Below are 261,523 nucleotides of genomic sequence, written 5' to 3'. Positions count from 1 at the left end.
AACGCAAATTATCCGTACCGTTTTCCGCGTTACCTACGCGTAATCCTCGCAGTACCGCATGGCCTTTGTTCAGCAAACATTCAACGCGATTCAATAGGGACGAATAAGAAAACAGTGTGCACGTTTTATATAATCGTTAGATCCGTTGCATCGATCTGCTTTCGAAATTTTATCATAGCTATTCGACGATCGCGCGTGTATCGTTTCGAAGCTTTTAATAAATAACCGCGAACAAGTTAACGTTAAACACGACCGTGCGATCGATCCGCGATTAATATTAAACAGGTGTGGACAATGAAACGAGCTGAAAAAAAGCAATCACGAGAGAACCCCTAATCAGCCTGCTTACCGCTTAGCCCCCTGTCACATAAAGCACGACACATAAACGCGCTGGGTAATGAGAGTCGATCGAAAGTCAACGAAGGGACCAGAACGGGCCATGGGTAAACAATTGTGCGCGCGGAATGGGCATCGGCCGATTATATACGGGAAGGAAGGGTCGAGTGTATGAGGCGACGTATATTACGCTGCACGTGCACACCATCCCATTGGAGCCACTACCCTCCAAATGACCTTTGTCCACCTTCTTTCTGTTCCTCGTCCTCGTGACCCACGGAGCTCGATGAGGGATCGCTCGCGAGTATCGACGCTACTGCACGAGTCACGAACATACCGTTTTTGCCAACGAGATATCTGTCTATAGCTTCAAACGCGTCGTGTCATCGCGAAATATATCGTAAAAACACGTTCTCCCATTAAATTCGAGTATAATATATTCTTGCGAAGGGTCACGTAACACCTGCACATGTTCCCTCGTAATTCGCACGAGCTCGATATCGACGCAACCGACGCGTGCTGAATCGCCACAACGATCGCGTAATCAATTAGATAACGAGCCTTATACCCGGCGGCTTAGGGGAGAAAAAATGTTTCTAGAGTTGGAAAAAAAAATATTACCTTCCGTTGGCCGTAATATGAACGAAGCGAGCGTGTACATCGCGACGGGGCACGACACAGCTGTGGGGCTGAAGGAGGCAGAGAGCGTACCGGAGACGTGTGGCGGCGGTGGGTCGCGGTGGGATGTGTGCGGCTAGGCTACCCTGTTATTTGTCCCACGCGCTGGCAGATTAAGATAATGGGCTAATGCGGACCCTCCGCGCGGTGTGCTGTTCCCGGCGACCGATGGTGGCAGCTGGACATCAGTATGTCGGCGGGGGAGGAAGGGTAGAGATACGATGACCGGCGACCACGCGATCCTCCCGGACAAGCCCGGTTATACGCGCCTCGTTGCGAATTATCGTGCGAAGTAATCGCGGGGCATGCGCCCTTCACGTCGGCCTCCACCGCAACCAACTCGCTCGAATCGAAAGCAACTCGACAGACGACTGTTACATGACACGGCTGGCCTATTACGACTCGTATCCACAAGGGCACCGAGTCTCAATTGTCGTGCTAAATTTAGATTCTAACTACTTGTTCCGCGTTTTTCATCGGCGATGAGACATCGTCACGGAAATACGCTGGATAGATGGAAAGATCCTCGAACGATTGTTCCGACGACTGTTTTGAATATTTGCATGGAGATACATCGATGGGACGTAATTGGTAAAATAAATGCTTGGTCCAGTTTTCTCTTCTCTTTCCTTTTTTTTCTTTTTTATTTATTAGAGAATTCAACGAAACTAAGAGCTAGTGGATATGACGAAGTTTAAAGGACACGCAGGTTCTGTTGGCTACAAGTGCACGGATTCACGCGAGATGAAACCGCCCTCGAGAGTTTCACGCCTCTTACGCTGGCTTAAAAACTGTTAGAGGTACAAAAAGCTTTTTCCGGAAGCTCGTGGATTTAGATTAAAAAACTTAACGAAGGAAAAAACACTTTTGTCTCTTTGGTTATTAAAATGGTAGAGGTTCTATGGAAACCACCAGCGTGTCGGCGGTTGGAATCCACCGGTGAACTTTAAAACAGAGGCAACATTTTCGATCTTGTTGCCGCGGCGGTCAAGCACGACAGTTTAATCGCGGAAAAAAACTGTGACTAAATGGATCTACCACGGTGTGTACTACGATCGTGCCATAAAAAAGAAACACGCGTTTCCACTTAAAGGAACAAGGGTCGCCTGCGATTGTTCGAAACGTCGCTACTTAGAAACGTTTCGTACGATTCGTATCCGTTTCTCAAATCGCTTTTCGCGACTTTTACGCCACACGGCTTTCATCCCACAACGGCGATAATATCTAAATAATTCGAGCAATTTCGAGCATTTGAACGCATAGATGAGGTAACACTGACGTCGTTAAGGACGAGTCGTTAGCAATCGGTAACGCGGTTTCCCAATTATTTGCAGCCACGTTGGAAATCGAATGCCATTTGATTTCGCTGCAAGGAAATTAATTCTGATGCGACCGCGCCGGATCGCATGCGCTGGAACGTAAACTGGGTTGCGCTCCAGGCTGAAATGGATGATCGACGAAGGAGGGGAGAATAATAGTGGAAAAAGATGGAAAAAGAGTGACCCGATGGATTTGACGGTTTCGATGCCGATAACTGTACGACTATAGTAATCCTACCTGTTACTTCGTTCCGTCACCTTTTACATAGCGAATTACTAGGCGAAATTTCGCAGCGAAACGATCTCGAAAAGGAAATTGGTATATCGGGTAGGATTATGTTGGCTCACGGTACCCTTCGGCACGCAGCACCGCGTTTACGATTTACGCTTGAAATAGAAATTGAATGGTAGCGAATAGAAATAACTTTTAGTAAACGCGAAATTAACGAACCACGGGTGCAAACGTGAGTTAACGAAACGCGTATCCGAAATACGTCGTCCGATTAGAAACAATTTTCGGTGATCAACGAGTTGGTCGTTTGGTCGAAAAAGGTATGACACGTAACCGTTGCGTCGGTGAAGTTACATGGACAGCCGGACACAGCATGTTGGGGGAAAAAAAAGTCAAGCAGAAACAGAGAAATACGTGGTGGGAATTCGAGTACGTCAAAATACAATTTGACGCGCGAATTCCACGGAACAATAGAGAAAATACTGTGATTTCTAAATAAAATTCTATAAAGGTTGACGAGCTCGTAAATACTATTTCGGGCGTGAAATTCGGCCGAAATACTCATCTTGGAGCAAACGATCGGATTCTCATGGCGCGATTCGCCCGAGCCCCCTGAAATCGTACAAGCTCCCATAGTCGACGCTATTATATAGGCGTCCGCGGACAGCGTTTTAATCGGCGAATTGGTACGGGCGGGGAAAAGAATTGCTCGGTAACCGGTATCAACGATAGTGATTATCGATCGACACGCGCATTTTCGACGTTGGGACGAGAGAATAGAACGCGCCCGTGGCTCGTCCTCGTTCCCTATCGAAACTGCCGCGTTACCGCGTTGCCGAGATTTTTCCGATATCCGTGCCGCGGGCTGTGCGAACGCGGAAAATTCAACGCCATTATTCGAGCACGCTGTTGCCGGAACGAGCAGAACCGCTCGTTCGTTCATTCGTTCGTTCGTTCGTCCGCTTGGTCCCCGTGTGTACGCGTACGCTCGGACGCCGTTGTAACTACAACGTTCAATGTTGTTAACAACTGGTATCAAGAGTAGGTTCAACACGACGCTGTGAAATCTATGAGGCCTTGTCGCTGACACGGCAGCGCGCGTTTTCCCGTCCACCGCAAGAGCGTCGTTTTCCCTTGAATCGAGACGATCTAACCGACCCGAAGAGGCCACATACCAGCCAAACGCGTCCAAATCGACAACGAAATTCGATTTATCATTTCCCCGGCGAACCCGACAGGTGTTTCAAAAATACGCGCTATTGCCATCGCGTGGATGCCTGCACGTCGAACGAGGATTTGTACGATGCCGGATTCGACGTTTTCTAAATCGCATCAACCGTTCCGCGAGTCGACACCAACGCGTTATGCTCTTTGGTATTTACTTTGTCCTGTTTCTCTTAGACTACCAGTGGGAGAGAACTAAGACGGATGCGTCGAGCAGTAAAATATCGGTGACACCGTTTCTCGATCCGCCGACTGTACCCGCGAAGATATTCAAAAGCTGTGAATCGACAACGAATATAATCGAAGCAAGAGCCGTTTAAACCCTCTTTTCACGCTTTCTTCGTCGTTGGTGTCATATTCGGACACTCGAGGACCCTCCTTCCCCTGTTGCCGCGCGAGCCGATATTTCATCGCAATTTTCCGCACACTCATCGCCGCTCGTTCACGGGGTCGTTGGCTCCACCGTGTTCGACGAACAAACGGCTTCGAGCTATTCTTCGCGCTTGCGAAAAAGGGGACGTTGATCGTGACTCGACGTCCTCGGTTCACCGACGACGATCACGGAAAACCGAACAAACGACCGACTCTGATTCCTGGCGCTGGAAATCACACAGCAAAACGGGCCAGCTATCGAGCCGCCGGCACGACTTCTCGCTGTTCTCAGTTCGCGTTTCCACTGTGCGCTCGCACCTTTCGTGCCAAACGCACGAACGCGCGCAAATGAATGGCGCGGGGAACCTCCGTTACGATTTGCTTTGTTCGTTACATGACATCCGCGCGAGATACCTGGAACGACCAATCCGAACTTCTTGCAAATCTGCACCCTGTAGCACGCGCGGCGCGCACCCTACATTCCACCGCGGTCGTCCGTGACAGCCAACAACAGGTATCCACTGTTCTTCCGCTTGATCCGTGTTACGCTGCCGGACCATTGACTTTTTGCCGAAAGTTCCTCTGTATTACGAATCCCATTCGTGTTATAATTTTGTCGATGAAAATTCGGTGCCGAGCCCACGATGGCCGAATAATGCATTTGTTTAGGAACGACCTGGATTAACGTCGATAATATCCGCAGTTAATTAAACGATAATTGGTAATGATTTACTGGCACAGCGCCAAGCAAATCTGATCGAGGTGTGTAATACGGGACAGTAAAATCTGGACGCTGACAGCGATCGTTTGTCGGATTACAGCTATCGCTGCATTATGAACACTTTCGGGATCGTTTGTAATTAATTCGCGTAAATCATTGAAAAGATGAGAGCCCGCTCGCGGTTCATCAGATCCTTCGTTGTCGCGTGTAACTGAATAGCGTAGAATATAGAAAGCCGCAAGAACAATGGTAAGAAGTGGGACGCGGACAATAAAGTACGAATCAAAGAGGTTATTTACGGAGACCTATTTTCGCCTATGACTGCATCTTTTTTTCGAATTCCACGCGATATAGAAGCTTCGCGGCACTTATCGATTTCCGAGCACCTTTGTGCCGTCAACGAACATGACGGTGAATTAAATATTTCCACTACAAGCTGGAATTGGTCCACCCGTTCAATCCTGTTCCATTAAGAAACACCGAGGGGCCAGAAATCGATGAGCCCGTAAAACGCTGCCAGACCCTTTAATTCGAAGGATCGAATTTACCGGAGGCGAACGCAAGGAAGCCGAGAAAAAGGTGTCTCGTTATATGTTTGAAATGAACGTGTCTTTTAACGTTCCCTTTTTCCTCTCGGCGAACCTTTCCATCCACTGTGAAATTCTGCGAAATTTGTCGCTCGCGGTTAAGCTCTGCATGTTTACTGACGCTGGAGAATATTTCTTCGAACACTGCCCTATCAGAGAGCTTGATAATTCCTGCTCTTGCGGGTAAGAAAACACAGCGGCTACGTGGGAAACCAACAAGCAGGTCAGAAGTGGTAAACCTGTTCCATCGAAGAATAGAAAGACCACGTTGTAAAAAGATAATCCATACACAATGGCACGGAAAATTAATTTGGTTATCAAAGTGCGTATATCCCGTTTCCAGCAATATCGACTTCATTACCAGCGAAGAGGTTAATTAATTTCCTGACGAAATTTAATTAATTGAACGAGCGAAAATTTATTCCCCGCGCGCAACTACCACGGATATCCGCCGCGTGCACTATCCCAACGATATTGCGTTCAACCGATACTGTATATACAGAATTGGCGTCCGATCGCGTGTAATCTCGTTTCGTAATCGGTTATCCGACGTGAATCGAAGAACAGAAAGAAGAGGGAAAGGGTGAACGAAGGGAAAATTGCGAAAAGCCACAGCGAATCGCATTTGTTGGAAAAGTTTCCCGGTTACAACGACGGCTCAATAGCAAGGCGCTATTCCCACAGGAGAGACAACCCTTCTCTAACGAGTAGTGTAAAATGCTCTAAAGCGATTCCGGTAATCGCCAGTCGAAAATTCTATAAGGCAACACGAGTCCTCTTTCCACTCGTTCTCCGTTCGTGGCTTTACAACAGCTGGTCCGTCGAAAACTCCACCGGGAAAGTGGTGCTCCAAAGGGGAAACTGTGGGCTTTGCGTTCGTACACATCGACCGCCTTCGAACGTGTTCTCGTGCATTCCAATGTATATACGCCTGCGCGCGCGCATGTGTGTGTGTGTGGGTATGGAGAAACAGTAGAGAAAAGGAGAAACGGGAGAAAGTAGGGAATTCGAGCCGAAACGAAGGAGAAACGGAAAGGAAAAGGGAGAGAGACGAGAGATGGCTCAGTTTCCATCGAGCTAGAGAGCAAGGCATTGTTCGTCAGCCAACGGATAACCGGAGCAAAGGGTGATATGTAGGGCTGAATGAAGCGAAGCGGGACAGGGGGAACACTGGAGAAACGAGAGGTAGTAGAGAAGGAGGCCGATTAAACCATTCCTCCAAAGCAACCACTCGCTCTACTCGTGTCCCTTCTTCCTCAGGCATTGTCCTACCGGCAAAGTTTCGGCCATCTGCGACTGCTTGTCTTCGTGTATGTCTTTGTCGTTCGACCAAGTGTAACAAAGTTGGATGCAAATGCGTCCTCCAAAGGAAAAGCATCTCCCAACGGGGAGAGGGACGCGGCTTCGTGGCTTTCTTCTTGCCGGTACACCAGATCATTCTTCTCGGTGTACAAGCCAAAGCGACGACTAATGCCGGACAGAAGTTCGAACCGCGTGCTGCCCGCCGGGAGAGAGAAGCTTTGGAATGAAAAAGCAGTCGCCGCTCAAAGACGATTTGCCTGGCGTGGCACGCGGCAAATAAAGCCAGGGTGTTCGTTTAATTAAATTTCTAAGACAACCGTGTGTAAATTAGCAGGCGGTCGGGACGCCTCTCCTTAAAGGGAGCTTAATGAATAATGCTGTACATTAAAAAAATTACTCTCTCGTTCGCGGAGCGAAACGTTCGTTCCACGCTACAGAGAAAAAACGGCAGGCGCACGGAGAATTAAACAATTTATCCGAAAGGCTAAAAATTGCGTGATAAATGCAACAAATCCCAGTGGGTATACGCGCGACGTTATTACGTATCTCGAATGGAAATGCGTGACAAAGAAAAGCGAAGACATTTACGATGGCCTTTAAGGCTGAGCGAACGGAGACGGAGAATCGAGTTGCGAATACAATGAACAGAGAGTGAGAAAGAGAGACGGTAGCCGGGACGATAGAGCACTGGCCCGACTTGTTGAGCACCATCTGTCGTTGTGTCTCCACCTTTCCATCGCTGTTGCAACCGTAAAAAGTCATATCTTCTGCTCTAACGTACTTGCAGCCCGTCTCCCCTTGAAACGGTCAGAGAGGCTGATGTAGATAAAATACGAGCGCACTCGTTTTGCGCTAAAAAATGTAAACAAGCGCCAGCTGACGCCACTTGTAGAAAATCCAATAAGACGATCCGTGGTTTTCGAACTGACAACCAGCTCCCTTTCTCGTTTAAGAGGACTTATCTCGGCTTTTTGGTCACCTGGCGAGCTCAGTAGACGACGGTGGAAATAAAGACGCGTACACAAGCGAAGCGGAAAATAGAAAAAGGGGTAGCCTTGCGAGAAATAACAGAATGCAGGAGAGAAACGAAACGGAAATAGACGATTTCTTCCATAATAGGATTCCATAGTTTCTGGTTTACCCTATAAAACTTCGGCAGGAGGACGCGTACGCACAGACTCACTTTCTCTGATTACGTGAACTTGTCGCGACTCGTTCGCCACTACGCTCGACCTTCTCTTCGTCTCGTTTCCATTGATTCTCCGCTTCTGTCGTGACGGCACAATTAACACGGGTAATCCAGATGTAACGTTCTCGGAGCTGGTTTCAGTTTCGAAACAGCTTCCGCGGTAACGAGAGCGACTCCACCTAGCCTGGAAAATTGAAGTTGTTCGACCAATGTCGAAGTACGAACCGCTTCCACCGTCGCCTAACGATAATTTCCCTAGCGAAATTCCCGATATACCGACGATTAGCTCCGCTCCGCTCCGTAGTAAAATGTACATGGAAAATGGGAGCGACCTTCGGCTTTCGCTGAAATTCTATCAGCCGCGAGTGTCATTCGTCATAACGTGAATCACGACGTCGCGTCGGATGAACAGTGATATCCTGTTTCTAGCTGGTGGCGCGCTATGGAGCGACGATTCCATGCACCATAGAAAATTCGATATGGTTGCCCGCCAGAGCCATTTCTTAGCTGCAACATGCACCGATAATGGTCAACGTGTAACGTCTATCGCGTTCTATACGCTCTAGATAGTATGCCGAGCCACTCAGCCCGAAGGTACACGGAGTCTCGTCGAGTTACTCGTAAGTGGCGGATGTCATTTCAATCCACTATTCGATTACGCCGACTCGCCTTACCTTACCGCTAGCTTGCTCGTTAACCGGTCTCTCCTTTTGTTACAACATACTCTCTACGTACGCTGGGTGTTAATCCGGCTATCGCGAGGCAAACAGCTGTTTCGTCGGAACGAAGAGTATACAATTTATTTAGTATTGCAATATATTTGTTAAAATTTAACAAATTGCGTTCTACGGCCGCGGAATCGTATCAACAGTCGCTTAGATATTTTTCTAGAAAGTTCGCGGTATCCTCGGATGCAACGGAGTTGCAGAAATCATATTTACGGGAAATCGTCTAAACGAAGGATGCTTCTCCTTAATCGTACGCGAATCGTCAACCGATTTTCATGGTAAACCGAAACTTTGCTAAACCCGTGGAAAACGTATTCGTCGGTTGAACGGGAAGCGACATTTAACTCTCGCCAAGTGTACCGGTATGCAAACTATGGATCGATCGTGGACCAATCTACGCGTATCGATCCGACGTTCGTTCCCAATGAACTCGTTGCGCTGAGAAATATTTGGCGGAGATGACGAAAATGTTTCAAGACCGTTCGTGGCGTTTTTTATCGAATTAAACGAGTATCCGTCGGTCTCTGATTTTATCGGAAAATTCGGCGACGAAGCCAACGAGAATTATCTGAATTCTTCCGTGATCGTCGTTTGACGGACAGTTGTAAACGTCGCGTGATTAAATTACAGGGGAAAAAATGAATTTCCCGGTGAAATCCGTATCGAAACCGTGTCCCCAAAATTTCAAGCGTAATTAACAATTATGTAAATGTTTCCCTTTCCGTCGCATTTACCATGTGTCCATCCGTATAACTGACATCGGGAACGCTGCAATTGCGTCTATTTACCCCTTTAACGTCGTTGTCTCTTTCCCACGTCCGTTCGTCCATCTTCCTCTAGTCCGTCGCCTATCTGTCTCTACCTATCCCTGCCAATGAGTATGTGTCAGGGACCATGAGATCCTTCGGCCCATTAGTGTCCATGCATACCGATCCCAAGATCGAGTGGTGCAATACGGAGCCACTCGGCACAAATGAGCCTGTCGTGTCTGGATAATACCAAGTGCAATATTCGGCCTGTCGCGATAGATCATTCGTTGCACGCATACGTCCTCCACTCGACACACGCACGCGTTCCTCTCAAGCTCGGTGAAACGCAAAATATCGCGGACACCGATCGCGCGTATGAAGGACGATTCGATTGACGAGCGACGAGTTTCGAAACGATGCGACACGGCGGGCATCGAGTTCGTCTGATCGACACAGGACGATACTACTTCAAAACTCGACACGATCGTATCCCGCCGTTACTCGTCCGCTTCGTGTACTTCCGTGTCTGTCCTCGCGTATCTGTTCACCACACGAGAAACCAAATAGGATCGTATAATTATACGTCTACTCGTAAAGATGTTCGCGGACCAACTCCACAGAGATCGCATCAATGGGATTTAATCCGACCTATAGTTTGGAACGTTCATGCACCGTACGAACGATGCATCGGCTGCTTCGAACGAAGCGCGCTTTAAGTAACATTCCGTTCGTGCTGGTTCGTTCTCGTGGGAAGATCGAATCGCGAGCCGCTATGTCGTGCTCCCGGGTCGAATGCGATTCTTCGGCCGTTTACGACTAACGTATCCGACACACGTAGCGTGTACGTGTCGCGTTCGACTCTCCGCTCTCTGTCGCTCTTTCTCGCTCTCTCTCCCTCTGTTCCTCGATTTTTCCGTTGTCCCTTTGCTCCTCTGTATCCGGGAGGTTTCAACGTGCACGAGTCATTTGCCATGTTCGACGGAATACGAGCGACTAGGCGAAGACCGGGCACGATGACATCCCGACCAGCCGGTGCGTGAAAAATCACGTTCCCTTTATACCACTACGCAGATTTCTTCTGCCATTTCGTCATTCCCCCCACGACGCTATCGCGGCGACATATGGCAAAGCGTCGCGAGGTCGATGAGCGCGCGCGCGCATCATGAATACGTCGAATACCTCGAACTCGGATAACTCGAGTTCACGAGATCACCGACAAGGCAGCAAACACGAATATCGTTTCCCTATTAGCGTTTCTCCATTGTTAATACCTCGTGTGTGATACGTTTCAACGATTATTTCGGTAACAAAGCGCGAGCTTAACAGGCAAAATCATGGAAGCTTCGCGTAATCGCGTGCGTCAGGCTCAGGATCTCGTCCAGGTGAAATTCTTTGGGCTGTAGACTGTGCACTCTGTAAAGGGTAATTTCCAAAAACTCGCTGAGCGGATACGTCCGAACAACAACGGAAACAGAGCGTAGTTCGTACCACGAATTTCGCGTTGCGGTTCTCCAGGCAAACATCGTTCTAATATCACGTGCTGTCTCAACTAATTACTTGCAATATTCCTTTGCGTGTAATTACGATTTTAACTTGAAACGGAAGAAACGGAACAGCAAGCTCGGAGGGAGACAAAGGTAGAGAAAAAGAAACGTGAAACGGTCGCGAAATATAACGAGAAACGGAATGGCGACGTCAATGGCAGTGTAGAATTTATATTCCGGTCATTTATAATATTAATCGCGTTATCGAGATGACAAGGCAACTGCGTAATAGCGCCATTATGGGCGAAGCGTCGAGGTAATTGGCCCGAAGAACGATATCGGATACATGGACTTTTGGCATGCGGTGAAGCATGACCAGCTTGGTAATCCGTTAGGCCTACGGTCGCTGCTTGTGCGGTTTGCTCACGAGTTTCCTCGGTATCCGAAGCAGCAGATACCAAAGACGTCTATACGTCGTTTCGCAGCCACCACGAAACCCCAGAAGCATCGAGCTGCGTCGTAACGCTGTCTGTTTCGCGTAGGTATTAACGACACCCAGCCCGGCGAGGAGCGATAGGACGTAAGCTGTGAAATATTGAAATGGGATTTTTGCGATCCCCTGGGACTCGGTCCGGCAACCGCCGCCTACACGCCCACACGCTACATGGAAAATGGGAATATAATGCGATTGGACGAAGCTGGAGTTCTCCCTTCGAACCGGTCCACCAGAATCAAGAAAATTCGTTGTTCCACCCTTATCGCGGTCCGCAGCGAACGTATTAGGAAAGATCGCAAAAGGGAATGGTGGCACGAACGGTGTCGAATAATTTGTTCCCGCGCTATGGTCGTTTGGCGAGTCGGCAGTGATTCGTAACTTTGATGCTGAGCAAATGTGACGGATGTTGAATTTACGGGGGAAGAGGGATGATACGTATTTACCATTCCGAGGGTAATATTCGAGGATCAATCGGCAAAAGGAGCTCGGTAAAGCTGAAACGCATATTCAAATTCATCTGGAATTTGCCGATCGTTTTCACGAACCGATAGACCTTATTTAATCGTACGAGGACAAACTTCTTGGTATTACCCGAAAAAATACACACGGATGGGGTATCCGACATCTTCAGCGGATAGAAAAATAATCGTTTCGTTTATTTATCGTGAATCCCCAGAGCCATCGAGCTTTCGTTATTTTCCATTACGCAATCGCAACTTATTTCAACCCTATTTCAAAGTCGGCTTATCAACGTGAATCGGCATCTTCGCTCTACGAGTTTGCAGAAAGAAAGGACGCTATTTTCTATCTCGATCGAGACTAGTCTATCCACGTGAAACAGTCTCGGCTAGGATGAATATCATTTCGACCATCGAAACAGCAGCGCACGTGTAATTCGTAATTGCGGTCGGTGGCCGCGGGTCGCGGCTTCCAGCCTGGGGAATAATTCACGCGCGAGCGGGTCAAGTTTTATCGCGCAGGCTTGGTCAAGCCAGCATGTGCTATCGTCGGTATCCTCTTCCATCATGGAAGATCGAGGGAAAACTGGTGGCAAGCATCGTTCCGTACCCGCCCCCCGGTTCGCCCGTAACTCGCCGCTGTTGGCGCGGGTATTCGCGCTTGATTCGTGCCGCTAGCGGAGTAAAACGCAAAGTTATTCGGCCGCCTTGCCAAATAGGCGATCTAAATGCGTTCAACCGAGCAGAAGTGGTAATACGTTACCGGTTATTGCCAGCGGCAGCATCTTGCCGCGGGCCAGCCTCTCCAGAAGTCGTCCAAGAAAGGCGGCGATGGGGTGGGTTGGTTGGAACACTATATGATACAGTGGAGGCCAAATATGCCGTGGCTCCGCGAATCGCCACCAATTTCGAAGCGGGCAGAACGCGCGCGTCAAATTAACCGAGAGCGAGATCCTCTTCCACGGTCGGTTTCGGAGAGAGAACGAGGAAGGGAGAGCAGGAAGGGGCGGATGAGATCGGGCGAGCAGCCACGCGGAGCTGGTGAATTTTTCCGCGTCAAACGATTTTCCAGCGGTCGAAGTTTCAGCGAGTTGGCAATCGCCTCGAATCTCTCCTAGCGGCGCGTTTAACCGGGCGCGTCGGGAATAATCGGGAGGATATTACGTTGAGGCTTTTTTGAAAAATGGTAGGTCAAACATAATGGAGCTTCCATGAAATTTACCTTGCTCCCACGCCACGAGGGGATTTTTTTATTAGATTTAATGGCCGCACGCGAAAGTAGGACGATCCATATTATCGGAAATAGCCAGCCCTTTTACCCCGGCGCCGATATACGCTCGAACCGTTCCCGGATCGACGCACCGCCGTTCGATCCACACCCCGTAAAATTACATTCAATGAACGAAAAAAACCAATGGAACGTGCATCATTGGAATTTTCTCGAGAGGAAGCGGTTTACACGAAATCAGTGCTCGTTGGCATCGAGAAACTCAACAACGACGCATGGGAAGAAGAGATACGCGTGACAAGCGCGAGAAACGGTCGATAACCGAAAAACTAATATCCAATACGAACCACCGATCGCAACAAACGTTTCAATATCCAATGCCGAAAATGCAGCGGAAACTTGGGAATCCTGCTCGTCGTATCGAGGGTGTGAGATAGCCGAGTTTCTCGTCGCGGAGCGGACTTATCGCTTTCAACAAAAACGCATAAATCAGGTCGAGTCGTGTTTCGCGGCGATCGTAACGTGTGTTCTGGGCAAAATAGAGAGCGGGAGAAAGAGACAAGGAGAGAAAAAGAAAGGGATCATAGAGGATGGTTGGTAACATAGTTGGCGAGCAGAAGAGAAAGGGAAGTCATCGATCGGCAGCCCCCTGTCTTGGTTGGCGCGATTCGACGAGGCGTGCACTCGCGCTCGTATTCATATTCATATTTCAAAACTCGCATCCACGGCCCATTGTACCGTTGAATACGCTATGCAGAATGCGTCGCCTAGCGTATAACGTTGCGGCGCTGCAACCGCCTTCTGAATTAGTAATAGCGCGCTGACAACGGGCCCGTTCCTCTCAGTGTTCGCCACGACCCTCGTGTTGCCCGAATGCCTACCGCGACAAACGCAATTTGCCTCAGATATTAATTCGGCTAATGGATTACGCGTTAAGCGTCGCGGAACGATGCCGCACAGTCGCAAACGCGGATCTCGCAGCTGTTGAAAATGTTCTTGCGTCGTAAGCTTTACACCCTCTTTCCACTGAAATCTCATCACTGAAGCTGCTGAAGGTGATTCAAACAAGGACGGTCTAATCTCTGATTAAACTTAAGCGGGAAAAATTAGTGCGATGACCTGGATACATTCCACCGGTAGGCCGATCGGTTCTTTTTCTCCTTCCAACTCTAGTGGTATTTCGGAAACAGTGGTATAAGTCGAGTGACGCTGGAAATGGTCGGGTGTACGATGGATGGAAATTTAGAACGCGACGAGCTGCTGCTGGCGCGCCGTGAGCGAATTATTCGCGAATATGGAACGCGCCGCCTGTACGGACACAATTGTCTTAATATTCAAAAAGACAGGGATGCATTTTTAAACGCGACTACCGTCGACGTTGCGTCCGTTCCTCTTCCATATTCTCCTGCCCCTATCTCCTCTCGGCCGCGGCTCCCATCTGCGCTAGAAGCTCGCAATTACGACACATTCGAGGATCTCTCGAGATAAAAAGAATTCTGGCTACTTCTGAGAGCAGCTGGATCGTTGGCGCTCTCACGTAGCGCAATTAAATGACATAGAACGGAACCGCAACGGACCGAGTGGGTACACGCACGTACACTTTCTCGCGAGCACATATATATATATATATATATATATATATATATATATATATCTTATATATATATATATATATATATAAGTTGGTACAAAGTAGAAGGTGAAGCCAAAGAGGGAGCGAGAGAAGAAAGGAGGGAGAAAGGGAAGGCAGGAATATACGGCGGTGCTAACGAGGCTCCGAGGATCGAATCAAGACCGAATCTCCGCCGCTGATTGACCAGGGCGAATCCTGGAAAGGCGGAAGGCTAATTAGCTAGCCGGATTTCTGTACGTGACCCGACAACGAGATCCCGAGACGTGGCGATTATGGTTGCTCTGAGCGTCTTAATTTCAAGCTCTATAGGGAAACCGAGAAGGATAGAGGCGAGCATAATGCCCGCAATGGCGCCGGTCAAATTTCTCTTTGAGCTCGACCAGCTTCGCCTCTGTCTCCCCCTTTAAATAGTCCTCTAACCATCCTGAAATTCATCTTCTCCGATATTCCCTTTGAGTACTATAACTAGGTGCTACTTAAGCAGAACAATTCCTGCCACAACATAGAAGGCATTCGACCGATATCACTGCGAAACACTTTGGTACATTTCTTGTCGCGAAAGTCACTCGCTACTCTTCGGTTTAATTGAAACATTTCTAACAGAGAAACGCGATAGTTTTAAAAAAATGTCCGCTGTCGTGTTATTTTCTTTACAGGTGGTACAAACGAACTCGAAACAAACCGCTCTACAGTTACGAGCGTTCGTAGCATTAATTAATTTAAAGAGAATTTGTCTAGTTGCATAGAAACATCCCGACAGAAGATGAGCGACGACAACGTGTTCGTCCGTTCTTTCCCTTTGATCTCGCAGCGTAACTTGCCCCTTATAAAACTTTTGTAATGTCTCTGCACGGTATTTTCTGCTGTATTATTAGTAAACTCGTGACAAAAGAGCAAGCTTATTATAACATTCGCCGGCCTTTTTTCAGCGGCTCGTTACCAGCTTGTAATCTAGAACCGCGTTTCGCTTTAATACGGTAACGCGTCGTTCCCTTGGTAATTTTCGTTTCAAGATGCCTTCGCACACTTATTTTCGTTTGTTATCGACACTGCCGAGTACGCTCTTCGCGATAATTGTAGCTTAATTCGTCGTATCGGTGAAAATTTCATTGCGGGATGGATATACAAATTTCTGCTCGGCAGTCGGCGCGTTAAAATATCCTCCAATTAGAAGGCTCTCGACGAAGCGCGAGGGGAGCGAATATGGGAGCCGAGAGGATGAAAACACTTTTCGTGTCATCAACGCTGATTCGATTTCCTGCCGTTGAAGGCGATACAATTAGATGCGTCGTTTACAGCGCTGTTAACATCAACAGCAGTCCGAAGGAAGAGGACAGAGAGTGAGAGAGAGGTAGAGGGAATTTAACGAACTCTTGGAGTCGCATCTACCGGTGACCAGCGAACGCGAAACGCTTAATTAACCCATTCATCATCGTCCGCGCGGGACTAGGACGACCACGAAATAAGCCTAGCCAACTGAAGCCGAGCTGTGAACGCAATGAACGTTCACATACGAGCTGCTAACGCGTCTCTGCGTGCATGTTGGCGCCACGTATACGTGTGAACGAACGAACAGCCGTGGGTAAGATCGCGCGAATCCACGGATGTGGTATAATTACGCGAGGTAGCACGAGACAGGTCGACTGGTGCAAGAGAGAGGGAGCAAGGGTGAACGATGGAAGGAGACAGCGCGAGGATCGAAGGGAAAGGGAGAGAGTGTAGCTTGCAAATTTGGTGCGATGCGTGCGACTCGTTGAATCCAATTCAACCGACTGAAATATAACGCCCGTCGATTATTGCAGAGGATACACGTGTACGTATACACGTGACTAACGTATACGCGAGCAGCAACACGCGTGCATGCCGAGTATTAAAGCTGTCGCGCACGCACACCAGAACACCAGACGGTTGGCAGAGCCGTCGTGTCGCGTCGTGCTCTCGGTGTATGGCTACTGTCGGCCAAGCAATCTCTTTCCCCGTGGAGAGTACGCAGGTAATTAGCCAAGCTCCACTCTATCGTCGATTCAAACTACCGAACCGGTATATACACGAAGCAGGTCATTAATTCTGCTGCAGTCAAACAGTGTCCACGTTGCGATCCATTCCCCGTGGCCAGGTACACGGCGCGACGCTACGGCGCACGGTCTCTGCCGATTTGTACGCGCGTCCCCTTCATTATCTTTATTATTTCCCTATCGGTTCGTTATCTTTATTATTTCTGCATCACGAAACGTGCGCGCGCGCAACGTTTGCCAGCGAAGGCTGCGAATTGATTGGCAGTCAGCGCGCTGGAAAACAATGCCAGGCCCGTGGAAAAAGGAAGGTTGATTTAATCCCATTAATCCCGACCAAGTTCTCCGGTGACGCGTCAGGTTGTTATTTTTAATGCACGCGCCTCGCTCCCGGGCCTGAAATCAGATCGTCGACGCGGCCGCGCCGTCGCTGGTTGTATTCGATGCAGCGACGGTATTATTTCGCGTGTGATAAACAACTTTCGCATGTGGAAAAGGACGCGCGAATGCACGCTACGGAGACAAAGTTCTTCCGGGCAAACAACAGTTTCGAGAAACTTTAGGTGGAAAGGGGACGAAAATCTGTGTCGAAGATCCGACGAAACCTAGTCTCGGCTGTATCTTGCGAGTGTTTCAAAGAAAGACAACCGGTGCCAACTGATATGAGAATCGAGGTGGTCCGGTGAATAGAGACTCGACGTTCTATTGGCCCGATAATTTGATCGGCGATAGATTGACAAAATAGCTAGGTTGCTAGCCAGACGAAAAGACGATGCCACGCGACGATACCAAGCACGAGATAAAACGAAGTTTCTCTTCGGTCCTAGTCGGTCTCGATTAACCGCGATTCTTCCTCACTCTTCTCTCTTTTCGTCGATTTTCGTTTGCTCTATCTGAAACTTGTACCGCGGCATTCCAGTTAGAGTATTTTGAATGCGAGCCGCAATGCATTTCGCGTGTACGAGGAAACGTAACCAATGGAACACGGACATCCTATATTATTACGATCCGACGAGTTTGCACCCTATACGGTCGTGGCAACCAATTCCAATTCCCTGCTCAGGCCAACGTGACGGCCGGCAAATAATTTACGAATAATGAGGACGCTACGTGGAACCCGGCCAGATCTCTCTGCACCTACGTGTAGGTGGACGCGCGATACGTAGTTAACTGACAGATTGTGAACGTACCAGGCCCGAACGTGATCAACCATGAAATGCGCTTATAAATTATTCCGTGCCTAGCTTCCAGCTGATATAGAATACATCGATACGTCCGGTGTTGCGTTTTACAAATAATCTACGATACGAGAGCACTGGGATTTCTTGCATAGCAGATCGGTAACGTGTGAACCACGGATCTATCGTAGGATAACATCGTGTATGATACCGCGTCGACGAACCACGAGTATGGAATTATTGCAAACTGTCGAAGGGCATCGCTACACCTACCGTTTCCGCATCGCATTTTCAGAAACTTCACGCGACGTCTGTCAATTTTCAAGCGTGTTTTCGCGCCCGACAAGATATCCTTTTCTTTCGCCTCGGAGTTTTTAAAATGTCCATCACCGTCCTTCTGACCGATTTACTTTGAAAAACCGAAATTCTGCTTGACACCTGTGCGCGCGGTGTAACGGCTGGATGGAAAAACGCAACGGCGAAGGGAAAGCTGCCACCGTTTGCATACGCGAGTTTTATAGCTTCCTTCCTTTTCCTCTACGCTGACAATAAAATCTAACGTCACGGAAGAATAAAAGCTTATTATCCGGAAAAGTGTGTTCTCTCATTGTTTTTACGGGCCGCCCTAAGGGCTAAATGGGTCGCAGAGTGTTGAGCGTAGATAACGTCGTCTACAGAGTAACAGCAGTCTACCGAGTGCTTTCACGTATAAACGTGCATGTTCGCGAGCTAGTGCCTCGCAACGCGTGCATTTCTAGCTTGCTACGAAATACCGGCGACATTCGTCAGACGGAGGAACAACGTCCTTCTCTTCTTCCACGTGAGCAAAGGAGTTGCCACGCAATACCGCATCGTAGCAAGCGAGAGAATCTTATTAGAAACTCCTACCAGCTTAGTATCGATTCCGCATCAATTTGCATTGTTCAAGACGATCCGAGGGAAACTATTCGCCGCTTGGTCGCTGTTACCTGCTTTCTGGCTAGCGGTCTGGATAGAGAGCAAACGAGTCAAGAGAGAGGGAACGAGCAAACTGGAGAACAGGAGAGAGACGAAGATTCCGTGAGCTGGAACTCCTCCTTTGGAGGAGAAGGAGATGGAGAAAGGGGCAAGCGGAGGGGTTGTCAATACCATCCATTACTGTCATGACGCCTTTATTACTATCGTCGTTCCGTTGCTTTCCATACGGTCGAAGGGTTTCCCAAGCACCGTCCCGACGCAGCTTACTCTTGGCAAGACAACTAGCGCTTCGAGAGAGCAAGAGAGAGCACCCGACCACTTTGTCTCGACGGATACGCGTACGTATAATCGGATATGAAAGATTTCGTTCGTAACAGAAGTTCGATGTCGACAGAATTTCTGGCGGTTTCTCGACGGTGTGTGGGAGAGCCAGCAATGAGCGAAGATATCGTCGACGAGCGGCAATCTCGGAAATCTAGGTCAAGTTGCGAAACGAACCAACTTCTCCAGTTTTGCCGACGACGAAAGATCGGACGAATCGAGCGAAAATCTTTCGCGATCCCGTGTATGCCAGTATCGACGATGCGTTTATCCGAAGATCGTGTCGTCGCGCGATGCTACATATTTGGAAACGTAGTCAACGGCTTTTATCGTTAGTCAAACACAGAAAAATATAATAAAAACGCGAACGAATTCGGGTATACCACGTCGAGTACCAAGTTGCGAACAAATTTCAACGACGATCCAACGTCGAGTGGACAAAATGGTCGCGACACTTGGCTGGCTGAAAAATAACCATCGTGCCCGGACAAAAGTAAAAGAGAACAGCTCTTTAAATATTATGGTACGTTCGCGGCAGCACGAGTGTGGACATTATCGCATGGTTAAAACGCGGAAGACACATCCGAATCATTCGATTTCACACTCGTTGTGCGTGGAAAAATAGAACCGCGCTATAGAGAGTAGAGAGCGAGAGAGAGAGAGAGAGAGAGAGAAAGAGAGGCGGTAGGGCGCATGGTTGGAAGGGAAGCATCCTTGCATACAGATTTCCTGGATGATCCGTAGCAGACAGAGGCCAAAGTGGCCGAGTCACTTTTGGTCGGCAGGCAATAACCAGGCGAGAGCAATATAAGAGCACGTGAGCGACTTGTACAAAGTGAAGAGCATATTTATTGCAGGTCATAGTGGGCCGGATTGTGACGGTACCCTCAGAGACGACAGGTCTCACGGGGGCATGATATATATTTTCGGCGGCGCACACGACCACGGCCTATCTCGCGGAAATGCCATTTTCGGGACTCGACGTTCCCGGAAAGCAATAATACCGAAAGCAGTTTTAATAAAGGCTCAGCCACGATATATCGTGGCTATACCCCACACCCTACCTGTCCGACCCCTCTGTACATTGCCATCGCGTCCTATCGTCCATTCTTCCACCCTCACGTCCCTTCCACGTGTCTCGCTCTTTCATGGCGAACAACCATACCCGTACACAAGCACACCGTTCACCATCCTATTCGTCGATGCCCGAATTTTTTTCCGTGATTCCTCTCGTGCCTGGGCTCCAGATTGCTCGACGTTACGCTCTCTCCCCTACGTCCACAGCGATATTTTATCCGCGCCTCGTTTCATTATTTTTAACGATGGTCATTTTATTACGTAATTCGTTTCAATTTATACGTACCACTTGAACGTCTCCGTAATAACGGAAAAATCAGCAAGAGAAAAACGAGGATGAAGGATCAGCGTTTCCGTCCTGTCAGTCTGTCGGGTCTTGTCTCGTGGTTCTCGTCGCACTCTCGGGCGTCAGCATCGTCTGCATGAAGCGACCCGACAAAAAAACGAAAAATTAATCCTGGGAAAGTCAGGTCGGCAGGAAGGATACGCAAGAAAGCCGGGAGATTAAACCGGAAGATATATTGCGTATCCCACGCCATAAACAGACTGATGAGACGTACGCGCGATAGGATTGGCCGAGTGAAATGCTTTCTCTCAAATTACCTCCGGCCTCTGACTTGCTCGATAATAATTCTGCGCGCATTTTTCCACGAAGCAACGAATACGTTCTACGATGTAACGTGTTTCTCGAAATTTTTCATCTCCCCTGATGGAATAATCTAGCGACAAACGTGACAAAAACACGACGTTCAGATCCGAAGAGGTTGCACGAAGTAAAGAAAGAAAAATGTCTCAGGATCTAGTTTATCTAACATCGGGACGATCGTGTTTCCACGCTGTACCTTCCCTTATGCGATCCTTAATTTCCGGCACGCCACCTTATTTGTATACACGATCGACTTGGCCGCACTCCATTCGAAGGAAAGGCAGTCGCTATTCCAGCAAAATGCCGATGACACTTGGTCATGCCTGGACGCCATCGTGCCACATCTTAGCCGACACCGGCAACGACGAATCTAAATTGGAATCTGCCCGAGGTTGTGCTTCGAGGGGAAAGTGGATAGAAAACGTGGACAGCCGACCAACGTCTACGCAGCGTAGGTCAACGTTTAAAGCGACGATGACACTGGAAGATAGCGAAATCGTCGACGAATCGTCCCGTTGACGGGTTCGATCGGCCGTTTGACACGCCACGAAATTCAATCGAATCGACGTGACGAATGTTTTACGAGAGGCAAGACGAAGACGTGTAGAGGTTAGATATTTTAGCGAGCGCGTTATTCGTGCGTGCGTTGACCGCGTGATTTATAGAGGCAAAAACGCACCGATACGATAGCCCGGCAAATATCGATTTTTCGATATTCTCGATGCTCATCCAGCACGAAATATCGGATGGGTGCGTGTCGCTCGGCCAAGCCGAGCCCGTCCAAATTATCATACGTCGAACAATTTCTAATTTAATTCTGTTTCGCTGCGAACGCCCATCGACGTACGAATCGTCGTGGAATTCGCACGGTCGAGCTTTCGGTGAATTTCGAATCCCCGCGACGGCCTCAATTTTTCGAAAACCAATCGGGATTGAAACAATAAAGAACGCTGGAACGATAAGACCGTTCTGCCGTTTCGGCAAACCACGGAATAGAAAACTTTTGCGCTAATACAATGCGAGAAAAATATCGAGCGCAACCAGCTCAGCGTACGAAGTAACGTTTGCCACAGTTCCGTAATGAAAGCGGTTGTCTCTTCTGGTTTCGTGCAACGATTCGTATTTCAAGAACTACGGAAGATGCGCGCTACGCGCTCTAACGCTACACTGTATTTACGTTTCAGACGCAGCTGCAGTAACCGCGGGGTACGACCAACAAGTGTTTTATGATGCAGATTAGCCAGGTTAACTTGTAGCAACGTCTTCGTTCCTATCGTAATAAGCCTTTGAGCGACTATTTTTTACCCTCTGAAGATGCCATCTGACGTTGAAATTAACCGTTCGTAGTCTTAATTTTTAAAGTTATTTTATCGACAAAGTAAAATGCCCGGCCTCTGCGAACCCCGCAACTCTTAGACCGCCTTCTTCGTTACTTTCTTTCAACCCTCCTCCCGTTACCTGCTCCTCCCGTACTCCTGTACTTTCTTAGCGGCAGGACGAGCAAATCTTTTTCAATCTCTTTTGAATCCTTTACGAGCACAGTGAGATTGGAGAATAAGAGATCAGGGCGAGTGAGAGGGGGGGAAGGTCGAAGAGAAAGATGAGAATAAGGTAAATCTCGCAAAGAGGAGGCAAGGGGCCGCGCTATGGAGTGTAAGAAGAGAGAGACGGAGGGGCAGATAGAGAGAGAGACAGACAGACAGACAAACAGAAAAAAGAGGAAACGGCAGGAAGCGATGGTAGTATGGGATTCGAAACGTTCGTCCTTTTTTCCAGAGCATCGATAATCCCTCCGCGTAAATCCTTAAACGCGTCATAATGGACTTTGCTCGGTTATTATCGACTCTGCGTCTATTCTCGCCGGAGTTCACCTCATTTCCCTAACGATACCACGGTCCGTTAGATGGTCCTCGGGCAGCGAAGCTAGAGGAATGGAAAATCGGCAAAGCAGGTGTCGTGTGAAGGAAAAGGGTGAAACACTGGTAGAAAGCAAAGAAGGACGAAAGAGGCTAAAAAGAGAGAGAGGTCACATCTAAAAATTGAACTTGAACAGGACAATTTAGTTGTGACTGGAGGAGAATGTAGGAGGATGATAAGTGCTGTTCAGTGTTAAATTCACAGGGGAAAGCTGCTATATATGAGACAGAGGATGATGCGGGGATGAAATCCGCTCGCAGGTGTTAAAATATTCGTTGTACCGGGAAGCACGGTCTCGCTTGCCATTGGATGCTGGAGCAACACACTCGAAAATACTTTTACGCTTGATCGCTTTTCCTGGCGCTCTGGCAGGATGGAGGTTACGCCACCAACTATGGCAACCAGCTCGCGCCATGGATCAAAAGAGATGAAAGAATATTTCGAAATAAATCCGGCAAATTTATGAAATCAACTCGTAGATTCTCTCTTTTTTGCCAGTAATACAATTTTATCCGGCGAATTCTCGGTCTATCCGATTATAATTTAGCGGAAGCACTACTGCTACGTGAAAACAACAATAAGCGAAACAATTTGACGTTATAATATGATTTAGCAAGTTAAACGGAAAAATTCTGTTTGGATAAAATCAACGATCAAACTGAAATATCCATTTAACATTTTTGCAAGATTAAAAAAGGGAAAATTGTTATGCCGTACGATGTTGTTGTAAAGCGAAAAAGCGCCCTGGGATACGCCAGGCTATTCCGGAATAGCTTACGATATTGCGGTAACGAACGAAAATGCTTTCAAACGATTTGCAACATCGTAAAACTTTGTTACAAAAAATCCTACTGCTACCGAGGGAGGTTCAGGAATACTAGGAAGTTCTCCACATTGTTCCAAGACTCACGTTGTTGCTAAACGGAAAGATATTATTTACGCTTGAAAGCATCGGCTCATTCTCATCTGCTTTCTTTTCACATTCGTAAGTGTTCTCTCTTAGTCTCGTAACATTGTTGCAACAACAAGATTTCTTTAACTCAACGAAGATCGCGTCTCTAAAGATTCCAATCGCGCCCTTTGCACATTTCCAGCAGTTGACAGTAAAATATATTTCTCTCCCTTTCGTAGACGTTGAAAAACAAATTCACGCGCATGTCTGCCACAGATCAGCCTCGACCTCACCAAGGTTAGACGTTCTGATCTCTCGTTTGGAAAAGTAGATTCGTATCGCGCTTGTTGGCAACAATTTCGCAAACGAGAGACCGTTGTCTGTTAAAAATATACAAGCGTCGCAGGGCAAAGTAGTGAAAGTACAACAGCGATTCCCCTGCCTCGTTTCCCCAATATTGTCGCAACTCCCTGTACCGCAGAAACTCCTGCAAGAGAAAGCACGCTTTCGGTCGCAAACGACACGGTCGCATTGCTTATGTAGTATGCATACAGAATGCAGGCGCATCACGACACATACGGGACTGTCGCGGGAAAACACTTTAATGGTACATCGTCTGACGGCTAAGACCGGAAACGAGTGGAAGCTGAAATCGGAAGGAAAAAAAAATCCCGGATACTTTTCCATCGCATCGACAATGCGCCAAGCAGTCAAGTTGACTAGAATCTCGACGTGAACCGCGCATGTTCGCGAGTGTACGTGTACGTACACACGGCGAAGAGACGCTGAACCGTGAGAAAGAAAGAGAGAGAGAGAGAGAGAGAGAGTGAGAGGAGAGGAGTGCAAAGGCATACGCGTACATACGTGCATGTACGTACATAGTCGTGTACAAGAGGGAAGAGCCAGCCTAGGTACGAGTTACCCAAACTCCCATTCGATTCGAGCGACAAACTTTGCAAGCAGTTTGATCGTCGGAGTTACAGATTCACCGTAGAACTCTGAACTCCAAATGGGGAATCTATTATCGAAGCAGCGTTTACACGTACATGTTCGTTTACGCGGCTTGCCGATCTAGCTGCTGTCATAGCTGTAGCGATCAACGTTTTGATCGTGGTGTCAATTTGTGCCCGACAAGTTGTAAATGCGAGATCGAGTTGTCAAAGCAACTGATCGATCTTTTTGAAGCTTCGTCGGGCAACTTAATAATCGAGTAACGTCTATCCCCCAAGTTCGTGTTGCAGACCGAAGAAGACGACCAAAAATTAGCTACAGCTAATGCCATACACGATGCAATCTATTCCTATCTTTCTCCCTTGTTCGTCTTTTCTTTCTTCCTTTTTTTTTTCACGGTCGAAATACCAGTCACAAAAGCTTCCCGTAATTTTGAGAGAATCCCTGGATAAACGGGGTAAGCTTGAAAGGTGGATGCGGGTTTCCTGGCAGATTCACGACGTAAATACATTTGTCTCTCCTTCTAAGTGGGCTGCTGTCTCTTCGTTGCCGAATAAATGCCAGCCGAATAAAACTTCCTGGCTACACACAAACGCAATTACCGGACGTATCCCGGGCGAAGAGAAGAGGCAGCGAGGCCCGACCGGACGAAAGACGCATTGCCTCTCCACGGCCCGTCCCGTTTGCACCATTTCCCGAACCTACGATTCAACACTGCACGAAATTAACTACCCTCTTTTCTTTCCATCGAATCACCGGCAACCAACCGGCTCGATTCTCAACGGCGGCTCTTCCGACGAACAACCAACCCTCCAACAATGAAATTAAATCTCGCGAAGTTGGATTCCCTGTGTTACACAGTGTAGGTAAGTTTACGTATATTGTGACACATTTTTACATCAGCGAGTAATCTTAAATGTCGCAGATATCGTATGATATCCAGGAATGTATATTTTAGTTCTGGAATATCTTGAACGTTTCTCGTATTTTCTCTGGTGTGTTTCTCTGCTTGGTTTCTATGTAGCTGATATTCTTTATTCCTCGCTCTTCCCTGTAATGTTCTTGCGGCGTTATACATATCTTTTTTATTGTTGACACTTTTTTCTTTTATGAATATTGCGCTGGTTTTTATCGCCGAAATTCTGTAATTCTCGGGGGAAGGTTTGCGCAGGGTGAAAATTTTACAAAGTCTCTATTTCGTCACGTTAGAGAATGTAGGTATCTCCGGCAACATGCTGATGGATTATTTCCCACCCCTGAACCGGATGGGTCATTGCCCAAGGAAGTAGTTGAAACAAGAAGGAATTCCCTAGAAATGTTCACAACAGTCTCGGCAGTCATCAAGACAGATTTTGGAGAAAATGACCATAGTCGCCACAGTGGTTGGCCACTGGATGAACGCCAAATAGCCAACGACTTGATATTGTTCATGGACTAGTCAGCCAAGATGTAGTTGTTAGCATAGAATACTTTGACATTCGTAGAAATCGAAGACACGGAAAATGGATCAGGACAACTGGCGAAAAACGTGACAAGTATACATCCGCGATACTTTCGCATTCGATAGTCCTAAACGTAATTTCACCGTAGGAAGTAATCAACTAGTTAACGAGTAACACGTAACAATATATAAATCGATCAAAAGTACGATATTTATTTGTTCGAACGTCTCGCTAAAAGAAACTGAAAGCATCTACGAAGGTTCGAAACTTCAGTTATAATCGTACAAGATTGGCGTTAGTTCCTATCGCAAAAGGTAACATTTGTATGATAACAAAACCTCGTGGTTCGAGTGCACCTTTAATTTAAGATCCCGCTAAACCATGAAAACTACTGTATCGATGTAGACGTTTTCGTGTACGAAAAACATGACTCGTTCGAACGGAAGATCGCCGAAGGGCATATACGATAGAAATTTTCATTTGACTAGAGATACAGGCAAACTTTATGAATCGAGCTCGCCTTTACACATTTTTGCGATACGCATTGACCGTGCATAAAAAGTCGCGGCGGGCGGGCATACCTCCGTGTTCGATCGCCGTAAAATTCCTCGCAGGCACGTCAGTTTCCGTACAGTTGGAAAACGGAGAACCGGGCGAAACAGAAATACTGCGAAGTTGCCGGAGGCCAAGTATGTCTAGATCAGCCACCGATAACGCAAGGAATTGCATGGCCGGTAATTGAAAAGCAGACAAGCAAGGATGCCTGCGCGAAAACCAAGTAAAATGTACGTGCGAACGTACTTTTCCATAAACGTTGCGCTATTACTGCTAAATTACTACGTCAGAAAAATTCAACCGTTCCTCGGTAGCGAGCTTTAGCTTTTCCTCCGTGGCAGCTCGAATCTTTCACGCTCTTCAAACTAACTTTAATTACGTTCAAATGAATGTCAGATGTATTAGGAATTCAAAGGGATCGATGTCGTCAGAATATTAAGAAGCGATTATGATAGAAACATGCTCGGGATGCGTCGCGGCAGACGAGGAGGAAGGAAAGACAAAACCAGAGGCGGTGTGAACGGTTGGCATGTTTGATAATGCGAGCTAGTATTTCCAGATTACGTGGACAGGATGACGCAGTAAAAGCCTAACAGAGGCAATGGCCAATATCGTACAGTGCAACGTGTCTACTGGCGGATACATAGGATATATGTAGTCAATATCACTGATATTCCCGATGGCGCGATACACCGGGCAAACGCGTAATTAAAACTGACGCTTTCGTTTGGATGTGCGCCCTGTACAGAACCGTTGTAGCTCGCGCGTTCCGTTATGCGGCTATCTCGGCCTTCACTTCCGCCGCGATTGCCATCGAACGGGAGAGGGGAAAAAAAAAAGTTTTCAAAATCACCGGTTGTCCGTCAAATATGGGTTGCATGAAAAACGGGAAATTATTTGGCAGCATTTCCGCGCGCGCGAGCCCGTCGCACTATCGTGTACCCTGAATTTACATTCGACGCGCGCCTGCTCTCCACGCGCGGTGACGCGAATTAAATTTCACGGCTATCGGGTTGGAGCCGTGTCGCGGCAAATATTTATTTGATTCCGACCGATACCATTATGATGTAACGTCGATTTATTTAATGCTTTCCACTGTTACTCCTCCCCTTTCACCAGTACGAAATAACATAACTGTCTCGTTTGAACGATGAATGGATCGGAACGACAAAAGCATCTATATGAAACCCGTTCTCGTCGATCGTCCTCGCCGAAATTCTCGATGCGTTCGGTAATTGTAATTAATGTGTACGCAAGTTCGATAATCCAGTCGAACCGAGACGTTGCACGAAATCACTCGTTACCTGTGGTAGAAAGGGGTTGCGTGAAGGGGTCGAAAACAGTGGCTGTTAACGCAATATGTAGGTAATGGCGGCACGTAGGCGAGAGTCGGTATGATAACCGCGAAGCGATAACGATTTTCAACTGGGCCCGTGTACCGTGTCGAATCGACGATAAATCGAGTTACCTCTCGTCAGAAAGCGATAAACATTGCCGTTGCCCGATGGTGGTGCGGTTCGATATAGGGTGTGCGTGTTTCCCATTTTTTCCCCCCCGTTTTAACTCCACCAGCCCGATTAAATCATCGCGATGCGCAACGATTCTAGTGACAAGTTGAAAAATCCTTTCCACCGAAAGCAGCACGCGATTTCTTTCGTAATCTTGAATTTTACGAGACTATCTGTAACGTCGTTTCATAGCCGTACTAATTATAATCTGGCGATTAAAATGCTTTATTCCCGGAGAGCTAAAACCGACTAAAAGGGAAGGAGGATCGCGCGCCAGTAGGGCCGGAAATATCTATAAAAGAGCTTTGTCGCGACATTATGAAGAAGCTTTGGAAACGTTTCAAGCGAAAAATGCACGGGAAATCGAGTTACGCGCAATTTTAGGGAAGAACAGGCCGGAAAGAAGAAACAGAATCATAGAATCTATATGCCAGCGGAAAGTAAATTAATTTGGTCCCTTTGGTTTTCGTAGATTTCCGTAGCGAACGAACAGCGTGTCTCTCGTCGCGTAAAGCGGAGCTGCGTGCCACGGATTATGGCATGGTAAATGTAGGTGTAATGCGTGCATGTAAAACCCGTGGATGCGTGACTCCGGTTCGTATCGAACACAATAGCACTGTCGAGGCTGTATTTTTCGTGTACACGTAAAATCCATTTGGTCGTTCGACATACTGGGTTGTCACTCGGTACAATCGCATCCTCCTCTTGTCGCGCGCGCGACTACGGGTCAGCTTTATTGTCAGCGCCGCCAGAATTCCGGCTTTCGCATCGAAACGAAGAGCAATTATTCTCACCCACCGCTGCGAGCTTTTAATTGTTCGCGTGCACCGCCCTTCCGTCGTGTTCAAAATATTGTATTACTTTTCTATTACGAAGCAACTGGCGCGGCCACCGTTAAAAGCGCATTCTGACCTTTTAAATTTTTCCATTAACCGACATCTATCGAGGCACACTCAAACTTGCGTCATCCTTGTTGCCCTACGTGTCGTCCTTCTGTTCCATTCTTCCTACGTAGCACACACATCTTCTCTCTGTTTCTCCCGCCTTCTATCGGTACTCGATGCTGCCGAAAACTTTATCCAACACCGTTAACCCTACACACTACACACCGCGTTTACGCTGAGAAGATACATGTTAAATGCTGCCCCGAAAACACTGTTCACACATTCAGAAAATAAAACGAATCGATGGTAAAAGCGTTGAATACGAGAGTAAGTTAGTAATTTACGGGAAGGTTAAAGAATCGCGTTTTAAAATATGCAAGTACATTACTTGATTGAAATCACTAAAAAGGAGCTCGGTGAATGAAACGTGTTATCCTATTTCGCTATAGATTGATAGAAACGGATGAAACACGAACGATGCGCAAAGATAAATCGAGAAAATGCACGTGTTCTAAATCAATTATCAACAAGGTTGGCGAAAGATTCAAAGAAAAATTCTATCGTGCAGGTGATGAAACATAAAAAAAAGGTTGGCGTATTACGGACCCTTTAAGCTAAAAGAGAAAGCCAATTAAGGATAAAATTAAGTATTGCCATTAAGGAAGAACAGTGTGCATCGCGATAACGCTAGTCCACACGCGGCAATAATGGGTGGTAAAAATTACATGACAAAACGGGTGTAATTAATCATTCCTCGTATCCTCTTCGCTTGACACCATTGGGTTATCATCGTTGCTAATCATCGCAGTATTTTCTCCGTAAAAAAAAAAAACATCATCAGTTAATAGTGATTCATGCAGACGGAACAAACAAACTGACAAACAGACAGCAAAAAAATATAACAAAGTACCCTGGAAAATGCCTATCGCCTCTCGATCACGATCTACGTCGACGAACAAGAAACGCGACAAAACTTCGCGGTGAACTTACAATCTAACAGGTCGTGGCTGTATTCCGCTGGTATCGAAGTCTCGGCAGCAATACTTTCGGCATTAAAGTCGACGCGTCATTTTCCACGGCTCACATCCACGTGGTTCGTTAGCGAGAAAAGCCTCCCCGTGCGAGATACCGGCAGGGCCGCGACCTGTACACCACCACCGTTCCTCCTTTTATCAGGATTCCCCTCTCGTTTGTTTTCACGACGTGCGAACCTGGTCCGGCTTATTTCGCCGTTCGCCTGTGCTAAACTCTGTATTCACGGCGTATCGCGTAATGCCGTAGCATTACTGCGAATGTCTAAGCTCGCTAACCGGTAAATATGAGTTTTCACTTGCCGCCCTGGCTACAAACCCATTTCTACTCTCGGCCTCTATTTTTACCTCGTTAATTACGATTACCCGGCGTCCCAAGGCACGCCAGGTAACACGCTCGGACTTCCGACGAGTTTCTTTCTCTAACGTGCACCGACGAAACTCTGCCAGGTGGCCACGACTACACACCCAAGTCCGATATACAGGAAAGATACCCGCGAGCCGGAGAATATATCGGAGAGTCGTGACTAAACAGGAATACATATATTCCAGCTTTGTATGCTCGTTATCGAAGTGCTAATATTCTATCGATGCGAACGGGTAAAGGAAATGGCTTCCTTTTTCGCATCGGTATAACGTTTCGTCGATCTCGCCTACGGGGTCTGTTAATATCTAATTAAACAACCGAATTCAATACATCAGCATGATGGTTCCAGGCCACTGGAACTAGAGCACAGACTAGAAGTCCTGCGGCAGCATGGAAGACGAAACCGGTAGAACGAAGAGAAACAGCGTAGCGTCGAGTGGAAAAGGGAGAGAATGGTGGAAACTCGAGGAGGATCTACGACCTCAATTCTCTGCCCTGAAATAGGCCCGAGTGTTCCTGAGGTCGGTCTTCGGTACTTCGACCTGCGGAAGCAATATTTCCACGGGACTTCCGAGAAACGGCGAACCCGCCGGCAATTAGTCAGGAAGTGGCTGACAAGCCTCCTCCACGTCTTTCGCTCGTGCTTTCCACGAATTGACCGCCTTTGTGCGCTCGATCGCCGATTCGATATTGCCGATTCGCGAACGCCCGCATACCGGGATTGAAGATCCTCCCTTTCTTCTTAATTAATCGTCTAACGAGAGGAAAAAAGAAAGAGAGGGAGAAAACGAGCGAATCTTCCATGGGGAATCGATCAACCTTCGGATAGAAACAAAGAAGATTCAAATCGTTTCTTGGCCTTCGAGTTATGGCGTCTTTATAAGAGCCACTATCCTACGACTAAATCATCGTAAGTTCGCGCTATTTCGGACGACAAGACAATTCGCGCCATTTTCCTCCGATATAATTCTTCTTTAATGGCTCGTAAACAAACTCCCATAAATCGTGACTTTCGTCGTTTCGCCGAGCCTGCCAAGGCGTGCACAGCGTAACCCGCTTGAATTTATAATGCCAACGATCAAACACGTAGCAATACCGTGAATCGTAATAGCGATATCCGCGAGTTAACGCTTCTATCGCGATACGACGCTCCACTTCGTTCCTTCCAACCTCATGATCGGGAGAAAGTCGGATTTTCGGTTTCGTCATTGGCCAACAGCGATCCAGGGACTACGTATCGTAGGTAACTACTCCTACGGGACCTGTAAAACAATACTGCTTTTCTCCGGTGAGCTCCACGAGTCATCGTTCCTTATGGACCACGGTAGAACGAAATCAGACGCGAGTCCGTGCGGTACGACTTACCTGGAGGCGAATAACGGATGCCGCAATATCTACGGGCACGCGGTGCGATTCATATAAATTATCTGGTCTGACGTGATTTCAGTCGGGTCGTTGCGCGTTTCGTTACACGTCCATTTAACGCGAAGATTTGTCTCTCACGATGAAACCGAGCCTGCAAGTCGCGCCACTTTTTTCTCTTCTCATCTCAAAATAAACCCGAAACGTGCACGTTCTCTCCCAGGCTACTTCTTTATGCATACGTTTCCAGGCTCTCGTAATAGGATCAGTCGCGAAAACAACAAGGGGGAAAAAAGCTGACGAACGATAATTACAGTTCGACGTTATTGCCTGATCGAGTATACAATTATCGGGCGGATAATCGGCAGTTGGCCGATTGAAAAAACTCAAAATTCTACGCTCTTAAGGAGCCTAGGAATTGTCCCTTATTATACAGTTCTTGTTATTACCGTCGCATCGTTTTAGCAATTGAGCTCGGATAAAAGACCACTTTATATCGTGTGCTGTCGTATAACGAGCACCATTACGGAATCATCTCCAGTCGGATCGTAGGCTTCCCGACTTTCTCTCTCTTTCTCTCTCTCTCTCGCTTGCTCTTTCTCTTCGTTCCACTCCAGAAAAGTGCATTGTCTTTGTCATTAAATTACGCTACGCTAATGACCGCCCGTCCAGCACTGTAATTTATGTAACTGCAGCCGGTTACGTCACGCGGTGATTTGCGAACGGTGATGATAGGATCGGCGCGGAATCGAAGCGGAGGGGAACGTTGGAAGTAGTATTACCCCGAGCTGGTTCAGACGCGATCGAAATACTCCGGATGATCCCCTTTCTCCGTGTAGATACGCTTCTTATTGGCGTATCGCGATACGATGTGATACGCGAACACCGCGTATCGTATATTATTATCCGCGTATTCCATTTCTATGTATATTTGCTGCACATGCACGTACCGAGCCGTACATCTGCGGGAGAAGACGTTTCGAACGCACGAAAATTGTACATGGAAGAATACGTATTCGCGGTAGCATCGCGTTCCGTAAATGATATTCTTCGTGTTGACCAACATGAACAAACTATTATTCACGTAAGATTTTCTATTCTTCTCGGCTCGTCGAGTTTCATTAATTAACGCTGGACTCGGTATCGTACGCTTGGCTGGCTAAGACGCGGCCTTAGCTACTGCTGTTTACTCTGTTTAATATCTTCGAAGAGAACGGCTGATTGGATCAAAATGGAACAGGCGGATGATTAATTTCAGCCGACTCTCTTTTCAACGGCGAAGCAATTAACGCCGACGCTAATTAATCGTGCAATGGTCCGGCTGTGTGACGTGGCTTTCGAAAATATCGACGGTATCGAAATCAGGTCGTAACTCGATTACGGGGAAAGATTCGTTATCGCGCGACCTGCTGTAAAACGGAACGATCATGGCACGCTTCGATTTTCTGTTTTATAGGATCAGCCCCTATGGCCCTGTTCCTGTTTTTCCTCTCTATGTATCTACATGCACGCGATAATACGTATGTATGACTATGCTAAACACGACTTTCCCTTTTTGCACTTTTATCCCGTGATAAAGTGGCGTAGACTGTGGCGCGCGCTTTCGATCGATCTACTCCGAGAAACGGAGAATGAACGAGGAATGATGGAAGAAGAGGAAGAACAAGACGAACTCGGCTAGAAGAGCGATAGAGAAGAACGAGAGATATTACTTTTGCTCGTTATCGGTTAATTGGAATCACAAGATTCCCGATCGTTTCTGAGAAGCCAGACTTCGCTAGTTGCCTCTCCGTCGCTCTTCCGCTCTCTCTTTGTACGCGGCTTATCCCCGCGACTTACATTCGTGCGGAAACAGTCAAACGCGGAAGATGCAATTACCGTGCCAGTAACAAACTCGTTTGGCACGGTAACTGCAGCGCCGTGTTTAAATTGCAATCGTGTATCAGCGCGATAAAGACATTCGCGAACGGATTTCCCTCGGTTTTTAACCGTCGCATCGATACCGCAAGAGAGGAACAAGTCTGTATTTAATTCGAATCCCGAACCGTGTCGTTGATTTATAAGGTCGCGTCGATCTCGCGGCCAGATTGGGCACTAATATACGAGAAGCAGAAACCATTCGATAACGAAGCCGAACCAACTATTATCGTTTTTGTTCTGCTTCTCCTTCCTCCTATTCCCTTCGACCCTATTCTCTCCTCTTCTTTTTTTTTCTCATCGTCCACGAGAAATCCGCAAAGACAATGGGATCTCTGGTCCACAAAAACCGATATTTCCGTCGTCGGAACGATTGTACGCGGCTTAACGATCGACCCGGAAAAGGAAATTTCATCTTCTCACGAAGTGCACCCTTTTTATTTCTCTTCTCCTTCGTTTTTCGTTACCCAGCCACTCTTTTCCGTGGCTTCGTCCCTTCCCCTAGCTCTTTTATTCCTCGCCTTCTTATTTACAGCGGCAAATAACTCCTTTTGCGACGTAATATCGTTACGGTTATGTAGTTTCGCCGATACGCCGGTTCTTTATTCTATTCCAGGGGATTCCCTCCCTTCGTTGTATGCTCGCCACGTTTCCCTTCTCCTCGCAATCTTTTCCTCTGCCGCGTCTGGCTGTCTCTCTGCCTCTCTTCGTCTGCCTATATTTTCAGCTATCATCCGAGACAGCCTATTCCTTTCCTTGGCACGAAGACAGAAAACAGTCTCCGTCGCGAGATTCAACCGATATTCAGCTGTACCGGCCGAAATTGAACGATTTGTCGTATAAACGTCTTTGAGCCGATTCACAGCGCGCAACGCCATTGATAAATCCGGACGTCTATCCGCGGAATCGCCGCGCCGTCACCGGACGCGCTCGTGCGGAGTTAATCTTCCAAAGAGTCTGCGGGAATAGGAAAGAAAGCCGCGGAAAGCTCGAAACATCCTGGAAAAACCTACCAACTAGAAAATCTCTCGCGCCCAGCCAACACGATCCCATCACACGGAGAAACTTTCCCCGTTCTTCCCCTCGGTCTGATCATCGTAGTTAAGCTGCGTTGGCCGCGATTCTCGCTCCTATCTACCAACTACATGCACGTGAAAGACCATCGGTACTTTCAGAGTCTACCTAAACCTCCACATATCCCAGACTATATGATAGTATATGTACTGTACCCGATGCGGATTTAACTCGAAGAACTGGAAGAAAAAAAAAGGAAGAAAGGTATGTACGTATATCTGGTGGTGCCAAGTCAGCTCACCTAAAGACCAACGTCGGTAAGAGCGACCTTTAAAGAAAATCCTCATTAGAGAAGCTTCTGCAACGAAGGTAGCAAGCCTGGACGCTGCAAAAAGCGTCTAATTAATTATTTGCGTTTTCCGTCGAAACGACAACGATAAGGAGCAACATTGCCGCGTAATTGCCTACCGACGAAAGTAGCGATAAAGACAATGGGTCCGCGCGTCTCCGTCTTGTAATTGAACCCTTCCAACTTCGCCGAGAAAGTGTACGACAGCTGGATGCGCGCTTTAATCGCGACTAACGTAACCCTACCGGGTGTCTCAGTCGCAGCCCGTAACGACGATTTACGGGTTAACGAGTTCACACTTCTCGAATTTCCTGGATGTTCGCATGATTCTTCCCCACCTATCCTACCAAGTATTCGATTCAGCAGCCTCCTTTCTCGGTAGGGTATTCGCGGTACCCTTCGCGTACCATCGCTCTTCGCCGTGCCTTCAGCTAACCAACGAAAGTTCGCCCCTTACATTATCGTCGCGGCAGCCGCGAGTCGCTTCTTGCGCTTGCGGGTGCCGCTAACTTTTTAACTAGTTGCAAATTAAAATTTAACTCGAGGGTACCCAGCACCTTCACCTCTGTCGGCGTTTCTCGGTACTTTCTCGTTCCCCGGGTCTGGAGAGCGACAGCCTGTGCGACGAGACGCGTCCGCAGAAGAAGAGAGAGCGAAGAAAGTTTGCGGGAGTAGATTTAAAAAAAGAACCGGAGGTTGCTGAAAGTTATAGGGACCGAGGATCGAAGACGTTAGAGACTTCGATCATTTTTACGAGCGCTCCTGGTCACTGGCGCATCGTGCAACCGAGGATGAGAAGATACTGCGCGCTATCTCGATCCTGCTTTTTCTCCAAGCTGGCCCCTAACTCGACGCGATGTCTGTTTTTCGCGATCTACGAAGCGGCACAAATTTTTCAACTCCGGATATTTGCTAGCCTGTTATTCGTTGGCCGACCGAAACCAACGAGAGAGTACGAAATACAAGAACCACCAGTTGTTTCCATCCCGAATACTTCTGTTACGTTAAAACAACAATGGCATTCCCACGAACAATCGCGGCGGATTTAGTTAGTCGGGCATAATAGGTCTAGGGCGTACGTCGTTCTTTTTTTTTTCTGAATGCATCACGGGGTAACGAGGCAGCTCCGTTACCGCGCGCGCAATATTTCAATTACCGCTCAACGTATCCTATTGTTTGCAGACGCAGCAGTCGACAACTTGGGATCTCCGTGAGCCGGCTCGCGAAGCCACGAAGAAATAATTTCGAAATTGCCGCCAGCGATTTTTCACGAAACGACTGTGATTGAAACGCGGTCGCCGGCACGCGGATACGTGCGAACAGAGAGCGTCGCACACAGGCAAGACGACGCGACGGGTTCCGCGAGAAAAGCGCGGAAAAGAGTATTGCAAAGAGAGAAGAAAGAGCAGGTAACCCCTTTTGCGACGGGCCGAGGGCAGGAAGAACAAATTGCACTTCCCAGTCTCGTTAAAACAATGTCGTCGGGGGAACAGAGAAGAAGGGCAAACCGTGGCAGTGAGGGGCGGGCCGAAGGGAATGAGAGGTAGGAGGTGAGGGGCAGAGGAAAGCTAGGTGGCTGCTGCAGCTTCCAACGAAGGAGTATTCAGGTGGAAAGAGCTCTTCGCTCGTTAGCATTTAATTGAGAACCTCGCGAAGAGAGGACTTCAGTCCCCGGTAACGACGGTCGACGGGCTCGTTTAAATATTTTAATAATCTCTTGTATCGCGAACGGCGATTCGAATATTTAGCGGTACCGCGATATCCAGGACTCGGCCTCTTCCTTTACCGCGCTCATTGGAAATACATGGCAAAAGGATCCGCGGTAGGAATTTCCCACCGATCGAATCCTACCTACCTACCTACCCACTTACCTACCTACCAACCTACCAACCTACCCACCTACCAACCCTTTGCAAGAACGCTCTCGCTTTCTTTCACGATCGAATATGGATTGTACGCTTTGTGGAAGCAATTAGAGCGAAATTTATCGATCATCCGACCACTGAATATAACTGTCCACAATGGAAAACAGTCGATGCAGCGTGCGACCAAACGATAGTGATTATCTTTCAACGTCGAACGACGAGACATTATAATTTGAAACGTCATTCGGATTTACATAGCTCGTTGGCGAATCCGCGATTTCGCAAACACGATGGTTTCCCGTTGACAATGAGCCTTTCCATTCTTTATAAATCGCGATCGATTTGGTCAACCTTTGCCATCGTTAACTCCAGTTTTGCCAAACCAAACGAAAAGGAGAAAATAAGGAAACACGATTAATCGCATCGTCGATTCGATCGACCTGACCTCTATTCAGTCACGAAGTGAACCGTTGTAACGAGTGGCTTATATCGACCCTCGCGCACGGCCTTCGAATTTTCCGGTCTAATGGAACGTGCCATTTAGGCGACCACTTTGAGGCGACTCGATTTTCTCTATATTTTTTTTCTATTTTCTTCGCATCGTTACATCGACACACCTGGCAACACCTTACCCTACAGGTAAGCGTCGTACAATAGGCGCCACGTATCGTTGCACATACAAGCTTTCATATTGTGCGCCAGCCGAAGGCTCATTTATCATCCATAGAGGGATAATCAATTAATCGCGTGAATACGGTCGCAGCGAAGACTCGTATTTAATATTTAAACTTCTTGCGCGGGAGATTAATTCTTCACGCTCCGACAGGGCTTCTATGATCGACCTATTTATCAGCACAGCCTTTCGCCACTTTTCTCCGATGCTCGCGTTACTACGGAACTTATCAAGCGTTGTAAAATGTATTACTGCTGGTTCGTTAATTTTTCAGAAATATTTATGCAACCCCTCCCAGCTCGTTCACGGATACCCGGCAGCGTATCGTCGATCTTGCTCCTCTACGGCGCGATCCTTTACGACATCGCGCCGCGCCGTTTAGTCGTATAATAGGCGACGATTCTATCCACCGCCTCTTTATTAAACGTTCGATAATGCATTTCATGCCGTGGATGATCGTCACGGATCTTGCCTTCTGATTTATTCCCCTTTCTCTAGACACCCTAAGAAGATTCAAAAGGTATCCCGTACACGAACCTTTCTAACGTCCCGCAAAAATGTCATTAGCTTCCGCTAGGGGAATACCCTTTGACCTTTGCACGATGAGAGGAAACTTGACCTGCGGCCAGCGTTAACCAGCCGACTTTGTAACCTGTTGTCGCCATAAGTAAGTCGTCCCTCTTTCTCTCTCTTTCTTTCTCTCTCTCATTTCCGCCCTTCCTCTCTTTCTCTCCCTGGCTCTCTGGCCGCGGTCGATCGCATGACCCTACAATCCTGAACCCACCGCTCAACCTCCGTATCCCTATCTTTCAACGAACGCTATGCGCGTCCTTCCGTTCTCTCCTGCCGCTGTGCTCGTGCTTTTCGGTAGATCAAGGTGACCTAGGTTCATTAGCTCATGACCGACGATGTACAAAGTTTCTCGGAACCTTAAAGTAAAGGGCGAGCTCGACAAGGCTGCAACCCCGATTAGCTTACACTCGCAAGATATCTATACATCGTCTCCCGGAACGATCGACAAATATAGCCAGAGTATCGTGTACTTCGACAGCATTAACCGGGTTTCTCTACACGGATTTCACGGCCGTCGGCTTCGTGTTTATACACACCGTTCGTGGAATGCGCGCCGGTACCTGGTGGTATTTGTTGTTTGCAGTTACTCAGCCCTCTATGTTTTCCTCCTACCCATCCTCCCAAACCATCTCGATCCCGCCTCGCTCCCTCTATCTAGTCAACCCCTTCTCCCTCTCTCGTACTCTTAGCACACCAAGAATGCACCACGCGTTGCCCCGTGCAAGCACGATGCAGCAACATACTGTGTACCGAGGGATGCTCGGAGTACAGGAAAGGAGAAGACAGTCTGCTGAGAGGGATTTTATTATACGGTAGAACGGAGACCCGCAGGAATATAACCGTGGAAATGCACAAATAATACGAAAGCCGCAAAACAGGCGGCAGTGATAACATCGCGAACACGGTGACAAGAGAGAGGGACGAGAGGAAAACGTGCCCTCCGTTGAAGGATCCGCGACTCCTACACTAACCAACCGGCTAACAAAACCAACAAATATTTTTCATTGGCCGAGCACGTATCTCGAGAAAAACACGTTGCCCGGAAGATTTCTTTTGTCGAATCTCGCTTACGTCATGTCGGTTCTTCCAGCAATTTGCAACGGTTACGCGCTGACGCTCGTCGAAAGAGACACGTGCGACGAGCTATCCTCGAATTTCGAAGATTTCTGAGGATGACCGATTTAGAGGTAAACGAGAAGCCGCTTTTACGGCGCTGTAACGAGGTATCTTAATCGAAATCATACGGTAATACTACCGGGGAAAAAAGGTCAGCGGTTTTACGCGGAATCTAAAAGTTTCACGAGTACTTTACGGAAGATAATCCGAACATGGGAGGGGAATTGATCGATCGTGCGCTTTGATCAACTCGTGGTTCGTGGACGTTATGGACCAAGTGTTCTTCTTCTTATAGAGATTACCTGATCCGAGGAATACACAGAGGAAAAATGTGGTATCGGAAGGTTTCAGATGTCCGAGCAATTTTTGATCGCGAGAGGTCGGAGGAACAGTAATCGACGTCTCTCGTTGGCCATCGCGTCCTCTCTTTCCCTCTTTCTCACACTTGCGTGAGAGTACAGGAACGGATAGCAAGGTACACGGTTTCCCCATTATCGGGTGTTTACGACGACGACGAGGGGCATAGGAGGACGCACACACGAGGACGAGGGTGGCATCGCCGTCGGTGGAGATCGCATCGGCCGCTCCGCATAATAACTAGCTACCATGCATTTACATTTTAATACGGCCACTCTGCATAGCGGATAAAAGGTATATAGCCGACGAAGTTGAAATCATCGACCTCTGTGTGTCGTCATCGACACCCTCCGCGTCGCTCGTTGCTCGCGGAAATAACCGGTAAATTAGCCAGAACCGAACCTACAATTCAAGCTTCTTGGAACTCCTACTTTCGCCTTGCGCCTCGTTTTTCCCGGCCGCGGATTCTTGTTTTCGTAGCCGCGGTGAAAAATAACCGAAACGATCTCGCGTCAGAGTCGATGGGGCGCGAGTTTTTACAGCGGATGCTCTTGCAGAATGTCAAAGGAGCAAGCAGACTTGTTATTAATGCAGTTTGCGCGACTCGTCGAGGGCTGCAGTAAATTAAACAGCACACGCTGAAAGAGGAACCTATTGCGCTACTTCCAAGAAACGACCACCAGTACGGGGACACATCTTTACTCGATGAAAAATGTACGGTTGTCTACCACGAAATGGCTGATTGTTGTTTTACATCTGCCTGTACGACATTTAATCCACGTCAGAGCGTAAACCCACGATATAATTAAGCAGTAAATCGTACGGTGAAATTTCTTAAAAGATATATACAATCGTCTGGGTTTTAATTAATATGTTATAAACAAATCTCTTCATTAACCGCTCCATTAGATGACATTAGATGATTTGAATGGTGTATTGACCTACACACTTGTCGCGCAAATAAATTGTAGCGGCACAGGTGCGTAAAAAAGTTCAAGTGGAAAAATTCGAATCTGGGAGAGACCCATATTATTCTGCCTCTGAATACTAACGATTGTTTTGGTTAACAAGGTCTAGAGGCAAATGAACTCTGGACAGATTGTTATTGCCGTTTCTTGTAATGTAAGAAGATTAACCCTTTTGTGGTGGCATTCGTCGGTATAAACATATGAACGTGCTTCCTAGGACAGGGTATATTGTCCTTTCTTCGATCGACATAATAGCATTGAGCAAGACGATTACGACTGGCATACACTATCTCTGTATCTGCACTTGTACTTATGCTGATCTTAATACAATTGACTATTACGAATTCATCCACTCGTTCTTTTATCAAACAAACCTACACGTTTAATTCAGCTCAAAATAATTGGAAAAATATTTGCTACCGAGAACTCACCATTCGATGGTCCCATCCAAATACCCGTCGTCGGTTGTTGAGTATCCAAAACAAAAAAATCGATGCAAGGTTCCTCGTCGACTCACATCCCAAGATCCAAGAAACCAACTAGATATCCATTAAGATAAGCCGAGACCATGTTTAATGGTGAATCCAAATGTCGGCAAGAAGGTTGGTCGGTGGTGGCGACGGTAGAGCAGCTGGGGTTGGCGGTGACAAAGAAGCGAGAAACAGGGGCGATCGTTTCGTTCCGTAGTTTATAGCGTTTTCGCGACGTATCCGAAATGCGATACTGTGGCTGGATAGGCCTTGAAAAATGTTCTGTAACAGGAAGAAGATAACCGGTTAGCTGTTTTGCAGGAACAACATCCGATAGAACGAAATCCATTCCGTTAGATAAAAAAAAAGAGAGAGCGAGAGAGAAAGAAAAAGAAAAAATGAGACAGAAGTGGAAGAACTGATGCAGAAGTAAAAAATTATTAAACACGATGATATCGGTACCATCCGGAGCGATGCAAATGGCCCATAAATTTGTGAAATTACATTGAAAATCAATGCGCTAGAGAAAGACAGGGAGCACGAGAGAGAGAGGACGCGCGTTTTAATAAAAACTCCCTACCCTTTTTGTCAACGTGCGCTGCTCTCAGCGATATTAAAACCCGAACTCGAACACAGCTCCCGTACATGTAGTAGTTTCACCGAAATAAACGAGGCTAGATATTCTTAACGTTTTACTGGATGTACCACAACAATAGAAAAAAAAGGAGAAAGAGAAAGGACAAAAACGGGCAAAGTGTGGACGAAACAAAAAAAGAACAGATTGACCTTATTCCCATAATAGCTCGACTCTGCCATTCGATCGACTCTTGTTTATCAATGAGAATCTAAGCCGCGAGTAAACGGTGGAACGTCGATAACCATCACGCTCGTACACCCTCGCGATTCTAGCAGCGTCGAAAACCTATCGATCCACAAAATCGATCCGACCTGCTTTTAGATCCCAGCTGTTTCGTCGTGCCGCGTATGTTTCGTTATCTAGACGATCGTTCCGCTGTAATCGATTCTACGGTCACACACGAAACAATGTTCGCTTTCCTGGAGAGACTGTGCCAGCGAACGATGAAACTGACGCTATAGGTTGCACGGGCGCAGAGAGAACGCCGGTTTAACATCGGTGCCTGCGTCCCAGTGCACGCAGATATACAACGGTGATTTATTAGGTGGAGAATTCCAATTCACGGGCTGGTTCATCGTGGACCGCAGATCAATCCAGTAAACATCTTCGGCCCTCTCTTCCTGATAATTCCTCTTGCTGCTTGCGTTCACGTATGTCGTTATAGAATTGCCGTTAGCTACTTTCTGTTTCTCCAAGTCTTATTGTCACGTCGCGTAATATAAACGCCATCCCTCGTTGTCTGGTCGTCAGATATCCACCCTCCCTTACTTAAACCCTCAATAAACCTAAGGAGCCACCATAAATCTTAGTCTTTCTAAAAATCAGAATTCTCAAGTCTCGTAAATGTCTTTGGTTTATGGATTGTTCTTAAAACATTTCTTGGCGATCGCGTCTCTCCGCGAACTGTCGAACACTTATGGAAATTCCATACATAAGGACGTTTGACCGGATTAGTTGCTAAGCAATTAGCGTGACGAGAACGCGTCGACTGATCATGTCAGATTATAAAGGGAGGAAAAAGAGGAGCATTGTTTCGTTCGGATGAGATCCCAGAGAGCCACAGCGAAACAATGAAAGCAGATTTTCAAAGGGTATCGAGAACTGGCTTAATTGCCGTCGCAATCGTCGATAATTGTACATCCGTCGGTTTTCCTAACGAGAAAATGAACTAATAGGGGTAGAAACGAGTAATGGTTTCGTTCTCTTCCCACCACTCCCACCGACCTTTCGTAGTCGTTATCGCACGAAGTTAGATTGGATTCGCGAAAAAGCAACAACTTCGAACGAACCCCTCTTTTTATGTAGAACGAGTCTTCGCCTTTGATGCCATATCAAACGAGCGTGATTGAATGAACTATTTTTTTACGTAACTGATAAATGTTCCGATCCAGGTCGTCGAAGGGGAAAAAATATGAATGCGGTAGCATGGTCATCAGGGTGGCGCAGCGGTATCGTGTCGTCCACGCCCTTACCGCGCCGCTTTTAGCGTTCCAAGTTAAGTTCTATCGACTGATTGGCAGTCCCCGAACGCTTTATTACGCTCCGGTCGACAATTTCGAGAATAAGCCATCACGGACAGTGGCGTAGGTACGGTGGGCGTCTCGAGACCTGCATCGAGACACACAGAGAATACGAACAGAGTCGGGTTTCGTGCGTACCTTCCGGTAAAGGTATCGGTCTGGAAACGGTGAATTATATCCCCGTAAGGTATCATTCTGCGGTAAGAGATGGTACGGTAGCTATCTGATTCCGTTATCTCGGCGCCATATACCCAGTCCGTGGATTCCGCGGCGAAATAACAGTCCTCAGAAATAACGTATTCTGTAGGTCGGCCCTTTCAGCGTCCCTCTCGGATACGTTCGCACATGTCTGTCTTCATTCGCCTTTCATCGACTAAGCTTTTCTTCTTTTCTGCTCTGACCGCGAAAGACGAAGATCGGACGTGGTGAACAATGCCGCGTGACGTTGGGTGCGGCCAGAAAACTGAACCAACTCCGCGACTGCAACTCGCATATGTACCGCCCTGATTGTCCTACGTATACGCGTCCTTAAGAATTAAAGCGACGTTCATTGTCCCGTTACTTGCAGAGTCGTACGGCGATGAAGGAATTAATAATTACGCGCAGCCTGCACGGCCACGCCAGAAACTCACAGGTTTGTCACAAAAAAGAAAAGGGGAGATTGAAATCGCTACCGCGATCCTACGGAGATAAGCTAGTGTGTACGTCAGAATGCAGAATGATTTGACGCGATGGAAATGTGTATGTGTACGCGTGTACGGCAAAATAGAACCGCGACCGAACTGAAACTTGAACTACTGGCCACGAACGAGAAGGAAATTTATCGACGATAGGCGAGATCGATGAGACTGAAAAGGCTCCCGTACAATATATATCCCGGTAGGTATACACGTGTGAGTCAGCTATTAATACTCACAAATTATAAATAATGTCGCTGCCGCGACCACAAATCAGCGTTTGCTGTAATACCAGCAGAGGGGCTTTCGACTGGTCGGAGGATTAAGCGCTTTTCGAGAGACGCCTACCTGCCGGTGTGGAGAGAAGATGAAGGGCGGAGAGAGAGAGAGAGAGAGAGGAAGAGAGGTAGCAGTCGGTTCTACGTCCAGCTGCGATCGAAAACTAAAACTCTGGGGAGTGGATCCTCTACATTAAACCCCATCCATAGAAACGTATTGCTTTGTGTAAAATGTTCCCTGATAATATCGAAGCTATTCCGGGTGATATTGATATTGCTATTGCTAGGGCGGATGATACCAAAAAAAAGGAAATCATGCCTAATTTGAAAAAACGTTCGAGACAAAAAGACGAAACCACTTAGGCTCTCTTTTCTTTCCAATTTCATCCTTAAATCTTATCTCTGGATATAGACCTTTTAAGCCAGGATATCGTTTTAGGAACGACACACATAATGATTTTCGCTGGTGAAATCAGCTTCGCACAATGCCATCAAACGTTCATACTCTTCATTGGAATGAATGCTCCATACTTGTTCTGTTTACGCGCATCTTGCATACAGTCCGAGGATAAACATCATTATCGAATTGATTCTATTTCGTCTAATTACTCGACGCGAATACGCTTCTATATGGCGGATAATCTGGGAATTTAACGAATATATTTGTGTATCATTGCTCTCCAATTAAGACGAGCCTCTTCTTCGCGTGATAATAAAAGATTTTTCAAACAATGAAGTTCCCTATTGTCCCATCTAGCCGATTTACATAGCTATAAAAGAGAACGAGCCATTCGCAGGGGACGAGTAAGAAGCCGGACGACGCGACGTTTTCGAGTTTACACGACCGTGTCGACGGGACTTTCACGTAATTGCGCATCAATGTCCTTCAGGGAAATGTCTTCTCGAGACCAATAAGTCCTGAAGAGGAAGCAGAGCGGAACGGAAGGAAAGAAACGAGAGCATGAAATAGCTGAGGAGATGCCGTGGCATGATAACAGATGTCTCGCGTCGCGGATCTTGTCTCGTTGTCTTCGGGCAGTGACGCGGTACGCCAGCATCCCCGGCATCGCGGCCCTTCGAGAAGCGAGAAGAAGCGAGGAGAGTACCGTCAAACAGATTGAAATCAACGGGAAGCGACTTCTATTTTCTCCTCTGCACTGTACCAGAGCCAGATCTGAAATGAAAATCTGTGGCCCCGCGAGCGAGGAACCGCAAGATAATTCAAAAAGAAGAGAATGACTGTAAGAAAGAGGGGAAGGCACAGCCCGGCAACGGCATAGCAAACGTCCTATGTACCTTCGCTCTGTTTCACGAAATCGCGAACGATTCAGTCAGACTGATTAAAATGTCCGTTTATAACGTGACCATATTACGAATTTCATTTTCGAACTGAATATATTCTCGAACGCTTCAGTTCGCAAGTTTCAGTTTCAATTTGCAAGCTGCAAACGTTCTGATATTCAATTAACGATTTTATATTACAACGGGCTTCGTTATTTTCAAAACAGATATTACATTTAATAATCGTAACTAGAGCGAAACCCAACCGGTATTTATTGTCTCAGGCTACGCGGCCGCGCTCGGACAAAAGTCCGTGTATCATCTTTCATGAACAAAATAAAATGCAAAAAAAGGGAAGCGGGAGAGAGAGAGAGAGAGAGAAAGTAGAAAAATATAAAAAGAGCGGAGAGTAGAAAAAAACTTTCTGGTTATCAGATAGAATTTTAGCTTGGTAAAAAATACGAGAGAAAAGAGGGCTTTAGCTCGCGCGAATCTGCTCGGTAAGCGTTTTTTCCCTAACTCCGACACAGAGAGACTCGAGCTAGAGAGGGGAAGAGAGCGGGACAGGAAGCTGTGGCAGAGTTTCCAGTTATGGAGAAAAATTTTATATTATCCGGAGTCGTTCGGAGACAGAAATTTCAAAAAACCTCGGCGCAACCTGGGAAGTCTCGCGCACTTATGACCGGTAAATCGTTTTCCGGCCTTCGAGATCGGCGAACTTACAAGTTTCGTTTCTTTCCCGACGAAACACGTTGCCGCCCGTCCTTTTTCCAACCTACCCCCCTCCGGTTCCTCTCACCCCATCTATGTTCAACTTTCATTTCCCAACCCGTAGAAACTTTCGATTAAATTTTCACAGAGGAACGCGCGAGGCCAAAGCTCCCACCTAGGTGGCTCGAGTAATTTCAACCGAACATCTCCTTTGACACGACCCGTCCCGGCTAATATAACGGTGCATATTCAAATTCGCAATTCGTGACATATTCCGTTCAGATGATCCGAGTGCGACTAGTGACTAGTACTAGCATAATCGGGAACATAATACACCCGCCTTGCCTTAGCCACGATGCAAGACGCGCGCTTAATCCGCGTTTGACGCTCACTAGCCTGTTGGCTGGGTATAGACGAACGTACCATATTGTGCCAAACCGAGCAATTACTGTCGGTAATCTCGCTAATAGAATTCCAATATGCGTGCCAATTGAACCGAGTCACCGTATGGCCGTACGGGCGTGAATCTGCAGATTGTGCGCGCACGACGAAAGCCATGACACGATTTGCCCATTAACTATACTCTCAGTTTACTTGATACACGTTCTTCGTGCATGGGCTCCTAGAGAGCGCTAACTGTAACACGATCGCGCGCAAACCTCGCTATTTCGTCTAAATACAAAGAATTACGAAAGCCAGGCAGGAAACATAAACTCGCTGTTACTGTATCTTTCCCTGGTTTCCATATTGTATCGCATCATATACGGTTCAATCACAAAAGTTCCTACAATAGATACCCTATGTACAATACGATATGTAACGCGAATCTTCGTCCTATTTGGTTTAGCCAGACGAAAAAGATATTTGCTGGATATTACACAATATAAAAATTCTTTCCAGAAAACACGAAATAACAGCAGAAAAATAAAAGCAATATGAAGTTCACGGCAAATACACGGTGACAGCCGTATCAAGAAACCAAGGTAATATACGAGGGACTTGAATGGGAGCTCACCTCGTTAATTGGACTTGGTACGATGATGTTGCCGTGCGAATTGTTCCCCACGAAATTACCTCGATATCTTCTCGTTGTCGTCGTTTTGTACCAATGTCATACCGTTATCTGGGATATACACGAATTTTCTTCAGCATCGTTACGATCCACCGGTGCAATTAAACCGTTGATGCAACACACTACGCTCGACAAATCAACAACTAGATGACACACGTACATGATTGGCGAAACGGCGCGCGCAGATTTTAAATTCGAAAAAATTGGTGTCACTTCCGGAATGGAACCAAATTAAAGTGTACGGTCGAACGTTGCGTGTCCATACGTATTATTGATCTTATCGAACTGTAAAATAAATTTCATGCCAATTCAGTGGACGATTACATTTAATTGCATCCAATTATATCGACGTGAACACGGAATACTCATTACGATTTATTGGACCAATGATAACGATCCTTCTCGTTTTTCATGGTCGATGTGAAACACATCGGTTCAGTGAAGTTCTATAAAGTATTTTTATTCAACCTGGCAAGATCTGATTAAAATTTTTTCAGATATAAATTACTGGAGGTATCGTATATCTTAATGATGATGAACTTAATCTCTATAGATTTATACATTATAATACACATAACATACATATATATTCTATATTCTATATCTGTATATATATATATATATATATATATATATATATATATATTAACTATATATATTCTATATATATATATATATATTAACTATATATATTCTATATATATATATAAAGAATTAACCTTGTTATTCACCAGAAAATTGTCATTAAAATTAAGCACAAAGATAAGCACCAAAGAGGAAACTCGTTACATTTTCTTTGCTATTTAACCACCAAAAAACTTGCCATACGATAGAAAGCTAATACATTTTTATTTAATTTGATACACAAATACGCCTTGTCCAACTTGAATATATTCCTAAGAAATGTCAATAAGTGTTCATAAACAATTCTTCAATTTTCACCACATACTTAAACATGCATACGCAGTTCATTGACTAGTAGGTGGAGATTCGCCATTGTCATATTGACTTTTATTCCTCAACAAGTATCCAGCCAGAAAGCTAATGGGGTCAGCAGGTCGTTCCTTGGCTAAACTAGATAAAGCTTGTAACAAAATTGGGACTACAGTCTGATCCAAATATTGCCTCGTTGGCAGGGATTGTAATTCAACACGTGATTTCTTTGGTGGCGCACCAGACAGATCTGAATCCTTATTCATTGCTAGTATCCTCTGTAACAATGAAAAACAATACAGCGGATGAAGATCAGTGTTAATTTTATTCTTACAAACATAACTAGAACTATGTGCTATTATTTTCTTTACACCTTTTATAAACTTCACACAAAGGCAGTCATAAGAAGCACAAGATATTGGTAAAACTAATGAAACTGTACAAAAATATCCAAACCTAACTGCTCAAATAACCTAATCCAAAGTCGTTGGTACAAAACCATACTTAAATTTCGATACAACAACTGTCATTAGTTTGGCGGGAAATATCAAAACTGTTTCGTTCGAATAATCCATTGTAAATACATTGGATACACATTGGATACATAAAATCGGCGTAACACTAAAAAAATATTCGATTAATAATCATATTTTAGAAACTATCAACGATAAAAGTCAACGTAAAAAGATAATAGCACAACAGGTTACGCCTACATTTATAGGTTATCTAACTTACGTGCGCTGTTTCGCTCACAACATTGGTGAGGGGTTGTGCCGGCGTTGCTGGCTCAGTCCTTTCCTCCGTTGTGTTTTCTGCTATTACAATAACAACACGTTGTTCGACATTATTATTAACACAAATTCTCGTCCGAAACGTATCCTCTAACACTACCTATTAAATAATAAAAAGCAAAATAAACGGTACGTACCACCGCCAGACGCCATCGTGCGAACAAATAATGTTACCAACTATTAAGAGTTATCACTGCATAAACACCATTCAAATGTTACCATATCGTAAACATTCGAAATGCGGCGCGGTTTTTGATAACCCAGTAAAATATTAAATATTGCAAATCAATAGCGCATTGCTTTTGTAGTATAATCAAACGTGTTCTAATGGATCTTTAAAATATTTAGAACATGATATAGCGATTATTTTACAATTATGTTTAACGAAAATTCCAGTCCTTCGTGAACATACACATAAGTTGAATAAAAGATTTGATGTTTAGGAATCTAAAATCAAACAATTGTTTCCTTTTTTTTTGGTTTTATTTATTTAACGTAAAGTTAGACGCTACGACTTTGGTACAAAAACATAAAATATTGGTACTGAGGAAACGGTGTACTACGAGCGGATCCTCGAGTCCCTACGAACGCGGAGAAATACGAGTATCGTTGTACGAGAATGCGAACTTACAGCCAATTTAAAGGCGAGCACTGAGCGCAACACAGGGTACTAATTACGAAATGTCCCGAGTCTGCTTGCAACGGAAAAAGAAAACGATACGCGCTCCGCCGAAGGAGAAGCTCGAAGAACCGCCTCGTTACTGCACGAAAACGAATATCCAAAATTACCAATGAACAAAGCATAATATATAGGTATAACGCGGACGGCGGCACCGACCGTTTCACAGCATCATCAAAAGTAACGTTAAACTTTGCGAAAAAAAAACGATACCAGATCGATCACACAAACGATAACGGTTAAACGAGTAGTATTTCCAATCGATTAATAGAAGAAAGCTATGCGACAATCCGCGAACATCACGTTTTTTTTTCTTTTATTTTTTTCAGCTTTTGTTACTTAATATCGACGGTCACGTCTTCAATCGTACGGCTAATATCGAATATGTTAAATGTCTTTCGATTTCTCTTTCATCGCGTTAAGTTCCAAAGCATCAAAGCGAAAAGTTCCGCGAGCGTTATGTGAGTAAAACGTGATATACATCGTAAAAGGTGACTTGCACATGGCTACATTAATGTGGTAGAGCGCGATCGTAACACATACACGAGACACGAGACTTTGCGCAACCTTTAAAATCACATCGATGAGTAAAAGTGCGTCGGCGAGCAGAGTTGCAGCCACACATTCAAAGTCACAGATTCACGGACAAAGTATCCCGGCAACAGCTCGTCGTCAACGACGAGACATCCTTCGACCGTGATCCAAGTTCAACTGGTGTACCACTCGTGCATCGCCTCGGCAAATAAATGCAATATCTAGACATACCTACTTACAACGTATATATATGAACGTCAATGTATACATATATATTTATATTTATATATTTATATATTTTTATATATCTAAATAGTGTTGTGATAAAAACGAACTATGAGATACGCGTCGTAATTGTATCCTGGCGCCACATCGATATACAGGATTGAATATTCGAACGAACGGTGTTTCGATTTTTCTTATCTATTTACTTTTTTCGATTTCCAATAGCGCTCTATCTAATCGCATTTCTATGGCCTGATTTTTCTATTTACTCATCTATTACTCGACGTGTCACCATTGAACGAAAGAGAACGGCGCACCTCGCGACCATCCGTCCGACTTATGTCCTACTTACGTTTAAATCGGTACTTGTTGCTCGAATTGCTTACACGTATAATATCATCGTCGCTTTTATAATTAAATTCACGTAGGTTCATAATTGATCGAGATTAGCTTGCGAATATATGTGTGTGTATAGCGGACTAAATATTATATAGGACGATTAAAAATCGACAACGAACGTGGTGTGTGCTTACGCGTTATCTTCTCTCCTTTTAAAGTATGGCATGTGATGTTTTATAATGTGGTCAGCTGACGATTTCGTGTTTCGAATCGTGATCTACGATTTAGCGTGCCGCGTTCTTCCTACGGATAAGTCGATCGGTGAAAAAGGAATTTTATGAAAATTTGTTGGTTCGACACACGCGGCGGAAGAAGTATCGATTAGACGCCACCACGGCATCGATGCGACCTGTTGCTTGACTACTTGCTACAACGACGACAACGACGACGCACTCTCTGCGACACTGTCGCAATACAGTGCTTTCTAGACTTGCTCTCCGCGACGTCGAGACTCAAGATCGTCAATCACCAAAAAGGGGGACACAACCTTCGTTACGAAATTATAAATTGTATATATATGTATAATATCATCATCATATATATATATATATATATATATGTATGTATAATATCATATGCCTGTAGGGAGCGGCAGTGTGGCACAACCATGACTTAAAAAGCGAGTAACTAATGTATCTCGTGTGTACTTCCCGTGACTCGTGGCGCTTGGAAGCGACAATTGTAACCTAGGATATACCGTCAAAACCCCCGTGAAACGCACCGTCGCCGAGAGCACGCGTCGCGGGCCGGATTCTAGTCGCATTTTTTCAACGTCCACGAACATGCCGGGTGTGTTCGTTTTCTAACAAGACACTCGTTTAGGACGAATCGACGAGTTCGATGGTTCGTTAAGTTACACAAAACGACGCGGTATGTTGCCCCTCGAATAAAAATTACCTCTTCGCCTGAATCGGCAGTTAATCAATTTGGCAGTTTTGTAATATGGCCTTGTCGACAATTGAGCAAGAATGAGTGCGCTTATACGAAAAAACGCGAGATCGAAATAGAGAAAGGCCAAAAAGGGGATAAAATGATATGGTCGAAGACGAAGAAAACGGTCCCTTCAGGAGACAAACATCGTCGTCGCTGGTAAATCAACCTCAGGGTTGATTGTTTAAACGAAACGTCTCAACGAGTGTACCGCCTAATGCGATGGACCGAATCTATTTACTCGCGACGATGGTAATTTTTCTGATATATCGTTGCAATTTGGACCGACGACAGCACCGGGGGAAGAGTTAGCGTACGCGCTCTTTCCGTTTCTCTCGAATCTTCGGTCGCTGGTGATGAGAGAGACGGAAGACCACGGAAGATGATTTACAGGTTACACTGCCACAGTATCGTAGGGTGTGAGGAGTCCCCCGTGACCGCCGTGGCCGGCGCCGGTTTGCCGGCTGGGGGCTTCGTTTCTGTAACAGGCAGTTTATGCTTTCAATTCTCCTCCTTGTACTCGTGCGTTCCCTTTTACATCAGCGTTATTCTAAGTATCCGTATACAGATACTAGCTATATATCGCATTTTTCCGGTAGCTTCTATGCATCCAAAGGATAGAAATAAAAACTATCTGCACGTGATTCAGCGAAACATGCACTAGTTGCAATCGCCAGTACATTAATAATAAGAATCGTTTCATTAGTACGATAATAAAGATATTTTATAGCGGTTGTTAAGTTAGTAGCACCAGCGGCAATGGCAGCAGGATCTGTAGCAATGACAAAAGTAAGAGCCGTTAGCGAAAATAAATATGGCATCGATCGCAATCGCGATCGTGATCGGTCGACGTGATCTAGTGAACAAAAATTAGTATTATCTACGAATATCACACTTGGCAAAATGTCATGAAAATCGCATGCAAATACATATAAACTTAGTAAGCATTATTCGACCCAGGTAGAGATCTGATTGTCGTTGGTATGGAAGCGACGCTGTCGAAGCATTGACTGACCTATATTCTCGTGGCCACAAAAAACTAGCTAAGAACAAAGTTAACGCAACTTCTAAAGCTTTCCAAAACTCATCTATAACGCGATTGTCGTTACAAGAATGCATCCTGCGGTTTAATTATTATTATTATTGTCTAACGAACTTACGGCTTCCTGCGTAAAGAGTCATGAAACAAGAAAAAGTCAGAGATACGTTAAGCAGATTGTCAAAAGGATTGTTCAGAATTCTTAGCGAAACCACCGTGCACTCGATCGCCACTATCATTTTGGAACACCCAGCGAATCAATTGGTCCAAATCGAATCCGAAGATACCAATGGTTTAGAAAAAAAAAAGAAACAACAATTTACGAGAAGAAGAAGCAGGTCTGGCAAAATTACAATATTATATTATGGAGAATCGAGAAACGTATGACGTTTGTTCGAATAGTAAAAGTCGAAGCGACTAACGGAGTGGTTGGCCAATTTACTTTCGAGAAAGTCAATGACAGTTCTCGAGGCAAGAAATCGCTCGAGACACAGCGGCATGAACGGTGACGTTTCTTAATCGTACACCGTTAACCAAACTCACTCGATCTCTACTGACCTCTCTATGAGTTTACGCATCTCCTCGGTGGTCATGCCGTCCTTGCCGCGAGCATTCACTGAAATAGAAAAACACACGGCACGATTGACACAACGGTAAACTACTACGACGACACGTAGCATGCAAATCGTGGAAGCTAAACGATTAGATACACAGACTCCGCAGCGAGTCCCGGTTCATTCTTGTACGCCGTGACTCACTCGGCATGCCTATATTTTCTACTATTTAAAGACGAGCAGCGATAAGGAAACACAGAGCGAATAGTCGAAACGAGATCACCTTGACTCGGCTCAAGAAGATACAACGTTAGAAAATTGTTCTTCCCGGTAACGAGTCATTCTATTGTAAATTAATTCGCTTCGTAATTCGATCCTCTGATTCCCTACTCGATCACTGTTCTTTGTACTGACCGCCGTAGTTGCGGTTCACAAGTTGGTCGCGATCACACTCTGCTTCGCTGATCTCGTTGCTCTCTTTGCTGTCGTTGAAGCTAGAGTTGTTCTGGTCGTGGTTCCTTGGTGGTGGTGGGGGTGGTTCGGGTGATCCAGAAACGGGAATATTGCGGGCCGATCCTACACTGCGACGTCCAACAGAGCCACGAGATCCATAATGATCATAGGGAGCGCCGTATTGTCCGTATTGAGAGCCATATTGATCTTCTTCAGGAGCGCAGTTTGCCGGGTCATCGTATTCAGGAGAGAAGACGTTATGGGTTCCGCTGCCACCTCCTTGGGATGGAACTCGAGAGTAACGACCATTTTGACGTGGCTATGAAAAAAAATGAAGAAATTTAATTCAATAAATTGAATTAATTAAACTAGGAAATATTAGGTGAAGTAAAAAGTTCTGAGCGCTTTTTCGCTTTATTTCGACGATGAAATTAACATAGTCAAGATTATTCGATTTAGATTAAATATGCGCCGTTTTGTTCGATTACTTTTGTCCATTTTGAAGGCAATTTCATAATTCCGCGGTTGAAGAAGTCCTCGTCCCTATTGGTAAAAAACTTGACCAGCTCATTTTCACAAGCCTCTCTTGAGGCCAGTTTTGTACCATCAAGAAAATTTTGCAAAAACTTAAAAAGGTGATAATCGCTTGGTGCCAGGTCTGGACTGTACGGCGGATGCGATAGAACCTCCCAGCCAAGCTCTCGGAGCTTCTGACGCGTCGTTAAAGATGTGTGCGGCCTGGCGTTGTCTTGATGGAACACAACACCTTTCCTATTGGCCAATTCTGGCCGCTTCTGGTCGATCGCCTGCTTCAGTCTGGTCAGTTGTTGACAATAGAGGTCCGAATTAAGTGTTTGCCCCGATGGGAGCAGCTCATAATGGATGATTCCCTTCCAATCCCACCAAACACACAATAAAACCTTCTTGGCCGTTAATCCACGCTTGGCGATCGTTTGGGCCGGCCCACCGCGATTGGACCACGATCTTTTTCGGCTGTTGTTCTCGTATGTGACCCATTTTTCATCGCCAGTCACCATCCGCTTCAAAAATGGGTCGATTTCGTTACGTCTCAACAAAGAATCGCAGGCATCAATTCGGTCCAAAAGGTTCTTTTGCGTCAATTCATGTGGCACCCATACGTCGAGCTTCTTCTTGAGACCAGCCTTATGCAAATGGTTCCAAACGGTTTTCTGGCTAATCTTCAGTTCCTGGGCAATGGAATAAGTGCTCACATGCCGGTCCGACTCGACGATTTCCATGATTTTATCCACATTTTCGACGATTGGCCTACCAGAGCGTGCCTCATCTTCGACGTCCATATTACCAGAACGGAATCGTTGGAACCACCGCTTTGCTGTTGCATTCGATACTGTACTGGGTCCATAAACAGCACAAATTTTTTTGGCCGCCTGCTCCGCCTTTTCACCTTGGTCGTAGTGGTACTGAAGAATGTATCGAATTTTCTCTTTTTTTATCTCCATTTTCGAACGCTGTAACACACAACTGGCTTCACCGAACACAAAACTGACAAAGAACCTTTTTGATGCGTAATATCACCTTGAAATCGGTGTATACTATGACTCGATGCGATGTGCACATCGTGAGATATGGCTCACTAAAGACATCTAGCGAAAAACGCTCAGAACTTTTTACTTAACCTAATATCTGTAGAAAGAGTTATGATACCATAGACTGAGATCCAGAGCGGCTGTGAGCAGAAGCGTTAGTAGGATGTCCAACAGGTGGTCCCATGGTACCAGAGTGTCCATTGCCAGGGTGAGGGAAGGTCTGGAATTGCATAGCCTTGCTGGGGTCCATTTCTTCGCGGAATCCAAGAAGGTGGAAGGTAGCGTACGGGCAGATCTCATCCTCCATGCCTGAAAGAAACAATCACTCAGGGTAGACACTGCAGTTATAGACCTGCTTGAACTAATCTATTCATTGTATAGGATTATCTCCATCAATCGGATAATCTTTCGCAAGGTGTTGGTCTCGTGCAGTCATCGCTATCGCTAAAATTGTCAGGTACCTACGTATTACATTCCTATGTTTTTCCTCTTGTCTCGTACTTGCTTGTCAACGAGAAATATTTAAGGAAAGATTTCATGCATGTTAGTCGTATAGGTACAGGTCCATTTACATTTGCTCGATTTTCGTATCTTATGATAAATATCCTAGATATCGTCAACTAAAAACTGACGAAGATCAAGTGAGAAATTGGTCCTGTTCCGCTTAGAAAAGTGGGACAAATCGAAAGAGGTGTTTCCTATGAGTACATCGTGTTTATCTGTTTGCGAAACCAAAGGGTACCAGAGCGCAAGCATGCGAGGACGTGCAAACATTAAGAGGGTTACATCAACACGGTGTAAGAACCGTGGAACTCAAAGGACTTACGAAGACCGACTGCAACCAGCCAATAGCTGCACCGGCCGTAGGTTAGTAATCGTAGTCTCGCGATAGACGAAGGCTCGTCATGGCGACACAAGAAGGAGAAAGAGCACTTCGTTCGGGTCTTTAACTATTTTTACCAACCTCTGTGGGAGAGAGCTTCGGCACTGCCCATACGGGGTGGCGGTGGACATCTTCGATTCGGTGCGCAATGATTCAATTCTTCGTACATATGTCGTCTGGGATCCCACGTCGAGTGGCTTCTTATCGAGCCTGTTCCACCTATCGAACATATACTACAAAGGTCGTACGACTGACTGACGCTTACCAATGTTCGGTTTTGGCTCGCTGCCATATCGGGGTGATTGATTTCATTGACGATTCACGGAGTCATCCGAGTGAACAAGGTAATCGTTCATGGTACACGCTTGGTACGCGCAGCAAATGTGATAAGCGCAAAATAAGGGAGGAAAGATAACCGTTCCCGTGGGACATACATATCGATTAGGTGTAGAGAAAAAACATTTTGAAGCGAGGCAAACAATAAAACAACTGGCATTGACTATGATCAACGCGTATATAAATAATGTGTCTGGACGTGTATGTGTGTGTGTGTGTGAGTGAGTGAGGTTTATCAACGACGTATCGACACGCCGATTTGTCTGACGATGGTGAGGTCTAAAATCGTGTCACCTGTGCGATTCGATCGTGTATCACGTAAAATAAAAATAACGGTAACACTATCGTGCCGATGCGACAACATCTAGACAATAATTGGAATTTAGCTAGAAATCATATTGTAGGCAGTTGTGGCTTACTTATCACTGTACCTCGCTTGATGCGATCGCAGGTGTTATAATTTGAGCCAGGAACAGGGGGCAGTTTGCGATTCGGTGGGGCGATGTATCCAAGTTCGTCGCGAAGATCGGGCCTGCGTTTGTCAAGGGTAGCTCCGCCAACTCCAGTTTGCTGATATACCACATCGTCTAAAAGAACGAACGATACAAATGCCACTCGAGAGTTCGACAATATCGAGCATTCGGTATTCGATTTGGATCGATTATCAGAAAAATAATTTCTCCGAACATCTCGGATTAATTTCATCGTTAATGTCATTTCCATTCAATCGATAAAAATTTTCTTTTACTTACAAATTATCCTTCTGATAAACTTCCATCTATATTCTCATAGCAAGATAAAATAATAAAAAAAAATTGGTATACATTGTCCTTCGTAATATTTCTCGTCGGCTGATGAGATACCTCGCAGCCGTGTTTGTTCCGGACCTCGAGTTCTCCTAGACAGCGCGACGCAAATCACAACTATGCCTACAATAATCACAACAATCGTAGCTGCCACCGGCACCACAACGTTCACGTCGAACCAGCTAGGTAACCAGGGGAAATAACGCCTGACATCCGTGTTGTCGTTACCATTATTGCGTACGGGGGGTGCGATCGTACCTGTTCGTTAAAACAATGAAAAAAGAAGGAATATTACCTTTATCACCACCATGGCCCTTTCCTCTGAGAACGCAGATCACGATGACGGCAACGATTATAACAAAAATAGCTGCTACCACGGGTATGACCAGATTTAAGTTAGCTATGAAAATTTTCATCGGATCTTCGTCGTTGCCACCACCGTTCACATCAGGTAGCTCTCGGGCCGGTGCAATGGTGCCTGGAACAAAAAATATGGCGACCATTCAATCCAGCCACCATTAGCACCGGCGACGAGTGTGCCGCTGCCGTTTGAATCCTCTTACCTCCGGTTACGGTCAGTGTCGCGAATTCATACTCGGCTACAGCGAAACCAGCATTATTGTGAGCAGTAACGCGCAAGTGATACCAGCTAGCAGGGTCCAAATCCAAAACGACAAAGTTTCCACCGGGTTTCACATTGTTCGAGACTTGATTCCATTCCTGTTGGTGCCTGAATCGCGTCAAAGGGCGTTTAAATTTTCATCAAACTCAAAGAGTCTCTTCTATACAATTTTCCTTACTTCTTCTTGTGTTCGACGACGAAGTAGAGCATTGGGCAGCCACCGTCGGACCAGGCGCTCAGATGCAGGGTGATGCTATTCGTGGAAACTTCGATGAATCTGGCCGCTTCGGGAATGATCGGTTTCGAGCCCTTGGTACGTGTGTTGAGCATGTCAGAAGGATCGCCGGTTCCAATTCTAAGGGAATGACAAGTGAGCCTCGCTCCACGACAGTTTTATTCATGCAGGCCTAGATTATTACCCGTTATATGCAGTAACGTAAATCTGGTATCTTGAGCCACACCACAGATTTTCAAGAGTATATTTCTGAGCAGTAGAGCTAATTTGTGCAGTTTCCCAGTCGCCGAATTCCGGTTTGTAGTGAATCGTGTATCCATGGATCGGAGCATTATCGGCAGGGTGAGGTCTCAGTTTCATCGTCAACGAGTTGGTGGTCGTAGCAGTAAGAGTAACTTGCGGTGAGTGTGGGGGAGCTACGAAACGTCGTCTCATATCAATCATTCGTTCTCGAATCCCATCGAATCCCATCTGAAGTCCTAAGATATCACTCACCGTGAACGATCAGTTGGTGAGTAACGGTATCATGGCCAAACGAGTTCTCAACATAGCAAGAGTATTCTCCAGCATCGGTACGATCGACTTCCTTGATGAACAGAGATCCCTCGGGCAGTTGTCGCAGTCTGTCGCTAGATTGAAGAACGGCGCCACGTACTTTCCATGTAACTTCCGGTGCAGGTACTCCGACAGCCAGGCAGGGTAATTTAACATCTTCCTTGTAGGTAGCAGTGAATTTGTCGTCAAACGATGCGATCTTTGCCGGTACTGGAAAGTTAGTTTATCACGATCAAATTAGTTTACCACAAATGACTAAAATGTAAACAACAGAAAATTGAAGAGTACCTCGAACGCTTGGTGCCAATGCCACGATCTTTGAAGCCTCTCCTTCGCCAATGTTGGTACTAGCAGTTACCCAGAAGTCATATCTGCGTTGTTTGTCCAATCCAGATGCCTCGTGAGTCAGTTGATTCGGTGGTACTTTCTGGCTAGTTGGTTCCTCTGCGTTGTCTGCCTTGGTGTAAACGATATACTGGGTGATAACTCCATTCGGTTGGCTTGGTGGGCGCCACGAGACAAGAATCGATTCAGCTGACATAACCAGGGCCTTGACCGCGATAGGTGCTTCAGGGGCTATAAGAAAGAGAATAGAGCACGTTTCAGATACCAGTTACAATTTGTTGTAAATTTACTTCTACCAGGCATCACTTACCGTCTTGTTCCGTTTGGCAGTGAATAGGTGCAGATTTAACTCCATCGCCGCCAGAAGTAAAAGCCAGAACCTGCATAGTGTAATTGGTGTATTTCTTCAGTCCGTGTAAGATGGTCTCGCTGGAGGAGGTGATCTTGGTGTCCTTGGTGTTCTCATCGTACCAGGTGTCAGATGGTCCGTAAATAACCTGCGAAAGAGAATCGTAAATATCGCCACAACACACACACAAAGACACTTATTCAGAGTGTAATCCTTTATCTACCTTGTATCCGGTGATAACTCCATTGGCGGCGCTAAGAGGCGGTGACATCCAGGAAACTCTGATAGTCTGGGAAGTCAAGGTGGTGCAAGTAGTGTCATGAGGGGGTTGTTCAGGTACTCCTTCGGCGGTGTGTTGTCTTCGTTCCTCGCTCATTGGTCCCGATCCAACTTTGTTAAACGCTTGAACAACAACGCTGTATTGAGTGTAGGTCTTCAGATTCATGATTTGCAAGTGGTGTTCCTTTCCATCTTCCTTCGAGAAGTCAACGGTTTCGTAAATGTAGTCAGAGGAGGAAGAGAGTTTGTAGCCAACGTAGTATCCAAGAATCTCACCGTTCCAGTCTTCGCGTGGGGGTGGTTTCCATGTTACCTAATCGAATGAAATCGACAGTCTCGATCAAAATATACTTTGTTATTTAAATATTTATCAGCTGTAAGATACTTAAGTTACCTTAAGAGTGTGCTGGTCAAGAGCGTCAACGCGAACAGAGGTTGGTGGGCCGCTCGGAGCTTCTTCGGCAGTGATAATTGTAACGGTATCAGACGGGTCGGACGCACCAATTTCATTCTCAGCAACAATTCTCAGATGATATGTGGTGGCAGGTCTCAGGTTGAAAACGCCAGCTACGTTCTGTTGCGATCCGGGTACCAGTACTCTGTCAATGTCAGTTTCCCAAGAGCCTTTGCTGATTTTGTATTCAATGACGTAGCGTTTAATGGGGCTGTTTCCGTCGTATGGTGCTGCCCAGGATAATTGAACCGATCGTCCGGATTTGTCTAATACCTTCAGGCCGTATGGTACTTCAGGAACCTCTGGAATTCAAAAATCAAGGAAATTTCATCAAGTTTTGTTACTTACTTCGATCGATATGCGAAAAGTTAGGCAAACGTTGAATTTGTGCAAATCAATTCGAACCTTGTACAATCATGTTGATGCTGGTGTCATCGCTTCCAAAGGCATTGGTGGCAACGCAGGTGAAAAGGGCAGAGTCGCTTCTCTCAGTTCTCTTGATGCTCAGGTCAGACAGTACGCCGTTAGCCAAAATCTCTTCGCGGATGGTGTAACGAGAATCGCTCTTCGGGTCCAGTCTCTTGTTGTTCATGTTCCATAAAATACCAATTGGTTTTTCGCCTTGAGCCTCGCATTGCAGTACAGCAGGTTCTCCACGTCGTGCGGTCTGGTTCTTTAGTTTGATCTCAAAGTGGGGTGGAGCTGCGATTCAAGCGATATAAAAATTATTAACAGAATTAAAAAAAGTAAGAAAGAAATAATCGCGAATAGTGTGTTACCCTGAACCGAGATGAAGATAACAGCCGAAAGTCCTGCGCCAATTCCATTTACAGCCTCGCACAGATAGTAGCCCTCGTTCGTCTTCTGAATATTATTGATTGACAGAGTTCCATCCTCAACGCTGATATCTGGGTTGCTCAGTTTCAAATCGGTATAATCGCCCGGTGTATCTCCTATAAAATAGAAAATACAATTTGTCATAAAGGTATCGATAGAGGAAAAGTAATGATAGTAATCGTCGAGGCGAATATATTTACCAGCAGCTTTCTTCCATGTGACCTGGGGCTTGGGGAAACCATCAGCTTTACATTCAACACGTGCATCAGAGCCTTGAGCAAATGCCTTATCGGTGGGTTCCAGAATCCAGCGAGGAGGTACTGTTATAGAACAACAAAGTTATTCAAATGTCCTCCCGGCGCATCCACCATATCGGCAGTTAATCCGGAAGTCAGTCGCATCGTGATCTTGGGTTTCCATAATTTCTATCGGACATTCCGATACTTTGCAACCGATAGTCGGCAACTGTTTCGAATCTCGAATCACGTGTGTTTCTATTTATCGATTTAATAAAAATAAAACCGAAGATCACGACAGTCAGTTTCGTGGCATGCTGAACGAAACGCGACTCGCCCCCGCAACTGCGACAACATTGCAAAAGTTCGACATGCGGGAATTCAAAATGATTATGCGGGTGACTACAGCACGAACAGAAAGATAGGTGAAACAGGCAGATAGGAAAGAATATGGTTGCGGCTCTGAAGGAGCTCACAGCGCTCGTGCAAGGAACACTACGTATAATTACTGTGACTATGATACTCGAGCACGGTTCATCATGCTGCACCGCTTGAAAAATAATCTACGTGTTATAGTCTAAGGAAAACTCGCATGCGTATTAAAAGATATATTAGCTACCACTACGAATGCATGTAAAAAATGAACGAGGCGAGACGTGTGGTGAGAGGCAGGGCGGAGGTGAAAAGGTGGAAAAGGTACTTTTCCATAGGTTGACGAGGCACAGGTTGAAAGGGTGATTTTCATGGGTGATTGGATGGTCGGTCGGTCATCTTGGAACAAGGACACGTTGTAGCGCGACGGGGGTACGGTGAGGTATAATAAATCGACACTCGAATGTGATCACGAAAAATACACAGCTCGATCGCTGGGACCTAGATGATCGCTGAAAGATCGCGACGATCCACCGATTATCATTCGGTATTGATAAATGAGAATGATTAAATGAAGTATGTAACGCGATTAGAGTCGCGTATGAGAACGAATATTGATGTGTATCCTAATCACGTGCCTGGATTTGTAATCGCGCGGCGAGAAAACAATTCGAAAGCCAACGAAAAGTGTCGTCGAAGAAATTAGCGACGATGAGCATGACAACGAGACAGGGTAATCAAACGAGGCGAGATACTTAGCCACAAATACGATGCGGGTCAAGCTCAACCAATTTGCTGGGGGGGAACACGTAAGAATTTGGGCGTAACTTTGCGTTTGCTACTCGGCTGAAAAACATAGGCGGGTCCAGAAACAATGAACAAAAACGTAGAATAAATGGTAGAAGATAATGGTAAAAGTAAAGAAACATTTAGAAAGAGCGAGAGTGTCGTCCCCGGTGACGAAAGCAACACGCTGTGGTGTCAAACTCTTCCGCTGAGAACTGAAATCCAGAAAGCTTTTCGCCAAGGAAACACGACAGCTTCGGCAACGACGAAGATGCATCAATCAAGCCTGCAATCATATACTCTCACGGGCTTCCGACGCGGTTGCTTTTCATTCCGAGTTATTTAATCATCGTTCAATCATTAGTATATCATTCAATGATCCCACATTACTCTGGCCCTAACCATGAACTCGCAATGTCGCCTCGTGCATCGCTTTCCCAGACGGATTGCTGGCGATACACGTGTAACGTCCAGCGTGCTCCGGTGTTACCGGCTCGATCAGCAAGATACTCGTCCGTGGGCCGAGTTTCCCGACGTTGTATCCCATGAATTGTGACAGTGGCTGGTCCTTGTGGGTCCAGGAAATATCGATCGGAGTGTCACCCACCAGCACCATGCACGCCAATTGAGCGGCCTGCCCCGCATAAATCGGTTGATCCCCAAAATCGAACGGATTGATCCGTGGCAAGACTGGAATGATAGTCTCTAGCTAGATCCACGGTACACGCTTCCTGTGGTCCAAAGCTCCGTGCGATCCCGATTCGTTGGACTGGACCGCGGTCCATCTCGTGGTCATATTCATCGTCGACTTTCATCGGTTCGTCGATTATTCCCTATGATCCGCGACAGACTCTCACGACTCTCGTCTTTCATCCGATCTCTCGGTAGTCCTTCTCCCTTTCTGCATCGAAACCTAATTTACCGCGTTTCTGTTACATCGTTACGGAGAACGATCGAGTCGAAACTTTAGCTTCGTGCGCCAGCGAAACTTTTCGTTTCTCTCTCTGTGCGAATGATGGTCGTTAACCGATGATGAATCACGGAGGATGAGAAGAGAAGGATCGAGAATGAGCCAGCCAGAGAAAAAGAAAGAGAGTAACAGCGAGACGGAAAGAGAAAGTGACACAACGTGTGTGTTTGTGAGTATGTGTGTATGTATGTGTGTGTGTCTGTATGGGTGTGCGTGTAAGTGTTCAGAAGGAGAAAACGAGAAAGAGAACTGGACCTGGGAATGAAGGGGAAACTTTAGCTCGTCCTGAACTATGGACAAATTACCTTTGATCATGGTAGCCCAAGGATAACGAGAGTGGGACTGTGGTGTCCAAAAGCTACACTCGGCTGAGCGACCTACCTAAACGATGATGCTTCGAAACAAACGATGCGGGAAGATAATTATAATGTAAGAAAGAAAGAGAATGGACAGTGGAGCAAATGTAGACTTTCCAAAAAACATATTCAATATATGTACGCTATTACAACAATCAACAGCAGACAGTGGTAGAAACTTTGCTTAGTTCTCTTTCAAATATATAATATATACACGACTACTACTCGAACTACGAATCACGCAAGAGCGGATAATTAATTCAATTAATAAAAAAACATCGTTCCGTTTTTCGGCCCGAATAACAGCGTAACGTAACGTAACACGAAAAAACGTATAGCAACGGCGTTCCAACGGGCTACGCGTCATATACGGCTGGATCACAACATCATGCCGGTTTCCAATTGTTTCGGATATACCACACGTTCGCTCTGATTTCTGCTGAATACCATGAATTACGTGCATGATGTCTCGTTTTTTTGTACCATTCACTTTGAGATGGGCGCTGTGCCTAGCACGACCGGCTGGATTATCGGCGACGCAAGCATACTCCCCGGCGTGCTCTCCCCTGACTGCGGGGATCGTCAGAGCGGACACTCTATCCCCCAACGCGGTGATACCCACTCCGTCGCCTACTTCTAAATGGCGTCCCTCGAACAACCACTTGAGCGAAATCGGCGTGTCCCCCTTTACGACCGCGCAATGGACGACAATCAGATCGCCGGAGTTGGCCTCGTCGAACGAGAACGGCTGCACATGCGGAGCGACTGCCGAGAGATAGAGACAGATTGACTCTAGAGTCAGGCACAGATACAAACGAAGGAACGGGAGAAAATAGACGTTTCGTTTTAGCGGGAATTATTTAACCGCGGCGAGAATTCTGCCACGGGTTCCGCGACGCAAGGCTTGTTTCAAGTCGATCGCGATTTTTAACGAAACGATTTCGAACGCGATTATCCTTGGATTTCGAATTGGCCGTGGCTGATGCAAAAACTTGTCTTCGTGTTATTCGTGAGTCCGGAAGAAAAATAGAAATGAACGTATGTAAAGATAAATTTGATCCCGGAAAAGAAGAAGAAAGCAAAAAAGTACAAAAAAGTGGACAGGTCTTTTTAACGTTACACAAGCAAGGAAAAATGTACTGCTACTGGAAAAGTGGTCGAAGGAAGCTGGATATTCTTCAGAGGAACAAGACAAGAATATAGGTGTGCGACTTTCGAACAAGATCTATCTTATTGGTATAGATCTTTGATTTTTAAGCACCGTTGACAATCAGATCGGCCGAGAGCTCGTGCCTTCCGGCAAGGTTTTCCGCGATACACGTGTACGTTCCAGCGTGTGTCGCCTGGACGGATCCTATGCTGAGTATGGCACCCCGTCCGCCGAGATCCACGATTGAGATTCCAGAGTGCGGCGAAATCGCATGACCGTTTAAGGTCCAGCGAAGCTTCAAGGGTTGATCGCCCTCGACCACGGCGCACGGTACCGTTACTACTTGACCCGAGTTAAGCGGTTTTTCGCCGAACGTGAACGGCAATAATTTCGGAATGACTGGAAAGAGAAAAAAACTGAAAGGAACAAAAGTCTGCGTTGGCCGCCGCGTCACGGTCAGCCTGTGCCAGCAGTGCCACGGTCACGCAACCGTGCACGTAGCTGCCCGATCAAAGAAGAATATTCTCTCTCTTCCTCTTTCTCACTCTCTCGCGATTCGCATTCGCATCGCTCGAATTACTTTATTCGCGAATTACGTGTCTCGCTTCCTTGCATCGCCTAATTCACACGGCAGACAGACGATGTTCGACAGAAGAAGAAAATCAACTAAAACAAAACACCAGAAATACGGTAAAACCGAGAAAACGAGAAAAACAAGCGAAACGAAAAATAGAAAAACGCCGAGTAATCGTGATATCGATAGGAGGATGCCAGGAATGGACGGAAAGAGTTTAGTCGGCACTAGGGAAATAGAGACGGGGAATATCAGGGTGTGGAAGTTTCGTCGACAAACGTGTACCGTTGACGTCCAATTTGGCCGAATGTGAGGTCGATCCAGCCGCATTCGAAGCAACGCAGGTGTATTCTCCGGCATGTCTCGCAGCTACGGACTCGATTGTCAGTTGCTTGACGCGTTTCCCGGAGTTAGACACGATCACGTCCATTCGATCGGATCTGATTTGCTGGTTATCGAAAGTCCAAGTGATCTCCAGAGGAGAGTCGCCTTTGGTCACCACGCACTGTACGGAAACCAAGTCTCCGGCGTTCACGGGCTCGTCGCCGAAGGAGATCGGCGCGATCTGCGGAGAAACTATGAGACGAACAACCACATAGAAACTATCGATGGAAGAATTTGAAAGCGTGACGATCTCTTGCGAGCCGATATGAGAATATATATCCACGAGAAAAATAAAAACAAAGGGACCGAAGACAATGCGGTCTCACGCGTGTAATAGCAAGGGTTGAGGATCAAACTTTGGGAAAGTTTCGATGGGAGATCGTGCGAGATGCCTTAATGGTATAATTGCGTAGTACCGTTCACCGATAATACTGCCGAACGGCTGACGGATCCCACCAAGTTGCTCGCAACGCAAGTATATTCGCCTGCGTGGTGCGCGGTGACGGACTCGATGATTAGAAGCGAAGTCTTTTTCCCGCTTTTCGTGACGGTTATATCCGGATGGCTAGCGCGTGTAATCGGTTCCCCGTTCAAACTCCACCGTATCTCGATAGGTGGGTCACCTTTCAAGATGCTACATACTGTTGAAATTTGTTCACCCCAATTGGCCGGTTCTTCGTTGACAGAGAATGGCGCGATCTGTGGAGCGACTAGAAACAATATCCGATAGCCATTTCAGTTCTTTTCGATTCACGGATACTCGTCTCGGTCAGTCTCGTAAGTCCACGTTACACAAATATAGGAAAACCAGGAAAGAAATGGTAGAAGGAAGTTTAAGAAAAGATACGGAAAGAAACAGGACGGGAGTGGCTTTCACGTTAAGTCAGGAGAAAGGAGATAGTCTCAAAGTTTTCACGGACGCGTGCTAGTGAATGGGAATGATAGCAGTTTCGTTCGTATCTATTGCATGACACAGCTCGTGGAACGGTTTCGTGCATTTCTGTACCATTGACGGCCAAGGTAGCCGAATAGCTCGTCGCTCCAGCTGCGTTCGAGGCTGTGCAAGTATATTCCCCAGCATGTCTGCCACTCACGGCTTCGATGGTCATCAGACTGACTCGCTTTCCAGTGCTTTGTATCGTGATATCACCGTGATTCTTGTTAGTGATAGGCTCTCCGTTCAAAGCCCACGCTACTTCGATAGGTAGGTCACCCTTTACAACGGTGCAAACCGCCGAAACTGCTTCTCCCCAATTCGCGGGTTCGTCGCTGATCGTAAATGGCGCGATCTGTGGCGCGACTGAAACGTTTACGCAAGATCGATGAGCATGCGACACCGTCCGAGAATCTCATAATCGTCCGCGTTAACCTAATTAACGACCACAGGAATTGATACGATTCTGTCGGCGAATCGATCGATCGTCCAATCTCCTAGCTGTTTAATCGTTCGTGGCGAGATCGCGAGTTTTAGTGGCGAAACTGCCCCAACGTCCCCCGTGTACACACGACGATACATAGGACGGATCTGAATAAGCTGCTGAATACAGGTAGATGAGTGGAGGGATGAAAAAGGAAGGTCCCAGCTTTCCCGTCGTCTAAACGAAAGAAAGTCTGAACAGACGTGCGCCGGTCTACACATATGCGTGCGTATTACCGTTCACAGCTAACATCGCCGTATGGCTCGAGGCTCCAGCTTTGTTCGACGCGGTGCAAGTGTACTCTCCCGCGTGTCTTGCGGCCACGGCATCGATCGCCAACACGCTCAGCCGCTTGCTCTTCGTGATCGTGTACTGATCGGTTCTCTCGGGATCGATCGACACGCCGTTGAACGCCCAGGATATGTCCATCGGGAAGTCTCCCTTCAGGATCGAGCAGGTCGCCGAGATCGCTTCACCCGAGTTCACCGGCTCGTCGCCAAATGTAAATGGAAAGATCTGCGGTGCAACTGAGAAACGAGCGCCGCAAAGGTGTTAACCGATCGCGAAATTCGACGTGGGAATACGCATCTTTCGTCGAGTCGCCGGTTTCTTCGTTCTCTCGTTCTTACTCGTACGGGAAAACACAGGTAAACACAGGGTTTCAAGGAAACGGATGAAAGGCAGAGGATTACCGATAGATACGACAGGTGCAACGATATAGCAATTGTTTCGATATCTTATAGGCGAGGCTTATGTGCAAAACGAGTTTTGACGTGCAAGCGTGCTTCTTTAGATAGGTACCGTTCACGGCCAGAGTCGTCGAGTGGCTGACGTTTCCAGCTCTGTTCGTCGCGACGCACGTATACTCGCCCGCGTGTCTCGCTGCCACGGACTCGATGCTCAGTGCGCTCATATGTTTATTGATCCTCGTGATAGTAATGTCCGGATCGTTGAAACCTATCACCCTATCGTTAAACTTCCAAACGATCTCTACCGGAAAGTCGCCTTTCATAATCGAACAGGTAGCCGAGACCATGTCGCCCGAGTTAGCTGGTCCGTCACTGATCGAGAATGGCCCTATATGCGGCGTAACTACAAGGACATGGAAACTTTGTTTAGCATTCATGGACCACGGCATGCTGATTAATGGCTATCGATTCAATCAGCTGTGTCACGATCCCGTGAATGTTTGCTAGAGGCTTAGAGACGCTTCACCTCGCGAGAACGGTTATACGGCCGAGCCATCGCGTCGAGGCGAAACAGATCGATAATTCCTGTTGCGGTCTCGTTGGAACACCGATGAAGAATTCATTCGATAAACGAAAGCAACGCGCGCGTGATATCAACGATACGTGTGATAGACGATGCGACGAATCTCCTCTTCTCTTCGACAGGTTGGATCGAGGAGAACGTGTAAGGGCGATAGAAGGTTGCGTGCATGCATGAAACGAAAAGAAAACAGTGAGACTAGAGAGGAATGGAAGAAGAGAAAATACGGGATGTCGTTGTACCGTTCACAGCGAGAGATGCGGAATAACTCGTTCCACCGGCTGCATTGCTGACAGAACACGTGTATTCTCCCGCGTGTCTGGCTGTCACAGCGTCGATCGTCAATACGCTGACACGCTTGCTGGTATTTACTATCGATATATCGTAATGGTTACGCGAAATCGGCTCGCCGTTCAGGGCCCACTCGATCTGGATCGGGTGATCCCCTTTCAGTACCGTGCACGTTGCGGTGACGGTGTCCCCCCAATTCGCTGGTCCCTCTCCGATCACGAATGGCACGAGTTCCGGTGCAACTGCGGTCAGCATAATATGCCAGAGATGTTTAATTCTTCGTATAAAGCGAGTGACAAATGGAACGACCCTTCCTAAGAATGACGAATTTATCAGCAGGATATCTGATCAATGACAACGATGTAATCCTTTTTTGAAATAAAAAAAAAGCAACCAGAGGAATTAGGAAGGGTACGATGACTGAAACAGTCGACGATGGAAACGGAAATCGGGTACAGAGGGAAGCTATTTGACCGAGTATCGTGCATGCATCGAGAAAATAAAGCAAACTGAATGGGGAATAAGGAACACGTATTGTACCATTCACGGCCAAAGTCGCGGTGAAACTCGTTCCACCGGCGGCATTGCTGGCCATGCAGGTATATTCCCCGGCGTGACTCGCCGTCACGGCGTCTATCGTCAGCAAACTGACACGCCGGCTGGTCGCGATCGATATATCGGAATAATCGTGGGAGATCGGTTCACCATTGAGAGCCCATTCGATCTGAATCGGAGAATCACCCTTCAACATGGTGCAGGTTGCGGTGACCGTGTCTCCCCAGTTTGCTGGTTTCTCACTGATCACGAACGGAGCTATCTCGGGAGCAACTAAGAGGAATAAAGAATCCTTAATTGTCTAATTGTTTCGTTCTCTATTATCCTCGAGTACCACGACTCGATTACCAATTTATAACCACGTGTAACAGTACCGGTCGGAGATCTGAATTATGGATATCATTCGTTAGAGGATCGATACGTTTCGCTCGAGAGAAATTCCAAGCCTCAACCACCGACACCGACTGGGAGGCAGCGAGGAAACAGTGATGACAGTCAAGGAGTGCAGAAGAGGGAAATGTATCGGAGAACATCTCTGTTGAGGAAAAGTACCATTGACAGCCAGGGTAGCCGAATGACTGGTCGCTCCAGCTTTGTTGGACGCCGAACACGTGTACTCTCCCGCGTGTCTCGCGGCCACGGACTCGATGCTGAGGATGCTATTCTTTCGCGTGGTTGCCAGAATGTTAATATCCGAACGATCACGGCCGATTGGTTCGCCGTTCAGAGCCCACGTGATCTCGATTGGTAAATCACCCTTGAGGATGGCGCACACCACGGAAATCGAGTCGCCCCAATTCGCCGGCTCCTCGGTGATTACGAACGGAGCTATCTGCGGTGCGACTGTAACCGAGTACTTTGCCAGTTTCCGTGGTTCGTGAGAAAACGAACGTTGCTGCAATGAGTTCACGCGACCCCTTCGATCGCTCGCCACGATACGAGATAGCGGAAGCGGTACGTGGGATTGCGATGAACGAGAGGATTAAAAGGGAATGAAGATCAAGGTTTCTCTATATCTGTTTCGGGTGTGTCTACTGTAGGTACCATTCACTGTCAATTCCGCCGAATAGCTGGTGGCACCGGCTGCGTTCGAGGCAACGCAGGTATACATTCCCGCGTGACTCGGACTGGCTGAATCTATGGACAGCAGGCTGTTCCTTTTCGTGGTAGTGACTGATATCCGATGACTCTCGTCGATGGGCATACCGTTCAACGCCCAGCTGATCTCGAGCGGGGAATCCCCGTTGACTACGGTGCAGACACCCGATACGGAATCGCCCCAATTCACAGCCTTGTCGGCCATTTCGAACGGGGCAATGCGTGGCGGTACTGTCGACGTGATAACAACGCTAGATGGATAGGTCGAACGTATCGATGTACACGTATCGTTCGATGGAAAAAAAAATACGCGACCGTCGTTAACATGGATATACGACGAGATAATTATCGAACTCCTTAAAGAACTTTTCACGACACGAGGAAAGAACCGTAAGATGTTGACACGAAGAATTTGTCTCTCGACGTTCACCTCCATCCTCAGTGGCACCTACGAGATCGATGACGCATACCCCCGGTGTAGTACACGGCCGACCAATCACCCAATCGGTTCACCCAATCGTCCTAAATTCATCAAAGCGTACCGTTCACTGACAGAACCGACGTGTGCGTAGCGGATCCGGCTGCGTTGATCGCGGTGCACGAGTAGTCGCCCGCATGTCTTGCGGCTACCGAGTCTATCGTCAGGGTGCTGATCCGTTTACTACTTCTGGTCACGACGATGTCAGGAATGTCGTAACTGTGGTCACCGGACACGCGTCCGACATCGATAGACCTACCGTTCAGTGACCACACGATCTTCACCGGCAAATCGCCTTTGATCACGGCGCACTGAACGGTGGCCATATCTCCCGCGTTGGCAGCCTCGTCACCGAACGTGAACGGCGCTAACTGCGGTCCTACTGCAAGTTACAAACAACCTTTGAATCACGCGTAGGAGCTTCCGGAGCAGGACACAGGTTCGGAGTTTTTACATCCCGGTTGATCGAAGCGCGAAAACAATCGCGTACCACGAACGACGCGTTGGGGCTGTCGTTTCGATCGAGGACGACGGTGCGTAGACTAGAACGGCTACTAGGTGTTCGAGGAGATTCAAAGGAGGTGGATAGAAAACGGTAGACAAAACTGTAAAAAAGCAATACGAAAACAAGTAAAAGAAACATGGACCATCGTCTCGCTGTATCTGCGGGATGGGCCGTGTCCTTACCTGCCGTCGTCTCTGACGATAATCTTACCTTGCCTTCGTACGCGAGGATCGAGACATTCGTTCGCACATCGTTCGATCATCGGCACGACGACGGCAGTGATCTTCTGATAAACATTATTACACTATGAAGATTACTGCGGAAAACAAGAAGTTACGAGAGAAGATACTGAGAGTGTACAAAGCTATTGAAAAACGCGCCGACCGATTATTCGAGGCAAACGTTGCAGTAAAAATATAATTAAAACGAGAGAAGAAATTAGCGGCAAAGTTCGTAGAACGATCAACGTTTTAAACGTAAAAGTTCGTCCGGAGAAAGTGGAGCGTACTTTAAAAAAGAACGACCCACATTGGTCGAAACTTTCCTCGCTATATATCCGCGGTACCGATCGATCTCCCCTTGAATGGTCGGCGCGCCCTTTAATAGGCCGTTTATAGTCGCAAAGTTAATAAATTCGTATAGTCGAGGGGGATACCGTTGACCGAGAGCACGGCGGTGTGACTGTCGGATCCGGCGGCATTAGACGCGATGCACTTGTATCTTCCAGCATGCCTCGCCGCCACACTGTCGATGCTCAAGAAGCTGACCCTCTTATTAAATATGATATTAATGTCCGGCCTGCTCGAGTCTATCGGGCTGTCGTCGAACGTCCACGTCAAATTCACCGGGAAGTCGCCTTTGACGATCGTGCAAGAGATCGACAGCATCTCGCCGGAGTTGAGCGGATCGTCGCCGAAAGAGAACTGGAGGATCTGTGGCGCGACTGCGTGAGCGACACGGCAGCATGGACGAAAGGTAGAGGCGTGAGAAACAAACAGAGTCAGAATGGGTTCGAAGAGGGACGCGTTCTCTGGATGCCGCCTACGAGACGAACATTGCATCCCCCTAACGGGAAGCTCCGCTCGCAGCCGCGTATTTACAGATCCGAGCGTCGATCGTACGAAAGGATGTGAGAAAGGACGGTTAACGGTTATAAGCGGAGAAGGATAGACGGAAGCAGAAGAACGAATGCCTTAGTAGGAAGAAAAGAAGACGATGACAACGAAGGAACGCAAAGATGTGTTCGGTTACGTGCGAAGGGGTCGTACACATGTACCGTTTACAGTTAGCTGAGACGAGTGTGTGGTAGCGCCAGCGCGATTCGACGCGGAACAAGTATATTCTCCAGCGTGTCTTGCCGCGACCGACTCGATAGTTAGGACGCTGTTTTTCTTGTTCGTACTCCCTATGACGACGTCGGATCCGTGGTGGCTGTCGATCGGAGTCCCGTTAAACGCCCAAGATATCTCGAGAGGCTGATCGCCCTTCGCCACGGAGCATGTCACGGAGACTAATTCGCCCCAGCTGGCGGGCTCGTCGCCGAATGCAAAGGGTAGTATCAGCGGGGCAACTGGAAAACATGACTAGAAGAGTCGAAGCGAGGAGGAACGAGTGTCGATTCGCGCGTAACGCTTCTACCATCGATCCTAGTTGTTTAAACGACGCAACGCGACGTTAGGGTTGGTATGGCGGTGGAGTTAACGCTGACACGCAATGGGAGAAAGGTTTCTCATGACGGAAACTGGGTGTAAGATGGAAAAATGCGAGGAGTAGTCTGTCACAGTGAAAGCATAGCTCGCAAGAATACAGAGAAAGGGAAAAGGGTGGCAAGGGTTGAAGTGGAAATCGTACCGTTCACCGTTAAGGTTGCCGATCGACTGACGGAACCGGCGAGATTCGATGCCGAGCAGGCGTACTCTCCGGCGTGTCTTGCAGAGACGCCGTCGATGATAAGGGTGCTCAGGTGTTTGCTGATTCTTGTGATAGTGATACTAGCGTCTTTCGACGTGTCGATCGGCACGCCGTTGAACGCCCACGATATATCCATGGGCATATCGCCCTTCAAGATCGAGCAAGGTACGGACACGGAGTCTCCCGAGTTGGCGACCTCGGCATTGAAAGCGATCGGTAGAAGCTGCGGGCCAACTGAAGTCATCGTACAATTAGAATCGCGTCTCATCGCATGCACACAGTCCTATGGATCTGATTGCGGCGCAATGATCGTCGTCCGTATCGTGAAACAACGATAGCGTTCTAGGTCTCTCGAAAGCGAACGTTTCAGTCAGAGGAGATCGTTGGAATTCTCAATGCAGGAGATCACAGGCCAGGATACAAAGAGGGACTTCGCTACGGTGCGTTTTGCCAGGATTGTGCAGAAAACGAACGAAACGAAAGAAGAAGAAAAAATAAACACGAGAAAGTGTATCATATTTCTCTAGGAACGGATGATAGTCCCGAACCATTGACGGTGAGTGTGGTCGAATGGGACACAGTTCCAGCCGCGTTTTCAGCGGTGCAAACGTACTCCCCCGCGTGTCTCGCGGTGATGACTGAGATCATGAGCATGCTAACGCGATCCGCGACCTTCTTCGCAAGTACGCCGGAGGAACCGCCCATCTCTTCTCCGGGATAGCTCCAACGTATGTTCAAAGGCAGGTCACCGGTCGGTACGATACACTGCAGGTTTGCGAATTCTCCAGCGTTCATGGGTAGCTTCGTGAACGAGAACTGCTGTATCGTGGGCGGCACTGAGGGTGGAGGATCGATGTATGGACGTGTAATGACAGGTCGCGAGCGTATGTACGTGATTGTGTACGTGTCGTACGTCACGTGTACTGACGTGTATACGTCGATGAATTGGCTTCGCTTCATGGTTCTTTTAATGTACAAAACGGCAAACAACAAAAATTCGTTTACATGGAAAGCGTAGATCGATCGATAACAAAAGATGGAAAACGATTAGCGTCGACGAAGCCAACCCATTGGCTGTTAATATACGTTCAGAGACACGGTACTCTGTGGAGCAGCGGTTGCTATGCGTGGTGGACGCGCGAAGAGAGAACAATTCTGACAAGAATGCACTAGATTTCTTACGGTCGATCGTTGGCCACCGCCATACCAACTTCCCACATTCCAACGAAAGCGCTCGTGCCTCTTTTCGAGACGTTCCCATTTTACGTGCGATTAAAGTGTTCGTGAAATCTGCAACGAGGTCGTCGTCCGTGTGCGTGTCCGCGTCCGTGTCCGTATGCGACAATTCTCGAATCGCGATCCACCGGCTTTTTTTCACGGTTCTATGTTACACAGTTCTCACGATTCTCGATTTTCGGCCGAGATACTCGATTGCACCTAATTTAGCCTTTATCGACATCGTCGACAAATGCCAGGATTCGCTGAAAGAGTCGTCATTAGAGTTGTGAGACAACGTCGAACGCTATCGTATCGCTATAGCGTTCGTCGAATCGTCTCTCATCACCTGAAAAGAACGTTTTACGCAGGATCCCGATACGCTTTACCGATTGCTCGCGATTATACAATCTGTTTCTTTACATTAAAAAAAATTTTAAAAAATCTTAATTCGTAATAAACAAAATATTTTATATCGTATATCTTGAAAACGTGTGATCGAAACATTTACTCGTCGTAATATCGCGTCTCTGTTCAAATTTCGAGATTACTCGTATTTCAACTACACGCGATAATCGAAGTTCGCGAAATCGATCCTAAAGACATAAAGAAACTTGGAACTTACCCATAACTTGAACTTCCAATGTTCCCCTTGCGCTGTAGCCTTGAGCGTTGCGTGCAACACAGGTGTAAGTAGCCTGATCGCTCATTCTCTCGACGTTCTCAATGATAAGCGTGCCATTAGGGAAGACCTTCTGTTTCCTGTTGATCGGCAAAACTCTGGTGTCTCTCTCCCATACGATGCTTTCGATCGGATATCCGGCTACTGGACAGGTCACGCGAAGAGTTTCACCAGCAACGATAGCCTTTTTGTCCATGTGACGAATGAAGGGCAGACCATAGACATTGAGACGCGCAGAATGTTCAGCGGATCCAACCTGCAATCACCAAATTATCCCATCATTACCATCCTTCGTTCTCCTTTATTTCTTCAAAAGGAAGAAAGTGACTCTTCTTACCTTTGAAGCGGCAATGCATTTGTAGAGTCCACCGTCGTTTGTATGAATGCTGGAGATGTTCAAATGAGAAACCACGTCGCCGTTCACCGTAACGTATTGCCCTACTTGAAGCCTTTCAGTGTTGGATAGTCGTTTGCCATCGAGTTCCCAGGTGATCTCAGGAGTTGGGTTTCCGCTGGCGACACACTTGAGGAACATGCTGGGTCCAGGTTGAAGAGTCTCCTCGGCGAAGGCCTGGCGAATCTGCGGGGGTTCGACTGTGGATGTAAAAACATTTGCAATCAAAACGGCCTCTTAAAAATGTGAACTACGAGCCATAGACTCGAATTCCTTAGAACCAAAACTCACATCGTCCACCAAGTTTCAGTTCAGCGGTTGCCTGGGCGCTTTCTTGATCGTTTCTAACAAAACACTGGTACATTCCCTTATCTTCCTTCTTGACGCTGTCGATTCTGAGCACGGGTTCTTCCAGTCCAAGGGGTTTGCCATCCTTCAGCCAGGAGATGGTCTTGATCGGATTTCCTCTGACGTTGCACGTGAAAGTAGCTGGTCTTCCAAAGTCGATAGTCTGTGTGTTAGGTTCGATTTCCGCTGCCAGTGGTGCTGTTACAGTCAACACGGTCTCCACGCTTTCACCGCCGACGGAGTTGTTCACGATGCACAGATATTTGCCAGAATCTTCGACGCGAGCCTCACGAATGATCAGTGTTCCGCTAACTTGACGAACGCGCTCATTGAGTTGGACAGGTTGACGACGAGAGGAGCCTTCGATGAACTTGTACCATCTGAAACGACAGGATGAAAGGGGATTGTTTTCGCAAGTCGGCTGCTGGAACGAGGCGCTTTCGTGGCGGATCGATTCTCATACAAAATGAAAGAGATGAAACGAAGCCAATGGAAACATTTTGCCGGTTCAAAGGTCGAAACGTTCGATCCGTGTGAATGGGAAGAAACGCGATCGCGTGATATTGGCGGAGAGAATGCATACCAGCGAAGATCGACACGAGGTACGACCAGGTCGATACGCGACGTTTCTGTTCGCTTCGTTCCATGCTGCTTTTATTTTCCATTTTCCATATAGGCAGGGCTTTGGGCGTCTCTGGGCGCGGGCTTCTGTCTCTACTGATGGCTCATTAGCGCGTGTCTCGCTACGACACGAGTACGCAAACTTAATGAAAAAGAGAGCTTCAACAACAGCTGGAGCGTAAATAGCGGTCGTAAAGCAGAGCAGGTTGGGAAACGGAGGGAATGAAGGCTGGCAGCGACAACTTCGTTACGGCCGAAAAACAAAAAATGCGCAAGAGAAGCATCGGTTTCGTAGCCCGTACACACACGCCGAGACCTCAGAGCCGAAATGTATATCGTATGCCTAAGGGAGAAAGTGAGAAGGCGATCGCCGTGGAGTCAAGAACGTAACTGGGACACGCTGTGTGCGTCGTCCTTACTCTCGATCTTCGCCACGTGTTGACTGACAATTTACGATCACCGGAATGGATTAGAGGCGAAAGAACTTAACAACGGAAAGAAACGGACGACCGGGTTAAAATTAAGAAAAATCTACTCCAAGATCGGGATGGATCGTGTTAAAAACTGCTTAACGAAATTAAAATAAGCTTCCACACCACTCGTGTGTGAATAATGTACAGCGAATCACGGGAGACTTGTTCCCGTAAACGTAGGAATTGGATCTGGAACGATATTAGGAAGACGAACAAGAAAGAGGTTCAGGAAGGCGGTGACAATTGAGCGACACGACGTGTGACAATTGTGCAAGTGGACAACGCGCGAGACATACTACACGAATCATGACGCGCAATCCTGGCAAGTGAGAGAAAGAGAGGGTGTGGGGCAGTGAAATACACGAACGGATGAACGGAAGCACGAAGGTGGCGAGGACTTACCAGCCAGATATCGTGGGACTTATTGGAGGTGTGCAGGTGCTGGGCAACATTGTTCGCCCCATTGATCGGGTGACACCCTCTCGGACCACCCGGATCAGCACCGAGGTTACCGAAGGAGAAGAGGGCCCGCATCCTTTTCAGAGTCGCGCTTCCGTCACCTATCTCGTGGGGTTGCGCCACGGGGTTCCAGTTGGCACTGAAAACCAACATGTCCGATTGGCCCCGGATACGGGATACACAATTTTCGTTTCTTTCTTTTTTTCTTTCTTCCTTCTTAACGAAGATTTATCGTCGATTTTCCCTGTTTTTTTCGCTTTGTAACTATCTAAGAAACACGATCACGTTCAGCTTAAATCGAGAACAAAATGCAAGATGCGTTAAAGTTGAACGAGACGAGTTGTGGCGCGAGCAAATCACGACTAAAGAAATCGGTCTCTTACAATAACAAAAATCGCCCTATAATCATCCTTCTTCTCTATTCTAAGCTCGTCTGCCGTTCCTATATAGATAGTTTACGAGAGTGGCCGGCGTTGGGATCTTGGATCATCGCTATGCACGCTTTGCCCACTCACTTTTTCCCTTGCTTTTCCCTTTTCGTTCTCTCTTTGCTTTGTTCTTTGTTCGTATTTTCTTTTTTTTTTTTTTATTCTCACTCGAGGCTACCTTTGTTTTCGTTCCCCTTATCTCTTATGCTTTACGGCAATTCGTGTCTGCCTCTTGTGTCTTATTTGTCTCTTATACTTCGCCTCTCTCGTTCTGCCTCTGTCGAACGTCCGACTTCTTGGATTTTTGCGGTACCGCCACCCGACACGGGGTAGAGGGTAAGGATGGAACGCTTCGAAAATAGGATCCGTGCTCTGCGGAGCAAGACCAAACGACCAAACAAAAGAAAAAAAAGAGAAGCTATACGGAATTGTGTGTACCTAGAGATCGGGGCAGGAAAGCCTTGTGCCGCACACGCCAGCGCCAGAGACTCGCCCTCTACCCCGCGGTACTTATTAAGGCCGTCTCCAGTCCCTTTTGGGGCAGTACGACCGGACGGTTCTGGAAGGATATCATTCATTGCCCAGAATAACTAAGTCGTCCTCATTCGTTTCATTCTTTGCTACATTTATTCGTAATTAGATTCGTTTCTTTTAATTCGTCGATCGTTACAAAGAGACTCTGCGAGAAAGAGGCTCTTAGTGCATATCGATTCTCTTAGTGGAACTTGCGATCAACTGGGTACTCCTATTACCATTCAGTTAATGCTCCGATCGATTGGTACACACACGTGAGACCCCCTTCTCGCGAAGAATTAAACACGCACATTACGTACCTCGTCCTTCTCCCCAGCGGTTAGTATCTTGAGTAGACTATGCTTAAACGTTCCATGCTACTTACCTTGAGAACAAGCTCCTTGACCGGGTAGCATGCCTCGCGAAACGCACAGACATCAACTGACTCGACTCATCGACGACGACGACGACAACTTTGGAAACCAGCGGGGGGGAACGATAGGGAAACCGCGAGATAATCGGTGGTGTCTACCTTGTCAAAGGTTCAGGAAATCCCTGCAGCGCGTGAGTCAACGCGATATCCTGATCCCTAGCAGCCAAAACCACTTCCCTTTCGACTTTCTTGCCCGAAAAACGCGGAGCTATCTTGGTTGTGCCCTCTGAAACGCGATCGTAACGTGTTCCCGAGAACGAAAGAGGAGTACCTTGTCACTGGGACAGGAAATCCCTGAGTCGAGCAGTCCAGAGCCACCACCAATGTCCTTGGAACGTCGACGAGCTTGCCACCCTCGTAACGTTCACCGGCTATACGCGGCGCGACGTTACCTGTCGGCTCTGTAAGCGGCAAGAGAACGCGACTAATTCGGCGCGTGGCTCGCGATTCTCATCTTCGACCACGCGAAACGATGCGAGGAAACGATGGAGAAAAAAGGCTGAGTACCCGAGCAGGATCGCCACCGCCTGGAGCGAGCTCGAGGCCCCTCGTTTACGTTCATACACGTGACCGTACCTGAACGTGGGGGCTGGAAAACCTTGAACAGGACACGGCAGACCCACCGTTCGATCGACTAGGATGTCCCACTTCAGCCCAGTCACTTCCTTGTCCCGTACGTTTGGGCGCACACTACCCCGTGGCTCTGTAATAATTGGGTACGGGGATATGTCGCTTGTCGTCGTTGTCGGACGCGTCATCGATGCACGGCACGTGATCATGTCCCAAAGAATACGATGGACGTGAAGATAAAGACCGATCGACAAAGGCTAGGACGGAATACGAAGAAGTACCGAACGACGTTGCTCACCTGTACAAAGGCGGAGGACTGGCCTGAGCCTCGCACAGTAACGTCAAAGCTTGGCCCTGGACTTTTGCCAATCCGTCGAATTTCGATCTAGGCGGCAATCGAGGAGGACTACTTCCGACCGGCTCTAGAAAGCAAAACGAGCAAAACATTCAACGCCACCGGATCAATCTATATCTTCACGTTTCTCTCGCGTTCCGTAGTCCATCGCCCTAACGAGTCGACCGAAGAAACTGCCAAGAATAATCGCGATCGAAGATTTCCTCACTTTTGCTCGTTCGAGCATACCTGAAGATCGGCAGTGGATGCGCCTGAGCCTGACACAACAGGGCCGTGGCATTTTGCGCCGGCAGAGAGAAGACCGTTATCTTAGCTGTGGGTGGCACTTTGGGCGCAGCGCCGCTCACAGGCTCTGAATGTAGAGAAACGATATCTCTTAAGAGATCGTCGATAAATACCTATAAGCTGGAAGAGGGTGACCCTGCGCCGGGCAAAGCATCGTTACTGGCGTGGCCACGTAACTGGCGAGAACGTCGTACTTGGCAGTGGACGCGACTCTGGGTTTGGCACCGTTTGCAGGCTCTACACAAGCGCCAAATTAAGAGAACCGGTGAATGGACAAACGAAGATTAGTTCACTGACCTAAACGTGGGAGCAGGGAATGCCTGGGCGTCGCATAGTAAACTGAGCTCAGCACCATTCGCCATCTCGAACGAGTCGGATTTTGCTGATTTCGGGAATTTTGGTGACACCCGACCTGCCGGCTCTAACGTTCATAAAACGTAACAAACGACATTTCTTTATTAACGCTCAAAATGCTCGCCCCGCGTGAACGTGCCACCGCGCCGCCTCATACTCGCGAAACGCGAAAGGATCAAGAAGAGAAAAGATAAAAGCAAGCAAAAGATTACCTGTGAGTCGGAGGTGGCGATGCCTGAGCGGAACACGTGAGCGCGACCGAGGATTTCGCGGCTCTGACATAGGTGACGCTTTTCGCGTCGCTTTGAAAGGCTGGCGCCTTGGATCCCACGGGCTCTAGATCAAATAAACGCGAGACAAAGAGGTCTAACTGGAGCGGAGCTGTCATTTACCTGAACGACGGAACTGGGAACCCTTGTGCGGGACAAAGCAATGTCGACGAGCTTCCAGCGGCGCGGATGAACGAATTCACGCGATCGTCGCTCGAGAATTTCGGCCCCTTCGCTCCCATCGGCTCTGGCAATATAACAATCGTGCAGGTTGTCAGCTTCGAAGAGCTCGTGTCGACGAAAGCCAAAAAAGAAGAGGACGTCTACCGCTCGGGAGCGACGTTCCTCCGCATTCAGAGATTTTTGTTTATTCGATAGGCAAAATGGAATTACGAAAACGATCGATAAGAAGGACGAGCTGCTATGTGACTCGAGTACCTGAACGCTGGTACCGGGTGACCCTGCGCTTGGCACTGCACCGCGAATCCCGATGAGGTTTTGGTCTTCTGCCATCGTTTTGCGTCTCCGCTTACGGATGGTGCCTTGCTTTGCACCGGTTCTTCGCCAGGAAAAAACGAAACGCGTGAAAAGGAACGCAAACAAACTGGTCGTAAAATTTAAACCAACATCTCGTTAGTTCGCGATTTACCTGAACGATGGAACAGGGTAAGCCTGCCCTTGGCAGAGGATCACGATGTGCATACCCATGTGCCTCTCCATGAGACTTCCCTTTTCCCCGAGAATCGACGGTGCTTTGCTACCAACCGGTTCTATCGGGAACACAAACGAGCCATTCGTCAACTAACGATCGAACGATTTACCTATAGTTGGGTACAGGATATCCCTGTGCGGGGCACGTCAACACCACGCTGAATAACGTACTGGTCTCTTTCCAACCGCGTTTCATCTCGCCGATCAAAGCGGGAGCTTTGCTGCCAATGGGCTCTGACGACACAAAAATTGTGCGAGGTTTCCAAAGTATGAAACGATGCGTGCGTTAACGAAGGTTTACCTAAAACTGGGCACGGGATAAGCCTGCGCCGGGCAGAACAAAACGACCGTCGACTCGTAGGCCTTTTCTTTCCAGCCGCCCTTCAAGTCACCCGTCAACGCTGGCGCTTTGCTTCCCACTGGCTCTGTTTATACAGAGCAGTTCGAAAATATTCGATTAACGAGTGTTTACCTAAAACTGGGCACGGGATGCCCCTGAGCCGGGCACGACAGAACGGCGCTGGACTTCGCTCTCTTCTTCAGCCAACCACCCCTTAACTCGCTCGTAAACGCCGGAGCCTTCGTCCCGATCGGTTCTACGAATTTCATGTATATGTACATGCAGTCAAGAAACGCGTGCGATCGACAAGTTGCATTAACATGTTAGTAAGAACGTTCGTTCAAGTGAAGAATGAATACGGTATGAAGAAGAGTGTTTGATTTAGTCACGACATTCAGTGCGATTGATTAACTATAGAAGACGCGTAGGACAGATGTTAGAATATCACGTGTACATTTTATTTTCGTAAGAATTATAAATTTACCTAAATGAAGGCACGGGATAGCCCTGCGCTGGACAGAATATCACGACACTCGTCTTCGTCTCGACTTCTAACATTATTCCTTTAACGATCCCCATCAACGCCGGCGCTTTGCTCCCGACTGGTTCTAATTAGATGCAAAAGAAGGAAGCCGTGAGCAAGATAATGCTTGCCAACAACTGGCGCAACATTCATTGTACGGTTACGTAATTGGTCTGATGGTACAGGGGGGCCCTGATTAAAAAGGATCAAAGAATCACAGTGCAGCAAGAGGCATCCACGGAGAAAGTAACCGACGAAACTAATCCGGTCCGAACCTGCAACGCTTTCTCTTCACGGTCTTCGATCGATCTTACCGCGCTCGGCTAACAACCGACCAGTTTCCTTTCTTTCTTTCGGGTTAATTAATACAAAGAGCTTTACCTAAAGGAGGGGACGGGGTATCCCTGCGCGGGACATGGCAGCACGGTGCTGGATCCAGCTCCTTTTTCCAGCCAAACGCCCTTCACATCCCCCGTGAACGCCGGTGCTTTGCTGCCGACCGGTTCTGACAATGCACACGCGATGAGCGAGGCAGAATTAATTGTTCCACTTTGAATGTCAGAAAAGGGGAGCCCGATGCCGGACAAGTACGGGATGAGGGCAAACGAAAAGAAGGCCAAGGCAACGTAATAGAAACAATCTGGTCCACTAAGTGCTCTTCAGTTTTCACAAACGATTGCCAAATAATGCCGCGCTCGTCCCATGAAATCGACGCGAAGGTCTTTCGCGTTTAAATGAACAACTCTTTTAATTAAAACGTCACTCTGGCTGCGGTAGAGTATGCTCGATGCATGTAAATTAGGAATACTTTAAGGAGGAATCAGTTACCTAAAGGATGGCACAGGGTACCCTTGCGCGGGACAGAAGAGAACGACATCGGTGTCCGCTGGATTCTCCATCCATACGCCCTTTACCGTTCCCGTGAATGCTGGCGCTTTGCTGCCAACTGGTTCTAACGAATTACACAGAGATACAGGGCCATGCTGTCAGCTCTTTGACTAACACTCAATGATTAATTCAAGAAGTATACCTATAGGATGGAACTGGGAACCCCTGAGCGGGACAAAATAGTGTGAGATCTTGACCGGTGACACGATCGTACCAGGATAGCTTCGCGTCATTCGAGAACTTTGGCTTCTTCGTAGCGACCGGCTCTGTCGGGATTAGGAAAAGCTCGTATGAAGACTGCCTTCGAGTCTACCAGACTAACTACTTTAACAAACTAACCGTATCGAAATGTCTTTGTGTTTGAAGTAATCAACGTGCGCTCTCGCTGCATTACGAAGACCAACGCACGTAGAAATACTTGAAGAAAGAATCATTTACCTAAATGATGGCACAGGGTATCCTTGCGCGGGACAGAAGAACACGACACTGGTGTCCGCTTTAATCTCCATGTATCCACCCCTTAAAATGCCCGTGATCGCTGGCGCTTTGCTGCCGACTGGTTCTAACGAATTACACGAAGACACAGGGCCATGCCGTGAGCTCTTTGACTAACAACCAATGATTAATTTAAGAAGTATACCTATAGGATGGAACTGGGAACCCCTGAGCAGGACAAAATAGCGTGAGATCTTGACCGACGACGCGATCGTACCAGGACTTCTTCGCGTCGCTCGAAAACTTTGGCTTCTTCGTGGCGACCGGCTCTGTCAGGATTAGGAAAAGCTCGCATGAAGACCGCCTTCGAATCGACCAGATTATTTTACCTATTCGTACGTTGCGCAAGTTCTACGGATTTAAATGAATACGAAGCTCGTTTAATTAAAGCGTTATCTTATACTTCCGCTACCAATGGAATAATCGGAGCACGTAGGACACGATCAGGAATATTTTATGGAAGAATCAGTTACCTAAATGATGGCACAGGGTACCCTTGCGCGGGACAGAAGAGTACGACACTGGCATCTCCTTTAGCCTCCATCCATCCTCCCTTCAATGTGCCCGTGAACGCTGGCGCTTTGCTGCCAACTGGTTCTAATCATACAAATACATAGGGCCATGCTGTGAGCTGGACGCTCTTTGACTAACACTCGCCGATTAATTTGAAAGGTATACCTATGAGATGGAACTGGGAACCCCTGAGCAGGACAGAGCAGAGTGAGATCTTGATCACTGGGACGATCGTACGAAGATAATTTCGTGTCACTCGAGAACTTTGGCTTCTTCGTGGCGACCGGCTCTGTCACAGGATTAGCAAAAGCTGGACTGAAGACCGCCTTCGAACCGACCAGACTAACTATTTTACCTAACTATCTCGGATTACCGAACACGATACTCTAGAGGGAGCAATGCCTGCACCTGACCGTCGTCACTTAATGGACTTACAAAATCATCGTCCCGCGAATAACTAGAAATGTTCGGCAAATTGTTAAGCAACGCGCGATCTCATTCTTTAGCGCAGCTTTGCGAAATGACTAGATATCACGGGACGACGACTCGGCCTAGCGCGATAGTCGATGCCTTTCAATGGGTAATTTAGTACCTGGTTACGGGAACAGGATGCCCCTGGGCGTTACACGGCATGCTCATTTCCGAGCCCTCTTTACGAAGGAAGAAGAACGATTTAACGTCCCCCACAAAAGCAGGCGCTTTGATCCCCATCGGCTCTAAGCAAGGGAAACAACGAAGTCACGCGGAATGCCATTAAAATTTCTAGCCGGTGTAGCCTGAGTCCGCCGGACAGGGTTCCCCTTTTTTTCTCATCGACTACGTCGCCAACGGTCCTACGCTTCTCGCGCTACCTTGTGAGAGAGAAGAAAGCAAAAACGCGCGTTCTTTCCATGTCCATGTCATCCAGTTTCGTACCTATAGACAGGAGTTGGATGGCCTTGAGCATTGCACGGAAGACTAATATCCGTGTTTATTCGACGTCCCAACAAGGAGAGTTTTGGATCTCCGGCAAAGGTTGGCGCTTTGCTTCCGACAGGCTCTAAACAACATTGACGCTTGATTATTCTAGCATACACAGTTCTAGTTCGTCGATACCGAACACCGATAGAACGTAGCCGAGCAACAGTACCCGATAACTAATTCAGCTAACCGTTCAACGGTTTTCACGGCTGGAATTTAATCGATATGCCGAACCAAGTTGAATTCTTTACCTAGTAGTGGGCACAGGGCTTCCCTGCGCGGCACAAAAAATGGAGATTGGTTGACCCTCGTATCGTCTGATCGTACGGCTCAAATCGTCCGACGTTAATCGCGGGGACCTTGCTGCAACCGGTTCTGAAATCGATTGTTTCACATCGCATTCGATCCAGCTGATTTCTCGACTGGCGCGACAGATTTACCTGGTTGTTGGCACTGGGAATCCCTGAGCGCTGCACGCGAGCACCACGCTCGTGCCCTTGCGCCTCGCGTATTTACTCAGACTATCATCGCTGGAGAAGATCGGCGACTTGAATCCAACCGGTTCTACGAAACACACAGCGCTCTCCAATCTTTGCTTTTCATTGTAAGCTATTTTCTCGATAGCGTTTTATAGGAGCAAGAATATTTTCCAAACGTTCGAAGAAGGTGATGGTGATAAATTACCTGGTGGTTGGCACGGGGAATCCCTGAGCACTGCACGCGAGAACCACGCTCATGCCCTGTCGCCTCGCATACGCGCTAAGACTGAGATCGTTGGAGAAGATCGGCGACTTGAATCCGACCGGTTCTACGAAAAACACGGAAAGAATATTCCCGACGACGAGCAAAGAACAAAGTGACGAGCTCGACGCGCTAAACGTAGGAAGCGAGTCGACGAACGATCGCGATTAAAATACGCTGTATTTGATCGTATTTTAAGAGGCATAAACGCGTTAAACAAAGCGTGCGATATTGCCGAGCGACACGCGAGATTACCTGGTGGTTGGCACGGGGAATCCCTGAGCGTTGCACGCGAGCACCACGTTTATACCCTTGCGCCTCGCGTATTTACTAAAGCTATTGTCGGTGGAGAAAATGGGCGACTTGAGTCCAACAGGTTCTGGGGAAAATATCGTGACAACGGGAATTACGTTTCCGATATATAAAACGACTCTGGAAAGCGACGACACAAAGCCGGCGACAGTGTGAAATTAGAATTAACGAACAAGCCGTGGCGAAAGCCAAACGCGAGTCATTCGAAACCGACGTCGCGTCGGAACCATTGGGAAATTGTATCGACCGCGGGTTCGCGCGACCGTGCGCTCGCGATTATATATCGTCTCACCTCGAAAGTGGAACAGGGTAACCTTGCACCGGACACGTCAAACACACCGCATCGCTGGTTCTCCCTTCCATAAACTCGACTTTACGAACGTACGGTAGTTTTGGCTTTACGCTGGAGGTAGGCTCTGAGAATCATACGAAAATCCATTTATGCTCGAGAATTCTTACTGACCGTGTGATGGGGACAGGGAATCCTTGTGCAGGACAAGTCATCGACACCGCGTTGGTAGTCGCCGTTGGTCTCACAACCTTTATGTCGGCGTTCGTGAATTTTGGTTTCGCACTGGATACCGGTTCTGACCAAAAGAGCGGTTAGCTGTATACGGATGAACGACAGGTGGTTCGATTCCCTGACACTGAGACTGGGTATCCCCTCGGCTCGAGTAAAAGACAAACAGAAATCTATCCGGTGAACGTTTACGAGCTATCATCTGTCTTCTCGCGTTCAATCTTCACTCGATTCTTCGATAGGAGACAGAGTATTTGTCCTATTTACGATAGAAACGTACACTGAAGTCGATGCTTCGACCAGATGAAAGCGCAACTTTACGCGTACCTGAAGACCGGAACGGGGAACGCCTGTGCCGGACAGGGCAAAGTCAAAGGCAGCTCGCGTCGCACCGTGTAGGTGGTATATGTGCGCGAATTCTCCGTCATCGGAAATTTCGGCTTCGTGCTGGCCACCGGCTCTACGGGAAGAAACGAATCACCGACCGCTCTTTGCCACTGGGACAGGGTCCTGACAACCATCGCGCTAATTGTTCCTGGTAATTGACTGGCACATTCAGCCAGTTGAATCGCGATATCATCGAATCCACGGAAAAGAACGAGCAAGCGAAAGGCGATATCGATTAAACTATTCACGTGACGGAAGAACCGCTCTACTGTGAGACAAAGAGTGCTCATTGGCTGCTCGTTGTTTTCAAGGAGGACTAGTTGTTCTAGCTTTACCTGCCGTCGCGAGGATCGCTTCGAACGTTGTGAAAAAACAAACCACGAGTTTCTCGTACGTTTTACCTGAATGCTGGCACTGGGAATCCTTGAACGGGACACAGTAAGGTGGCAATGGTACCCAGCATCGTGCTAGGGTTCGTCGATTTCACGTCCAGGGCGGTTAATTTAGGTTTCGAGCTCGATAGCGGTTCTGCGGATCACACGAGAAACGAGCCGATCTTTAGAGTGCGACGATGAGTCCCTACGCTTCTTCTTCGTGGACTTACTTGAGGACTGGGACAGGATACGCCTGAGCGGGACACTGCAACGTTACGCTCTGGGCTTCCAGGATCTCGAACGTTCGGCTCTTGTCGATCATCGAGAACTTTGGCTTCGCGAAACCGACTGGTTCTAGAAAAAGGGACAACCTCTTGGAAAAGTGGTTTAAACTCGAAGTGCGAAGACTTGCTGGATCTTGTTGCTCGGTCGCGAATATCGTTCCAACTTTCTTGTTCTCGTTCTCGAGAGGACATACGCGAAATCCACGGATTCCATTTCGTCAACGTGTCTAATATACTGGGACAGGGTGAGACGGCAGACGGAAGAGAGGAAGAAAACGACGAGACGTCGTCTATTTTTCTTAGTGCCGCGTGGAAGCGTGCACGCTCGACAGATATATCGACCTACCTAAACGTGGCAACTGGAAACGCCTGTGCAGGACAAAGCAACGAAAAGCCTGTGCCTTTCGTTACTCGTAATCCGACGTCGTTCACAGATGGAAACTGTGGCTTGCTGCTCGACGCGGGTTCTAAAAACAGAACGCGAGACCGTGATACGGAGAGGTCGTGTGTAAAGGGGAGGCTATGAAGAGTGTCTTTGAACATGCTGGAATAGGGACTCCCCCTTTTTACTATAGAACAAGCTAGTTCTTTTCACGGACCCACGATCATACGTGCCTTCCTCCCAAAAAAAAGTCGCCGATCTCTGAATAGAACGGACCTACATCTATTGAAACGAATCGAAAGCTTATCAAAGTTACGAGAAGCTCTCATTGTTCTCCGATCGTGAGAACTATTTCGCTGCCTACCTATAGATCGGGACTGGAAATCCTTGAGCTGGACACAAAAGGGTGACGCTTTTTAGCGAAGAGGCGCTGAATCGTTGAAGATCGCTTGGACCAGATAATTGTGGACGCGTGCTTGATGCTGGCTCTGATGGAAAAAGTCAAACGATTCGCGAGATGAGAGCCAAGACAGAGAACAGGGACTGTTACCTGTACGACGGAACGGGAAACCCTTGGGCAGGACACAGCAACGTCATCGCACCACCGAGAGCCATTTTGAACGCTTGCAAGTCCGCCAACGACGAAAATTTTGGTCGTGTGCTGGCAACAGGCTCTAAGGGAGAACCAAGAAAAATATGACGGAGGATACGTCCATACGAACCGGGCAAATGATCGCGTCGTTTATCGCGTTATTCTTCATCTGGATAATTTCTTTGATATCGAGCCGCGCATCGATTCGCGTACGTGTTCAACCGACCGACGCCTTGGAAATTCCAAAGTTTCTATACCTGAAGGCTGGAACGGGGAACGCCTGAGCTGGACACATCAAAGTGAGCGGCTGGTCGCAGTGAACTGTGTACGTACGCGAGTTCTCCGTCATCGGGAACTTCGGTTTCGTGCTGGCCACCGGTTCTACGAGAAAACACCTTCGCTACAGACGCGATCGTTGAGTCGATTCTCTTCGTTGCGTGGAACGGCGGGACAGGGCAATCGACCGTCACGCCTGAACTTCGACGTTCTTGATTTCTGTTTCTCTATATAAAACGACATTTACGACGATAGATCTATGAGACAATTCCGCGACCTTATCCCACCTATGCGAAGGAACTGGAAATCCTTGAGCAGGGCACAGGAGAGTCAGAGCGTGTTCGACGGTCGAGACGAATCCACGAGAATTATCCATCGTCGGAAACTTGGGTCGTACGCTCCCCACGGGTTCTGCAATCCCAAGGGAAAGAAGCACGTAACAAACGTTGATAACGCGTCGACGTTTCATGTGCACGGGAACGGGGACAGGGAACCCACCGCATCGGGAAAAACGTACGGATCGTGTTTGTCGAGACGGGAAAAGTTATCGAAAGTAGAAACGGCGTTATAGCCGCGCAGCTGTTGCGCTATAATTTATCGCTGCCCCTTTAATCGTGGATTAACATCGGTTATTTAACACAGCCACTTGTCCTTTGATCTCGACGGAACAAAGATGAAGCGTCCTAGAAACTATTGAATGAGAGAAGCTCTCAGAAACCGGGCAAACCCAGATTCTCCTCGAGCATTTCGCATCTCGAAAACTTAACGACAAGCTCCCTACCTATAAGACGGAAGGGGAAATCCTTGCGCGGGGCAGAAAAGCGGCAAGCTTCCGTTCGTCCTCGTCGTGAGTCCGATTAAGTTGATCGTGCTGGAGAGTTTCGGCCGGGCACTCGCCACGGGCTCTGCGAAATATCGTCGAAAGGAAAAAACACAGCGAAATTTTACCACGCTGCGTCCACGTAGCTCGCGAATCGGTCGCCAACTTACTTGTGTACCGGGACAGGGAACCCTTGGGCGGCACACTGCAACGTCACCGAGCCGTCTTTCATCGTACGGAATCCTCTGGTGTCATCGATCGTCGGAAATTTCGGTCTCACGCTGCCCACCGGCTCTGAATGTTACCATATAGTGTACACGCGGCGTGAACTCGCGCGTGATTTCACGTGGGATCGGGAACCCCTGGGCGGACTTGAACGATCGCGAGAAAAAGACCAGGACCAAGCGAAGTGTGGCACGCCCATTTTTAAAAAAACTTTGTAAACAGTCGGAGAAAGCATGAGATTGAAGAGAAAATAGAGAAGAAAGAACGCCCTGAGAGAAACGAGATTGCTGGATCGATATCTTCTTTCTAAAATAGCAGTTGGCAGTTCAAACTCCTATATGAGAGCTACGACACAATTATTTTAGCGATCGTTTCTCGCGTCTTATCTCCAGCAGTCAACGAGTTCTAGAAATGTTCACTGGGAAAAACTCTCCTCGAACTTGCCACGTTCTTCTATGTTAATTCGAAGGCATACCTATAACTTGGTACCGGAAATCCCTGCGCGGGACAGAGCAGAGGCAGCGTTCCATTGGTGACGACAGTCAGACCGTTTATGTTGCTCACAGATGGAAATTTCGGTCGGACGCTCCCCACCGGTTCTACGTTCGAGTATCCGGGAAAGGTGCGAGAAAGATACAGAACACGATATCGATCGTGACCAGACGAAACTTACTTGAAAACCAGGACAGGATACCCCTGTGCGGGGCAAAGAAGGGTTACAGAGCCGTCGATGGTCGTGCGGAAACTCCTGGAGTCGTCGATGGTCGGGAATTTCGGCCTCACGCTTCCAACTGGCTCTGATTATGCAATTAAACAGCAACATCGCTTTCCAAATATCGATATCGGGCAGGATTAGCGCGACATTTTGCCTTCTTTCTTTTTTAATTGATTGTCTACCTGTTTAAGGGAACGGGGAACCCCTGTGCAGGGCAAATCAAAGCTTGACTTCCGTTCTGCACCGTCCTGAATCCACGTATGTCGTCCGTTGAAGGAATCTTTGGGCGGACACTGCCTACCGGTTCTGAAGGGCACGCGAATAACGATTCAGATAATTTCTCCTGTCTGCACGTGGAACGGGGAACCCCCGAGGGATACACGGTCGTTTCAAAAACCATCCTTTCCTCGTCGACGCGTTAGTAGAAGAGGAATAATCGTTTCAATGGACGAAAAAGCTCCCTATCGAATGTCTAGCTCCGGTAATCGTTCACAGACATTCCGAATAGCCTACTTTTCTCTCGTTTTTTTTTTCCAATATTTCTAGTTTTGCCTACGCAGTTCGAATTCCCTTTTTTTTCGATCATGCTAATGCATGTATCTCGTATCGGTGATCAGAGATATATCGTACCTATAAACCGGTACCGGGAATCCTTGGGCAGGGCAGAGAAGCGGTAAATTGCTTTTCGATTCCGTGGAAAGTCCGTTAATGTTGTCCATCGAAGGAAACTTTGGCCGTACGCTCCCCACGGGTTCTGTTTCACAACGAAAACGCTATGACTGTGTGGAGCCGTCTTTGCGGCGCGTGGGCCCCCCTGCTCGGACCCTTTGTCGTCATTGTGATTCTCGTTACCGCATCTCTTGGCCGTCGTTATTTGCACGGTACACTATGCGACTCAGACTCGATGGAATCGCATTCGTATCGACAGGAGGATTCACCTGCCGTCGTTGACCGATTGCTTTGACAATAGAATAGCTCTGTACCCAACGAAGCTGTGTGTCTGTCAGATTTGCTTCCAAGAAAAAGATAGTTCTTCATACCATATGTTTCAAAAGCGATAGAACACTCGTGACACGAGACGTTACGTACTTACATCGTTCGATACGAACGAACAAAGTGGAGAATGGTGAAAGCTGACAGCTGCATTGAGCATCACATCTATTCCACGTGTTAGCGTCTAGAGCGTTTCATTTCGTGTGAAATATTAGACTTATAGAGTGACGTTTGACTTACCACGCGAGAGCGAAGGACAGAGCCCGGAAATCGCGTGAGGGCGCCGCAAAGCGTCGGAAGAATTTTACGCTGTTTCTTTACTTTTTTTTTTCTCTTTCTTTCTTTTCTTCCGTTCTTTTCAAAATTCATCGAAACCGATCATGCCAAGAGTCAAATTATGGGCGGGCGGTGGCGCGTGCCCGCAGGGGTACCCTGTCCCAGCATTCAGGTTTTCCAACGAGCTTGATCTCGTACGAAATATCAATACGTTCTTTCATCTATTTACATCTATTTTACAACAACAAGATATCTTCAATTTCACCGACCATACGAAACGAACTTTCAAATTTGACTTTACGCTCATTGATAATTCGATCAAGCTGGCTGGCTTAAAAAATAACACGTACATCGACGTGGCTACTTCAGCCGAAGGCAATTGATCTTCCAAGATACTTGGGTATTAAATATATAGATACCCGATTATTTAATCGCACGGTCTGGCTAAACGCTCGGCCTGTTCACTCTGTTTCGGGGAAAATCAATTGCCTCGGTAAACAGTTTCGAACCCAGACAATACTTTCCCGGAACGCCACAGTTCGCGCGATAAAAGAGTAGTTAAAGTCCGACCTGCAACACGAATTCGGTACCGCGTTCGCGGGGACGATTTACATCGCAAAAGAGTCCTCGTTTACATGCTCGCGTTTATCTCGTGTGACGGTCAATTTCTAAACCAAGCAACTGTTGTAAAAAAAAAAAAAAAAAGAAATAGAAAGACAGACGAGAGAGGAAAATCGAAAACGTTCAAATTGTCGTTTAACTTCATCGCGAGAGGAACGACGATTATTCCACTCTTGTACGCGCACGCGATTACCGTCCAGGTTCGAAACTAGAAACACGATTCTGATTTTCACTGTTTTAAAAAACATATACAAGTATTTACACGCTACGCGATAACGTAACTTACGCGTTCATTACGCTTCGAAGAGCATAAAGAAGAAAGGACGATGTAATAAATCAGAATCGTGATTTCAACGAAGTTGAAACTGATCGTTTCTTATGATCGTCACTTACCGGTAATGACGAGACGTCCCTTGGTGGCAGACAATCTTGTTTCTCCGGTGAGTCTATGCTTGGTGCGGCATTGATAGGTCTTGTATCCGTCTTCGGGTCCGACATCGCGAATGTGAAGTTCTCCAGAAGGCAGTACCAGGTATTTTCCATCTGTTCGAGTGACCGAGTCACGAAGCAAAGTAGATAGATTATTTCTCGGCGTTGATTCGTCCGGTGCAACTTTCTAACCAGGGATAATTGACTTATCGGAAAGTACGTTCCGGCCAGTATCGGTTCTATTGGAACAGATTAATCGAACTGGACGACATTTTACGCCCGGTAGTATATAAAGTTCGTACCGATATGGGTCTGGCAATCAGAAATATTCAATTATCCCAACGACCACACGGTACTCGTCGGACACAGACACACACGTAGCAGTGTATATCGACCAGTACAATGCCGTCTTGATTAATACATTGGCCCGCATGCACTCTACTACATTTTGCTACCTTGGCCAAGTTCGTTGAACGTTGAATAGCGACCGACTCTTTATCTATCTCGTGCTTTCACCGTTCGACGAATCGTTGGGCGATTCAAGCCATAGATTCAGGCCCGTTCGTCAAACAACGGACGAGGGAATATCGAGTTTGCATTGTTCCCAGCCCCTGGCATGTCCGTGAAACGTGTTGTAAGAACATGCCGTCAGATTTGTTGATCTACGATATTCCCTTTAATCCGTTTAATCCGGAGAAGCTACCTTTAACTTTATCCATCGGATACAAATAGTAAAATAACACGTTTAAAGCAAGATAAAGAACGTTCAAAGGGATTAAAAATCGAAGCTATTTAAGATATTCAATTCGTAATCTTACACTGTTAAGCTTTGTCGAGTTAAATACCTCGTAAAGAATTACATTCACGTTGCGTTCCTCTCGATGACTTCCGGCTTACAGAATAATCACGAACGAACGAGCCCGATGCATGCAATCGACTACTGTAATACTACAAGCAATAAAAAACCAATAGCCATGTACTCTAGAGTAGTCACACAGGGAAAGGAAGGTTCGTGAGACACAGTGGAGCCGTGAAAAAGAATTTGGAAAATGGAGGGAAGTCTGGGACAGCGCGAGCAGCGGCAGTCAACGTCGTACGAACAGTTCAAGAATAGTTCGGCGTTTACTTTCCGAAACGAGGGGCATCCGGGCTGTCGGACGATTTCATCGTACGTCAAACGCATTTCTGTCGCCGGTTCGTCCTCTAGGACGCGATACAACATTCGAGTGGAGGCCGATAGAACGAACACGTTATCTCTTTCCTTTCTTTTTTCTTTTATTTTTAAGAAAAGACACGACGCTGTTATCGCCACGGAGAAACGATCTCTCTGCCTACTTATTTGTTTGCTCGTGGCGCCACGACGCATCCTGTTTCTTAACTCGTGATCCACCGCAACCTGCAATCGTGGTGGCCGATTTCCGGTCTCGCGATCGCGACGCACAATGCCGATCGTACCTGTTGCGTGTCTCCCTTGGTTGCGTACGAATCGAGCGGTTCCTGCTCCAACAGAACGCAGGATCGCAAAGGACGTCGCTCGTTATTACTCGGCGATCCGGTCGATGCCCCAGGGAATCCTTGAAACGTTGGTTCGTCGCGCCACGGCCGCGTCCTTCGCGCGATTATGAATGGAAACGATCGTACGACCTTTTTACTCTTTTCGCAGTCTGTACGACTAAATGGAGCGTACGCGAGCGAACCCACGCGTTACCGACGTTTCGTCCGCGAAAAAAAAGGAAAGTCTCGCAACGCGCGGTCGTAAAGCGTGGATGAAAGAGAATGAAAACCTTCTATCGTTCTTTTTTTCCCCCTTCTTTTCATTCATGGTTAAGATGGAACTGCGTGTGTGTACCCATGAAAGTGTGCGTGTGTACCGTAATCGGTGCTAGGGTATATTTCAGTTTTCTCGTCTTCGATCCAAGAGTCAACCTCGACGAATTCGGCGACGAAGCTCGGTATGTGACACTTGATAATTGCGGCGTTCCCCCGAAGGACGTGTTCGTCCATCACGTTCACTGCATACCGCTGCCCGACAACTGCAACCAGACACCGGTTTCCGGTTTTACCATAAGCCGCACATCTACATACAGCCTCGTATCCGTGATGCGATCGATCGTTGCGATGAGCGTTCGGTAATTCGTGCGAAGTTACGACCTCTTAAACCCGTACGAAGAAGGAGAATCGGCCGAGCGGAGTAATTAATCGATTAGCGAAGCGATTGGAGTAAACGGAGTACAGACACGATTTGGACAGCGGTGATTTAACTACTCGACGAGTTCTCTTTTTTTCCTCGATTCTGCTAGCCGTACGTTTTCCCAACTGTGTATAAGCAATTACGGTAATCCGAGAACGTTAACGGCTGAAACTCGGTCGATCGATCTCTCCACTCCAACCATATAGCATAGTACGCACGAATCGAAGAACGAACGCCCACGCCCACGCAGAAGCAAAGGAACGAATCGGTGGATCTCTGATCAGCGCGAAAGCGGAGCAACGATCTCGCGCTGTACAGAATCTCTCTCTTTCTCCATCTATCCATGTTGATTGATACCGTATGATTGTCCCTCGGCTATGTAACTGCCGCCGGCCGAATCGATCCATCCTACTACGTCCACGTGGTCGGCGACGAACGAGGGAACCTGACACTTGAAAATCGCCGCGTTGCCGCGTATCGCGAACTGATCGTAAACCTGAACTTCAAAGTATTGGGCGACCACTGCAATAAAAACGGAACAGAGAGAAAGAAAAACACAAGAGGATAGCTCGTCGACGAACTGAATAGTCGATGGACGGACGGGCTTTGATCCGACCGATTAAAATTTCAATGAACCGCGAGGCTGGCTCTCCGCAAACGGGAGTTTACCGTGCGGAGCATCGTCACTCCGTGAGCGGCGACGCTCTCTTTCCACTGACGGAAATTAGGCTAGCCAGCGGACATCAATTTCCTCGTGCGTCGGTTTGATTAGTTCGGGCTTAATCTAATCCGAAATCACGAACGGGGCCGAGCGACCGTCCCGTTTTCCAACCGTCTCTCACTCGAGGCGCGCTCATTCGTTCGAATCGAACGACAAATATTTGACGGAGAATATTTCCAGGAACTATGTCAAGAAGCTTAATCGCGAATAGAGCGATGCTGATACGGTGTGACGAAACGTAAAGCGCTATAGTCCTAGAAATGTGCGCTGTCGAGAACGAGGCTAGAGAGAGCTGGATCGTCTCGATGGAAACGCGAAAATCTAATTCGATCGACTGTCGCTTGGGTTATTCTCTCATCGACACGCTCGGCCACCGACCGTGAAATAAATTTCATTAGGTCGCGGCGCGCGTACTACCGTTCGTGTTCGATCGTTAGCCGAACGAAAGTGGATCGTCCTGTTCGCGGTCGCGTTTAATTTGCGAGCGACAGACTCGATTAATCTGACTTAACCTAATCCGTTGGATCGCGGTGGGTAACGAGGCCACTGCCAGCCGCACGCTCTGCCTCCGTACTCCGTTTGCGTCGGCCGCGTCAGAAAGGGCAAACTTTTCATAGGCGAGAGCAAATTGCACGCGTTCCACTCTATCATCACAGGCAACCATCTCTCTCCTTTCTCCCGTGCGCTCTTCGAGTGCATCCTGTAGGTATTACTGTATTCTGTATACGCTGGCATACCCTGAGAGCGGACGGCAACGAGAGTCAAAGCGTTCTAGCACGCTCGAGCCGCCTGTCCTCCGCAAGAGGGATGAGCACGCTGGTAATTCCATTTATTAATTCCATTAAAACGCCGTCAGGACTCGCGTCGGGTCGGCGAATCGAGCGTAGGCGGTAAATCGAGTTGATCGCAATGCGAAGACCACTTCTTTGATCGAAAGCAACGAAACAAACTGGATCGAACCGTGTCGATCGTTTACATCCGCTCGAAAGGGGACAAGAAGATAAACGAGATTAACGGACGCGGATACGGATATGGATTTCTTTCGAAGTTGTATAATGAAAAATAGTCAGAAAGATAGAACAGTCTTTTGCACGATCGAGAAAAACCACGGTGCTCATCGCCTGCTCTCGTTAAATATGCTCTCCGTAATCGAGACGAGAGAAGTACCCTTTTCTTCTTGGCTGTTCGCGGAGTACGTGGATCCATCCTCGACAGCCAACCACTCGATCACGTCTACGAAATCTGCCACAAAGCTGGGTACGAGACACTTCAAGGTTGCCGTGTTGCCGCGCAAGACGAACTCGTCGATGACCCTCGTCTCGTAGAATTGCTGGACCACTGCAACGCGCATCAACCCAGAGAACGTGAACCCGACACACGAAACCCGTAAAACAGAGAGCACTAAAGTGGCAACGGGATTGTATTCGTGTCGTGTCCCGCTTCCCTTTCGTTCCATCGGAATTCGTTCGTTCGGGAAAAGGAAATGAAACGTTGAAATTGGAGCGAGGGGGAGAAACGGAAGCCCGTCTCCCTGGTTCGTAGGTTAGTACAGTAACGAGATCACACCGTCTCCGCCTACCGTAATCGTCTCCGACCGTGTAAATCGTTCCATCGTTGGCTACCCATTGATCCACCTGAACGAACTCCGACACGAAACTCGGTATTTTGCATTTCATGATCGCGCTGTTTGCTCGTATCACGTACTCGTTCTCGGCCTCGGTGACGTAGAACTGCGAAACGACTGCCCGCGCGGGCACACCAGGATGCGTGATCAACGATCGTATAGGTGTACAGATTGTACGATATATGTGAATCGCAGAAACAACACAGACACACGCTTTGGCTTACTCGATCACGTGAATTCGCTGAATTCAACGACACGTCTCATGGTATTTACCACCTGGTCCAGTTCTGTACGGTTGAAAGTAAAGTTCAGGCACTTGCCAGTTTTGCGATCGAATCGATACGACCGTGGCAATTTTCGAGCAACCGATACCTCGAAGTTCGCATAAAATTAAATTCGATGGATTAGTCGAGATACGACGTGTCGCCTTAACAGGAAGGAACAGATTTACCGTGAGGCGTGTCTAAATAAGCCTGGGTAGAATCGAACCCCCGTAATACCCTGGCCGACAGCAGGATCCTCCGGAATATACACCTCTCCGTCCTCCCTGATCCACGCCTCGACCGTAACGAACTCCGCGATGTAACTTGGGATGCTGCACTTCAAGATCGCGCTGTTCCCCCTGATCACGTACTCCGTGAGAATTTCTGGCTGATACGGCTGCGTAACGACTGCATGGAAAACAGGCTGCTGACGAAACAGCTCGGACGATTTACGCGAACGCTGGTAGTTGATTCGCGAGCCCGGGATTTCGCTCGAGAAATGAAATTGGACGAGTCGATTAAATGTTTAGCTCGATTAAGCGACATATATTCGCGCGATTCTCGAGCGGCTGGCGCTTGGTAATCGAGTTGGTTTATTTTCTTAAGAGAGCTATATAATGCCGGCGTGAGAGACCCAGCGGATGGTTCATTAACCCTCGTCGCGTTGCCGCCGCCGTTCAACTGCCGCCAGACTGGACCGCGCCGGAAACCAGTCGTTACCACGTGCCACTTTGAACTTTTACCAAGTTTGTCGGGAAACGGAACGCCCCAGGAAGAAGAAAAAACTCGAGGGACCCAGTCCGAACGATTCGGACAAAAGCAGAAGGAGAGCTACGACAAAGGAAACAGAAAAAAAGGACAAGGACGATGAACGTAGTACCGTAGTCGTTGGTTGGTCTGAAGGTCGAACCGTCGCTTCCCACCCAAGAGTCAACCGACACGAATTCCGCGACGAAGCTCGGTATGGTGCACTTCACGATGGCTGCGTTTCCGCGTATTACGTATTCGGATACGACCTCCGCTTCGTAGTACTGAGTCACGACTAGAGAAAATAGGAGCGCACGATATGATTATTAGCATAACAATGTTGACAGATCTGCCGGACCGTTATCGTTTACATCGATTACAGTCGAAGCCCGTATCATACGACGTTGACAAACGTAACTCGCTGCCAGCTTTTTTCATCGTCCCTTTTAAAGCCTATCCCCAGAGCCCTACCGTTCTTCTCGTCCGGATTAAAAGAGTTTCCTTGATCGTCCTGCCAGCCGACTACTTGAACGAACTCCGCGACGAAGCTCGGTATGCTGCACTTGAGTATAGCCGCGTTGCCGCGTATCACGTACTCGTTGTTTACTTCGGACTGATAATACTGGTGTACAACTACAATAAACGGAAGTGGCGATAATCAGCCGCGTTGTAAGCGATGCGCGTCCGCTCGCGCGATTCTTCCACGCACTCGAGGCGATTATCTACACATGCACGGACTATGCAATGAAATCTGAAATGAACCATAACATTATCGATCTCATTGTTCCCTGGAAACCAGTGTACGCTCGTCATCGATGTGCTTTTCGACCAAGTACGACGACATATGGAGAACATGGGCGAGCGAAACGAGATTACTCCGTAACGAATAACAACGTTGAGACGCACGACGTTGACGACAGCTTCCGCGGTGACGTATTCGTCGACGTCGTCGTCGTCGTCTCTCGCCGAGCAGATCGATTCGTTAGGTCGCATCTTACATCGCAGCCGCGAGAGAGCTTAGAGAAGCTTGCATCCAGGAGGAGCACGTCGACACGTCGCGTCGGCAAACGATCGGTGCACTTTGACTTCGTGGCTGTGTGTGCCCGTGTGTAGTGTGTGTACGGCCGTTTCTACGCATGTGCGAGCACGCGAGTAGACGAGACAGACACGGGAGGAGAAAGCTAAACAGAGAGAGCGCGAAACCAGAAGTAGAGAGAAGGGTGAGGGAGGAACGTCTGACGTCCACGTCCACGTCGACGATGTGCTCCAATTATTTGGGCCAGCACGCTCCCCGGTAGAAATAACGAGCTGGAAAGAACGTTAACGAGATCGGTCGACGATGTTCTCGCGTGCATATACATTGATTATGCGAGCAGAGAGCGATTGACCTACGCTTTCGGTCCATTGCTCTATTTTCTATGGATTCGCGGATAGCTGCTTGCCGTTGATAATTGCTTCGATAAACGTCAGGCACGCGATCATTCGACGCGACGTCTGACGTTTCCTTGTACATTCGTTAGATGCGTTTTATGGGTTTCGCTACGTATAGAGAAGGTGGTAGATCTGCTCGAAAGAACGACGAGACGACCGGCTTAAACGTTAGATTCGATCGAATAACACGAGGACTACCGTAATCATCGCCAGGTACGAACTCCTCTCCCTGATCGGTATGCCAGGACAGAACCTTGACGAAATCGGCGACAAAGGACGGAACAACACACTTCAAAATGGCACTGTTCCCACGGATCGCGTACTCCTTGTTGACGTCCGTGTCGTAGTACTGCGCCACCACTGCGATTTCGTCGTTTTTTAAAAAAAATAAAGAACTCGCGGTCGAAAATCGCGAGCGAACGCCGCTCTTCGGTCTCCGTTTCTCATTTCCAATATTTCGTACTCGAAAGTTTTGGCACTCGAGCCCTTTCAACTGGATCGTGCAACTGGGTCAACGATGCACGTTTGCGCGAATTACAGCGTCCGATGAGCGATTAAAAATTTGTGCAATATTTTCGAGAATTTCAAGCGGAAATGCCGAAAGGAAATGGTCTCGCTAATTATAGATTTTCGTTCGTGTATCAGAAACTGATGAGCGGCGAGCGTTCTTGCGAACAACGGCGGCGGCAGCGATTACTCGTCGTGGAAGCCCTGCTCTAATTTTGCCTGATCGTTGGAGGAAACGGCGATAATTGCCACTGATGTAGTATGCTCACCGTACGTGTCGCGATAGATAAACGCGCAGTACTGACCCAAAAATGTACCAAATTATGTAGGTACTCGATCGTTCGCTGTTCGAAACAGCTGTAAAGAAAACGTTTTAAGTCTCCGTGCCTGGCCTATCTTTAACGTCGTACCACTGTCATCTTCAAGACTTAAATAACTTCTATAAGTAATCTGATAAAATTAATCCGTATAACATTTTTAGAAAAAGGAATCTTACGATAGTATTGATCTATATAAATCTCTTTTCTTACAGTTTGACAACGGCAAGACGCCTTTTACTTTTACTTCGTAGTTCATCAAAATTTGACCCAACTTTGTACACTGCGTTATTCCGTTGAAACTAGAAGAATAACAGATGGCCAGGCGACGGCGAGGGTTCCCGTGTAATTTTGGAATGGAAGAGGATAGCTACTTACCGGCTCTCACGTTAACATCTCGGCTGTGAACTGAACCTGCTGGGGAACGCGCCAAACAGCTGTAGACCTGAGCATGAACTTCTTGACGATAATCCTCGGCGCGGAAAGGAGGGAAGACCAAGTTTCCGTTCGGTAAGACCTGACACAAGAAGATTTTGTCATTTGCGAATGAACGATCTAATAAGGCGACAATTAATTCGACCTTTTTAATCGTCGAACGACTGACGTAAGATCGTTCGTTGCATCGGTAACGTAAACGCATAACACGTAGGTGTCCAAGTATTCGATAGTGGGAAGTCAATCGCTCTCGATGAAATTGAAAGATGGTACAAAGGACGCAAAGAAAAAATATGAGAATTCTAGCAATTTGCTTGAAAAGAAAGGGAAGCACCTGTCTGAGTCCAGGAACGTCTCCAACAGCACTTCCGTCAGCACGAACCCAGATGATATCCGGTTGGGGGTTTCCTCTGGCCTGGCATTCGACAACAGCTCCGGTTCCATTAGAGAAGTCAACTCGGTTTGGTGGTTCCTTGACGAATACTGGTCCCATAGATTCATCCTCAGCGCAAGCCACTGCGGAAACAGAAAGAACCGCCTGCTTTATCAAGAGAACGCACCAACGATTTCGATCGTCCTCTCAGCTTCCTCGAGAGGCTATCATTCGCTATGCAACGAAGCAGATGCAACGATATCGGGAGATCAATTAATCGAAACGGTCACTGACAAAAGGAACTTTAGTTGCGTGTCTTTCAGCCTTGCTTATCATCGGCCTCCGCCAGGATACGCGACACCCACGTTCAATTGGCGCGTCGCCAATTGCAGCAAACAACAGGTTGCCGGTCTGCTATTGAATAATATGCTATCAACGTCACGTGACCATAAGGGAGACGGCAATGCGTGATTCCTTTTCCGTCGCAGAGATCCCGATTTCATCGACGCGCATCGACGAGAGTGGTCACGATCGAGAACGATCAATGGTAAAGATCGGTATCGTGCCAACGATTGCGATAAGATTCGGCTTTAAACTAGCTTACAAATTTCCTCGCACCGACGAAAGTGTCCTGGTGATTTACTTTCTGGCTATCTGCAGCATCGATGCGAGTTTCCGCGTGTTTACGATTATACAAGAGTCCCTTGTTCCACTTTCGTGGTGCGTAACTGTCTACCGGTTTATAACGCACGGTTACAAGGCGAGAACGGATAAACGCAGCAAGTTGTAAAATCCGAGTCACGAAGAACCGGTTAGCGAAGCGTACGCCGCGCCGGCCAGGCGAACGACAAGAGGTGCGCAGGTACGAGGAACAGGTGTTCCGAAGTTTCGTCGTATCGAATCTTAGCGCACGTATCCCCTCCGCTTCTTTCTGTTTTCCCAGGTCTTGCATGGCTTCGAAGTCCATCTATTCTCGCATCGTTCCTTGCTCCCGCTTGTGTATCGTGCCAATCTAATTACATCCCTGCAGCCGTCATCGTTGTATAGAGTAAATTTAAACACGGAAGAAACGCAACAATTTTAAACAACCATCGGATAGGCCGTTGAATGAACTGTTTGGTCATTAAGAAAACACGGTCGCAAACAGGCGAGAAGAAGGATTGATCGGTGACCTGGTAAAAGCCCGGTGTAAAAGCATTTTTCGTTAAGTTCCAGCGTTACGCGCTTACGATCAAAGTATCACAGTCGAGATTCTTACCGGTCGATAACCGCTCTGTAATCTATATGTACATACATATATAGGCAAGCTTTGAGACGTCCGGATACCCTGCTTCGAGAATATATTTCCAGCAAAGATACGCGCTTGTATGCGGCTGTAACGTGACGGTGTGTTGTCCGTTCACACGATGGAAATGATGCGCGTGTGACTCACGCGCCTACGCTTCCACGCGTGTGCGTTGGAGCTCGTAAGATCGTGACAACCATAACAATCGAATAAAGGCTTTTGAAAAGCTCCGAGTCAATCACCGCACACCGGCAGCCAAAAAACGCGTCTCTCCTCTTTTTCTTCGAGTCCCCGTTTCACAATTCACCGCGATGGTATATAAGCGCGAGGTCGAGTGGCGATAACTTATCGCCCATAAGTGTGTCGCCGGTGAACAATCCGCAGATCGTTTAAAAAGCGGCAAAGGCCACGTCGACGAAAATATTATCTTCGCCAGTGGAAATGCGACGGTATTCGAGCGTGCAACTTTCAGATCAAGTACGAGTTTTCCATCGCTTTGCTTCATTTCATTCTGATTTAATTTTAAACCTACTCAGCGACTCTCTTGCTCCTAACAGCGAACATTTCTTTCCTTGCGGTACGACGTGGTTTTTCTACGCGTATATTCTGCCGTTACATCTTCACTTCTTTATGCTTTATTGGAAAGTATCTTCCAACCGTCTGTCGAATCATCGCCAAGGCGTCTCGTGTTGGGACTATGACGGGCGCAAAATCAAAGGATTCACCTGGCGGGGAACGGTGCTCAGGCAAGCTACGATTCTCTTTCAAGCACAACCGTCGGTTCTGGGAACAGCAGCTGTTCCTTTCCCTTGGTTTCCTCCTTCTCCCCTCGCTCTTGATCTTTTCTTCGGCAGCTGCAGTCCGTGCTCCGTTTCTACCTACCTACGCCTCTCGTGGACCTTTCACGAGCTGACGGATGCGAAATGAAGCAACGCGAGATTGCATCGACTACCGTCCAACTGGTTTCTCATCCGTCCGCCTCACCAGCCGACGAAATTGTACCACGAATCACACAGAACCTAAAGATTCACGCAAAATACGGACATGATTCTACATTCTGTGATTCTATCGAATATTTCACCGCTGTAACTATTCGAGAGAGACGTGACACGCAGGCTGTTTTCCGTCTCCCAACGTGTCCTTTCAAAGGAGATCAAAAGACATTCGTCGCAAAATCGCATTGCGGTATCTTAGGGACTCGCGACGTTGACAGCAGCTGCAAAATTCACCGGTCTCGCTATGATTAATCCTCCTATTGATCGTGCACGTTCAGAGAGCGTGTTATCCCGAAGATTGCTAAACGAAAGATAAATTACCGCATCAGCTGCTGACCTCACGGCTCGCATCGTGTCATACGTGGTTGATGCGAATACGATTAGATGGACAAGATTGGAACGCAGTGACGCATTCTTTCGACTCATTACTGTACTCTTAATAACTCAACCGCTTCCTTGCGAATCAAGATATTGTTACGAGATAGATAAAGATCGAGATAAAGATCAATTTCATTCGAAGGAAAAAGTATCACGGCTCATGGTCATCGCTTATCATTGCTACTGCGACGTATGTATATTTTTAAAGCTAGTTGACTCACCGTTCGTTAATGCCAGAAGAGCCAATAGAAGCATCGTCGTTAGATAGGCGGGTATATTACACCCCCCTCCTGGTGGATCACGCCACATTCTGATCCTGTCTTCCTTGATCGCACTGATTCTCACCTGATTTCACAGAAAAACACGCGAGCTTGAAACTGGACCACTCACCAGAAAAATGATATCACGCAGACGTGATCGCAACAGCCTCGCGTTGCCTTGGCGACACAGTGAAAAGAAACTATGTATTTCCTAATTGTAAGTCGTTTCCCGTCTGGAAGGAGATGCACGCGAGTTCCTCTTTGTGACACCGATAAATATATCCGATTCCTTTCCTTTATGACTGACCTCCGTCCGGTTCAAGGCCAACTGGATTGGCCGGCTCATGCTACAGCTCTGTTCGCTGGTTCTATATAACACGATGATCGCGCCGAATTTTTTGCAAGCTTGTCAAGAAGATCGCCATGCTTCGCTACAGCCAGTGCATGCTATTAAGCAGAAGCGAAACACGTCGTCGGTCGTACTTAATAGTTTTCTACGTTTCTACATTCTTATACGACCGATATTTTATCGCGATGCTAGTCAAAGCAGCGTAACTTCTTTCTTGGCGAAGCAGAAAAGAAACGAGGCGATGTATGCGGGAATGGAGCCTTATTGAAATTTGCGCTGCAGCTGAGCGAGATCCTGGAGGAAGTGCATGTGCTCTCGGCTGGCTGAAATCACGATGATATACGAGGCCTGTGCGCGACGATGTTTTAAGCGGGCTAAAAAGCAAAGCGGACGAAAACGGGGGAAGAAAAAAGAAAGAAAAAACCAGGGAAAAAGGAAATCAATGCGTGGAAACTGAAAGTGCGCGAAGCCTTTAGTGTCCGTCGGCTCGTGCTAATCCCTAGAACTCTAGAACACGTTGCCGGTCGTTTTTCAAAAGCACCGGTGATACAGCGTGCACGTGCTGAATCGTTGATAGCATGGGTTAGGTAGAAAGAAGACAGCGAACGGGAGAGGCGAACGACGCAAGAGCGGCAAGAAGAGAGACGGAGCAAGAGAAAGAGAAAGGGCGGCGGAAGAACGGAGTAGTGCGGTTCGTCACGGAACTGCTCCCTCTCGGCGGGTTTATTGATCGCAGGGTGCGGAGCGGACCAATCTACCCCTCGTGCAGCGTACGCCATGCTTGCTGGTATTTGCCCGAACCAGTCCGCTTGCTTGCCAGTCTGCCCGATTCTCCGCTCCTTCGTCAGCCTTTGCTAAATCCGGGAAACTCGTCTCTGAGCTTATAAAATTCTGCATGACTCGCTACCTGGACCACGAATACTGCTCTCCTTCGTTGTCGCGATCATTGTCTCGAAAGATGCAGATACAGAAAGGAATCTCGACCGACGACGAGTAAGTGTCGCCGTTCGTTTAATTAATCCCGATGTCAGCAGTATTACAACGGATAGATCTGGGCCGTCTAACGTCTACCTGGCTTCGAGGAAGGTCACCACCCTTGTACGCGACGCCGGTGGACCGTTTCGTCTTTTCATCCCATACCGATCTTTCTTTTTAAGAAAAAACCATGCTTTCCTTGGTCGAAAATTAAAAGAGATGTTTCTCGATAGCTGCATGTGCCCGACCTCAACAGTGATTCTTCTGCAGTGTCCATTGAATCGTTTTAAAGTTGCATCTAGAGACTGTGCGTCAGCCAATGCAGTGCACTTGGGCAAAAAGTCGCGTGCTGTCTCTTCTTCGCTGGCGTTCGCGATTCTTTGTACTTTAAGATGAAACGATCGATTTAAGAATTTCGTTCAACCTCCCGGGTGACAATCGCTGAGTACGTCGACCTATGTTCTACGAAGAATACCAAGAATACAATCACGTCAATGAGCTGTTGCGATCACGAGCTGTTGCGAGAGAACGCTAGAAGCACGAAGCTTTCAATCGTAAATGACAATCCGCAGTAAAATCACACTCTTCATCCACGGGAACACATGCACACACGTACACACCCACGAGAGATTTCGCAAATTCTCGAAAGACTACCAGGGACCTTTTTAAATTGACCCTATCTGGCTCTTGCGATAATCGCGCGAATTTCGAGTAGGCGAAGCCCTTCGAGCATGACTCACGCGTGCGATTGTTATACCACATCGTTTTTCACCGGTTTACGTACCGACGACACGTCGATTAAATCGCAGAGATACACGCTGACCACACGGGTTTGGTGAACAGAACGAACACTCTAGGTCCGTAGACGGCCAAAGAGTGCGGCGAGGAGCGTCGTTTGCTTCGGGACGGGACAGCGGCTGCTCCACAGGATCTCGAGGTCGACGGTGGGGGGTCGCCTGTGGTTCGCTGTTGCCTCTCATTGTGGTGGGGATGCCGTTTGGTCGACCTTTGTTGCGCGCGACGGAAGCTATGGCGGTCTGCGTATTTTCGCACCGAGTTCACTAATTGTAATTGTACCATGTTTATGCCCCGTCACGTCGCCAAATTTCACTTCCTCAAAGCATTTTTGACACGATAAATGGCGCTGCTTAATAGACCATGCCAATTTCTCGCGGCACGTTCCTGGCATCTAGCCTCCAACCCTGTAGATAAAGTTTCGCTGCTGTTTTATCATGGTGAACTTTGACTCGAGACGATGTCTGGCAAATCTTTCCGTCGAAAGAATGATTTGATAAAAAATTGAAATTAAAAAAATATTTCGATATACTTTAAGAAATACTTAAAAGTGCGTTTTATATTTGATTTTATTCGATTCATACATATATGCTGTAAATGTCGTTCTCTGGTGATACTTGAGACTCCATATTGTCAAGACTTTCAAATATTTAAATGATTCATTTCATACGAGTCTAAGGACTCGATGAATGAAAGTTGAAAGCACCGCTATGTCGTGACGTAAAGGAGCGTCGTCGAGACACGTCATTGAAGGATGACTGCTTTATTGATAAGTTTTCCGAAGCCGCGTAGATTGTTGCGCTACCTTTGTTAGTGCGACGCTTGATAAGGAAGGATTCGTCTGTGGCACGTCTCTCCATCGAGTATTGCTGTCAACCATGGTCGAAAGAGAACAGACAAAAAAAGATATAAAAGAATTAGCGAAAAATGATAAGTATTCGATTTTGCTTCCAACCTACAACGAAGTTGAGAATTTACCCATAATTGTATGGCTTATCGTGAAGTATATGGATGAGAGGTAACTATCATGGCAACATAACCTCAAATCTGAGAAAAGTTATCGCTTCTGTAATTAGACAATTATAAGTATGAGATCAAAACGATTGATCAGTCAAGCGATAATATACAACATTCTAGCGAACTTGATTATGAGATTATCGTGATAGACGATGGTTCACCAGATGGAACATTGGACATGGCCAAACAGCTGCAAAATGTATATGGAGAGAACAAAATTGTTTTGAGACCGAGAGAAAAAAAACTTGGGCTAGGCACAGCTTACATGCATGGGATTAAACATGCTACAGGAAACTTTATTGTCATTATGGATGCAGATTTGTCTCATCATGTATTTATCTTTGTCTTCAAGAGGAAACTTTCCTTAAGAATAATATCGAATATAACATATGTTCTTATTTTTATAGCCCAAATTTATACCAAAAATGATAGAGCAGCAGAGATATCTTGATCTAGATATCGTTAGTGGCACCAGGTATGAGCAAGGTGGTGGAGTTTATGGTTGGGATTTCAAGAGAAAATTAATAAGCAGAGGAGCAAATTTCTTGACTCAACTGTTGCTGAGGCCAGGTGTCAGTGATCTCACAGGAAGTTTTAGGCAAATAACTTAGACATTAATTTTACGTGAATTTGTTATAACATTCTATACATACATATCTTACAGTATCTGAAATTGCAGACTATACAAAAAAGATGTACTGGAGAAACTTATTCAGTCCTGTATATCAAAGGGATATGTCTTCCAGATGGAGATGATTGTAAGAGCTAGGCAATTCAACTACACCATAGGAGAAATTCCAATCACATTCGTCGACCGTGTTTATGGAGAATCAAAGCTGGGAGGATCAGAAATTTTCCAGTTTGCAAAAGGTCTTCTATATCTTTTTGCAACAACGTAATATAACACGCGATGAGAAAAGAAATGAAAATAATCATTTCTCATATTTTGAAAAGAAAGATATATAAATCAAAATGTCTATAAATAAAAAATTGTATATTAATGTGCGTTTTTTAAATAAACACTTAAGTTATATGCACTAATCGATATGTTTTAATCCAGGACAGTCCCCTTTTTTGAAATTAATAAAGTATGAAAGCAAGTTTTAAAATTGGGAAAGCACGTGTATGCACACGTGGTCGTCAATGAGAGACACGATAGTCACGATACGCGTATAACGATTCTAGCAAGCGATTCCACCCTCGCCGCACCCTCTGACGTCACGCAGCCTCCGTTTATTGATCCATTACAAAATTACAGTCTATATTTCGACTTGAGCAGAATGCAAGACGGTGCTACAATGTGCCATGTACAGAAACTAGCCAAGATGTGAAAAAAAATATCCAACGCTATAAACGCTATCTACGCGTAATCATATATAATATAACAAAATAAACTTCCAGAATTAATCCACATGTATTTTTTTATGTATTTATAAATAAGTAAGAATAATTTTTTATTACATAAAATCAAGCGACAAAAGGACCTTCAACATCCTGTTCATCACCGCTATTTTATCATCCCCTTTGGAAACGTCAAATTTGTTCTAAAAAATGTTACCAAATCGTGCTGTTCCAATCGGTCATCGGATTTTTCGTTTCTCGATAACAGAGTTTAAAAATACGAGAGTATCTAGTCTAGCAAGCGAAAATGCTCGAGGTCTCGAGATCAGAGTATCCGTTTGCGGAACGGGTGCAGTTAGTCAGTTCTGTCGCAAGCTTCGCCGCGGCCAGACGTGCAAGTGGCGTTGCCTACGTGCCGGGGTGAAACTTGCTAGCACCCCCTTATCGAGCTTTCAGATGGCTGTGGTTTTTAGATTTTGACGTTTTCTTCATTTCCCCTTCTCCTGTTGTACACGTTTCTTTTTTGCCGTCTTCGTTTTAGTATATATGGTAGCGATACGTTGTTTTCGTCGCTAGGACGTCACCCCCGACATGCCACGGAAAATCGGATTCAACGTCGTGTACGCAACCAGTAAGAGAACATCAGATTGTGATTGTGGAATATATCGAACGACGATAACCTCGAGGTGCTACTGTAATTACTGCAGATCCAAGGATTGACAGCGCAAAGATATACGATAAAATAATATTCATCGGTATAAATCGGAAGGGTATAAAATTGCGAAATCGTTTGCACACGCGAACATCGATTTTTTTCTATCCACGCGGAAAAGATTTCATTTTTCGAAAATTTCTGCTTTAGAAGAAAACAAGTTAACAACAACGACTCGACACGTGCTTCACCGCGTCTCGTTACAGATTGTATAGATTGCCCTCGAACGTAATGAAGCCGTAATCAATGCCTGGATAACACCTTACCGAGCTATTAAATATTAGATCAAGTATTTTCGATTATACGTATGTAACCGCACAAAAATAGCCAAGTAACACGTTTCTCTTGTTGTTATGATTGTAAAGCGTAAGCTAAGGTACGGTATTGCGTGACAAGGTCTCGTGTTAACGGTCCATCGTGGAAAGAATAATTTCAGAGTTAAAACATTATTGATTACATCTCTTACAATCTCCATTTTTATTCAGAAAGCAGAAGCATATAATTGCTCGAAATAGAAACGATACATAAATGAAACTTTGGACAAATTTTCGGTAGGAATCGAATATATTCCATCAAAAATTTTTTCCATACAATACCGGAATCTTTCAAATAAAATCCATTTGCAACAACGATAATACTTATAGCAACTTTATAAAATATGCTCCGTTTTATTTAAGATTATAACATTTGAAATAATCACAGGCGAAGAAGATAGACATTCTTCGTTGGAGCTGAACGTTCATGGACCGACGGTAAGAGGATGGCAGAGTTCAAGAAGATGTACATATCCTCAAGAACTCATTCTGCGCCTTCATGGCCCGACGAAGCTTACGAGGATACAAGTCTTGGCTCATCAATATTTAATTCGTAAGTTCCCATCGCTGCAAACAACGCAACGTATAGTACATTTGTCAAGTTATTATCTTTCTCTTTATTTCTTACCGTGAATCATTTTATGAAAATTTAATGTCACGGTGTAACAGAAACTGCCGAGTTTCTCCGGCAAGCAATTCAGTAACAATGAAAATCGAATTAGCACGGCAGCCTCGATTTCCTCAGGCTAGGTCGTTTTGCCCTTCTCGTTTCACTCCCGTTTCTTATTCCACTCCGGGCTGAATACCGCGCAACGTTCTACTCTTCATTGTTTATAAATTCCTCTCTTCTTCTTCGAACAACGCGTTAACGAGAGAGCAACTTAATAATGCTTACGTCAAATGCTTGCAGCTGAAAAATTGGAGATTTGGACATCGAGGGAAGAGAATGCATCCGTGACGACAGAGTTCAGTTATTTGGGTTATATTACGTTGTCCGACAATGCCTCGACCATGTACAAAAGTAGAGAGCTGAAAAGCGTTGCCCTCCCAGAAACAGAGGCGGTCACGCTAAAACTAAGACTTCACAAACCGCACAGTAACGCGCACAATGTTTATCAGCAGGTATATGATCTATAATCATAAGCCATATGCAACGAAAAATATTACAACCGCATTTGGGATTATAGGTCGGTCTTATCGCTATTAACATTCTCGGTGAACCTTACGGGCAAGAGCTCACTGGCCAAGGAGATGCACCGTATAATCCCCATTACACATCGCCATATGACGATTTGGCGTTCGAAATGTACGTCGATCGCGAAGTAGCCAAGATCATAAGACAGATGGAAGCAAAAAAGTTACAAGCTGTAGAAGGTGTGTGTAAGAATTGTATCATTTAGATAAGAATAAACATTTTACGAAAGACTGTATATAAATATGCTTTTAGAGGAGAGATTCGAGTATGCTTCGAAACTTAAAGTAGCGATGGAGAACTTAAGGAAAGCTGGAGAACGTCTCGGAAAGTATGAACTGGAAAAGAAATATGCGATAGCGTTAGAAGACTACGACAAGGCTAAAGCGAAGAAGGCACAAGCGCAACAATACAGGCAACAAGTCTACCAGAGTTTAGAGGTGCAAGATCTACTAGAGCTTCATGGGGTAAATACGCGTCTTTAAAATTAGTCTTTAATTAAGATTTGATATTTGTCTACTATACTTTTGTCTGAATAGCCACTGGAAAAGAACAACAAGTCGTCGATGGAAGGAAAGGAGTCTATATCGATAGATACCTGTACTTCGAATACAACTACTGTTCCTGAAGACATTACATCTCCTCCGAGATTAGTGATTCCACCAAATCGCGATGGAGCCATATCGCCGACTGGCCCGGCGCATCAGCCTCCTGTTTCGCCTTTGCATCAGAAACCAAACAGTCCTGGTAAATCAATTTACATATATATAAAGGAATTTTAACAGTTTAGAGTAATCAATTATCTGCAACAGAAGTTACGGATAGTCCCACGAACGGTGTCGTAGAGAGACAGAATAACTGCAACAAGGGTTCTCTCAGAAGAAAAACTAAATCGGCGGGGCCCGCACTACGTTCCAGCTACGAAGCTTATGAAGAAAGGACGATTCCTGCTTTAAGACAGTAAGACGAGGAAAAAGAAAAATGAAAAATATAGAGATTACCTTAAATTACGTTTCAGTTCGCACACAAACGAGTTCACAAGGGAATGCCACATGGACAATACGGAAACGAAAGTGATATCAAAATTGAATGATAGGGAAAAGAAGCAAGCCGCCTTACCTATCGCTGTTTTTGGAATGGAAATGGTAATATAAGTTTCAGACAGTTACATCAGTTAATTTATAAAATGATGATAATTAATAAAATTTATCGTTTAGGTCGAAAAATTTTATTCAAAACAATTCACGGATAAGGAGGAGGGCCTGATGCAATTGAAGGAGGAGCTAAAGACCTTTGATGCGGAAGTTTCAAAACATTCCGCGAATAAAACAGCCAGAGCTGCAATCTTGCTGCTGCATAGAGCTCTTAGAGATAAAGTCTTCAGCGTATATAGTCTAGCAGCGCAATTAATTAGAATTTTCTTCTCAGAATTTGCAACTGATAGGTATTCACATAATACACTATATAATATGATTTAAAATAATCATTCAATCATACATGTCTATGAGAAATTGCCATTGTCATTTTAGGGTCTCTTCTGCGGAAATTGCACGAAGCGTAGAAAGACTACTTCCTGAATTACTGACAAAATCAGGCGATACTACTCCAAGAATTCATAACATGGCAGTGCATACAATACTCAGTATGGCAGATTGTAAATGCGTCAGAGAGTTGCATATTATTCCTGTGCACTTGACAAGACCCGTTAGTAGTAGCACTCATCAAAGATTAGCCCTTAGCAGGTTAGAAATGGTGGAGCAATTAATTCTCAACCACGGAATATCCACTGACAAACAAAGGTGACTCAAAATAACGTAATCTCAATAGTAAATTTTATATCTGATATAATGAACCAAAGGGCATCAGACCACTGTCTGTGACAAACGATATGATTTTATTTGTGAATGTCACTTGCAGGGGTCTGTCCTCAATGTTAAGACTGATTCGTTAAAACGCAATTACTCTGATAAGGCATTGTAACTGTTGTAGTGGACTTACTTGTCGGACCTTATCAGAATTGGGTTCCTCGGGATTGCATCATCCAGCAGAAGCGGTTAGGAAAGTTTCCGAGAGAATTTTGGTATTGGTGTACAAGGTAAATCCCAGACTGGTCCGTAAGCAATTGCCTCCTGACGATGACATCACAAGAAGGAACTTATTGTACCGTCAACTTTTTCATGAATTCGACCTCATTGATCTTCAGGTATAGATTTTTTTATAAGGATTAGATATATGTATATGGAAGGTCTACATATTTACGCTACTCCTTATTTGTTTATTGAAGAGGAAAAAGGAAGCGGAAGCGAATCATAAAACAACAACACCCACGCGAACGAAATCAACGGAAAATAATGTAGCGAATTTAACGAAATCTCCTTCGAGAACGAGTCCTGTTGTGAGTACCGGAAGCTCAACAAGTATAACATCTCCGTCCGAGAATAGTACAGAACATAAAGGTGACAAGTGAGTAACATACAATCATATTACAAATATCTGTTTCATATATGTTAAGAATGTATTTCTTTTATAGGATATGCATATTTTGCCTCTCCAAGGGACAAGGATATTCCGAAGAGGGATTAAACATTCATTATTGGAGAAATTGCCCTATGTTAACAAAGTGTGAGGCATGTAAGCAAGTGGTGGAAATTTCATACTTGAACTTGCATTTGTTAAGTGAGTATTGTTTCTTTCATTTGATTGCATTTAATGCGTAGCACTAAATAGCAAATATATATCTTATTTTTCAGATGAATGTGATATGAGAAGCAATTACGTAAAATGTGACACATGCAAGCAGGCCATTCATGAAAATTCCTTCGAAGAACATAGAAAAGATAACAAGTGTACAAGTATGCAAACTTGTTTGATATAGTCTCTCTGAATATGAATAATGAATATGGATAACATCCATCATTATTTATGTTACAGAACCTATTGAAGGTTATGATCGTTGTCCATTGTGCTCCGCTCTTGTCAATCAAAATAAGTGGAGGGAGCATTTGATGGGTGATCATCCCTGTGCGAATAACCCTCGAAATAAATCAGGAAAAAGCTGTAAGTTTGATATTATTGAAATATAATGCATCAATAAATACAAAATTGGTTTCGTTTGTAGGTTCAAAATCGCCATCAAATTCTCAGAACCTCAGTGGAAAAATAACCACACCAACTAGTAGAGATTACTAGCGTCAGCCGACAACTTCGAATCTTTCGGAGTGTAAAAGATTTTAGAAAAGGTTTTTCTTTTGTTTTCTTTTATAGTTTATCTATATGTTATGAGCTATCCAGCATTTTTCATATTTATATACTTGTATTTAAATGTTTTTTATAGCAAAACCCGTCCTTTATTAGTAGATATTCTCCATGTTAAACAAATTTTTAATCGTAAGTTGAAATCTTCTAATCCCTAGGATCTAGGAACCTTGTTATCAGCTAAATTTGAGAACGAAAGAAAATCTAATGCATACTGTAATTTAAAGCGAATATCAATGAGGCACACGATAGATATTCATCTTTTCCAACTTTAACATACAGTAGAAGCAAGAAGTTCTCTGCGATTTAATAACATATTGTTGAATACTATGGCAGTAGCCATCTCAGAATTAATGATTCCTCTATATCCGGCCATGTTTATAACAATATTTGTACTATAATCAGCAAAACATCTTGAATTTAATGGCCAAAAATAAAAAGGGAAAGAGTATCTGTCGCTCAAACTATATAAAAATTACATGTAATTTCATAAATTATTTCATAGAGAACGATTAGTAAAACAAAAGACATTTCCCATCAAATAATGATCATTTCTTTGTCCTATAAAACATTTTGTTTCGTTTCTATAAGATACATTTTGTCATGGCGCATTGGATATTCGCCTGTCAGAATTCCAATGGCGCGCTTTTATTAAATTTTAAATAAATGCAAATTTTTTACTTATTCTTATAACATACTGAAATTGATATCTTGAAAGAAATTAAAGGAACATCACTTTGTATTACAAAATTATGTGTTATTCTTTTAATTCGTCCGAAAATTCTGGCTTAATTTCTTTCTTTATGTTAATGTCTTTCCCATCAGCATCATTAGTAGTTTCATTGTTCGAGTCTACAGAAACAGCTGTAGAATTGTCTTGAGAAACACGATTTTCTTTGTATTTATTTTTTTCTGAAATAATAATTCTAAGTAACATTTGAAATGTATGGTAAATACTTCAAAATACATACCAAACATCGAACAATCAGCTCTTAATAAACGTAGATAATGAATCGCATCATGTACATGAACATATGCTCTCAGAGACATTGTACCTCGCCATCCTACCATTTGCAATTTTAACGGGTTTTCTGTCCCTTCTTCTTCGTATACCAATATACAACTTCCAGTTGCTGAAACAACAAAAGAAACAATTTTTATAATGAAATTTATAATTAATGTTTAATGTTATAAAATATATTACCAAAATTTTGTAATCGTTCTTGTGTTTCCCGATTAAGTTTCACAATTTCTGGTGGTGTATTAGGATTATTGTTCTGTAACAACATTACTAGGTCATCTTTAGATAACCTAATTTTTCTACTATCGCCGAAATATTGAATAATGCTTTGTATTCCTTCATGTGCAAGTCTAAATGAACAATCCATGTTTTTATTGTCACAGCGTACAAACGTTTTTACGCCAGTATTTATTAATTTTATTTGATCTCCATTAGACAATACAACATCACGTATCGCGGGTGACGTGTAATAAATATTTTTCTTTTTTTTACCAATACATCGCACCAATAAACACCGAGGATCCAAGTCATTAGATATATTATAAAAGCTTCTAAAAATTTCGGTATTAAAGATCAATTAAATAAACAGGAAGTTAAAAAAATTTTCCACCCACTTAATAGATGACCACACATCTTCCTTATCATCGTCGAAGAAAATGAATGGATCTTCCTTAAATCCAGAAGCAAGTCTTCTGCGTTTTCTTTTGGATTCTCGTAATTTGTTCATATCGTCAAATATCTTTCTTCCATGCACATTTTTTGCTTTTTGTTCTTGTTCCAAACTTAATTCAATGTCGTCATCTTCACTCTTAGTATTTTGAATAACTTCATCGCTCTTGTGTGACGCACGTTCCCATGGTAAGTGATTTACCTTTTCCAAAACAGCCACAAAAAATCCTCCTGTATCTTGATGGTGTGGTAATATTCTCATACTGCATCATTAAAGCATTATTATTATGTAATTAAATCAATAACAATATTAACAAGAAACTCAATTTCTATTTACCATCTTTCAAAGTGAAATTTAGTTGCATCCTCAGGTTTTGGTGGAAACATTTTTGGACGAACTTGTGTTTGCCACTGTTCAGGTACATCTTCCCATGATTCATAATATTGTAGATCTTTTGATGCTGGTAACCAATGTGATATGCCTAGAGAGTACATCGTTAAATGTTTGATGCAATAGTGAAGTCGTACAATACAATACACAATGTATAATACAATATATACACAATATACGATACCTGGATCACACACTAATCCAGGTACTAAATCTCTACAATCAACTAATTGGACAGAGTCTTCAGTTTCAACGAGAAGCCTGTGAAGTACAGCTTCATTCTCTATTGGATTTAATGAACAAGTAGAATATACCATTCTTCCTCCAACTGCTAAAAGTTCTAAGCCTCTTCTTGCTATTCTAAACTGAATTCTTTAAATTTATAGATATATAAGTTATTTCTATTAATTAAGTTATACAGTGTTTAAGAAGAAATAATACTTACCCATGGAGATTGTTGCCATTTGCTGGACTCCATTTACACCAAATATCAGGGTTTTTTCTCATTGTACCATCACCACTACATGGTACATCGGCAAGTATTCTATCAAATCTATAACAAAATGTAAAAATTACAAGATCTTTATAAACAGAAATATTTTATTTCATATGTTTTACTAACTTTAGATGCTCTCTTGTACCATCTGGCTTGGTAGTAGCAAAATTAGGCAACACTGAGGCATCATGATTTGTAATTAAAATAATTGGGCTGTTTAATCTTTTTGCTTGATGTACAAGCATATAACAACGATTATTGTCAAGATCATTAGCTATTACAAAACCCTCTGTAAAATATCAATAAAATTTGCTTAATTTGTTTGTAAATATTGAAAATTTCATTAATACCTGGAAATGCACTTCCTTCTTCAGAATGTATCATTTCAATAAGTTGGGCTGTCTTTGATCCTGGTGCTGCACACATATCCAGAACCTATTTAAAATAATTCCTTTCTATCTTTCAAGCTAAATTTAATGTAATAAATATTAGTAGATCAATATACCTTATGATTAGATTTTACATCTAATACTAAAGGTGGCACCATGCTAACTACTTCTTGCCTACTGATGCTTCCACTATCTGTTTCAACAATTAAAAAATTATGTAATCTAAAATATGCCTCAGATTTCCGAATATCTTTTCTGGTTAATTGCAACTGCCAAGCTAATCCATCAGGATAAAATGGTAAGCACTGCAATATATCCTTAGGTTTAATTCCTGCATTATTTTCTGAATCATCTTCGACATGTGCCTTTAAGATATCCTTAAAAAAATCTCCTTTAATAGTTTCAATTAATGCTTTAGCTTCTGCTTTTGATCCTGTAATTCTAAATGCCACTGGAAGATTCTTTCTCATAGTATTAATAAAGGAATCCCATTGTTCTTCAGGAACAATTTTCTGAGTTTTGTAATAATTTTCAAAATCCTTATTTTCTCTGATAATGTCTTCATAGTTATGGTGTGGAGTAGTATCCCACTCATTCTTTTTCTGTATAATTCATAAAAATTTTAAATACTGTTCACATGAAAAGAAATTTTCTTAGCAATTAGACACTGATTATTTTCAAAATATAGGAGGCTGATAAGTTTTGTATATGTATAATATATAAGATAGAACATAACCGCAAACCTCGCAGCCGATGTTATTTATTTAACGATTAAGTTTGTACCTTCTGTTTCTCACGACGTTTTTCTGCGAAATTCTTTTTTGGCTTATGTTTCCGCCCTTTTCCCATTGTTTTTTGTAAAACAGTGTGCTATACTATCAATTACTCAACACGTGCTTATTAGTGTAACTACAGATGACAAGATCACTACTTTTTCTACAAGAACACAAGGCTCGTGTAAAATGTTTTCACATTAACAACCTATAGGCGGCGCATCTAACGTTCAAACTTATAATGCTCCAGTCATACATCGGTGATATTTCAGTCGCGCCTCCAGATTTTCTTCCTAAGTAATGCCACTTCTCGCTAAAGCTCACGCGTTTTAGGTTGGCAATACATCACTGCTGTCGATTCATTAAAATATTCAATTATTTTCAGCGAGATACAATTTGTAACAAAGAAAGTCAGAAAATGCGCGTCTCTTGAAAATCCGTTCTTATATCCCACATCCTGCATTGCACGTCTATTCACTAAAATTGCGTGTTATGTGGTCAACATTCCAGCAAGCGCTAATCGAAACATTGCAAACTCATCTCCGATTTATATTAACTCTCCATCTACATATAGGGTCGTTTTTGACCAGTAATTTTAAATAATTTTTCATTTCTTCCATATTTCCGTATAAGCTTTGCTTTACTTAAAAAAATTAAGGTCTCATTTTTATTTTAGGGATCAAAAAATTATTGACTATTTTTTGTAATTTTGCTGTTTTCGATGTGTAGACTCCGAAAATGCATATTTTAAAGTGAAAAATTCATTGGTTCAAAAGTTATAAGCGCGATTATATAAACAAGTCTGAAAACATCTAACATATAACATGTAGTAATAGAAATTATTGAATGATATTCTAGAAACTTGGAAAAGTACTTAAAAATTTGTTTGGGTCTTTTTTAAACACAAAAATCTGAAAAAATAAGAAAAAAAATAATAATAAGAATAAGAATATTATGAAAGTTAGCGTAACATTGGTATAACATTGATAATAAATTGAATTTAAATTTGCGTAGCAGAAGGGATAAAATATTTGCAAATTAGAAACGTAAAAGTTTATATAAAAGCTTATTAAATATTTAACGCCTAAAAAGAATAAAATCATTATTATGGTAGCCCACGTTATGTGTTTAACCTCTACTGGAGGAATTCCTTTATTTTCTCGCCAGAAAGGGGAAGGAGATACGGTAAAATTTACATAATTATAAACAAAAGAGTAATACATAAATCTATGTAATATCAATTTTAATTTTTCTTTTGCTCTTCCTTTTTCTTCCCAACATATTTATAGATGACATTTTCTAAAATAGCATCTCTATATGGGATACATATGTTTCTCAAATCACAAAACATTAAACTTTTGAATACAAATTTACCCGATACTACGATAATGTGGAAAGAATTTGAACAGAGTATTACATTAATAGTTATTGCAAGTGGAACTACCAAATCTGTATTGGATAAATTCTTAAATGCAGTTTTTGGTGCAATGATCTTGTTTGTTGGTATCGAGGAATTAAAAAATACCAAAAACATAGAAAAGCTGAAGAAAGATATGCGTTTGTGCAGTCCAATTGTTGATAGTTTATTGCAATGTCTTGATGTTGGTGATGGAATTTGTTCAAAAACTGATATTATCAATATGACAGAATGTATAATGTGCCAAGAAAATAATCTGTTTCAGGTAATTGAATTCTTTTTAATTCATGCATTTTCTGCATAGTAAATAATAATCTATTTAAGACATGCTTAGAGGGTTATATGGAATGTTTGGATTCTATATATGGATGCATCTTAGTACATGGGTGTTTAGCAGTAGCTACAGAAGGATGGTGGAATTTAAGTCCCATTGAAAGAAAATTATTAATAACAGCTGTTAATACAGAAGATACTTATAGCACGCGAGACATTCCAGTATTTTTACCTTATAAAAGTCCAAATGTGAGTATTTTCATTAAAAATTTTTAAAATACAATTTTTATTTATTAATCTAATAAGATTTATTTTAAAAAATAAGTTCAATTGATCATAAGACAATTCAATTGATCATATAGGTAGCTTTTAGATTAGTATCCATTACGTTGATCAATCAAGTCGAAGTATTAGCCTTATGTGGACCCAATCCGAGTTTATCAGAGATCGAACGATTTGCCATACAATGTTGGAAAAATAGTATTGATGCTTTACACAATGCAGAACAATGTTATCCGCGTAACTTACCTACATCTGTAAATTTGGATTCAGAGACACTTGGGTAATATATAATAGTACCATTTAATATAAATAATTTTATTTAGAAAAACCTATTATCAAAATGTATTATATAATATCTTTTTCTTTTCACTCCGGAATTTAGATTTCTGTTAGCAAATTATAAGGTGCAAAAGTTTATACTTGGTAAGAATATGCAGTATGCAAAAAATAGAGTCAGTGGTTCACACAGATTGGACATATTAAGAACATTTTATCATCAAGCTGTAGAGACATATATATTATCTTCAGAATCTGAATGTGATACAACAGATGATAATTGGAAATTTGTTGGTGTAAAAGAAACTTATCTATGTTCAGAGTACCATAAATGTTATGCAGTTAAACATGGAGATCATATACTTTGCATTTTATGTGCCTCCACAGTTCCTACTCATACAGTAAGATTGGTTTGTCAAAAAATATTGAAAACATTGCTCATTGATAAACAAGGCTGCTGGTAAAAATTTAACACATTGATCTCTTTTTGCAATATCATCCCATTTTACTTCTATTGTAAAATTTACATTAACCCACCTTATATATGTCCTGATACTATGTTTTTATTAGGTATAAGGAATATATATTGTGAACATAAAAAATATATAATAATCATTTGTAAATTAGGATTTATGTAAAATTAAACATATTTCATTAAATGTTAAATCATTTTATCATGTGTTTACTGTTTAATCACTTTAATTTGCAAATTAAATTATCATTCATTGATACTTTCCATTCATAATGTAACAGTTACATACATAACAATCGTGTTGTACGAACTATTATTTTGTTGTCAATGCATTTTATTTGTTAAGAAGAAAAGCAAGAGAACAATCCTAAGTGAAACGGTAGAAAAGCTGACTATCCTCCGATTTCAATGATTTTTGGATATGTTGTAAAATCCAACATTTTGGAAATGTATTTTCCGAGATATTCACAAAAAGATGCCACTACTATTACAGTGAATTCTGCCTATAGTTGTGCGTCTGTAGTAGCGTATGCGTCAACATTGGTTGCTGGCTGCTTATTTTCTGTTTATAAATAAGAGTGAGGAGAGCTTAAAGACACAAATGACTGTTACAACAGAATTAAAGATGAATATCACTAATATATTGGATTTGGATTTGGGTTAGTTTTTTCAATCCGGCCGGCGAAGCTTTCATAAAATAAGAAGTATTGTTTTTTTTTTCGTAAAATAATATCAATTAGTCATTCGGCTATGATTTTTATAAGTAATTTATTATTTTACGCAAGTGTTACCGACTGCCTCGTGGTGATGAGATTAAAAAACCTAATCCAAGTACAATACATTCATGATATTCTTTTTTAACAGAATTATAAATTGTAACAGACATTTTTTATAGCCTCGTATATGCACGTTGTACACGCGGCCTTTAAACTCACCCAACTCTCCTTTATAAACAGAACATAAGCGATCGGCGGATAGTAACAAATACTAATGCATACTGGTAGTTTTTCGATAACTACATATATCAATTATAAACCTTTTTGATATCGCTCTAATAAAGTGTCAGTTTTTATATTGTATATATGTATTTATCGAATATGTACGTATATACGCATGCGCGCATAATGATCTATCCATAGAGTATGTTATTTTGAATTATATATATTTACTTTCATACAATCATTATCATTACAGTGTATATTACATTAACTTGGCGAATGTAAAATGTCAGATAAACATTTCGTTTCTTATAACGTTTACATAATGTTGTAAAAATTTAACAGTATAAAGTATAATATATTTTTTTATATTTTGATGGATTACTGGCAAAACTAAAATTTAAATATGAGCAGAGTAACAAAAATTGCGGTTGATACACAGTTATATGATGCAACAAATTTTTACACAGGTTTAGGTTTAGCAATTAGTTCTAGTGGTTTTATAGGTTAGTTGACTGATTTTCTAATTTCGATTAGAAATTTATTTAAAACAATTTAGCATTGATTATTATACAATGTTATAATTATTTAGGTGCCAGTTTTATCATTAAAAAAAAGGCATTGATTAGATTACAAAGGCGTGGTGCATTACGAGCTTCATCCGGAGGATTTGGCTACTTAAAAGAATGGATGTGGTGGACTGGTCTTCTTTCAAGTATGTGAAACAGAAAATGCTTATACAATATGTACATGTGTTCAAGATATAATACTATTACTACAAAGAATATTGATTTCATTAAAGTGGCGGTAGGAGAAACAGCAAATTTTGCTGCTTATGCATTTGCACCAGCTTCATTGGTTACTCCATTAGGAGCACTTAGCGTTTTAATATCTGCAATATTGGCATCAAAATATCTAAATGAGAAGCTTAATTTGCTAGGAAAGGTAATGATGTAATATATATTATAAGCTATCTTTATTATATAGGAACAAAAATATAAAATAACAAATAAAATAAATAAAACAAATAAAATTTTACTACAAAATAATACAATTTCTATTGAATATATAAAGATAAATATAATTACTATTATTCCAGATTGGTTGCCTTTTATGCATCTTAGGTTCCACAGTTCTTGTAATTCACTCTCCAAAAGGAGAAGAAATCAGTACATTAGATGAGCTTTTAGATAAGGTTAAAGATCCAGGATATATTATTTATGTATTAATTGTAATAGTATGCAGTATTTTGATTATTTTTTATTTTGGTCCTGCTTATGGAAATCAAAATATCATGATATATATTTGTCTGTGTTCATCCATTGGTTCATTGACCGTTACAAGTTGTAAAGGATTAGGACTGGCTTTAAAAGAAACCATTCTTGGATTTAATAATGGATTTACGAACTGGTTGACATGGGCCTTTTTATTTAGCGCTATACTCTGTATCAGCGTACAAATGAATTATTTGAATAGATCCCTCGACTTATATGAAACCACAATTGTAACACCTATTTATTATGTAGTTTTCACAACATTAGTAATAATTGCATCTGCAATATTATTCAGGGAATGGGAAAATATGAGTGCTGAGGATATCTTGGGTTCATCTTGTGGTTTTTTAACTGTAATAACTGCAATATTTCTATTAAATGCATTTAAGGAAATAGACATATCTTATGAGAATGTCAGGCATATGCTGCAGCCTAAAAGAAAGTTGCTCATAAGTAGTAACAATCAGTGGAGCGACAGGGATGAGGAGAGATTAATAACAAGGTTAGAAACAGAATTAAATCATACATATGGAGCTCAAAATTTAACAAGAACTATATAACTAATTATGCATATACAAAGTAAAACATTGCAAAGCATATACATTGTAAAGATATGAATAACTTGTATTTAATGTGATTGATTTTAAAATAAATCTTACAAATTTCAAATCTTATTTATATCTATTATGTATATAGATCTTAGAAATCATTTTTCAGTAGAATTATCTTTTCTATTCATATTTTATATCAAGTCCTAAAGAAGCAATAGGTCTAAGTCTGCTTTTTTTGTTTTGTATTCAAGTATCTTTTCAATTATAATAATGTAATTACACATAAATGTCATAAAAGTCATATAGAATTTATTGTCAAATTTGTCATATATGTTATAAATATACAAAACCATCTCTTTTTAACAACTTTTGTTAATAATTCTAGTTATTTTGATAAAATTGCATTCTGAGCATGACATTGAATCTCAAGTTGCATTCCATCTATAGATTCGACATAAATACGTATAAACTGAGACCAAAACATTCCACAATGGCAACGTATTCACTGCATCACATTGGAAAATGTGAAAATAAAGGAAGTAATATCAGAAATAAGTTATACTATATATATACAGGGTGGTTGGTAACTGGTGGTACAAGCGGAAAGGGGGTGATTCTACGCGAAAAAAGAAGTTGAAAATATAGCATAAAAATTTTTTTTTTCATTTTTTTTCATTTTTTTAAAAATCTACAGTGAGATCCGTTATAACGAGATGTGCTAAAGTGCACGCGTACCGAGCGAAAATTCAAAGTCGATTTTCTCGAAAACAAAGCCTCAAACGAAAAATTTTTATTCTATATTTTCGACTTCTTTTTTCGCGTAGAATCACCCCCTTTCCGCTTGTACCACCAGTTACCAACCACCCTGTATATAAATATATTTACTTAAAATGCAATTCTTCATTTGTAAGTCAAATTATGTCACTTGAATCAACTTATTACTAGCATCACGTACAGTTATTACAATGGCGTTCAGTTTAGCCGCTTTTTCATATATCGTGGCCTTAATTGTAGATGCTATTTTGATCATTTTTGCAATATTTCATGTACGTACTTCTTCGAAACTATAATGTCTGCTTCTCAAAACAAAACAGTAATTAAAAATGTGTACACGTCTGTTCAATGCGAATTATTTCTAACCTTAGCGATATAGGTGTAAAGTTAAATGACTCTAGCTAGACATTATATTTTTCAGGTTATTGCATTTGATGAATTAAAAACTGGTTATAAAAATCCGATTGAACAATGCAATAGTTTAAATTCGGTAAGAGTTTGAAATTAGTTTTTTATAATATCATATTTACAAAATCAATAACAAGTGTATGTAAAATTAAGTGTTTAAGTTAAATATATGTATAATGTATATGCATATATATACATATATATAAAATATATATATATATGTATGTATACATGCCTGTGTATATTTCAGCTAGTTATTCCAGAATATGGATTACACATTTTAATCAACATTTTATTTCTAATTAGTAGTCAATGGCTTTCATTGCTTTTAAATATGCCATTGATAATATATCACTTGTGGCAATATTATCATAGACCTATCATGTCTAAACCAGGTCTTTATGATCCCACTAGTATAATGAGTGCTCAAGCTCTTAAAATTCATCAAAGGGAAGGATGGAGTAAACTTACATTTTATCTTTTATCATTTTTTTACTATTTATATGGGTAAGTTTTAGAATATGTAGGGGCTAGTAGACGTAACTAATTATGAAATGTTTATTATAAGAAAATGTAATATGTTCTATTTTGTTTCAGAATGATTAGTTCATTGATTCACTGAGGAATGGAAATCATTCTTTATTATTCGCCAATAAAATTTGTTTATAATACATCCTCAGTCATCAATGGTTCATCAGGTTAATTTTTTTGTTGGATAAAGTAACTAATTTGTTAAAACGTGTTATTGTTTTTTGTAAAAATAAAATTTCATACTCAAGTAATGTTTTTTTTTCTATTAGGTAGTCATAGAATTCAGTACACTTTTATTAAGGAGTCTAAGTGAAAGACTTTTATTTATTTATTTTAGAGTAGGAAAAGCTCTACTATAAAGGACGTTTATATAAATTGTTTATATATATATATACACATATATATATAAAAGATGTTTATATAAATATTTAATTATGTCAGATTATATTTATACAACGGAAATTTGAATGCTTTTACTTGTATTATTATTACTTGTTCCGTTCTTCAAATTTGCGAATAATCATTAATTTGTTAAATTTAAATCTGCGAACTACAGAAATATATGTATGATAGGTATGACAGATATACCTAACCTTAACTTATAATATCTACAATGCTGCTCCCTATCCCTACTTAGAATTAATAACATCAGAAAGGAAATTCCCTCTCTGTTAACATAAATTGATTCTAACCTTAAATTCTTTTCTGAGATATATCAATTTCAACACAGTTCTAACCATTTTCGAATTAATAATCGGCTATTGCATGTTGAGAATTTGTATTATATAAAAATGCCGACTATTAATATTAAACGTGACTTGTTGTTTAAAACTCTTGGTAAAACATATTGTAAGTTATAAATATTTAAATAATGAACATTGTAAATTGTATCAACTTCTTTTACGTTTATAATTATCCTAACTAAATATTTACCAATATAATATTTATAAGTAAATTAATCTATAATATGATTTTAGCGGATGCCGAATTTCAAAATTTATGTTTTGAGTTTGGATTAGAATTGGACGAAGTGGTATGCAGCTTACATATTATTGGATACTATCAAATGTATTAATGCATATAAGAAATGAATTGCTATATATTTCCATATGTAGTATTACATCGAAATAATCCTAGAATTAGTTAAATTTTGATTTTTAGACAACAGAGAAACAAATGATGACAAAGGAGCAAAATTTAAATCATAGTGGAGAAGTATCTGAAGAAGTTGTATATAAAATTGATATACCTGCAAATAGATACGATCTATTATGCTTAGAAGGTTTAGCTCTTGGACTTCTTATATTTCAAAAGCAGTATGTACAATATATGTTTATTATATAATTTTTTAATTTTTCTATTAGTTTTCATACCACAGAGTCTTATTAAAATCATACTATTATTTTAACAATTCCATTAGTTCATTATTAGTTCATTAGTATATAATAACAATACGTATTATATATTAGCAATAACTGCAATAATAAATAAACATATGATATAGACTACTACAATTAGAAAACTTTTTTAAATATAGAATGGATATACCACAATATACAAAGATATTTCCAAGTACAAACACACAAAAGATTATAATGACAAAGCAGGTATATATATGATTTTTATTATTATCAATGTTTTTTTAATTAAAATTAACAAAGCTAATTCAATTGAAAAATAAAAGCTAAAAATTAAATCGAAAAGTTGAACTTTTAATAAAACTGTTTTTTTATGTTATATTTTAGTGTATGAAAGTTAGAGGGCATATTGTTGCAGCCGTTTTACGTGATGTTACATTTTCTAAAGATTCTTACAACAGCTTCATCGATCTTCAAGAAAAATTGCATCAAAATATAGGTAGGAAAAGAACTTTAGTATCGATTGGAACTCATGATCTAGACACTGTCAGAGGTCCATTTTTATATGATGCAAGGCCACCAACTGACATTTGTTTTAAGCCACTTAATCAAGAGATGGAATATACAGCAGAAGAAATTATGAATTTATACGAAGTGGGTGTTTTTACAATTTGAATGCCTACTTAATATGGACTTTATTTTAAAGAGAATTTTATATTAAGTTTTATTTTAGAACCATGCGCAATTAAAGCAATATCTGCATATTATAAAGGACAGTCCAGTTTATCCTGTAGTAGAAGACAGTAATGGAATCATTTTATCACTCCCACCTATTATCAATGGAGATCATTCAAAAATTACACTCAATACTAAAAATATATTAATTGAATGTACTGCGACAGATTTAACAAAGGTACATAAAAGCTATTATTTTCTTTATATTTGTAAGAGATAAATCAACTAATAGCAAACTTTTGAAAAATTTTGTAGGCAAAGGTAGTACTGGATACTATAGTTTGTGCTTTTAGTCAATACTGTAAAATAAAATATTCAATAGAAGTGGTGGAAATTGTGTATCCTGATAAACAAGTATTTCATTATCCAGACTTGAAATATCGAATTGAGGAAATGGATTGTGAAAAAGCAATAAAATACATTGGTATAAAACAAACTGCGGAGGAATTGGCTAATTTGCTTTCTAGAATGTCTTTGAAAACATCTATTAAAGATGGTAATATATTAAACATCGAAGTGCCTCCTACAAGGCATGATGTGATACATGCATGTGATATTTATGAAGATATTGCTATAGCGTATGGATATAATAAAATTGAGAAAACTATACCGCATTTATCTACCACTGCGGATGAGGTACTAACAAATGTTACAATTGCCGATTTTTAAGCTGGTTAAGTTTTAGATAAAATATTTCCTATTCATGTTTTAAATTTAGTTTCCACTGAATAAATTATCTGATCAACTACGGATAGAATTGGCTTGTGCTGGATTCACAGAAGCATTGACATTTTCATTGGTATGCAAAATTTTTGAGCACACAGTTATACAAATTGTACAAATCAGTTATAGTTGAAAAGTTTCTCCTTACAGTGTTCTCGTGAAGATGTAGCGGATAAATTAGGTCACGAATTATTAAACATACCAGTTGTCCATGTGTTAAATCCAAAAACATTAGAATTTCAGGCATGTACAAAGAGTTTATCAAGACCATAGGCTCAGGTTAGTTTAAAATATAAAATTAACAACATGACAATGTTACAGGTTGCCCGTACCACTTTGATACCAGGATTATTGAAAACGTTAGCTGCAAATAAAAAAATGCCACTTCCTCATAAATTATTCGAAGTTTCCGACATTATATTAAAAGATAACGATGTGGAAGTTGGTGCACGCAATAATCGACATTTATGCGCGGTATATTGCAATAAATCTGACGGTTTTGAAGTAATTCATGGTTTATTGGATAGAATATTACAAATATTAGAAGTGCCATGGAATGGCAGTAAGAATGCAAATGGGTATTATCTTCGTGCTGTCGATGGTAAAGCATTATATGAAAAATTCCATGTACCAAATTATACGTATAAGAGAACGCAATTTATTTAGAAATATTGTTTTTTAACAAGGTATCATAATATCTATTATCCTAAGTCCATATAATTTCTTTCAGATCCCACTTTCTTCCCTCATCGTTGTGCGGAAATATTATGTTATGATAAAGTGATTGGAAAGATGGGAGTTCTACATCCAGATGTAATTTCAAGATTTGAATTAAATACACCTTGCTCTATATTAGAAATTGATATCGAATGTTTTTTATAAGACAATTATAAAACTTATTATTGATAATATGTTGGAATAAATTATACACTTCTCCTATAATTATTTTATTATTAAGCAAAAATTTAATTAAAAAATATAAATGATGCAGCAAATATAAGCGTTAAATATCATACACGAATACTGATTTGTGTTTAACAGATGAGATTAATTTTAATTAAATCATTAATCTTTTTTTCCTTTAAAATCGAATATATTGGAGGGAGAAAGGAAAAAAACAATTTTTAAATTTACATTTTCTTTTTTTAATTTGTATCATAATTGCTATAGTTTGTTTACAGTTTTTATTCAAAATATTAGTATACACATATATGATGAACATTATGGTAATAATTATTAGGATTTGAAAAAAGATAAAGGAGGATATGAGAATATTGTGAAAGGAGAAATCGAAATTACCCGCCATGGAAAACGAGAGATGGCATATCGAATCGTATGTAATGATATAGATGGTCGAAGAGGCATCCGGGAGACTCGGTGTCGGCCATAGTAGAAATGGCGGGTGTTAGCTTACGTGAATGACGGCGATCGTGCTCAAGATTATTATCGAAAAGCAAGTGTTCTGTGTGTGTTTTGCGACACGGGAACGATACCTTAGTATCATATGATTCATCTGGAAGGTAAAGATGCAGAATGTAGCACAAGGAACAACCTCGGATAGTCAGAAGCACGAGAAATCAGCAAGCGTTCACCACGACATTGGAAAGACGTCGTCGACTCCCCAGTCTTCGAATTCCAGCCCTACCAAGTCAGAGACGGAAACCTTCTCCGAATTGCAGCCGCGCTTTATGGCAGACTCGTCGGAGAGCGAAGAGGACAGTGTTTCAGAGGTAAACCGAGTCAAAAAAACATGCCACATCGTGAATAAGGTATTCCTACAATCAGAGGTTGAACGCACGCATGTACGTATGCACGCACACGCACGAATTCGTCTGTCGCTTCTGTCGTCCATCCAGTTACCATCCCCTCCACACCCTCCTCCTCCGTCTTCTTTCCTCCTGTTCTCCTTTCTTACATACTTGCTTTTGCTCTTGCTCCTGCTTTTGCTTTCGCTCCTGCTTTTGCTCTTGTTGTTGCTCTTGCTTTTGTTCTTGCTATTGCTTTTGCTCTTACTCTTATCTTTATCCTTATTCTTATCCTTATCCTTGCCCTTACCCTCATCCTTATTCTTATCCTTACCTTTATCCTTATCCTTACTCTTACTTGTTCTCTTTTCCTCTATACTATATATTTCTATACCTATCTATATGTATACGTCATAGACATATATACGTGTTGTATGCTTACGCACACGTCAGCTTTTCATGAAATTTATTTGAATCGTTGCTAATCTTTGATATTTCCGAATTTTATTGCAAATCCAATATAATCCACTTTTTATGATATAAGAGTTCGAAAATTAGTTGTATCAAAGAATCGTCGATCAACATGCATATTTCTTTTAGCGTCAGTACTTATTCTTGATTTTGTATTTTCATATGTTTTTCCATTTATACTCAATAATCAATAATATTTAAAGAAGAAACTCCCTATTCGAGAAGAAAAATAACGAAATTAACAGAATTATAACCTATATCGTCATATGAAAAACAGCATAAAACTTTTGTATCGTATCGTATCTTATTGTATCGTATCGTATCGTATCATATCGTATCATATCGTATCATATCATATCATATCGTATCGCATCATATCGCATCATATTGTATTGCCTGGTGTCTTGCAGTTTATTTAGTACAACCGTATAGGTAATTAAACATCGGTGGGTATTTTATAAAATTGAAAAAGCAATAAGAAATGATGACATTTGATTCTTTCTGGAAATCTTAAATTTGATTCCGAGCATGAGACGTTGGTACGAGAATCGCTAAACTAATAAATACTACGAAACAATCTCCACAAATTTTTCGACAAAAGGAAGAAAGGAAGAAAGGGAAAAAGAGAACAAGATGGGAATTTACGCAGGGATGTTATATAATCAAAATATATGCGTTATGATAGCTAATAAAACGTCATGGTGTATTGTAATATGGAAAATAATTTTACTTGTTTGTGATTTTATCAGAAATATACTTGCCATCTTTTTAGATTGTAGTCCACCTTATTGATCTTTATCTTTTATAGATCGTTTGTAGATATTTATTAAGTATTAGGCCGATCAAACGATTTAGACATTTGACAAAGTTGTACATTATACATGGACTACATTATAATCTAGGGTAGAAACGATTGAAAAATTTGTACATTTATTTTATTTGTATAATCTGATGAAGGCACTTTGCAAAGGTATATGTGTAAATGATAAATAAAGCAGTCCGGTTAACTGCACTGCATAATCAAGCGCGTGCGCACGCACGTGTACGTCCATGTATATGTTTATACATTTATGCAAGTAGATATTTATGCATGTAGACTACTAGTCTGAATATGTATTGTGCAGAGAGGTATATGGAGGTAGAGTTTTCATTGAACTAGTAATCTTGCATGTAGTGTACGTTGGGCCGCGCGAGCTCTCGCATGTGCCTGTTCGTACATAGATAAGTGTATGTGTGTAGCTATTTTACGTCCGCTTGCACTACGTTGTGCGCCACCCAGCGGAGTTCTCTTCGGCCGCGTTTCTCGCGTATTCGTGCGAGTCGTGAGCCTGTTTGTCTGCTTGTGGCCGTCTCTTTACCTTCTCTATACGTCCATAGGCGTATTTTTTACCTTACTGTAACACTTAACTGTTTCTGTTATACTGTCAACGAGATTTCGGCTCTATCCTTACCTCTGTTCTTGCCGGCTACTCATCGGTTCTGCCCTGTGTCGCTCGTGTTCGTGGCGTGGAAATTCTAGAGAGCAGAGCCACCATATTATTCTATATTCTACCAACAGCGGTTCTTAAACGGAGTTCTTTTTTTTCACCATTTTTTTCGACGAACAATTATATTGGCTAGTACGACGTGTGCTTACAAGATCAGTGAATACGCGACTCGTATCGTCGTTTTCTCTTTACTTTGGTTTCGATAAAACAAACGGGACGCGTTCACTACGCACGCGAAGAGTATACCAAGGAAGTGTCAGTTTCCTCCTTCTTGGAATGGCTGCACATTGTTCTTATGTCTCTGTGTTCACTGCCAAGCCGTTTTAATCATATACAAAAAATAAAATAGTTTCACCTACATTCTGATTTGCGTTTATGTCTCATTGGTTTCCACTCGTCGCGCAAGAGGATATGACCTCTACGCGAGATGTACGTACTATAATTTAGATCGTCTACAAATTATCCTTTTCTTTTTACAGACAAAACTTTCGGTTGAAAGCAATTTGATTTCACCTAAAATTTTCTGCATATTGCAACGATATTGCTTTCTTTGTTTATATCATTTCTACTATTACCTGGCTTTTACTCTATTCTTTTCTATTCTTCATTTTTCCTCCATCTTTGACCAACACTTTCTCAACAATTCATTCATTTCATCTAATTTGCCTGAATCTCTTTCCTATATTTCTATACAATTTCTTCTCTATTTTTTATCCTTTTTTTCTTCCATCCTTTCTTCCTCTTCTTTATTTCTTTTTTCCATTTCCATCAAGTGGAGGGGATTTTCTGTTATACAATAACCTCAATTACCATTGTTCTTGCATCTCAGCAAAATTGTATCATACATATTCCACATATAAACTTGTTAGTTTTTTACATTGATAAAATATCAGACTAAGGTCTACCTAATTTAAAATCTTTCAAGTTTATTTTAAGCCACAATTATAAAACTTGAGTGAAACAGATATATTAAGGAAATATGACTCGGCAATCTTTAGATTAATTTCTATAATCATTTTGTGTCTTTCCTGATAAAAGTACTGAATCAAATTTAGTAATTAATAGTTTCTTTATGTAGTTAATTTATTATGAACTAAACATATAAACTAAACATAATACGTATTTATAATAGTGATAAAAAGAAATTGTGTTATTATAATTACCTATAGTATTCTACTAGAATTTCCTAAGTAGAAGGAAGCAGTACCCTTGCTGGAATATAGTTTCGTATTTACTATCTATTTATTAATACATCATAGTTTATGATACGTTTATGTCAAGTGAAAATTTACTACACTACTTTTATATCTTAATTATTAGGTTTAAATTGTTTTTGTATATTGATTTTGTTGGAAAAAATTTTATCTTATTACTTACAGGTGGAGTGTTTTGCAATTGATCAGGTTGAATTAGACGAAGGTCATCATTTAGAATCGTCCAAGCTTCTGTTAACTTCTGAAGATCCAGAGAGATCTGTGGATCCTGAAACTCAGGCTCGATTAGAATCGTTGCTGGAAGTAGCTGGTATTGGCAAGTTGTCATCAGGCGATGGGAAGCACTTGCCTGATCACGAAGTGCTCCGTCGCATAACATCTAGTGTTTCTTGTGCATTAGATGAAGCAGCAGCTGCATTGACTCGTATGCGCAGCGATAATCCACGCACACAAAACGAAAAGCGCTCTCTTGTAGAGGCGTGTACTGACGGAGACGTAGGTACAGTTAGAAAATTATTAACAGAAGGACGCAGTGTTCACGAGACTACAGAGGAGGGAGAGAGTTTGCTCTCTCTCGCCTGTTCAGCTGGATATTACGAACTTGCTCAGGTTTGAATTTTGTGTATGATCATTCATTTATGTTATAAGTGCTCATTTTGTATCTGTGTGCTAGTGCGATCTTGCGCGCATGTAAAAGACAGAGAGAGGGAATGTGCGTGCAAATGTGTGTGAGTAAGAGAAAAAGAGAGAAACAGCTTTTCTTGAAATATTTTATGTATAATTTCTGTATACATGTGTTTGTATGTACACATTCAGATACAATGTTGTCATTATTGCTGATATTAAATATAATCTTTATGTTTTGTCTTTTTCTTCTAAGCATATACAGAAGAATATTAAAGATTAATTCAATATATCATTTAAGGAGAAATATTAAAAATAAATAAAACAAACAATAATATCGTTCAGCCTATTTGTAGAGAACTTTTTATAATTTCCTATTGTACAAAAATAAATTGAAATATGTAATGTTTTTGACTGTATTGTGTTTGAGTTGCAATAAATGTATTTGTTCCAGTCATTTTGTTTTATTTGATTAATCTTTTTATGAGCAGGTACTTTTGGCAATGAGTGCAAACGTGGAGGATCGTGGCATAAAGGGGGATTGTACCCCTTTAATGGAGGCTGCCAGTGCAGGGCATGTAGATGTTGTAAGCTTGCTTATTGCGCATGGAGCTGATGTTAATGCTCAATCTACTTCAGGTATGGAATGTAGTTGTAATATTCATATTTATGATTTATATCTCTGGTATAATTCTATAGTCTATAGTCTATAGTTTATAAAGTTTAAAAAGAAATCTTTATACATCTATATATAGTAATAGATAAATCAGGCTCTATACTTTTAGGTAATACACCTCTTATGTATGGCTGTGCGGGTGGTCACGAAGAGGTAGTGCGAGTATTATTAGAAGCAGGTGCCAATGTTGAAGATCATAATGAAAACGGTCATACACCTTTAATGGAAGCAGCTAGTGCTGGACATGTTCCAGTAGCTAAGATCTTGCTAGAACATGGCGCTGGAATTAATACTCATTCCAATGAATTTAAAGAATCCGCGCTAACACTAGCCTGTTACAAAGGTCATTTGGAAATGGTTCGCTTCTTATTAGAAGCTGGCGCAGATCAGGTACCTGTTTATCACTGTAGTTGTTTGCTTTATGGGATTGTATATTTCAAACTGAATCATTTTGTCTTATAGGAGCACAAAACTGATGAAATGCACACTGCCCTTATGGAAGCATCGATGGATGGTCATGTAGAAGTAGCTCGTTTACTCTTAGATTCGGGTGCCCAGGTGAATATGCCAACAGACAGTTTTGAATCTCCATTAACTTTGGCTGCTTGTGGAGGTCACGTTGATCTGGCTATGCTCCTGATTGAACGAGGAGCTAATATCGAAGAAGTAAATGATGAAGGTTACACTCCATTAATGGAAGCAGCACGTGAAGGTCACGAAGAAATGGTTGCTTTACTTTTGAGTCAAGGTACATCACAACTCTCGTTCATTGCAACAATCGAGATATAATTATTTAAGAAATTTTTCCAAGGAAAGTAAAATTTATACATCTTGATATATATAGGGGCGAACATCAATGCTCAAACTGAAGAAACACAAGAAACAGCACTTACCTTAGCCTGTTGCGGTGGCTTTCTAGAAGTTGCTGATTTTCTAATTAAAGCAGGAGCTGATATTGAATTAGGTGCCTCTACTCCTCTAATGGAAGCTGCACAGGAAGGTCATTTAGAACTCGTTCGTTACTTACTTGAATCTGCGGCAGATGTCCATGCTCAAACTCAAACAGGAGATACTGCATTAACGTATGCTTGTGAAAATGGTCATACCGATGTTGCGGATCTCTTACTTCAGTTTGGTGCTGATCTGGTACTTCCTTCTTAAATCAAAATTATTTTAAAGAATATATACAGAACAGTTATTTTATATTTTTCGCCATCTAATTTCTATATATTATAGGAGCATGAATCAGAGGGAGGAAGAACACCGTTGATGAAGGCATGTAGAGCCGGCCATCTCTGTACAGTTCAGTTTCTTATAACGAAACGTGCAGACGTTAATAGGCAAACAACGAATAACGATCACACTCCCCTCTCGCTAGCTTGCGCTGGTGGACATCTTGCAGTTGTAGAACTTTTACTTGCTCAGTCTGCTAATCCGTTTCATAAACTGAAGGTATGTGGCGTGTAATAATGGTTGACGAGTTCTTTTATAACAGCACCATAAAAAATTAAAATTTTGTTACAGGATAATTCTACGATGTTGATAGAAGCTGCAAAGGGTGGGCATACTAGTGTAGTTCAACTTCTATTGGATTACCCTCACAGTATTATGATGAGTACACCGCATAATGCAACACCTACACCTATGTTGCTCCCACAACAACAGCAGCAACAGCAACAGCAGCAGCAGCAGCAACAATCACATCAACAACAACAGCAACATATTACACATCAACAGCATGTGCCCCATCAACAACATGCATCTACGCAGCCACAGTCACACCAACAACAGCAGCAACATGCTGCCGATCAACCACAATCGCAAAATCTTCAACCTAAACACAATACACAAAAATCGTTACTAAGAAAAAACAGATCCGTAACGATGATGCCAGACACAAGTCTTACTTCCGCTGAGGCGCAACAAGTTCGTTCTCAGCCCGCAGGAGAATCAATTGTAACCACTAAAGATGATACCAATATTCTGGATAAGGGTAGTGGAGGATTTACCAACCTTTCAGAACCTAACATCAGCCTCAGCCCTGCTCCAGCGCCAACACCAGGATTAAATGTTACGGATAGCCGAAAGAACACTCGACAAGAGCAAATCCTACATAAGCAACAAATTTTTGAAGAATTACAAGTAAATATTCATTTATTAATTTAAGCATAAGGTTTCTCTTTGATATTCTCAGTGTATTTCATGTCTTATAAATGTTTTTAGAGGGTAGAGAGAGAACTTCAAATTAAAGGTCCAGGACATTGGTTCTGTAGTGCAAAGAATCCTGTTGTAACTCAACAACAGCAACAGCAGCAAGAAGATTCTAGTGATCCAGATACATTATCATCAGGTATGTGATTGAGTTCTTTTTGTTGTGCTCGAAACACTTCTAATAACGATCGATGTATTTTCGGTCGAAAGGTTTAGTTTGCAGTACAAGTGGCATGCCCGGAAATTCATTAAGTCATCAAGGCACCAGCCAAGCAATGTCACTGTATAATGCATTTCTTAGAGGAAAACGAATTGCACAAGAAGCTCAGTTATCCTTAGCTCCAACCATATCGGAAACTTTTCCCACGACAAACGCTTTCCCTACATCTCCTCCTCTTTCTCTTGCGACGATACCTGTTACATCGTCCGTTCCATTGGTTACTTCAAATACATCTTCAACAACTACGCCAAGTCCTCCAAGTATATCCACCCCTCCCACTGTTATGGCAGTTTCCCAACCCATTACCGCGAGTAGTGATGTTAGCCAGAATACTGCTATAAGCGATCGCCCAAAAGCAAAACCTGTCTCTAAAAAAGAAGGTAAAAATATCCGGAAAGCTTCGTCCAGTGTAATGGCCGGGAAGTTGCAGCAACAGCAACAACAACAACAACAAGCTAACTTGATGGCTGGTCTCCAACAGCAATACCAGCAAAAACAACGACAACACACTTATCAAGTCCAACAGGTACACCAGCTGCAACAGCTGAACCAACAATTGCAGTTACAATTGGATCAAGTACAGGTTTGTTCTTTAATACTTTTAACTTTGTTTCTTCTTCCTTTATTTATTGTCAGTTTATTTTCGTTCTTTCATCTGTTTTTCTCTTATCCCTTTTTCCTTCCAACATGTTGGCATGTTATATATCAAAGTATATATTATACCTGGTTAGGTACAGCAACAACAACCACAACAGCAAGCTCAGCAGCAGCAGCAGCAGCAACAACAACATCAACAACAGCAATCACAATCACAGCAACAAACTGGAGTAGTAACTGCTAATGGAAATAATATACTTATGCCTACTCAATTAATGTCACATCTTCATCCAACGCACTCACATCATCTTCATGATCAGGTAATTATGACTTATGTCTTACACAAGGATGTGTGTGCGTATGTGCTCACATACGCCTGTGTATGTATGCATATATATATAAAAATTACGTGCAGCAAACAACTCAACAAAATCTAACGGAGCAGGCAGATCCTGACTTAGCAAGATTACATCGAGATGGAGCTTGTCCCTTTGTTGCTGCGGCTCAAAAAGCAAAGGCTCTTTGTACAAGTGAAAGTGTTATAAAATTAGAAGATGGCACGCATATTCCTTTGGATGATGCTTTTGAAATTTTTCGATCTATTAGTTTTGACGATACTGTCGATGGTAAATATTTAAATAAAGAATGAATTCTTTTTTTTCTTCAATTGTTCATAGCTATTTGATGATATATTATGTTCTGATTAAGTTGCAACAGAAGATCAAGAAAAGCTTGAATTGAAAAGATTAGAAGTGACAAATGGTAAGGATTCTCAACAGCAACAACAACAACAACAACAACAACAACAGCAGCAGCAGCAGCAGCAACATTTGCAAACAACGCAAATAGTTCAACAAACAACCAGCCCTTATACTTCTCAAGAGTATTTTACCAATCCTGTGTTACCAACTTTGCCTTCGCTTCAAGTAACTAGTGCTGGTGTTCAAATACAATCTGATATATCAGCAGGTTTGCAGTTAACTGGTCCACAATCCCTACAGAGTCAAGCATATAAAGACGGGTTTTTGGAAGGTTTTCGAACCCATTTTCAACCACAATTGTTACTGCAATCCTCCCAGATAAGTGAGTTTTATATATATGATTAACCAAATGCCTTCACCTTCACTTTCTGTCTTATGCATTATATTCAAAACACTTGTGACCACATATTAACCCTCAACGTGATCACATATTTGTTTCTGATCAGCATTTCCAACACAAGCTTTGCCAACTGTAAGCGAAGCAACAGGAATAATAGATAGTATATCCCATCAAACAAATGGTTATGCTCAATCAACAACCTGTAGTACTAATCAGGTTCAAGTAGCTACTCAAACCCAAGCGCCAGCAACAACAACTGCTGCAACCATTGTTGCTTCAGATAAAAAACAAGTTTATACAGCTCCAACGACCGGTAAAGGAAAAAAGGGACGATATCCACTTCTGTCACAACAACCATCATGTCAACAACAACAACAACAACAAACTGCCAATACCCAACAGCAAACTCCCAATTTTCCCAGTCAAAATTATCAATTGGACCCAACAACAGGTATAAAACTTTTCTTATTAGTATAAGCAGAAAATATATAATTTTTTAATCATGCAAATGTTCAAGAGAATTGTACCCAATTTTTAATTGAATTTTATTACTTAGTTGCTGGTCAATACACAACAGGTGTTCCAACAGTTGGTGGTTATACTACTAGTCAAGTACCGCCTGCATCATTTTCTTGTATGGATGTGGATTCCGAAACTGACAGTAATCACGATACAGCTTTGACATTGGCATGTGCTGGTGGTCATGAAGAACTCGTTGAACTTTTGTTAAGTCGTGGTGCAGACATAGGTATAGATCATAAGCACGACATCAAAGTATTATACTAAATATACTAAATATTTACAAATTTTTTAATTTCTTACAGAACATAGAGATAAAAAGGGATTTACTCCCCTTATATTGGCAGCAACAGCAGGTCACCAAAAAGTGGTAGAAATTCTTTTGAATCATGGAGCTGATATAGAAGCTCAATCTGAGCGCACCAAGGATACTCCTTTGTCTCTTGCCTGCAGCGGTGGTAGATACGAAGTGGTAGAGCTTCTCCTTAATCGGGGTGCTAATAAGGAACACCGTAATGTTTCTGATTACACACCTTTGAGCCTTGCAGCATCTGGTGGATACGTTAATATAATAAAGCTTCTTCTTAGTCATGGTGCTGAAATTAATTCCCGGACTGGGTCAAAATTAGGTATTTCTCCACTCATGCTTGCAGCCATGAATGGTCATGTTGGTACGTTCATTATAAAGTGAAGTTACTATTGTAATAATATAAAATTTTGTATTATAAATATGTTTATAATCATTTATAGCGGCGGTTAAGCTGTTATTAGACATGGGCAGTGATATAAATGCTCAAATAGAGACGAATCGTAATACGGCGCTAACTTTGGCATGTTTTCAAGGAAGACATGAGGTCGTTAGTCTTCTTCTCGATCGAAAAGCTAACGTAGAACATCGAGCTAAGGTATAAACAAATGTGTATGTGTATGCGTGTGTATTTTAATTTGTTTCCCCTCCCTCTTTCTTATATATTTCTAATTATTTGTTTAATACAATCGATGTATGAAATATCTATGACGAAAATACATATATTGAAATATGTAAATTTTGCATAGTACAAAGTATAAAAAAATTTGATCAACTATTGTCATTTGCCATTTTGTACAATTTTAGTTTTGCTTTTTGCTTTCAAAGTTTATTTAAATTTAGTTAGTTGTAAAAGTTTGAAGATCATTGATCTTTTGTTTTCTATAATACTTGAATTTCGAATTGGTAATATATAGCTTTGAAATACTGTGTTGAACATATATGTATAATGCTATAGGAATCTTGTGAAATATGAATCTTATAAAATTTTGTTCAGACCGGCTTAACACCGTTAATGGAAGCGGCTAGTGGAGGATACGTAGAAGTTGGACGTGTTTTACTTACTAAGGGAGCAGATGTTAATGCTACTCCCGTCCCATCATCTCGCGACACTGCCCTTACCATCGCTGCTGACAAAGGACACTGCCGTTTTGTAGAATTATTATTGTCAAGGTAATATTTTGTTATTATCTTATTTTATGAAAATTCTGTCTTGTAAACCTAATCTAAGTGTCTTATAACATGAAACTCGCAGAGGGACGCAAGTGGAGGTGAAGAACAAAAAAGGAAATAGTCCATTATGGTTAGCGGCAAATGGAGGGCATTTGAATGTTGTTGATTTATTGTATCATGCTGGAGCAGATATTGATTCGCAAGACAATCGAAAGGTATGTGAAAAGTTAAAAGTTAGATGTACCACAAAATCGAATTAAATTTTTTTAATCATACTATGTACATTCTGATTTGTCCTCTTTCCTTTCTTTTTTAACTTGTTTGTATATATTACATGTTACATTACATATTATATGTATGAATATTAATGCGTGCGGGTATGTGTTATTCAATTGCAGGTTTCTTGTTTGATGGCCGCTTTTCGTAAAGGACATATTAAAGTTGTTAAGTGGATGGTAAATCATGTTACTCAATTTCCAAGTGACCAAGAAATGACGAGGTATATAGCTACTGTCAGTGACAAGGAACTCTTAGAAAAATGTCAGGAATGTGTGAAAGTTATACGTGCGGCAAAGGAAACTCAAGCAGCAAAAGCAAATAAAAATGCAACGATACTATTGGAAGAACTTGATATGGAAAAGACGAGGGAAGAGTCGAAAAAAGCCGCGGCTGCTCGCAGGAGAGAGCGAAAGAAAAAAAAGAAACTTGAGAAAAAAGAGGAGAAACGAAAATTACATGAAGAATATAAGAAAAATGAAACAAATTATGAAGATAAAGAGGAAAATGGGAAGAAATCTGGGGACGAGGAATGCGATAGAGCAGATGATAGTGAACACGAAACTGGAGACAGTTGTGAAAGAATGGACAGTATGCCATCACCAGTTAACAGAAGTCCGGAAGATCCTTACAGAGAGGAAGGCGATAGCGGAATTGATGCGAATAGTCAAGGCAGTTGTAGTAGTAATGACGTCAAAGCTAGAGAGAAAAAGAAGGAGAAAAAGAAAAAGAAAGCTAATAGTCCAAACAACAATGAAAAAGACACGTCTCCCCAAAGATCTCCAAAGTCTGTTGTCACGCAAGGCACTACTTTGTCACAAAATTCTATTACACCGACAAAATCTCAGAACAATACGACCGAAAAGTAAGTTAGAAAAGTAACGATATGAGTGATTGATGAATTTTTTTAACGTTAGACTCTCTAATGATATTACTTTTTCAGGAGAATTATGACCAATGTTTCTAATACAGTATCCGTATCCGCAACCTCTGCTACAATGAGTTCTAGATCTTCGGCTGTGAATTGTGGTGAACGTAAATTGAAAGGTCAACTGGTATTTGAATCATCGAGGCATCCTGCCGATAGAGAAGACTTTGAAGCAACTGGCAACGAAACATATATGCCTGGTAAAGGCAAGAAAACTTACAATAATCAGTATGATGGCGACGCATTGAATACTTCTACGAAGTCAAACAACACAACCAGTCCTAAGCAAGCAGGCAAACGTGAAGAAGGCTGGAAAGAAGTTGTACGAAAGTAAGAAGCACGATTTATATTGCTGATGTTATCATTTTTATTGCTATAATCATTGCCATTGCTATTATGTTGTGGTGTAATTATTAAATAAATATCTGATGTAACTTTGGAAATAGGGGACAGTCGGATGATTCTGGGAGATTTATGAATTCACCATTCCGTTCAAAGAAAGTATCTGTCCCACCAAATGCTATTAGTCGAGTTATCGGAAGAGGGGGAAGTAATATAAATGCTATTAGAGGTGCAACAGGAGCGCATATCGAAGTTGAAAAACAAAGCAAATGCCAGGGCGAACGAATTATTACTATTAAGTATGAGGGTTGACTATTTATTTTCTCTTGAAAATGATCGATTAATATATATGTGATAATTTCATATTTTCCTCATTTACAGAGGATCGTCCGATGCGACAAAACAGGCTCATACATTAATCGCTGCTCTTATTAAAGATCCAGATGTTGATATATTGCAAATGCTTCCAAAATCGAAACTCACAGTTGTTACTACTTCCTCTTGGGATAAAACCGTATCTACTGTAGCTGTAAGACCATCAAATTATTATACCAATAAGACTGGAAAGATTTTATAATTTACAGCTGATTCATTCCCTAATTTCTTTCATGTATTTCAATTTTAGTCGAGCAAAGCAAAGTTGGGTCCTGTAAATAAACCTCAAAGTCTAACGTCTAGTTCCAGTAGTACGCAAATTAATAAATCTAGTTACACATCCGGAGTTTCTACCGTTAATCAGTTGATCCCACTTCGATCGTCGTCAACCATTAAACTCGCTGGACCATTTCCAACGCCTTTGCCACGCGCAACAGCACCCAGACTTGTGGCTGCGGGTAATAACAAATTAAAATTTCTCTACATTAATTTCGGCTAGCGTGTACTACGCTATATACGAATATACAGGGTGTGTCCTTTAAGGTTAACCATTCTTCAGGCATTTCCAATAATTTGTTAAAGAAATGTTTTGAACAAAAATTAGTCAGTTTTCAATTCGCTAAATAAAAAAATTTTAAAAAGAATTTTTTGGATAAAAATTTAAGGTTACCTTGACTTTTTTAGATATCACAATATATTTATTATTCATTAGTAGTCAAATGCGTAGCAAGACAAAAACTAACCAACTTTTACTTAAAATATTTTTTTGGCAAATTGTCGGAAATGTCTGAAATGTGGTGGTTAATTTTACAAGATAAACCCTGCATATATTGTATATCTATTCATATATATACAAAATACATGCAGAAAAGCGATATAACATCGTAGCAAAACAATAATGTTCATTTAAGGGGGGGGGGGGGTAAAGTTGATTCGTACAAAAAAAGGCATGTTTTTGTGAATTTTTTCTGACGATACAGTTAAAATTTCTTTTTTAAAACCAATAGTACATTAAAGACATTCATTCATGTCATTAATGACATTCGAAGAATATTGTATAAAATATTCTTCGAATTCGTACAAAAAAAGGCATGTTTTTGTGAATTTTTTCTGACGATACAGTTAAAATTTCTTTTTTAAAACCAATAATACATTAAAGTATGACATTCGAAGAATATTGTATAAAATTTTCACGGAGAAATATTAAAAAATACGGCAATGGCAGCAATTATTCGGACGTGTCTCGGAAAAAAGTATAATTGCGGTGCCCCTCAGAACTTGGTGCTGGATCATCAGAAATCAAAAAGTCAAAGTTCATTCGTTAGGTAACAGTTTTCCCCAGGTAATTTCAATTTTTCACTTTTTTGGAACACTTTGAAGGGAAAAACGCGATTTTGTGCGAAAATTTTCGGCTAATTTGTTATTTTAAAATAAAAATAATTAACAAATTTGAAAAAACTCTACAGCGTTACCTCGCAAATTATGTACTATGAAATAGTCCTCAAAATTTCAAAAGGATCGGTGTAGTAGTTTTGAAGTAATTGGGGGCACTGACTTTGAAAACGTGAGTTGTGGGGAAAACGCTTTAAAGTTTTGAACACTAAAAAATCTGATATAAAACGTTCATAAGCGAATTTTATCGGTTTACCTCTTCACTAGCGTAACAATTGTTGAAAAGACTAATAAAAAATCAATTATCCTATAATATTTTTCACGATCCTTCGTAACTTGATCTTCAACAGTCACTTTTATTTTTTTAGCTGACGCGCTATTTGTTGAAGTGCCTTCGTATTTACGTTTATGCGGAGGTACAATTTTTCTAGGTCGATATAATCTCGAACCAGTTGATTGTCTATCAGATCTAGTAACTTTTTTAGGCATTTTAGTAATAATTTAACACAAAACTTAATGAAACTGGAATATCTACTCTTACACTAAATTTTTTACTCTACACTGACAAAATATACAGTACAGGTATAAGGAGGTTTGTACTTAAGTCGTTAAGTACTATAAATAGATCTGGGGGTAAGATTAGGTATTATATAGAGAAAAAAACGTCTGCGAAGTAACAATAGCACGCTTGGGTCGGGTAGGTAATAAAATCCGACATGTATAAAAATACTCGTAACTTCGTCAATTTTGCCCCAATTGACTTGAAATTTTGACACAATATTCTTAAGATGTTATGCATTCAATTAAAAAAAATAAAAAAAATGCAAAAAAATTTTAAAACCTTACCCCCCCCCTTAATTGATAAACGTTAAATTAATACCTACGTATCTGCTTGCGTATATAAAGCTGAAAAACGAGCTCAAGCTGTGGCAGCCCAGATGGCTTCGTCATCAAACACGAAGACAACAATGTCATATACGAGCGCAATTATGACCGCTGGACGAGCAACAAAAATTGTAACGACAAGTACTACGCAAACGTTTGCAGCAAAGTTATCCGAAATCACTGCCTCAACGCATACATCTACTACCGTCATGCAGTCTACTCATACTACGGTAAACAAGCAAAAATCGTTGCAAGCAAATTCGGTGACTGTTGTATCAGCTACAGCTGCGGCAATGGCTCAGAGTTCGTCTCAACAGTCTGCAGTCAATACATCGCCAAAACACTGCCGACCACTGCCTACTTTGTCTGCTCCACCAACTATGGTCTCCCATTATTCCGGAAAGTCTACTTACTCTCCCGGCTCGAACGTGGCAGTATCACCGGCAACAAGCACTGTGGTTGCATACTGCTCGGAAAGTACCGTCACTTCGACTTGTTCGAACTCCTCGATACGAGTCAGTCCGTCACCCCCGATATCATCGCAATGTCAACAACAGTTGCAGCAGCAGCAACAGCAAGCACGTAGTCCACCACCTATTGCATCGACAATTCAAGAGCAACAGCAGCAGCAGCAGCAACAACAGCAAACGAATAATACACCTCTTGAATATTCCCTATTCAATGACACGTTTACGAAAGTTACACAACAATCCATGTGGGGTAGTCGAGAAAATGAATCTCAGAAGGGTATGAATTTCGCCACTGTAGCTGGTGGTGGTGGAGTGTCCGTTAACATTTCGGGTTCATCCTCGTCTAAATTCATCGACAGCATACCCCCTCAGGTTAGTATTTGCAGTAATGATAGAATGGACAATAACTTGTTATTCTAGGCTACCCTGTGTATCCATGATACTGCTACAATGCGAACGTTGTTAGTTCAACAATGTTCTCCTTTGTTCATGTAGGTGGATGCTTCAAAAGCTCCTGGATATCGAGGGACAGCTATGTGCTCCCCCGTTTCAAGTAAATCAAACAATACAACTAATACGAGCGCGACTAGCATAGGAAGCGGAGGTGTATCATCGAATACCGGCCATAATCCTATTCAACCACCGCAATTCCAGTCATCCGGAAATTACAATGAACATCCTCTTTCAAGCAAACCACCAGGTAGTTTGGCTGTAGCACGGCCGGTAATTCCTCAGCAAAATATAGAAATGGGAGCAGCTATGGGAGCTCAGTTTAGTAGACCAGTGTTTCAAGGGGAATTGACAGGAACTCGCAATGCGACAACCCATCAACCACACGTGATTGCCTCTACATCACAACCGACGTTGGACGTAGGTTTGTTTAAAGGAAACAACATTGGCTATGAGCATCCAAACGTGAATTCAAGTTTATTAAAGATGGTACCAAACGAAGGGCAAGGTCATCCGCTTTTACCTTTCCACCCGCATATGCAGAATTTCGCACAAACAATAGCGCCATCTGCTTCGGTGAACACTACAGTCAGTATGTCCAGATTAAACCCCAGAGCGCCTGACTTTTCTAGCTCGTTACATTTGAATAGCAAACCTCAAGTGACAATGTTTAACGCGGGTTCGGCGGCAGCGGGAATGCATCCAAACATGTTCGCCACTGTACCGCCGCCTCCTCCGTCCGCGATCCAGTCTAATAACTTGGCAATGCTTGGAAATTTTCCTTTAGGAAAATATCAGGCACCATCTCGAGCCACTCCCGGCAATACCGGAATCTCGACTAACGGGCAAACTCGTTGGCCGTTTGCTCCACCGCACAATAATTACCCGCCCCATCAAGATCCAATGATAGGCCAAATTGGTTTCTCCAATCATTTGGCAAATTTATCCGCACAACCTGGAAGCATTGATTTGATTACAAGCCTAGAGAATGGCGGTTCACCGGCTATATCACCTTCTTCGCCGGCACAGGTAGCTCAAGAAATGAATCAGCTTAAGATCGAGGATCGTAAAGTACCACGACCTATCGGTACGGAAAGAGCCTGGAAAAATTACGCAACGGCAGGGATGGGACCTGGTGGTGATGCAGATTCTATTAATTGGATGTTGAACAATGAAAAGCTTGTTGGATCTTGGGCGAGTTTGGCTCCGGGCATAGACAGACACCAAATGTTCCGATCTAACGCTACTTATAATCGTATATCCAACGTCGATGCCGAACTTCATCACATGATGGAATCTTCATTCCAGGTAACTTCTCTATGTCATGCTTCTCGTCTTTTATTTCTTTCTTTTCTTTTTGCTTCCTTCTATCTTTTTCTTCCTTCTTCCTTCCTATTCGAATATCGTGTACGTACACAGAGTATACAATTCACTTAAAATCATACTTCCCTCTAATTTGCTGCTAAAAATCTTTCGGAAGTGTTATAATATATGTCGGAGATAAGAGGACACCGGTGCCTTCCCTCTGAAACCTCGGGAAAATCCATAAAAACATTGTAATTAAAATCTACAGTTGTAACTAAACGATTTGCCGTCATTCTAACCAATTGTATTTGTTTGAGACTTGTGACAATGAGCTTGGGCTCAAGGCGACAATTAGTCGCCGAACGTGGCCGCGGTCAACGGGACGAACTCTCCATCTAACAAAGGCATTGAGTAATCCTATAGCTCTCCTTAAAAGAAAGATTTGTAGCAGCACGTGGCAGTAAACATTCCAACGGTTTCTGTCCCGTAGCTTGCCACACGCAGATCCTATTCTCCGGGCAGGATGTTTACCAGATGTCGACGCGTCTCCACAGTACGTGATCGGCTAGCCCGAGGACCGTCATAAACACTAATATCTAGTTACCTAAAATCCTTCAACAGATACACAGTCTTTGTCCCAGTTACGGGAAGACAGGAGAGACCTATTTTTCCACGAACGACGTCTCCCACTAGCAACCCTCCCTCAAGGGCAGCTAGCATCCTTTTCTAACTACCGATATGGAGATTGGCCAATTAGCAGCAACGTCAATTTCCCTTACTTTCCGAACGTAGGATGTCCCCGACGAATCCGATGATCTCGTGTCCTTAGACACATCCCGTCATAGTTTTCCTCTGGGGTATCACCGGGACGGAAAGTCATTCTCTCTTGCGGTCTCATCGACAAAAAGGAGATTAACGCCAGCGACTATTAACACAGAATCCGACTTAGATCTTTGCGAGTGCGTACGGCTACCGTCCCGTTGTCCGCGGGTTCGTTATTGAGCCTAGGATCATTGTCATTAGTTTCTCGAGTATCTAATTACCACGGTTACTTGTCCGGTTCTATGGTAATCGTATTTGCACTAGCCAATGTCTTCTCTATTGCATAACGACGACGTGTAATCCAAACGAAGATTTGCTTTACGCCCCTAACCCTAATTCTAATGTCCGCCCCGACATATATAACACTTATATATTAAAATGTATATATATATATAGTATGACTATATATATATACATATACGCCATGCAAATACAATACAAATAATGTAAGAATATTGATATTAATTTATGTACATAATTTGCATGTTTAACTTTAGATTTAGTAGTTTCAATTTGATTTATATGCAGGGTCACGTTGATACTCAGCAGCAGCCATTTCCCAATGGAAGCGCGACCACTCTATCTCTGATGCCAGGATTAACCCTATTGCCGGGACAGTTTGGTACGCCTACATTGACAGAAATTCCTCCGAATGAAGCAAACAAAATGGATCCACCAGCATGGGGAATACCTGATACTGTTCAAGACAAGCAACATCCGGTATGTTACAAATTACTTTACGAAGAGCTATAGCATAACTGATGAAGTAGAATTTAAATTACAAAGTTAAGTTTCTTTCGAACCAAAATTGTCAACGATTATGCGCGTATTCTCATCGTGAATATTTAAAAATTGTGGATAATCAAATGTACTTATGTACATATGGAGCTCGTATTTTTATTACATTCTCGTTTGTTTTCTTTGTTCATTCATACGTTATTTAGAACATTTTGTTTGTGCAATAATTTCATGTACTAATCTAATCTCCTCCTCTATTTGCATCACCATCACTTTCCATTTTTCTTCTAATGTCATATCTCTTATTATTTCTTTTTACATACATCCTGAATAAATAATTTGATTTCAGGCATGGAATAAATGGACTCATTAAAAAGAAAAAAACAGAAAGAGGGAGAAATACTTACCTGGATGAAATGAAATAAAACCTGGAATTCGAAGTAGTAAATAGATGTAACTGGAATACGAAGCATTGTTTTTAGATACTTAAATTACATTATTATCCTAATTGTATCCATTGCGACACAGATTCGATATTATTTGTCATGTTAGGTGATAAGGCGGTAAATCGTTACAACTTACTACTATTTGTCTAGTATAATCATGCAATACAAGCAATTATCAAATACGATATGGAAATGTTAGAAAGAAAAAAGGGAAAGATAGTTATGTGAGATTGAAACAGAACAAAAGATGTTTGTTACTTGTTTCTAATTCATTTTTGATCGTACTTCGACCACGCTACTTCTGTACTCCAGGATTGTTCTGTAACCAATTTTTTAACATATGAAATATTGAGGACAGTTTACGAATCTTCTTCCTATGCTGATCGTTACCGCGGATGGATCACTTTGTCCAAGTTACGAGACTCAAACTTTACGATATTTGATAGACATTCGTCATAATAAATTCAAATGCGCATACGATAAGTACATCAGCTTTCGCTTCACTTGTAGCAGTACATCTCGAATTAAAACCTTCTATCCTTTTTCTGTTCCTTGAATTTCGTGTATCGAATTAAAAGCTTCGTTTCAAGTGTCCTACATGCGTGCGAAAATAAAGGCTTCGATTTGCCACAGGGATAGCCGAATAATATTATGTTAATTAAATGATACATATTAATAACAATAATAACATTATTATTGTCGTATCAAAATGAGTTATTTTTATCTCTGGTTGGGTAATTATATATTTTGGAATCAAAGGAAACAACCGAAATAGAAGAAACAAAAACACGAGGGAACTTATTTCCAATTTCTAAGCACTATGTGGTATAACTTTACTTTTCTCTTCTTTTTTTCCTATTACTTTTATTCTCTACCACTACTCTTCGCTAAATCGCTATATCATTTCTCTCTCTCTCTCTCTCTCTCTCTCTCTCTTATCCAATCTTCTCTTCCTTGTTATTTTTCCTCAAATACAACTATATATATTTGTCATTGAGTATCAAAAAGGAAGAAAAAGAATAAGCAAAATATCATATAATATAATCCGCAAAACATTGGTACGATTGATGGTAATGATCTCGTATCAGAGGTTCTCCTATTCTGTACACAATTTTACACAAGACTGTCGGCACACATACATACATGTATACATATAATAGCTACATTTCGCGTTTAGCCTCTTTGTTTTTTTTCGTTATTATTTTTGTTAAAGTGAAACTCGCGACCCATTATGCCCGTAAGCGATCGCTGATTATCAAGGTCGTGCGAGAACACTTACGTTAAAATGTAATAAAAAGGAATATGGAGAGAGGGGGGAAAATGTAAAGGAAAGAAAGAACGATAATAAAATGTATAAATGAGAAGCGTAAATTAATTACTTGGGTGAAACAATACACAACAGACATGACGTCGCGAAATCAATCGTTCAATTAAGACCTTCCGTACACGTAAAAAAGGAACATAAGACAAAAATAAAAGGAAAAAGAAACAATGCGAACAAAAATTGCTGATACGAGTTAATGTATGCTGTAATGATACTACATTAAATATTATGTATAACGAATCTTATTCTGATGAATGAATATCGTTGATTACATTAAGCAGGCAGTGGGGCCGTCGTCACGTAAATATAACTTTATGCGTCCCTAGCAACAGTGCTATTATAATACTATTATTGCTGTGGTGGTAATAATGTTTATTATTATATTATGGTTATTATAACATATAACGTAACTATAGGAAATGGAAGGTAAATAGTAAACGTCATCCACTGTTTCGGCTGAAACTAGTACGAGTAATAAGTATTCTACTAGCTGAACACTCGATAACACATAATAAGAAATGTTCATTTTGATTGAACATTTGAAAATCTTTCTTAACGGGGATTTCAACAAGTGTTCAATATACATAGCGACGATATCGTAATTGAAACGGTACCCTACATACACAGGTGTAAGATTTCCTACCCGTTTCGGTAAAAGCTCGTGGAAATTGTTGCGAGAGCTTTCAGCTCGATTAATTCCAGGGAGCGCTTCAATTATTGTCTAAGATATATTGTTATAATAATTTAAAGCCTATTTTCAAATTTGATTTATGATAATTGCAATATACGATACAAAATTATTATATGATATACAACAATAAAGTAAATAAACGAGTAAAATAAATAAATAAATATATATATATAAATAAATGAATAAACAAACGAATAAACGAACAAATATAAGCAAACAAACAAATAATTAGAATCAACCCTGCCTGCTGTATATATTCATTATTCTCCAATTGTTAATCGATCTGCAATTCAATTTTACATGCATTTCATTCTTTTAACGCACTACTCGACTCTTCTCGTCTACGTTCAACCATATGCAGTAGAAGGAAAAATCATTTTTTATAATCAATTATTATATAATAATAATAATAATATCCTTTGAAGTCAGTCTGCTAAAACAAAAAATTACTCGACTTTCAGGTATTGCTATTTTCATTCCTCTTTTACTTAATATGTGAGCTTTGATCAAACTTCGATATGTTCTACGTCGCGCTTTACATATACTTCAATTTCCTGGTTAAAATTTTCATTATTCTTAATAATCAATACAATAACAAGAAGGAGAAGAAGAAAACTAATAATAGTGATATAATAATAATAATGATAATAATGATGACGATGATAATAATTTATAATGATAATAAATTCAATTCAAGATTGCTAAGGGAATGAAATTATTGCATGAAAATTAACAAGACATTTTGTTATCATAAAAAAGTGTTTAATTTAGAAGATAAGCTTACACGTTAATAATACCAAAGAAACAGAAAACTTATAACGTTTGAAATATAGAGAACATTTCTATAACATCCATTATATTAAATAACAAATTATAAAAAAAATTCAAAGCTTTTGCACCTCTCGTTCTTTCGTACCGGCTAAACGATGAATAATTTCCAGAAAAATTGATTAACATTTTTTAGTTTGTATCAATCTGACATATGTATAAACAGAATAGATGCAAAAACAACAATAGTAGCAGCAATGATTGTAGATGGTTTGATTTCATATTTTAATTTGAAAGGAAAAAAAGCATGTTGCAGAATTCATTGTTCAGCCGAAACGATTGTGGTTCACTATTCTCATCATATAGTAAAAATAATAAATATTTACAGGTGACACATTTATACAAAAAGTCAGTACGTGGAAAAAAAGAAATTGGCATGATTGTCGAATCTTTGCGATGTTTCTCTCTGAATCGACAGCGTGCGACGTATTTAAACAGTATTATCATATGTAAATGCACCACATTTTTCTCCACATCTGTCCTATCATTGTTATACTTATTTTTTCCTTCTTTTAAATGGCCAAAATCTAAAGAAATAAATACTAATAAATTAATAAATATAATTTTGATGATGCATCGAAAACAAAACAAATGATACTATTAACATTATTTACTCGAGAGAAATACAGCGCAATCACGCTTCTAGTCGATTAACAGAGAGAGAGAGAGAGAGAAAGAGAGAGAGAGAGAGAGAGAGAGAGGAATCAAATTTCAAAAAGTTATGGAAAATTTGTAGTGTCGATTAAAATTAATTTTCTATACATATTTTACGTGTATACGTACATTCATATATACACCGTTTGTGCATTCAACATATTTTGCGTACACGTAAAGTGTATGCATACTGCGTGCAGTATACATATAGTATATGTATCTTACTTTTTCTTTATTTATACGTCTCTGTTCTGTACCTGCCTGTCTGCCTGCTTTTTACCTACCCTATCTATTTACTTGTGTACCTATCTATAAAATATTTGCCTACATACCTACCTACTTATCTACCTAATCATATCCTCTTTAGTTATGTATTTATTTACTCTTTATCAACTTACCTACCTACTATATATTTATTTATTTATGTGAATTTTAAATAAATAAAGACAAATGGTGGAGGCTTTAAAAAATTCCTAATTCATACTTCTTGCGTATCGATTTAGAAAACAATGATAAATAAAGCTATTTGTACATAGCGGAAGATATATCCTATAAATTTTATAAAACTGACTACACTCTCTCATTTGAATTATTCAAGATGTTTTAGCAAAGTTCAATGTTCCAACAAATTCTCCGTTACACCCTTATATGTCTCGCTAATAAAAAATAAAGCTTCATGCAACATGTTAAAAGTGTATTTAACAAATCATGAATTATCCTTGGTGGTGTAGTAATCTCATTTGTTTCCTACTCGTGACGGACATACACTCATTCTCCCTCTCCCTCTCATTTACACGCATACATATTCACGTTTACATATTCGTATACATATAGTATGTATACACTTATATACACACGTATGTGCATATGTGAGCGCAACTACCCACACAAGCACATACGTGTATCTTGGACTTTAAGCATAACGCTTTTTTGAACAATTATTTTGCTCTCTAGTAAGTATAATAAATTTTCATATAATTATTTCGTTCTTTCCTAATAAATATGGCGACGATACATTTCAAGAGGGCATCGACTGTGCCTATACATACACGCATGCTTCTACAATCACATGATCCATATAACAGAAGTAATTTACATTCATTACATCCAATTTCTCGGATATCGTCGCATATTATTCTTCTCTCATTATTTTTCTCTTTTAATTCTGTTACTATTCTATCATCTCTCTCTATCTTGCTCATTCTCTTTCTCTCGTTCATATTCATTCACTGATTTCTTTCTTCATATAAAAATAACACGCAATGCCAAAACTATCCAACATTGCTTTGTACATTCGCCCGTGCTCCAATGAAAAAAAATCAAAACCTAACAAATCTAGACACATTCAGTATGACATCATTGGGACTAATTTTGCCTTCGGATTTAATCAGAAACTTATAGCTAAAACTTAAAACTATTTCTAGACTGTATTCATCTTCATCATTAACCAGTTTCCTTTCTTTCTTTCTTTCCTTCTTACTTTCCAACGCTAAAATTTTACAATATACAGAGCACCTTCCTGTAGTTTCTGAAAATTTTTTTTATAATTGTACATACAACACATACATACAAGCGAGTGTACACACGCATACGATTATTCATTCATTCAATGTTATTCCAAACGTATCGATGTACTCTTTTCTACAAGTCTTGTGACATAATTAATACTTTTTGTTCGTATATTCGTAAACATTATCAAATAAAGTATTTAAAAATACATAGTTCTCGAACATCTAACACACGATATTCTTTCGATTTCCTTAACTTACATAATAATTTACAGAACATAAATAATTGCTAATGATAGTTTCGCAGTAGATGCAATAGCAAAATGTTTAATGATAATAGCATGTTATAATAATATAAATCGTAAGAGCGAAATAATAGTAATAAGTAGAAATAGTTCAAATGTTAAAGCAAATACTAATTTATCATGGAATCTTCTTCCCTTATGTTTCCTTTTTACTAAGAGAAGGAATTGTTCATTGTCTGTTATTAAACTTTCTCTTAAGACGACCGGTTAAATACTTTTCACGAAAACTAATTTTGCACATGTAACAATGCATATATTTGTAACATATTCCAAATTGAAGAGAATTCATTCTTTACAGCTACATCCTTCTGTATTTCTATTTCAATGAGTAAACACTGATGTGCATTGTTTTATCGCATTCAACACTCATTGTACGCATTGTTTCCTTCTCCAGAATAGACCGCGTAATACGTTCTAGATCTTCTTTATCCTTCTACAATTGCACAATATTCAGAATATCTATTATCTATTTTTTGTCTTCATAAAACATTTAGGAATTATATCCCCGAATCAAATTCTTTTTACATATTGGTTCCCAAACTTGTAATATTAGTATGCGACAAAACAAAAGAAACAAAGAAAAATAGGAGAAATAATATCAAATATTATATACAATGTTGAAAGAATATTAGAATATATATAAAGAGAGTATAGTATCTATCGCGAATGAGTCATGGATAGTTTTACTTTCTTAATCAATTTAGTAAAACCGCAATTTTTCGTCCTTCTGTTTTATAGATATATTTGCACAACCTTTCTTTTGCATTTTCTAAAGGCTTTTTACAAATTTTTAATTGCTTATTCAAAAATTATCGCAATGATTTATCATGTATGTGTGCGTGCGCGCTCGCGCGCGCGTGTGTGTGTGCGCGTGCGTGTGTGTGACAATGCGAATTACTGTAGCATAACCGTCAATTATTTGCAAATTATTAAATTCACTGAAAATATTTAGTTTGGATATTTTCAAAATCACAAAACTGTAAGATATTTGAAGATCTTGTTGCATCATCAATATCGATGATCCTTTTATATTGAAAAACATGTTTGTAAAAAAATTTACTACTTAATAAGGAAAAGAATTTAAATCATTGCGCTACGTTTTTGATGTAAATACAAAACAAGGAATCACAGTATTTTCCAATGTCCTGTGACTAGTTGATAGTAAAACGCTGTTTACTTAAAGAAACTGTTATACTACTTTGCAGGGTGATACTTTCGTTAATTAATACAGAGGCAATGCCACCTCAGTAATAACGCCATGTCGGCTTACATCTGTTATCAAAAGCCAGAATCAACCTTATGTCAGCATCTAGGGCAGAAATAGCTCTTCCTCCCCTTTTCTGTGCGTACGCGCGCGCAAAAATATGTATACATGAAAAACGAAAAGAAAAGTATGTGATTTACGGTATAATTGGCGTTACTATCATCGAGTTAACTAACGAGAGAATCAGCCTGTACTAAATTACTAACAGATCTTATTGAAAGATAAACATATGTCTTATTTATAAATCCCCGTTCTTTTTTCTTTTTGTATGTGTACTTACTATGCTTGTACACGTGTAATGCGGTAAAAATTGCACTTTTCTCCAACTATTTATTGTTTGCTTCATCAGACTAGGAAGTTTGATGAAGATAATAAGAATTGAAACATTACTGCTTAGATACAATTTACCCTAAGTAATGTACATAACTGTACGAGTAATTTGCTGTTGTTCATTTTATATCTTCAGTCACGCTAAGTATCAGCTTCTGCATTAATATTCTTTTTCTTTCCCAATTCCAATTTTTCACTCTGGTCCGTGTTAATTCTCAAGTAATAACAAACTTACATTTCTTTAGTCTTCTAAAATATTCTCGTTTTGAAACTTATTCATGCTTCTCCTCTCATCTTCCCTTTTCATTGCTTTTCGTTGATTTTTTTCCTTTTCCCCTTCCTTATTCATCTCCCTTTTATCGTTTGTTTCTCTTTTCCCATATTCTTTCACTATTTCTTTTCGTTCATCCTTCTTCTTATTAGCCCCGAATACCTTGTGGCCTTCTTTTTTTAAATCTGGCTTCTCCACTTCCCCCACCTCATCCTCACCATCATCCACTTGTTCTTCTTTCCCCTCATCCTCATCTTCTTCATCTTCTTCTTCCTCCTCCTCTCCTTCATCCTCCTCTTCTTCTTCCACGGAGGAAGAATCACTATCACTATCTGAACTTTCGGAATTTATGAAAAGTGAACGATGATCATACTCTTCAGGATCTGAATACACTTCTGCTCCAGGAAATATATACTTTCCAGGTGCCAACTGATAATAGGAATTTTCTGTAAAAAGAAATAGTTGCAACGTACAACTTATATTTTTACATATAATGTAAAAATTGTTTTTATGTACATATTGTAATTTTCATACAATTATAAAAGGAAGAAATATATATATACCTGGTAATCTCACGGCAAGACTTTTTCGTACTTTAGAATGCCAACAGTGCCGATCCAATCTTCCATTTTTTAATTCTTCTTTGTTAGTTTTATCTTCTCGACTGTCTACACTGTTACAACTATCACCTACACCGGAGTCTAATGCAGAATCGATAGAAGCTTGTCTCGGTTTAAAATTCATTTTTTCAATTTCAATAGGATCCATCGTAGAGTAATCACTATTAATTTTTAACGATGCTCTATTTTCGATGCAATGATGTGGCTTTAAGGTAGAATCTAATAATGTACTTTCCGAAGAGATTTCTATTATCCTTGGAAATACTTGACACTCTTCTAAACTGTAAATTTTCCCGATATCCTTTGACGTAGATTCTACAGAAACAGTATGAAATTTATAATCGATCGAACTCTCTGAAGTATTCTCTGTCTTCGAGGAACACAAGTTAAAATCTAACATGCAATTGCTGCCAAAATTCATTCTTTTTGGACTACTTTCCACACTTGACTCGCCTAATCTTCTCTTTGGACTTTCCTCCAAAAGGTTGAACTTGTCTTCCATACTATTCGTGTGGTCATTGCAGAAGGGAGAAACGCGCGCATTCATATTTTCCACGTATTGCTCTACGACATTATCATGAACCATTAGACTGTCTTGACTTTCAATAGAACACGAATCGTGCAATTTAAAATCAGTCTCCATACTATCTCGAGACAATACAGTGTTTGACGTAGTATCTTGGCTTTGCTCCCAAGTGTCATCTGGTAAGTGACGCATCGGCAAAAGCTGCGTTGCTTCTTTAAGGATCGTATCGTTCCAGCATACTTCTTTATAACTACTCTCCATTCTTTAAAAATGTAAAGATATATATATGACATAACATTCCTCTTTGCACGCACGCATGCGCATGCACACGCGCACACACACGCACGCACGCACGCACGCACGCACACACACACACACACACACACACACACACACACACACACACAAAATTGCTGATATTTGTTACTTACAAGTGGCAGAGTTGATTTATAATAATGTCGCCATCTCCTAAGAGTTCAACATCAAACTTTAGATGTGGCAACGATTCACGATTAATAAGAATTTGTGGAACATGAGACGGAATGGAGGAAGGTATTAATGCTACTGGTCGGACCTTCAATGACGATCCGATTACAATTAAAAGATCACATTCATCTTTATCTTTGGCCATCGCATCGTGAAAAGCATCCGGAAGTCCTTCGCCAAAGAAAACAATGTCTGGTTTCATTATACCCTGTGTCACTAAATCTGTAAATTATAAAAATTTATAATGAAAATTATCCTGTTACTAACATTTCCGTTAGCCGTAGCAGATTGCGCTGTGTGTTTTACTCGATCGTAAACACAGATCGTATCTTTTTAGTTTGAGAAACGTTTGAACGGCGTATCGTAAACTGTACCCCGCAAATCTGGCTAAACAGCACGCACGGGTAACTTGATGCAACTTTTAAAAGTTTACCTTATATGCTTATAAACAAGCCAAGGTTTTACTCGTAGTTACAATTGATGTATCAACTTATGCGTAGATCAGAGTAAATGGCAACATCATTTAGCGAAGACGTATTCCGTTAAGAGTAGATAATGTTCTCTCATGGCCACCGACTCGCGACGCGCTACAGGAAAGACTAATAGCAAAAACTATCACTAGGTAGCTAATTTTCCACACCACAGAGAAATTAGCAATAAAAGACTACAAAATGACCATAGATCACATAACAACATCAGTCAATGTTATCAGAGTGTCTAATATTTATAATTACCTTTATAATTTTCGTTAAGATTAGTTTCCGAAATGGGAGGCAAAGTATTAACTCGACATTTTGGACACAATGGTATCCTCTGGGAAAATATGTCTTCTCTAATGTCGTCAGCTTTCACTTGATATTTACACCTTGTACACGATGCAGTAGCAAAAGAACCTTGAATATCGTGAAAAAATCGATTTAATTCCAAAATGAGAAACAAATTTCTGATTGTAAGTATGTGTAAATATGTGCGTGTGTATGCAGTATATGTACGTGTATATACATATATACGTCACTCACCATGACATTCGATAACATTTACAATGCCTGCCACTTGCTCCAATGTATCAATATTTTGCGAGTAATTTCTTAAAAGTTTCTGTTGTTTGTCAAGCATTTTTATGAACCTATGACAAGGACTAGGTTTAAATTGTCCAGGATATATTTCTCGTGCAAACTTGTAAAATGGTCTTGGGTCTTGACCAAAATAGTTAATGTCAAACATTGCCTAATGAAACAAATGACGATTAATGTAGAAGGAAGGAAATTTCTAAATAAAATTGATAAATCAAAGAACATATTTTATAGTTGCATCACCTGTGGATCTGGTAAATCTGGAAAATCTTGTGCCAATCTCGAGTAAATACCATCTCTACTTCTAAAATCAGGAATTCCACAACTAACGCTTACTCCTGCTCCAGTTAGAACTATTATTCTATTACTATTACGTATCAATCTAACAACATCTGTTAAAGTATTTATATGTTTTAATTTTTGTCGACGTGGTGGTTCTGACATCATATTTATTATAATCTGAAATACATCCGAATAAAATATTGGGTAATAAAAAATGGATATTAAAACTTTCAATGTACAATATAGTATTAGATAGTATTAAATAGTTTCCTTTTACACACCTTCCAAAGAGTCAGGTCATCGACCTGCTCTGGAATTTGTGTAGAATCCATGAGAAGATGATGTAAAAGGTCTCGAGGATCCGCACCTATCAACATCTGCTTCTGAACCCACGAAGATGCATTTCTCCATTGATGATTAATATCACCTTCACCAGAAAAATCAGAGAGTCCTGATAAATCAGATAAATTTGAAACTGTTGATGATACTTCATCCTTCTCATCTGCTGTGTCAATTCTGGAATGTTACATAGGGGGAGAGGTAATTTACTTTTCGCTGTGATTTGTGAAAATTCAACAATTAATTACAGCAAAGTGAATAAAGAATGGATGATATATGTATAAATGAAACTTACGGACAACCAGTGTCGTCACTAGTTGAGTCAATTCGTGATGGAGTTGTTATTAAGTTTGTAGCATCTGGTGAAATAGATGCTGATTTTGACTCATCGCTTAATTCATTGAATCCACTATCTCCACCATATGTTTCTGTAAAGGTATTAACTATGTATTTCTTTATTACATAAGCAATAAGATATTAAAACAATTTTCTTTTTTCCTTATTATTTCCTTTAATTTTCTATTTTCCTGCATTAATTACGGTTATAGGAAAAGTAAAACTCACAAAACCAACTTTTTCATATTTCCTCGATTTATCGAACGTAATAATGTAGAAACAGATGTATTTATCCAAGTGAAAATAGAAATCTATTGGTAATAAATCATTTTGAAAATATTCAAAAATTGGCGGGATGCCGTTAAATCGGATAGAAAAGCGCGTACCTACTTATCGTTCATGGATTGTGTATAATGAAATTGTCTATCATGCCATCTGTGAACGTTCGTCGAATACATCTTACTATGCACACACCTTTATATCGCGCTGATACTAGTTTTTCTATTTTCACCGAGTGAATTTTCACTTACGATTACTTCTATAAAGAATGTGTTGGGGGAGCAGTTCGAAACAAGTTAATTAACAAATAATTTTATTGGATTACAAAATAAAAATTTAGTAACATCGCAATAATATACTGGATAAAATGAAAAATGAACTACGAAGTTAGATATGCGACATACATAGAAACTGTCATGGCGGCTCTTGTCTTCAGTCAACTACGAATGAACCGATAACCACGGAAGAAAAGCGGACGCCTTCTTAACCGCCATCTTGCAATCTTGCAAATTTCATTAATGAATCGACCATATTTTTATCAAAATACCTTCGAGATCTTCATTGGGGGTATCATGCGACGTCTGACAATCTTGGAAATCAGGTTTCACGCAACTGACGCCGTTGTAACCGATGCCGTCAACTTTTCGTCGTTTTGCTGGGGACGAATATTCTGGCACCTCCGAGCCTGACGCCATTTTCAACAGCAATGCAATGCATAGTTTGATGCGCGCCCACAACCATTCCCACAACAGAGGTCGCTTGTGTCTTTAATGCTTTTCCCCTCCACTTTTTCGCTCGGTTTACAGAACACGACATTGCTGATATCTATCTACATAGAAATAGAAGTAGAAAAGTATCAGAAAGAAGAAACAGGGATCGATATGCTCGTTTTACGTTATTCCGATTCCGACCAAATTCAATCAACTTGCTTTCAATTTCGACTCTAATTAAGAACTTTCTAATTTTTATTTGACAACTTACACGCGTATTTAAATACTTGCATTGTATGTCGTCGGAACAAAGTATGTTAAACTTCAATAAAATTATGTTTTATTTTATATCGTAAGCATATCATACTATATATATATTCTTTTTAGTTATTTATATATACATATATATTCTTTTCTCATATTACTCTGTATCTAAATGTCTATTTATTGTTATTATCTAAATAGATTTCTACAACCACCTATATTTTCAATTATCGACAACTGATAGTTCAGATGTTTTTTAGCGTAAGTGATGCGTACACATATACCAACGAGACTTTAATTATATATTTTTCACATAATTTTTATGTTTCTACATTTTAAGATTATTTTAATTTTTCTGCAGGTAACGTGGATACGTCAAATAATATTTTTTATGACGTTTGATGTGTATGATAGGGTTATTTAAAATAGGATTGTCAAGAAATAATTTTATTACAAATAAGCGATTAAATTAAAATCTCACTATATGTAATAATAAATAATTTCTATAATATTTATGGTTGTTGTTTTAAATTCCTGAACTTATTATCTACATTATAATAATAATTACAACAAGTTAGTTATACATAATGTGTTGTTATGTTAAGAAAAAATAAAGATAACGAAATAAAAGAAAGGAAGACAATATGAGTATCGTTCTTTTCTTCTATTCATATTTAGCTATTTTACATAAATATTTGCTTGGTACATACCGACAATTTTTTATTGTTACTCCACCCTCTTCTTTTCTTCCTCTTTCTGAAAATATGTAATATTTTACAATAGGTATCTCTAATCACTTCATTTGACCTACAGAAAATGATTCTCGACATATTCAGAGTACGCGGTTTAAACTAATTTTATGAAGAAACGTGCGAACACGAACTCAGGCCATTCGTAAGTCTACGAGGTAATAGAGTAAACCAAAATTTAACCGGTCTAACATCGAAAATGATAGATTTACGTGATGAGAATGTTAAAAGTACAATAAACAATGGAAAATATGGAAATTTAAATATACCAGGTAAGTTAAAAGTTAATAATTCATTGAATAATAAAGTCATGTACATTATCAATTCACGAATAATGTGATTATTACATTATATTAATATTACTTAGAGAGGCATAATTTATATGTAGATTGTAAAATCCAAAGCCAAGTATAATTAATTAAATATGATCGTATAACCTCAATATATAAGTACATATATATGTATAGTATGAGGCGATATGTACTGCCGTTTCTTTATTATATTTTTTTATAATATTTTATATCTGTTCATACGTGTAGAATTTATGTAAATACTCATGATGTATTTTCAAAATAAAGCCGTTGCTATAAATTTGTTATATCGAAGATAAACAATTGAATATTAAAAGGAAACAATAATTTCAATATTATGTATAAATAAAATATTTTACAAAATACTGGAAGAATATTTGTTTTATATAGAATTTGTATAGTGTCATATGTATAGTTAGACATTTCATATTAATATCAAAGTCAGAGATATTTTATAATATGTTACATCATATTTACCAGTTACGTCGCAACAAGGGTTAGCACCACTTAGTCCATATTTAAACTTTGATCCTGCATATCTTCCTCCAAGTCAGCCAGAATACATATTTCCTGAGGGAGCTGCAAAACGAAGAGGAAGATTTGAATTGGCTTTCAGTCAGATTGGTGCAGCATGTATCATAGGAGCTGGTATTGGCGGTACAACTGGTTTATATAGAGGAATTAAAGCAACATCATTAGCTGATCAAACTGGCAAGCTTAGAAGAACTCAGTATGTACTTTAATATTCTTTTAGTATTAGTAACGTAGGTAATTTTACATTATACGTGCCATGACATGTCAACAAATTGCATATAATTCTTTCCTTGGTAGATTAATCAACCATGTTATGAAAAGTGGTTCATCATTAGCAAACACTTTTGGAATAGTGTCTGTAATGTATAGTGGATTTGGTGTGCTGTTATCTTGGGCCAGAGGCACGGATGATTCCTTGAATACTTTAGCAGCAGCAACTGGGACAGGCATGTTGTTCAAATCTACATGTATGTTTCATTTAAGTAATATTTATGTGGCTAAAAAAGATTCATCTATCGAATTTGTGCAAATGATTGATTAATTGTTTCAGCTGGCTTGAAAAAATGTGCATTAGGTGGTTGTGTAGGACTGGCAATAGCATCTGTATATTGCTTATGGAGTAATCGGGAAGTCTTACAGGAATTGAGGCATCGCAACGTAAATCCGGCGTAAGACTGTGTGTAACACCAAAACCTTTGGCTATTCCGAATATTTTTCTTATAAAGGTTTTAATTTTATAATAGTACTAACAAGGAGATGACATGAGAGTTTACATTCTGTAATTGGTACAAATTATATAAAAACAATATTTTTACTTACGGACATTGTCAAAGGTGATCAATTTTACCATTCCTGTTTCGGTCAAAAACATTCAAGTTTTATACATTTAGTATATTGTCAAAATATTTTTAAATATTTATCGCAAAAACCTTTATATGTTCTTATATTCCTTGTGCTCTTTGTTCAAGTACTATATAGCTTTAGTGATTCAGAAAACAATCAGTTTTTCATTACATTAATTACGAACAATATCTTTTAAACCTTATCTTTATTTTAACATGTACCAATTTCGTATATAAAAGTAACCCTACACTTATTGTCCTTCAATTTTGTATCGTATCATTGAGTGAAATTGTTATTTAATATATCTATCCATCTGAATATATAAAAGTGAAAATAAATTATGTTCGCTTTCAATAATAATCGCTTTCGCAATAAGTGCTTATGCCCTTTTTAATCTTAGTTTCACAAAATTGCATTCGTATTAGTGATTTTTATTATATTCTATTTTCTAGAAAATTATATAATTTCCTTTTGTTAATTTATCAAAAGTAAAAAAAAAGAATTTAAATGAAAGAAAGGGAAAAAACAGAGATGAAATAATGGAAGCAAAAAACGAACTGATTGAATAAAACAAATTCTATTAGTATTCTTCATAAGATTGTTCCATTTTAAGTATCCTGATAACACGTATTGCACGATTAATACAACATAAACAATCGTAACGTTATTGGGCATATCCTACTCACACGTTTTCCTTTACTTTTTTTTACAGATCTAAATGAAGTATGAGGAAGAAGATTTTGAACTACTAGAAATTTGCACAACGAAAATGATTTGTTTTGTACATAGAAAAAATCATGTTGGACAATTTTATAGAATATAAACAGTTTAATGAAATATGCCAAATTAATTTATAATACAAATAATATAATATATAATGCAACATAGCTGTCATATGTATACGTGTGCGCGCGCATGTGTTTTTTATATATAGAAATTATAAGTGTGTGTGTGTAAAACTATATATATATATATAACTATATATATATAGTTTTAGATTTATATCGGCAATACCGACAGGCTGTACAGTTTACGTGTGACATCTGGATTACTATCATATATCGGTAAGGCACGATAATCTTATCAAAGTTTATCTTCATGTTCTCAACCATTCTCGAAAAACAGAGAAAAATTTAAGTGAAAAAAGAAAAATCGAGAGAAGTAACGACCGATCATTCAAATTATTCGTTAATTACTAAATTAGCTCAAACTTGATCATTATCTCAACAGAAATGGTATCATTAGTAATGTATGTAATATAAACGTGCGAGTTTCGATTGATAATGAAAAGATCGATAAAAGTACGAACAGTAAAACGGAAATAAAAATTTAACTCGTTTTCCCGATTTGCATTATTGCACATTGGAATCGATAATTTCTATAATGACGGTTAAAAATATACTGGACGCAAACATTTATTGTAAAAGGTAAATATTTGATCTTTACTCGGTACGATCTTTGACGTTCGTATAGATGTTACATCGATAAGTGTATTAGTGAAAATTCACGGCTTATTTGAACAAGAAACACGCGATGTTCATGGACACATGAACGCTTCGATGTAAGCCAAAGTTGTTCGTATCAGCAAGGAAGCAATTTTACTAGAAAAATATATTTTGGAACTGAATAGCTTATTAAGAGAAAGAAAAAAAGAGGTATTCTTTCATAAAGTGCTACAACGTTTCAAAAAGCTTCATCATTGAACTATTATCGACTTTAGTAAACTTGGGTAAGGGATTGTATAATACATAGTGCTAAACATCTACTTCCATCGCGCTACAAAAATATCTCATTGTTGAGAAATAGGTGTAGATGTGCATTTGGTGCATAATTATGACCGAATACATCGATGGAACACATGCATGGTATAAAAACTGCAATAAACAAGTTTAATCACGAATTTGCATGGATCGGATGAATTGTTTCGAGATATTCTTTAATTCGTCGAACATTCGTTTTTACGTAATTTTACTTGATTTGCATGATAAAAACAGGACTAAAAGTATATGTAATTCGATTGTTCCGTTTGCTTGCCTATTAAGAAACGCTAATTACCACATACATTAATGAACAAGTTTAGATAACGTTATTCTATTTCATATTGTTTAAGGTAAACATAGAAAAATTATCGATGAATCATTATTATAAAAATAGTAGTAGTCGAGAGGAAATGGTAGTAGTTATGAAAATATTTACTTTAACGAACAGACAACCAATCGTTAACACAACACTTTACATTTGTACCCGCGCGTTTGTATTGAAATTTCAGAAAATGTTAGTTTCACAAAATTGCTATCGTTGGTTAATAGTATAGGTTCCTTGTTTTCCTTGTTATATTACATTTTTCATCAGAACGTTATTCTCTTCTCTTCTTTCGTATCAATGTCCTTTTCTCTTTTTCGCAGTGTTCTTACTTCCATTTCTATTTGTCTGTTCCTTTCTTATTCGACTATTTAATAATTTTTCGAATTTATTTTTCATATTTTTTATTATTTGTGATTTTCGATATAGCATGATATAATGTGTTTTATATATTTTAGTTTCTCGTACTGTAAATCAATCGAAAAGCGCAAGAGGGTATGGTTTATCAAAGAATATTCTATAATTATGCATATACTGATTTCGATCATATTACATTATTTAAGACTAATATTTGAACAATGAATATCAAGATCAAAATAAAAATCGTACACATATATATACATGTACATATGTATATGTATACGTACGTGATATAATAATGAGAAATAATGAACACAAACAAGTGGTAGCGAAGAAAATTAATCACAAATCACAATGTAGACATATAGTAATAATAATAAAATCGTATAATCTATATACAAGTCAGAATCACAATGATTAAAACGATAAAATCGAAGAAGGAGGGAAATATCAAGTTATTTGATACAATATCTATATTAATTCTTAGGTAACATTTGCTTCCTACAGAAGAAGAAGAAGTAACGAGAGGAAGAAGAGAGAAAATACATTTATAAAATGATGCAAAAGGGAATTGAGCGATTTCTCAGTGTGCTGTATATTTCCAGTGTAATTACATCGATGACATCGATGATCTGCATAACCACCGTTTGGCAATACTGGGCATTGATTTTGGATGTTTGTGTTAGCGTCGATTGCGGTTGTATATTATACTCTAAAAACGCCTTCGGTATTCTTGGAGGGGGTACTGGAAAGATCTGCAAATTTGGTGTATACGGCTTGGTGCCGACGGTTCTACTGGATTTATGTCTTGCCGGATATCATGGATATAGGAGTTGTACGAAGAAGTTAAATATACCTATACGAACCTACAATGATGATAATGATAGCAGGTACGATTAGGAGGAGGACTGAAATTGGTCATATTGAGAGTTGGACTCTTCGTATTTTTACACAACTTTGCATAAAATTTGTTAGATATCCGTTAATATGAATGTAACAAATAAAATCGTATTTGCTCACAATAGTATTGTTCGAAACCGGATCACTATATTTTCACATTCGCAGAGAATTCGGTATCAGCGAACCACCGCTGAGTGTAGAGAATGAATCCAGACGAAGTCTATCACCGTACCAAAGATGGATGCCTTTTGTCTGTCTTGCGATATTACTTTCCTGTTTGTCATTGACTCACGCAATAATAATAACCGATGGTTTTTATAAAACTTGCGACCATTACAGGGCCATACTGATACAAGCTTTAAGTTTAACTGGACGCCAAGCCCAGGTATGTCTTGATATTACCCTCGCATGAAAGTCTAGTTAAGCTAACAATAAGATGTATTTATTATACATATCTCTGTCGAGTTCCTTTTTTCACTTTCGTGTCTTCGACCCATCTCTATTGCACGATTATTTCATTTTTTCCTTCTTTCTACAGGTTATTCACGATAGACTTTCCTGCGGAGCAATCTTTGATTTTATAGATTATATACGGCCGAACGAGACCACCTGGGCTCGCTCCAAACCGCCCGACACTGGTTTTGCTCTTCTATTAGCTATTGCTTCCACTTGGTACAATTTTATTTCTTGGATGATCGCCTTCATGTTATACTTTATCATGGCGCGTAAGAAATTGTGTTTCTTTTGAAATTTAATAACTTTCCAATATCGCGAAATCCCGACCGATTAGATTTTAAGTGATGCACGCGCACTCCTGTTCATTCGTTGGCGAAATATCGATAAATAATATGAAAAATATATATATTTTTATTACATTTTTATACGTATAAAAAAAAAGTCGTGTCTAGTTTTTCTTAATATTATGTGTCGACTATCACATTTTCCGAAACTGTGTTAAGTAATATATGCAATACTGCGATGGATACCTATCGTTTGGTTTCACTTGTTTTTATTTTATGCACTCGTTCGAGTAGTATTTTAAGTACAGTACAATCTACTAAAGTCTGCTACAATTTAATATGTGCATAGTTAGCATAGTAATCATCTCCATTTCCTTTTTATAGCTACATAACGAAACATTTTATACATTGTATGGTCGTTGAAATCATTTTGCGCATAAATAGGAACATATTATTATTATAAATACATTACGAAAATTGTTCAATGAAACGAATAAACCGATTGTATGGTACTTGTGTTTCTTCTTTTTTCAACACCTTTTCTTCGATTAAGATAAAGGGAGGTAAGAGAGGGAACAGTCATACAATTCTATATTCGATGCTTTTTATCTTTTCTCGTTGAAAAAATATTTCATCTTTGTCTTGTGTCTTGAATTACTCTTAAATTGTAAAAAGGGCAGTAATAGTAAATTTCGTTCGATCGCGGTTTTCGATTTTGTCATTGCCGTTAAACACGGAACAAAGCTATGCGATATTACACACACATAGTGACTCGCGAAAGTATCCGAACGCTTATATTCTCAAACTCCAAGTAAAAATATGAAGATTGTGAAATGATAAATGTCATAATTGAATAAAGATTGTATATAAATAAGAATCTGGAAGATTATAAATTTCATTTATTTATTTTTTTACTCCTAAATAGTAAAGCTATGAATAAAGCACAAGATATATGTATATATAAATTTATAATTATATTTATTATAATGTAATTTTACACTTTATATAAAGTATTTGGATATTGCTATATTCATCCAATAATAAAAATAGATGTGGTCCGACTATATGGTTGTGTCCGAGTATAACATAGAGATGGAAAAAATCTTGTGGATTGGCGCGGGAGGTACTGTCTCTCTATCGCTCACCGTCACACAATGCTACATTGTTCTGTTCGTATATGTGATACTTTCTATCAATATGCGTACTTAACTTCACAATTGTGTTGAGTGTCAAAAATAAGCAATGAAGTGAGCATTCCTTCCAAAGGACTTTTTTCCATCTTTGTGCAGTAGGTTGGCTTCTTCCGTTAAAACCAATGAGATTCATATTTCTTTCGTTTGCCAACTTAGAATGTCACATAAGCAATATAGATAGCAATGCGTGACGATTGTTCATAGAGAGTAGTAACCCCCTTTATATCTGTTCTGTCCTGGGAGTAAATTTTTTAAATGAGCAATGAAATTACGAATGTTCTGTCATGTACTATGTAAGTATGTACTTCTACTTTGCTTTCTAGCAGATACCAGCGGAGATCTAAGTCAATCTCAAACGTACTAGTATCACTGCTACATTTTGACACCATTCGAATATTAAATAAGAAAGTAAATGAAAAGTAAGTAAATAAGTAAATGGATAAATTTGATTTCACGTCGTAGGCATAAATGTGAATTATCGTAGTCGATTATTTAAAATCTATGTATTACGACTGTACTCGTTATATTGTTTACCACCTTATCGAAGTATAATAGTTGTTTCTTACAGAACCATGTTTATAGTAAACATTGTTTTGTTCGTCTTTCACCTTCTCGCGTACTTGTTCTTCCGTTTATTTCGTTTCTGCGATACGTTTCACGCTGATTTTGCTTCCACCTTATAGAAGCGTGTTTATAGTGAACACTGTTATGTCTCTGCTTGTCCTTCGTCCTCTCGTCTGTTTATTTTTTTCTTTTATTTCGTTTTCACGATACGTTTCACATTGATTTCGCTTCAATCTTACAGAAGTGTGTTTATAGCAAACACTCTTATGTCTCTACTTGTCTTTATCTTCTCGTGTATTTATTCTTTTGTTTATTCAAGGTTTACCATACGTTTCGTATGAATTTCGTTTCGATCATATCTTCCATTGATGTTTCTGCTTCCTGTTCCTTTAATAAAATATGTACATCTTGAAGGACAAAATTTATCGGTTGTCAATTGCCGCCACACTTCCATTCTTATATACAGGGTGCTTGGCTACAGGTGTTAGGAAATTTAAGGGGTGATTCTTGAAGTCGAAATAAGACGAAAATCAAAAATAAAAAAATTACGTTTCCGGCTTTGTTTTTTAGTTATTAACAATTAAAAACCGGCCAAAATACCTCTGCACGCAAGCAAACCTCCTTACACGAACGAAAGGAAGTCGACCTAAGCGAGGCGCACAGTAATCCTTAATCCATATAATATACGGGTAGCTTACTTTGTACAAATCGTAAAGAAGAAGGCCATGGTATTCAGAGACGTAAACAGCGATTGCCCTGTCCGCGAGTGTCCACAGCAAAATCACACACGTACTGCGATTTTCCCAAGCAAATACGGTGCAGCATCCTATCTCTCACATCTGGGTTATCCGCCAGATTCCGCAGATTTTAATGTGTACCGGTACCCCACAATAGTTGGTCTATGTTACAGAATATCTTTGCGCTGGGTATAGTTCTATTGGGATATTTTTCGGCGCATAAACGTCGCGTTTTTGCGTCTGCCGCACTGTAACAGAGATGCATACATTCTTTAAATGTATACATTTTGTAATAAATATAGCTACAATATAAACATTGCTACACTGCATATAACACTCATTACGCGCATTGCACACAAAATACAATCAAACAACACTCTAACTTAATATTCTCAGTTCTTTGAAAGTTCTTCGTCGACTGTCGGAATGATTCTGTTCTTCCAAAACTGTTCTAGCTTCTTGCTTCAAAATATCTACAACATGGCAATGTAGTGATGGAGAGTTCACTGTGAAAAGAAAATTTACGATACTCTTACCCAATTCTTTCATCTTCTTTGTATAATTCGGAATTATTCAGGTACAGTTATAAAATTTGAGAGGCTCTTTTTGAAAGCAAGGGTATGGTATTGAGGAAGCGAACAGGCTGTGCACTAGATGTATTTAAACAATACGCGATCCCATTTTGCACAATCTTTAAACTCCATATAGGATTTATTAGAGATGGTCATTGGAAAAGTAGATTTTCTGTTTACCAGATGGATTTCGGAAATATTTCAATCCTTCAAGCCTTATTGTCTTCAGTTTTATGTTTTAACACGCGGAAAGAAAAAGAAAGTTATTCGCTGCAAAAAATTCGTTGTTCAAAAATTGAAGAATATCTTTTTCAATAACTAGCAGTGAAATTAAGAGAAAAAAGAGAACAAATTTCTTGATAATTTCTAAACTAGATAAAACTCAAACGTGATTCATGATTTCATAAGTGATTCATCAATATTTACATCACGTTTTGATGTATAAAGTTGTCGGAATCGATTATTTAAATACTACTACTGTTACTACTGTTACTACTGTTCGTACTTTCCTTATACTGTCATTATGTCTGTCACCTCTGTTTCTCTATTATTACTAAATTGTAGAAAATGAGAAATAGCTAAAAATTAAAGGTTTCCACTTGCGTAAAATTCACACAGTGTAATACCAGTATGGTTTGATCAATCAGCAAGTACTGTTTTCTTCAGATTGCCCGGAAATTTAGCAACGTTTACTAAGTTTACGGAAGTTTACGGAAGTTTACTAATGTTTACCACTTAACGTTTATTAATTTAGTAATAAAATGTATCATTATAACAAGGAAGAAAAAATAAATATGGCATAGGTTTGTGGTCAAACTCAATAGAACGTGGTTCGTACGTGTGAATTTTATGCAGAATTGTAGCATTTTGAGCATCTAATAAAATAGGATCGCTTCAATATCAAGGTGTTTAGGTGTTTTCAACTAGGTTTAACAGATTAATTTCTTATTCATTCTTATTCATTATTCTTATTCAGAATCCGAAATGGATTATCCACTGGATAAATCAGAAAGAGCAGTTTCAAAATCGGCGAATTTTGCTGAATCAAATTGATTGAGGCTCAAGTCAACTGTCCATGCTAAACTAAAATGCTTGTGCCACCCTACCTCTTTCACTCCACCTGCTATATAAATTATTATTTCAAAACAGTAGTACAATGATGTATTATATATTATCGTATATTTAGGATGTTTTATATATAATTATATATTATTACATCAATAGAAGTAATAATGAATACAAAATACGAATATTTACATTACCAGCATTGTGCAACGATTGAAATCCTTTCTTATAATTTGGTATTACTCTATATAACATTAATTATTCATGTAGCTGTACTTATAATACGTCGTCTATATATGGAAATTTTTATTTCCATACGTTCTCATTGATTATTGTTGTACGATATGACTGCTTGTTGATTGATATTGCAGTGATGATTATGATTGAATAAGTGCTGAGTCGCACGAACTGGTTGGTGATCTTAAAGGCGAAAAAATCAGTTTTAATTTGAAGAATGTAGAAGTAATAAGACGAAAAAGGCAATATCACCATATCTTATTAGATACTCCAAATGCTGGTCGTATGTACGTATCGGGTACTTAGCTCAGTCCACGCGATTTCTTCTGGGTCGAACCGGTCGCGATCAGATATCCTGGGTTTCCAAATACCCGACGCTTCGGCACATTTGGGTTCTCGCACATGCCTAAGTGCAGACGTGGCTCGCAAGTATATCGCAAGTATATCGATCTACGATCGTGAACCAGTAAATTCCTAGCTTTAAAACTTACATTTGCGAATTCTACAAGTCGAAAACTGCAAGATAACAAAAAGAAAGCTTAACAATTTTTGGTACCTAAAGCAAAGATCAAACAATTTTTGATACAGATGAAATTATTCAAATTACTGATCGTGCGTTTGTATAGTATAGTCTAGTGGAAAGGTCAATTGTCAATGAAAATAGATATTATAAGGTCATCGCCATATGTTGAAATAATAGAACAACCTGCTAGTAATGGCTCGCGCTTTCGTTATAAATGTGAACACAAATCGAATGCTCCTATACACGGTGTAAACAGTACATCAGAAAAGAAAACATTTCCTAGTATAAGAGTAAGTAATAAGGATGGAAAATATAATATATTTGAAAAGAATATGGTATATGATAAAAAATAATATTTATTACAGATAATTAGATACAGAGGTCGAGCTAAAATTACAGTATCATGTGTAACAAAAGATGGGCCCTATAGACCTCATCCTTATAATCTCGTTGGGGGAAGAAGGTGTAAACACGGTGTTTATACAGTAGAAGTGTCATCAGAAAATATAACTAAAAATATATATATAAATATTGATTGTATATAAATACAAATTTGAAAGATTATGGGAGTTTCATTTATTTATTTTAATTCTTAGATAGCAAAGCTATGAATAAAGTATATAAAGAAATACATATATAAAAATCTATAATTATATTTATTATAATACAAATTTACACTTTGTACGAGATATTTAAATATTGCTATAGTTCGTTGATGTTTCATTTTATCAATCTTAAAATATATATATTTTTACTTTCATCATACTTAAAGATCAGAGGTCTTATCTTGGATGTATTTCATAATAATATGTACATTTTTGAAGTATTCATTTGTTGAAATATTTTCGGCAATCTAAAAGATAGTAAAAGTTTATTTGATAATTATAATTATGTCGTTTGATTGTGTAAGAAAAAATACAGATATCTCCATATTATTTTATTACCATCAAATCTTTAATATCAAATGTTGCATCCGGAACGATTTTTTTTATTTTAGAATTAAATATGCTAAGACATTTCACCCAAACGATATCACTATTATAATCCGCAATATCCTTATACAACTGTACACAACATACCTATGAATATAAAATAATTAGTTATACAATCAAAGTAAAAAAAATGCATTTATATGTAAAAATCTTCTTAACATCAAAATTTTACTTGTAATAGGGGATTTTGATGTTTGTTAAGATATGGCTCTGCAATACTTAAAACACTGAATGTTTCTCGTTCGTGAAGACATAAATTTTTTGTTATCTGCCCTAAGGTAGAAAGTAGTTCTTTTTGCAATTTATAAGTTTGAGTAAACTTATAGATACTTTCAGAGCTCTTGTTATAGCTTTCTTTAGAGGAATTGCTTAGAAATTTTGAAAGTGCAGGTAATACTTGCCTAAAAATAATTATAGTAATTGTAAATGTAATTATATTACATACAAAATATAAATTATAAAACACATACTTAAGCGTTCTAGATCGTATAAAATCTTTTGAAACATCAGCGAGCGTATTTAATAATTGCCATGCTCGATTGATTAGTAATACATTTCCATCATGAAATCTATCTACTAGTGGATGCCAAAGTAAGTGCACAATGGGTAATAGTTGATTTTCCCAATTTGCCAAAACCTCAAGACCCTCTTGTAAGGTCGACATTGCAATCAGTGACTTTTGTATTTCTTTAGATGGTAAAAAATGTAAACAATGCTTCATTACATCTTCAATCATTTTAATGTAAGGTGGTGGATTTTTTTCTTTTTCTGCAATTTTTATTTGTTATATTTTTATTTATAGTAATTTCTTCTTATTATCGATCTTAATATAATATATATATACCTTCTTGTTCTATAGAATCTGCTTGATATTCATTCTCTTCTTCATTCATTTCTACTTCTACTTTTTCTTCCTCCTCTTCCTCTTTAATTTCACAGGATTGTTCCATGTCATCTATATATTCGTCAACTTTTTTTGCTTCATAATACTCTGATAAAGATTGAATAATTTTCGAAGATTCAGTTTTGGTATCTACACTCTGTCCGTGTACTGTTGACACTTGTTTAGAGTTTACTAAATTTTTTATACATATTGTAAAAGTGTAAAAAACTTTTAAGAAAGCATAAGAATTTCTTTTTTGAAAACTACTATTTAACTGCAGTAGCACATCCTCGACAATATTTTTCAAACAGGGTAACACATCCATTGTGCTATATTTCATGACAACTCCAACAACATCGAGTACATTAGGATTGCGTTCTACTCTACGTAATTTAATACTAACATGATATGAAAAATAGTCGACATTTGCACGTAAAAGATCTCCTACTGTATTATGTTCTTGAGATTTTGCAATTTGTTCAAGAGTTTGAGTACCAACAAAACTGATTAGGCTATGTCCACTACCTAAAAGTATGTATATAATGCTTATCTGTTATTTTGTGATTTCTTTGTTATCCATTATAAAAATAAATAATCACCTGCTCTTTCTATAATAATATATAATGTTTTAAGAAGAAGTCTATCATAATTGCGTTTCAAATTTGTAGCTATTAATCCCAAACCTTCTAATAATAAGCAACATTGTACTACATTGCCTTGTGCAACTCGTAAAGGTATATCTTTATTCGTTTCAATTGGTGGATACCAAAATTCAGGATTTATGTAAAATTCAACAATTTCCTCATAAATTGGTAAAATTGATAAATCCTTAATAGGTACTAAAATATTTAACAATAAATAATATATGTTACATTATTTTAAAACAGAAAATTATTTAACATACCATATATTATCCAGTTTAGTAATAAGATTAACTCTTTTCTATGTTGTGGTGCATTGAACATGAGACCAAAAATAGTATCTACTACAATTTGAAGATCTCCAAATTCACCTAAATATTTACATATTGTAATAACTTTCGCTTCACATTCATTAGTTTGGATGAATTTAAATCGTCTCCACAAATGTGTTCCATATGAGTATGCTGGATCATCAAGATCCTTAACATTTATTGCTTGCAAAAGAGAAATATTACTGCAATCTATTTCAGATACATATACCAGAGCCAATATTAGTCTGTTAACGTGAGGTGCAGACATCATAACACGAGGCAACCTTTGTTCTCCAAGAAGCTTTAAGTAACCAGCAATTTGATTTAAGCATGATAACTGATCATTATCATCTAAAAAATAAAGATACGTTGTTTATTTTGAAAATTAAATATTTTTAAGAAAATGTTATATTATGTCTAAATATTGTAATTCTTAGTATAATACACTTCAACAAAGAGTGTGAAAAGAAAATGTGCAAAAACGTACCAGACTTCCTGATAATCCTAGGTAATTTTGTAAGCAGATCATAGAAGTTTTCTTCTAACAATTCCACTAAGGATCTCATATTTTTATCTCGCATGAAATTTATGTTAACTGCAGTTAGTACTTCTTCAGCTTTATCTCGTACTACTGGAAATTCATCCTCCGATAGAGATATTAAATACTCTATTAGTAACATAATATTTGGTTTCATATTCCTGTTCAAAAAAATGTATGCAATATCTGTTTATAAAATGTTTAAAAAACAAAATGGAAATAAAGTATTACCTGGGGCATAATGTAAGCAATAAATGAATATTTTCAATTAATTCTTCCCTAACTTTATAATGAGAATGTCTTGTTAATGTATATAATTGTTGGATAAGTACATTAAGTTTAGTTGCACAAGCACTAAACCATTCTTTATTTCTTGTTGCACTTTTAAGATGTTTCTCTAATTCACTTTGATTTTTCACATTTGGGAAGCTTTCTGGTGGATTAATATTCTCATTATTTATTTTGATTAAATCACTCAAGGATGGTATGTCATCTTGGTATGTTTCTTTATCTTTCATTACGAGAGTTAGTACTCTGCCCCAAGCTCTTAGTGCTATCTAAAATTTAATTCATATAAAGTGTAAATAAAATCATGAACAATATAATCAAAATTCAAAATTTAGAATCTATTTTGTATTACCATTGTAAGTTTATGTCCTTGTGTTTCACTTCCCATAGCTATTTCCTGTAAACCACTGACAATACCAGGTAAAAATAACATAATAATATCAGCTACTTGATCTTGCAATATTGTATCAAATCTATTTGATTCGTCATCAACTTGACATAATGCCATTACTGTTTCAACAGCATTTATTCTAAAAGTTTAAAAACTATAATCATATATTTATAAACTTATTGAGAAGAAATGATTTAATAATTTTTCATATATCTACCTCAGGGAACCAGATTTTTCAAACCTTCCTATTGTTATTGACAACAATATTCCTTGTCCTATTTTAGAAGCATTCTCTCTAGTATATATGATTTCTAAAACATCTGTGAAACAAGAATGTATCAAAGTTTTAATGCATGAAAGTACTGCTTCTTTGAGTTCTTCATGTCCCACGATCACTACAAAAATCACATATAGATAATATATAATAATATATATTTAATATAAATTAAAATTATCTGTTAAAATACTTCTTACAAAATAAGATCTTAGTACTATATGAGATGGACAATCAATCTATAAAATATATTTAGGTGAATATTATACTTACCCATACTTTGTTGCGATTTGTCATAAATTTGTATTAAAAGGCATGAATATAGTTCACAAAAGTATTTTACTTTTGATATTTTTGTTCTTGATATTATTGCCTGCGTTGTCTTGACTAACTCCTCTTTTATAGTTTTACTATAGAATTATGAACATTCAATTATACTTATAGCACTAAATAAAATATAAATTGAATTACTATATATATATATATTACATTAGAAATTATTTTAAATCATCGATAATATCTATAATTTATTAGAATAGATTATAACTTTCATAATTAAAGAATTATATTTTTCTTAAATTTATAAATAATATACGTGATCAACTAATTACATATTTGCATTGATTTCTACATTATAAGATATAAAATAATGTACCTTAATGTGTTATTTGGTAGATGAATAATAAAGGGAAATAAAATATATTCAAACAAATTTTGAGTAACTTTGTTTGAAATATTTGGTAAAGCATTAGCAATATTGCGAGCATTTTTTGCATCTGGATTTTTCATTAAAGAATCACAAAGTGGTTTTAATGTAGTAAATGCTTCTTGTATTTGGAGACGTTCCATTTTTTGTTTGAAAAACAAAAAAAATCTAACAAATTCTAGACGACAATATCGATGCACTTATGTTTATAGACTACACATATGAAGTTATATGAGGAAAATTGAGATGTGTTAGTATTCATTCCTACGAATGTAACTAGTAAATAATTAAAAAATTAAGTATTGTTAGCTTCCATGTATCACAGTATTCTTATTATTATAAAATAATGCAGAATAAACTACAATTAGTATCTTAATTATAATGTCATATAAATTACTTAGTTAAAATTTTAAACATATAAAATTTTGTTCATAAAATTTGCAGTTGTTATTGGAGATCAAAATTATCACTAAATGTTTTTTTTTAATAATTATGACATGATATTAACAAAACATATATTAAAAAATAATTTTAAAAAGTTTTAAAATTATTGATCGGTTAATAAATAATCAAAATTTGTGCTAGGAATGTGGATCTATCTTTTTTACCCACAGTTAAGAAGGTTTTTCAATTGTCATTCGCTCAATGGTCAGAGATATCCAACCTAAAATAAACGTTGATTCATTAGTATGATAAAGCGATTTAAACAATTTTTTGCATTTGTCATTGAACGATAATCATTTATTTTTCAACAACGTTCAACAGCGAACGATATTGTTATGCATGTTAATACGTTAAATATTTACAATGTGATTAATCTACGAAGTGATATAGTGAACAAGGAAAAGAAATGTACAAGTTAAACAATCTACTATTCTTTTACTATTTTGCAGTTGTTACTGTTTTTGCTGTACGTATTAAATATGTTTTTCATAATATTAACATTAAATAGTAATATTAAATAATAAAATGGTAAAATATATATATTTCTATGTATATTGAATCGTACATTTGTTTTAAATTGTTTATTTAATTTAAATTTTATTAAAGCAATTAAATATAAATTCATACGAATATAAGAACTATGAAAAAATAATTTCTTCTTTCACACAGGATACACCTGTAGTGAATGACAATATTTGCATATTTCGTGAACCTGTTTTTAGTGTTTTCACTTACAACTTTACCAGTCTTATAAGTCCTACAAAGGATGCTATTGTAAATGACGAACGTTTAAATGTAACTGTACGTTTACAATTATGTTCTGCACTGAAACAAAAATGCAATGGAGAAGATGGGTATGGAATTTGTTTAGTGAAAAACGAAAAAGAAAAAGGAATAGGTTCTGCTCTTTTATATACATATATTTAAAATATTAAAATAAATGTAATTTTTATATGATAAAATAATTTTACTTTGTTATTATAGGAAAAATGCCTCCAGTGGTAAATATAACAAATGGAAGAATAATGTTTGTATTCACAGGTGATAACTGTACATCTGATACTAAATATACTGTAAATATTTTTATGAAATGTGATTATAAAGCTGAAAACAATTCTCTTCCGGAACCATTTTCTCATGTATGATTTATGCATATAATATTTTTGTCAAATTTTTAATGGCATTTTTATTATATAATATTATAAAATAAGTGAATTTCAATTTCATTATTAATATTTTAGACATTAGAAGGGTGTAACATATATATGATATGGAAAAGTGTTCTTGCTTGTGGGCCTCGAATCATAGGAAATTGTACAGTAACAGATAAAGGATTGCATTATGATTTATCACCTTTAACGAAATATTCAGACAATTATTTTGTTGCAATAGATAAATCACCAAAAATTATATTAAATATTTGTCATTCTGTAATATTTGAATACAAAGCCCTGTGTCAATCGCATTCTGGAGCTTGTTTACAGAATTCTTCATTCAATGAGTACGGATATTTTTATTTAAAAGATATATAATTATGTGTAATTTGTTACATACAACACATTGATATTATACATGTGTTATGGATACTAATAAAATTTTGTTGCAGATATGTGAATTTGGGTGATATTCAAAACCCACCCTTTGTAACAGATTCTGGAGAACTTAAACTCGAATATCAGGATGGAGATCTGTGTAAAGTGAGAAGTATTTCAGTACCACATATTAAGACTTCTATCACTTTTAAATGTGATTTCGAAGCTATGGTAAATATTATAATATATTTTATTTACTAATTCAATAGTTACTTATTTTTATAAGCCCTTATTTTGTATGAGTTAGAATACAGATCCAGAATATATCGGTGGAAGTGAAGAGTGTCACTATCAAATAATGTGGAGAACTGCAGCAGCTTGTAGTGTAGAATCTTTACGTAATCGTAGTATAGCCACTGCTGGCAATTGTACAGTGAATAATCCTCTTACAAATTTTACGTAAGATTAGACTAAATACTTTTATGCTACTAATTAATATAGTATTGAAGAAGTTTGTAACAAATATTTTATTGCAGGTATGATCTACGATCTTTAATGAATAAAAACTCTTATACAATATCAAAAAATGGCATAGAATATAAATTTGGTGTATGTGGATCACCTGTGAATAATTCATGTGTGGCAGGAACAGGTTATTTACATTATTTCATATCCTAGTATCATTTGGTTTTTAAACATGATTATACTACTACTTTATTTCCCTAATTTGTTATTAGATTATGTGTATTTTTACTTTCATTTCTAGGAGTTTGTCTTACTCAGACTAGTATATCTATGGGAAAGGCTAATACAAATTTAATCTGGGAAGAGGGTGGACCATATTTAAATTATACAGATGGAGACATATGCGAGAATGGATTACAACGTTATACAATTATTGCATTTGTATGTGGAGCAGAAGGATCTCCAGATAAACCACTTATTATGGAACAAAATGCTTGTCAATTGATTATACATTGGGATACTAATTTAGTCTGTGAAAAAAGGGTTAGGCAATTGTTTATATATTAATCTTTTTCTCTTATTATTATTATCAGTTTTCTAAATATATATGTATATATTTTTAGATCATTAAAGACAAAAATTTATATCTTATAGGTGAAATGCGCGACAGAAGATGACGAAATAAATTTAAGTTCATTGATAAAATCTGCCAATAACTATATTGTAAAAGTAAATAAAACTGAGTTTCATATAAACATATGCAGGCCATTAATTCCTATATCAGGTTTAACATGTGTACATGGCAGTGCGGTTTGCAAAGCTTCATTAAATTCACGTAATGAATATGTAGACGAAATCGTAAGTAATCATTGTAAACTTCGTTAAATTTATATTATTTTTTAAATTAAATATTACAAAAAAATATTTATATTTGTTGGTAGAGTTTAGGGTTTCCAAAAGAAAATCCTATATTGTATAAAAACCATGAAACTGTGTTACGTTACGTGGATGGATCTCCTTGCCCCGAAAATCCAAAAAGATTAATTTCTTCAAATTTTACATTTCCATGTTATAATAATGGCAAGGTAATTAACCGATATTTGTTTACAAAATTTTGTGATTTTAAGAAGTATTATAGTTATGTATTTATGATTGACTTTTCAAGGGATTTCCGGAATTTAAAAGATATGAAGAATGCACTTACATTTTTGAGTGGAAAACAAGTATAACATGTGGAGCTGCAATGGGAAATTGGACTTCTCCTTGCATTATACACGATCAATTACTTTCTTATGAGTGCAATCTGTCTCTGCTACATAAAAATGAAAAAGTATACTATGTAAGTTTGTTAATACCTAATAATTTTTCTTTTTAATTAATTTAATAAGACGATGTCAATTTAAATCAAAATTATGAAAATAAATAAACATATTTTTAGTTTTAATATAAGATATTTTATATGATTTTTATGTGAAAGAATAGAATATTGTATGTTATTAATTTTTAAAAATTTTACTATAAATCATTGCAGGTGGAGAACAAACAAGGGAAAAAATATAGCATAAGTATATGTGGTGGAGAAAAGAGCTGCAATGGTTCTGCTGTATGTGAAGGAAACAATGGTTATGGAACACTAGCAAATGTAATTTTTGATTATGGTAGAGATGTTATAAAACTTCAATACTCTAATGGTAGTAAATGTGTAAATAGTAAGTATACAGCGTATATTTTGTTAAATAATACTGATTATAAATCAGTTGTGTTATTATTATTATTATATTAATTAGGCTCCTACACATCTGAAGTACGATTTATATGTAACGAATCTATAGGAATTGGCACACCAAAGCTGTTATGGGTAAGTAAAAGTAAATTTTTTCAAACGAAATCTGTAGTTTTGTTCATTTATTATTGCTTATTGTGCTGCCAATGCTTAGAAATATACTATGTAGTAAAAAAATTGTTTAATTTTAATAATAAGAATAATATAAATACTCCTATACATATTCCTATTATTAATCATCAAAATTTGTTCTAAGTGTTTCTTAATTCTCATATCTCTATATATGAAAAAGAATTAAGTACATGAAAAAAGAGAAAGGATTATATTTGTGATTCTATGAACAATCGAAAAATGATTATAGTAAGTAAATGTGGGAAATATACAATTATAAGCTTTTACAATATTTATGAAAGATTATATGAATATTTATTTCTCAGGTACTTTTTAAATAATAACTGTATAATAAAATTATTTGCGCCCTTAATGGTCGAAGCGCCCGGCTGTAGGAAGCCTCATACTTATCACACTCATAGCACAGTTCTACTGCAGAAACATAAAGAATTTCGTTTCCATTTGTATTTATTTATTTATGCTATAGTTTAGCCAATATTCTGTAGTTTTAGAGGTGAGTATTGTAAAATAAACTATCGACCGTTAAGGGTTAACATATCGAAGTACAATACAATAAAAAATTATTAATAGCGAAATTATCAATTTATAGTGAGATTCTTTATTTTTCTAATCGAAATTTCTAGTTAGTGTCTTTATGGCCGTCTTTTATTGAAAGATGGACAGTTTACTTTCGATTTTTAATAATGATTGTAAAAAAATTATCGAGCTCATCAAATAATAAAATTACTCATAAAATTGAGCAATAAAATAATGAATATATAGTAATGTACCATATCTACTTATGTGCAATATAAATTCGTATGTGACCCTAGGCTTATATTGAAAATTAAAATGAATGGTAAGATAGATTGTGACAATTATATTGCTATTAATTTCTATTTTATGTATGTATACTGAATTATATCTCATGAATATTATATGCTAAATATTGATCGATTATTTACAATTACTAAATAAAATTATTATGGAACTTTATCTTATAGTGATAGACAGAAATTCATGGTATACATACATAAAGTTTACACTAAGGAGAAATAAATTTTATGGTATAAAAATAATTCTAAAAAATATTTAGCTCAATATTTATCCTATTTTTATAATAATAATCTACTTCACTATAGTAGCGGAAACTTATTATAAATTAGAAGTCATTTAAAATTACAAAAAATACTTATTTACAGTAATCTCAGCAATTTAAAACTAAGTTTCTTCAGTCATTACATGTAATTTGTCCTCGACGTTTACTTCTGGTGATATTTAAAGTTTTATAAAACAAATTCATAAACTTATAAATGAGATAATAGAGTAAAGATGATAAAGAATTTTCAGCATTGCACTACATATGGATATTTATATATTATTTAGTAGTATTCTGATCAGTTTTTTGCCTGTGAGATTTAATTCGAGTTTATGGGGTGAGATTATTTCGTGGAATATGTGTCAAATGTTTGCGTGAATGACCATTTAGAAATGCTTTATTGTCGCGTTTCAACCAACACGTGCGCACTTGTCAGAACAAGGATACAATATCTTGCATCTTAACTTCTTTAACCTCAACTTTGCTATTTCTACGATTGCAAGTTAATTTGGTACGTAGGGGTGTATTCTTCCATCCATGGAACGAAGAAAGTCGTATAAATCACAATTGTAAACAATAGGATTGTTTTCAATGTATATTATTACGTTACGATTAAATCGCGCTAATCTCTCGGCTGAAGATTAGATGTGTTTTATTCTATTATTATATATATAAGATTCACGTTAATGTCATTGGATAGGAATGGCAGATCTTTGGCCTGAAAAACAATATTTTATTTATTATTTTATTGTTATTTTTAATTGCAATAAAATATCTATGAAGTAGTTTATAAAAAATTGCAAAACACACTTTCACAGTCTTATAAGTTCCTTAATAAAGAAATAAAAGTAACTAACAAATATGTTAATATGTCATAATGTATAATGAATAATATTTTTAATATATTATCTCACCAATACTTGCGTTATCTGATAGAAATTGGAGATCCAAAATTTGTAGCTGTAAACTGGCTATGGTCCAATCACTACATATTCTCGAAATATTGTTTCTGGTCAAATGTAATTCTTGTAAAACAGTACAATTGTGGAAACGTGACTTTTTCCCAAACTCTTAGTGAATAAGCCAAATCGAGTTAGACTAGTTGAGGTAGATAAGCATCGTTGCTTAAGTTGGTTAAATCGTTAACAGATAAAGTTAAATGTTATAAATTTGGTAATTCTTGTAAGTGGTTTCACAAACACAGACACAAAATGAGTAATTTGAGGTTTTTGTTTAAAGAATAGTTCTGCCTTGAAAATGTTTCGTATATTCTTGGACGTATACGATGATCTCATTACACGGTGGTACATTGTACCTTATTAAGGAGATTATGCTTTATTAAGTCCTCAGGCAAAAGAATGAGCTTGGCGTTATTTGTTGGAGACAGATTTTCAAAATGTTCTTTACTGTTTTTCTCATCGCATATAAATGCTTTAAGAGAATCTGCCGGTGGAGTGCTCGCTGCAGGGGGTGTTTCAGGAACACCATTCGGATAAATAAGGTCTTTCTTCTCGCCGTTAATTTGTATGCACGGATTTGCAAAGAATCTTCTACATACACGATACTTTGCTAATTGTGAAGGATTTGGTACCTCACGTGATAGCTTATGTGGTAGCGCATGTGGTAACGCATATCGCAATTTATCCCAAAACCAAGGGTCACCCCATTTCACATATGTGTTCATACTCAAATACGCCTTAAGTTCTGGATCCAAATCGTCTGTAGGACCAATTTCGCCGTACAAAATTAAAATAACTCGCGCTCTACCTTCGCTGAGAGCTTGACTATGAGCTGCTCTAAACTCCATTCGCCCCCAAACACTCTCCAAAAAGTTAGGTGATAAAACTACTACTGTCCGCCTAGAATCCTGAACGGATCGCGCGATTTGTGTCGGTATCCACTCTCCAGCTAACCAATCACGAAAGTGCAGACACAGTTTGAACGGTCTTGGACCACTCTCTAGTTGTGGCACTAGCTCGTTCACGATGAAGTCTTCGTCTTTATGTGAATAACTTATGAATGCATCGTACAGCTTATCTTTGTCTAGTTCGTCCTCGGTTACTAACCACAAGCAAAGTTGATGTGCGTATAGCCAAACTTTGATTTCTCGTTGATATCGGTAATATAGTGCTGCTAGCACACCGATTATTAGACCAGTGATAGCTGTGACCACGCTGATCACGATTATTATTATAATGTTCGTGGAACAAAGATCTGTCGCTGTCATTTTCAACATCGGCACGTTCATGTCTCTGCAGGTAATCTTCAAGGAATTGGGGATTTCTATAACTTTCGTTTGAATGAAATTGAGAAAATCTCTTGTGTCGCAGTCACATATCCATGGATTTCCGTCTAATGTCACTGTCATTAAGGAGGTATTGTTCATGAATTGCAAAACATCTGAGTTCAATCTGCTAATATTATTGTTGTGTAGCTCCAAAACCTAAAAAATTCAAAATTAATTCTATTGGTACTAAGATTGTTTGGAAATATTATCGATTTTATAAAAGACTGGCGATATTGCACCGATAATGTTAATCACTGATAAATGGTAGTATATTAAAGATGAAATCTGTAATTGATAACAATCTTAAAGATAAAGAAGATTTATAATTCACATACCTCAATGTTCAATGGCAACTCATCTACAGATATGTCATCGATATTATTGTTCGACAACAGCAATTTGGATATTTGCATATTGCTCGAACCGATTTTAGCTACTGGCGACATTCTGGTCAGTTTATTGCCTGTGAGATTTAACTCGAGTTTCTGAAATACTTCAGATGGCAAAGTCGTGATGTTTGTCAAATGTGGCACACGTGTCAAGTTTTGGTGCGAACAATCAATTAGAAATGCTTTACTGTCGCGTTTTAACCAACACTTGCACTCGTCAGGACAAGGATCTGATACTTGACACTTTAATTTCTTTGATTTCAAATTTACTATTTCTATATCTGCAAGCCAGTCTGGACTTTGACATTTCAGGTGTCCCGGTATTATATGGAAAAAGTTTTGTACGTAGGGGTGCATTCTTCCGTCCATGTAACGAAGAAAGTCGTATAAATCGCAGTCGCAGACAATAGGATTATTTTCAACGTATATTATTACGTTACGAGGATTCGTTTGAAATTTCGCCAATCTTTCAGCTGTAGATAAGTAGATATATTTTATTCGATTGTGTGTAAGATTCACTTTAATATCATTCGATAGAAATTGTAGATTTTCGGCCTGGAAAAAGAAATTTTAAATGATTTAATTCCAATAAAATATTTATGATGTAATTAATTACAAATAGCAGAACATATTCATAGTTTTAAACGTTCTTCAATATAGAAATAAAAACAACTAAAAGAGCTTGTTTATTTGTTATAATAATAAATAATATTTCTGGCATATTATCTTACCGATATTTGCGTTATCTGGTTGTATCGGAGATCCAAAATTCGCAGCTTTAAACTGCCTATGGTCCAATCACTATATATTTCCGAAATATTATTCCTGGCCAAATGTAACTCTTGTAAAGCAGTACAAGTATGAAAAACTGATTTATTCCCAAAATCATCTGGATAGGTATTAATCGAGGCATTAAATTTAAGGTAATTATGAGAGAATTGCGCTATCCGTAGCTTAGTCAAGGAATAGAAACTCGTGTCTTCTATCACTTTCAATTTATTTTCTGACATATTCAGGTATTCCAGTGATTTTAAACTTTTAAAGATAGATCTGAAACATTTCAAATAAAGGAAAATTTTAGGTAACTCCAAACTGTCGTTCTTCAATAAAGTTGGTAAACATTTTTATCACATTTAGATAGAATATTTAGAATACTATATTTGTAGTATATGCAAAACATAATAAAAATTGCATGAATTTTTTTGGTAGATTAAAGCTATAATGTATTAATCTCTTATGTGATTATTTTGTAAAAGTCGTTACTATCTAACTTTATGTTTTATTATTTTTTCCAGTATCGTAAAATCATCATGTTAATTACTTGATTGTATACTCAATAGCAAATTAGAATTAGAGTAAAACTCCATTTATCTGAATCTCGTTTATTGAAGCGACATTTTAGATAGTACCTGATTAAATTACATCCACTTATTCAAACCCATTATTTGAAGGAATCATAGGTAGTAGAGAAAACGAACTGAAAAATGGATACAGTCTCAATATTTAGCAAATTAAGTAGTTTGTTGCTTAAAATAGATACGAGCACAAATGATATATTTCTTTATATCATTTCCACTTAATTTGGAAAAAATAAATTCCTCTATTTTTATATTTATGAAAACAAATTAATGCTCTAAGCTCTTATTCAGAAAAGATGTAAGTTATTCTATCTTTGTTCTCAATACCTGATATGAATTCCAATTATTCCTCATGAATCCAAATAAAAGTAAAATTTGTAATTTTGTGAACTTTTTACCTATTACCATTCTCTGATAATAAATTATTATCTTATTATTTTAATTCCACTATAGTATCGCCTTACCTAGATATCGAAGTAAGATGATTCTTAGACAAATCCAATGTAACCAAATGTTTCAAGTGCAAGAAAATTTCATCAGGCAATGACGTCAATTCGTTGTAATTAAGTAACAATTTCGATAGATGTTCCAATCCGTTAAACAGGTCTTTAGGGAGTGATTCAATAAAGTTTCTCTGCAAGCTAATGTTGTTCAATGAAAAGGAACCTCGAAATAGATCAGCTGGCACTTTCTTCAAACCATTGCTTCTTAATTCCACTGTAACGAGCTCCTTCAAATTCGCGAACAATCTATTCGGCAATGTAGTCATGTTTCTTTTATTAGCATACAAATTCACCTCTCTCAATCTGACATTATGCTCTAGTAGACCTTCTGGCAACGATGAAAAATTGTTGGAAAACAAATTTAACGCCTCCAGATTCTTCAATTTCGCGAAAATATCTTTTGGCAGGGTAGTCAATTCGTTTCCGTTCAGGTCCAAGGAATTCAGAGTCTCGAGCTTGTCGAATGTACCTGGCTTGATCTCCGTAAACTTGTTCTGCCATAAATTCAAAAATCGCAGTTTCTCTAATGGATTTAATATACTTGGTTCGATGTTGCCCATCATATTCATACCCAATTCGAGCACCTCTAAATTCGGTGTATATTTGAAGATCCCAGGTGACAAATGTACGCGGTTCTCGCGTAAATCGAGCCAAACCAGTTGAGGTATATCAGCAAAAAGATCGCTGCTAAGGTTGGTTAAACCGTTGCTGGATAAAGTTAAGTGTTGTAGATCTGGTAATTCTTGTAGGTGTGTTCTGTTGATCGCCGGGCCTAGTTGTTCAAATGACTCGAACACTAGAGTCTTTACGCTTCGTACGCCGAATCTCCTCGCGATTTCTCCTAGACTCAGGTTCGTCGGTAACGTGCACATCCTGAAGTATATAGATTCTATGTCGTCCGTGGATGTTAAACCGTTTACGTGGAAGTCGGTCCATTGCGGTGAATTACGGCACTGAGTCTGAAAAAGTAAGAAATGTTTTTAGTAAGATTCTGTTAAAGATATTCTATTAATGACGATCTTTCATAGATAATAGGAATGGACATGTACGATTATACAGCGTGTTCTTCTATCTGTTAGTCTTCGAAAGGAATCTAAGTAGCGCTAATGAGTGCGATCTTGTATTGTTTATCCATTTTGCAAATAAAGATTTATTTTATTATAATTCTACGCTTTGGATCATACTTTCAATAAATTTATAACGTAGGTTCTTATCTAGCGGAACATTTTATACTATGCCTCATTTTTCTTATTATTTCATCGTATGATATACAAAATTTGAGAGCTCATTCCGTCAATAAAAATGGAATATTATATTTCATAAAACTAATATATATACACACAATATAAATTTATGTATACATTTTTTTTTTTTTTTGAGTGCCAGTTACAAAATGAGATAAAACTATTCAATATTAATATTACATATAGATATGCAATAGAAAGTTTCATTTCTGTGAATTGAAGTCATTTCCCAGGCGTAGATACGAGTCTGTATATTATGAAACGCTACTTATCGTCGCAAGGGCTGCTGTATTGGAAAATTTATTTTGTTGTTAATGCATCGAATTGGGTTACACATTGTGGTTACAGGAATTTTTTGTGGCCCGTTAATGATTGCGATAGTCTTTCTACGTAAATTGTTGTGCAATAGAAAGTGAAAGTTTCGTGAAGCATGTAACTGTAAGAGGATATCGATCTTCTAGTTTTACGTTTAAACGTTTTTACTTCGAAATTTACTTGAATATATTATGAATATATTTTTCACAATTTCGTGATATTAACAGTGTTATGAACGATAGCGTTGTCAAGTTTCATAGCAGAAACGTTCGATTTATTTTAACCGTACCACGGCGTGAAAAGCTTAACTATCGCAGTTTCTTAACTGTATTAATATTCATTTAATAAAACTACTCTATGAACAGATTTATTTTTGTGAAATTATTATAAATGGTTAAGCTATCGTACAAAACAGGTGAGAAGAGACGAACGGTTTATCGTACCTGTATTTGGCACAAGTCTTAAGAAAATGACGAATAGAATTGAGTAATTAATTGATAGAACATCACACGTCTTATATCAAAAGGAAAAAAAAGGAGAAAAAGAAAACAATTTAGAATTGTTGATATCAAAATGCAGACGCTATAAAGTAATTTCAATCATCGTTAATTTATCTCTTATCAAATGGAACTTAATAACGCGCAATTGTTTAATCAGGCAATTGAAGATTACACATGGAACATATGATTTCCATTTTTGTGAACACTTGGTAGTTGAAGAGAAGTATTCCAAGTTCCACATACGACACATTTAAAAGTAAAATAATTGCTAAATTATCAATTATACTTGAAATATCAAGCTGAGCATTACTGTGTTTCGTATAAAGGTTCTATTGTACGCGTATAAAATTTAAAAACTACTCCTCTTGTTATTAAAAAACAAAAAAGCGAAATGTGACTCATCATGTGTATGACCTTGAATCATAAAAGAGGGAACAATAAGAAAATTAACAAGGTACTGACACGGATATGCGTACAGAGATGCAGAACAAAAGAAACATCTCTATCGCTTCGATCATTTCAACGCTTTAAAGATACATTTAAAAATAACACAAAAATACATAAAATAATTTCAAGAATACGTTTTACATGGAACTCACGAAATCACGTGCTTTGTACGATACTGCGTACGATGTACGGTTACGTTCTTTCTCGATGAGTTCCCGCGTACGGCTCTCTTTAAAAAGCATGAATGAGTCACTCGTGCTTACCTTAATAAAAACATGTTGCTGAACGTCTATGATGAAGGCCGAATTCTCGTCTGTTGGGCAGTGTATCTCATAGTCTCCGTTTGGCGACGAAAGGCAGGTGCAGGCGTATTGCTGTGGACATTGTCCCTTAAATGCATAACACGTTGCAACGATGACCATCCAGAGGATGATCGAATATCGTAGAGAGAATTCGATCATCCTGTTGAGTCCCGTGGTATTCGATCGGCGTATGCTGCGAACAGAAAAGGTTTTTTTCCCCGTCAAATTCGCGTCAAGCTCCGTTGAAAATCGTGTTCTTCGAGGATTATTTTTGTTTGGTGAAAAGAGAGATCGGAAGCAGCGGTACGACGAATCAGATTAACGCGGTTATTTCCTTATGCAATGATAAAGCTGTGGCTCCCGTTGTGCGCGCAAGCCCGATATCAATTGCATTGCGCTTGTTGCCCCCGAATTAACTTCGACTAACTTATCCACGAGAAAGGGTAGTGAATATTCGAGTGCTAACTGTCAACGACGCTAATGGGTGTTCTTCGAACGATGAGAAGATTTCAGAACGTCTATTGTTTCAGAGACAGAATGGATGACTCAATGATCCCTTTCGAACGCTGAGACGATACGAACTGATAGTTACAAGTGCGCAAAGGACGCTTCATTCTTCGACTGCTGAGAGTTGACTCCGATTCGAAACGCGAAGCACGACTGAGATTGGCAAATGTTCTCTTCCATTGACTAAGACTAAAGTATAATTAAGACTAAAGGATTCACTCCACGAATCCTTGAAGATGATGATGGTTGAAAAGCTCGGACGAGAACTGATCTCTCCGAGTGCTGATAGATTCTGACGAATGAAAAGCTTGGATAAGGTGGTCACAGATCGTTTCAAACGATTGAACGATACTATTACACGACTGTTTAGAGACGTTCGCCGTTGAAAGACCAGCACGAGACTCCTAGAGATTCCTAAACTCGATCGTACGTCCCTAGCAAGGGACAAGTACGCGCGAAGTCCCAGAAGTGTGTCTGCTGATCGGTTTTTACCGAACAGAAGAAAAAGGACAATAGTTGTTGATATAATGTACTTGCATACGTCCAAAACGCTGAAGCGGGTGAGCGATATCTGGGCGAATCTGAGAGTCCGGAATCAATTAAGCAAGGGTCGCAGAAATTCTTCCGGATGGTTCTCGACCGAGCTGGTTGTTACTCGTCGCTAATGACCTTTCGGAAGTAAATTGAGAACGATGGACATTAACAAATGAAAAGCATTGTTATAGTCATTAAAACGAAAACCTTCTGAATGCTAATGTCCCGACACAAACATAGTTTCTTGTGTAGGAAAGTGCGCACTGTAAAATTACCTACGAAAATCTTCACGCTTTCTTGTTCCTTCGGAAGAGACACCTCGCATCGCAGAGCGTAGTTAAACTATTCTAGATTTGGTGATCGGGGATTTGATAATTTGGAGATGTTGATTTTCAAACCTTCGTATGGGATTTGGTGTCGCAAAAGGATTATGTTAAATCCACAACTCGTTAAATATACTTATCTTCTACTTTTCTCATATCCGACTATATACGCGAACGTGAATGACTCAGACTAAACAGGAAGTCTTTGTCGTTTAATCAAGTATCAAGAACGCATTTCACAATGAACCTGTATAATCGTAACTGATCGTCGATTAGGCGTGATTATGCGCGTTACTTGGTTCTCCCCAAGATCAATCGGATCGAGAGAAAAGTGTCACCAAGTTCTCTCGGCGAAAGGAATGTCGAAACATCATGCCTGCCACGTATCAGATCCTTCACAACTGTATTCTACGCAACGTACATCCGGGCTAATGACCCGAGTAGTAGTTACACGCGTTTGTTCGAGACACGCCTCGTTTCACGACTCATTGCAAAACGCGTAATGCATACGGGTATGCATGTGAACGAGCTTCTACGAAGGTCGAACGTGATAAGTAGACCGCGAATGTAAATTTTTGTGAATGCAATTAAAAGCGTAAACATTAAGAGTAGCTGATAAATATTAGAACGAGTACTGTGTATATTTGGATATTTCATATATTTTTGATATCTTCAGAATATATTTATTGCAAACTTGTGTACATAGTATGATCGAAAGTACGTATAGTGAATTCAATATCAAGCATATCTGTCCCAACATTTCTTTAATCATAAAATTTCTACTTCCTGAAAGCAATGATAACGACAGATAAAAGAATCAGTGATTTAACGTTTCCTGTGTAAATTTTTTTCCTTTCGTGCCAAGCAATTTATTTATCGATACTGACGCTTCATATTTTTCCTACAATTTCAACCGCGCTCAAGAGTATCGACGAGAAGGAGTAATGACGGAGAAAGTGATTTTCATTCACGATTGACAAGATAGCAATCAGATTTGGGAACAAAGAAAATTTTACGATTCACAAGTTAATCGCGTACGAATTAAATTTAATCAAATTATCGTTGAACTTGCTAAGTTGTAAAATATTTTAAAAAGAAGTTGCAATAGTTTGAAGAAATACTTTAAAGAAAATTCATACCTAGGTATGTACAACACTGTTATTTCAAATATTTAGAAATAATTTTTTTAATAAAAACGAGATAAAGGCGATGTCAGTGAAAGTATGACTCTCATTTTCAAATTTTTCTCATTAAGATTGTTACAAAATATAGACTTTAGGAACAGTAATATAACGTTGCAATAATTGATAAATATATTTAGTCTTTCAAATATCTTTTAAAGAATAAATATATTTAAACGTCGTATGAGGAAATTTGTTTAGATTAATTTATTTCAGTTTATTTAAGTAGATTTCACATCTTAAAATTCAGTTGCGTTAGAATACGTTTTATCCATCTTTCTCCTTGTTATCATATTGTGCGTCAATGTGTTATATCTACTAAGCCACACTCGTGAATATAATTATATCTTGTCTTTCCACCTATGTGATAGATTAAGATATGTAATTGTTATGTAAGTGATACAATCAGGTCAATATATAAATATAGTAAGTTATGATACGTATCTAGCTACTTGTTGATTAATATAAATCTTTTAATACAGCTGTTCTTGGAAAGACAATAAAATATAGATATATTTTTCGTAATCTTGTGATTTTTTGAAGGAATTTCAATTTTTACAAAAGTACAGTCGAACTTGAGTAATCGTGTGAGTAAATATTTTTCTTCAGTTTTATTGCTTATAGTTGCTTCAAACGGTATAAAACTATGATTAACATCTTAGCAAATTCTATTCGTTAGGTATTGCAGTTACTTTAATTTAAAGTAATTATTTTAGTTAGTTAGATTAATGTAATTGGACGGTGTAACTTAAAATAAAATATGCATGAAGTACAAGCAATGGACCAAACATAGTTTATTGTCTTAAATGTAACACAATAATTCAGCTACTAAATACACAAGAGATATATTTTATTTTACTTAGAATTTCAGTTTCCCTCGAAGATATGATAAAATAGAATACCCGGAAGTACAGGGTAAACAAAATCTCTAAGAATCATTTCGACAAAGATTTGAACGTGCTATTCTGACATCATTCTATAAGAAACGAGACTAAAAATACGTGTAGTAAATAATGATACCTGCTTCCAAGGAAAAGACCAGCAAAGGTCAATTCGAATCATTCAGCTACGCATTAGTATGCAATTTCTTTTTGGATTTGTTTGTTACGTGCTGACTGTACTATGAAAGGAAAGATTGTTGGAAATCTACTGACCCATAACATTTTGAAATAATTACTTGCTATTCTTTCCTTCTACAACATTAATTAATTTGACAATCTTTGTGATAATTTTCATCTACTGAGAGATACATCTATTACCATAATTTTGCATACATTTGATACATTGCTACCTCGCTGTATTATTATTTCACATTTTTTGTTATTTATATTTTACAAAATTATATACTCGAGTAGCCATTGAATATTACATACCACTATGCGATCGTTATATTTTATTTATTAGCCACGAAAATTGTTTTATGTTAGTTAATCAAAAAACCAACAGAAAATTATATTCAGCAAAATCGTAAAAGATGTTATGCAAAAAATGTTATAATGCTCGGCAATAAACATCAGTAAAAAAAAAAGTAACAAAAAATTGTGTGTTATTTAACAAAATTACAAGGAAATTTTGACACGTCAAGGCGTCAATATGCTTATGCGTGATATTAAAAAATCAATAATCTTCCACTAAATCTACCAACTAAAGAGAATTATACATGTATAACAATTAGTACGATGCTCTTGAGGAGCAATTGGAATATTAAAGGAATGTAAGACTAGGTCAGTACATTTAAAAATGTTAGATAAAGCTTGGCAGCGGTTTCGAACATAACGGAATATGCTTACGCGTTTAGATTCCCTTAATGACCCACTTTTCCGAGTTTTAGTATTATATCCTGATAAATATATGTACGTGGAGACAATACGCAATAGTATGTACATATTCTGTTAGATTCAACACAGACGAAAATAACCGTGGAGATTTGCAAAAACACACCTATTTGAGATTAAGACTGATATTCTTGTTTCTTAAGAATCATGTTGAAATTAGATAACTAACGTAACAGACATAAAAGAAAGAGAGATTAGTATAAAAAACAAAATAACAGGTACCTAACCATGACCTCTCGAACGATTTGTAATCTGATTTTTGATATGTTATATAATAATAAGAGATTAGATAAAGCAGTTGCATGCTTTGAACCGAGAACAAATTGGTAACAACGGTGAGACATTGTTGCAAACTAAAAGAAAGTTTATCTTTCTTTTTTCCCTTTTTCTTTAAATATGAAGATTAATGAATTTAGTTTAGACTGTTTACGAACTTGCTATTATCTGATATGGTTATACCTTATAGTGTTAGGTGACAAAGTTTCTATTTGGGTTTTAGTTAAATTTTATAACATCAGGCGTATTCTTCAAATGTTTTTTTCTAATCAGGAAATATATATTTATTTACTATTTCGATTAAATTAATTACAATTAGTGGAATTATCTGCATAAAAATATCTATAGTATTATACGAAAAAATGGGAAAACGTTTACCTGTGTTGTATCCATATGAAAAAATATGTATGTTTTGTATTCAATACAAATGCAAATGTAAGAGCGTGTTTACCGCATCCATACTCCGTGTAGCCTCATTGGGCTTTTAAAATACAGACACTTGATAGGCTGATAAATTAATTTTTTTTAATCTCGTTAACCTGCAGAGACAAATGTTAGATGTGCCTACATCCTTCAGAGAAATAAAAAATTAGATACGAATGATCCAATCTTGAATGATAGCAGAAACAAAATTACACGGTAATTTTATGGTTACATGGCAACATTCTGAGTGTATATTTCTTGCATGTATTCTGAAGTATAGAATTCTGTAAATTGTTTTCTACCTTTGGTTTTATAAAATGGAAAATACGCGGTTACGATATATAATTTAAAAAATATACTCAATATCAAGTTTTATACAATTTTTAACAACAATTCTTTCTTTTCTCCAACTTACCGAGATTAAACTACCAAATCTACTAAAATAACTTTAATCGTTACGAATCCTTCTAAAGATAAACGTTACTCTGTTAACTCTAACACGTTCGGTCACACATTGCAGCTTGTAAAACTAGTATCTCATTCGTGATTCCACAGTAAATATGTATTTCCATGAAGCTATTCTTCAGTTCGCAACAGCAGGAGCTATGAATACAAACTACACTTCCGCAAGAATAGTCACCGTTTGTTATTTTTTTTCTCTCTTATTTTTTTTTTTCCAAACAATTTCTGTCGCAGACAAATACAAAGTTTTTACAATTATTTCGCGAATCTTCAAATTAATAACTCCGCGATAACGTACAGTTAGATAATCGCAATGTGAATCGCAATCGTCTATTAGTTGCATGGCTGTTACGTGCACAGGTAGACAGACAATGTCGATTTAGCCAAACCAAGGACGTTTGGCATTCTCTTTGCTTCTAAAACTCTGCTTTGCTTCGTGAAACTCGTTGATGTTTGCTCACGTACATGCGTACGAAATAAAAGAAAAAGGATTTTATCTGAGAGAGAGAACGACCAAGATGTTGCCAAACATATATGTAGTAAAGATTACTAGATAGATAAGATTATTAGACAGATAAAAAAGTTAAAATAAATTTTTTAAAATAAATTTTCATTAATTTATGCAGTTTGCTTTTCAGTCAGCCCAACGCCTTTTCTGCTTTCACTTGAGAAACAAAAAATAAGGCTATAGTATTTATTAATATTTTTACACATTAACCTTGTAAAAAAAAACACGGTTTTTTATACGATCCTTTTATAAAATATAAGCTTCAGAAGTTCAAAGCAATTCTGATGCAGATTTTGTATAAAACTTCTATTCTCCAAACCTATAACGAATATTCGGTATATTTTAGATATTTTATGTTTCTATACCTATATTATCTGCATTCTGTGCATTTTTTAAAATCTGTAAGTACATAAATATCCGCGCGTTGGATATCGTTCTTCTGTGCCTCGATATCATTTTGTTAAGTTGAAGGAAAATGACGAATTGTCTGCTTTTAATCTATCAAAGCCTGATTGGTAGGTTTTAAGACATGTGCTATCACAGTTGTATTAATCCCTGTTTTTCAATATCGGACGTGTATGCAATAGAGGCAATAAGATTAATTTCCTTGTGATACGAAATATAATATCGTTCTCTCCACTAGTTCATCAATGCGAAAAAGGTATAAATTACTGGACGAAGCAGGAAAGAAGCAAAATAAAAAATTGACTTCGTATCATGATTTCTTTGAACGTAACAATTTAATAGCATTTTACCGATAATCGTAGTTCAGCGAGAAAATTATCTATTGCAGTAGATTTTAATAGCATGTCGAGTAAACTTTATATAATATGTATATTTTGATACATCAATATTTAGATGTCTAATTAAATAGACTTGTTTTCTAGGTATGAAAAGCAAATCGATTCCACGTAATGATTTTTATTGTCAGTATGTTCACTTCAAGGCAAATATTCATTTGTTTCTAGAACTGAATGTCTCCTCTTAAACGCGTGAAAAATTATCATCGTTTAATTTACATAATTAGATTTAATTCTGTCTAGAGGTATAATAAGCAAGAATTCATGAACTTACTTCATTGTAACTACATGCAATTATATATTTGTTATACGTCTATAGTTCACTTCATTTTTAAAATATATCATTTTTCTATTTCTTATAGAAATTAAATAACGAATTCATTCATATTATATCGAGATACCTATGTGAATAATATAAACAGTAATTTCTCATTTCTTCCTTCTTTCTCCACTTTTGCTTCTTTTGTTTCTTTTCTAAGTTTCATTTCTCTGAAACATCTCATCTTCTATTATCTGGTAATTGGGACTAATTGAAACCTCCGCATTAATTTAATTGATCAGACTTTTCCTTCTATTTTTTCTTTCTCTATTATTCTATACAGTTATATAAGTTAGTACTTTTTTATAAATATATGATTTTCCATGTTAATATATATTACAATTATATTATTCTATATATTACTTAAATACATCAAGAAATATCTTACAAAAGTGATATGTAATCATCATATATTTGGTACTGATTGTATGTAATCCCCTCTTTAGCTATATTTGTATCATACTATACTCCATTTTGTAGAATAATTGAACTTTAATTGAATACTGATTATTCATAGTGAGATACAACATAAATATAGAAAATTATAGTTGAAAATTTCTAATAAATACAACAATATAGCGTAATTATACTATTTTATACAAATAACGAAGGAAAATCTAAACTAAATACTTCATATTCCATATAATCAGCTTTCTAATATTACATTGGTATCATGTATACGTATGTATGTATGTATAAATACACTCCCTTCATAGAATATATTAGACCTTACGCAGTAAAATACAATTTCTTGTGATATAAATGTAAAAAAATTGAATACTTGAAGCAATGTTATATTAAATATAGTAAGCAAATCCTGGGAAATATAAATTACGTAGTCAAACAAGTAATTCTTTTCAAGAAATACGAATACCGGTTTTCAATACCATATTACAGCAATATCCGATATCTCAGCTTCACTGCGATTCGTTTTATATCAATTTTTTCTATTATATCTACGAATTTTTTAATTTCTAATCATTTTTGAAACACAATCCAATAATAATATACAGGATTTTTTCGAAATTCTAACCATATTACTTTATAAATCATGATCGTGATTATACCTCATTTGATGTGGAAGATTAATTCTTTGAAGAGGTTATGGTTGATCAGTTCTCGTTAAAAGAGCATAATGGAATAGAGGAAAAGCAATGAGGATTTGCAGTCATGACAGAAGAAATTATTATGTGAATGTTAAATGCACTATAATTTTTCGATATATTTGAAAATATCATAAAAATATTAATAAAATATGACATAAAACCTAAAATACTTTGGGGTACTTTAAAATAATATCTCTGAATAATTACATCTATAATTTTAATATAATTTTAATTTGTTTTAATTAAGGAATTGCAATATATACCTTTTTCCATTAAGAATAAACATTACTTTAAAATTTCATTTTAAAATTGTTTATTCGAAAATTTATTTTCAAATATTTCAAATATACTTGATTACATCATAAAGCAGTATTTGAGAAAAATTAGAATGAACGAATAAGATGATACATTTATACACATATAACGGTCGTTTCCTTCTATATTCTTATCAAAAGAGTTCAAATTAAGAGTTGTAAATATGAATTTTGTTAAATCTAAAAGATTCAATATTATTATCCTACAGATTAAAGTATTTATAACTAGTCATAATTGAGATTGCCTAGTTTATATATTTTGCAAAATTATGCATAGTTTATATAATAAAATTGTTTGTCTAATAAATATCTTGTCTTATGGTGAATATCTTATAATACGTGATTTTTGATTGAGATCACTTTGACAGTTCGTGTGTAGAAAAAATTATTTGTTTATCATACATTGATAAAGAAATAAATTTAGAGTCACATAGAATCAAGCTGATATTTCTTTACATTAACTTTCACGTTAAAAATAGTAATGCCCAAGAAAATTCACAGGAATCTTGATCGATAAATCAACGGTAAAAGGAAAAAGTTAGTATTTAAAAAAAAACGTTAACTGTTTCTTGGAAGACACATCATAGGAAATATAAACATCTCAGCGCAGGTCACGTTATGAATTAAAAAAGAAGTCCATTTTTCAATGCTGTACATCGATGTTTTCCATAGAGATATCCATATGATGATGTCCATATCATAGAGATTATAAATAACTTTAGAAAACTACTTCTATCAACAAAAAACTTACTTGTAATTATTCGTATGCTTTTATTTCATTTGAGAATAATTATATTCTTGTCCTATTGGCACAGTTAAACCGAGACTACTGTATGTACAACAAGAGAATTTAGTCGCTGGTAGCAGAATCGATATAGGCAGATCGATATCTATAATACAACACGATACTTGTTCAACGTGAACACTATCAAACGAACACAACATCGGAATAACAAACTTATTACTATTCCAAAGCAAAGGTTCTCTTACCAGATTCAACGTTGCCACTGTTTGTTTTGTTTTCTGTCGTGTGAAGCAAAAGATCCGTTTTATCACGTGAACATATTGCGTATACTTTCACAGTCACGATTATTTGATCGCAAAGTCCGTTCGATTCGATCGTGGTTAATGAAACATCACGAAACAGCAACGGAAGAATTATAATAGCGTTGAACCAGATTGAGATTCATAAACGTAACAAGTATCAAAACGGTTCGACAAGAACTGTTGATTCACCGCGCGCGCTGTTGCTCGTTGCGAGCCCGAACTCGAAATGACGGCACAACACCACGTGATTCACGACCCAATGAATACACTGGTAGCGTGGTGGAATAAACGGCCTGATAAACGTTTGGCGTTGGAAGTAGTGGGGGAAGTAGTGGGAAAGTAGTAGGGGAAGTAGTGGGGACAAGCCCTGTGGAATTTTATGAAAGAACGAAATTCCCTCGTCTAGCTCGGTTTGTCGAGAGGGACAAAGGACGAAGATAATTTGCATTTGATGCTGTTAATGTCAACACAATATATATGGCTCATGCTATACCCAAATGCAAATGCAATATTTGTTTGTAAATGTCAAATAGGATGTTTAAGGTTATCAAAGTTATTAAAAATGATTCTTGTTTGTTTGCGTAATATTGAACTTGAAGATACTGGGATTGTTTCTTGATTCAGTTATATAGATATTGGTAAATTCCCGAATGAGAATTAAATTGCGTATTAACATGTTTCAATAGGAAGATGATATGAGTTTTGGCAAGAAAAGGAAGTGTGTATAATATACATGTATAGGTATGTATACATATGGAATGGTTCATTTCGCTTCTTGTCTTTTTAAATTTCTCCATTGTTCTTAAGATTGAAACATTGCATCGTTTCGCTCAAATGTATTATTGAATGAGTTGACCATTTATGTAAATCTTCGTAAGATAGTTAAATTAAAAATAAATAAAATAGAAATAAGTTGAATATAAATTAATTAGCGTAATCAATGATGAAAAATATATTTGGTACTTTATAAAATTTATTATATCTGATAGCCAATTGTAAAATATAACATTATCTAGTGTATGCACAGTAAGCATTGAGTAGTGATATAAATTTTATTCCTATCATACACAGTAGACAAACATAACTGTATTTCCACGTTTATAATTGCGTCAGATGCATGTTCTATTTATCATCATGTATATGTACACAATACAATTCAAAGAATAATTACTTTTTCACAAAAAACATACATATAATCTGCAAAGAGATGATAGTAAGAAGCAAGCATAAAACTTATGGTTCAATGTTCTTATAAAATGCGGAATTACCAAGTGATTATCGGAGATGTTGGCATTTAACGCTTGGGTAATATTTAAAAACCGTCTTATCGTTATTAAACTTTAATAATAATTTTGAACTTGTTTTATTTACATAATAGCAAATGCTTTCGCTAATTAAACAAAAATAATAAAAAATCAGAAGTTGGTAGATATTACAAATTTTCTTTAAAACCTTTATATAGTACCCACATTATATTTTTATAGTGAAGATATATTTGAAATTTTTTTTTCATTTCATTAAATATATATCAAATTTAGTGTATTTTGCTCTTTGCTAGCAATCGAAACGTGTTAAATATATTTAGAAAAAAACATTGAAAATTTAAATAAAATAATTCATTATTATTTAGGTTTTATATGTAGATAAAATTGTGCAATTTTCACAAATAATAAAAATTGTAGTTAACAAATTTTTATTGATAATTCACGAGCAAAAAATGTTTACGCGTTAGAACAGTTATTTTTTGAACATTCGATGTATAAAAGGGCTACATATCTGATCCTACTGATCTAAATAAATATAGATAGATATTATATCATGAAGAGGCACTGTAGCAAGGGTTTCTTCTCTACGAGATAAACCAGAATTCTTTTCAAGAGGCTTTTCAGATATTTCACGGAACACGTGTCCCTTCTGGTACTTTTCACTGTTTTCACTCCGCAAATATTTACCAAGAAAAGTTATACGTGTATGTCTGGGGTTTTCCTCTTAACATTTTCCTATGCATCGCAAGCTGTTTAAGAATTTTTCAATTTTTATTAAAGCATCAAGGAAATTATATTGATTTCTTTCATTTAGAGCAACGTAGTTATGAATTCCCCATTTTGTTTATCACAACAGTCAAGAGCAATTCCATGTGTTTGTTATTTTGCATATTCCTTATCTATTTTGCAGTTATTAAAATCGAGAGATATTAGAGGATGAATTGTTTGTTAAAAGTTGCTTTATCGAGTATTTGACTTTACTAAATCTGGATACTACTCGACTTATTTCGAGTAAATATTTACACAGTAGAATAATAACACAGCAATAAGATAATTATCCAAATAAATTCGTTTTAGTCCAATATTTTATCTGAATAATGGTCATTATTGTTCGTAACAAATTATTTTCTGTATTGGTTCGAATAATTTATTCGAATAACGATTGACGTAGAAATATTTTAACTGAGAAAGAACTATTCGAACTAAGTTGTGTACCGATCTTTTTACATGGATGTGTTCAGTCACCCATATTCACGATCAATCCAATTTCTACTATCAATTTATCGAACGGTAAATTTACCAAAGAAAAAATAAATATTATATGGCAACGATGAACCATAAAATTTCAAAACATACTTTGTGTTTACATACCGTTTACGATTTCTTACTTCGTCATATTCGACTTAATATGACATAAATAAATTTTTATTAAGATACATTCTTTTACGAATAATTTTGTATTACAATAAATTCTTATTCCATTAGATATTTATTCATTAGTGGCGAATAGGTATTCCTTATTAGTTTTATCGGTTATCTATTATCAGAATAAAATTTTGTCTAATCTTGTATTATAACCATATTAAAATTTTACGGAACTAAAAGAGTTAGTACTTGTATCTAATACACAAATATATACAAATTCAGTACTTATATATATATATTCTTATAATACGTAGCCGCACTTAATAACTTCTTGTTCGCGTTCCACTAAATGAATGGTGGATTTATTATAGATAGAGATAATAACGAATGAATAGACAATCATTTTATGGGCAGGTATAAGTGCGTGATTGTATCTGTTGAAAGATTGGCGAAACGCTGCTCTCATATGATACGTTAATAATTTTAAATATGTATTAACCACGCGAAATGGATAGAAGTAACTGTTCCATTTAATCGGTATTTTATTATTATTTATTTTACTCTGTTATAATATTATTTTTTTACATCTCCTATATACTTTGCAATTTGTCAGTAGACATTAGGCAAATTGTTTTAAATGTACCAAAGTAATGCGAGAACGTTGTCTGCATTGAGACAACGTCATTATCATTCGTCAAGATCAGTCGATCTGGGTTATTCGCAAATGTTTACTTTGATTATTAGGTTTGCAGGGTGTGTTCTTTTAAGGCTACGCGGCATATACTGATCGTTTATGTTATTGCTTAACAAATTAACATGCATTTCTATCCCTTTTTTGTAATTACCGCTTGCCTTAATTATTTCTTCCTTAACAATTGATATTATAAATACTTGATTGTTATATTTCAAACATATTTTAAAATACCGCTATTAAAGTGTATTCAATTCATCGTTTAGACAGATATAAATTTCTTAAACGAATAACAATAACGAATAAAAAACAAATGCATGAAAATTTATGTATGCAAATGTTAAATGCACGCAACGAGCATTATATACAGTAAATTAAATATTACAATAGGTCCATTTAATAGTGCTTTGTGTACTGCACGCAACTAGATAACAATCGTACTTTCCCCTAATTGCATCATAAAATCCATTCATCTTTAACATATTGCGATTTACAATAAAGTTTTGCATAAACAAGCACCAAATGCTTACACTTGTACAAGTAATTCTTCTACGAGGACAAATACCTGATCTATTATTTAAATGAAAGAAAAAGGGAAAAAGAAAAAGCACGCAATGCAGTGTGACGATGAAAAATAAAAGCATCCATTGAATCTTGTATTAAAACACCTAAGAAAAGAACGAGGTCGGAAGGAAACGAAGCCTCTCTGCCATTAAATTATTTCATCCAGTACCTTTTCTCCATTTTGTACAGCCGCAATCGCGTGACTTACCCTATACAGAACGTCAGAATGTCCGCGAAATTCAGATGAAACACAACAGAATCGTGATATGTAATCGAGGAAAGCTTTTCACTCTATTTCTCTATCGCGTGCAGTAAATTCGAAGGTAGATACGATATCGTTCAAATACCCAGATGTGGCGCGACATTTCTAATGTTAAGAAGTTCTGGTCGCCACATGGCCCAGAATAATAATACTTCCGTGCGGTCGAGTTTTTTTCACGGTAGCTCTCTTTGCCGTGAAAAGTGTTCCCCATTTAGAGTAGCACGACCCTTGAAAAATCTTGCTGAGATGATTTTGTAAGGGTAAGCAGATGTGCACCACGGTGCTGTATTACTATTTCCGTTTCCGTCCCTTTCACCGGCTCTTGCCACGTGCCTTAAGGTACATAATACATATGTACAAGCACTTGGAATGACATTTTTTCTGATTTACTAAGGAGAGGAATACCATTTGGCAAGATTTTCTTTCTACTCTCTACCTTACTGATTCTATCATATTTTTAAGCACTTTATCTTTAGTTAATTCTTCCAGCAATATTTTATCCTTGAATATTTTTCTTTGAGTAGAAATTTTTTACATTCGGACTATTAAATCTGTTAAAATCGTTTCAATTTTATGTCAAAGCTCTGTTTGTTAGCGATTCCATAGACGGGCGCGAGTTTGGGGCGAATCAGAAGGATGGTAACGGATGAGTGAGTGAGCGAAAGAGAGAGAGAAACAGAGGCAGAGTAAGGAAGAGAGAGAGAGAGAGAGAGAGAGAGATTTGTAATTGTGCAGTATGTAACGAGTTTTTTTTTTTTTATTTAGTTGTTTACATTCACAATTTGTCCAATTTGGACATTTGGTAGAATTGTATGTAACGAGTGTCGAATGAGAACTATCTTTCCATTTTTTACGATCATCAATCAGTAAAGATTATTCATTTATTTTCTGAACATAATTTCTGTCATCTCCATTCTAATTAATCTATTAATTACGAAGTTTAATTTCAAAAATCCCTTACGGGGTGCGCAGATAAAATCAAGCAATGACGAGTATAAACGTCGACAGCAGGGTAAATTATAAATTTCCATTTTTGTTCGTTAAAAAATTAAGAATTCATTGTTGAAAAAGTATTAAAAGCTCAAAAATTGCCAAAAATAATGAAGTAAGGTACACAAAAACAATTCGGGCAATAGCGGATGCATTGAGAAAAATAATCAACTCAATTTATAAAAAGCAATACATTATACGGAGCATAACCGATATACCAAAGAGAATAATCAACTAATCAAACTTTCTTTTCCCAAACTTCTTCTTTTTTATAAAATAGATAACAGTTTTACTGGAAGTATAAAGGAAACCATACCACTAAATATCATTTATATTACTCTTTATTAAAATTTTGTCTTTTTTTATAGTAAACGATAATTTTTTATTTTACACGACGAGTATACATGTCAACCATACCAAAATAAAATTTTGCATTGACGTGTATACACGTCGAACGCAGTTAACTGGTTAAACTATATATGAAAATCTCGTTTCAAATATAAGTTTCTTAAAATCTTTCTGTTCATTGGAACGTTAACAACTGCATGTTAATTGTCGTTTAGCAGTGATTCACGTAACAAGAGATTGCTGTAATAACCATTAAAATGTCATCAATCAAACGTTGGTTTCTTTTCAAAGTTCGTTTCCAAAGAACATTAGTTTCCTTTATATAGGCCTTGGAATACACGTGTTTTCCCTTCATATATTTGGAATTTCCGAAGCACTGCTGGTTTCTTCTTAATCCTTTCGCTTCGTATGCGGGTTTCTTCTTAATCCTTTCGCTTCGTATGCTGGTTCCTATTCGGTGGAAAAATTTTAAACGTTTCCTTATGTATACAGTTAGGCGGCAAATCCTAATCGTAAAACCACAGTGATGTACAGAAAAATATCAATACAGCTTACACTTAGCAAAGGCCGTATGCCTGTATGATGTGTATCTATATGTATTATATATATTAAGTATTAGTATAAGCTGTATGGAAATACCAGAATGGAAGAATAGTATTATGCATAAAACATTGTATTTACTAACTTAACGAAATTATTATTGTTCCCGGAATCTTAATATATTCCAAATTATTCAGACGTCTTTATTTCCGAATTCTGTGACTGTTCAAATTATTCTCCTATTTACTAATTACTTAAGACAACATTTTTCTAGTTTTAATCATTGAAATCTAAGAGTAGGAGTAATTAGATAAAAGTTGATTATCGTTGCGTGATTATTATTAGATCATTACCTGATCTTAGTCTGCAACGTTATGTATCGCTCCGGAGTCTTAATGGTGAATTTCTGTAAGCCCTTAATGCTTTTAATGCGATCGTTTAGTCGGAGTTTAACGCATCTGACGAGTAATTAACTTGTCGTTATCTACATTTACGAACGTCCCATTATACAATTTCGATCACTTTGCTGTTTCACGATCAACTCCGGATTTACGCGTATCTTCTGATATTCGCATATTAAATTTTGCCAATAACGATGACTTTCAAAATAACAGTTACTGCGTCCGATTATCATAACGTTTCATTTATAAAAATCATAAAACGAACGCTTGGAAATACTCTGACATACAAAATCGTAAAAATTTTAACACCGATTTTGTTAAAAAAAAATAAAAGTTATTATTTTATAAACAGCAAAATTTGAAGATAAAATATACAATTATTTCTACGAACAGTTTAGCTTGAATTTGTATTGTTTTGGTCGAGCATCGCTTCTCGATAGGAAGCAAGAGAAGAATAAGTACCATTAGTTATCAATACTTGATTATGAGAAGGTATACGATATACATTATCACAAACTATATGATATATTGTGTTCTTACGTAGTATGAAAAATGTAAATTACAAGTTTATCAACAACACTTGTAGATAAATGTAATAAACCGTACTATAGCGTAGATTTTATCGAGGGAAATATTACAAGAATGATATATTTAAAGCACGAACTTGAACAAGCTTACCTTGTAAATTACAAATGATTTGCATAATTTAAGAAAACTGTACTAGAATTTAAATTCATATATTTCTCCTTGACTAAGTTCAAGTTAGAAAAGATTGATGGATAAGTACGTCGATAAAGATTTATTGACATACTTATAAAATTGTAGATTAGCAGTATTTGCTATAGAAGTTCTTCGTATTAACTTTTATCGTTGCACAATACTGAGAAAGAGTTTCTACTTTCGTCGTAATTGATAGTTTAGAAATAATTTTCCTATGAGAAAGATAACGATAATTCTTTCCCTTCTTCTCTCGACAGTTCAAAATGTATTTTATTTTATTCTTTATTATTTCATTATTTATTATAATTGATCTCGTTTTTATATTTTTTTTAAATACAGGAATCACCGTGCAGTGCAGAATTCGAATGGCATACAAATGTAACTTGTACCTGCCAATCAAACTCTCACCAACCTACTGTTCCTCCGAACACACAGGAAGATGTACATGAATTGGCTCCTAGTCATAGTGAGTATAAAAATTACAAAAGATCTCAATTTTCCTCCAATATAGCGATACAAAGTTGTTCCTGTAGGTGTACAAAATATTTAATTAAAAATAGATCGTCTTAAAAATATATGAACAATTGATTCTTAGAGCACAGTAGAGAATCTTTCTCCTCGTTAACTCATTTTTTTTCAATGTTATCAATATTGATATTATTTTATTTTTACATGTATATATACATATTAATATAATCAACTTGTACAATTTTTTTTACATGTATATATACATATTAATATAATGAACTTGTACAATGTACATGTTTTGTTGGTAATGTGAGAATGAGCAAGAGTATAATGATTAGACAGCGGATATTTATGAAAATTCGTATTTCCATGCAGGTCATTAAAAAATGAAACGTAGGTAGAAGGTTATTTTACTTGCCTATGTATTGTAGACAGGGTAATATATTTTGAATATTTTACGCCTTCGAATGTCGAATAATGGTGATGCATTAAGTAATGGTGATAAAATTTTGATGAATTTGTCTCTTCAGGCGTATATAGATAAAGCAATGAATCTTAATACAAGAGTTATAATTTTAACTCAATATCTGTAATATCATAAATTTCAATTTACTCAAATTTAACTCAATATCTGTAATATCATAATTACATTACGATAAAGGTTTTACGATAAAGGTTAAAGAAATTGGCTATCTTGATGGTGATGATATTAGAAAATTTACTAATTAATTTCATGGCGCTTTGATTAGATTACGATTATTTCTATGACTAAACAATACGTACAATTGCACAGTACTTCACAGTTTTTCAAGCTTGATATTAATAAGTCAGTGATCAAGGGTAACGCTTTGAAGTAAAAATTCTGAAATTCGAATAGAAACTAGATATCCTAATTGCTCATTATAGAACATGAAGTGGCGATTTCCGGTTGCAGCTTTATACGTGTCAGTACGTGTATCTCAATTATTTAATCGTGTCCGATGTTTATAACAAAATTAAAGTCCCAGAAGGGTTTTAAAAATATGTTAGCAAGTGCTAGATATGAGATTTCTTTCATACGAAAATTGAGACAATCGTTCTAAAGGAAGATATAAATTTTACGTGCAACCTTCTTCAACTTTGAAATTTCCACGCACCTAAACAAATTGAAATCCGTAGAATTTTGACGCCTGGACTGGTTCAACCTGCAAATGAATAGTATCCTGAGCTTATTGATACGTGTTCTTTTTCCATTATATTGAAAAGAAGACAAATATATAAACAAGCATCGAAATATCATTCATTGCTCAGTTTTTCATCTTCGGTTAGTTTTACGCGATTTTAATCAGTCTTCGCTATTCGCTTTCATCAGACAGACGTGTTTCGTTTGTGTATTAGCGCGTTTAGTTTGAATTACACGTGTTTATACATAATTCCGAATTCCTAGTTTATTTATAGTAAACGCGTAATTAGTTTGTAGTACAGTGTATTATAATTGTTTGAAATAATTTTAAATAATAATGTCGCAAGGTATGTGTAACTTCTTCGTTGCGGTTTCGTCTGCAGAGGGTTAAATATTTTTACTTTTCTGGATAAATATTATTTACGAAATAAAGATCGATATATGGCACAATGAAAAGAATCCGAGTACCTATATGTAGTGGCTTGGACCACTTAGATTATTAAATATAATTATAATATATATGTATAGTAGATAATCATGTATATGTATAATATATTGTATCAATCTTTATAAATGATTATATACCAACAACTAATTTTTATTATATTACAGTTATTATTAATCACATTATGGACTAATATAAGCATGGACATTAGTCAGCTCTGTTTTGTCGAAAAAGATTAAAGCGATGACGTTCTGCGAAAAGCGACTCGCCAGCCCACTGCACTGTGCAGTATATCGGTCATAAATCTCAGATTGGAAGCCTAGCATTAAAATCAGAGAAATCTACAGAAATGGACATATTAAATTTATCTTATCCAATCTTCAATTATCGTCAATTTGAATGTACATAGTTAATATTAAGAAATTAGGACAAACATAAAATTCAATCAGTTCCCCAATTTGCCTTATGGATTCTTTCCCCAGGAAGTTCTTCGACTCCTGTCTGAATATGCTTTCTATACAACTACTTAGAGTACAATTTACACAAAATATAGATTGCATATCGATGCTAATGTAGATAAATATAGATTCCTAAAAATATTAAAATACGCTGCTAAATTATATTTAAAATATTATATTTATATATTGAATTTGTATTAAATTTAGGCCAGAAAGAAATTACGGTTATTCGTGAAGTAAGTCAAGGGAAAGAGGGATAAAGGTGGAATATCAAAGAGAAAGTGGGAAAAACCAGAATTTGCCGATGTAATGCGGGTTTTCAATGCTTAACACGTATTCCATAGCTTTATCGAACATCGATCCAAGAAATTTATTTAAAATTGTTATTATAATATCGTATTGTTCATCTGTTACAGCTGGTACAATTGCAGGCATCGTGCTGAGTGTTATCGCCCTGGTAGCAGCGTTGCTTTATTTTCGAGATCCAGATAAACGAGCATGTTTGCGCTCTTGCATTAATCCATTTTCCTTGAAAAGAGGCAGTAGTCGCGTTCAATACTGCAGGGTACGTTATAGAAATCGCATATTATATTATTAGTTATGTATTACGCATATTATATTCATATCCGTATCTGTATTAGTTAATTAGCAATGACGAATTATCAGAAGATAGTAAATATTCTCGTAATTAGATTACTAGTGTTTACGTAAATTTATGTTTTTCTAAGCAGAATTGAAGAGACGGCAATTAAAGAGATAAATACGTGTTCGTTTATTATATTTTGTAACTTATAACGTTAGATGTTTTATATATTTTTGCATATTACACGCATTTCGTACATTTTTCAATCTATTAATTTTCCATAAGCATATAAACATACGCAATTTACTTATAATTGCAAGCATAATGTTGTATATAAAAAAGCTGTTGTTATTTCTATACTCAGAGGTATTATTTTATTGAAGGGATAAATCTATCACATCGTTCTGAGCAGAAAAAACCTTTATTGCACGCGCTTACAAAAACTAGGGATAAAAACAAAAAGGCATCTTAAGCCTATCGATTAAATTTATCTCTAGCTACTATTTCTTATAACTAACGCATCTGCATATGGATGGCGAGCACGAACTCACGTTGTCATTTTCAACAAAAGCTTTATTTGGCTTGTGAAAATTTAAAAGAGTATAAATAATTATATAGTTTTTGTCTTTTATTTTATACTTACGTTATATTACTTTATGATATATCCTTTTCTCGTTTGTCGTTTGTCTATTTCGTTCTTCTCGTGATATTAAAAATTACGTAAAAATAAATTTCATTTTATTAAAACAAATTATATCGGTTACACCGGCCTTTCTTTGCAACTTATTTATTATCTGCTATCATGTTTCTGCGTTTTATTAGAATTCCTGACACGTCTGTCAGTATTTTTAACTTTTCCATTTTACGAATATTCGTGCCTTTGGTATGTTACTAATTTACATAATCGATAGATAACGTTCGTATACGTAGAAAATTGTTTGAATAACATCAATTATTGTACTTTCGTGTACATTAATAACCGCTCGATTGGACAACATAGTGGATTAAAGTAACACAGATTATATTTCGTTCCTTGTATAATATGTTTACTATAATCAGTAATTATCAGTGTGAGATTTGGTTTTTTCATTTAACGAAGCACATGCCCTATATTAGTCTCCTCTTTTAGTTTCAAATGAAAGAAACATTAATCTTAAGACGCAACATGTATATGTGACATTAATAGCAGCCTAATAAAGTTCATACGACAATTACTATTATCGAAAAAAATTCTTGAAACAACAAATTTGTGTTAGATTAAATATTGAATAAACACATATCTATTTTACAGAGCATTCATTAAGAAAATCAAAGATATTATGTTATTAAAATTGCGTCAAGTTATATTGTGATCAAATCATAGATATAGTGGAACTTATATTATGTTATAAATATAGTAAAATGAAATAAAACTACATAATTTAATTATTAAATTAATTATTTTTTGTTTAGGTCGACACTACAGAGGAAGCTCGTCTTTTGCTAGACGTCGACCCAACGCAGTGCCAAACAGATAGCGACGATGATCTTTTGAATGCCTAGTCATATCTCATTGTCGTTGTTCATCCTTAAAACTTTATTTTATCTAAGTTTCAAAACACACGAGGAATATGTACTCTTATCGAACACGTGAAACTCTTGCTTGAAACGCGTGAAAACATACTTTTCTGCTTTCTTTGCATTACCATTGGTTCCGTGCCATAAATTTATTAGTATTAACATTTAGGACTGTCACGTAGAAGAAACGATTTTAGTAAATATAGTTTTCGTGTTTCAATGTAATAATTAATATCGGATTTGTTTCATTTAGAACTTTGCTAACACGAGAGTTACTTGTGGAAATATTTAAACTAATAGATATACAGATAGACTGAAACTGAAGATTTCGTTTGGTAAAATTGTATAATATTTTTCACACGGAGTTATAAATTTTCTGAACTATTCCTGGAAAAATAAGTGCAGTAATTCGACTAATATTATACGGTAAGGTTGTAAAGTAGAATTAGCGTTATAAAATTTATGAATTAAAAATTAATGTGATAATTCTATAATAATGTGATTTGAGTCTAAATTAATTTTTATGCTTCTAAGAAGGTTGTATATATTTTACGTTTTTTTAAAATAGATATGTTTTATTTCTAATTGTAATAAGAGATAGTCATCTAAGAAATCAAAATTTTTAATAAAACAATTGAGTTATCTCAAGATATTAAATTACCAATTGAAACACTGTACTTACATACTTTGGAAATTTAATTTTCTTCTTATTTTTCTGTTTGAAAGCTACTGACGGAAAGCTCAAAGAAAGCTTTCAAAAGATAATCTTTCCTTTTTTGGCTTCTATTCTGTAACAAGATTTTTGTTACCTTCTATGGTACGGAATTGATACATAAAGTTTATTTTGATAACTAAAAGAAAACAATGTTCTTTACAATGAAATTAATATAAAGCTTCTTAAATATTTTTGTGATTGATATATTATAAAGCATTCCAGTATATTTTTGAAAGAGGATTATATTTTATATTAGAATATCAAGAATCAATTTGAAGCTTTTCGTATACAAGAAAGGAATTTCCAAAATTCCTTAAAAAATTAGCGATGTATTTCAAACAGATCTACTAACGAATATTCTATATGAAATGCAATATACATATAGCAGTATCGTATTATACGCAGCTAATAAAATGTGAAATAATTGAATAGAAATTCTAATATCGCTGGATCTCTTGTCATCAACAATATTGTGCTCATGATTTATGTAATATTTGTTTTTTAAATGTCATTATATCAATAATATTGACGGAAATATTTTATTGTAATTTACCAACCGAACAATTGTAGCATAGCTTGCAAAGTTTCTTTATAGTTCTTTATTTTGTGAAATATGTAATATGTCGGTTAATTATTTTATCGATGTATCTTTGTCGATTATAAAAATATGTAATTCCAAAGGGGTACTTAATCTGTATATGCAACAATGTTTTTAAACGATGTGTCTATAAATAAAATCTTTTATGATGTCTTTCCTGAATTGTACACTTAATAAAGCGAAGCTTTCCGTTCCAACTCTTTCATCACCGGTATTTCTAAAAATCGCTGAAAAAAACAAACGTATCTCACGTTAAACTGCTAACGTTATAACATTAAGCCGATTAAACTAAACAATCACGCGCCTTCGTATACCTGAAGCGCTCAGGTAGCACTTCAGGCAACTTTAGAAATGGGATTAGCGATACCTGAACGAAACATAAAACAATTATGGTCGTGGAACTGTCGTGGAAATTCCTTCGTCTGATCATCGACCAGTCGAACAATTACGATTAGCTGGCGGTTCGTCGGCAGTAATCACTTTTACGTCACAGCCAGTTATCGATAAGACGATGGACATGGAAACTTAAAAGCGTTGTTATGAAATAAATTGTTCTAAGTGCTAATGTGTCGATTCAGAAAATATCATCCTATCTTCGAAAGCGAGTATCATAAAATTACCTAAAAAAATCCTTATTTTTCTTTTGTTCCTCCGGACTATGTATGTATATTAATATTGTAGCGCTTCAGCAAAATGGAATATATTATTGGCGATATAGATGAATATTTAATATGAATATTTTTAAATTATTAATGTCAATACTAATTCTGTAGAGGAACTCAATTATCATATTCCTGTATCATTGTATTTTAGGTCCAACTAGAAGCGAATAAATGTTTGAAACTCCTTACCTTTATAAGGAAGTAGGTGTTTCCAATAACTTACTCATGTTTTTGGAGAATATGTCGGTAATTTTCATCACAGGTATCCGTCTGTTCGGCATGTTCACTGTAGATTTTGCGAATACAAGGAAATTTTCGGGAACTTTATGGTTAAACAGCGGGACGATTGTTATATACCACATAACACGATGGTAACATAGTAATACTCGTGAAATATACAAATAACAATTATTTGATGTCAATAAGACAGTGTGGCGAATATAATTCTCCGTAATTCTCTATAATTATCACGAACATAATACTTTAATCCGTATGTACTACAGATAATTAAAAACTTACCCGATAATCTTTAGGAAATATTATCAGAAAGATGTAAAAGAAAGATTTAAAACCGTTACAGATGAAATATTTAAAAATGAAATATGTTAAAAGAAAGATTTTCATATCTAATTCTCTAATTTAAAATCAGCACTGTGCACATCTAAAAAAATGTTCATTTAAAAAGAAGATAATATTATATATATAAAATAATTCTAAAATATTCTATACAAAATAATTCAAAGGCAATGTAAAAAAATGTAGACTTTCGTTAAATTCGTATTTAATCAACACTGGTTGTTATTATTATTCTTGTTTAACGAAGCTATTCCACGAGACAAGTTTTAATAGCACGTAACTGTAATACCAACTTGCAAGGGTGATTTTTAAGCCAATTTAATCGAATTGGTAGAATAATACTACTTTTACTAAAATGGTTCGTCTTACCTATAACAGAAAGACAGATCACAATTCTAGATTTTATTTTCCTATTTTCACGGCTATTTATAAAGGCATTGTATTATGCTAATTACATATTCTAGAAAAGATAATCCACAGATATAAACTGATAAATATGACAATCGATACTTTAAAGGTATTCAAGTTCGAGGCATTTTCAAAGACGTACATCCATCTGCTTCAGAATTACCCTTTGTAAATTTAAAATGAACAAATCCCATATTTCCAATTTCTTTTAAATAAGAAAAAAGTCACCTCTTTCTGTTACCAAGAATTACACTGTATCTTGCACAATCAGCATACAGTAATCGATAATAAAAATGGAACAAAGGATCAGAGGGGAGGTATGCGTCCGCTCGTGTGAAAGTATCACACAGAGAAACGGAGAGCGGATACGGAGTTTGTAAAAGCGAAAAAAAGTCCACAGATAATGTGTACATTAATTTATGTAATACTCCACTCTTTCCGTAATACACGCCAAGACATGATTGAAACAAAAACCTCGCCCACCGCGGATACAGTAACGCGTGCTTTGCGCACGTCTGAAACAATACAATCAGGAGAAAACGAAAGCTCGTTAAACTCGGTAACAATTCGATTCGGTATACCACACCAGTGTGCGCGTGATACATCGACAAATGTAATTACACAACGAATTTTCTCTATTCGATCACACAGCAAGTGTCCTTTCGGCTTACAACGATAATACAGGCGTGTGTACGATCTGGGGCATGGAGAAAAAAGAAACGAAAAGCGATATTTACTCGATAGGGGAAAGAAATCATCCCTAAAACGTGTCACATCCGATCCCGTGATGATTACAATACGCTCTTTCGCTCTAATCGATAGAAAATAATTTTACGGAACCGCGTTTCTCGGGAACACTATGATCTACGAATACAATGGAAACGTGAAAACCGAGGAAGGCTCTGTGTTTCTGTGTACGTATCCTGCGTGTATGTCACGTGTGTATGTCGCTTTGTAATTCGTTTTTATAATTCGCAGCGAGTTCGCAGGTAGACGGGAAAAAGGAAAAAGAAAAATGAAGAGCAAAAATATGTTAAACTCGGAGTTTGTGTCGCTTACGTAAAAGATACTCTCGCGTGATCTTCATCCGTGTATTCTGTGTGTAACCGCGTGTATCTGTGTGCGTGTGTGTGTATACGTGTGTCGAAAGGACAGGAAACGAATTCAGTCGTAACAGCTAGCGTATTTTTTGTTTTCCATAGCACATACATTCATTATACGTAGATTGTTCATAGCTTAATGTGGTTCCTCTATCATCTTTTTTTTTGGTTTATAGCAACAGCGAATACACTAGAGCTTTTTTTTTTTGGTCAGATTAACAAACGGACTCGCGATTTCAATCTGCCGCCGATACGTCGATTATGCTCATGTCTGCCGGATGTTGACCATGACCGACTAAGCCCATGCATCATTGGCAGGTTGTCGGGAATCGTTTCGTACAGATGGGAGACCATAGTCTCATCCGGCAATGACCGGTCTCCCGGTTGAAGGAAAATTTTGCATGTGCTCTGGCGAAATGTTTCTTCATTTTCTTCTTTTTTTTTCTCCGTGCGATCGGATACCTCATGATTGAGAAGACCTACAAAGTAGCTATAAGAGATGCAGGAGCGTATTTCTACAAGCGTCTCGTCTCGAAAAACGGAAAATTAAAAGACCTCGCGCACATCTTCTATTACCATTTGACACGTTTTCCGTACTTTTGACGCGACGGTTCGCGCGCGAAACGAATTGTCGAATTGATCGAATTGCTATGTTTCGATCGATCGAAACGCGCGCGACACGTTTTAATCTCCCTTCCTTTCTATCTTTGTTCTCTCATTTTGCTTATCTTCTTCCCCTCCCCCCCCCCAAAAACCATTCCCTTAGTATTAATATTCCTAACAGGGACGATCGTTTCTTCTATTCCTTAAATGTCCGGCATGTAACGAACAGCATCTTTTCTCCGCCACTCGGAATAACGATTCGTTTGTTTCGCTTCTTTTCTCCTTTCTCTCGTTTTTAGTCCTACATTTACAGTATTATATACAACTGTTTGGCACCAGAATTGTCTCTTAATCGAATTGATGCCAATGAAAGGTCCAATATGAACACGATCCACGACGTTATATACGACCGCGACGATGCGTTCGTTCACTCCCTACAGTCAATCGAACAGCCCCTCTTCAAAATTCACTGTCTTCCTTTTTCTTTTTGCGTATACAAATCGTTTCTGGAAAGCTCGACGTTTCTGTAAACGCTTCGCCAATCTTCTCCTTCTGCTATTTCTTTTTTGGTTTTCTTGCTTTTCCTCCAACCAGAACCGGCCCTGCGTATCGAGAGGTGATTCAAACAGCGTTGAAAGTGTTAACACGTTAGAAGTTCCTTTTGGCATAGTTTAGAAATGTACATGTGTGTCCATTTTTGCTCTCGAACCACGTCATCAGTGGAATGTGTTGCGTACCGGTGGCTGCGGCAAAAATTCTTTCTTCTTGAGAAGAGCTTTTTGCCGGAGCCAGAAAATGGGGAACGTCATTGCCAAGTCGCCCTCGAACATCTCTTTCAGCTTCGACGAATTGTTCGGAAAATCGTATGAAATCGTCGTGCTCTCGGTTACAGTCGAGACGAGTTGGCAAAAACGTTCCACCGCCGTTTTAACGTCTACCAAACGCGTTACATCTTCACCCTTTTCCTTCTCCGATAAGTTTTCTCTCGTTTCCACGTTTTCGTTCCTCTTTGTTCGTTTCTTTTTTCCTTTGTTTTGTTTTATTATCTCGTATTCTATGAAATGTGTAACTGACTGCCACTGGTATTTGTTTCTTTTTCTTTCTTATAAATTCCAGACTGCCCAGCAGCCAGACGCACAACAGTTATCACAACTTAAAATCGTAATACTAATACATTACTCTTTTGTAAATATATTAATATTTTTAATCATAAATATTTTATGTATATATATATATATATTTATATTTTTTAATATATATATATTATATTAATAACAACTGATTTTGTATTTATTCGATATTCGTGATTACGGGTTTCGTATCGTGATACTTACTGTGACTTAGTAAAATACCATACGAAATGTCATGTACAGTTTACAGTTCACTTCCTTTGATCGCTTTTCGGGACTAAATAACCAACTATACAACGTAAATGCGCAATGTATGGCTGTCAAGCGAATAAACAGGGGAGAAACTTCGTTCAATACTGTTGCTTTTCTTTGGTAACTTTGTCTCGTGATTTTTTTTTTACTACTCTATCGCGTATAACTCCTTCTTTCACTCTTTTTTTTTTTTTATTTGATTCGCTCGCTTTCTCACTCATCCTCTCTCTCTCTCTCTCTCTCTCTCTCTCTCTCACGCTCTCTTCTTTTACATACGCACGACACGTTTTTCTCTCACTCTCGTCTTTCGCTCTCGCTCTCTTCTCTTCACCCTCGTCTCTGGTTTGTTTTCTCGCTTTTTTCTTTACTAAAAAAATATCGATCAAAGCTACGTACAATGCTATATAATGATTATTAACATTTAAAAATGAGATCTAGTTATTTCATTCTAGCAACTCGGAAAGGGACATTAAAGATTACTTGAGTTTATAATGAAGTTGTCCATTGGACGAGCATTTTTGTTCTCGTTCTTCTTCTTCTTTTTCTTCTTCTTCTTCTTCTTCTTCTTCTTCTCCTCCTTCCTTTCTTCTCTGTTCTTAACAGTCACAGCTTCAGTTCGCAGCGCGTCGTGATTTATCCTGGCATATTTTCTTTTTTTGTTTTTTTTTCTTTTTTACTTTTATTCCTGGAGCGGTTCTACTTGCGTCTTTTTCTTTTTTTTCTTTTGTGATCAAAGACAATTGTATTCACGTACGTGTGTAGATTCTGTTCTGTGTATGTGTACTATGTCTCGCATATGTGGTATATACGTGTTGCTGCTGTTTCTGTTTGTGCTTACGTATAAGTTCGTACAGTGCGTGACCGTGGTCAGACGAATTTCGAGGCCGATTTCGTTTGTTGCGTGTTGTGTCAAAACCGTGCCGCTTGCGTGTGCGTGGTACTCATAAAATATGTGGTACTCATGGCGTGGCATCCTCGTTCTGGTTGTACGAGGGACAACATTCGCTCACTCAGAAGATTTCAGACTCCGTATCGTTCGAGGACGTGGCCTGAAGTGCCAGCTGCATGCTGGACTCTGTGTTACGCCGTTTCATTTTACCCTTGGTCTTCTTCAGCATCGTGGCCTAGGAAGGGACAGGATCACAAGGGGGCGCGCACAAAGGAACAAATATAGAGATTGTAATATGTCAATGCCAAGTGACCAAAGTGAAACGACATGTTCGGTTAAACGCAGCTAGAACATTCCACGGGCCAAAACACTGAGAGATAAGGATGCCAATGAAACAAGTAGTCCGGTAGATTTCTATTTATCTGAACCGACAATGGTAAAGATTAATTCTTTAGTTCGTATAACAGAGATTGGTGATTTTTTTAATTCTACTTTTCTTTTCGCTTTATTGTAATACCGGCCACAACGGCGCACACGAAAAGAACTCGCACATCGTTGTACTTATTAGAGAATTTACATGCTGGTCGATTAGATCCAAGTGTTATTTCATTTTCTATCGTTTAATGATACGTTCGTATGACTGGAAAAATTGCACGCTATGGAAATGAAACATACAGAGCTTGATAAAATACGCGCCATTGGAAGATAAGGACGTACGTCGGTACTTTTTGCAACCACTGAAGTATAATTTACCGAATGTCCAGCTGGACAAATTGTAAAGTACAAATTAAATAATAAAAAAAAAAAAAAAGAAACTGAAGTACTAGAATACCCATTGACTTTTCATTGCTTTAGTTTTCAGTTACTTTATTCGAATCATATGTAAAATTAATTAATACTTGTCGTAAATTATATTAATCGATTAATTAGAAAAACGGATGACGTGAAATTTGTTAGAGTTCTGTAATGAATATATATAGTAGGTGTTCCAATACTTTCGGACCGGCAGAATTTCTCGTTCTGATAAAAGGAATTCTCTTGCAAAATTATTTGCTGACTGATGATATTAACGAATTAACAATTTTTGTCGCATGATTTTACAATTATATATCGAGTGTTCGCGTAGAATACTTGCAACTTGTAGCCTGTGCAATTTTGCAAATAACATTAGTTCAATTTGTGCGAGTTGAAGTAATTACGTAAATGATTTCTTTCCATAGTTAATTGATTAAAATTTCGTTTCAATAAACGGAGTTCAGATAAATAGAGTTCTATTGTAAAAGTAAAATGAAAAATTAATCGACGCTCGAAGGGTCAATGTTCAGATGTTGGGGTTTTAAACGATTGATTAACGATACGATTAATATCGTTTAGCTCATTATCTGCCTTAATTTCCGCTTGGAGATTATGGAAACAAACTATGGATAAATTTCGGATAAGCAAAAGTGTAAGCAAAATATATACAGGCTGTCTCATACAACTGAGCTAAGCGATAATTTTAGAACGTAAGAGGTTGAAAATAAAATTGTATTAAAAAAAGACAAACTGACTTCAGAAAGTGTATCGTGTGTTTGCATCGGAAATGGTATTGTAAAGATTGAAGATAATCTTCAATTCCCTTCTTTTTTCCGCTGAAGCATATGTTGTATCTTTTTATGCAATTGATAATTTTATTATAAAGAAATATTGAGGCACTTGCGTGTAAAAACGATTAGATTAGAGATAAAAGGTAGATAGTAAAGATAAAGATGTAACTTTGCAACATTTAGCGTATGAAAGATGAGGAAAGCACGTGTAAATACATGGATTGCGTGTTTTAGAAAAATATCATTTGAAAAAACACCCTGTATATCTAACGTAAAAATAAGCGCGCCTACCGATTAATAAGCTGGAGATTTTGCTAATGAGACTCTTTTTATACTTCAATATATTTCACATATTACTTAGAAATGATGGTTCGATAAAATAAATCATACTCTTTTAAAAAAATGTGTAAGATCCTTCGAGCGTTCATTACTGAAGCTGGGAAACACCATTTGAAAGAACGAGAATAATAAAATCATGTACGGTGTTGCGAAAATGTATAGGTTTTATAAGATTTTTAAAATATATACAGGATGCGATCGAAAGTTATACTTATAGCCATAACTGTATATATATATAGGTAGCACATTTCTAAATTCGATGTTTTCCGAAAATTAAGCTTCGAACAAAGTAAGTTTATTCTGTATATTCATTTCTCTTTTTTTACAATCAATCATTTCCTGCTCACTTGTATATAGCTTTCAACTGCACACTGAATATATATGTATATTTTCTTTCATTTTTCTTCAAAGTACAGGATGATTGTCACTGCTTATCATATAATATTTCTAAAATATTGATAAAATTTTGTCGAACCTTTAACTTTTCACAACACTGTTTTACGGCAAGCTTGAATTGCGCTGAACATTTAGGCGTGAGCGTAATTGATAAATTCTTGGACGCTAAGATCTGACAACGTTGAGTCAACAAATTCGACATTACATCATGCGTGAAGTAAATAACTTTAATTAAAATTTAAAACTATTATCAAAATCATACAGATAAGAGAAAAATCTTAAGATCTTAAAACCTTCCTGATACTCAATACGTTATTCAACGCTAGAACCATCGACGACCAAAGCATCAAAATACGGAATGGCAAAAACCTCCGGATAAAAATGTATTTGCAAATTCATCAAGTTTCTGTAACAATTTACGAATTCGTTATTACGACGGTTCTGGTAATACAACCAATGCTACGGTCAATGCCACGGAATTAAATTGCGTTTCAATTTTTCTGGTAACCGGTTTTTCGATCGGAAAGAAGATCTCTTGGAAGTCATGGAACCTTGATCCTAACTTTCTGGTTCTATTCGAAACCAGATGGCCTTGGAAATGTAATCTTGAGAGTCAGGAGACTTTGACGCTGTCCAAAAATTTATCGTCCATCCACACACATCGACGATACTGGCACAGAGAGCTACATGCGGCGGAAACATCGAATGGAGTTTTACTACACAGGAAGTACATGTACGTGTGTGTTTGTGTTTTATCGTAATGATCGCACCGAAACTCCCCTGTATCGTATGCAGCAATAGTACACGATACTAGGTGGAGCCTAGGCGGAGCACTAATTGAAAATTTCGTGTCTAATCGATCGACATAGACCGCAGAAACTGCGTTCTAGCTTTTGTTGCTACACTCGTCCGTGCTCTTGCTCCCCACCCCATTAGCGGGTGGAATCGAAGGTTCGGTATTCCGACGCTTGATCTTATTTTTCTTCAACATGGTAGCCTGGAGCGAACAAAGGAACAAGGAGACATTAGTTTTTGTGTGCGATTAGGGGTGGGAATGCATGCGCTGCCGGACACCAGCGGTTGGATCACGCTCTTATGGTGTCTGAGTAGAGCGTCATGGCAAGTTAGATCTAGCAGATAGTGCAGGTAAAGATGCAAGATCCTGCAGAGAGTCAACGTGCGACAAATAGATAGATAGGCCCCATCGTTCTATCGAAATTTCATGGGCTATCAGAGTTCTCTTGTAAATTTGAAGTAATATGATTAGCCAAATTTTTAGAGACCGTAAATTAATAATAGTAATTAAATTGGTAGTAAAATAAACGAAGTCACGTAAATTTGATGAATTACAAGTTAGCTGATTATCTTATCTGACGTAAAATTGTAAATTTATAAAAACTGAATGTATAATTTATCGCTCGAAATTTGTCAATTCGAACAGTTTGATAATTTGAAATGTCAAACAATGAAATTTAGATAATCAGAGATTCATCGAGTAGCTGGGGATCGTTCTATAGATTGTAGGTCTGAATTTGAAATGTCAGTAAAGTTCAATGTTTCAAGACGAGTGGACGAAATCCAGGCTGCAGTTCTGATCTTTAGGAAAACGTTAGGGGCTGTGTATCCGAAGAAATAATAAATAATTCATAGTTTTATACTCCAGTTAAAAAGATTACGCTTGGTATTATTCGCGCGCGTGGGCGTTCATGAATGTCAAATCAGAAAATAGATCGATATCTCAGTTTCCATTAAATTGATTTACGCGAATCAGCAAACAAACTATACTTACAAATGTGACACAATTTCCGTGAATATGTAACGTGTAAAAATGAGATAGAAGAAGAGCGGAAAATTAAAAAATTTCTTCGATGCGTTGCATCCGTTCCGTTCTGTATTTCGATAGAATTATGGGTTCATTACGAGTGCCTGTAAAAAGATTACCTTTAGCGCTGATTTCAAAACTACAATATTCCCTGGACTCTGAACCCACGGTTCTCCGTCCACTTGTACTGGTATATCAGAGTGCAAATAAATTTTTATATGTCCTCCCTATGAAACATTCAAAACCAATTTCTTGCGTCATATCACTGTATCATATTATATTTATAAAATAAAAAATTACTTGCTCATACTTGCCATTAGGCTTAATACTATTATTTGTTGGAAACTCAAAGCTTAAAGTAACAAGTATTTAAATTTTGAAACACATAGTACATACGTATATTATGCTATATGTACACACTGAGTATTTTTATCGTCCTAATTATTCGACGTTATATACAACGAAGATCTTATTTCTAATTTTCGTTTCAATTGGGATCTACGGCTGCATTATGTATTGCAAAATGTCCTAACAAAGCTAAGAACAGGATTTAAATTCACCTGCGCTATCCTCATAGCTGTGCGAAGACCAGATTGAATTTGTCCCAGGTGTATTACACCTGTAACTCCAACTACCTCCAACATTCCATCTCCGTGGTTCGGTGTATAAAATTGATCTTCCTTCGTATCTGGTCCCCAGGGATTTGCCCCAGAACCCCAACTACAATATAATAGATTTTAAATGAAATTTAATTGTACATTCTTTGTATATGTGATATTTATCTTGCCGATAAAAAAATTATTATCTGAACTCTAAGTCATTAATTCTCAATTCATCGACATTTTATTAAAACATCGAAGGATTAATAAACTCCCTACTTAGATAATTATTATTAGATCGTGGATTTTTATGCATAATTTGTGACAAATGTTACATGTTCAAAGTACAACGCTTGTTCAAATAGTGAGTGAAACAAATCCTTGTTTAGGTTTCATCTTTTTGGTAGTGTTCCAAAAAAAGGTAGGAATTTGCATAAACGTTATTAAATTATTAATGAATGAATCACCTTAAAATGTTTAGGATAATTATTCCCTCGACTTGAGGTAATTCAACGACTCTGCCGTCCACTTCTAATCGAATTTCTTTATGCAAATCTTTGCACGGTTTCCGTTTCACCATTTTTCGTAAACCCATTGTCACGTATACTCCCTTGTTACGCAATCTGCTCTTGAATTTGTTCGGATTTTCTTCCCTTGCGTTGTGAAAATCTAAACACAAATCGGCGTCGATACCGATACCAAAGTAGTTGTTCATCACGAGTATTTGCGTATTGTCTTCGCTAGTAGCACCTGCGCCTGTAATATTTACGTATAAAATATTCGTATTTCATATTCATTTGACACCTTCGTATTCATAGCGTATTATAATTTTCATAATGTTTCGTGATTTATAATTTTTACGTGTCAAATCAACTTCGTAATTTCTTTAGTTGACGATGGAAATTATTTTTAATGTTACTCACCTCCTGTATTGGTAGCCGACTGCTTATCTTCCTTGTCTTCTGTATGAAATACTACAGTCCATCTATCCAATAAGGATTCCTCCGCGTCGATTACGTCTCGGAGTAAATTCAAGGGATCTTCGTCGCCGGTGTAACCGGAACCCCAGCACAGGACACGCGCGAGATCGTTTCCGGTTCCTAGGGGAACGATGGCGCAAGCAGGTGAGGAACATTCACTGTCTTGTCCCACGTTATCCAAACATTGCAGGACCCATCCTATCGTTCCATCACCACCACAAACCAAGATTTTGTAATCCTTTATGTGACGGAAAACGTAGAGACTGCAATACAACGATGATGATTATATTAAATTACTATACTTACTATCTTAGAACTAAATTCTTCTCTATTTTTACTTCTAGAAAATTTTAATTAAACGATTTCAATTCTACCAGATCTTTCCAAATCAATCTTAATTCATTTACAACTGCACATTTTAACTACTCTTAAGGTATGTTGTTTCATAATACTTCTAAAATCTGGTAAACTGCCAACAAAGTATTCTATAATATTCAATGTATATTATAAATTACAAAATAGATATGACATTGTATTTTTAACATAAATTGTAGGTAAATATTAAGTAAGTATATTCAGATAGATATTACGAGTATCTACCTGTTAATTCAGAAGTGAGCTATCAAACACTTTTAGAATTGTATAGTTTGTTCTTTGCATACCCAGGAAGTGGACCTCCATTGTCGAGATCAAACACCTGATACGGATTCAAAAGTTTTCGGAAGCTGGAGATCAATTGAAGTCCCTGGCAACCGCCAGATTTCACGTTCACGAAAACGAGTAAAGGTTGTACCCCTGGGGGCACCATGCTTGGCTCGATACTTGGTAATAGCATGACTACAACAACAAAAATATTAAGGCGACTATAGTACAAAAAGTATTTATACCTACATGTATAATGTTAACTCATTGCCATATTAATATTTTAACGCTAGATATTTCAGAATATCTTACTAAATTTTTTCTCAACATTTTGTTTTTTGTTCGTAATTCTCATTTACAGTTTTCCAACGTGTGAAGTGCGAAACATTAGAAAGAATGAGAATTAATAAATTACATTTTACCAAGAAACCACAGGTAGCCTGTGCACGCCAATGAATTAATTAAACTAGATAGAATAAAAATACCTAAAAGATGTTTATCCTCATATTTTGATTCTCTCAATGTATACAACGCCGTGACTGCCTTGTTCGAGTCCTCGTAAATGATTACCATCGAGCCATATTCATAGTATATTGGACCGATAAAGGAGAATTTATTTTCTGAAAATATTCGAAACAAGCGATCGTTACACGTGAAATGAATTATCGTGAAGTATCGTTTAGATATTGAAAGAATTACCTTTGCCTAAGAACTCGGTCAACATGTTTTCGTAACACCTTTCAGAGAGGTTTGGTGGCAAATTGCCGACGAACAAAGCTAAATTAGGGCCATGGGGATCTTGCTTCAGCTGAAGGTAAAATCGCATCAACTCCATTTGCCTGATCGAATCTTGGCCCAGTTGTTTCATGATTTCCCATGGCTTCTCGTCACGAGCCAAAACTCTTTCAGTGACTAGATAAACGTAATAATAATTTTTGTATACAATTATATCTGATTATAATTATCAAATAGCGTCGAATCAATCCACAAGTTTATGAATATCTTTAGTTATAACGAAGCAACAATAAAAATACGAAGTCAAGATCTATTTCAATTTAAAATACGGTAATTATTATTTTCCCTTGTGGCTTTCAAATTCTAGTTCTGTAAAATAACTTTTATATATCTGTTTTCAACAGATATACAAAAATGCGCACGAATATATGAATTCATCTGATATAACAAAATACGTTCCTGGAAAGGAACGAACAATGAAATTATATCTTCAGACGTATATGTCTTAAGATATAATTATACCTACTCGAGTCTAGTTCCATCGCCGATAATGTTTACTAACTAATCAATTCTACTTTGAATGCAATTTTTCATATAGCGAGTTAAAATTTCAGATTGAATTTGAGATTTACCACCGCGATCCAGAAGAATCTCGCTGCATCTGTAATCTTCCGATTTAAAATTTTGCAAACCGAACTTCTGAAGCGCTTCTTCGATTAAGTCCGCAACAGTTGTTGCTTCTGTGACAGATACCATACAGAACGACTCTGACACCTGTAGTTTGCCTGGATAGACGCGTACCTGTCCGCTTTCGCTATCCCTGAAATTATCAGGTCATATTTCAATCGATTTTCTATAGGCTATGTTGGGACACATTGCAAAGTTTCTAGATTGAAACTTACTTGAACCGTAAGAAGACAGCCGGACGTTTGCCCTCTTTGCGATTCAAGTTTAGAACCGGAGTTGGATCGCATAATTCAGTCTCATCCGTGGCATACAGGTCGGTGAGGTAAAAGTTGGCTGAATTTTTTGAGGAAATAGAAATATGTACTGTTAAGCTTCTTGTTGTTTCAATTATAATACAATGTGTACTATCATTAATACATATTTACCATTAACAATATAAATATAAAAATTAGATAGAGATACAGAAATTAGATTAGATCATAGAAGGTATAATTGGAATATAATTGCAATGTATTTGTTTACTTTCTTCTTGTTTTAGCTATAATGAGATGTGTAGTATCGTTGTTACATATTTACTATTAATAATATTAATTGAGAAATTGGATAGAAATACAGAAATCAGATTAGATTATAGAGAATACATTTGAAATATAATTGTGATATAAATATAATATATATATAAATATAATTGCGAAAGAAATGTAAGTGAAATATGATTACGAAATATATATAATGGGAATGTAATTGTAATTATTTAAAATACAGATGAAAGAAATATAATCTTTCAATTGGAGCGAGATAATCCTTGAAATGAATTTCAATGAAAGTAAGTGAAAATTTTCAGAGAGAACGTATCTTTTTGTATTTATTTGCAAGGGGATTTCAATTTCAAAATGTAAATTTTTCATCACCGATTACAATAAAGATTTTCTCCATTATATGATATTGCGTGAAGCTATTATTAAGAAGTCGTAGTAACACAGCAATTATTAAATTTTTGATGTCTATTCACTTTGTTCAATCGATGGTAAATAGAATATTTTCTACTTTCGAATAATAGCAAAATATTTTGTAATGGCTAAGCTTCAAATAGAATAATTGTAATATTATTGTAATTAATACGTCATGATCTTTTTGAATTAATCGCAACATTCCGAAATCAAGTGGTATGAGATTGAAATCTAAATAATATCTTTAATTGTTCACTCAGGACAATAGCATGATCGAATATAGAAATATTATATCTTTTTTCATCTATTCACAGTTTAGAATTAACGGGATTCCATCTCTAATTGAGTTTGCAGATAGAGGGAGAGACAAACATTTAGCATGAAATATATGACAGGAGAACAATTCCATTGATACAAAACTATTCTGTTTGCAGTTGTCAGTTTGATCTTTACGTAGGAGTAAAATATAATGGTCAACTGTTTTGTTACTGTGGGCGTATAGATACATCCGACAGATTGAGTTCACGTAAATGCTATTGACGCACATACGTGCGTGCAAATTTGTTCCCAAAAACATCATTTTTCTAAACAATTCACAGCGTGTTAAGCCTTATCGATATACTCTCGACGAATATACTCTCCCTGACAGTATAATATTTATTTGAAAATCTGTTCGATAGTCACACATTTATTCGTTATATAACATTGATAAAATGATTAGAATTGCTGATAACAAATATACATGTAAACCTAATTGAAAGTTATTAACATAAATTTGCGGCAAAACTTGTTTACGATTATTTCTTTTCTTTCCTTTAATCCTGCTGCGGTCTTCGAATCATTTTGACTTGAATCTGTCCCGAATCTTATTTTCGTGTTAACGAAATCAGTGGCAAAAAATTGGAACAAAAAACGGGACATGTCAATAACGATTATTTCGTGTGTTTCTCAAAGTTAAACAATTTGTTATCGATGGAAAAACTCAAAGAACACAACAAAGATAAATACAGTAGGCCACGTTAACACAGATGCAATTCATTCTGAAATCTCATTTTTATAATAACGCTTCGTTCTATTATAGATTGAAATGAAAATATATATTTAGAGGAAACCCATTTCTCATAGTCTAGAGCAAAGTTTAATTCATATTCGTGATACAGAATTAATTTGTTTAACTTTTTATATGTGTTAAATTATGACTGAACTTTTCCTAATAAGGAGAATAAACAAACTAACATTCGTACAACAGAGGTAAACCGCGATTGTCATAGCATTTTCGTTTGTCATAGTTTTTTGCCATATTCTAACTTTATTAGTAAAAACTGTTAATTAATTATTACCATTTCACTGCACAGTGTACTACAAGTGTTCCATTTTCAGAGTCAAGGATTACATAAAAGAGTAAAATAAAAGAAACACTTTTAACTCGTCAAGTCTTGTATCCAAAAAAGGAAGACTCATCAAACACGAAACTAAAATATTAGAAATATTCCGTGTTCCTCATTAATTATCTCCTGTTAATAGCACTAATGAACAGACTGTTGATCTTCATGCAAATTCATAATTTCATGAAAATTACTAAGGAAATGAAACATATATAGAAATTTCTTTCACTTACTAAATATTATAATAAGTATCTTGTTTTAAATACTTCATATCTGTATACTTGTATATTATTTAGTACATACTCTGTAGGTTCCTGTACCTTTAAATTTCTCATAAATGCGTAAATATTCGCTATTTACTAACGAGGAAACCGTAACGTAATCATCCAGCGCTACAATATTATATTTTCATGCAATCCAAGATTATAAACAATGCTCGTATGCACGTTGTCTTTCATGTTACCTTGCACGGCAACATTTTTATTCGATGTGCTTCAACAACTATGTAGTTTTCCAAATTTTAAAACAAGTCGTTTCGTATGGATTTTGGATACAGTTATTCACCTATTGGTTAACATAGTTAATATAATGCTCCTCGTATAATAAATTTGACGAATATACATAAGGAAGATACATAACGATTCATATGTCGTTCTGATAATTATAAAGCTTAACAATTTGTAGTTTTATATTTTATACTTTCGATTGTTCCTCTATGACGTATCCAGAGCGAAAAGATTAATCTTCCAGTCGTGGGCGATGCTCAAATCGCATCTACGTGTTCCATTAATAAATATATCTATTAATTCTGCAAATTTCGTCAGATCACGTTATTTTTCTTATGACAAATCCGCATAACTTTAAACAATTTTTGTACAGAAAATTCCTACAAGGCGTTATGATACGCGTACATTTAAATTCCTTAAAAATAAAGTTGTTACAGTTGTAAATGTAATCATCTCTACTCAGTGCCTCGAACTTATACTCACCACCAGTGTAATTTAAGACTACGGTTACAACGAATATGATTTTCCGATATGAAAATCAGTCGCGGCTACAAGGTTAAGAGAAGATATCTCATACGTACTAGGATCTTTCGTAATATGAAATGCACGAAGTGCTGATGTCAGGACCTGTTCGGTGGTAGCTTGCCGGGGCACCGAGATCACGCGAAATATCCGTCGTCTGAGGGAATTGTCGCCGTCGTACACCTTGACCATCTCTATAGAAATAAGGGAGATCGGTAACAGGTCGACCATGGAGGATCAGTCACATGAAACGTATTGAAATACCTTCGTCACCTCTTTCTTTATCTTCTTTCTCCTTTGGAGAACGCGGATCACGACTGTGCGTGCTACTCGTTGATTCGCCATTGTCACGATACCTTGTATCTCCGCTGCTAAACTCTTCCGATATGCTTCGCGCTGTAAAAGAAATCGGACGTTCGTTCCTGTAGCTTAGGCGAGTCAGGCTCACTGACGTATCAGCTGGTGAACTTAATAGCATCGTACAGCACATCGCGATACAGTAGCGCACGTTTAAATTCCAATAAAGTTGTTACGGTGGTTAACTGGAACGTCTATTCGGTGTTTCGAGCTCGTTCTCTCATACTCTACCCTCTGCCAGTGTAGTTTAAGACTACGATTACAGCGAATGCGTTTTCCTATCAACTTAACGTTTTCACGAATACGTCGCGAGAAACAGATACGAAGATACTTACGACAATTGCCACGTCGTTCTTCAGATCTTTTGTTAGTAAGAAGAACGGGACGGTTCGTCGAAGAACGCATTGCTGCGATCGTAGCTTAAACTTATCGACGAGGAACGAATTAATTACAGCGAGAGTAAGGGAGAAATATATCGGGGGACTCTTGCACGATCGAACTGATATTGTTAACAATTTTACACAAGTCACAGGTTACGAGTTACTAATATTAATAAATACCCTTGCTTGACAGTGGCAAGTTTAATGGTAAATTGTATTATTTAGTAAATTACTAGCGAAGATTACGGATGAGAGATTGTTCATTATAATTACCGTATCTGACAAAGGAATTATGAAATTATAAAAAAGAAGTCTAGAATTGAAAACTTTCAACTCGTCGATTTATTAGTATCGAATTAGCTTTGGTAAATTACCGTGCAAGAAAAGGTCTCCCCATAAGTAATTTCGTCTTTTGTCTTACATTCTGAATTTCTAAAATCGAACACTAACTATCTGTCATTCTTCGGCTAGTTATACTATACAATTTTTCGTATTTGTTATTAACAAATTCAGACAACACATTATTCGCCAATGAATACGATATAATTTTTACGTTGTAACGTTATACAAATAACCATATTACTTATGGAATGATCTATTGTCATATCTTTCTCCCTTGTTGTCGCTGGATTTATTTCTTTTTCTTCGTCAACACATTCAAGAGTTTTTCCAGAACGAAATCACTATACCCGTGTGCTGAGAATTACGATACAAATTCTCGACTTATTGTAATTTAAGCAAACACTACTGTACTTAGGTGTAAGATAAATGCATCGTATCGTTTATTGTTTTTTTTCAACTACCATTAAAAGATGCAATATATGTATATATATATACATATATACGTATATATATAAATATATATATATAAATATATTTATACGCTTGGCAATCATTACTCAGATAACATTAATGGTGTATGGTAAGAAAGCATCTATAGAAAGTAGCTATGACACTTTCCGGGTTCAAAGTTCTTTTACGGGAATCATACGGAAGTACAGTGGATCAAACGTGTCATCCGACTTGGACGTTTGTACCAAAGGTACTACGGATTGGTATTATTGCTATTATTGAAGCGCTAGTATACGGAACTGAATCAATTTGATATCGACACATGGTGGCTTGGATTACGTAATATCAGTGAAGCTTACGATGTGAGATATTCTGAAACTTTAGCGCATAATTTTGTCTCGAGGCTATTTTATGTATCTCAGACGAAGCAGTTGTAAAAGCCTGTTTCGTTTATTTTATGCAAGTAATAAACAAGGAAGAAACTTAAAGCGAGTCCGTGTCGTAATTTTGATAAATTTGATATTTCTATTCCTTCTCGTTTCTTTAATGAATTTTGATTACAATCTTCCGGATCAGTCATCGAATAATATTGATATCGTTCAATGTTACATTGATATCGTATCGATAATTCTTGAAAAGGAAAATTAGTAGAATTACAATTAACGCGTTCGACACATTTAAATCGGCATAATTCCACTCGAGTCGAGATAAGAGAACGGATACGATATTATTATGCACTAAATGTTTCAGACGTTCTACAAGGTGCATTGTTTCTGTGCGATAATTACTGCAATGATCATACTCATGTGAGATGTATTAAGGCAAGAAAAAGGAACGAAGGCGGATAGAAAAGGAACGAACTAAGGTGTTACATATACTGCGCTACAATGCAAAAATGTTGGCACTTTCACATTTTCTTTCAAAGAAAGTTCGAAGAATAATAAGTGACACCTCTTACCATCGGGCACGATGGGTTTGCAGAACACACATGATAGGAAGATTTATTCACAGTAGCATTCTTGCAACTTCATTTGCACTGCATAGTGTTGTGACAAGCGTCACGGGTACTCGTCATAGCATCCAGAGGGCTGAGTGTGTGTGTGTGTGACAGTACATGCACCGAGAAGCAACACATACACACATGCTAGAAACGTAAATGTTAAAGAGAACGAAATAACAAACATTCATAGAGATCAACGTAACGTGAGATACGACTTTTTCTTCGTTTTTTCTTCTTTTTTTTTTTGCAATCGTTCGATTGCATCCTACGCCCGTTGAAATGTAAATCGCCCGGTTAATATGCGTCATCAGAAAATATTAGCGTGTAGTTGTAACACGGGATTTTACGTGTTGGAGAGAAAAATAAATGACGCGATTATGTCTTATTTTATACGATACATTATTAAGAAGATTAATTCATATAAACAAGCTTTTGAAGGATTTCTTATTAGGTTAATTATTATTTACTATCTTTTCAATGATAATTGTATCGTTAGGTGTAGGTAGAGACAAAATAAATAACCTGATTGAGTTTATTTCGTTTAATATGATAATCTTCCTTATATTTTGAAACGTTGATAATATGTTTATTAAGGAAGTTAGTTTGTATAGAAAATCTTTGAAGGGTATTTTAGTTGCATTAATTATCCGCTACTTTTAAAAATAATAATTCTTTTGGTAGTTGTGAGCAGAGAGATAACACGGCATGATTCAGTTTGTTTCATTATTACAATAAAAAAAATATTCATTGTACTTCTTGAAACAAATTGGTAATGTACTTATGAAGATATCATAGTTAATTCGTGTGAAAAATCTTTGAGAAATATTTTGTTAGACTAATTATTATTTGCTCTTTTATAACAATAGTTATGGTTTCGTTAATTATATGTCGGATAGTATTAGTATTAATTAATTCAGCTTTAGACGAAATTATGCCACAGAAGGGTGGAGTTAAATTCGCGTTACCTAATTTTATCGTGCACCGATTCGTAAAATGGAATTAAAGTTGATAGAATTAATATCCATCCAAATAATAAACTGTGCTAAATTTATAAAAACATTGAAATATCTTTACACAAGTCGATTTGTAATTTTTTTAATGTTTGTTCAACGATCTTATCGTATCGATTATGTAGCAGTATATGCATATTCGATACAGATCAAGGTTTTAGTAAAACGATAATGTATTCCTAATATATGTACGCCAAAAGCAAGAAAAATGCATTAGTTCAATATGCTGAATTTAGAAAAAAGTATTGAATCATGTAGCTTTATACAGGGTGGTTGGTAACTGGTGGTACAAGCGGAAAGGGGGTGATTCTACGCGAAAAAAGAAGTAGAAAATATAGAATAAAATTTTTTTTTTTTTATTTTTCCATCGAGACAACGATCTACAGTGAGATCCGTTATAACGTACCACACGCGTACCGAGCGAAAATTCAAAGTCGATTTTCTCGAAAACAAAGCCTCAAACGAAAAATTTTTATTCTATATTTTCAACTTCTTTTTTCATGTAGAATCACCCCCTTTCCGCTTGTACCACCAGTTACCAACCACCCTGTACAAAGACATAATAATAATAATAACACCCACATAAGAATCTTAAAGACGACAGCTTGACGAATTAGAAATTATTAAATTATCAAATTTGAATTAAAAAATTATTAGACAAATAAAAAAGTTATTGAGTTATTAAATTACTAAAATCTTCTTTAATTTTTCACACTACTCCTAGCAATGCTCGGTAACGAGATATTTTATCATATTATGCAACGATAATTTGTACTGCTTCTTAAATATTTTAAACAATAATACCCATCTGTGGCGTCTTTTCAAATTTTTTGTTTTTGCAATGACGTAAAGCCATAATAAGATTGTAATGCACATAATAAAAAAAAATAACATTTTAACATTGACGTAGACGACAATAAAACTTTGATATTAAGTATGTGGAATAAAACGTGGTTTTCATAATGTTTATAGTATTATCATACTACATGCTTTGTGAGTATTCCAATAAAAAATATGTCATCAATTTAATACCGTCGTTTTAATTAACGTTTAATCGATGATATAGTATCATACATGCTTTTTATATGTAATTTGAAGTTACGTGTTTTTACGTATAAACAGGGAATATTGTTAAAATTTTGTAATACGTTAAATGCTTATGTATAGTTATATAGCTTACGATTTATAATTAACATTTGTATAAAACTTACGCCATTTTAAACACAAAAAGTTCATACAATCAAAGCAAGCGTATTAATTGCAGTGCTTCGAATAAATACCTTAAACAAGATAAAATTATTGATTTAAAAAGCAGCATTTCCAGATATCTTCTTTTATTGTAAAATAAGACCAAATTGTCAACCCTTTCGGTACTGCATTATTAAAAACTACCGCAAAATAATATTCTTTCGTAATTATAAAACATAATGCTACTGTTTTTCTCTTGTGAACTATGAATATCTACACCCTTTATTCATCTGATTATTAAATTCAAATAACTTAGGTTTCAATTTCTGACACTGATGCAATCATTCTTTTTGAAACGATTCTGTCGTAATTACGTAAAAATGAGAAACGTCATACTTACTACTCTTGATACTTCTAAAAACTTGCTCCGCATATTCATCTGATCATTACGTAAAAGCAAATTAACTTTCAATTTCTAACTATAGTGTGGTTAAAATTCGAATAAATTAAAAATAGTTATCGCTATGTATCTATGAGTTTCATAGATAATGTTCCTGCTATCAATGACATTCGCAAGAAATTCAAGAACAAACGGCGATCACAGGATTGAGAAAAGAATTTCAATAGAAGCTTTATGATTCTCCTGTGAGCATTAAAATGCACAAAAGGGAGATTTCGTCTGATTATTAATACGTTGACATTGTTTATCAGTAAAATTTGATTGAAGCGGACCTTGAAAAAGTTCGGATCGCGTGAACTAAAGGTTTAAAGCGACTCTCGAACTATCGACACGTTAACAAGCAGAAAGGTCAGAACCAACCCAAGATGCAAAGCGTCGAAATTGTTACAACGTAAAGAGCGTTCGCTTTTTTAAAACAAAAATGTCAAATTGCATAATGTTAAACATACAGCTTCTCTCATCGAGAATGCCTAGGATCAATACAGAAACTTTCATCGGGACATTACAAAACGTTTGCTATAAACACTGTTTCTCACCGAACTCACGTAATATCACGTATGTTTTAATTTCATTCGAAATCAGATGCGAAACTATGACATATTTAAAAATGAAACTTCTTACAAATGCGTCAAAATCTTCTTACGTCATATTATATTCCAATTCCACTAGATCCGAACATAGAGCCAGCTCAAATACGCGCTCGATATGTAACTTATACGTTTTCCGCACTATTTTCGTAGAATATCGGATTATTCAGCTGAAATAACATCTTATAGTTGCGTGAATGAAACAGAAATCACATCCACGCTTACCTACCAATATCTCGAGCCTCTGCTAGTACCGAAAAGGTGGAATAAAGAAAAAGACACTTCATCGTGAATACACAATTGTCTTCCATCGTTAAAGATCCAGCGAAAGAAAGAAAGAAAAAAGAAAAAAGAGAATAAGAAAATAAGCGACAGAGTTTGAGGCAAAGGAGAAAATGTTAGAAAGCGCGTGAGTGAGAGAAAAGAGAAGAAAAGAAGGAAGAGATAGAATAGAAAGAGGAGAAGAGTACAATTAAGAGGAAAATAAGCTGAATGTATAACAGAAAAAAAGAAAAAAAAAAGAAACAATTAATCGCTACGGCAAGTTCCGTTCCGTCCGGTTTCCGGTTTCGCGCTAACATCTCAACATCGATTATGCTCACACAGATGAATGTCAGATGATGGTAATATTCTAGATACCTCGAACATAAGGAGGGGAAGCATGACAATTTCCATGGCAGCTACGTGGCAAAACTAGTGAAAGGCGCCTCAAAGCTTCGGCTAGGCGGCCTGCAGCCCCAATTTGTTCACTCTCAGCGAAATCGAATTGCTCTCCGATGTTATCTTCAAATAGAAGCAAACGGTAGACCGAGTTTTTTTATACGTTTACCATTATACAAGTCTCTGATCTCTACACAATCCCTTTCCCTTTTTCCCTTCTGACCTCAGATATAGAAAAAGACACATAAACGCCGGGTGACTGCGATTTAATCGTGCGCAATATTCCGCGTTTACCGACAGATTAAAACGTGATCGATTATTCGTAACATGGTTGGTTATAACAATCTCAGGAATATTGTTATTCTCTCTTGCGTTGTCGTTCTTTCTTCGTGGATTTTGCTACACCTCAGCTGATCATTCTTATTAGCACACTTTTACAAGTTACAGGTTATCGATATAATTTCTCTTATAGAATAACAGTAAGATCGATAGCGGGACGCGTGAAATCTGAAAATTACATAGTACGAGCTGTAAAGTCGATCGTCGTATCTGACACATAGTTATAAAATTGTAAAAGTTCTGTTCGCGCAACAGAAATCTTCGATCGACTATTCGTAACTTGTCGATTCGCTGATGTTACGAGTTTGTAAATTATCGAGCTAGAAAGTGCTGACGTTCGTTACGATTTATAATATAGTATACAGTAAGAAAGTTCCGATAGAATTGTTTAATATGATTTCAATAATTTTCCTATTGGTAGAAGTACCCTTATTTCTTAAAGAATACAACTCGAAAGAATAATAACCTTCCTAGAATCTTCTTATTTATAAACGTTAATTTCTCTATTGTTCCTTATATAAAAATATTACACGCGTATGTATAAAGTTTTTGATTCAAGCTTAATCCTAAATTCCTCGAGTCAAAGGCGATTTTATGTAGACAATAAAAATATTCGATTATAAATAGTTGAACATATTAATCTTCTTCGGATATATGTACGTATATTTTATAAGTATTATAACCGCGAACAAAAATTTTGATTATATTTGGAATTTTCGTAGATTGATCATAAATTCAGTCATAAAGATAGCAGAAAATTGACCAGTACTTATTACATGTTTCTGCTTTTAATTCGCTTTTAATTAAATCATCGACAAACGTGAAATCAACGTGCCAACGTTTAAATCGCAAACACTCAGCGTGGTGCGGTACACAGCACCACAAATTTTACTTTAATCGCCATTATTTACTACTTCATCGCTATTTTATACACACAATACTCATCACAAATATTTTTCTAAAGAGAAAAAAAAGCATAAAAAAACTAAATTAACCGATAAAAACAAAAAGTTTTAGCTCTGTATTTAATAACATCTTCAACGCAAATGCTTAATTTATATTTCTAATTTAACCTTTAATAAAACTATCACACATTAACGACTTAAACATTTATCTCGTATATACTGTAAATGAAGTATTTACATGTACATCCTCGTTCTTAAGTAAATCTGAAACTGACTTTATACGATTTTAGAATCATAGTTTTGATTTCCCTAAGTGTCTAGCAACGATATTGGCAACCCGTGTAACTGTATTTGTAAAGCCACGTGAATCGATATAATAATCGTAAATGTCATTACGCCTATTGAAAGCACACTGAGAATAGCGATTAATAACAGCAACAGCCACAGAAGCTATAACGTTTGCAAATATATGCAAACTAGATACTCTGATCGCAAAACTTGTATTGGAAAAATTCAACATCGAAAATCGTTTTTTAACAAATATTACGGTAAGAAACGCGTTGAATCGAATGTACTGTAAATTGTAATGTATGTATTGGTAATATATAAGTGAAGTATATAACAACATGTTTAACGAGCTTTCGGTATTTTAATACTTACACATAAATAATGTTAACGTTCTGGCCTAAATATAGATGATATTTCTACGAGTTTGCCACTGTGGTATAAAACACTTGACACGTTCTTTGTAAAACATAGAAATGCTTGAAAAATATTTGTCTCTCATCATAATCTTCGTTAACACGTAATAATAAAAATTACTTATCCTGGCAAAGACGATTACCTGCTTGTCGATCCTTAAAATAAACTTTTTGTTGCCAAAGTATAACTTCTACCGTGCGTATATTTTCTTCGAATAAGAATAAATTTTCGAAAGTATCTTTTTATAGAGTTCCAATAGTGATTTTAATAACGTTCCACAAGCCAATATACACAACGAATATTTGATATATACGTAATGTAACCTATAACATTTGTGTTACTGGTGCTTTCTGAATTTGCTCGATAATCAGAAATTTCGATGTTAGCATCCCACAGAACCATTTCGTGTCTTTTCTCACGCGTTCGATATCACGCGTAGCGATCGGAATACGGCCAAGAGCCGCTGAATTTCGCGAAAATGTTTGCTTTGAATAACCACAGCGAGCTGGCCAATCGTCGATGGTATTTCCAATTTCGCGAATCTTTTTTTCCGATCGATGCGTGGAAAGCTGAGAGTGCGAGAAACTGGAAGACGGCTGTGGTAAATAGTTACAAAAGACACGTATATACGTATAATGATTACTAGAGAGAAACAGTAATAATCTGGCAGGAAGTTGGATAACGGACTTTCTCGTAAAAATACTCGAGTAAAGAGTGGGAAAAATAAATAAGACACAAGATAGCCTTTTGTACCACAGACTGAACGTGACAGAAACGTGTTCGAGAGTTAAAAAACACGAGTGGGATTATTTTTCTTATCCAACGGATCGTACATCGCATGCTCTGAAGGAAAATACGTATATGTATATTATAATATATATATATATATACACACACAAATATATATATATATATATATCATAAAATTCGAGAAAGTAGTATATATATGTATGTACTTTTATACACGCGAACGAATGAGCAAATGCTAAATACCATGCAAAAGATATTTACGTCTAAAAATCGATGGTACATCATACATATAGATATATATTTAATATAGGTTATAACAATACAAATAATGAAAATTATCTTATAATGCTCCTCCTAATTTCTTTCGTTTCTTCTTCGTCGTTAATCTTTTACTATATAAGATAATAAACATTATCGTATACAATTTATGGGATAACATACGCACGAATAAATTTTTGGAAATTTCACGATATAGATTTGCCGAATTAAAATAGATCTGTTTCTATAGATCTGTATATTTAGAAATATGCGTACACGAATGGATTGAATGGAAAGTAATGTGTTCGATTTTATAATTTCGTGAGCAATCGACATATACTAATCCTTAACGTTTGAATAAAAGATGATTATCATTTCGTTCGTTCATACTTTTCCATAACAGCTGACTTTTCTATGATCGCTTCCTTTCATCGCACAAAAACGTTTTAAAAAGTCACGGTAAAAAAAATTAAATAATTTCGTGGACAATTCTTCGAATATAAACTGCGTCCTTGTATTTCGAGCACAGTCAGAAAATATGTGCATGGAACCAATTCTGAGCCATGTGAAGGATAGAATGAAATGTCGAAGATCAATTTCTTATATTTGATCGTGTTACATCGATTATGTTTGATCATGTTGTTGAAACGAGTAATCTAATTATTAAGTAACACGTTGGCTAAAGAAAGAGCGAAAAACCTACGTAATCTGTCCCGTTAATATTTTCCAGTAAATGCCGGTACTACTTATTTATTTATCTCATCAATACACATAAATATTTTTGAAAAGGACTAATTAAAATTGGATTATATAAATTATATAAACCTACGAACGCACTTGTATAATAAGAGACAATAAAAGTCGTTTCTTTAAAGAGAAAATAAAAAAGAATTTCAATAGCTGCGACTATTTTTTCATTCGAAATAATCTATACTCGATGTATCTACTCTATTTCAAACTATAATAATAAACATACAAACTATAACTACATAATTTTATCGTACAATTGTTAATTGTCTTAATATTTGTTTCTTAATATCCCTACCAAATACAATGTATACATATACACATAAAATTCGATATATACTGACAATTATTAATAAATTATAAAATCGTAGGCATTATTTTTCATTTAATCCTCGTATATATGTATATATATAATCTTGTATACCTATATCTTATATATAAAACTCGTGTATATATATACGTATAAATTACCGTTCGAACGAAATACAAAAGACAGCGAATACGACAGTGTGAGAAAAGAAAATTCTATTTTGCACACGAAGAAACATGTAGAACGTGGCTATTCTATCTAAACGTAGTAGTAGGCTATCTGGTTAAAATGTATCGTTGCTATGAATATCGGAATTATTATGTACTAACGATGAGTACAATGTGATCTTTGCATGACAGTGTTCTTTTTCCTTAAATGGTGCATCAAGTATTGACACTGTGACATTTTATAGGAACTCGATAAAACGTGTGCTCGATGTATCGTGAAGATTGATCGACCATGAAATTCGTAACACTCTAATTGAGCCATTATTTGTTATCTGAGTGTAATATACTAATATTATCAATATGTAGAATGCAATAAATTCTCACGGGCTGAATTTAATAATAAAACCTTCCAAATAATTCTTCTAGGTACGCGGCAAAAATAGAAGAAAAATAAAATAAAATAAATTCATTTAAATACGCAAATAAATATATTAAGTTCGCGCAGATAGGAACATTTACAGATGCGTACATTCTGCAATCGTTTAATCGTCTGTAATCGTCTATAAGGAAACACAGAGACACATCCTACACGCTATTCTCTAAGCTAGTTCTTTCCCTTATGATTCTTCGTTTCCTCTCTTTTTCCTTTTCCTTTTCGTTCGTATACATACACATGATCGATAGTTTGAAATAAAATTTCGAACAAATCGGTACAATATCGACAATTACAAGATATACATATTTATATAATAGCCATATTAGCAGTACACGTACGTGAACATAATTTCATTCCACTACTTCCGTCCATCAACCGTTCACGTGTTACACATTCTCTAATCGATATTCGAAACGTATATTTGTACAATAGACACTTACGGCAAGAATACTCACGCGCCAGGACTTCTTTTCGACGTACTTGTACACCAATGATGGCCTCCATGGGAACTTCCGTACGTGGAATGCTGACTGCATGTGGTGGTAAGTAAATTGGTTCCAAGTTCCCAAAGGTGCATTCTTGCGGGATATTTTTATAACAGTAAGAGTGCAACTGCAACCAGACGATTATTATATTTTTTATTTATTATTATTATGAATATATTGACCATTGTTTCAAAGTACAGGATGATCTTACGTTTTAAAAAATGTAGGGTAATCAGCGTTAAATACTAAGACATAGTTTCTTCAAAGTTGATAGAAATGATAAGACGGAAATAAATTATATTTTGATATTTTACAATTCTCTAAGATTCTCCCGTTATTATCGGTATTTTATCGTCCAGCGTCATCGTCGGTTGAACAACGAAGCGACAAATTGAAGTTGAGAAAATGAAAGACGCACGAGGGTTGAATATGAAGAGAAAGCGAGGAAACTGCAAGTTAATTTCGTATTTATAATATAAATGAAGCTGCGCGAGTAGGAAAGAATGAAAGGAATTGTTTGATTAAATAATTGCTGTAATTTGTACAGCAAAATAATTATTTCCGCGAAGATTCAAATTACCTCGGCAAGAAGATTCTGTACAAATTCGAACAATGACTTAAACGATTCTATTTATAAATTTATAAATCATAACTATTCGATTCTATGATAAATTCATGATATTCGTGCCATACTAAATTACAAAAGCAAACTACTTTTATACGTTTCCATATGCAAAAATACCCATCGTCCCTTTTAACACAACGCGAACAGAAATAACGCTTTTGTTATGCAAATCTATATTTTTATTAATACTCGGCGCTCACTGTATTAACAAGGGCACTCGTTAATTCGATTTGGCAACGATCAATGTTATTTTTAATTAAGCATTGTTCGACGTTATCCAGGCAATTTTATCGTTTTTTAAACTCTTGCTTCGAAGAGGAACAACTGCTATAATTTTATATGGTACAATACAAAATGAAATTCTAACGCTGCGAGAGATCAAATTTTAATACTTGTTTACAAACGTAACAAATTATTTAGACTCTATCGGTGAAATTTTCGCACACCATTGATTACAACGGAAACGTGTAAAACGATGAAGGGGAGTTTAGAAAAGAGGAAGAACATTTACCGTCATGCCGCACCATTCGCAACGAAACCCGGAAAGGCACTCGGCAGAAACACAGTTTTTCTTGCAGACAGCGCATTTCGAACTGCTCGGAAGATTACCTTCTCGCCAGTGATGGGTATGTTTTACCTGCGCCAAGTCCTTCCCAGGTAAATACGTGGCGTTCTCCTTGCAATCTGCCACGGCAAAGTCCTGGCACTCCGTGTGTACGAAGTACTCGCATACTGAAATTACAAGTATCATCGATCACTGTCTCTCGGCTGAAACATCGCGGACTTTCCAAAATTTAGACTTTTCTCTAAGATCAAGTTGTTTTGTTTCTTTTTATTGAATCACTCGAGACACTTTCTTTGATAATATTGCACCAATATTATTAGCGAGCTTCGACAAGTCACAAATCACGGATTACTGATTTTAATATATTAAGCAACAGCATGTGTGATATGACGTGTAATGTGTGACGTGTAAATTATGATGCATTAGTATAGTCGCCCAAGAAATCGTCATAAAAAAGAAGCTATTTTTATCAAAACGAGATAGCATAAAATTTGTCTGTAAAATTTGTCGACTAACGATAAAACACTAAACTTTCATTGTTATTTTACACGTTCAGAAACAAATATGCTACACGTCGTGTGTGCATATGCTTCGTGTAAATAAAAATGATACAGTACTAGAGATATAAAACTATGATATTGCTAAGGTAATAAATGATAAATTGATTGAAATGTTTAGTAGAAGCTTGAGAAGGAATATGCGATCGAAAGAAATACACAAAGAGTAAGCTCGATTGTAAAAGTTGTAGGAACGAAAAATAATAAAAGATAATGAAAAAATTATTCATTAAGGAAAATTCAGTATAATTCTTCTTTTTTCTTTTCTTAAATTGTAAGAAAATCATCAAAGCGTTCGATACTCTCACTGTAAAAATTACAGTAGACAGCTTTACCTTGCTTCGTGTACTCGTCTGACGCAACTTCACCAAGTTACTTTTTATTTTTATGGTTAAATAAGCTTTTACGATTTAATGAGACGAAAATAGACACCTTAGGGGATTTATATTCTCCTACTCTGTAACGTTACATTATTGCGTTACTGCGCGTACCAGAAAAATTTCATTTCATTGAGATATATTGTGTAAAACCTAAAATACATCATCTGCTCTAGATCGTTATGGTACGTACGCGGAGAAAAAATGAAATGAAATGTGTAAGCACGTATTCGTTGTGAATAAATCGTCGTGGAAAAGGTTAGAAGCCAGGATAACACTGGCATCGATAGGTTCAAAGTGTAAAAATGGTGGTGATATCTCTACTTTCGTTAAGCACTCATAAAAAGAAAATTCTCCCACGCAGCTCCCTTCTATTTTGTTCTTTAAAAGTAAAAGAGTAAGAAAAAAGTACGAAATAATCACTTATCTATATGCGAGTCAATATTTATGCAAAAAAGGTGACAATTATGATGTTCTGATAGATCGCAGATTTGATGCAACGTTTTAACAAAAACTGACTACAAAGAATTGATAAAATGATTTGCGATATTTTTAAAAAGAGATTCAAATGTAAATTCTCTGCGTAGGTGTATGTAGGAAACTCTGTGAGTATATTTTACGATCATAGCTTCACTTTTAAAAGTGACACGGTCCAACAGCGTCAGATTCTTCTCCAAAAAATACAAGATATTATATTAGAACATAACGATACTTTATGTCGTCAATCAATTTTATCTGCAAGAAGAATAATGCTAATGAGGCAGGTTCAAGTTTTTGTAACACCCAGTCTATAATCCTAAAGAATTTTAACAAATTTTCTTATAGTCGTGAAGCAAAGTACATGTTTCTTAAATTGTGTCATTTTTTTATAGCAAACGTGCGACGAAAGTCGGTTAGATTCTGTGAAAAAGTTTGCAGTCCTAGCTTCTTCTTTATTCATAATAAATCAATAGAACACAAGCACGCTGACTATCGACTATTGGCCAATAGCTTGGAATTACTACGTGTTCCATATATCCAAGAAATTTACAACAAAAAAGTCAACTTAACATTGCGTAATATTAAGAAATTTTTTACTAAAAACAGCTATTAAAGTAAAATCGATTATCGTTAACGTCCAGGATGTTGACTCCTAATCAACGTACAATACAACAGAAAATTGAATACATATCGAAACGTGATTCCAGATTTTTGACATTTTGACGTTGTGTTTTATATACATAATTTAAACAGTAAGAAATAATCTTATATTAACAAAGAAGACAAGATGTAGAAAATGAGCTTACTTTCGCAATGTATGGATGGATTATCATCGAGCCGTTTACGACAGACGTTGCAGAATTTTCTTCTACGATGTACCTGTTCAGACCAGCAGTGTGCAACCGGGTTCTGCAACAAATGAAAAAACCTCTCGTTTCTCATTTTGTTAGCCTCGTAAAGCGCGTCTTAACCTCGCTATGTTTTATTCACCTTGGAAACTGCGCGTTAAAGGCGAACAAAAATCGCCCCATTTGCTCGCAACTTTTACTCCGTTTAAAAATAACCACCGTAAAAATAATTGACCATTTAACACGAGTCTTAACGTTTTTACTCACGACGACTATTTTATAGAGGAAGAGAAGGGAACAGTAAAGGGTAGAGGAACGAGGCAAGTTGAAAGATTACAAGATGAATCTATTTAAAATGAAGAGTACAGGGAAAGAACGCGAGAAATTACATTTTCTATTTTTTAGATGAAAGCATTTTTAATATTCGCTTAGTCGCTGTATTGTCAATCAATTGCACGTTATTCGAATTGTATTCCTATTTGGAAATTAAACGAGGAAAGCTTGAGAAGAACGTTCCTATTGACTTTCTGATTTCTGTATCACTTTATGATTAAACAGGAGGATTTTAATATCACAAATTAAAAAAAATAATCTGTTTGGTCCAACGATGGAAGTCTTTTAAAAATAGCTGGTAGGTTGACGCAGTCTTATAGAAACCAAAACTATGTACAATTATTAGTGTATAATTAAAAACTAATGTATAATTATTAGGATAAACAATATTTTTAAGATTTTAAAGAGGATAAAGGGACACATACGTTTAGCTGCGAAACCAAATAAAAAGACAATTGTGAGATTGATTAACAAGATTCTGAATATATGAAAGGTACCAAAATTTGACGTGTGTCCTTCCCCTGTAGTTTTCATTTGGTTTTCAGGCTAACGTAAATAAATGTTCCTAATTTTTAATAGCGTTAATAACAATGTTTATAATAAAAAATGATTTCTTGATACTTCTATCTTTGCCTTTTTACCAAATTTTCTCAAACCTATGTGCTATTAGTTTTAGAAGACTTACATCCTTGAACCTAACAAGTTCCTTCCTTTTTCAACTACAGTGACTCTCGTTAGTGTTCGAACACCGCGGTGTTTCAGAGATCATTCCCTGTATATATATATATTTCTTTATAACAGTATCATTGAAATACATCAAATTAATTAGATGTAACTTATTACGATATCAAGTTTCGCCATTATTTCGTTTATTTTCACTTATCGCGCAAGAGGCGTGCGCATTAAATAAATAAAACTGATGTTTCTATCAACCGGAATAAGCGAACGTAACGTATCAAAAAGACAATTAATTTAGTATTAATAACACTATTACAAATAAATATATAGGGAGGAAATATCGAAGTACCTATTGCCTTGTAGTTATAAAGTGACGCTAAAATAAAAAAAAAATCGACAAAAATGTACCTGACAAGTTCTCCTCCCTGTGATCTTTAAACATATTGGCGCAACTGTTAACGCAGAACTCGGTGTTCACGAAGTTCACCTCGCTGCGAACGGAACTTTCGACGCAACCATGATACTATGCAACCAAGTATTCTCAGCAGTGCGTAAATATAGGTCGCGGGGGAAGAATTCACTCATCTCCGGTCACACAAAAGGGGCAAAAACAGAAACCGAGGGTATTCTTACCTTAATGAGACCTGCCGCGATAGTGGAGCAGGGGGAGACGACGGCCTTGAGACAGCGGTCGTGCACCACGAAGTTGCAAACTGTAACAAGAAACGGGAGAAATGGAGATTTCACCGTGTAATTTAATATAATCTGAGGCAGGCTGGAAACAAACCACGGCACCATCTTCCTTCTTTCTTTCTTACATGTACAGAACTGAAGATAATAGACTAAATGGTAAATGCTTGTGAAAACGTACTACGTTTTTAAAATAAAAATTGATGTCATCGTTGGAGAATGTGAAAAGTAATGATTGGTTGCATCGTTGGAGAATTGGAGAAATTCTTTTCTAAATGTTGCGTAATTTCGTTTCACGGATAACGAGACGTTGCCGATAGTTGCGGCGAAAAGAGTGAGAACATTTTCATGACGAGAATTTTTGCAAAAGGGCAATGCAAAAGTTAATTAGAACAAACGTGCGAAAAATATGTCACTGATTATTTAACAATGGATAATTTCTGATTCCTCGCGTAATATACGAAAAAAGAACGAACTATTTAGGGGATGATCTAATGCTTCTCAATCGCGTGTCGAAGTTTCTACAATTTAAATTTTGAGACAAGTTCTCTTTCAATTTTTATTGAATCATATTATAAACCAAGAACGTTAAATCAAACTTTATAGATGATGGGCAAAAAGATTGTTTATCTGTCAGAGACGAATTTACTTCGCTTCTGAAGTTAACGGAAATTATTTGTGAATTTGTGCCAGAAGACATTACCATACCAAAAGCAGATTTTAAAAAAAAAAGAAAGACACGAACAAGAAGAAAGAACAAGATTTTAAAAAGAAACTGTGACATTTTGGTGATACTTCGAAAGCTTAAAATACGCACGTTAGTTAGACAAAATAAACGTCATCAATTTACAATAGCTAATGTAAAACAAATAATTATAGTTTACTAGAATTTAAATCATTGGGCGATTGCCAATGCCTTGATACATTTTGAGCAAATACCGTTCAATTCCTGCTTCGATGTATGCCCATTGTTTCAAATATAGTTTTATTACGTACCGTTGGAAATAGGATATTTCTAGCTGTTATGTAAAACTACAAAGAATTACCTGTAATTCCTTCTTGATTGAAACACTAATTATCTAAAACCAATAATGGCAATGCTTTTTGCATTACGGGCACATAATATCATGTATACTATAATACATCTGTAAAGAAAGCAAGTTCAAATACTAGAAGTCAACGTTTCAAATTGTCGATTAGAATGTCATAATATTACGAATGGCGTAACAATCGTAACATAATTGTATCTAAAATTATGAAAATGATATTATGAAGTTTGATCGTCATTTAAAATTAGAGTATAAAATAACGAGTAGCAAAATTCGGACCGGATGAGTTTGACCTATTGGTGAAACCTAAGTCTGGCTCATCGCCATCGCCCACACGAGGTTGATATCCATTATATAATTTCGTGGAGACAAATTTTCAAATATTACAACGGAAACATTGATAATAATAAATATTGGATACCCGAGTAAGTAAATTAATGAGATCGCTTCATTCTCAGAAATAGTGTAATGCGTTTAGATCTCATCAAAACTGTTCATTGCTACAGTTAAAAATATAATGTACCCGATAAAAGACGCGATATCATCAATATTTTGTTATTGCATGTAATAGAATACTTGTTACATGTTTAGAGGAAATGTTTACAGTAATTGTTTTTAAAACCATATTTTATTGCACGAATCGCAAACAAATTACGAAACATGAATATTTGTTGCCTCACAAGACGATAAACAAAATATTGTAATAAACAGATTGAATAAAGGAAATCATTAAAGGGGGCTTATATGGCGTTTATTAATTCAACTGCATCGTGAAGAAATCAATTTCACTCATTTTGAACCCTTAAATCAGAGTGTGAAATTTTGCGACACTTTAAAACCCAACGCGGACTAAACGCGCAAATATTATATCGAGCAATGGAACATCGGTGAACAAAATTAACGAGGCACCAGATACGAACGATAGCGAATTAATTAATAAGATCTTAACTAGTTTCGGCGATGTTTTATAAAACATGTAAGTCTTGAAGATGAAATATCTGGAGAGGAGAATATTATATAAAGTTACATCGATTATATTTTAAAAATAAAATGCAAAATAAAAAAGATATAGAAGAAATTAAAGTATTGGATATGAGAAGTGATAAGATACTGAAACTGGTGAATATTAACCAACGGTAAATTCTTCAATTAACATAACGGTAACGATAATTTAATTCCCTCTCCTTCCGTCCTTTTATTTTTCTTATTTTTTCTCTTTTTTGTTTCTTCTATTATTTTTGCGATACAGAAATACATTTATTCAGTGATTTGTATCGAACTTACGTCAACAGATACTTCATAATTCAAAATTTCATCAGTAAGAACCGTGACATTATTAAATTTACCGTTGCTTTTACTTTACTGTTATTTCTGACATGAATATCGATTTATTGACTCTTAACATGTTATTTACGAACCCTTTGGTTTCCACTAATATTAATAGCAGATACGAGTTGCAAAACCTTTTACAACATGTATCGAACCGCATCGATATTCCATTAAACGTAGTATTATATGAAGCTGATCGGGAAATGTAATTTTATAATAAGGACACGTTGCTTTGGCGGAATAGTATAATTCCATTATCGTTGAAATTTGTAAATTGCCGAAGAATCGTGTAGAACGTTGGAGAAAGTTTAGTGTTATACGCTAAGAGTAGCTAAACTTGACGTGTAAGAACGTATGCATTACAAAAAAGATTAGAAAGATTTACGTAGATAAAAGGACCTGATTAATAATTACATATAGATATATTTATTAATTGGATGGATTTATAAACATCCATATGATGTTTTTATTTTATTAACTTAGTGAATTTAAATTTGATAAAGTGGAAGACATTATTATATAACGATACAATTATTCTAGAAAATAAGAAACAGAATAATCGAAAGAAACGAAGAAAACGTAAGTTTATCCAACAACTCGAGTCCTTTCTTATAAATATTTTTTAAGAACATCACTGGAACATGATGATTTGGTATTGACGAAAATAAAATTTAGGGCAATAAGATACTGTTTCGAATTTTGGAAACGTTAGTGGTCTGTATTATTGCTGTGAAAACGTTTACCGATTTCATTCTAAATAATATCGAAGCACTTAACAATGTCCCGATTATGAAAACAATTTAATTCTTTCTTAATTTATTTCATATTTTTGGAGCACCCCTCGAACACAAAACAACATTTAACAGCAGCAATTGATATTAATATTTTGTTAATAGCACCGATCAAGACTCTTATTTGTCGACAAGATTGATATTGATTACTAAAAAATTTCATTTTATCTCTTACTCCAAATTGTACGAGATAATAGAAGATAATCGATTGAATTAAAAAATGTCTTGACATTAATCATACTACTGGAAAAATTCCAAATTCTATAATATTAACTAGACATTGCTTCCAAATGCTAAAATTAATTTTTTTACTCATTCCTCAAGTTTTTAATGTCCAATTGATGAATGTCCTATTGGAATCCCAATAGACAAACACTGTTCAGCTGCAACGTGTCTAATATCAATTCGTATTGCAATTTTCTGCATCGAGTTTCGTAACGTTCTCATTCAATTGTGAGGTTTACGATCTGTTTGTTGCCTTCTGCCGACAATAACGAGCCCTCGAATGCATTCAGCAAGTATGTCCAAACGCGTTTCATTTTTCATAATCCAACGCTTGGTCAAAATACAGAAAGCGAAAATACGCACAGGATGATAGACAAGATTAGACACTTTTTCTCGCTTCTTGTTCCACCTATTGTAAAATAATCACTCGGAAATAAATATGTCCTGTCTATTAATGTTATTACACATTGTGATGCAATACAATATACGATAATCAATTTTTATATAAATAATCTTTTATACCTGCGTACGTTCTTTCGATCATTTTCCACATAGATGTGTTTTTCAATTGTATGTTAAAATATTTCCTAAAATATTAGGTGCAGGTTTTTTTTCGTTTAAAACTTGAACAAGATGATTCGAGACATGAAAGGCCGAAAAACTTGATAGTGTTGAAGTATTCGATATTTATTGTCGAATAATAATTAAACCGTTCTGAGAATTATTAGACCAAAGTCATGCTTCTACGTGAAGATCGTGGATGAGCAACGTATTGAGTTAATTTTCTATCGGTTTTTAGAACTGTGGTTTTAAAACTCGGTACGTACGTTTTCAACTAATCTCGCGTTACTAAAATTGTCTTTTCAATTTGATCTCGAGACCAAGTACATGTTGTTCCATACATCTTTATAATCTCAAAGACGCTACTTGCTGTAATATTAGAATATCAAAAATATTGAAATATTGTTTTTCTTATCGCTTTAATTAATTCCAGGACGTCTTTCAATTTTCATCTATGTTGTATTAAATCGTTCGTTTTCAGTTATAAAACGACATTAAGATGAAAAAGTCGAGGAAAACGTGCTTATCATGTTCCTTCTGTGTGATATTCGTATGATATTTATTGTTACAAGAAGCTACGTTATAACATAATATAAACCTGATTTTTCTAAAGTCTTCTGTAAAAGGGTTAGCGTACCTCCATCAGCGTAAAATCCCACGTAATTATCCGGCACAGCAAGTTCGTGCATCGTTCAATTTCGCATAATCGTTAAATTTATTACACACGTCCTATCGATATACGCGTTTTATGAAAAAACCACCTTTTCCTGGAAAATTGCGAAGCTTAACCGTGACGTGAATTCGAGTTATTTTTAAGTGACCATCTTAATGTAAAGAACATTATCGCATCAACTTTGCTCCAAAAGCTCAAAAGCACAAAAGCTCGTTGAATATTATTAAATCTCATCGGCATTTTAAGCAGACGTTGGAACACGGTGTAACTTCATTTGCTAGCAATCGTAGGGAACAGGTAGAGCGACATAACGAGGTGTAACGTATACAAGACTCGGTGGCGTACGCTATATTTCCGGTTTGCTAAAAATAAAGCCAGCCTTGAAGACACGTTCTCTGTTATTCTACCGTTTTTCTTCATGAGTTTTCTTCATAAATTTCTCTTTTACCGCCGCGAGGTGAACGACTATTAATAAGTTGAACGACATTGCTCGAAATTCTCGAAACCCACGATATTTCGTCTTATAAACTGTTTCTGAATCAAACGGATGAAAAATAGATTTTCTCGAAATGCTGCGTTCAAAATAACGAAATTCATATCGGCACGCCTGCCTGTGTTCAGCGCCATTTTAATTCTGTCTATTTAAAGAAAAATCTATAAGTTAAACTCTACGCCATCTAATTATTAGACTGCGGACGTTTGTGCATTTATGGGAAACTCAAAGCTGCAAAATGTGCATCTAAAATACTCGTTATAATTAGATTTTTGAATTTTCACGGAATTTCATATTTTTATTAACTTTACCGAAGGAATGAAATTTGTATAAAGGTTCAGTTTACTTACTAAATCATCCATTGAATATTCAAAGTACTTAGCTTTCAATATTTTTGCGTGTTGTTGTGCATTTTTGCAACTTTAAATTTCCTACAAACGCATAAAAATCAGTAGTCCAACGAAGAATAATATTTAGTTTTAAGCTTCATTCCATTAAAATATTAATTTATATTTACGATATGAAAATATTCTCTTTTGTTTGCTTACAAATTGAAATATGTACATAATTCTTGGTGTCAGAATATACTTAATGCTACAGTAGAGAATGTACCGAACTGAGCCTGTCAGAAGGCAAACTGATCGGTTCTACTTTTTCTAAATTATTTATTTAATCGAATACGTAATTGGTACTCCATTAATGTTGCATATTGTATTCAATTAATTTATTAACACTAATGGAAATCGTATTTATCAGCATTCGACTAGTGCCAAATATTGTCAATAGTAAACAATTGATTTCCATAAGATTGTTTATTTCCAAAATTTTCTTGCACAATTCAGCTATCTATTTGAAATTATTTTAAAAAATTTACAAGGTGTAAGTTACGGGTTACCAGTGCTAATAAATGCTCCTGCACAAAGGCAACCGCCATGATATTAAAAACTAATTTAGTAAAACGTTTCTAATATAATAAAATAAAATAATAATATAATATATAATTATAATAAAAGAACTAAAATTCTACGACTAACTTTTTCAAATTACACGCCACTTGATCATCCTATTAAACGTATGAAATATGAAGTTACTTGTCGATTCACTGATATCATCAGTTAATAAATTATCCTACAGGAAGACTCGATAGAGTCGCAAAAATATATCATAAATAATGATAAATTCGAATGTAAATTCCGAAGAATTCGGTTCGCAACGTTATTATGTACTTTCATCTACCTTCCAATTCGCAAAATTGCTCGATATAACTCCTGATTCGATTAGTACTAAATCACACGCAATTAATACTAAATTCTGTATGATCGATTAATCTTCGATGTTTTTTTACTCAGACGAAGAAAGCCAGATCGCAGTACGTTTCTAAACAACGACCTCGAGATCTATCGGGATCCGTGGAATCGTCGATCGATCGCGTCTGAAAATCCCACGAAAGCTAAAATTAAGATATCGGGTCCAAAGTATTCCGAATATTCGTGCAACCTTTGATCATCCTCATAGCGCATTCGTGACCGATAATTTTACTCGACTCTTATAGTACGCAACGACAAGAATTCTAAAATTCTAATTTCGAATATTAAACGTTGCAGCACTGAAATAAATACAAGAAATTTTCCTTCCTTTAGAATCAACATATACTTGTTCTGCATGGACATACGGCTATCCACCATAAGTATTAGACACCTGATGACGATCAAAAGGTTGATATCTTTCTTATATTTTCAGAGTTACGGTTGAAGAACGTTTCTTCGCCTTTAATATGACATTACGAGAAAACTGATATTTCAACGCGTCTCTTTCTGCAGTCTCTGTACGGATTACTGAAATTTAAGTGTATTTACTTTAAAAGTAAAGATGGACAAAGACAGGCATCTTCGTTATTTGCTACTTTGTTTAACACAAAGAAGAAAAACGTCATACAAAGAGTAAGAAAGATTTTTTGTAACATTTACAAATATGGTGCTGTAGGTGAAATTATCGGCCTGAAATGGTTAGCTCGATTGAGAGGTAGAAATTTTGATCAACGTTCGATCGAGCTTACAGTCGATGGCCAAATCGTAACGCTAATTGAAAATAATCTACTACGTCAGACGCCACACGTGACACGCGCGCAATCGAATAAATTTATCTACAAAAAGATCTATGCATCCAAACGTTGTCTTTGAATTTCATTTAAAAAACCTTACAAACTTTTGTTCCAATTCGATGCAATTTTTAAATATCTACGATGAACGACGTTTCAGAAAAAAAAAAAAAAAGAATGGATCGATCCAATTCTTTTCTAATTGACCCAGAGATACGCCACTATACAATCGAACTTTGTTACCGCCTGTATATTTCTGGAAATAACTAGTAACACGTCACCGATCGTTAATGCGTTAATACAAATGCGATTCGCCGCGATCTCCGAGTCTTTCGTCGATGATCTTACTATGACGATGAAAAGTGCTCGAATTCGAGAAAATAACGAATTCGTAATGCTGATGAACGCGGTGAACGGCTGGATTTATCGTGGAACAGCTACGTTTGATGTCCATGTGTATTCTAGGAATCAGAAAGCTCGATGGCGTTGGTGTGCAACGTATCGAACAGAAACGTGTCGATATTCTTGCGTGTTCTAGATACATATATATATGTATATATATTCTGGATCGACGATTCCCTAAACGCACAGCAGAACGCTGTGTCGGCTTTAAAAGCGACATTTCTGATTGATCTCGATCCCATCTTGAATTCCGTCTCTGGCCGCCTGTAATTGCCGCGGTAAAATCGACCACCACGTTGCTGTACTCTGTGCCACGATTTGCTTAATGTTGTTCGATGCTTGTTGATATGATAAAACACCTCGAGTTGAGCAATATTCCTTGAGATAAATGATAACCGTGGAGCGTGAGTGTTTAGGAGAGTCGAGGATACTTGCACCCAATACGCTTATTGCTGATCAATGTTTTGTTATATGTGTATGACACCTATATGCGTGTATACTAATTTCGCACAAAATTTATTTTCATAATATAAAATTATACTGTGTATATCTTATGTAAATCATCGTGGGAGTATCTTTCTAAAACATTTGGTTCATAACTTATGTTTGAGATTTCAATTGTTCAGATTTCAATTTTACATAAATTACCGTGAAAGCTTTTTTCAAAAAGTTGCGAATATATTTTGTGGATTTCGCGTAATATCGTATGAATCTCATAGCGATTAAAGTTCAAGAGAATGCCCAAGAAGCATCCAGTGGGAAACATTTAACGATGTTTAATAAAGATAACGTTAGATGTCAATACAAGATATAAATTGTTGATATATCTACTTCTGACATATTTGATAAATTGTTCTAAAGAAATACCGTACATATTGACCTATGTACCACAGAGCTATAGGTTTTATTATACACAATAGATTCTTATAATCTATATCAGTTCGTGTTATTCTTGCCAAAATAAATGAATAAAATTGCAATTTGAAGATTGTTCGCCATACGACATTCTATAATAATATCGCAGAATAACACAATGTAACCGTAGAGTTCAAAGGTTTACAGACCTCTGTTTCACATTTCCCAACGTTATTCCATTCAATTTTTAACAACAAATATAAGAAATATTTACGTACAATCTCGAAACTGCAATAAAGTTCTACAAACACAATTCGCAGTGCTTACAGCATAATTAACCAACCTATGCTTTCAACAGCCAAAAAAAAGAGACAGAAAGTAAAATATTGCCCTCGTAATTCACAATGGCTACAAGTACACTCAATCTCGATTAGTCTGATCCTCGTGTTTGATCAAACACTCTAAAAACTATACATATGCATTTCTCATCGTACGCCGTGAATCGTAAAATTCAAGCCGATTCCAAGCGAATTAACCAAGCTGTACCTGCAGTTCGCGAAAAGCTAAAAACGCTGGAGATTGCATGGTTAATCCTGGTCGCAGGATTCGCAGGCAGGAATCAAGCCGATCGTTCGACGGTTAAACGACGCGAAATTGCAAAGTGTCCGCGGATGCTTACCCTTCACGGGCCTGAACGAGCTCTTTCTCTCGTGCACGCCTCCACACCCCTCAGCTAACCCTCTCGTCTATCTCCTTCTCTCTCCAGAGTCTATCAGCTATCCCACACCACCCCCCACGATCAATGCTTATGAAAAGGCTCGATGCGCGCGCCCTCGCCTCCGTTTCAGCTCGATTTCCCTCGACCAACTCGAAACCATTGCAATTCTCACCAACCGCCCCAAACGCACCACCCTTTTGACGACATTTGAAAGAGAGAGAGAAAAAAAGAGAAAAAATGAAGAAGGAAAATATGTGAAATCGGGTTGACAATGGCAACGAAGGATCGAAGAACGGCAGATCTAGGTTCTGGAGATTCTACGCGTCTTCCTGTTCGCTTGTCGCGACTCCGTGCTGCAAGGGGTAAACACTCGAACGGGAGTGTGCGCAAATCGCGACGGGGTGGGAAATGTGGCGCCTCGTTATCGGGCTCCAAAGATGGTGGGTTGCGCCAGCGAGAATCCCCGTACACGAGGAAGCAATTATGGATTCTTATGGAGAATTCTTGCAGAGGTGGATGCCCAGAGAGGGGTGGGGGCGGAAGGACCATGGAGAATTTGGGACAATTCGTAGGGGTTGGCTGGGATCCGTTGCGTGATTCCTTTGGATCTAGATGCTCGATAGTATCGAACAGCCGAGCTGAATGTCAGACGGAAACTAGGCCACGGGTTGAACATTTTCCGAGACCGTTTCGGAGTTGACGATTCTTTCGAAATTCGATGTTCCGATTAAATTTCGATGGAACTAGAGTTACTGAACGTTATCTTTAGACGAAGTAGAATACACGCAATGAGAAGCGTTGTATAGCGAAATTTTGAAAATTTATAACGTGGAAACAACGTTGCGTTGAAAGACGTGACCTATATCGTCAGAATTAACCAAAGTAAAGATTTCCTTTCTTTAACTGTGAATTAATCTATAAAATTCTTTGGGGTTTGGTTAGACTCAGATGGAAAGTTGGAAGATTGACATCCCAACGCTGCTTGAACCAAGCAACGGAACGTTCGAGTGGAAAGTTCGATTGGAAATTCGATCGAAAGACGAAAAGAATTAGCAGAGAACACAGTTCTCTGTATAAACGTGCCACTCTTTGTACACACGGTGAATGGGCACTTGCCATTCATCATTCTTGGAGGTCAGCCAGCTTCAACTTCGCACGCCGACCAAGGTTTCGGAGCCCGTGAAAAGGCGGGACGAGAGTATTCCGGCGGCAACGCGTCGCGTATTCGATTTCGTTACCGAACGTGCTCATATCGATCGGTTCTCTGTCTTGCGGTTTCTCCGTGAAAAATTTGCCCCGCGGTTCTGACACTGTTCGGAAACTCCAATCAACTTAATCGAGAGCTCTTCGTTTTCAAACGTATTTCCGCACCGAGCCATTTCCTCTTCGAACTTCTCCGCGAATCGCTACTTTCCGTTTGACCTCTACCCTAGAAGCTACACCAGAAAACTCGACCCATAAATATAAGATACTCGTAAGATACTCGATTTTGAAAAATCGAAGATCGATGTACGAATTGAAACCAAAGTCAACCAATTCGGATTGACCGAAGAGCCCACTCAAACGTTGCCACTCGGTAACTTGAACTTCGTCTGCCGTTCGAAATCGACCAAGATGATATCCACTGTTTCCTGTCTAATCGTTATATGAATACATGATTCGCCTACGAATTATTGTATATATGAGACTTTGAGGACAAAGGAGCGATAAACAAGGACGAGGGTAGCGAATAGGATGGGTGTTACCTTACCTTCGCAGATGTACCCCTGCTGTATGAGGCCCCACAGCATGTCGGTGCAGCTATGGCAGTACGTCGGCTTGTGAAACGTTTTCTTGCTAAAGCTGTGCCCATGGCTGGCTGGAGTCTCAGCCGAGACCGACGCCATGTTCCCCGTTCCACCGCGGCACCGCTCACGCCAGATTTTCACCGTGAAGCTACACAGGGTGCGCCGCGCGTCGATGACAACATAATTACACGGCAGCCACTACGTGATCTCGAAACCGTACGCGTACATAATTGCGTTGCTGCAGCTGCACCCGCGGCTGGCTGCTCGGGTCCCTCGCGTCGTACCTTCGTCCTCGTCGTCGCGTAACGTGCCTAACACGCATTATTCCCGAAGCTGCGCCCCCAAGACCGACCGACCGACCGGCACGGCACCGTACGCGACACCGAGATTGCGTTTAATCGTGCACAAGTCAGCAGTCACTGTTTCGCGGCTGACCATCACCGTCATCGGCCGCTGCTACTGCCGCCTCCGCCTCCGCCGGGAGCTTCACTTGCGGTACGACGACGATGCGGGTGTCGCGCTCGCGCATCCAAGCCACGGACCCGTCACCACCGCCGTCCAGTGACGGAATCATGCACAGGCCAGCTGGGGCTCTCCGTAAGGGAGCCCCGTTTTATCGGGGTACCCCTCGAGTCGTTTCACCTAATTCACTTTCTTTTTTTTCTTTTTATACTCTTCTTCTTACCAACGATCCTCTTCCCAATAACAACACCGTCCTCTTTTCAGGTTTCTTATATTATAACGTATATGTACCTCGCCACACTGAATACGAATTATTCGGTCAAGTAACACGATCTTTTCTAACAAACGACGATACAATCCTTAACGTCCTAACCGGTTTCATAATAGTCTTACGAGCATCGAACGTTCACTCGAAAGTTCAAGTCACATTTTGAGGGATTTTCAATGATATCCGCGCGATCTATCGAGAAGACTAGGGCACTAGGTAACCGTGGTCCGGCGTTATCGGATTCGTGAGCGACGTCGGGATGGCGCCGCTCCACCCCACTGTACCTTCCCGACACACGGAGCCCGGAGGAGCAGCTTACGCTTCCTCAGTTTCCGTTTTCGTACACGCCACTGGCCGAGATATCGACTCACGGTGCACGCGAACAAAAGCCGAGAACCGAGGAACGCTTCGATCGGGCCGGTGCAGTGAAACGACGTCGTTTATACGCGGGCAGCAGCACACGGCTTTTCCAGGCCGCCTCGACTTGCCTCGACGACGTCAAAGCGACGACCAGCCGTCGACGCTGCTCTGCTCGCGCGCCGACGCGGCTCCGCAGCGTTCCTTTCGCGCAACGCGTTTACGTTTCATGCGTACACCGGCCATTCCATCGTACGAATCGCTCGAGGGACGAAACTCCTCTTCTTCCGTTTTGTTGCTCCGTTTTCGTTGCTGCTTCGTCGAACGCGTCCCTCGGCGTTTCTGGAAATGTTTGCAAGAAACCTTAGGGGGATGGCTGGGAGGACTGAGACTCTGCAGTGATGGATGATAATTCTTTTAGGGATTTCGTTCGTTTACTCTTTCCATTGATATTGCCTTTTAATTAGAGTGTTTGGCTATTTTTCAACACTAACAGGAATTTTCTTTGCGCGTGAACGGAGCAATCGGTATCGAATTAGATTTTTCCATCCTGATGGAAGAAATACGAATTAATGATCGATGCGAGTCGTAAGCAAATTATTTGGTGACAAGGTAGATAACAGAATTACGATGGAAGGACAAATAACTAGGGTATAAGATAATTTTTGAAGTATAAATAGAGGATGTGTAACTTTCAAGTTACACGTTCGTTCTCGATCATGAACAAGATGTTGAATTCATTTTGTTATAGTATTTAATTCTCCAACATGGAGAATGATAATATGATTTTGTTTGAAAAGAAGAATAATGCTACTAAAATTACTCTGGCTGAGAAATTATAACTTGTTTTTATAAAATAATCATTTGTTTTTTAACCTTGTGTTTGCTAGTAACAGAGATTTTATGATTAAGTATTATCGATTCGTGTAAAAGTCTGTTGGGAAAATTAGTAAAATACAAGAAATCAATATGATTGGTAAAAGTAAATGTATATACCTCCTTCCATGTTTCACTGATTTTGTCCCCATATTGATTTAATAGGACGTAGATACGCATATGTATAGTTGAAATTCGTACAGTCCGAAAAGGCATAATACCGTGATCCAAAATAAGTTGAAATGGTAGAATAACTTGTTTTTGAGATCGCGAATCATGTATATTCGTTATCTGAAATTTTTCAGGAAAAGAAAGAAAAAATAAAACTGGTTCTTTTACCAATAAAGTGAAAGTACAAAATTGGTTCGTGAGAAATCGCCAAGGCGAAAGAACGAATATGAAGTTTCAAAATGAAAATAATAAATATTTTAAATATTGATATAAAATATAAATAATCGAACGATAATATAAAAGAAAAAAATTACTTTTTCTTCTACTAACGAATAAAGGGTTTGAATTTTAATAAACGATAACAGACTAATAAGCAAATAACGAACAAATAAAAATTGACATCACTATTGGAATAATGAATAATATTTTATTCGTTATTCAAACAACATCCAGTACTATCGTATCGTTTATTCAATAGAAACTTGTATATAGTTGATACAGAAAAAAAAAAAAATTGATAAATTCTGATACACGGTATGAAAGCCTTACTCACACAGAACATCTGTAGTGAAATCTGCTGCGATAAGTATGAAGGAAACACGTGTTCTCAAGTAACCTTCAAAATCCCTCTTCTCAGAAACGGAGCTTCATTCAACTGAATTTTATCCTATCATTTCCATTCATTTCAAGACGTAGAATATTTTTCGCTCTTGGACTCAGAATTTTAGTCTACGTTGAGTAAATGAATATTTTTACAATATAGTAGACAATTTAAACTAGTAACGTTAAAGATCCAGAAATCATTTTAAACGTAGTATAAGAAAGATACTTATGTTCAGTCACAATCATAAATGCATAAAAATTCATTCAATCTATTTGTTATAAATCTTTCATTGGTATCTCTTCACTTATAAATGTTTCAAATTATTTCCAAATAATAATAAATATAACGAGTAGATACTTTAATAGTATATCTTAAACTTTGTCCTTTAAATAGCAAATTATCGATTATTGTACTTGCGATACTTGATAGCGAATACCAAGTTTTTATATTTATTACTTACTAGAAATAATTCCTAAATAAGGAAAGAACATACACGCGACGTATTCTTCGGTCTTGTCAACTCGTTACGATTAAAATTAACGTTTTCTATCCTGCGTCCTCTGAATAATGCAACATTGTTATTTGCGACATTATTGTCACCCATCATCGACTCGCTGTTGCGTGAATCCTTGAAATACGTGGTTGACAATGCACGCTGCAAACGTCGATGATGGAAAATCTCGACAGCAGCGGCGTGTATAGGATTTTTCAATGCCGGAACTGAACGAGGAAACGCATTCGCGTGTTCGTTCCCTTCATACAATAGTTTACACGCGTTCATATACGTCAACTTAGTTTAGAAAATTAGATACACGGGACAGTCGCATCCAGAGATTAATCATCCATACACACATTATGTCATCAAGTAAAAAGTTTGAAAAATTCTGTTACGAGATGAAAGACATTTTCTTAATAAAGAAGATACTCTTGCTCTCTGTTTCGTAGGAATACGATTTTCTTTCAGATGATAAAGACTCGAGCTCGTTCAATTTATTCTCCCTAAAACTGAAAAGATGTATTTTTTAATT

At 38.9% G+C, this 261,523-nt stretch overlaps 19 protein-coding genes across 94 annotated transcripts; 11 read left to right on the top strand and 8 right to left on the bottom strand.

Annotated features, from left to right (window-relative positions):
- Positions 1-41,105: 41,105 nt before the first annotated feature.
- LOC117204200 lies at positions 41,106-47,912 on the bottom strand. Of its 2 annotated transcripts, none has more exons than XR_004487027.1 (2): positions 47,258-47,912; positions 41,106-41,420 (listed from the first exon to the last, which is right to left on the bottom strand). XR_004487027.1 is itself a non-coding variant. In XM_033441386.1 (2 exons), exons 1-2 carry the CDS (start codon positions 41,783-41,785, stop codon positions 41,182-41,184), a joined length of 306 nt encoding a protein of 101 aa, XP_033297277.1. In that variant the 5' UTR covers positions 41,786-42,382; the 3' UTR covers positions 41,106-41,181. The 2 variants fall into 2 exon arrangements, 1 of the variants encoding a protein (XP_033297277.1); XM_033441386.1 differs by lacking the exon at positions 47,258-47,912 and adding an exon at positions 41,719-42,382.
- Positions 47,913-48,095: 183 nt separating this feature from the next.
- LOC117204136 (protein dpy-30 homolog) lies at positions 48,096-49,261 on the bottom strand. 2 transcript variants are annotated; one of them, XM_033441267.1, is made up of 3 exons: positions 49,176-49,261; positions 48,983-49,059; positions 48,096-48,525 (listed from the first exon to the last, which is right to left on the bottom strand). In XM_033441267.1, the coding sequence occupies exons 1-3, from the start codon at positions 49,189-49,191 to the stop codon at positions 48,283-48,285; spliced, it is 336 nt and encodes a 111-aa protein (XP_033297158.1). In that variant the 5' UTR covers positions 49,192-49,261; the 3' UTR covers positions 48,096-48,282. The 2 variants fall into 2 exon arrangements, with proteins under 2 accessions (XP_033297158.1, XP_033297157.1); XM_033441266.1 differs by having other exon boundaries at positions 48,983-49,062; positions 49,176-49,251.
- A 238-nt stretch (positions 49,262-49,499) lies between these two features.
- LOC117204124 (Down syndrome cell adhesion molecule-like protein Dscam2) lies at positions 49,500-107,168 on the bottom strand. 50 transcript variants are annotated; one of them, XM_033441249.1, is made up of 30 exons: positions 106,885-107,168; positions 104,738-104,861; positions 101,820-102,001; positions 101,429-101,567; positions 100,425-100,586; positions 93,214-93,363; positions 91,561-91,684; positions 76,056-76,492; positions 75,708-75,964; positions 75,314-75,626; positions 74,022-74,309; positions 61,321-61,440; positions 61,063-61,236; positions 60,689-60,985; positions 60,224-60,585; positions 59,774-60,142; positions 59,512-59,698; positions 59,145-59,432; positions 58,797-59,066; positions 58,486-58,717; positions 58,245-58,421; positions 58,008-58,174; positions 57,740-57,922; positions 57,058-57,225; positions 56,384-56,521; positions 55,538-55,728; positions 53,813-54,170; positions 53,403-53,460; positions 52,966-52,971; positions 49,500-52,284 (listed from the first exon to the last, which is right to left on the bottom strand). In XM_033441249.1, exons 2-30 carry the CDS (start codon positions 104,823-104,825, stop codon positions 52,200-52,202), a joined length of 5,970 nt encoding a protein of 1,989 aa, XP_033297140.1. In that variant the 5' UTR covers positions 104,826-104,861; positions 106,885-107,168; the 3' UTR covers positions 49,500-52,199. The 50 variants fall into 50 exon arrangements, with proteins under 50 accessions (XP_033297140.1, XP_033297125.1, XP_033297121.1 ...); XM_033441234.1 differs by lacking the exons at positions 57,740-57,922; positions 74,022-74,309 and adding exons at positions 57,463-57,702; positions 65,102-65,389; XM_033441230.1 differs by lacking the exons at positions 57,740-57,922; positions 74,022-74,309; positions 91,561-91,684 and adding exons at positions 57,463-57,702; positions 73,414-73,707; positions 90,889-91,012.
- A 471-nt stretch (positions 107,169-107,639) lies between these two features.
- Positions 107,640-108,821, top strand: LOC117204134 (probable dolichol-phosphate mannosyltransferase). Its single transcript, XM_033441263.1, has 4 exons — positions 107,640-107,913; positions 108,033-108,243; positions 108,320-108,510; positions 108,592-108,821. The coding sequence occupies exons 1-4, from the start codon at positions 107,774-107,776 to the stop codon at positions 108,809-108,811; spliced, it is 762 nt and encodes a 253-aa protein (XP_033297154.1). The 5' UTR covers positions 107,640-107,773; the 3' UTR covers positions 108,812-108,821.
- Positions 108,822-109,611: 790 nt separating this feature from the next.
- LOC117204128 (centrosomal protein of 104 kDa) lies at positions 109,612-115,204 on the top strand. 2 transcript variants are annotated; one of them, XM_033441252.1, is made up of 16 exons: positions 109,612-109,884; positions 110,668-110,832; positions 111,190-111,401; positions 111,467-111,653; positions 111,727-111,938; positions 112,011-112,218; positions 112,287-112,431; positions 112,490-112,616; positions 112,689-112,915; positions 113,001-113,270; positions 113,461-113,674; positions 113,756-113,934; positions 114,002-114,147; positions 114,222-114,323; positions 114,403-114,528; positions 114,590-115,204. In XM_033441252.1, exons 1-16 carry the CDS (start codon positions 109,845-109,847, stop codon positions 114,658-114,660), a joined length of 2,631 nt encoding a protein of 876 aa, XP_033297143.1. In that variant the 5' UTR covers positions 109,612-109,844; the 3' UTR covers positions 114,661-115,204. The 2 variants fall into 2 exon arrangements, with proteins under 2 accessions (XP_033297143.1, XP_033297142.1); XM_033441251.1 differs by having other exon boundaries at positions 109,613-109,884; positions 112,284-112,431.
- A 52-nt stretch (positions 115,205-115,256) lies between these two features.
- On the bottom strand, positions 115,257-118,651 carry LOC117204129 (tRNA (cytosine(34)-C(5))-methyltransferase). 2 transcript variants are annotated; one of them, XM_033441253.1, is made up of 11 exons: positions 118,476-118,651; positions 117,809-118,294; positions 117,654-117,738; positions 117,430-117,592; positions 117,253-117,360; positions 116,992-117,179; positions 116,754-116,898; positions 116,362-116,679; positions 115,931-116,298; positions 115,698-115,859; positions 115,257-115,638 (listed from the first exon to the last, which is right to left on the bottom strand). In XM_033441253.1, the coding sequence occupies exons 1-11, from the start codon at positions 118,539-118,541 to the stop codon at positions 115,484-115,486; spliced, it is 2,244 nt and encodes a 747-aa protein (XP_033297144.1). In that variant the 5' UTR covers positions 118,542-118,651; the 3' UTR covers positions 115,257-115,483. The 2 variants fall into 2 exon arrangements, with proteins under 2 accessions (XP_033297144.1, XP_033297145.1); XM_033441254.1 differs by having other exon boundaries at positions 115,463-115,638; positions 117,809-118,321; positions 118,476-118,578.
- A 767-nt stretch (positions 118,652-119,418) lies between these two features.
- Positions 119,419-121,180, top strand: LOC117204132 (protein fuzzy homolog). Of its 3 annotated transcripts, none has more exons than XM_033441258.1 (5): positions 119,419-119,650; positions 119,755-120,066; positions 120,207-120,404; positions 120,518-120,717; positions 120,820-121,180. In XM_033441258.1, the coding sequence occupies exons 1-5, from the start codon at positions 119,573-119,575 to the stop codon at positions 121,175-121,177; spliced, it is 1,146 nt and encodes a 381-aa protein (XP_033297149.1). In that variant the 5' UTR covers positions 119,419-119,572; the 3' UTR covers positions 121,178-121,180. The 3 variants fall into 3 exon arrangements, with proteins under 3 accessions (XP_033297149.1, XP_033297148.1, XP_033297150.1); XM_033441257.1 differs by having other exon boundaries at positions 119,421-119,650; positions 119,755-120,147; XM_033441259.1 differs by having other exon boundaries at positions 119,423-119,650; positions 119,774-120,147.
- Positions 121,181-122,192: 1,012 nt separating this feature from the next.
- On the top strand, positions 122,193-124,071 carry LOC117204133 (magnesium transporter NIPA2). Of its 2 annotated transcripts, none has more exons than XM_033441262.1 (4): positions 122,193-122,325; positions 122,716-122,838; positions 122,926-123,068; positions 123,223-124,071. In XM_033441262.1, the coding sequence occupies exons 2-4, from the start codon at positions 122,814-122,816 to the stop codon at positions 123,955-123,957; spliced, it is 903 nt and encodes a 300-aa protein (XP_033297153.1). In that variant the 5' UTR covers positions 122,193-122,325; positions 122,716-122,813; the 3' UTR covers positions 123,958-124,071. The 2 variants fall into 2 exon arrangements, with proteins under 2 accessions (XP_033297153.1, XP_033297151.1); XM_033441260.1 differs by lacking the exon at positions 122,193-122,325 and adding an exon at positions 122,338-122,629.
- A 791-nt stretch (positions 124,072-124,862) lies between these two features.
- LOC117204135 (protein cornichon) lies at positions 124,863-126,069 on the top strand. Of its 3 annotated transcripts, XR_004487023.1 has the most exons (5): positions 124,863-124,994; positions 125,144-125,212; positions 125,381-125,637; positions 125,728-125,828; positions 125,931-126,069. XR_004487023.1 is itself a non-coding variant. In XM_033441264.1 (4 exons), the coding sequence occupies exons 1-4, from the start codon at positions 124,914-124,916 to the stop codon at positions 125,750-125,752; spliced, it is 432 nt and encodes a 143-aa protein (XP_033297155.1). In that variant the 5' UTR covers positions 124,863-124,913; the 3' UTR covers positions 125,753-125,887. The 3 variants fall into 3 exon arrangements, 2 of the variants coding, with proteins under 2 accessions (XP_033297155.1, XP_033297156.1); XM_033441264.1 differs by lacking the exon at positions 125,931-126,069 and having other exon boundaries at positions 125,728-125,887; XM_033441265.1 differs by lacking the exons at positions 125,728-125,828; positions 125,931-126,069 and having other exon boundaries at positions 125,381-125,641.
- Positions 126,070-126,298: 229 nt separating this feature from the next.
- Positions 126,299-129,419, top strand: LOC117204130 (phenylalanine--tRNA ligase beta subunit). 2 transcript variants are annotated; one of them, XM_033441255.1, is made up of 11 exons: positions 126,299-126,510; positions 126,639-126,694; positions 126,823-126,977; positions 127,199-127,268; positions 127,407-127,673; positions 127,753-127,932; positions 128,010-128,390; positions 128,473-128,553; positions 128,628-128,720; positions 128,799-129,078; positions 129,208-129,419. In XM_033441255.1, exons 1-11 carry the CDS (start codon positions 126,453-126,455, stop codon positions 129,357-129,359), a joined length of 1,773 nt encoding a protein of 590 aa, XP_033297146.1. In that variant the 5' UTR covers positions 126,299-126,452; the 3' UTR covers positions 129,360-129,419. The 2 variants fall into 2 exon arrangements, with proteins under 2 accessions (XP_033297146.1, XP_033297147.1); XM_033441256.1 differs by lacking the exon at positions 126,299-126,510 and having other exon boundaries at positions 126,639-126,729.
- A 425-nt stretch (positions 129,420-129,844) lies between these two features.
- LOC117204251 (ankyrin repeat and KH domain-containing protein mask) lies at positions 129,845-150,615 on the top strand. Of its 6 annotated transcripts, none has more exons than XM_033441467.1 (28): positions 129,845-130,207; positions 133,560-134,003; positions 134,510-134,657; positions 134,804-135,084; positions 135,157-135,442; positions 135,539-135,840; positions 135,931-136,146; positions 136,219-136,836; positions 136,918-137,044; positions 137,116-137,708; positions 137,857-138,042; positions 138,138-138,348; positions 138,431-138,805; positions 138,930-139,274; positions 139,380-139,571; positions 139,648-140,013; positions 140,093-140,247; positions 140,647-140,822; positions 140,905-141,037; positions 141,221-141,963; positions 142,042-142,356; positions 142,473-142,667; positions 142,750-142,897; positions 142,994-143,201; positions 145,042-145,862; positions 145,986-147,248; positions 148,596-148,787; positions 149,155-150,615. In XM_033441467.1, the coding sequence occupies exons 1-28, from the start codon at positions 130,004-130,006 to the stop codon at positions 149,176-149,178; spliced, it is 9,267 nt and encodes a 3,088-aa protein (XP_033297358.1). In that variant the 5' UTR covers positions 129,845-130,003; the 3' UTR covers positions 149,179-150,615. The 6 variants fall into 6 exon arrangements, with proteins under 6 accessions (XP_033297358.1, XP_033297356.1, XP_033297355.1 ...); XM_033441465.1 differs by having other exon boundaries at positions 129,845-130,246; positions 138,168-138,348; XM_033441464.1 differs by having other exon boundaries at positions 129,845-130,246; positions 138,434-138,805.
- Positions 150,616-152,356: 1,741 nt separating this feature from the next.
- On the bottom strand, positions 152,357-161,191 carry LOC117204036 (NAD-dependent protein deacetylase sirtuin-1). Its single transcript, XM_033441035.1, has 9 exons — positions 160,915-161,191; positions 160,048-160,180; positions 159,695-159,929; positions 159,375-159,590; positions 159,078-159,285; positions 158,793-158,951; positions 158,004-158,280; positions 156,990-157,834; positions 152,357-156,872 (listed from the first exon to the last, which is right to left on the bottom strand). The coding sequence occupies exons 1-9, from the start codon at positions 161,060-161,062 to the stop codon at positions 156,397-156,399; spliced, it is 2,697 nt and encodes an 898-aa protein (XP_033296926.1). The 5' UTR covers positions 161,063-161,191; the 3' UTR covers positions 152,357-156,396.
- Positions 161,192-162,168: 977 nt separating this feature from the next.
- Positions 162,169-164,657, top strand: LOC117204038 (mitochondrial import inner membrane translocase subunit Tim23). 3 transcript variants are annotated; one of them, XR_004487005.1, is made up of 5 exons: positions 162,169-162,362; positions 162,882-163,131; positions 163,233-163,402; positions 163,486-163,660; positions 164,491-164,615. XR_004487005.1 is itself a non-coding variant. In XM_033441037.1 (5 exons), the coding sequence occupies exons 1-5, from the start codon at positions 162,290-162,292 to the stop codon at positions 164,498-164,500; spliced, it is 621 nt and encodes a 206-aa protein (XP_033296928.1). In that variant the 5' UTR covers positions 162,169-162,289; the 3' UTR covers positions 164,501-164,657. The 3 variants fall into 3 exon arrangements, 2 of the variants coding, with proteins under 2 accessions (XP_033296928.1, XP_033296929.1); XM_033441037.1 differs by having other exon boundaries at positions 163,486-163,603; positions 164,491-164,657; XM_033441038.1 differs by having other exon boundaries at positions 162,170-162,362; positions 163,486-163,611.
- A 74-nt stretch (positions 164,658-164,731) lies between these two features.
- LOC117204037 lies at positions 164,732-168,639 on the top strand. The gene is made up of 3 exons (XM_033441036.1): positions 164,732-167,110; positions 167,286-167,505; positions 167,659-168,639. The coding sequence occupies exons 1-3, from the start codon at positions 166,776-166,778 to the stop codon at positions 167,866-167,868; spliced, it is 765 nt and encodes a 254-aa protein (XP_033296927.1). The 5' UTR covers positions 164,732-166,775; the 3' UTR covers positions 167,869-168,639.
- A 3,837-nt stretch (positions 168,640-172,476) lies between these two features.
- LOC117204225 (embryonic polarity protein dorsal-like) lies at positions 172,477-173,387 on the top strand. Its single transcript, XM_033441425.1, has 2 exons — positions 172,477-173,041; positions 173,117-173,387. Exons 1-2 carry the CDS (start codon positions 172,883-172,885, stop codon positions 173,294-173,296), a joined length of 339 nt encoding a protein of 112 aa, XP_033297316.1. The 5' UTR covers positions 172,477-172,882; the 3' UTR covers positions 173,297-173,387.
- Positions 173,388-173,486: 99 nt separating this feature from the next.
- LOC117204020 (TELO2-interacting protein 1 homolog) lies at positions 173,487-177,918 on the bottom strand. Of its 2 annotated transcripts, none has more exons than XM_033441009.1 (13): positions 177,725-177,918; positions 177,343-177,479; positions 177,013-177,190; positions 176,757-176,934; positions 176,348-176,673; positions 176,066-176,277; positions 175,531-175,929; positions 175,226-175,465; positions 174,588-175,151; positions 174,214-174,511; positions 173,916-174,144; positions 173,696-173,830; positions 173,487-173,604 (listed from the first exon to the last, which is right to left on the bottom strand). In XM_033441009.1, exons 1-13 carry the CDS (start codon positions 177,916-177,918, stop codon positions 173,518-173,520), a joined length of 3,177 nt encoding a protein of 1,058 aa, XP_033296900.1. In that variant the 3' UTR covers positions 173,487-173,517. The 2 variants fall into 2 exon arrangements, with proteins under 2 accessions (XP_033296900.1, XP_033296901.1); XM_033441010.1 differs by having other exon boundaries at positions 173,488-173,604; positions 177,343-177,515; positions 177,725-177,866.
- Positions 177,919-178,312: 394 nt separating this feature from the next.
- On the top strand, positions 178,313-212,240 carry LOC117204021 (cation-independent mannose-6-phosphate receptor). Its single transcript, XM_033441011.1, has 16 exons — positions 178,313-178,685; positions 178,889-179,117; positions 179,204-179,358; positions 179,461-179,720; positions 179,826-179,982; positions 180,059-180,210; positions 180,288-180,403; positions 180,518-180,759; positions 180,871-181,074; positions 181,158-181,301; positions 181,382-181,555; positions 181,748-181,925; positions 182,004-182,074; positions 207,675-207,801; positions 210,285-210,433; positions 211,904-212,240. Exons 1-16 carry the CDS (start codon positions 178,626-178,628, stop codon positions 211,991-211,993), a joined length of 2,508 nt encoding a protein of 835 aa, XP_033296902.1. The 5' UTR covers positions 178,313-178,625; the 3' UTR covers positions 211,994-212,240.
- On the bottom strand, positions 182,401-200,466 carry LOC117204019 (protein toll). Its single transcript, XM_033441008.1, has 7 exons — positions 200,133-200,466; positions 190,516-190,747; positions 187,708-188,705; positions 186,617-186,935; positions 185,832-186,440; positions 184,124-185,652; positions 182,401-183,927 (listed from the first exon to the last, which is right to left on the bottom strand). The coding sequence occupies exons 2-6, from the start codon at positions 190,711-190,713 to the stop codon at positions 184,504-184,506; spliced, it is 3,273 nt and encodes a 1,090-aa protein (XP_033296899.1). The 5' UTR covers positions 190,714-190,747; positions 200,133-200,466; the 3' UTR covers positions 182,401-183,927; positions 184,124-184,503.
- Positions 212,241-217,763: 5,523 nt separating the features above from the next.
- LOC117204296 (diacylglycerol kinase theta) lies at positions 217,764-259,002 on the bottom strand. 9 transcript variants are annotated; one of them, XM_033441552.1, is made up of 18 exons: positions 257,721-259,002; positions 246,720-246,799; positions 245,034-245,136; positions 242,760-242,980; positions 241,579-241,750; positions 236,504-236,647; positions 230,355-230,486; positions 230,150-230,284; positions 226,943-227,060; positions 226,673-226,860; positions 226,005-226,217; positions 225,791-225,925; positions 225,326-225,500; positions 224,607-224,926; positions 224,151-224,439; positions 223,645-223,804; positions 223,204-223,311; positions 217,764-219,176 (listed from the first exon to the last, which is right to left on the bottom strand). In XM_033441552.1, the coding sequence occupies exons 1-18, from the start codon at positions 257,854-257,856 to the stop codon at positions 219,063-219,065; spliced, it is 2,943 nt and encodes a 980-aa protein (XP_033297443.1). In that variant the 5' UTR covers positions 257,857-259,002; the 3' UTR covers positions 217,764-219,062. The 9 variants fall into 9 exon arrangements, with proteins under 9 accessions (XP_033297443.1, XP_033297445.1, XP_033297446.1 ...); XM_033441554.1 differs by having other exon boundaries at positions 230,364-230,486; XM_033441555.1 differs by having other exon boundaries at positions 241,594-241,750.
- Between the last annotated feature and the right edge of the window lie 2,521 nt (positions 259,003-261,523).

Source organism: Bombus bifarius, unplaced genomic scaffold (genome assembly GCF_011952205.1).
Source record: "Bombus bifarius isolate JDL3187 unplaced genomic scaffold, Bbif_JDL3187 scf7180000007977, whole genome shotgun sequence".
In the NCBI taxonomy this organism is placed as follows: Eukaryota; Metazoa; Arthropoda; class Insecta; order Hymenoptera; family Apidae; genus Bombus; species Bombus bifarius.
The sequence above is the reverse complement of the archived record's forward strand: the minus strand, read 5'-3'. Positions and strand labels throughout refer to the sequence as shown.

Coding starts and splice junctions, on each gene's coding strand:
- LOC117204200 (XM_033441386.1), bottom strand. CDS start 41,785: ATGTACGGGAGCTGTGTTCGAGTTCGGGTTTTAATATCGCTGAGAGCA. Junction 41,421..41,718: donor AGCGCACGTTGACAAAAAGG/GTAGGGAGTTTT, acceptor TTCCTGTTACAG/AACATTTTTCAAGGCCTATC.
- LOC117204136 (XM_033441266.1), bottom strand. Junction 48,526..48,982: donor TTGTGAGCGAAACAGCGCAC/GTAAGTTAGATA, acceptor TCATTGTTACAG/AGGATACTAGCAATGAATAA.
- LOC117204124 (XM_033441199.1), bottom strand. CDS start 104,825: ATGTGGCGTGATCCACCAGGAGGGGGGTGTAATATACCCGCCTATCTA. Junction 75,627..75,707: donor AATGCATTGCCGCTTCAAAG/GTAAGAAGAGTC, acceptor TGGTGATTGCAG/GTTGGATCCGCTGAACATTC. Junction 58,175..58,244: donor GTCGTCGAACACAAGAAGAA/GTAAGGAAAATT, acceptor GACGCGATTCAG/GCACCAACAGGAATGGAATC.
- LOC117204134 (XM_033441263.1), top strand. CDS start 107,774: ATGGTCGAAAGAGAACAGACAAAAAAAGATATAAAAGAATTAGCGAAA. Junction 108,244..108,319: donor ATGCAGATTTGTCTCATCAT/GTATTTATCTTT, acceptor TTATTTTTATAG/CCCAAATTTATACCAAAAAT. Junction 108,511..108,591: donor GATCTCACAGGAAGTTTTAG/GCAAATAACTTA, acceptor CTGAAATTGCAG/ACTATACAAAAAAGATGTAC.
- LOC117204128 (XM_033441251.1), top strand. CDS start 109,845: ATGCCACGGAAAATCGGATTCAACGTCGTGTACGCAACCA. Junction 111,402..111,466: donor CGCACAATGTTTATCAGCAG/GTATATGATCTA, acceptor TTGGGATTATAG/GTCGGTCTTATCGCTATTAA. Junction 111,939..112,010: donor ATCTACTAGAGCTTCATGGG/GTAAATACGCGT, acceptor TTGTCTGAATAG/CCACTGGAAAAGAACAACAA.
- LOC117204129 (XM_033441253.1), bottom strand. CDS start 118,541: ATGGGAAAAGGGCGGAAACATAAGCCAAAAAAGAATTTCGCAGAAAAA. Junction 116,299..116,361: donor GATGTGTGGTCATCTATTAA/GTGGGTGGAAAA, acceptor CGAAATTTTTAG/AAGCTTTTATAATATATCTA. Junction 115,860..115,930: donor AGAACGATTACAAAATTTTG/GTAATATATTTT, acceptor TTGTTGTTTCAG/CAACTGGAAGTTGTATATTG.
- LOC117204132 (XM_033441257.1), top strand. CDS start 119,573: ATGGTAGCCCACGTTATGTGTTTAACCTCTACTGGAGGAATTCCTTTA. Junction 119,651..119,754: donor AGAAAGGGGAAGGAGATACG/GTAAAATTTACA, acceptor ACATATTTATAG/ATGACATTTTCTAAAATAGC. Junction 120,148..120,206: donor AAGAAAATAATCTGTTTCAG/GTAATTGAATTC, acceptor AATCTATTTAAG/ACATGCTTAGAGGGTTATAT.
- LOC117204133 (XM_033441260.1), top strand. CDS start 122,530: ATGAGCAGAGTAACAAAAATTGCGGTTGATACACAGTTATATGATGCA. Junction 122,630..122,715: donor TAGTTCTAGTGGTTTTATAG/GTTAGTTGACTG, acceptor ATAATTATTTAG/GTGCCAGTTTTATCATTAAA. Junction 123,069..123,222: donor AGCTTAATTTGCTAGGAAAG/GTAATGATGTAA, acceptor CTATTATTCCAG/ATTGGTTGCCTTTTATGCAT.
- LOC117204135 (XM_033441264.1), top strand. CDS start 124,914: ATGGCGTTCAGTTTAGCCGCTTTTTCATATATCGTGGCCTTAATTGTA. Junction 124,995..125,143: donor TCATTTTTGCAATATTTCAT/GTACGTACTTCT, acceptor TATATTTTTCAG/GTTATTGCATTTGATGAATT. Junction 125,638..125,727: donor TTTTTTTACTATTTATATGG/GTAAGTTTTAGA, acceptor ATTTTGTTTCAG/AATGATTAGTTCATTGATTC.
- LOC117204130 (XM_033441255.1), top strand. CDS start 126,453: ATGCCGACTATTAATATTAAACGTGACTTGTTGTTTAAAACTCTTGGT. Junction 127,269..127,406: donor AGATTATAATGACAAAGCAG/GTATATATATGA, acceptor GTTATATTTTAG/TGTATGAAAGTTAGAGGGCA. Junction 127,933..128,009: donor CTGCGACAGATTTAACAAAG/GTACATAAAAGC, acceptor AAAATTTTGTAG/GCAAAGGTAGTACTGGATAC.
- LOC117204251 (XM_033441463.1), top strand. CDS start 130,004: ATGCAGAATGTAGCACAAGGAACAACCTCGGATAGTCAGAAGCACGAG. Junction 142,668..142,749: donor GAACGAATTATTACTATTAA/GTATGAGGGTTG, acceptor CCTCATTTACAG/AGGATCGTCCGATGCGACAA. Junction 145,863..145,985: donor TCGACAGCATACCCCCTCAG/GTTAGTATTTGC, acceptor TTGTTCATGTAG/GTGGATGCTTCAAAAGCTCC.
- LOC117204036 (XM_033441035.1), bottom strand. CDS start 161,062: ATGGCGTCAGGCTCGGAGGTGCCAGAATATTCGTCCCCAGCAAAACGA. Junction 158,281..158,792: donor TCTTAACGAAAATTATAAAG/GTAATTATAAAT, acceptor TATAATTTACAG/ATTTAGTGACACAGGGTATA. Junction 157,835..158,003: donor ATAAATCAACTCTGCCACTT/GTAAGTAACAAA, acceptor ACATTTTTAAAG/AATGGAGAGTAGTTATAAAG.
- LOC117204038 (XM_033441037.1), top strand. CDS start 162,290: ATGATAGATTTACGTGATGAGAATGTTAAAAGTACAATAAACAATGGA. Junction 162,363..162,881: donor TGGAAATTTAAATATACCAG/GTAAGTTAAAAG, acceptor CATATTTACCAG/TTACGTCGCAACAAGGGTTA. Junction 163,132..163,232: donor GGCAAGCTTAGAAGAACTCA/GTATGTACTTTA, acceptor TTTCCTTGGTAG/ATTAATCAACCATGTTATGA.
- LOC117204037 (XM_033441036.1), top strand. CDS start 166,776: ATGATGCAAAAGGGAATTGAGCGATTTCTCAGTGTGCTGTATATTTCC. Junction 167,111..167,285: donor AATGATGATAATGATAGCAG/GTACGATTAGGA, acceptor TCACATTCGCAG/AGAATTCGGTATCAGCGAAC. Junction 167,506..167,658: donor TAACTGGACGCCAAGCCCAG/GTATGTCTTGAT, acceptor TTCTTTCTACAG/GTTATTCACGATAGACTTTC.
- LOC117204225 (XM_033441425.1), top strand. CDS start 172,883: ATGAAAATAGATATTATAAGGTCATCGCCATATGTTGAAATAATAGAA. Junction 173,042..173,116: donor AAACATTTCCTAGTATAAGA/GTAAGTAATAAG, acceptor TATTTATTACAG/ATAATTAGATACAGAGGTCG.
- LOC117204020 (XM_033441009.1), bottom strand. CDS start 177,918: ATGGAACGTCTCCAAATACAAGAAGCATTTACTACATTAAAACCACTT. Junction 177,480..177,724: donor CTACCAAATAACACATTAAG/GTACATTATTTT, acceptor ATAATTCTATAG/TAAAACTATAAAAGAGGAGT. Junction 175,152..175,225: donor TATTATTATAGAAAGAGCAG/GTGATTATTTAT, acceptor ACATACTTTTAG/GTAGTGGACATAGCCTAATC.
- LOC117204021 (XM_033441011.1), top strand. CDS start 178,626: ATGTACAAGTTAAACAATCTACTATTCTTTTACTATTTTGCAGTTGTT. Junction 181,075..181,157: donor ATGAATATGTAGACGAAATC/GTAAGTAATCAT, acceptor ATTTGTTGGTAG/AGTTTAGGGTTTCCAAAAGA. Junction 181,556..181,747: donor AAAATGAAAAAGTATACTAT/GTAAGTTTGTTA, acceptor AAATCATTGCAG/GTGGAGAACAAACAAGGGAA.
- LOC117204019 (XM_033441008.1), bottom strand. CDS start 190,713: ATGATCGAATTCTCTCTACGATATTCGATCATCCTCTGGATGGTCATC. Junction 188,706..190,515: donor AGCAACATGTTTTTATTAAG/GTAAGCACGAGT, acceptor TTACTTTTTCAG/ACTCAGTGCCGTAATTCACC. Junction 186,936..187,707: donor CATCTTACTTCGATATCTAG/GTAAGGCGATAC, acceptor GAAATGTTTCAG/ATCTATCTTTAAAAGTTTAA.
- LOC117204296 (XM_033441552.1), bottom strand. CDS start 257,856: ATGGCGTCGGTCTCGGCTGAGACTCCAGCCAGCCATGGGCACAGCTTT. Junction 236,648..241,578: donor GGCGCGTGAGTATTCTTGCC/GTAAGTGTCTAT, acceptor TTCTATTTGAAG/ATAACATCGGAGAGCAATTC. Junction 230,487..236,503: donor TTCCCCTCCTTATGTTCGAG/GTATCTAGAATA, acceptor TTTCTTTTACAG/CGCGAAGCATATCGGAAGAG.